Source organism: Microcaecilia unicolor, chromosome 2 (assembly GCF_901765095.1).
Source record: "Microcaecilia unicolor chromosome 2, aMicUni1.1, whole genome shotgun sequence".
Classification (NCBI taxonomy): domain Eukaryota; kingdom Metazoa; phylum Chordata; class Amphibia; order Gymnophiona; family Siphonopidae; genus Microcaecilia; species Microcaecilia unicolor.
In genome coordinates this window covers 93,390,037-93,678,394 of record NC_044032.1, presented here as the reverse complement: position 1 = coordinate 93,678,394, position 288,358 = coordinate 93,390,037, and the positions used below count along the sequence as shown (strand labels likewise).

Here is a 288,358-nt window from a genome sequence, read left to right as displayed (position 1 = left end):
CAAAGAGGCGTCTGTCGTGACGACAATCCACTCCGGGGTCACCAGAGGCAATCCTGCAGACAACTTGTCTGTCTGCGTCCACCAGCTCAGCGCCTTGCGCACTGCTGGGTCCACGGGAAGGCGCACAGCATAATCCTCCGACATCGGAGTCCAGCGCAGCAGCAGAGATAGCTGTAGTGGTCTCATATGAGCCCTGGCCCAGGGCACTACTTCCATCGTGGCCGTCATAGAGCCCAACAGCTGCACGTAGTCCCAAGCCCGAATAGGAGAGGCTACTAGGAACTAGTCCACCTGAGCCTGAAGCTTGCCAATCCGATTGTCTGGCAGGAACACTCTGCCCACTTGGGTGTCGAATCGAACTCCCAGATACACCAGGGACTGAGTCAGGCGCAGCTGGCTCTTCTTCCAGTTGATGATCCATCCCAGGGAGCTCAAAAGAGCAACTACCCGGTCCATAGCTTTGCCGCACTCTGCATAAGAGGGGGCTCGGATCAACCAGTCGTCCAGATAAGGATGGACTTGTACTCCTTCCTTTAGCAGGAAGGCCGCTATGACCCCCATTACTTTGGAAAAGGTCCGCGGAGCAGTAGCCAACCCGAAAGGGAGGGCTCTGAACTGGAAGTGTCGTCTCAGGACTGTAAAACGCAGAAAGCGTTGGAGAGGAGGCCAGATGGGAATATGCAGGTACGCTTCCTTGATGTCCAAGGAAGCCAAGAACTCTCCTGCCTTCACTGCCGCTATAACAGAGCGGAGAGTCTCCATGCGAAAGTGCCTCACTTTCCAGGCCCGATTGACCCCTTTGAGGTCGAGGATAGGCCGGACAGAACCTCCTTTCTTTGGAACCACAAAGTAAATGGAGTAACGTCCCTTGCCAATCTGATTTTTTGGCACCGGAACGACCGCACCCAGGCGGATCAGGTTGTCCAAGGTCTGCTGCACTACCACAGCTTGACCGGAGACTTGCAGGGAGAGAGTACAAACCCGTCTCTTAAGGGTTGGCAGAACTCTAGCTTGTAGCCGTCTCTGATGACTTCCAGCACCCACGCGTCTGAAGTTATAGTGGTCCACTCGCCCAGAAACGAGGACAGCCGTCCTCCAATCTGCACTGGGGCGTGGACCAAGGCCCCGTCATTGGGTACGAGACCCTGGGGGAGGACCGGAGGGAGCACCTCCGGGACGGCGGTCTCTGCGAAAGGAATGCTGCTTGGGGAGAAATTCCTCTTGAAGGAAGAGGGGGCAGAGGAACCCGACTTGCCCGGGCGGTATGGAGGTATCGGGACGAGTACTAACCCGAGCCCTGACCTCTGGTAATTTCTTGCCCTTAGACGTGCCGAGATCGGTCACGATTTTGTCCAGCTCGACCCCAAAGAGCAGCTTGCCTTTAAAGGCAAGCTAGCCAGGCGGGATTTAGAGGCGTGGTCAGCAGACCAATGTTTCAGCCAAAGCCACCGCCGCGCAGAGACTGTCTGAGCCATGCCTTTAGCTGAGGCTCTCCAGACATCATACAGCAAGTCTGCCAAATAGGCTAAGCCCGATTCCAGGGCCGGCCAATCAGCCCTCAAGGAATGATCCGAGGGGGAAGCCCGCTGCACCATAGTCCGGCACGCCCTGGCCACATAGGAGCCGCAAACTGAGGCCTGCAAACTTAAAGCAGCTGCCTCCAAGAACGACCTTAAGGCCGCCTCCAATCTTCTGTCTTGGGCGTCCTTTAGGGCCGTGCCACCTTCCACCGGCAACGCCGTTTTCTTAGTCACCGCAGTGATTAAAGAATCCACGGTAGGCCACAGATAGGCCTCACGTTCACTCACAGCCAAAGGATAGAGGCGGGACATAGCCCTAGCCACTTTAAGGCTCGTTTCCGGGACATCCCATTGAGCCGCAATTAAGGTGTGCATGGCATCATGCACGTGGAAGGTTCTAGGCGGGCGCTTCGTCCCCAGCATAATGGCAGAGCCAACAGGGGCTGAGGGAGAGACGTCCTCCGGAGAGGAAATCTTCAAAGTGTCCACGGCCTGTAACAACAGGTTGGGCAAATCCTCTGGGCTAAAAAGCCGCGCTACAGAGGGGTCATCCGCTCCATCCGAGCGGGGATCTATCTCCTCCAAGGAATCCGCAAAGGATCGTTGGGAGACCTCAGACACGCTGCCCTCATCTACATCGGAGGAGACAAAAGTCTTCCAAGGCCTGGAAATCAACCCGAGGGCGTTTACCTCTGGGAACCTCAACCTCTTTATCAGAAGAGGGAGCAGGGGCAGCGTTTTGCATGAGGAAAGCCTGATGCAGCAGCAAAACAAACTCTGGGGAGAAACCCCCCAGACTGTGCACTTCCGCAGCCTGGGCAACAGCCCTAGACGCACTCTCAACCGGCGCTCGCAATAGCGGGGGAGAGACATGCTGCGCATCCAAAATGGCGTCCGGCGCGAAACTCCGTGAAGGAGCCGCGCGGGAAGAACGGCGCTTAACTTTAGCCGCTTTTGTGCCGTAGCCCAAATTAAGGGCGTTCATGGCATTAATGTCTCCAACCTCAAGGGCGGCCCCGAAGAAGCCGTCCGAGCCGCGTGGCCGGCCAAGATGGCGGAGGCGAGGAGCGGGGGATGGGCGTTTATGGCGGGAAAAAACCGCCACGCCGGAGGAACGACCGGGACATTCATCGGTCACTAAACTATCACCCATCAAGGGCGAATCAGGTTGTAAAACCCCCGCATCCCCTCTAGAAGCGCTCCAGCGATCCGGGGAGCGACCCTTTGCGCCCTCGCCCTCCGACGCCATTGCCACGAGGAGAAGAATCGGGGAACCCCCTGCCCGCTATAAAAAGGTAAAATTACCTGCTTGCCGCTCCGAGCTGTAACGAACTGGTGTCCCAGTGAGTAGCTGCAATGAACGTTTAAAGAAACGTCGAATTAAACGCCTTTAAAGACGTTTAAAAAAATATATATATTTTTTTTTTTTTTTTTTTTTTTTTTTTTAAACGGAGCCAGCGGGAGGGGGGAGAAAAGGAGGGACCTGGCACCACCAGGTTTGCACTTGCTCAAAAAGAGCCCTCAACCCCAGGCCTCAACAAAACCTAAGGATTAGGCTTGGAGGCCTAGCCAGAGCTGCTGCTGTGTGTGACCACCACCTGCTGAGATAGAGAACATACTGAGGAGTTTCCGGCAGCACATGACCACATATAGGGAGGCAAAAGTTTGCTCTCTATCTCCACCTGCTGGTAGATGGACACAACCAACCAGTCTATGGATTGATCAGCTTGATGATATGGAAATCCTAATTAGTAAATAAATAAATAAACAGCATGCTTCTGCAGGAGACGATAGGCTACAACTGGAAAGGCTGTTTTCCCTCACAGAAACAGGATGGCGTCTTTGGACAGGATAAGCATGGCCAAGGGCAGGCACTCCTCTTCATCAAATTTCGTTACCTTATTTGTGCAGTATTTACTTTTTCTGTAGAGGGTGCTGTCACCCATGGGGACAGATGACACATATTTTTGGATCTGCCTGGTTACAACTCTAGTTGTTTATGTAAAGACAGAATACATGTACAACTAGTGCATTTTGCTGGCAGTTAAATGTATAAATGACTGTAAGTTTGATGCATTTTTATTCATATTTAATGTCTTAGGGATGAAGATAGGTTTATTTTACAAATGGCTCCGTGTCTGTAGAGAGTTTTATAAAATACCTCCTTATTTTTACACTGGTAAATTTGGGGATCTATGCTGACATACAGACAATGCATTTTTTCTAGCAAAAAAGGTGCCGGTACTCAAATGCCAGGCCACCCTTCAAGGGTGGAGAGATCAATGAGGGACCCACCCCACAATGGCCAGGCCCCCTGCAACCAATCACAGAATCTATGATAAGGCAGAATTGGTGTGTAGAGCCTGAGCTCTTTCATTAAAACTTGGGGTCCATGGGTCAATTTTAGCAGACAATGGAAAAGGTGCCAGTACTCAGAACCTCCAAGTACCCCCTCAAAAAAGCCCTGCATATAGACAACCTGTATATTATCCTCCCTATACACCTGGTGAAGGTGAATAGGAAAATGAGAAAGGGAGGGAGAGAAAGTTGGTTGAGATTATGTTTGATGAATTTACATCCTTAAGACAGATTTTTTAATAGATTTGATTTGATTTATTTTAATTTATCTTTAATTAAAATATGTGCACTGAGTAATTAATGCTAAATTTATAATTGATTTTGCAAAATGTAGTAAAAAATAATTATGTTTTTGCAACTAGATTCAGTGAACAGCTTTGTTTTCAACTTTGCCTCTGTGTCATAGGGAGATAAAGTGAATTGTCCAAGGTCATAGAAAGAGTCATGGGGGAGTATTAAACTCATGTCCCAGTATTTTTTGTGATTCAAGGTTCACTGCTCAAACCACTCTTCCTCACAACCCACAAAAAGACCTTGCTGAGATTTTGCTTTCTGTCAGACTTGTAGTGAAAAAAAAAAAAAGAATTTATGAGAGGTTGAAAGGTTAAAATGCCAAGCAACCCACCCAAATGAACCTGGCAGGCAACTTAGGGCTGCTTCACGGGAGGTTCAAGGAAACACCTCGAGCAGAAAATAGAAAGGAGTGGGAGAGGATGAGACACATCAAAGGAACGTGCTCTCTCTCAGTCCCCCCTTTCCAAAAATGCAAGCTCAAAGAATTTGTTATATAAGGATTTCAAGATTTTGCCTTATCAGTGCAACATTCTGAAAGATCTCCACAAGTTATGAAAACCAATCAGGTAAATGTTAAGGAAATTGACTTTGCAGTGTTTGAGAATTCCACAATGGGACGTTTCTGTGCTTAAGATGCAAGATTTCAGTCACTGGTGATATTTTTGTAATGCTACTGCTGTTGTTTTTTATGGCCATTTCTGCAGAATCTGGTAAAGATTTCCAAAGGTAAGCTGAGACCAATTCATAAGAAACTTAAGTTTTTCTTTTATTTAAACAGAAATAAAATTATCACACCAATCTTTATCACTCATCATTGGTTATGTGTTATTTTAGGATTAAGATCAAAGTACTCTTGCTGACTCAGAGGGCCTTCTGCATGGGCATTCCTTCCTATTTATCTGTACTTTTGATTCTATTAACTTCATCTTGCTCTACTGGGTCTCAGCAAGAGAATTTCATACATGTTCCTTCTGTCATTTGTGCCCGCCTCAACTCGATTCATTATTCTGCTTTTTATTTTCTATCCCCTCTTGGTCAGAATTCCCTTCCAACATCACTGTGTGTGGAGGACAAGACTATAAAGAAGTGCCTGAGTTCAATTCCCACTTCAGGCACAGGCAGCTCCTTGTGACTCTGGGCAAGTCACTTAACCCTCCATTGCCCCAGGTACAAATAAGTACCTGTATATAATATGTAAGCCGCATTGAGCCTGCCATGAGTGGGAAAGCGCAGGGTACAAATAAAATTTTAAAAAATTATTCTATAATAATCAGGGCCTTTTTTGAGGAGGTACTTGGGGATACTGAGTACTGGCACCTTTTCCATTGTCTGCTAAAATTGACCCCTGGTCTCCAAGTTTTAATGAAAGAGCTCAGGCCCTCTACACCAATTCTGCCTTGTCATAGATTCTGTGACTAGTTGCAGGGGGTCTGGCTATTGTGGGGTGTGTTCCTTAGTGATCACCTCACCCCTGAAGGGTGGCTGTCACCTCTTTTGCTAGAAAAAAACGCACTGATAATAATAATAATTAATATAATTATTTCACTCTATAGGAATGGAGGAGTAGCCTAGTGGTTAGACCACCAGGCTTGACATTTAGAGGTGCCCAGTTCAAATCCCATTGCTGCTCCTTATGGTTTTGGGCAAGTCACTTAGGGGTCGTTTTACTAAACTGTGGTAAAATGTGGCCTACAGTAGTGTGGACGCATGTTTTTGGCATGCGATGCACCGTTTTTTTTTTACCGTGGTTGGGAATAAAGGCATTTTTCAATGGGACAGAAAATGGTTGTGCACTAAAATGAAAGGCAGCATATAGCTATTTATTGCCTGGGCCCTTACCGCCAGCCATTGACCTAGCAGTGAGGGCTCATGTGCTACTTGCACAGTAAGCATGCAGCATGTGCCAATGTGGGCACCCTGCTGATTACCGCTGGGAAATGCTGGAGATGCATCTGTAACTTATATATAGAAGTATGAGTCCCATCAAGCTTCACCCAGACTCTGCCTATGAATACGTACATTTGTAAAATACACATTATGTAAGATATGTCATATGTGGATATTTACAGAAGAGAGCACAGACAGTTACACACATATGTGCACACATGCATATATGTTGGTTTTTAAAAATCATTTATGCAATGTATTTAGCACATAAATGTTGGCACCCAGTACATAAAAGCACAAGGAGCCCTCAGGAATAGGGGCGTCAACGCAAATATTTTATTGAACAGACCCGACACAGTCCATGTTTCGGCACAACTGCCTGCAAAAACATAAATAAGCATAAACTGGTGTATGTAAATTCAATAAGGAAAAATTAAAAAACAAGGACAAGTTTAAAGAATTTTATGTATTATTTATTTATCCACACATGTTTATGAGACTTATAATTCATTTTATGTTTTTCATTTTATTTGATTAATTATATTATATTTTTATATTAGCTAATATACATTTTACTTGCCCTTGTTTTTTTAATCTTTCCTTTTTGAATTTAGGTACACCAGTTTATGCTTATTTATGTTTTTATATTTAGACCCCTGACGCAGGCAGTTGTCCCGAAACACAGACTGTGTTGGGTCTGTTCAATAAAATATTTGAGTTGACGCCCCTATTCCTGAAGGCTCCTTGAGGTTTTGTTTTCTGCTCCTGTGTTAGTGTACTTTGTTTTCCTTCTCCTGTACTGCTTGCATCCAGTTTATTGAAATACTCCCAAGAAAGTCCAACCACAAGAATTTCAGATCGTGCCTTAAAACCTTTTTTTTTGTGGAAGCCTTCGGAGTAGAGGATGATATGGCCAGCCAACACTAGAGCTTCTGCTTCTTGCTTCCTTCTCTACCCCTGAGTCTCTGCTAGTTCTCTTTTGTCTTGCTTCTGTTATACTGTGGTGTGGTGTGGTGTGGTGATAGAAGTGTATAAAATAATGAGTGGAATGGATCGGGTGGATGTGAAGCGACTGTTCACGCTATCCAAAAATACTAGGACTAGAGGGCATGAGTTGAAGCTACAGTGTGGTAAATTTAAAACGAATCGGAGAAAATTTTTCTTCACCCAACGTGTAATTAGACTCTGGAATTCGTTGCCAGAGAACGTGGTACGGGCGGTTAGCTTGACGGAGTTTAAAAAGGGGTTAGATAGATTCCTAAAGGACAAGTCCATAGACCGCTATTAAATGGACTTGGAAAAATTCCGCATTTTTAGGTATAACTTGTCTGGAATGTTGTTACGTTTGGGGAGCGTGCCAGGTGCCCTTGACCTGGATTGGCCACTGTCGGTGACAGGATGCTGGGCTAGATGGACCTTTGGTCTTTCCCAGTATGGCACTACTTATGTACTTATGTACTTATGTACTTTCCTTTCTTCACGCTTGGTCTCGTGTTATGTATTATCTACTTGAACAACTTGTTGCTCCAACCTGTGAATTGTTTTATTTCTTCTCTTTGTACACTGTCTGCTTTATCTATATACTTAAGAAGTTATGCAAACTGCTTTGATGTATTCCATGAAAGGCGGCATAGCAAGAAGCTGAAAATAAATCAAGAAATAAACCTATTAATCATAACTCACCAAGGCCTCAGTGCAGAAAGCCGTATGTAAGAACACTGCGCTAAGCTCCAGTGCACAGCGTTCTAATGCATGAGCTAAAAATGATTTTTACTCCTGATGCAGGAAATTAATGGTATGTAAATTACTACTTGGCTAATTAACTTGCGCCAATAAAATCTTCAAAAATTCACCAATTGCAAGTTAGAATTTAACAGGCAGTCCATTTTTTTTACAAAGCTATAGAAAAGGAATTCTGAAGCTAAGAGTACTGTCCTGCTCATTCGTGCTCGGGACTTGCAGCTGAGCAGCTTCCTCACTAGTCTAAAAAAACCTCCTTATTTGTATTTTATTTATTCCAATTAAATTCTATTGTTTAAGTTTTTGTTACTTTTTAAACATTTCTAATCATCATTCATATATAAAATCACTGAAATTGGAAACATCTGTAGCCGGGCGGTAGTTTCAAATTGACATGTGTTGGAAACGTGTAGGCGCCTACGCGCCTTAGTAAAAGGGCCGCTTTGCTTTTCAGGCTCTCTTGGTTTCATTGCTTCATCAGTCTTGGTTGACTTGAATTTGGTCTTCACCCTAAAATCCTGACTGCAAATAAAAAATGAAAGGGAAAGAAACTTCCTCCCTTCAGAGTGTGTGACAATTATTATGTGCCTGCCTGTCATAGGATACCTAAACTGAGCTTTTCTAACTAATAAAACAAAATTCCCTTAGTGTGGGAAAACAATTCTGTCTGAGTATGCTTTCTAAAACTTTTATTTTACTTTCCCTCACTTTAACTAACTACAAGGAGAGATAAATCTTCAGTTTCTTCTATTTTCTTTCTCTTCAGAATCTCACTCAGTCAAACTTCATTCACTCTAAGCAAATACTCTAAAATGACCTCAATTCAGGGCATAAGACCCTTGGCATATCTTCACACCAAATTATTCTGGGAATATTTTTAAGTGTCTCAGTTTCATCTACAGAGATACTCCTCTTTCGGTTTTTGTCTCCAGAGAAACTGTAAACCCAACAGACTTTTAAAATCTCTCTGGTCTGTAAATTCTTTAGGGGCCCTTTTACTGAGCCACATGTGTGCCCAACACATGCCAGAATGGAGTTACTGCACAGCTACTGCATGGCCCTTGCGGTAATTTCATTTTTGGCGTGCATCTGCTACACGCACCCAAAAAATATTTTTTATTTTATGGTGCACGTCAGCTATGCGTGCCAAGTGGCATTTGTCGCATGTAGGTCATTACTGCCCGGTTACCACATGAGACTTTACTGCTAGGTCAATGGCTGGCGGTAAGGTTTCAGACCTAAAATGGATGCGTTGCAATTTTCATTTTGCCGCATGGCCATTTTCGGCAAAAATTTTAAAAAGGCATTTTTTGCAGGTGCGCTGAAAAATGATTCTGCATGTGTCCGAAACACGCGTCTACACTACTGCAGGCCACTTTTCAGCGCACCTTAGTAAAAGGACCCCTTAGCAGGGGCGTATCTGGCCTCCGGCGGTAGGGGGGCCAGAGCCAGAGGGAGGGGGCACATTTTACCCCCCCGGCCACCACCGACCCCCCCTCTGCCATTACCGGACCCCCTCACCGCCACCAACGACTCTCTCCACCCCCCTCCCGCCGCCAGCCCTCCCCCGCTGCCATTTCTTACTTTTGCGTCCGCTTCCTCCTGCGCCTTTAAAAATATTTCTTCAGCTGGCGGAGGACCCCAACCCCCGCCAGCCAACCCGAGATGACAACTTGCAAGTTCTTCCTCCTCCGTGGCCAACATGCTGGAGTTGAGCGTCTGAATCCTAAAGAATTTACAGACCAGAGAGATTTTAAAAGTCTGTTGGGTTTACAGTTTCTCTGGAGACAAAAACCGAAAGAGGAGTATCTCTGTAGATGAAACTAAGACACTGAGGCAGTGGAAGATAGATGAGGGCTGCGAGAGTGATTACAGAGGATGGAAATGGGGGACCAGTGTATGTTTTCTAGCAAAAAAGGTGCCAGTACTCAAATGTCAGGCCACTCTTTAGGGCATCCCACAATAGCCAGACCCCCTGCAACTAGTCACAGTATCTACAACAAGGCAGAATTGGTGTGTAGAGCCTGAGCTCTTTCATTAAAATTTGGGGACCATTGGTCAATATTAACAGTCAATGGAAAAGGTGCCGGTACTCAGTACCCCCAAGTACCCCCTCAAAAAAAGCCCTGTGGGGGACCAAGGAGTAGGTGAAAGGTAGAGGGGGATAGCAGACTGGGGAAGGAGAAAGACAGAGGGGGTAATGGGATTGCTGGAAAGCTAGTTGGTAGATGAGAGGTAAAAAGGAGATGACTAAAGGTTAGAGAGTGAAAGAAAGGGAGGAATGAGGGATAAAAATTATATATGGGTGAATAGAGAGGGAGAGAATAGAAAAGTATAAAAAGAAACATAAAAAGATTAGTGCCAAGTAGATATAGAGAAGGAAGGGAAGAACAACAAGAAAAGAGAAAAAATGGAAAAGGAAACCTGGAAAAGAATTTAGGAGCAGACAGACACAAAAAGTGGAACAGACTGGGACCAACTCAATTAGAAATTTGCCTAGACAACAAAGGTAGAAAAGAAAACAAAAATTATTTTTATTTAGTACTTCTTAAAGATTAGAGTCTGTCCACCTTGGGGGGAAATATGCAGTGGTGTGCTGGTAAATTTTTAACAACAGGCTCTCTCCCCGGTCCACCTCGGCGCCCCCCCGTCCACCTCGGCGCCCCCCGTCCACCCCTGCGCCCCCCCCCGCCAAAAAAATTGCAGAGCTGGCTATACCCGGGGGGGAGGGGGCAGCGGCCAACACATTACTCTCTCCAGGAAAAAAAAATTAAATGATCCCAGGTTCCAATCTAATTCATGTTTAATATGGGATAAAATGCCATAAATAAGTAAATAAACATAAACTTTTAACGTTCAGCACCTGATTCTCAAAGTGGACATATTCCAAACACTATAATGAAAATAAAATTATTTTTTTTCTACCTTTGTTGTCTGGTGACTTTGTTTCTCTGATCATGCTGGTCCAGTATCTGATTCTGCTGCTCTCAATCTGTTCCCTTGACTCCGTTTCCAGGGCTTCCTTTCCATTTATTTCTTTTCTTTCCTCCTTTCTTCTTCATTTCTGGTCCTCCGCAGACTTGACTGTACAGTGGATCCAGCTTCTGCCTATTTTCTCCATCCATGTGCAGTTTCTCTCCTCACTTCCTTTTCCCTCATCTAATCTCCTTCCTCTATCTTCCCTCCATGTCCAGCATTTCTTCTCTCTCCCTTCCCTCCCCTCCATCCATGTCCAGAATTTCTCTTGCTCTTCCCGCCATCCATGTCCTGAAACTCTCCTCTCTCCCCTGCCCCTCTCTATCCATCCATACCCAGCAATTCTCTTCTCTCCCCTGCCCCCTCTGCCCAGCAATTCTCTCCTCTGCCCATCCATGCCCAGCAATTCTCTCCCCTGCTTCCCTCTGCCCATCCATGGCCAGCAAATCTCTCCCCTGCCTCCCTCTGCCCATCCATGGCCAGCAATTCTCTCCCCTGCCCCCCTCTGCCCATCCATGCCCAGCAATTCTCTCCCCTGCCCATCCGTGCCCAGCAATTCTCTCCCCTGCCTCCCTCTGCCCATCCATGCCCAGCAGTTCTCTCCCCTGCCCCCCTCTGCCCATCTATGCCCAGCAGTTTTCTCCCCTGCCTCCCTCTGCCCATCCATGCCCAGCAATTCTCTCCCGCCTCCCTCTGCCCATCCATGCCCAGCAAGTCTCTCCCCTGCCCCCCTCTACCCACCCATGCTCAGCAAGTCTCTCCCCTGCCCCCCTCTACCCACCCATGCCCAGCAGGTCTCTTCCCTGCCCCCCTCTACCCACCCATGCTCAGCAAGTCTCTCCCCTGCCCCCCTCTACCCACCCATGCCCAGCAGGCCTCTCCCCTGCCCCCCTCTACCTATCCAGCGATTCTCCTCCCTCCCCTGCCGCTCTGAAGCATGTCCAAAGATGTCCTTCGCTCCCACCCTCCCCTCTCGCTCCCCTCCGTCTTTTTTTAATTACCTCCGTCGAAGCGCCGCCATTTAAAGCCCTGCTGCTGGCCGTCTCCAGGCTTCCCCTGCTTGATTCGGATGATGTTCGTGCCTTAGTCCCGCCTTCGCGAAAAAAGGAAATGATGTCAGAATGAAGGCGGGACTAAGGCACGAACATCATCCGAATCAAGCAGGGGAAGCCTGGAGACGGCCAGCAGCAGGGCTTTAAATGGCGGCGCTTCGACGGAGGTAATTAAAATAAGACAGAGGGGAGCGAGAGGGGAGGGTGGGGGCAAAGGACATGGCTGTACATGCTTCGGAGCGGCAGGGGAGGTAAGCATGGCCTGTGATGGCGCCCTCCTGCCATGCTTACCTCCCGCAATGGAGCCGGCTCGCCCCCAACAACAACCGGCTCGCAAGAGCTGTCAAAATTTAACAAGCGGCTCTTGCGAGCCGGTGCGAGCCGGCTCCAGCACACCACTGGAAATATGCATCTTTTCTATTTTTGTATTTAGCATAGTACAGGAAAAAATGCAATTCTGTTTCTCTTTTACCAGTATTTTCACTACTTATAGAGTCTTGCTTTCTTGAGCATCTCCATTTCAGTTTTGTCTGCATGTTTTTTTGTTGTTCCCTATTTTGTATCGGGTGAGGGGCTATCTGTGTTCTGCATATGTGACTGAGGTGAAGGTTTCTGTTAGCATGTAATCCGTGTAGGAATGTGTGACAACACAGCTTGTTCCAGTTTCCCAGCAGTAGGTATATTGGTGCTCTAGGGCCCAGAGTAATATTTGTAGCACTGAGGGTTAGGGCTGTTACGCTTTGGTAAGTTTTTTCTATATAGGTTTAGTGTGTTGTTATGCAAAGCACCTGACTTGTTTGAATGCAAGCTCTGGGGCAGTGTTACCCAGAATAAAAATACCCAGGATTAGTGGTCTCCACATCCTGTAGAGTCATAACAAACAAAAACCCGTCTGCTTTAAACAAAGTGTCTGACAGTGGAAGGAGCATGTGCTGTTCCTGAGGTGATAATAACAATTTGAATATTTTTTTGTATGATGAAGTTTTTTTTTTTTTTTTTGGGGGGGGGGGGGGGGACTAGCTCCATTGTTTGGGAATATGAAGTTTGTGATATAGAATTGGAGCTTTGGGGTTTATGTAGAGACTCTGACCAATTTTGTAGAGAATCCAGATATCACCCCCATACAGAAGAATTTGTTGAATGATGCTATCAATTATAATGTTAATTTAAAAATGGGAGGGGGAAAGGGGTGTGATGTGTGGAAATATTGCTTTAACTTCACCCTCCCTCAATATCTAGATTGCCCCCCTGCTGCCCCCAAATATTTCTTTCTAGAGATGCCACTGAGGCAGGAGCAGAGGAACACTTTTTTGTTTGAGGAGCCAAACAAACCAATCTCCACCCCCACCCCCAAGCTTTCTAATTGCTGATGCTGTGTTGGGCAAAATATTGGTTGGGCCATGGCCTCAGTGGCCCATCTCAATCTGCTGCCTATGACTGAGTAAAGCTGTGAGGAATTGGGCCTCTTAAAAGTTTATGTGAAAAAGCAAACAGCCAGTAGAGGTGTCTTTCTAAATGTGAGAGATCTGTAGCTGAAAAGCAGCTTCCAATTTCAATCTAGTCTCCCATTTTAACACAAAGCAAAGCATTTTTAAATGGATCAATGATCTAATACTAGTAAAAAAGGCCCGTTTCTGACACAAATGAAATGGGCGCTAGCAAGGTTTTCCTCGGAGTATGTATGTTTGAGAGAGAGTGTGTGTGAGAGATGGAGTGTGTGTTTCATAGAGAGCATTAGAGAGAGAGACAGAGACAGTGTGTGTGTGTGTGTTAGTGTGAGAGACAGTGTGTGAGAGACAGAGTGTCTGTGTGTGTGAGACTGTATGTGTGTGACAGAGAGATAGAGTGTGATAGACAGGGAGTGTGTCAGAGAGAGTGTATGTGAGTGAGTGAGTGAGTGTGAGCCCCCACCCTCCCTCTCGCAGGGCCCCCCTCCCCACCCCCACCTCTCTGGTCTTAGGACCCCCTCCCCACCTCCCTCTCTCATGCCCCCCCTGCAGCTACCCATGTCCAGCGACCCTCCCCTCCCCCTCCAGCTACCCATGTCCAGCGACCCTCCCCTCCCCCACGGTGCATCAGACCCCCTTGCCACCCGCAGCTGCCAGTGGTAATGCTGTCTGGCCGCTGCTGCTTCCCCTATTGAGCAGCAGCGGCCGCTACAAAAAGAAAAGAAGCGATAAATGTTTTTAAACCCAGGCGAAATCATTCGCAAATGCCTGAGTCTTACAATGCAGTCTCTGCAGCCGCTCCTCCTCTCGCCTGTCACGTCACTGCGCTCGTCAGGGGTCTTACTTCAGGGGCAGTGATGTGGAGTGGCGATGGGGTTTGATGCGCCGGGGGTGTGTGTGTTGATGTGCTTCGGGTGGGGGGAGGGGGTGTTTGATGTGCTTGGGGGGGAGGGGGTGTTTGATGTGCCGGGGGGGGGGGTGGGGTGATGCGCCGGGGGGGGGGGGGTGTTTGATGTGCCGGGGGGGGGGGGGTTGGGTGATGCGCCGGGGGGGGGGGGTTCTGTGGTGCCACGCTTGTAGTTTTTTGATGCGCCGCTCTCTGCCACTTGCTCCGAAGTGGCAGGGAGCGGCACACTGACAGCTGATTCCCAGGCATAGGGAGGAGTAGGGAAACACGCTCCGAGTGTTTCCCAACTCCTCCCCCTGCCTGGGCTACAGCTGTTAGTGACATCATCCTGGCTATTGAGCCTAGCTCAGCAACTCCAGGAGCCACGGACACAGGCAGTCCCACATTAGAACGTTGGTGGTGAGAATTATTATATAGGATAATGCTTTTAGAAATCAGGGAACTTTTCCGCTAAGAATCTATATAAGAAATAGAGAAACTGGGCTGGTGGGGTGTCCCATCAACATGCTTACTCATACCCTAAAGGAGATAGTGGGGGATATAATAAAGACACAGACACAGTAATTTAAGGTTTTATATAGTTCGAATAAGGCTAAAGTTGGATCCTGGCCTTGCAAGTGTTCCATGACTTTAGCTGCAAAATCTTTGCTCATAGCTGATTGAACTATATACAGCTGTTTAAATAAAGCTATAAAAATTAGGTTCCAGCCCTTAACTCTTTTCATGTAAAAAAAGATTCAGCTAAGATTAACTTGTTTACTGTATGAGAAACCCGCCTTCATTGGATTGTTACACTGTTTTCTGCCAATAATTACGACATAAATCCTTAAAGCTTCTGAATGCATTTGAATAGAGTATCAACAATGACCGCATAATTAATCAAAGTTCTGAAGTTTAAACTGTGACCTCTGGAATGCATGAAGTTATTAAATAAATAAAGTTCATGTCATTTGGATTATTTACTTTTCTTTTGGGATGTATTTTAAATAGCTATAAAAAAAGAAGAGCAGACTCTATTAGCAGAATTACGGTATTGATTGATACTGCGGTGGTGGTGGTGGTGGTGGTGGTGGTGGTGGTGGTACTTTTGTTGACTTCTGCTTGAAATCCTTTCTAGATAACTAAATAAATGATCATATGGAAAGTCTGAGGTTTTTGGAATGGAATTCATTTTTTTTCAAAGGCTGTGATCTTTTTTTAGTCACTGCTAGCTAGTTGGGCAGCTTCAAAGAAGAAGGAAAAATAAGATCTTGAGTGCTAAAGGGAAAAATCTATCAGCCAAACTGGCAAGAAATTTTGGATACTGTAGTGAATTTGACCATTACAGGGGACATCCTGCAATTGGAAATATAAGAATCTCATGGAAGAGAGGCAATAGGAGAGAACGCCAAGAAATTCTTTGAGAAGTCTCAAGCAAGAAACAGCAGAAAATGAAGAATGTGAGAGGAAGGAAGGGAAAGTCAATTGAGTTACTGTAGGAAGTGAAGCCTACACTCAAGGGGAGGAGGGCTTTCCCTGAAAGGGTCATGTACAAACAAAGCCAAAGCAGTTAAATAAGAAAAGGAACACTGTAAAAAGTAAGAAAACAATCAAATCAGAGAAAATTAGCAGCAGAGAGAAGTTAACAAGCCTGGCAACAGTTCTGGCAGAAAGAAAGAATTTTACTCCAACAAGAAACAAAAGCCAAAGCAAAGTGAGACTGGGTGTGAAGGTGAGAGCAAGTCAAGCAACCAGCAGTATAACTAGATATGTTCGCAAGTTTCATGAGCTCCACCCCATGCCAATATGATAAATTGTGCCCCATTCTGTACTCTCAAGGCTGCATCCAAGGTAGTTGCTTCACCCACCCTGCCTTAGTTACATCTCTGTATGTGACAATGTCAGTCCATTGCAGCAGCAGAACAGCTAATAACTGTGATTGCCCAATATGCTAATTACATTTCTATGTCTGCTGCCTCTCAAGGGGTCTTGAGACAAAAGGCACACTTTTGCTACTCCTTAATCCTCAGAATACTAGTGAATTGCTCTGGGTCAATGCAGAAACACTCCAAGCAAATACAAGTCTCCATATCACTGCAGGAAATTCTAAAATAGCGAGTTGCACGGGGACAGAAATCTTACCCATCCCCATCCATCCCTGCTGGAATCTTACCTGTTCCCACTTGTTCCCACTGGAATCTTACCCATCCCCACCCATCCCTGCAAAACATTAACCCATCCAAACCCATCCCCTGCAAGAATTTAACCCATCCCCATAAGAATTTAATGGTACATAAAAGAAAATTTGGGTCAACTCCCTTAGTCTCTCTCTGGATTTGAGCCACAGCACTGTAGGCAAGGAAAAAAGAAAAAGCAAGGAAGAGGGAACAAAAAGAGGAGAAGGTACCCAAAGAGAAAAGACACTCACAAATCACTAAACCCAAAACACATACTAGGAAATGTAGTTGGAAAGCAATGACCACAAATGCTCACAGTCTAAGCAATAAAATTCATGACCTTCAAGCCCTGATGTTGGAGACTGACTTGGACATAGTTGCAGTCACAGAGACATGGCTCCATGGTTCCCATGAATGGGATGTAAACATACCAGGCTATAATCTTTTTAGGAAGGATAGAGAGGGACGTAAAGGTGGAGGAGTAGCTCTGTATGTGAGAGATGATATCGCAGCAACTGAAATGACAGGGAAGTGGGGAAAGGAAGAAGCGATATGGATCACCTTAAAAAGAGAGGATAGAACCTTGGTCCACGTGTGTGTTGTCTACAGACCCCCGACACAATTGGAGGAACTGGATAAAGATCTGATCGCTGATATTCAGAAGTTGGGGAAGAAAAGAGAGGTTTTGTTGTTGGGAGATTTTAATCTGCCGGATGTAGATTGGAAGGTTCCTTCTGCAAAATCGGAAAGAAGTAGAGAGATTGTGGATGCTTTCCAAAGTGCTCTGCTCAGACAAATGGTGACGGAACCCACGAGGGAGGGAGCGACGCTGGATCTGGTGCTCACAAATGGGGATAGTGTGTCAAATGTCCAAGTGGCTGCGCACCTGGGAAGCAGTGACCATCAAACGGTTTGTTTTGATATAACGGCTCATGTGGTTAGCGGCCACTCTAAACTCAAAGTCCTGGACTTCAAGCGAACTGACTTTAACAAAATGGGGGAATACCTGAGGAAGGAGCTGATGGGCTGCGAGAACGCACAACACGTGGAAGGACAGTGGTCCAAGCTGAAAGAAGTAATAAACAGGGCCACAGACCTTTATGTAAGGAGGGTAAATAAAAGCAAGAGAAAAAGGAAACCGATATGGTTTTCAAAGCAAGTGGCTGAGAAAATAAAGGCTAAAGAGTTAGCGTTCCAGAAATACAAAAAATCTCAAGTAGAGGAACACAGGGAGGAATATCGGATGAAACTGAAAGAAGCCAAGAGAGAGGTATGTCTGGCGAAGGTGCAAGCGGAAGAACAAATGGCTAGAAATGTACGGAGGGGAGACAAAAACTTCCTCAGGTATATTAGTGAAAGGAGAAAGACTAAAAAGGGGATTGTGAGACTAAAAGATACAGCAAAACGCTATGTAGAAAATGATGAAGAAAAAGTCAATTTGCTAAATAGATACTTTTGTTCTGTTTTTACTGAAGAAAATCCTGGGGAAGGACCAAGAGGGACTGGCAAAAGTACACCTGAAAATGAAGTGGATAGAGCACCGTTCACGGAAGAGAGTGTGTATCAACAACTTGGAAAGCTAAAGGTGGACAAAGCCATGGGGCCGGACGGGATCCACCCCAGAATACTGAGGGAACTCAGAGAGGTTCTGGCGGGTCCTCTTAAAGATTTGTTTAATAAATCCTTGGAGACGGGAGAGGTTCCGAGGGATTGGAGAATGGCGGAGGTGGTCCCTCTTCACAAAAGTGGTGATAGGGAAGAAGCTGGAAACTACAGGCCGGTAAGCCTCACTTCGGTTATTGGAAAAGTAATGGAAGCCATGCTGAAGGAAAGGATAGTGAATTTCCTGGAAGCCAATAAGTTGCAAGATCCGAGACAACATGGTTTCACCAATGGGAAGTTGTGCCAAACGAATCTCATTGAATTCTTTGACTGGGTGACAGGAGAATTAAATCAAGGACGTGCTATGGACGTCATCTACTTAGATTTCAGCAAGGCTTTTGACACGGTTCCCCACAGGAGGCTCTTGAATAAACTAGAAGGGCTGAAGATAGGACCCGAAGTGGTGAACTGGATTAGGAACTGGTTGACGGGCAGACGCCAGAGGGTGGTAGTGAATGGAGTTCGCTCGGAGGAGGGAAAGGTGAGTAGTGGAGTGCCTCAGGGATCGGTGCTGGGGCCCATTCTATTCAATATATTTGTGAGTGACATTGCCGAAGGGTTACAAGGTAAAGTTTGCCTTTTTGCGGATGACACCAAGATTTGCAACAGAGTGGACACCCCGGAGGGAGTGGAAAACATGAAAAAAGATCTGAAGAAGCTGGAAAAATGGTCTAACGTTTGGCAATTAAAATTCAATGCGAAGAAATGCAAAGTGATGCACTTAGGGAGTAGAAATCCAAGGGAGGCGTATGTGTTAGGTGGGGCGAGCCTGATAGACACGGACGGGGAGAGGGATCTTGGGGTGATAGTATCTGAGGACCTGAAGGCGATGAAACAGTGCGACAAGGCGGTGGCCGTAGCAAGAAGGTTGCTAGGCTGTATAGAGAGAGGTGTGACCAGCAGAAAAAAGGAGGTTTTAATACCCCTGTATAAGACGTTGGTGAGGCCCCACCTGGAGTATTGTGTTCAGTTTTGGAGGCCGTACCTTGCGAAGGATGTTAAAAAAATGGAAGCGGTGCAAAGAAAAGCTACGAGGATGGTATGGGAGTTGCGTTCTAAGACGTATGAAGAGAGACTTGCTGACCTGAACATGTATACTCTGGAGGAAAGGAGGAACAGGGGTGATATGATACAGACGTTCAAATATTTGAAAGGTATTAATCCGCAAACGAATCTTTTCTGGAGATGGGAAGGCGGTAGAACGAGAGGACATGAAATGAGATTGAAGGGGGGCAGACTCAGGAAAGATGTCAGGAAGTATTTCTTCACGGAGAGGGTGGTGAACGCTTGGAATGCCCTCCCGCGGGAGGTGGTGGAGATGAAAACGGTAACGGAATTCAAACATGCGTGGGACAGGCATAAAGGAATCCTGTGCAGAAGGAATGGATCCACAAAAGCTTAGCTGAAATTGGGTGGTGGGGGGAAGAGGGGTTGGTGGTTGAGAGGCTAGGATGGGGGAGGGCAGACTTATACGGGGTCTGTGCCGGAGCCGGTGATGGGAGGCGGGACTGGTGGTTGGGAGGCGGGAAATACTGCTGGACAGACTTATACGGTCTGTGCCCTGAAAAAGACAGGTACAAATCAAGGTAAGGTATACACATATGAGTTTATCGTGGGCAGACTAGATGGACCGTGCAGGTCTTTTTCTGCCGTCATCTACTATGTTACTATGTTACTATGAAGGAATGGAAGTTGAAACTTGGAACACTCTGGTGTACACATGTAAGATTTGCCTCTGATTTACTGGCACTGTGTGCTGAGAGGTCACCACATGCACATACCAGTAGGTCAGGTGACATCTGATGCTCATGCCTGTGTCAGAGTTGAGGTCTGCACATCAGCCTGGGAGCAAAAAGGATTAATAGTAACATAGTAAGTGACGGCAAATAAAGACCTGAACGGTCCATCCAGTCTGCCCAATAGTCACACTCATTATCAATTCATGATTAAATTGAGTGTAATATTATATACTTGATTATGGTCTTTCTGGAACATGGACCATAGAAGTCTATCCAGCCCTATCCTTATGTTCCAACTGCTGGAGTTGCCGTTGAAGCCCACTCCAGTCTATTTGTCTTCTCATTTGTGGGACACAGACTGTAAAAGTCTGTCTAGCACTGTCCTCATGTTCCAGCCACTAAAGTTGCTGTCTAAGCCCTTTCCAGCCCATCCTAAACTAGATTGCCATGTATGAGACACAGATCATACAAGTCTGCCCGGTATCAGCCCTAGTTCATCACATCCGGAGTTCACCATCTAAGCATCACTTGACACAGCCACACACATGCAGACATTTAAGGTTAGGCTTATTTTCTAATTAGAGATCCTCTGTGTTCATCCAACGCCTTTTTGAATTCCGTCATCATTTGTGTCTCTACCACCTCCTTAATGGAAGACTTTCCACATTTGTGCTGTTAAAACAAGGAGGAGAAGGAGGAGGAGGAGAGAGCACTCAAAGAACTGGTACTCGGTAGATGAGAGGCTGGTGCAGGTGCAGCTTGCACTTCCATGGGAACTCCGCAGAACTGCTTCCATCCCTTTGGGAATCCCGCAGGTACTGCCTCCATCCCCGCGGGAACCCCACAGAGCTGCTTCTGTGCCCGCGGGAGCCCCGCGGGTTCCGCGGGATTCCCGCAATCCCCATTCCCATGCAGCTCTCTATTCTAAAACTTTAAAGACTTTTGGACAGCTTGAGCCTCAAGAGCCTCAAATGGGCTAATGCTCAGGAATAGAGTAGGACTCCTTTCTCAATAATGACCTTCAGATGGAGGTCCTATAAAGTCATCAAAATATGAAGAAACACAGGGCTCCTGTTTCAATAAAGATTTTTGGAGAGGCTGATCCTGAGGAGCAATACAAGGCTCCCATCTCTGTAAGGATATTTGGATGGGCTGAATTTCAGGAACAGGTTGGGGATTGGATCTTCAGAGCTTCAGGAGAATATAGGGTCTTGTCTTTACATGGACCTTTGGACAGGCTGATCCTCAGGAACCGTGTAAAAGACCCATTTCTCTAAGTTCTAGAAGTAGTGTGACCCCTTTATCATTGGGGACCTTCCTTGAACAAGCCATGGGGTGTTCCTTTAGAGGCTGCAGTGTTAAAATGCTCTATGGACTGCAGTATATGGGATCAGTTCTTGCAGTGTGAACAGCAAAGCTGTGAGGCTAAGGTCTGGGGCAGTGCTTCTCAACCTAGTCCTCGGGGGACAGTAATCCTTTGCTACATTTGGTTTAACTATAAATCAATTTTGTCATAATGTTTTGTTTTTAGTGTGCAGCAGTCTGGTTTGACAGCCTTAGAAATCCATCACATTCTTTTTGTGATACCATCTTTAGCTATGTGCCTCTAGCCTTGTGTGTTTGGTCATTCGTTTTTTTCTGTTTTATAAGTCTCTTTCTGTTCTGGGGATGTAGTCACTCATAGTAACATAGTAAGTGATGGCAGATAAAGACCTGAATGGTTCATCCAGTCTGTCCAACAGTCATATTCGTTATGTTATTAATTCAAGATTAAATCAACAATGAACTAGATACCAGTACAATACAGGGCTAAATTTAAAACTCTATGTCTGATCTTCAAGGCCCTTATAGGAAATGGCCCTGAGTACTTGAAGAACAGGATGACTCCATACACATCTCCAATGACACTAAAGTCCTCCCAATGGGTATCCTTAACCACATCCTCTCCAAAAGACTTTACACAATGTGATACCCACAAGCGAGTCTTCTCCAGAGAAGCCCCCACACTCTGGAATGCACTGCCTGAAAGGCTCTACTTAACACAAGACTATCTCTACTTCAGGAAGCAGGTAAACGTTAGACTCTTTAACCAGGCCTTTAATGGAAGAAGTAACTAACTTGTTAGTCTCACTCACATACACAAGGAGTGACACGGGCTACACATACTGCAGCAAGACATGTTTATCCATTTCTACCCTAGCTGAGATAACATTTTATCATCTCTCAGACCTCATGTGTAACTTTCTTTAAATTGGTAACCTTGTTTTCTAACTCTCTTACCTATCTATATGCTCCTTCTTTGCTTATACCCTACGCTGTCTATTAAAATGTTCTATTACATACTGTGTTGACATTGTAAGTAGTGTACTATGCCATATTTTGTATTGCTATTTGAATATTTTTACTGCTGTAATTGTCTATTGCATATGTTTGATTTATTCTTACTGTACATCACCTTGAGTGAATTCTTTCAAAAAGGCGATAAATAAATCCTAATAACTAAAAAAATATACTTGATCATGGTCTTTCTTTTGGTGTTTCTTGGACATAGACCGTAGAAGTCCGCCCGGCTCTATCCTTATGTTCCAAAGTCTGTCCGACTCTGTCCTTACGTTCCATTACAAATAAATTACTATATTTATTTCTAAAGTTGGCAATTACTTTCCTGACAAGCCATATTTTTGTTTAAGATATTTTATCTTTTATTCGCATCATGTTAAAGTTTGAACTGGTTATTTTTATTAGAATTTTACTTCTTAAATATACAGTGTGATCATCACCTCCTTTTAAGGTTCTTGGAGTAATATGTATCAATTTAGATGTTTTTTACACATACTCATTGTAAGTGTTTCTACAATGTCATTTTTTGTTGGTTACTACTTAATATTCTATTATTTGTAAGATGCTGTTATACTATGTGTAACCCCCCCCCCCCCCATGTTGTATGGGGTTACTGAGAGGATTGAGCCCTGGTAGAAGGACACTGGGGGGAGTATCCAGGAGGTCCTTGGATGGGAAGTAAGCCCAGTCCAAGGAGACAGGTTAGGAAATAAAATGCATCAAGATGGTGCAGAAAAGAAATGAGTGACATGTTGGGAAGAGTTAAGAGGACATAAAAGTGTTATCGTGTGCTTGGTGGTCCAAGTTTCTCCTGCCACTAGATCAGTGAAGGGAGAAAGGGGAGACCCTGATTAAGAACTGGCAACCTGTTGCTATAGGGAGAGAGCATTCATAGTCCAGATGGACAGAGGCTGTCAGTGAGCTTTGGAGAGTGGGTCAAGGGGATCACTTTCAGGAGCTGGAGATGGGAACTAGGGAGAGTTCCATCTCGTAGAGGGGTCAGGACCTTGGAGCACAGAACCTGCGTAAGGGAGGAGTATAGCCTGTTTGGGGTCGATTGCCATTTTAAAGGGATGGACAAGGAAAGGCATTATAGAGTGTATATAATTTGGATCTGCATTCCTGTAAATATTTTGCTAAAATCAAGTCAAATTTGGTTTGAATAGGCTGAACTGCTGGTTGCAGAGGTTAATAAAAGTTCCAGTTAATTTTCATACAAACTGCTGGACTGTGGAGTGATTAAATCTTGGAAAGTATCTTGGGAATCAATGGCCCTTTGTGGTCATTCTAACTGCCCGCTTGCATCCCACAGGAGATTTGAAACAGAGACTGTGAGTTCCTGGGAGGAGAAGAGGGTGTCTGAACCCGCTAACCACTTCTTTTTCCCAGGTGGAGGCACCGTGCATCAACTGTGAAGTGAAAGGGTCCAAAGGAGTCTGCCCATTGAGGAGGCTTCAAACCTGCTCAGACCCCGGACCTGAGGAAGCACCGGAAAGGGGGCGTTTCATATAGTTTTTATACATGTTCAATTTTAAATATACCTATTTATGTTTGTTTTATTGGAAAGTTTATCTATATACTTTTTAAAGTGTATTTTTTTCATTTTTATTTATAGAATTTGTGACTCCTGATGCAGGCGGACATGGCTGTGTTTCAGGCACCAAAACCAAAGTCTTTTCAGCTGTGCTACGAATATTGTTTGACAAATTGAATATTAAAGTCTATCGGACATCTTATTTGGTTAGTTTCCATTTGGTTTATTGCCCCCACTGGTTTCACCTTGTCCCTCCTGAAGTTCAAATCATCTGAAGGGCCTTCTAGAGCTGAAAGTTTCAGTCTACAGCTCTTTAATAGAGCCAAGACTCTCATATTTTCTGAGGTCAACCCATCTGAAGGTTTTGTTTGGAGGTGGGAGCTTTTCTGACACCTCATCTGATCTTATTGAGATGGGACCCTCAGATTTTTCCTGGGGTTCAACCCATTTGAAAGTTCTTATGCAGAGAATTCTATTTTATGTGTATATGTGAATAAGGGAATTTTCCAAGTATGGGAAGGCTGCTATAATGTGAAGTATTAGTGGGGCAGGAGTCTATAGAGGACTTATTGAATCCTGTTGTCAAACAGAAGAGCAGGTGGGAAGCAGCACTATTTAATGCTCAAGGGTGGGGAAGAGCAGTGGCCCTTCCTTTCTAGTTGGAGAATGAGTTGCTCATCTTACACCAGTTGGAAAAACCCTGAGGAGGAAGTCCTCTGAGCATTGTATTGGGGATAAGATTTTTCCTTTGGCAGAAGTACTAGCCAACAATATCTGTTATATTTTTGATTTTGAGAGAGAGAGAGAGAGAGAGAGAGAGAGAGAGAGACTTACATTTTTTGTGAGGCAGGGGAGGACAAACTCCATTGGAAGCATTAGGAGTTTCCATCTTCCTTCAGTACAACCAGTGCATTTTTTCTAGCGAAAATGGTGCTGGCACTCAAATGCTGGGCCACCCTTCAGGGGTGGGGTGATCACTGAGGAACCCACCCCACAATAGCCAGGCCCCCTGCAACTAGTCACAGAATCTATGACAAGGTAGAATTGTTGTGTAGAGCCTGAGCTTGGGGACCATGGGTCAATTTTAGCAGACAACGGAAAAGGTGCTGGTACTCAGTACCCCAAGTACCCCCTCAAAAAAAGGCCTGAGTACAACTCACAAACAAAATGTAAAAGCAAATAAGAAGTGAATTGGTATAATTTTTTTTCAGTGTGTTTCGCATCAAGCATTACCACTTACTATCAAGGGTCAGTCCATCAGTTTGTTTGTCTGTGCAAAGTTGTGTGTATGGATACACAGGAGTGCATGAGCCAGCATATATAAAAGGAAGGACTGGGGCTGAGGCTGAGGAAAAGTATAGGGACCTGACCTCTCTGGCACAAAAAAGGAAGAACCAGGGCTAAGGCCAAGGAAAAGTATGCTCAGTGTGCTGCTGCAGCTAAGAAAGCAAATAGAATGTTAGGTATTATTAGGAAAGGAATGGAAAACAAAAGTGAGGATGTTATAATGCCTTTGTATCGCTCCATGGTGCGACCGCACCTCGAATATTGTGTTCAAATATGGTCGCCAAAAAGATATAGTGGGATCAGTGGCGTTCCTGACCTGGATGGCACCCGGAGCGGAGCGCCGATGTGCCCCCCCCCCGGGTGCAGCGCGCCCCCCCGCTAGATGACACCTTCTCCCCCTCTGGCGAAATGACACCCCCCCCTGGGTGCATGCCACTGGGGGGGGGGGATGCTGCGGCGTGCGCCTGCTCCTCCGCGTTTGCTAAACTTCGTTTGTTCGCTGCAGCTCCCTCTGCCCCGGCACAGGAAGTAACCTGTTCCGGGGCAGAGGGAGCTGCAGCGAACGAATGAAGTTTAGCGAACGCGGAGGAGCAGGCGCGTGCCACGGCAACCCCCAGCGGCGTGCACCCGGGGCGTACCGCCCCCACCGCCCCCCCTTGGTACGCCACTGAGTGGGATTAGAAAAGGTGCAGAGAAGGGCGACGAAAATGGTAAAGAGGTGGGACGGCTTCCCTATGAGGAAAGGCTAAAGCAGCTAGGGCTCTTCAGCTTGGAGAAAAGGCAGCTGAGGGGAGATATGTTAGAGGTCTATAAAATAATGAGTGGAGTTGAACGGATAGATGTGAAACGTCTGTTTACGCTTTCCAAAAGTACTAGGACTAGGGGGCATGCGATGAAGCTACAATGTAGTAAATTTAAAATGAATCGGAGAAAATGTTTCTTCACTCAACATGTAATTAAACTCTGGAAATCGTTGCCAGAGAATATGGTAAAGGCGGTTAGCTTAGTGGAGTTTAAAAAGGTTTGGATGGCTTCCTAAAGGAAAGTCCATAGACCATTATTAAATGGACTTGGGGAAAATCCACTATTTCTGGGATAAGCAGTATAAAATGTTTTGTACTTTTTTGGGATCTTGCCAGGTATTTGTGACCTGGATTGGCCACTGTTGGAAACAGGATACTGGGCTTGATGGACCTTTGGTCTTTCCCAGTATGGCAATACTTATGAACTTATGTATCCATGTGACATGGAAGAGGAAGGACCATGGCTGCAGTCAAAGCAATAATGTGCTGTGGGAACCTGATCCCAGTAGTTTAGAACTTACATAGTAAATAAATAAACATAGTAAATGACAGCAGATAAAGACCTGAACAGTCCATCTAGCCTGCCCAACAAGATAAACTCATTTTACATGGTATGCGATACTTTATACCTGAGTTTGATTTGTCCTTGCATTTCTCAGGGCACAGACTGTAAAAGTCTGCCCAGCACTGTTCTTGCACTAAAAGTTCTGAAGCTAACATTGAAGCCCCTTAATATTTACTCTCCAGCTCACCATATCTATTCAGAACTGGAAGTCTTGGGCTGATTAAAGGTGAATGGGGAAGGAAAATAAGCATAGGGGAAGGAAAAGTGAGAAGGACAAGGTGAGTGAGGGGAGAAAAGTGGAAGGAGGAGGAGGAGGAGGAGGAGGAGAAAAATGAAAAGATATGGAAGAGGAAGTTAAAGGGAGATCAGATTCTCCCCCTCTCCTCTCACAGGCACACACAAGCATACCTCCCTCACCACTTTCGCCTGCCACTCACAAACCCTAAACCCTAGTCACCCATGTACCACCTTTCCTGAGCCAACAACACACCGAGCTACTCAGTACATATACAATCACACATTTACTCTCACACACACCCCCCACCTACTCAGTTTAACAAGTCTTTCTGCAATGCTTACAGCATGCATTTTTTTACCTCTTTCTGCTCTGCTTCAGAACCATATATTTTCTTGAAGTTTGAGATGATGGAACATACAGATTATTCTCTTATATTTTTTTCAACCTTTTTCCTGGTATTTTAATGATTTTTTTCAGTATGTTTGAAACTTGATTTTGGTATGGAGCAAACTTCTGGATTGTGAGCCATTTCTGACTGGAGTGATGATGAGTGAGATTCTCTAGGACTGAGCCTCACAGCTTTGCTGTTCCCATCCAAAGAACCTGATCCCAGACACTGTAGTCCATGAGGTATATTAACACTGTAGCTCTGAAGGAGAACCCCTTAACCTCTACAAGAAAGGTTCCTAAAAATGGGGGTACACTTATAGATAGAGTCTTACACTGTAGGGGCAGCAGAACGCCTTTTTGTTTAGGGGTGCTCCAGCTTCACCCCAAACCGTGCCCCCAAGATAATACTACTAATCGTAATGTCATTATTTCTTCTATTCATTTCTCATACACATGCTTATTCCCATACCATAACAGCACTGCCAGGACTCAAACAGCACCAACCCTACCTTTGAAAAGGCAGCAATGCAAATATTTACATTTGGATCTAGAGCACTAACACATCTCCTACTGAGAAAACAGAACAAGCAGGACTGACACAGGCTCCTACACAGAGATTACACACTAGTAGAATCATGCATCTTGGTCACAACGCAGAACGTAGACAGACCCTCATCAAACATAACAAGGGACCACAAATTTAATTTCTTCATAATATATAAAGACATCAAAGATGCACATTTTCCAATGCAGAACGTAGACAGTCCCTCATCAAACAGAACAAGGGACCACAAATTTAATTTCTTTATAATATATAAAGACATCAAAGATGCACATTTTCCAAAGGTGACATTCATATTAAAAATGTAAAATAAAATGTTTTCTACGTTTGGCTGGGCATATTTTTCACATTCGGCCCTCTTCAATGCAGACTTCTTTAATGAATAGGACCAGGGGCGTAGCTTTGTGGGGTCACGGGGGCATGGGACCCCGTAGATTTGGCCCTGGCCCCCCCGCCACCAACCCCTTCGACCCCTCCTCCTGCTGCCAACCCTCCCCCGCCGTCGTCGGGTACCTTTGTTGGCAGGGGTACCCAACCCCCGCCAGCCGAAGTCCTCTTCTTTGGCGCGGCCGCTTTGCTGATCTGCAAGGGCAGGCTTCTGTTTCTGTGAGTCTGACATCCTGCATGGACTTTGGCTGGCAGGGGTTGGGAATCCCCGCCAGCAAAGGTACCCGATGGCAGGGGAGGGTTGGCGGCGGCAGGAAGAGGGGGTCGAAAGGGCGCTGGGGGGGTCAAAGGTGGTGGTGGCGGTGGGGAGGTCAAAAATGGCAGGGGGGTTGGCGGGGGGGGGGGGCTAAAATGTGCCCCCTCACCTCGGTCTCTGGACCCCCCTCCTGCCAAAGTCTGGCTGCGCCCTTGAATAGGACAGATTGAGGCTTCAGTAGAGGCGTGGACTCAAGGTCTTGCACTGCCTCTCTGTGGGCCCTTTTACTAAGCCGCATGTCAATGTGCGCCCAACGTGCGCCAAAATGGAGTTACTGCAAGACTACCACATGGCTCTTGCGGTAATTTCATTTTTGGCGCACGTCCGATACGTGCGTCCGAAAAATAATTTTTAATTTTGGACGCGCATATCGGATGCGCTCCAAGTGGCACTTGATGCGCATAGGTCATTACCTACCGCCCTGTTACCATGTAAGTCTTTACCGCTAGGTCAGTGGCTGGTGGTAAGGTCTCAGACCCAAAATGGACAAGTGGCAATTTTGATTTTGCCGCACATCTATTTTCGGCAAAAATTTTAAAAAGGCTTTTTTTTACAGGTGCGCTGAAAAATGGATCGACGCGCACCCAATACCTGCGCGCCTTTGTAAAAGGACCCCTGTATTTTTGCCACTGGCTGCTGCAGCACTCAGGATGATGTGGCTGAAGTGAACCTAGAGCCTTGAGAGAAGAATGGAGAGAGGGGACTGGTTAGAATTTGGGGAGGGTGAGAATACTGAGGAAGCTGAGAGTGCTGAGGGACTGATTGCTATTAGGGTGATGCGATTGAGGCTGCTGTGGTTGGCACAGGGCAATTTTGGGAAGGCGGTGAAAAGGTGAGAGAAGCAACTAGGAAAGCTGGAGCCTGAGGCCTTATGATGGGGGAATTCTCTTTAAAAAACCACTACAAACTATACAGAATTGTAAAATATTATATGCATTATTTTAAAAACATTTGTGCAGAATTCCCCCAAGGAGTAATTCTAGTATTTAACTTCTCCAGCTCTTCCTCTCCTATTCCCCCCCCCCCCCCCCCCCCCCCCCCCCCCCCCCGCTGCTTCTCCAGGGCTGGCCGGTGGCAAGCAGAGAACAGAAGAAAAGGGATGGCTGGGGGCAGAGACAATTAGATGTAGCTGAAAAAATGAAAGCTTGGGCTACATGAGAGATCTGATCATGCATAAGAAGGCTTACAATGTAGGATCACTCCTAAAACCCTGGTCACGGAGTCTGATATAACTGGCAGAACGAAGCCATCTAACATTACTATTGGTTTAGCAACGGGCACAGATCTGAATACATAATGAGCTAAGTTAATATGGAAAACAGCAAGTGTTAAAGCTTATCCTATATAATAATGTGCACCTCCAACATTCTATGTCTGGATGCCTGGGTTCGTAACATCCATTCCCATTCATTGCCCTGCCCTCGCGTCAAAACGTAATGACATCAGAGGGCGGAACAATGAGGGGGAAGGGAACGCTGGAGGCGAGATGATGTCAGGAGGAGAGAATTGCGGGACATCGAGGGGAGGGAGGGAGGAAGGGGAGGGGAGGGCAGGGCAGAGGAGAATTGATGGACATGGATGGGATGGAAGGACAGTCATAGGCACCCCGTATAAGAGGCTTGGGGAGACTAAGCCTCCCTAGCCCAACTATGACCTTCCCTTGGCTGCTGCCCCCCCCAAACGCAGGGCTGCCTGGCCCCTCCGCTCCTTCCCGCCCTCAGCTCCTCGTTCAACAGCCCTCCTCTCCGTTCCTCCCCCCCTGCGCGTGTTTAAGAGGACAACACAGCAGGCTCGCCTCCAGCTTCTCCTTTCCCTTCACAGTGTCCCACCTTCTGCGATGATGCATTTCCTGTTTCCATGAGGGTGGGACACTGTGTGAGTGATGGGAGAAGCTGTGTTGTCCTCTTCACTGCCATCGCTGCACCTGAAAGTAAAAGGTTTAAACGCGCCGGGGGGAGGGAAGGAAAGGAGAGGAGGGCTGTCAGGGAGATGAAGGAGGGCAGGGAGAATCGCTGGACATGGATGGGAGGGCAGGGGAGAGAAGAGATGGCTGGAATTGGAGAGGAGGGCAGGGGGAGAAGAGATCGCTGGACATGAGAGGAGGGGAGGGCAGGGGAGAGAGGAGAATTACTAGACATGGATGGATGGATGGAGGGGAGGGCAGGGGAGAGAGAAGAATTGCTGTACATGGATGGATGGAGGGGGCAGGGGAGAGAGCAAATTTGCTGGATATGGATGGATGGAGGTGAGGGCAGGGGAGAATGGAGAGTTGCTGGACATGGATGGATGGATGGAGGGGAGGGCAGGGAAGAGAGGAGAATTGCTGGACATGGATGGATGAATGGGGGCAGGGGAGAGAGGAAATTTGCTGGATATGGGTGGATGGAGGAGAGGGCAGGGGAGAATCGAGAGTTCATGGGCATGGATGGATGGAGGAAGTCAGGAAGGAGATGCACATAGATGGAGGGGAGGGAAGAGAGGAGAAATGCTGGACATGGATTGAGGGGAGGGAAGAGAGGAGAAATGCTGGACATGGATGGAGTCTGTGTACTTGTTATCTTTTAAAAAATACTATAAATAAAAATCACAAAAAAGAAAGATTAAAACAAACAAAAAAAACATAGATAAAACAATCCGTATCTCATACCCCTGGAGCATATTACTCATTATACACCCTTCCCAATTATTACTTATCATGACAGAACATTTCTCCTAACGGTTCCCTTAAAAACATAATCGCCATTACATGATAACCTTGCTAGCGCCCATTTCATTTGTGTGAGAAACGGGCCTTTTTTACTAGTTTTTAGATATTAAAATATGTCACAATGTTGTTAACTGGGGGAAATTTTGGAGGTATGTATGTAAGTGTGTGATATTAATTTTGAGCCAATTTTATAAACAGGTAAAGGAAACAAATATGATGAAAAGTAATATAGAACAGTTACAAGTCTATTTTCTTTCTGCTCTAATCTGAGTAAGAGGAAGGACTTAAAAAAATAATAAATGGGGAAATCATGCAGAGTATGGCTCAAGGCAGTGGCGATCCTAACCGGCATGACACCCGGGGCGGAGCGCCGATGCACCCCCCCCCCGGGTGCAGCACCCCCCCCCCCAGCGAAATGACACCCCCCCGGTGAAATGACACCCCCCCCGGGTGCACGCCGCTGGAGGGGGGTGCTGCGGCGCGCGCCTGTCAGCTGAGTTTGCTGACTTCGCTAACTTCGCTGCAGCTCCCTCTGCCCCGGCCAGAAAAGGAAGCAACCTGTTCCGGGGCAGAGGGAGCTGCAGCGAAATTAGCGAAGTCAGCGAACTCAGCTGACAGGCGCGCGCCGCAGCACCCCCCCCAGTGGCGTGCACCTGGGGCGGACCACCCCCACCGCCCCCCCCCCTTGGTACACCACTGGCTCAAGGAATTCTTTCCAACCCTCTTTGTGCACACGTGTGTAGCTGTATTATTATTGTGGGGTCCTTTTACTAAGCCGTGTAGGTGCCTACGCATGCCCAACATGTGTCAATTTGTAATTAATGCTCAGCTACCGCATGGCCCGGACAGTAATTTCATTTTTTTTATGCGTGTCTACTAGGCGCGCCAGAAAATAAGTTTTATTTTCTGGCGTGTGGTGCTACCAGGCGATAAAAGGCATTCTACGAATGTAGACCATCACCACCTGGTTAATGCATGAGACCTTACCACTAAGTCAATGGGTGGCGGTAAGGTCTCAGACCCAAAATGGACGCGCCAATTTTCATTTTGCCGCATGCCCATTTTCAGTCAAAATTTTAAAAAGGCATTTTTACAGGTGCACTGAAAAATGGATCTGCACACGTCCAAAACACACACTTACACTAGCACAGGCCATTTTTCAGTGCACTGTAGTAAAAGGACCCCTGCGTGACTAAAAATGAAATTACTGTCCAGGCCATGCAGTCGCTGGGCGTTAATTCCAAATTGACACACGTTGGGCACGCGTAGGCACGCATAGGCACCTACACGGTGCACCCCACAGTGACAATACAGCTACACACGTGTGCACAAAAGGCTCCACTAAAGGTGCAACCTTTTGTAAAATAGGTATATGAATGTATTTACTGGCATGTACAGTGGGAGCCTTATTTTAGAAAAAAATGTAGAAAAAAGTGGCATTACTCAGCAACTTCCACATATAAGTGCCACCAATTTTAATTGTTCCATTTCAGAAAACTATGTGTAAGTGGAGGCAATTAAGCTGTAATGCCACTAAAGTTTTTGTCCTCTTACAAATCAAAAATGACAAAAGAGGGGATTAAGGGCAATAATGTCCTCAACCCCTCATATTAAGCTCTGGCCAAAATGAGCACTTTTATAAAAGTTGTGCAACAGCCAACTTGGAAATCCTCATGATTATATAAGTATATCCTTTTCTAAACTGGGAACTATAATTTTTCGGCCCACTCAAAGCATACCCACGACATGTTCCATTCAACTATCTGCACCCCAGACATGTACATGTGTAAACAGTGGCTTTCTGAAATCACTCTTTACCCATGTGGTCAATCTACCTGTGTGAATACCACTATTTACACAGGTTAGTTGCTTCTAAAATAAATTCCTTCTTGCTATCCTGAATTAATGCATCAAATATTGTTGTGAGCTGTCAGGCCATAAACAAATCAAGGGGATAATTTTCAAAGTTCTTTTTTTTTTTTTTTACATGCACTGTGTTCCTTTCATTCTAGGAAGTTGAGAACCCAAATTTGCAACTAGCATGTAAATTTGCACAACAAGTTATAGAGTAAGGTCAGTTGCGCGTGTAACAATTTAATAATGAGCTAATTGGTGTTAATGAGCAGTACTAGGTTATAATTGGCTTTAATTGGTGTTAATTGGCACCAGTTAGTAGTTATGCATGTAACTGCTCTTAGTCACTATTCTATAAGTTGCACACTCAAATTCCAGAGCGTGCAATAGAGAGTTGCACAGGGACAGAAATCTAACCCATCCCCACTGCCTCTGCTGGAATCTAACCCTTCTCCACCCATCCCCACTGGAATCTTACCCATCTCCACCCATCCCCGCAAGAATTCAACCCGGCCCCACCTTTCCCCGCAAGAATTTAACCCGTCCCGACAAACATTTAATGGTGCCTAAAAAAAATTCCAGTCAGCTCTGTCTCTCTTTGGGTTTGAGCTGCAGCACTTCAGGCAAGGAAGGAACAGAAGTTTGAACTTGGAACAGTCTGGTGCACACATGTAAGGCTTGTCTCTGATTTGCTGCTACTGTGTGCTGAGAGGTTGCCACAAGCATGCGCCAGTAGGTCAGGTGACCTCTGATGCTTGTGCCTGTGTCAGAGCTCAGCCTGCACATCAGCCCAGAAACAGAGAGGATTAACGGAAGACTTTTCGCATCTGTGCTGTTAAAGCAAAGAGGAGGAGGAGGCAGCACTCAAAGAACTTGGTACTCGGTAGGTGAGAGACTGGCTCAGGTGCAGATTGCATTTCCACAGGAACCCTGCAGGAACTGCTTCCGTCCCCATGGGAATTCCGCAGGAACTGCTTCCGTCCTCACGGGAACCCTGCAGAACTGCTTCCGTCCTTATGGCAACCCCTCAGGAACTGCTTCCATCCACAAGGGAACTCCACAGAACTGCTTCCGTTCCTATGGGAATCCCACAGCCCTGGAGGGGATTCCTGCAAACTCTGTTCCCATGATGAGGGTCTCTAGCGCACAATTTCAAGGAGAGAATGGACTGGGAAGGGGTATTTCCAGTAAGGCGTGTAAATGCAGACTTACACTATAATGGCATACACAACTGCCATTATAGAATTCACATTTAGCGCACATCCCAGTACCCTACATTTCAGAAACCTTTGGAGAATTTACCCCTGAGTGTGTACTTTGAAAATTGCCTAAGGAAAAATTATGCTCAGACACTTTCATCTACTTCTTCTGCAGATGCTACTTTTACAATTAAACAATCCAGTCCCCGTCCTAATTCTGCCCTTGTGAAAAAAAGTGCATACATTCACCAGCACACTGGGTGGGCAGTTTTCAACTAGCCCCTTTCCATATGTAAAAATCTGTTTTGCCCATGAAAATAGCTTTGAAAACTGCCCTACCCAGGAATCTGAAATTTGGGAGCTTATGCATCAGCTGTGTCATTGCAACTTGAATGGCTAATGAAATGGCTTCATCAGTCTCAGTTTTCTTCCCAGGAAACTAATAGATCACTAAAAAAATCACTCAGCAGTGGTCATCTCTCTTGCCACACACATTCTTGGTTTCAGACGGTAGTTTCGAATTTCATATCAGCAGCAGCATCGTTTGCCTAGTTCAAATTTATGTCCATATGAACTTAGCTATATTTTCCTTTCTCTGGTATCTTTATACCACCTGTATCAACAGTGTTTTTCCAGTTCCTTTTAAAAATACTTGCAAATTGAACAACCTTGTGAATTTATGTAGATGCGCCATAACAGCAAGTAAGCACACTACGCGGTTCGAAGATCAAATCCTTTCTTATTAATAATCTCAGTCTGTTCTGCAAGGAATGTTCTCTCAGTGACATTAATCACTGCAGATATTTTTGGTTGTTTCCTGGTGGACATTCTTAGTGTTGGTTCTTTGAAATTAACAAGTGTTTTTCTTACCTCTCCTTACCCGCCTCTTGCAGCATTTTGGCTGCACAGGAGTACAATTGTTCTCATGAACTACTAAAACAAAACAAAAGACTTTTGCAAAGAGGCTGTTAACTCAGCATACAAGTCCTTTTGCAAGTATAATATGATACACTCATTTGAACATGATGCTCAACCTTTCATTATTAATTTACAGGTGTGTACATAACATAGAACGATCCTGCAACACCACTGCTACACATAAAAGGGTACATTTTCAAAAGGCCTAGTTGCCTTTTACTTAGTTAAAAATAGACTCCTGATATTTAAACACCATAGTCAGCATTGACTTCAAACACTGATCGCAGCATTTTTATAATTTATCCTCCTCAAACTTTTTAAAATATATCCAACATCAGATAATAAACGAAGAGGGGAGGAGGGCATACTATCCATGATGAGATTCGACATCTAATGTTCTGTAAAGTGTTAAAGACGAGATAGAATGTTATAATGTGATGGGTGTTAAGGATGTTGTTTTTGATAATTTTATTATTAGATTACATACAAAAGTTTGAAAAAAGTGATGACGATGTTGGTCTAAATCAAACAAAAAAAAACTTGTTCATATTACTGACAATGTTGGATTTATATGTTGGAAATGTCATCAATAAAAATTGTTTCTACACTAAAATATATCCAACATCATTCAGTTTTCTCTAAATGTATAAAATTTTGTGTACTTATGTCTTCTCTTCCTGATTGCATTAACATCTAGAATAACTCTTTGGGCATAGGAGCCAACTCTGTGGGTGCTGTGGGTGCTTGAGCACCCCCAATATTGAGAAAATTCCTTGTATGTGTCCAGGTAGGGGTTCTTTTCACTGGGCTTAGCACCCCCAATAATTTTGAAAACTTGGCTCCTATGTCTTTGGGTACCTTGCCTCTAGATTCTATCATTTGTTTAAAGATTCTAATTCATAGCACTGCAAGGTCCAGAACACTGGAACAAATTACCTTCGAAAGCTAATCAAAAAATGTATTAAGTTAGTCCAATAAAAAAGGTATGATCTTATTTTCTTTTCTATGTTTTATTTTATTTCTATTGATTGCAATGACACTTCCGACATCACACATCTCTCAACAATTTTAAAACAGACCTAAAAACATTTCACTTCTCCGATATGTGCTCATAATTCCCTGATTCTAGACCAGAAACGTTTTTAGATTATAAGCCCCTCAGATGTGTTTTGATGGGCAGGATAGTTAATGTGAATAAAACTTGAAACTTGTGTATTACAATTACTATATTTGCCACAATTCTGGATTACATCAGACTCCTGATGCAAGTCATATAGCAGAAACACGGCCCGTGTCGAATCGTTTTAGAAGAGTTTTTTTTTAGAAGTCAGTAAAACCAGCTGTGCATTATTAGTGGTTGTGGTGTTTTCACTGGCCATCTCCACTGTGTCCTATGTAGTGAAATTAGAAAAGGTGCAGAGAAAGGCGATGAAAATGATAAAGGGGATGGGACGACTTCCCTATGAGGAAAGGCTAAAGCGGCTAGGGCTCTTCAGCTTGGAGAAAAGGCGGCTGAGGGGAGATATGATAGAGGTCTATAAAATAATGAGTGGAGTTGAATGGGTAGACGTGAAGCATCTGTTTACGCTTTCCAAAAATTCTAGGACTAGGGGGCATACGATGAAGCTACAAAGTAGTAAATTTAAAATGAATTGGAGGAAAATTTCTTTACTCAATGTGTAATTAAACTGTGGAATTTGTTGCCAGAGAATCTGGTAAAGGCGGTTAGCTTAGAAGAGTTTTTAAAAGGTTTGGACGGCTTTCTAAAGGAAAAGTCCATAGACCACTATTAAATTGGACTTGGGGAAAATCCACTATTTCTGGGATAAGCGGTATAAAATGTTTTTACTTTTTTGGGATCTTGCCAGGTATTTGTGACCTGGATTGGCCACTGTTGGAAACAGGATGCTGGCCTTGATGGACCTTTGGTCTGTCCCAGTATGGCAATACTTATGTACTTATGTGTGCTGAGAATTGTGGAGTTCTGCTTTTCCCGTCTTTGTTTTGGTTCTATCATAATGACATCGGTACTTTAGAACGTATGTGCTATGCATGCCCCAATCTATTATCCTTTTGGGAAGAGGTTTGGCATAGAATAACTTTAATTAGTAATGTCAAACTACCTTTATCATAGAAATATGTTATCATGCAATGTGCATGTTTACAACTATGCCTAATAATATTAAAAAAACTTGTTAACATTCTTATGGCAGTTGCATTAACAACCATAATTTACAATTGGAAAAGTCATAACCATATTTGCTTCTAATTTTTGTGATCTTCACTTTGCAATATAGTAAAATATGAAAGAATAATGATAGAGCGCAAGGATTCCCTTAGCTCCGTTTAATAATATCTGGGAACTGCTGCTACACTTTTGCAAACCTTTATCATAAAAAAAAAAGAAGTTGACTTATCTGTAACGTTTGTTCTCTGTTGGCAACAAGATCCATAGCCACACTGATGATGTAATCTACCTAGTGTGTGTTGGAATCTTCTAGCAACCATTCAGAATAGCCATCCTGGTTCCCCCCAATGCCTTAGAACCTTATCCATTTTACTTACCAATCTTTTCCCTAGCTAACTTCAACTCGGGAGGTGCAGGGAGGGTGAATGTGGCTATGGATCCTGGTTGTCCACAGAGAACAAATGTTACGGGTATGTCTATTTCTTTTTCTCCATGGAAATACAGGATCCAATGCCACACTGATGGTGATTCCCTAGCTAAGGGTTGTCTTTAATATTTCAAGGGAACAGGGAAGATGCAAGGAGGATGAGGAAGCAAGTTGACGTTTATAACATTTATTAACACTCATTACATAATAGATAAAGAAAGTAAACATTGTAAAAAATGTGTCAAATGACAACTGCTTATTAAGACATCTGGAAAGAAAATTACTGTACATTTAAATCCTCCAGCACTAAGGTTCCAAAACTCTTTGCAGAAGAAACAGGGTTGTCCAAACACTGTTTTACAAAGACATGAGAGGAAGACCAAGTGGCTGCTTTGCAAATTTCCTGTATGGATGCATTATTAAATTGTGCCCTTGAAGTAGCCATTGCTCGCAAATTTATCCAATTCCTCTCCTGTCAGTTGGTAACAGGAAAGAATACACCTTGCTATCCACAAAGATAAATTCTCTTATTAACTGGCTTAACTGCAGTGTTTTTTGAAAAGGAAAGGAGTAGCTGAGATGGCCTATTTTGCATGAGAGTTTTTTTTAGCAAATATACCTGCAACACCCTTTTAGAATCCAAAGTATGCATTGTAGCTTGGAATAATGTTCCAAGCGATGGTGGACAAAAAACAGGTAAGTATAGATTCATATAAATGGATATCAGACACTACCTTAGGGAGGAACTTGGGATGAATATACAGTACCATCCTGTCATTCAGCAATTGTTCAAAAGGGGAATAATAAACTAAAGCTTGTAACTTATTTATTCTATGTGCCGAAACAATAGCTACTAGAAATCAAGTTTTCCATGTTAGAAACTGAATTTCAGCTATTCTCAAAAGCTGAAAAGGAGGCTTTGTTAACCGAAACAAAACCAAATCTAAGCTCTAAGTGACTCTCGGAGGTCTCTATGGTGGCTTTGTCAACAACGAACCCTGCATGAATCTCCTCACAATAGGGTGCACTGCTAAAGAACCAGAAGTCACCTCTCCTCGAAAAGCAGAAATCACGCTTAGGTGAAATCTAATTGAAGAAGTGCTGAATCTTGAATTTGAGAGAAACAACAAATATTCTAAGACCAACTCAGCTCCACATTCCCAGGGATTCTGTCCCTTTGTCATACACCAAATTTATTTATTTGTTACATTTGTATCCCACATTTTCCCACCTATTTGCAGGCTCAATGTGGCTTACATGGTACCATAAAGGCATTCGCCAATTCCGGTATGAACAAATACAGTAATGTTGTGATAGAATAAGGTTCGTGTGCACAGACACATTAGGGAATCGTAGAGAGGAAGAGAATCATAGAGAGGAAGAGTTATTATATGTCCATTACGAGCTTTGGTTTTGTTGTGTTGCAGGGTACAGGCATTTAAGTTGGGTCGGTAGGGTATGCCTTTTTGAACAGGTTAGTTTTTAATGATTTCCGGAAGTTTAGGTGATCATAAGTTGTTTTCATAGTTGTGTGCTTATGTAGGAAAAGCTGGATGCATAGGTTGATTTGTATTTGAGTTCGTTGCAGCTTGGGTAGTGGAGATTTAGGTATCGCAGTATGACAACCTTTTCCATTTATAATGATAAGACCTCCATGTAGATTGCTTCCGAGAGGCACACATTTTCTCTCGTACTGGTTTTGAGAAACTGTATCCAGACAACAACTTGTCATCAATTTCCATGCTGTCAGCACCAGTGAGACTAGATTGGGGTGCAAAATCTCTCCCAATGCTTGAATTATTAAATTTGGTGTATCGGTAGATGCCACGGAGGCTCCACCAAGGCTTCTTTGAGATAAGGAAACCACAGCTGTCTGAGCCAAAAAGGTATGATTAAAATCATTGCTGCTGGCTCCGCTTGCAACTTTTGTAAAGTCCTTGCTATGAGCGTAATGGAGGAAATGCATATAGGAACTTGCCTGTCCATGGGAATGAAAATGTGTCTCCCAGACAATTTGGATGCCTCGATCTCAGAGACTCGAAAAACTAACATTTTGCATTTTCCATCTTGGCAAACAAATTACCAGTGGCTCTCCCCAGTGGCTGAAAATATCCCGAACTACCTGGTCATCCAGAACCCATTCATGAGGATTCAGAACTCAGCCGAGCCTGCCCACCAAAACATTCTGCTTTCCTGGCAGAAACCTGGCCATGAGAAACTTGTCATACTGCAATACCCAATTCCAAATGAGCATCATCGCTCTGCATAACCTGTAAGATCCTAGGCTTCCCTGCTTGTTTACATAAACCATGGCAACCTGGTTGCCCATAAAATTTTCTATCACAGAACTTTTGAACACATGCTGAAAAGCTTTTAGAGCCAATCAAATTGCTCTCAACTCCAATTGATTGATATGGAGGGCACTCTCATCGTGAGATCAAAGACCTTGCATACTCCACTGAAGACAATGGGCCTCCTAACCTATACGGAAGCATCTCTCATTGTGGCGATATGAGCTTTTATAAACCCTAAGCATTTGCTCTGCTAGAGATGCTTTAACTCTCATCTCCAAAGAAGGCTGTCCTTGAATGTCTGAGTAATCTCCAAGTGTCGTAGAGAATTGTCTAAACGTTATTCCACTGACACTTGAGTTCCCATTGTGGGACTCTCATACATAAGCTCATCTGGGGCATAACAAATAGACATGCCGCCATATGGCCTAAGAGCATCTGAATCTGCCTCGAAACACTCCTGCACCAGAGTTTGTTTTTTCTGCGCCCTTTGTAGAGGCAGCGATGCCACATGCCGCACCATATCTATAACTGCCCCTTTATACTGCAGAGCCTGAATGGGCACAAGGACCGACTTGGCCTCGTTCACCAAAAATCCTAACCTGGACAGCAAGCCCAAAACCCTGTTATGAGAGACTTCCACTTGAGCGGCAGTGTGTGCCACAATAAACCAATCATCCAGATGTGAGAAGATTTTTATAAAATCCCTATGCAAATGTGCAGCTACCACTGCCACACACTTGATAAAGACTCTCAGAGAAGAGCTGAGACTGAAAAGAAGCACTCTAAATTGGTAATAAGCATTGCAAATACAGCACTGGAGCCACTTTCCGTGTTTTGGATGTATGGGAATATGGAGGTAAGCATCCTTCAGATCTAAAGCCACCATCCAATTGTCTTTTCCAATGTAAGGCAAAACTGTGCCCAGAGAATACATATGGAACTTTTTCATTTTTACATGGCTGTTCAAATCTCTCAAATCCAAGATGGAGCATAAATCGCCCATCTATTTTGGAAAGAGAAAGTATCTTGAGAAGAACCCCCGAGTTTCTTTCCCTCTTTCGAAACCCCCTCTATTGCTTTCTTCTCCAAAAGATGCTTGACCTCCTCTAGCAAAATGTGCAGCTGTTCTCTTGGTGGAGGAACAAACCGTGGCCTTACATAAACAGAGTTTGACATAAAATGTGTTCTGTAACTTTCCTTTACGACATCAAGTGAGCTGTGGGAAAAAGACCAAGAGAAGACTGTGTTAACCACCCTGAGGGCATAGGATCAAGGCAACAGTAGTGATGTACATCTCTGATAAGGCTCTTGATAAGAACAAAGATACAGCAAGTTAAATGCAGACCAGGAGGAACTAAGTGTTGAAGATCCTACAGCATAGATAAAGGTACCAACAGCAAGAGGAAAAGACATCTGTAATTAAGAAATATTTGAGCAGAAATATTGTTCAAGAGCGTCTGATGAAGGAGCTCTCTTGAAGTCATCATTACAGCAACTATCAGTATGACTGGAGAACATAGAAAACAACTGTCTACTGGAATTAGATTTCATGATTAAGTGAGAAAAGAAGTTTTTCTTGGTTTTATTTACTTATATAGTATAAAACCTTTGAGACAACTTACATTGCTATCTGGATAATTTCCAGGACTGTCCACGCTTTACCCTGACACTAACGATTTTCAGAGCCACTATCCAAATAGTGCTGTTGGAAAGTGCTGGATAGACTCAGCCAGTGGTACCTATCTAGACAGCAGGTGTTAATGCCCCTACACAAGTTGCTGGTGAGGCCCCACTTGGAGTATTGTGTTCAGTTTTGGATTGTATCTTGCTAAGAACATAAAAAGATTTGAAATAGTTCAGAGAAAAGCAACAAAAATGGTATGATATTTATGTCAAAAGACTTATGAGAAGAGACTTGAACTGAATATGTGTACCCTAGAGGAAAAGCAGGATAGGGAAGATATGATACAGATTTTAAATACGTGAAAAGTATTGATATGCATACACATTTTTTCCAGAGATGGAGAAGCAGTAGAACTAGAGGACATTAATTGAGGTTGCAGGGTGGCTGACTTAGAATTAATATCTGGAAGTACTTTTTCATGAAGAGGATGGTACATGACTAGAATGCCCTCCTGGGTTTGGTGGTGGAGACAAAAATGGTGATGGAATTCAAAAATATATGGGATAAACACAAAGGAAAGATGGAATCAAAATAAAACTTAGTGGTGCTTAGATGGCAACTGCAGTAGTTGGGAAGTAAGGCCAGTGTTATATCCCAAATATAGCAAAACAGGACATACTTCTACACTTAGGAGCCAACTTTTCAAAATTATTGGAGGTGCTAAGCCCAATGGAAATAACCCCTCCCTGGACACATTCAAGGAATTTTCTCAATATTGGGGGTGCTCCAGCACCCACAGCACCCACAGAGTCGGCTCCAATGCTTCTACAGTTTGTGCTCTGATTATGGAAAGACGGATCTGGATGGGCTGGAGTGGGCTTCAGTGACAACTCAAGCAGTTGGGAAGTAAGGTTAGTGCTGGGCAGATTTCTATAGTCTGTGACCCCCAAAATAGCATAGACAGATCAAGAACAAGTATGCATATTTTCTACCACATTCATGTCATATGCTATAAATTTACCTCAGAAGGGGAGGAGAAGAAACCTTAAAGCTGATAGCAAAATATTGCCAGTTTGCAACATTGTTGTGAGGCTCTGGACACCTTGGTGGGCAGACTGGATGGACCATGCAGGTCTTTATCTGCTGTCATTTACTGTGTTACTATGTTATAATATGTTCTTTTTATCCCAACGGAGAGTCTATTCACATTACCAAATTTTGGCCCAGCCACTGAAACTCACCCTTTTAACTATTGCCCCAATCCAGAAAATCTGAGGGCGGTATCAAATGACTAAACCAAAGTAAAACAGTTTTCTTCATATTATTTATTGAATTGATTATATCAATTTTGTTACACTTGTTCTTTATGTAACCAATTGTTTATCTACTCTTGATTGGCGCCTGTCATGATGTATTATTGTAAGCCACATTGAGTCTGCAAATAGCTGGAAAAATGTGGGATACAAATGCAACAAACAAACAAATAAATAAATAAATAAATAAATATTCAATTTCAGCTGCAGTGCTGTGCAGTGACATTTATAACAGGAGATTCAGTAAATATGCCAAACAACAAGCGGGGCTCCCACCTCCAGAAAAACAACAACTGGGGGGGGGGGGGGCTCAGCAACTCCTATACAGCATTTCTCACCCTCACAAAATAAGAAAGTTTAATAAAGAAAAATGAATAAGAAAATTAATGACTATTGATATTGGACTTTATTGGAGATTTTTTTAATTCCAATGACAGATAAGAGCTGTAAGTGACTGGGAGATAATCTACTGCTATTGAGCATCTCCAGCAACTACTGAGGCTTTTTCCTCCACTATTATAGAAGTTCACTTTGGTATGAAATATATGTGGAATTTAGTGAAGAATTTTTGTTATTCCATTGTTTCATTTGCGTGTGGATTACATTTTTAAGTGAAATATATTCTCCAATTGTGAACTGTATTCACCCTCACAAAACCAATAAGGGGCTCAGCAACCCCAACACCATAAATTCCACTCCAGCAAGAACAAGAGAGACTTGGTGGGCCCAACCTATCATCTCCCACTCTAATGAATAACAATAAGAGGGGCCTGATGGGCCCAACATAACAATTTCCATGCCCAGTAAAGGCAATGGGACTCAGTGATCCCAACAAAACATCACCAGTATCTCTTCCCAATCCTCTTTCCCCCTATAAACTGTACCCAACAGCTTCTTCCTCTCCCTTTCTCTCTCTTACTCCTTGCACTTCTCCTTGCTTTTGTCACCCATCCTTTCACCCATACTTCTCTGTCCCGTATCCTGCTGCCACTTGCCTTCTCTCATGCCTCAACTTTTCACTCCCACTATCTTCTCTTCCCATCCTGAACCCATTCCACACACCCTTCTCTGCCCCATCCCTTCATTCTTCTCTTCTTGTGCCCTAAAGCTCCCTCACTCTGCCCAGCTCCCTTCATTCCCCTCCTTTTACCCCATACTCTCTTCTTTCTTTCCATCCTGCCTCAACACTAACGCCATCTCTCTTCCTCTTTTACCACCTAAACTCTTCCATCTGTACCACCCTTTTAACCCAATTCCTTCTTTCTTACCATTCTAAGAGTCAATCCCTCTCTGCACTCACCTCTTTGTGCTCCACTGCCCCTACCCTCACTTTCTTTCCCCTCTTGCTCCCTAAACTCCCCTCTCTTTGCCTAGTTTTCGGAGGTCAAAAGCTCCTTCTTTAAGTCAGGAAAGCATAATATTACAGCAGTATACTGTCCTGATGTAGAGAATTAGGTTTTGGTCTCTGAACGCTAGTCAAGAAATGTATTTTTCTTTTCTTTATATTTATTAACATTTACAGTGAATTAACATGGCTACCGCATTACTTCATCCTAAATTAAAAATAAAATTCTTTTTTCTACCTTTGCTGTCTGGCCATTTAGTTTTTCTAATGGAGTTGGTCCAGGTCTCTGGTTACTGCTTTCCTGTCTTCTTTTAACTCTCTTTCCAAGGGTCTTCTGTCCATATGTCATTTTTTTCTCTCCTTCTGTCTTCTTCACCTCTTCTATCAGCTTTCCATCTCTTTCCCTCACTCTGGCTCTCCCATTCTCCTTTCTCTTATTCTCCAGTTTTTCATTAATTCTTTCCTCTCCATCCTCTGCCATCCAGCATCTTCTCTGTCTCTACCTCTCCCATCACCATCCAGTATCACCTCTCATCTCTCTCTCCCCCCTGCCAGCTAGCATCCTCTCATCTTGACCTCTCCCCTCCAACATCCAGTATCTCCTCTCTGTCTCTTTCTCTTATCCCCACCATCCAGCATTGCCCCATTTATCTGTCTCTTCCCATATACATTGCCCTGTCTCTCTCTCTCCCTCATGTAGTACTGCCTTTATCTTTTTCACCTCTTCCCATCTAACATTTCCTCTCTGCCTCTCCCTGCATCCAGCATCTTCTCTGTCTCTCCTCCTCATCTAGCATCTCCTCTGTGTCACTCCATACACTCTATCCTCCTGTTATCCAGCATTACCTGTCTGTCTTTCTCTCTCCCCCTGGCAAGCATCAATGCTCATCTCTCTCTCTCTCTCACTTCCCTTCATCATTCAGCATTGCCCCTGCCTATCTCTCTTCACCCCATCCTGTCTCTAGCTGTCTGACATTCCTCCTCCTGTGCAGTATTTCCCCTCTCTGTCTCTTATTCTCTCCAGCCCATAGCCTCTGTCTCCCTCCTTTTATCCAGTATTATTACCCCATCTCTCTCTCTCTCTCCTCTCTCTCTCCTTACATCATTTAGCATCACCCCTGCCTATCTCTTCTCCCCCCATTCAGTCTATCTCCCCCTCCTATGCAGTATTTCTCTTCTCTAGTGTCTCTCTCATTCTGTCCAGCTCATAGCCTTGGTCTCTCTCCTTTTATCCAATATCACTCCATCTCTGTTATTCTTTCTCTCTCTCTCTCTCTCTCCCTCCCATCCAGTCTTGCCTCATTTCTCTCAACCTTCCTCACCCAATTTCTCTCTCTCTCTCTCTCTTATTACACCTCTGCTGGGCCTGCGCCAATAAAGAACCATAGAAGACCACGGGACCCATTTCACTGCAGTGCCACTAATGCTTCCTGTGCCAGTCCTGGAAGTTTACATCAGAGGAAACGGGGTCAGCAAAGGAAGCACTAACAGCGCTGCAGAAAGCTGGGTCTCAAGGCAGTCTATGGTTCTTTATCAGTGCAGGCCCGATAGAAGTTCAACGGGAGGGAGGGAACCAAATGTACTGCAGGGTGAGGGTTAGTATATAAGTACATAAGAATTACCACACTGGGACAAACCAAGGGTCTATCAAGTCCAGCATCCTGTTTCTAACAGTGGCCAATCCAGGTCACAAATATCTGGCAAGATCCCCAAAAAGCTCAATACATTTTATGCTGCTTATCCCAGAAATAAGGAGTGGATTTTCCCATAGTCCATTTTAATAACGGTCTATGGACTTTTCCTTTAGGAAGCCGTCCAAACCTTTTAAAAACCCCGCTAAGCTAACTGCCTTTACTACATTCTCTGGCAATGAAGTCCAGAGTTTAATTACACGTTAATGGGAGAAGAGCGGGATCAGGTCCAGCAGGAAGAGAAGGTTGCGATTCAGGCTCCTCCACCCCTCTGCCAACCTTAAAAAAGAAAAAGAAAAATACATTACACAATCCACACCCTCACTGTAACCTCCCCCCCAAACACAGTCAAACCCTCTACCTCCACACACTCTTCCCAACTAAAATGTCCTGCTGAATATTGACCTCCCAGTTTAAAAATTCATGGGGAGAATACAGTGCTAAATAAAAAAAAGCTAACTTATTTTTTCTGATCAGTGAAACAGTCAAGTGTTCAGCTTGAGCTGTTGCAGAAAACTGACAGCATAATTAAAGCCATTTATACTCCTTTGGCAAATAGCAAACATTTTATTATATTCACATGAACTTAAAGAACATATGACAGAAAGATTAATGAACATTTAAACAAATGTATTGAATGGAGGTCTGCAAGACACAGGTCAGATCATATATTAAAGGTGGTAGCACTATTATACATGGCTCTGAACTTCACCTTCTTTCCCATAGTGTTAGCAACGATAAATTTTTCTTGATACAATATCAATATACAAGAATGTGAAACGGTAGACCTGACCATCAAGTTTGCACAGAAGAACATTTTAAATATTTGTATATTTTGGGCAGTACCATCTAGGCACATTCTACAGTACAGTTAGTTGCTGAAGGTGGGTCTATATAAAGGCTGAAGCAAAAGCAGTAAGTGCCAAGAATAAAACATGGGAGGTAGCATCTCCATAATTATGCTCTTTAGAGGCATACCAACCAACATACCACCTGATGCTTAAACACTGATAATATTCCAGATATCTTTCTACTTGCAAGCTTCTATTCTGCTAATTATGGGGTTCATTTTCGAAACTGAAAAACATCCAAAAATGGCATAACAGGCAGATAAATGTATTTCTTGCAGAAAAATGTCTGAAGTGTTTAATCAAACCATCCCCCAAAACCCGCCCAAGTCCACTAGCTGCTGCTGAAAAGACATTCCCAGAGGGGGCATTTCGTGGGCATGACATGGGTGGTGTTACGTGATGAATGACACACAGCCATTTCAGGGGGGAGCACTTACTGCCACCCATCGAGGTGGCGGTAAGGGCTCCTGCGCTAACCCGGCTGTGACTGGGCAGCGTGCAGCACTGCCCAATTACCGCCGGGTAAACACCGGTGCTACAAAACTAAAAATATTTTTGTAGTGTCAGAAACAGTATGCACTGGAGTGGGAACTACTGCCAGGCTGCAGCAGTAGCTCAGAGGTACTTCCGGTTTAGCGAGTGATAAGTCTGCATTGGGCTTACCGTCGGTTAGTAAAAGACCCCCTTAACCCTCACATTGCCCCAGGTACAAACTTAAATTGTGAGCCCTCCAGGGACAGGGAAATACCCAGTGTACCTGACTGTAACTCACCTTGAGCTACTACTGATAAGGTGTGAGCAAAATCCAAATAAATAAATAAAATAAAAATAAACAAATGTACTACAATGTGCTTTTCTCTGGTCCTATAAAATATCGCAGCCTACCATGACTTCTTCAGGACCAGTTCAATTACTAGAACTCTATATTCCAGTTGTTAATAAACATTAGATTCTTCTGACTTGAAAAAGAATGATTTCAGTGAATAAGACTTATATTAATTCAAATTAGCCAACATTTACTAATCCATCAGGAGCCAAAGATAAGCAGCTAGTGTGTGGAATGGCCCCTGGATCCCACCCAACAGCACTGACATAGCTGGGCCGATTCTGTGACTTGTGCTAAAACAGTTTCTGAACATGTCACGCTACTCCTGGACCTGGTGAGGAGGAGAAGATGAGAGAGGAGAAGAAGTGAAGGAGAAGGGGAAAGAGAAATGTTTTTTGGTTTTATTGTGGGTGTTTAAGTCATTGCTGTATAAGATGGAAAGTTGGTATCCCCTTGGCAATATACTCCCCATACACCATATCTTCTGTGCAGTTGCACACATGCATACCCACATATCACAACTCCTTCCCTGTATGCACACAAACACTCTCATACCCTGCACAGAAACAATAGTATACACATCCCTCACCTACCATAGCTGTGCAAAATATCTTCAAAAGTTATTGAAATGATAAGAAGTAGTAGTAATGACTGGAATGAGTTAAGTCTAATAGCATAATTGTGTGCTCCACATTTCAATTTCACTGAAGGTTGACTGGTAGCACTCTAATTTTGCACTGAAGCTGCTTCGTTCCAGGCAACTGAAACTAAAAAACTGAATATTGTCAAAGGCATGAGATATCAATTTAACAGTTGTGTAGGCTTCATATATGATGACCTGTGCTACACAGATGCATCCTAAGCTCTTTTTGTTTATATTCAGTCAAAATGTACACAGTAATATATAGTTATAGAAGTACACCTTGGGCATGATTTTCTATTGACTCGTGATACAGAGGTGTGTCCTCTGCACTTTCTATTCATTTTCGGATGGTTTCTGTATTGCTCCACACACACTATTCTTTTGTATGCATACCCTTTTAAAGTCTCACCTTTTAGACAGCCTCAAATGCCTATATTGTGTTACAAGGTAAAAGAATTTAGGAAAATACACATATTTGTCCAATATGACTCTGGGCAAGTCACTTAACCCTCCATTGCCTGCCGCATTGAGCCTGCCATGAATGGGAAAGCGCGGGGTACAAATGTAACAAAAAAAAAAATATATATATATAAAGTGGTTTTGTTTTCACTAAAGTATGGTAAAACTTTGAACTTGCTGCGAGTTAGATGCAAAAATTAATAAGCAGTAAATTTAAAGCCTATACACTAACTGTTGAGGGACTTCCCAGCATGTTTCCATATAATTACTGCACAGAAAAGAAACTGTATGGGAACATGCTGGGAAGAGGAGTAGTCTAATGGTTAGTGTAGCTGGCTGAGAACCAAGGGAACTAGGCTCATTTCCCACGTGGCTCCCTGTGACTCTGAGCAAATCACTTAGAGGGACATTTTCGAAAGGGACGTCCATGTTTTGATTTGGACGTCCTTGCAAAATGTCCCGATCCAGGGGCGGAAAAACCCGTATTTTCGAAACAAGATGGATGTCCATCTTTCATTTCAAAAATACCGTCAGACACGTCCAAATCCTTAAATTTGGTAATCCCTAGATTTGGTCGTCCCTAGACATGGACATTTCTGATTTTCGGCGATAATGGAAACCAAGGACATCCATCTCAGAAATGACCAAATGCAAGCCATTTGGTCGTGGGAGGAGCCAGCATTTGTAGTGCACTGGTCCCCCTGACATGCCAGGACACCAACCGGGCACCCTAGGGGGCATTGCAGTGGACTTCATAAATTGCTCCCAGGAACATAGCTCCCTTACCTTGTGTGCTGAGCCCCCCAACCCCCCCCCCCACACAGAATCCACTACCCACAACTGTACACCACCATAGCCCTTAGGGGTGAAGGGGGGCACCTAGATGTGGGTACAGTGGGTTTGTGGTGGGTTTTAGAGGGCTTGCTGTTTCCTCCACAAACATAACAGGTAGGGGGGGATGGGGCTGGGTTCGCCTGTCTGAAGTGCACTGCACCCACTAAAACTGCTCCAGGGACCTGCATACTGCTGTCATGGACCTGAGTATGACATCTGAGGCTGGCACAAAATATTTTGAAAGATGTTTTTTGAGGGTGGGAGGGGGTTAGTGACCACTGGGGAAGTAACAGGAGGTCATCCCCGATTCTCTCCAGTGGTCTTCTGGTCATTTCAGGCACCTTTTTGTGCCTTAGTCATAAGAAAAACAGGTCCAGGTGAAAATGTCCAAGTGCTCATCAGGGACATCCTTCTTTTTTTCTATTATGGGTCAAGGATGTCCAAGTGTTAAGTATGCCCAAGTCCCGCCTTTGCTACGCCTCCAACACGCCCTCTTGAACTTTGGCCGTCCCTGCGATGGAGTACAGTTGGGGACATCCAAAATTGGCTATCAATTATACCGATTTGGATGTTTCTGTGAGGAGGACGTTCATCTTCTGATTTGTGTCGAAAGATGGGCGTCCCTCTCTTTCAAAAATGAGCCCGTTAGGGGTTCTTCTAGTAAGCTGCAGCAAATGGGGGGCTGCGCTGGCACCAGCACATGTTTTTGATGTGCGCTGAGGCCCCCTTTTACTGCAGCAGGTAAAAGGCTGTATTTTTTAAAGAAATAGCTGTGCGGCATATGAAGCACTTGCCATGTGGCCATTTCAGGGGAAGGAGCACTTACCACCACCCATTGAAGAGGTGGCAAAGGTTCTCACACTAATCCGGTGGTAAATGAGCAGCACGTGGCACTTAAACACCGGTGATTTTTGTAGCGCCGGAAATGGCACACGCTGGGGGTGGGAACTGCCGCCAGGCTTCTGCGGTAGCCTGGCGGTACTTCCGGTTTAGCGAGTGGTAAGCTTGCATTGGGCTTACTGCCGCTTAGTAAAAGGCCCCCTTAACCCTCCATTGCTCCAGGTACAGAGAGTACCAGTGTGTAAACTGCTTGGTTGTACCACGGAATGGTGGCATATCAAATGCATGACCCTTATCCTTTACTACATGGTGTATTCACAATCCAGAATCAAAGTAGGGGTGGACCAAAGAACTTCCAGCAGTCAAATGTTGACAAAGCACCACAATAACAAAGACCAGACATGGGGTTATGTTTCGGCAGATAGCCGTCTGCTTCAGGGGTCACAAATGCTCTGTCAAATATTTAATTGAGTAAAAGGAAGTTGTAAGGCAGAATCCAAATCTAACAGCAACAGTGAAGCACAAAAAGAAGCCATGAAAAGGAGTAAGCCAGCTGCTTGCCTCGAGGGTAAAGCTGTGAAAGCACTTTGGTTCTGGTTCTTTTTATGTAGGGGTTTTCTCCTTTCCTTTTTGTAAGTATATTCACAATAGCATGCACTAACTACAATGTGCGGTCTATGCACACTCCCTGCCTATTTCCTAACTCATAAGATGTCACTGAATTAGCGCATGATCTGGAGCAGTAACAGTTACCATACTCATGTGCTAATAGTGTGCTGCAATTCATATGCTAACTGCTTAGCGCTCATTTACGCTAACTAAAACCTGGTGTAAATGCCCACATCTTATTTAGGCTCAGACTGGGCATATTCTATATCAGTGCGTGTAATTTTCAGGAACGCTCATGACCTGCCCATGCCCCTCCCACGGCCATTCCCCTTTTATGATCTGCGCATTAGAATTTACACACATCACTTTACAGAATACGCTTAGACAGCTGTGTGTGTAAATTCTAATTAGTGCCAATTAATCTTGAGAATTGCTTGTTAGCAGACAATTATTGGCACTGATTAGCTTGTTAAACAATTAAGTTGCACATGTAAATTGGCTATGCGCACTGATTTGTGTGCGCAGCTTTAGTTGCCATAAATAGAATCCGGGGATTTGGGGAAATTCTATTTATGGCGCCATAAAAATCAGCGCTGAAAACCCCCCACACAATGCTAGTCTATAAACCTCGCCTAAAGTTAGGTGCAGTTTATAGAATACACATAGCTGCTGTTCCCATGACTAAAATTTAGGTGCAGCCATTTATGCCAACTAAAACCCAGTGTAAATGCCCATGTCTTATTTAGGCACAGATTGGGCATATTCTGTAACATCAACTTATGCATCCAGCTTCTCCTACATAAGCACACAACTATGGAACGCATTCAAAAAGGCATACCACACCGACCCAACTTAAATACCCGTTCCTTGCAACACAACAAAACCAAAGGTCGTAACGGATATATAAGAACTCTTCCTTTCTACGATTTTCTTCCTCTATAAAACTCCCTAAAGTGTCTGTAACGAACCTTGTTCTACCAAAACATAACTGTATTTGTTCATTCTGTAATTGACGAACACCTTACGGTATATGTAACTTACATTGAGCCTGCAAAATTTGTGGGAAAATGTGGGATACAAATGTAACAAATAAATAAATAAATATGCACCACTTTACAGAATATGCTTAGTTGCACATATAAATTCTAATGAGTATCAATTAGTCACGAAAATTGCTTGTTAGCTGCCAATTATCAGCACTGATTAGCTTGTTAAATAATTAAGATTCATGTGCAAATTGGCTATGCACGCTGATTTGTGTGCACAACTTTAGTCGCTAGATATAGAATCTGGGGGTTTATGTCACTGGCTTGAGGTATAACCACTGCCTCTCAAACACTGGTAGGCGCTTATGTTGCAAATGGCGCAGTAGAAGCGAGAGCATTTTTAGCACAGTAGGAGGGCAGAGTGGCATGCATACTGTGCACTTTGAACACAATACAGTGATTTACCTGTAAGGGCACCGAGGGACTCAAGGGGATCAAGGTGGGGGTGGGGATTGAGGGACTGTTTCTATTTTTTCTTGTTATAATGTACAAAAATTGTTCAGAATACTTGGAGTGCTGTAGCTTTTCTTGTCTTTTTGCTGTTTGCACAGTAATTTCTTTCCTTATCTGTTTTCAGTTTTGTTGAGAGGACTTTGAGTGTTCTGTACTGCAAAAAAGATATTTTCCAAAAAAAAAAAAAAAGAGAAAAAGAAAAAAAGAAAAAAAAAGAAGCAGCTTCTGTAGTATATCCAAATGAGATCTCATAAGATAATCACCCAAATTTCTACCCCTCTCAAATGCAAACTTTGGTGGCTGTTGAAATACAGAATGAAACTGAAACATCTGCCAGTCTTTAGTAAATGCTGGCCACTGAGTATGGAGTATGGATTGGAAGGACACAAACTGTAAGAGCCACCTCAGTTCTTGGTTGTAGAAGCAGCAGCCATCAGTGTTGTTCAAAGAACTAGGTCAAAGTAGTATATTTAATACTTAAGTAAAAGTAAAAAGTACAGTGGCAAACACATTACAAAATTTACTTAATTTTTATCCCAATAACTTTATTGCTCTACAATTCAATCCACTTTGCTTTTAGTAAAACTAAATTTTAAAATAACTATCACTCATGTGAGTCATTAATCCAGCACAATTTAAAAGGTGTTGAACAACTGCACTGGCAGGAAGAGGAGTGATCAGTCTGATAAAAAAGTTCCTTTAAATCAGACTAGGCTGAAAAATCACTGATGTCTTCTAGGGGTCTGCAGGTGTTGATTGAGGAAATCTTTGTCTGAAACACTTGACTTCCTTATAGCAATGAATGTTTACAGAAATTAGGAAAGCTAGCAAATTGGGCAACATTATAAGAATGGGTGATTTTAATTACCACAATATCGACTGGATAAATGTTACATCAGGGAGTGCAAGGGAAGTAAATTCCTAGATGCAATAAATGACTGCTTCTTGGAGTAAATGGACCAAGAACTGACAAGAGGGTGAGCTATTTTATATTTAGCCCTTAGTGGAATGCAGGGTATGGTACAAGAGGTAACAGTGTTGGATCTGCTGGGAAACAATGATCATAACATTATCAAATTTGAACTGATATCTGGAGTGACGTCAATAAGGAAATCTACTGTAGCAGCATTTAATTTTCGAAAGGGCGACTATGACAAAATGAGGAAAATGGTTAAAAAAAGTAAAAGGATCAGCCGCAAAGCTTAGGAATTTAAGGGGCCCTTTTACAATGTTGCAGTAGAGCTACTGAGGTGTTGGCATGTGCTAATCCGGCACTACTACCGGCCTACCGTGGGAGCCGGCGGTAGTGCCACCCCCACTGCATATCCCCCACTGCACACCATTTCGGGTGCATTGGAAATTTTTGTAATTTCTTAGCACCGAGGGTTTACCGCATGCTGCCCGGTTACTACTGGGTTAGTGAAGGAAATGGTTGCACTGCAAGTTTACATTTACCACACAGCCATTTCATTTTTTCTGCCTTTTACTTGCTGTGGTAAAAGGGGAGCATTGCAAATCCATGTGCCTAGGCTACTGCAGGGCCCCTTTTTCCATACTTTGGCAAAAGAAGTCCTAAATCAGGCATGAACATTGTTTACAAATACTATTGTGGAAGCCCAGACCAGATGTATTCCATGTATTAACAAAGATGGAAAGCAGAGCAAATGACAGCCAGCGAGGTTAAAAGGTGAAAAGTGGAAGAGGCTAATAAAGCCAAAAGAACATCCTTCAAAGAATGGAAAAAGGATCTGAATGAAGAACATAAGAAGCAACATAAGCACTGTCAAGCTAGATGCAAAGCACTGATAAAGAAGACTAAAAGAGAACACAAAGAAAAACTTGCTGTCGTACATCAGAAGCAGAAAACCTGTGAGGGAATCCGTGGGACCATTAGACCATGAAGGAGCAAAAGGGGCACTCAGGGAGGAAAAGGCCATAGAGGAGAGATTGAATAAATTCTTTGCTTTGGTCTTTATGGAAGAAAATGTAAGATCTACCTTTATTGGAAATGGTTTTCCAAGTGTGACAATGAAGATGTACCGAGCCAAATCGACAAGTGTATGGCAAACACCCCAGGGTACTGAAAGAACTCAAAAATGAAATAGTTGATCTGTAACCTGTCATTAAAATCATCTATATACCTGAAGATTGGAGGGTGGACAATCTAACGTCGATTTTTTAAAAGGGTTCCAGGGGTGATCTGGGAAATTAAAGACTGGTAAGCCTGACTTCAGTGCCAGGCAAAATAGTGGAAACTATTATAAAAAATAAAATTATGGAACACATAGACAAACATGGTTTAATGGGACAGAGTCAGCATGGGTTCAGCAAAGGAAAATCTTGCCTCACTAATCTGCTTCATTTATTTGAATGCTTGAATAAACATGAATAAAGGTAAGCTGGTTGATGTAGTGTATCTAGATCTTCAGAAAGCTTTTGACAAAGTTCCTAATGAGAGACTCCTGAGAAAATTAAGTCATTGGATAGGAGGCAATGTTCTTCTGTGGACTAGGAATTGGTTATTGGATAGAAAACAGAGGGTAGGGTTAAATGGCCATTTTTCTCAATGGAGGAGGGTGAATAGTGGAGTGCTGCAGGGATCTATACTGGGAATGGTGCTATTTAACATATTTACAAATGATCTGGAAATTGGAACGACACGTGAAGTGATTAAATTTGTGGATGACACAAAATACCCTAAGGTACAACCAAACACCACGAACTATAGCCAATATGAACTCCAACAAATTGCTCATGATAATTTACTTCCTCCCCCTAATCTACCACGCATGGACTACTCCCAACATAAACAACGATCTACCCACAACACACAAAACCCACAGACAACCCAATCACAGCTCACCAGACCAAAAGAACAATAGCCAACTAAAAGGAAAAACAAATACTTACGGAAATAACCAACAGAAAGGGAAGAAAGGACACAACAAAACTAGATACCAAGAAAACAGGCAACTAATAAAGATCAACACATCTATGTCCCGAACCGAACCTTACCATTCAATCCAAATGGGATACGTAAATGCCAGATCAGTAGTAAATAAAACAGAGATTATAACAGATTGGATCACCACAGATAATCTTGACCTCCTATTCATCACTGAAACCTGGATCCACGACCTTAAAGACCCCATAATCTTAGACCTATGCCCACCAGGATACAAAATCACCCACTGGACAAGAAACGGAAAAAGAGGAGGAGGAATAGCCATAATATACAAATCCGAATTCACCATCACAACCACAGCTGAATCCATTCTGCCACAACTCGAAATTGCCTCAGTAAGAATCAATCACCCAAATTTGCAGGAACACCTTAACACAGTTATACTTTACAGACCACCAGGCAACTGGCAAGATTCCCAAACACACTTCATGAACTTTATCTCGAACACTTGTGTCTCTACCTCAAACCTCATCATAATAGGAGATATTAACCTGCACCTAGAAGATCTCACCACAACAAGTACCCAAGAATGCAAAGAGTTCCTACAACTGTGGGATCTTCACAAACCAAACACGCAACCAACTCACATTAAAGGACACACATTAGACATCATTACACACAAATGCGATCATGACTCAAACCTTATATTAACAGATACAAAATGGACACCTACACCATGGTCAGACCACTACAAAGTATACACCTCCCTCCAATGGAGAACGAAAGACTCACTTAACAAACAAACAAACAAACACGGAAAACCTACAACACGAGAGGAAAAATAGACCCGGTTATATTCTGGCAACAGATCTACCACAACGGATGGACAATAAAGGCAGACACAATCCAATTCCTCTTAGAATGGGACAATAGATGCAAATCAGTATTAGACAATATTGCCCCAAGAACTGAAAAAACTCAAAACACAAGTTAGAAGATTAGAACGTGTGTGGAATAAAAAGAAAGACGAACCCACACTTAACGCTTGGAAACAACTTTGAAGAAAATATAAATATACCATAAGACAAACCAAAAGACTATATTACAAAACTGAAATTGGACCAAACTACAAGGACACACATAAACTCTTCCAACTCATGAATAAACTACTAGACACCACACCAGTCACAAACAACAGTAAAGACACACCAGGAGCCTACAACCTCGCAAAGTACTTCAAGGAGAAAATCATACAACTGCGACTCAAAATACCTGTCAGCCCCATTGAATACGCTGTACTCTTAGACTGTCTAGACCCAGACCCTGGAGTATACCCAGCAGGCAGAACTTGGACTGAATTCGAGATACTATCGGAGGATCTCATCTCCCAAATGCTTAAAAGATTTGCCAAATCTCATTGCAAACTAGACATATGCCCAAACAACCTTATGACATCGGCCCCTCAACAATTTATAACAGACCTAACGAAACATGTGAACTTTATGCTACAAAATGGACTCTTCCCGAAGGAGAAAGGAAACATTCTACTCACCCCCAGACCCAAAGATGCAAAGAAAAATGCTAGTGAACTAACTAACTATAGGCCAGTAGCATCCATTCCCTTAATAACCAAAATAACAGACGGGATGGTGACCAAACAACTCACAAACTATCTAAACACGTTCTCAATACTACACGACTCCCAGTCAGGATTTCGTTCTAACCACAGTACTGAAACAGTACTAGTTACGCTCATGACTAAATTCAAACAAATGATAGCAACCGGCAAGAACATACTACTTCTACAATTCGACATGTCTAGCGCCTTTGACATGGTTGATCATGGAATTCTACTACACATCCTCGAATACTTCGGTATCGGAGGCAACGTTCTCAATTGGTTCAAGGGGTTCCTAACCACATGCTCATATCAAGTGACATCAAATTTGATTACATCAGTCACATGGACACCTGAATGCAGAGTTCCACAGGGATCCCCCCTTTCACCGACCTTATTCAAACTAATGATGATACCCTTGGCCAAACTACTATCAAACCAAAACCTCAACCCATATACGCTGATGACGTAACAATCTACATCCCATTTAAACAAGACTTAAAGGAAATTTCCAACGACATCAACCAAAGTCTACATATCATGCATTCATGGGCAGATGCATTTCAGATGAAACTTAATGCAGAAAAAACCCAATGCCTAATACTCACCTCTCAACACAACACGAACAAATTTACCACCATCAACACACCAAAACTGAACCTACCAATTTCGGATACCCTAAAAATTCTCAGAGTTACCATTGATTGGCACCTAACACTTGAAAGTCACGTGAAAAACACAACCAAAAAGATGTTCCACTCAATGTGGAAATTAAAAAGAGTAAAACTATTCTTCCCAAGGACCGTCTTCCGTAATCTGGTACAATCATTGGTACTCAGTCATTTAGACTATTGTAATGCACTTTACGCTGGCTGCAAAGAGCAAATAATCAAAAAACTCCAGACAACCCAGAACACTGCAGCTAGACTCATATTCGGAAAACCAAAATATGAAAGTGCTAAACCCCTATGAGAGAAGCTACACTGGCTCCCACTCAAAGAACGCACTACAAAGATAAGCAGTGGCTTTTTCCATACCTACCTTAATAACAGTTTATAGACTTTATCTCTAGGAATTTACCCAAACCTTTTCCAAACACATCTTACAGTAACCCCCAGATTCTATATATGGTGCCCAGATTTGGGTGTACAAATGTGGGCATGATCCTGAGATGCACAAACAACGTAACTGGCTAATGAGCCATTAATGAGCAATAATTGGATGCTGACAACCAATTATTGATGTTAATTGGCACCAACTGGGATTTGTGCACACATCTGGCTGTGTGTTATTCTGTAACACTGGGTGTCCAAACGCCATACTGTGCAGCTCAAAAGGGGGCGTGGCCATGGGAGGGGCATGGCCATGTCAGGGGCATTCCAAAAAGTTGCGCATGTTGTTACTGAATAATGGGTCAGTGCGACCAACTTGGGCATAAGCATTTGGACCAGAAGGGACGTTAGATTAGGTAACACCAGGAATGGATACTGGCTGTCCTGAGTAGCAACACAAGTGAGATCTGTGATCTGATGCGTGATGGGGCTTGAAATGCAGTAACCTTTTTAAAAGTTAACAAAGGGACATTAAAGATATCCATCTAAAAAAAATACAGCATAGAATCAAATAGGCTTGAACCCCCCACCCCCCCAGACAGTCCTAATGATGGACATGCTCTTCTGTTAGCTCAACTTGACTCCTACTATGTTTGACTCAGGAAAGCACAGCACAGCAGGATATAAAGAATAGGTACTAAAGAAATGCATGATTTATTACAGAAGACATAATTAAGACAACAATGCGAATTGTGCCTTTAGTATTACATTTTAAAATATACATCTGAACCGTAGGCAAACAAATCAGCACACGGCCTTCGAGTTTACTGTTGATCCAACCACCTACTACCATACCTTACCATAATCTGACATTACAAAATGTGCCTGTGTTGTATGTACAGCTTTATCGCCTGATGGTTAAACAATCCTTAAGTTTGTAAGAGAATGGAAAGAATTGCTTAAAGCAAACGCAGATCCCCAATTATGGCAGCAGACATGAAGTTCTCTTTTAAAGTTAACAACTTCCATAGACAACAACTCCATTTACATTCATTTATTCTACCTTTCATTTATAAACATAGTAGATGATGACGCAGAAAAACATCACATCCTAAGGAAAATTTCTGAAGTAAATTCATGGATTGGTTACCTGATTGTGCCTGGGGAGCGGCCAGCCTGTGTTTGATGTGAGGATGGACTTGATTGAAGTTTGTTAGTACTGTTTTTGATGGTGTCTATTGAGTTCTTTCCTGTTTCATACTGAATTTTATTGTAAACCACTCTGACTTCTCTGACAAAATGGGTGGTATATCAAGTCTTTTAAACTATTCAACTTAGCTCAATTTTCTGTATAATTATTTTTTTATCAGTTAATTTACAGATCTTGTGATTTAAGACATCAACATGTTAACTGGAAGAATGTATTGCAGATTGAATGCTAAAAAAGTCATAGTTTGGCCTCCCAATATTTCAGAAAGAGGAAACCATAACTTAGTGATGTGGACAGACTTGGCCTGCAGGGAGGAAAATAAAGATAGTGCAGGTAAGGCCTTCAGGGAGGAATTAAGTGTAGAGCAAGTGAGAGAAAGGGAGCAGAGATGAAAAACTTCAGCTTCAAATGGCTCATTTCACCCACTTCAACAGCTGAGGGCAAAGGCAAGGGCAGGATAATGGCTTAGACAAACTAGGCACATGCAAGGGCCTGGTGATTTGGAGTTCAGAAAACAAAGACTACTGTGTTGGTACGTATGGAGGGGAATTTTCGATATGACATTCAAATAGCTAAATAAACTTTTTCCAGAAAACATTTAAAAACGCAAATCCATAATGGGAGAAACACATAAACATGTTCTGATATTCGAAAATACACACACATACAAATAAAAAAAAATGTAGAAAGAGGATACACTGCAAACGTCATAGACATTCTAAAATAAACATATCCGCCAACTGGAAATACACTAAGTAAAACATGATTACTGCCACCGCCTGGAGACTCACAGTTCCTGCAGGCAGCTCTCAGTTCTCACGATCCTCACCTGCCCACCCTCAGCTTCCCACAGCAGCCCTCCTTTCCTTCCTGCCGCCCTGCATTTAAAGCTTTCATTTTACCTCAAGTCGCAGCGGCGATGGCAGTGAAAGCACCAGGCTCGCCTCCAGCCTTCCCTCTCAGTGTCCCGCCCTCACAGAAACAGGAAATTACATCAGAGGAGGGCAGGACACTGAGAGGGAAGGGAAGGCTGGAGGCGAGCCTGGTGCTTTCACTGCTGCAGCTGTGACTTGAGGTAAAATGAAAGTTTAAAAAAAAATCTTTTTATTGAAAAGTTTTTCGAAAGGGAAAGGGAAATGGGACTTGATATACTGCCTTTCTGAGGTTTTTGCAACTACATTCAAAGTGGTTTACATATATTCAGGTACTTATTTTGTACCAGGGGCAATGGAGGGTTAAGTGACTTGCCCAGAGTCACAAGGAGCTGCAGTGGGAATCGAACTCAGTTCCCCAATTTAACATGCAATTTAACCATAAAACAGAACAAAAAGAAAAAGCATCCATTGTCGCTGGTGTGAAAATACACTTACTGCTTGTTTAAAGTCCAGAATATCTAAAAGATAATAATAAAGTTATCAATAAAGGTGATCATTGTATTTAAGTTATAGTAGCCTGAGTCCAGGTGCTGATATTAGCACAATATGAGTCTAATGGTGCCCAAGTTTTTAATGAAGATTCAGCGCACCTTAGTAAAAGGACCCCTGTATTTCTTCACTTTGATGATTATTGTCCTTTATATATATTTATTTACTGTATTTTGGTTCTGTTGTTTGTTCTAAGCTGCTGTACAACTCATTGAGCTCACTATTGGAAAATAATGATGATGATACCTCTGCTCATAGTAAATGTAACTTTGAAAGCTATTGGAATTTTTATGTTCACCTAATTAACTTTCCCTCTTTTTAAGAGAAAATGATGTGTAGTTTAAATTCTGTGTGCTCATGACAATCTGTTATCATATGTGTAAAGATAATTGGGACAAATTCAGACCATCTTCCCACAGCCATGTCATGCTCAGGGGCACTTAATATCATTTTTCTCAGTGGGAGTTTAGTTAGCGACTAATAGGGGCTATGCAGAAATCCTCTAAACTGTGACACATTAGTGTTCATGATTCAGATCCCCTGATGAACTTCTCTGTGCTCTAGGATCCTCCTACCTCTTAGTCACAGTGCAATTAGCTTAGTATGGGTGAGTGAAAGAGGGAGAGACGGCTTTCACTCTCCTTTCTAAAAAGTTCCTGGTATGTCATGCCAGCTGCTCTCTTTTCCTTTTCTATAAAAGATTGCAATAATGTCATTTAAGGAGTCCACTATAAAGTGACTGAAATGTCAGACAAATTTATACCGTATGTGTTTATGTTCAAAGGAAATGATGCTGCTTTATGAAAGCAGCATCTGGGAGTTAACATTTTACATAAAATAAAATAAAGAGAATTGTTTCCCTTTATCATCCTTTGCACAAAAATATGTTGAGAATATACTCATATATAATTTATAACTTGTTGGTCACAATTTTCATTAGAAAACGGGCTTCCCAAACCTGTTCTGGGGACCCCACGGGCAGTCGGGTTTTCAGGATATCCATTAATATGAATGAGATCAGTTTGCATATGTTGGAAACCCATTATATAAAAATATTGATTTATTAGAATTTATTTACTGCCTTTTTTTTTTTTTTTAAGAAATTCACCCAAGGTGCTGTACAGCAAGAATAACCTGGGTATTGGCAATAAGATTATAGTCATTAGAGCAGAATGAGAGAATGTACAAAAGACAGGACAAAACTATATACGTAATTATGAGTTAGATTTACTAAAATGCGCTACAGTGTTACCATGTGCTAATGCTGCTAATGCCTGTCATTAGTGACCAGGTTCCACTGCATAAAATACCTCATGTATATTCATTGTGGATGACCTGCAAACGTGGCTGTGTGGTCCCCAAGAGAGATTGAGAAGCCCTGTTTTAAAAGAACTTTGATCAGCCCTTATGGATATCAAGAGGTTCTATTTTTTACAGATAAAGCTGATCCAATCCTGGCTTTACCACATTGCTCTGATTTCTCTGAGAGAAGTCAGATTACATGCCATGCAAGCAATGAAGTAAACCAAGCACTGTAATTAAAAAAAAAAAAATTGAGCCAGATAGTAAAACATAGGTCTTCTGCTATTCTTAGCTCTATTGATATTAAAGTGATACCTGTTTTTAAAGGGCTTGACTCATCCGACTCAGGATTTAGAAAATTGTGAACATATATTTGGCAACTTCATCTATGAAAAAATTGGACCCAATATTTAAAAGCACTTACGAACCGAGGGGTAAAACAGGCACTCAGGGAGGACAAGGCATTAGTGGAGAGACTAATGAATTCTTTGTTCCGGTCTTCTCTGAGGAGCATATGGGGAAGATATCTGTTCCAGAATTATATTCAATAGTGATGAGTTACAGGAACTGAAACAGATCTCTGTAAACCTAAAGATGTAATGGAGCAATTTGACAAACTAAAGATTAGCAAATCACCTAGACTAGATCTATTGCTACTAAAGGAAAGAAAACTAGCAAGGTAAGGACTAAGTTTACCTTTGCATGGTCAGATTGTAGAATATTAGCACTTATACACATGGATATTACAGATTCATGTGTAAGTGTTAGTTGCGTGCTACACAGTATTCTAAAATGTATGTATTTATTTAATTTCATATATACCCTCTGAAGGCTATCCAAGTGGTGTAGGTATTTTTCTGTCCCTGGAGATCTCACAATTTAAGTTGGTATCTGAGGCAACTAGGCCCAGATTCAGCATATGGCAATCAAGAATCACAGTAACACAGTAAGTGACGACAGATAGGGACCTGATGGCACATCCATTCTGCCCATTCTCAATTCAAGATTGGAATCAACAGTGATTGTGGTATTGTGTTCTTGATTGTAGTCTTCTTTTGTCATTTCAGGGACGTGGACCCTAGAGGTCTGCCCGGCTCTGTCCTTGTGTTCCAACTGCTGGATTGCCGTCAGGGCCCACTCCAGCCTGTCCGGGTCCGTCTTGTCATTTGCAGGACACAGACTGTGGGGGTCTGCCCGGCAATGTCCTCACGTTCCAAGTTGCTGAGGTTTCCATTGAGGCTCTCTGGGGCACATCCTGGGCTGGATTGCTGTATGCGGGACTCGGACCATGTAGGCCAGCCTAGCGCCGGCCTTGGCTGATACAGCCAGAGTGCTGAAAAAATCAGCACTCAATGCTATTCTGTAATGGGCACTGAAAGATGAGTGCCCGTTATAGAATAGCAATGAGTACCGATTTTGGCGCATAAATTTGGGTGCCAGGACTTATACCTGCCTGCTGAAACTATGTTTAATTTCCGGCGTTCAATTTGGGTGCACATCTCTTGTGTCTTATAACACTGTATGCAAGTTTTAGGAATGCCCCTGATCAACCCATGTACCTTCCATGACCACACCCACTTTTGAGTTGCGCACCATAGGATTTGGGTGCACATTGTTATAGAATAGCACATAGAAAGATGTGCTCCCAAATTCAGATTGGTGCCAATTGGCTCCCAATTATTGTCACTACTTGGCGAATTAGCCAATTTAGTTGGGCGCACATCTTGAATCGGTCCCAAGTTTGGGCACTATATGTAGAATCTGGGGGTACTGTGCAACTTGCATAGCTTAAAAATACAAGGGTGTGTTCACATACACGGAACATAGCATCTCCCACAGTTCCACGCATGTTGCAGTTACATCTCACTGTGGCTCAATGTGCAGCAGTAGCCAAAAAATCAAACAGGATGCTAGGAATTATTAGGAACGGGATGATGAATAAGACCGAAAATAATATAATGCCTTTGTATCTCTCCATGGTGCGTCCGCACCTTCAGTATTGCATTCAGTTCTGGTCGTCGTATCTCAAAAAAAGATATAGCAGACTTAGAAATGGTTCAAAGAAGAACGATCAAAATGATAAAGGGGATGGAACTCCTCTCGTATGAGGAAAGGCTAAAGAGGTTAGAGCTCTTCAGCTTGGACCTCAACCATGAATGGTGTAGAATGAGTAGAAGTAAATCCATTTTTTACTCGTTCCAAAAGTACAAAGACTAGGGGACACTCGAGGAAATTACACGGAAATACTTTTAAAACAAATAGGAGGAATTTTTTTTTCATTCAACGAATAGTTAAGCTCTGGAACTCCTTGACAGAGGATGTGGTAAGAGTGGTTAGTATATCTGGGTTTAAAAAAGGTTTGGACAAGTTCCAGGAGGAAAAGTCCATAGTTTGCTATTGAGACAGACATGGGGAAGCAGCTGCTTGCCCTGGGATTTGTAGTTGCCACGATTTGGGTTTCTGCCAGGTACTTATGACCTGGCTTGGCCACTATTTGGAAGACTGGGCTAGATGGACCATTGGTCTGACCCAGTATGGCTACTCTTATGTTCATAGATGGTATACATCCCAGAGTACTGATAGAACTAAAAAAATTAAGTTACAAATTATTATGTGCTGGCACCTGCATAAACCACAGAATAGATCTAATAATGATTCATTTCTAAGATGTACTTGCGTATTTACCTTACTCTACACAAGTTAAAAATATAGGAGCCATAATTTGGAAACATGGGCAGATACTATGATTGTTACCTGGTTTTACTTATAAACCTTGGTTTGCATATACATGTTTTAGGAATTTGGGGAAAATGCTGGTGAGTTGGCATGGGCACCCCCGAGTTACTAAGAGAGGGGGGCACCAAGAATGTCTTCATTGCGTTTATTGTCAGTATGCAATTACCATTCAGTCAGTAGTTAATCCTCTATCAGGTAACGTGTTTTACTTGCATTCAAGAACCAATTGCGAATCGAGTCAGGAGGTTGTGTATGCTATACATTATCCATGTTCACTATGGTATACTGATCAGACTAAATGAATGATAAAACATATAGTAACATAGTAACATAGTAAATGACGGCAGATAAAGACCTGAATGGTCCATCCAGTCTGCCCAACAAGATAAACTCATTTTACATGGTATGTAATACTTTATATGTATACCTGAGTTTGATTTGTCCCTGTCTTTCTCAGGGCACAGACCGTAAAAGTCTGCCCAGCACTGTTCCTGTACTAAAAGTTCTGAAGCTAACATCGAAGCCCCTTAAAATTTACACACCAGCCCCTCCATATCTATTCAGTCACAATCAGGGCACAGACCGTAGAAGTCCACCCTTCACCGGTTTTACTCTCCAAATACTGACATTGCCACCCAATCTCCACTAAGATTCTGTAGATCCATTCCTTCTAAACAGGATTCCTTTGTGTTTATCCCACGCATGTTTGAATTCCATTACCGTTTTCATCTCCACCACCTCCCGCGGAGGGCACCACCCTCTCCGTGAAAACATACTTCCTGACATTACTCCTGAGTCTGCCCTCCTTCAACCTCAATTCATGTCCTCTAGTTCTACCACCTTCCCTTTTCCGGAAAAGGTTTGTTTGCGGATTAATACCTTTCAAATATTTGAACGTCTGTATCATGTCACCTCTGTTTCTCCTTTCCTCCAAGGTATATATGTTCAGGTCAGCAAGTCTGTCATTTAAGTAATGTGAGGATTAAGAGTCAGGAAGCTCCTCTTGGAGATCATTGGATTCATGCATCCCATGAACTAAAGGATTTATGGTTTATAGTATTGCTGCAAGTGACTTTACCACGGGGGTGGGGGTGGGGTGTTATCAAAATTTTTGGTGAGGAAGGAACAGCGACTTATCTTTCAGTGGAATACAGTATATCTTTTTGGATTGAATTGAGAAGTTGAATGGTAAAATTTATTTTGAGTATGAATAGCGTATTTTTGAGGATATAAGAATGGGAATGGGCATATCCACAGCGCATGCATGTACTTACATCTTTGTTGAATAGGAGCCACCTGGAGATCATAACTGTTGTCCACTCTTGCTCTGCCAAACTAAGTTTGGAAGTACAGGTTTTTGAATTTAGTTATGTTCTTTATATTAGTCTATGTTTTTAGTCCCTTAGGGGGTCTTTTACAAAGCTGCACTAGCGTTTCTAGCTTGTGGTAAAAATCAACTGGCGGTAACTGCTGAGACTCCCATTATATTCCTGTGGGCATCTCAAAGTTTACTGCCAGCTGATTTTTATGAGTAAGTGTGTGAATATTTTTGTATATTTTTCTATTCTAGCAAGGTCTCACTCCTGAAGACACTACTATGGCAACACACGAAGTCATGTTGAGTGAGGACTTAAAATGAGTGCTTGATTTTGAGATATATTTTAATTTGGGACCTTTGAGACTGCCTGGATTTTCCTTATTGTTTCTGGAGGAACTGGAATGCAGCTTGATAATTATTATTAGGAATACTTATGATTGGAACAAGTTCCAAGTGAAAGCGGGAACCGAAAACTGTGACAGTCAGCTGACTTGACTACAGTTGGATTGCAGATTGCTGATTTTGCTGCTTGCAGTTGCACTAGCAAAGCTCTGACTGAAAGACAAGTGGACTGGTATTTCCTTTTCAGTATTGGGTACAATTATGGTTTAGCGGGACTTGTGATACCTGTTTTTCTATATGATGAAATATGATATATCTTTTCTAGTATAGGTAAGGGTGATCCAGGTTTTGTCATAATGATTTTATAATTATGGTTTATTTAATAAAGAGATTTAGTAATTTGGTTGTATGTTTACCCTTTAATCATTTTGAATTAGTAATATGTAATTTATCTTTAAAATCAAATGTGGTACCAGAAGATTGGAGAGAGGCCAATGTAACGTTGGTAAAGTGTTCCAGAGGTGACCCAGGAAATTATAGACTGGTGAGCCTGACATCAGTGTTAGGTAAAATGGTGGAAACTATTATAAAGAACAAAATTACTGAGCACAAACATAGGTATGGATGAATGGGACAGAGCCAACATAGATTTAGCAAAGGAAAATCTTAAACTTGCCTCACCAATCTACTACATTTCTTTGAAGGGGTAAAAAAACATGTGGATAATGGTAAGCCAGTTGATCCTGTGTATCTGGATTTTCAGAACGCATTTGACAAAGTACATAAGTATTGCCATACTGGGACAGACCGAAGGTCCATCAAGACCAACATCCTGTCTCTAACGGTGGCCAATCCAGGCCACAAGTACCTGGCAAGATCCCAAAAAAGTACAATACATTTTATGCTGCTTATCCTAGTGCTGCATAAAATTAGATGATAGCATATTGATAAACAGAAATATATTTTCATATATAAGATTAGCAAAGGGTGGTGGAGGTTAAGTCAATGATTAGACAATACACACAGATAATACACCCAGTCATTGGGTGAAAAATCAAATAATCTTTATCGTGTGTTATATATGAGACTACTCCACTCTCAATAAGCTGAAGAAGCAATACACTTGTATTCATGTGTGTTTAAATATTTTGTTATATCCTAGAAATAAGCAGTGGATTTTCCCCAAGTCCATTTTAATAATAGTCTATGGACTTTTCCTTTAGGAAACCATCCAAACCTTTTTAAAATCCCGCTAACTGCTTTTACTACATTCTCTGGCAATGAATTCCAGAGTTTAATTACATGTTGAGTGAAGAAAGATTTTCTCCGATTTATTTTAAATTTACTACTTTGTAGCTTCATCGCATGCCCCCTAGTCCTAGTATTTTTTGGAAAGAGTAAACAAGCGATTCACGTCTACCCGTTCCAATCCACGCATTATTTTATAGACCTCTATCATATCTCCCCTCAGCCGTCTTTTCTCCAAGCTGAAGAGCCCTAGCCACTTCAGCCTTTCCTCATAGGGAAATCTTCCCATCCCCTTTATCATTTTCATTGCCCTTCTCTGTACCTTTTCTAATTCCACTATATCTTTTTTGAGATGCGGTGACCAGAATTGAATCGAGGTGTGGTCACACTATGGAGCAATACAAAGGCATTATAACGTCCTCATTTTTGTTTTTCATTCCTTTTCTAATAATACCTAATATTCTATTTGCTTTTTTAGCCGCCGCTGCACACAGAGCAGAGGGTTTCAACGTATTATCAACAACGACGTCTAGATCCCTTTCCTGGGCGGTGACTCTTAACATGGAACCTTGCATTATGTAGCTGTAATTCGGGTTCCTCTTTCCCACATGCATCACTTTGCACTTGCTCACATTAAACATCATTTGCCATTTGGATGCCCAGTCTCCCAGTCTTGTAAGGTCCTCTTGTAATTTTTCACAATCCTCTTGCGATTTAACTACTTTGAATAACTTTGTGTCATCAGCAAATTTAATTACCTCACTAGTTACTCCCATCTCTAGGTCATTTATAAATATGTTAAAAAGCAGTGGTCCCAGCACAGACCCCTGGGGAACCCCACTAACTACTCTTCTCCATTGAGAATACTGACCATTTAACTCTACTCTCTGTTTTCTATCTTTTAACCAGTTTTTAATCCACAATATGACACTACCTCCTATCCCATGACTCTCCAGTGATGCATGTGGGAAAGAGGAAGCCGAATTATAGCTACGTCATGCAAGGTTCCACGTTAGGAGTAACTGACCAAGAAAGGGATCTAGGTGTCATCATTGATGATATGTTGAAACCTTTTGCTCAGTGTGCTGCTGCGGCCAAGAAAGCAAATAGAATGTTAGGTATTATTAGGAAAGGAATGGAAAACAAAAATTTATTTTTGTTACATTTGTACCCTGTGCTTTCCCCACTCATGGCAGGCTCAATGTGGCTTACAGGGGGCAATGGAGGGTTAAGTGACTTGCCCAGAGTCACAAGGAGCTGCCTGTGCCGGGAATCAAACTCAGTTTCCCAGGACCAAAGTCCACCACCCTAACCACTAGGCCACTCCTTTGTATCGCTCCTTGAATATTGTGTTCAATTCTGGTCGCCGCATCTCAAAAAAGATATAGTGGAATTAGAAAAGGTGCAGAGAAGGGCAATGAAAATGATAAAGGGGATGGGACGACTTCCCTATGAGGAAAGGCTAAAGCAGCTAGGGCTCTTCAGCTTGGAGAAAAGGCGGCTGAGGGGAGATACGATAGAGGTCTATAAAATAATGAGTGGAGTTGAACGGGTAGATGTGAAGTGTCTGTTTACGCTTTCCAAAAATACTAGGAGTAAGGGGCATGCGATGAAGCTACAAAGTAGTAAATTTAAAACGAATTGGAGGAAAATTTTCTTCACTCAACATGTAATTAAACTCTGGAATTCATTGCCAGAGAATATGGTAAAGGTGGTTAGCTTGGTGGAGTTTAAAAAACATTTGGACGGTTTCCTAAAGAAAAAGTCCATAGACCATTATTAAATGGACTTGGGGAACATCCACTATTTCTGGGGTAAGCAGTATAGAATGTTTTGTACTTTTTTAGGATCTTGCCAGGTATTTGTGACCTGGATTGGCCACTGTTGGAAACAGGATGCTGGGCTTGATGGACCTTTGGTCTTTTCCTGTATGGCAATACTTATGTACTTATGCATTTTGCTGGCAGTCAGGGCTTCGGCATTCCCACCGGCAAAGTTATGTTTACTGCATGTGGTGGTGGAGAGGAGAAATGTGTTGTCCCCAGACCACCTCTGCCTCCCCTCAAAACTAGACTGGCTATGCCCCTAATCCACAAGTTCAAAGGAGTGCAAAGAGAGGGTCAAGCAAAACAGTATCCACTATTACAATGGCATTTGGGAGTCAAAGAGCCCAGGAAGGTCCAGAGGGAATTCCAAAGTCCAAAGAAAGGGAAGAAAGGTGCCCCAAAAGTGCATAACAAAGGATCTAAACCCATATCCTGCATTTTGTACTTGTATGCTGTAAAACTATATCTAACTTTGTGACAGTTTTGGTCTGGAGTAATATCTCTCAGTAAAGACTTTTGTTTTGGAAAACCACCATATTTGGCTTTGAAGTAGAAAATCCCTTCCCCAATCAGAAAATCCATGCTAGGTTTTACAGATAGTCCATTAGGACTGGAACTTTGTGAGCCTTTGGTCTGAGTACCCAAAAGAGAAGCTACATTAGTATATAAAATGGTATGCAATTGTATTCCTTTTATAAAACAGAGGTTTTTCAACCAGAATGAAATGCTTTGGTATCATCACTTGGTTGCACTTGATTAACCAAAGGAAGCAAACTTCTCCCATCAAGTCAAAGTGTACATGTTAATAAATAATAAACCATCTTGATCACTGGGACTTTCTTTCTCCAAACCTGATCTTACTCTAAGCTCAGTCATGAGTGCAAAAGTGATCATTAAGCACCACTAAGTAGTGCATGCTGAGTTGAAATTGATAATGATAGGGATTAATTGATTCATTTTGCTGTTCCTTAACCTCAGCTTTTTATTGTGAAAGTAGTTAATTTGCAGTGGAAAATTAACTATGTACTTGTTTTAAAATCCTGTTATATGAGCTTCCACAAAAGCACTGTATTTCTAGTCAGTGGAAAAAAAGTCACTGCCGAACCTAAAGTGTGATTTTTCATTACAACAACTTGTCTAGTTCCATATGTTATGCATCATACAATTATCTATTTTATCATTTATGCCAGAAGTTCTCATAAACGTATTCCAGGTAACTGTCATTTTCTAATTTCATCTTCTGTGGATTCTTAAGTCCTTTCCTGAGTTTGCTGTTTGTATTTCCACACTAATAAAGGGCATCTTGTGTACTCACTAGAACTGTTCTCTTTGTGAGACAGTTGCACTGGATATGGTTATCCAGAACCATAAAATGGGAAAAGGCTTTGTTGCCCTTTTCTTGTATCTTTTACTGCAAAACATTTTGATAATGGGTTTTAAAAATGTTTATGAATTGCATGAGTTAGTAGCAAAAATCACAGTGTGCAAGAACTCCCCTCCACCCAACCCATATGACCAATTTGATATAACAGTAAACCAATCAATGCTATGGAGTCATAGAGTAACCTCTCACACAGCTGCACCCAGTTCCTTATTTTATAATTCATCCTGAGCTTTGATCTGGATGAATCTGGAGAGAAGTTGAGTCCAGCTGATGTGTCTATTATGCCAAAAAGAAAAGAAAAGTAAATTATGGGACATTTTAAATGTGGTACTTGCCAAGTTTGTCGCATTACCAAACAAACGAGTAGTTTTACAGATGAAGTCAATCATAAAACATATGTCTTGCAACATTTTACTAATTGTTTGTCAGATCATGTTGTGTATGCAGTTACATGCCCGTGTTCTAAAACATAGGTAGGGATGACTACCTGACCGTTAAAAGTGAGAATATTAGAACACAGATTTAACATCAGGAGGTTGATCTGCAAGGAACATTAGGTTGAGCACTGCATGCAAATGAGGCATTCTTTTGAAGACCTCACATGCTGTGTGATAGACAAAGTAGAACCATTTAGTAAGGGAAGGAATCGTAAGTTGCTATTGCAACGCAAAGAAGCAAAATGGATCTTTCTCCTCAGATCTTTAGAACTAGCAGGTCTGAATAGCTCCATTGACTGGCACACATTTTATTAATTAATTTTTGCATTGCTGAGCACATAATTCTATAATTATTCAAATAACTAAGCATTAAAGTTTTGAATAACGTATTAGTACAATTGGTATCACTAACAATCAGTGGACACATTGTACCTTTAAGATTTTGAAGGGGGCGTTTCTATTTACATGCCTTGAGTTGGCGCGTGACACATCAGCGCCATCTTGAAATGAAATCTGTGTAAATGGAAGTAGGTGAACCAGAGGGTAGTTTTAGCTGTTTAAGATTTAAAATACAAGGGGTTTGAAATATCCAAGATCTCAACATGATTTTTGCTTTTCCAGACAATTTGGCGTTTTGATCCGGCAGCACTTGTTCCTGAAGAAGCCTGAAAGGGGTGAAATGGTGGCCCCGTAGAACATTTAAAGCTAAGTGCAGGCTTAACATTTTTAGTGTGGAAAAGTTTGATGTTTATAATCAGCCTTATCAAGATTTGGACACTATTGTATAGTGTTAAAAACTTGTTGCACTATAAATGATAGCACAACAAATATGGAGTTTTAGCCCTATGATAGAAATGAAGCACTGGTCAACAAATGAAACCATGCTCTGCCAAGGGTTGTAGTCCTTTGGTTTCTGAGGGCTTTTCTCCAATACAACAGTATATCAGCTTTGTTTAAAGTTTTATGTCCCCAGGTCCAAACATTGGGTCAAGATCTGACTACCTTGGAAGGGAAACTGAAGAAAACTGATGTTGGATTAGAAGGTTTACTTCAACAAACTAAAATACAAGAGAGAGAGATATACAGAATCTACAGGCTCTCCAGACCAACATAGTGAAAGATTTGTCTAACTTGAGGAGGAAAATTGAATCGCTTGAAAAATTTTCCATCCGATTCCTTAATTTTCCTAAACAATTTGCAGTTACCCCTTGAGATATGGGGCAAAAAGAACCTTCTTTCTTTGGCACCACAACATAGAATATCTGCCTGTACCTTGCTCGTGCAGAGGCACTGGACAAACTGCTTTTAAGGCTACCAACCAAGCTTAGGTTTTCCTTACTGCTTCAGCCTTAACCCGAGAGTGGCAAGGGGATTCTAGGAAAACATCTGGCAAAGAATGAGCAAACTTGAAACTGTAACCATCCAAAATTATTTCAAGAACCTATTGATCTGAAGTAATTTGGACCCACCTCCAGTAAAAGTCTTTTAAACACCCCCAATCTGAATTGGAGGATGGGCCCGCAAACCTTTATTGTGATGGATGACCAGAAGACTGGGAGAAGGAATTATCTCTGCCTCCCCACCTAGCTCTCCCAAAGGGCTGAGTACATTGAAAATACCGGGACCTTTGGAAAGAGGAACCTCTGCCTTGCTTAAAATGCCTACATCACGCCCTCAACCTCTTACAGAGGAAAACTCCTGGCCCACTGCCCTTGGACGGTCCTCCGGAAGATGAGGAACCTTAGTGCCCCCTAAACTTTTAACCAGTTATCCAAATCATCCCCAAACAGGAGAGATCCCCAAAAAGGAAACTTATACAACTTTGACTTAGATACTGCATCAGCCGGCCAGCCACTAAGCCAAAGTGTCCTGTGCGCAGACACAGCTAATGCCATGGATTTAGCTGATGTTCTAAGAAGATCATAAAGAGCATCCAACAAAAAGGCTGAGCCCATCTCAATCTTAGCTACCTCTTGATCAATGAGAGAGAAATCATCCACCTCTCTATCCAAAACCCGTTCTGACCACCTAACACAGGCCCAGCCTACTAAAGCTCCAGATATAGTTGCCTGAACTGCTAATGAAGAAACATCAAAGGTATGTTTCAAGAGTGTCTCCAGACGACGGGCTTGTGAATCCTTTAAGGTGGAGCCCCCCCCCCCCCCCCATTCACAGGAACCGTGTTTTTTGGTGACTGCTGACGCTACTGCATCTACTACTGAAGGCTTGAGCCAATCTCTGTCCTGCTCAGGAATTGGATAGAGACAAACCATGGAGCGAGCAAGCTTAAAAGAAGCATCAGGGACATCCCAGTGTGCCTGAATGATGTCTCTTATATCCTGATTCATTGGGAATGATCTACCTGACTTACGAAACCCCTTTAACTATAGGATCCACTCTGCGGGGAACCACAGGTTCCTGCTCCTCCTCAATATTTAAGGTAACAGCTACAAGAGCAATTAAGTCCTGCAAGTCTTCTTTATGGAAGACTCAAGCCACGGACGGGTCCTCTCCAGGCGGTAAGTCTGTCAAATTAGGGAAGGGGTCTTCCTCTCCCTCAAAATCCTATCAACAACAAAGGCATCTCCATGTACTAAGGACTCAGAATCCAGAGATTGTGAGATGTCCTGATATTCCCAAGAGACCTGAGGTCTCTTACTGGAGGCAAACGGACCCTGAGCCAAAGAGGTCTGAGAAGTACTTTGCAATAACTAAGCCTTATACATAGCCAAAACAAAATCTGGAGGGAAACCCCTCTCAGGGCACCCCCTTGTCCCTCTGCCGAGTGAGCCGACAGCTGGGTCTGTTTAGCCCCACACACCACAGACTGCCCTGAAGCAACTGGCAATTCCAAGATGGCTGAGCCTCTTGGGCAACCTGGGTCATTTTCTTCATATGAAGACACAGGACACAGAAGAACTATGATCAGGCGCTAAAGACACCAAGAATGGGTGTCCTTGCCAAAGATGGCAATTGCACCAGGTACAGTGCTTGAAGCCACTGGGAACTTGAGTGGACATTGAAGGAAAAACCTCCACAGCCAAATCAAACGACACGATGGTGCCACTAATAGGGGCAAGGCACCAGGGAAAAAAGAACAGGAGAATTCGGCCGAAGTCAAGGCCTAAAAATGACTTAATGTCGCGGAAAACAAAGGAAACTTAAAAGCAGGAAAAAGAGAAAACTAAAACAATAATGGAAGGGGAAAAAGGTGACCCGAACACGGGAACACAAAACACTGCGAAAAAATCATTGCAAAGGCACTGAAAACGCATTTTTGGACCATGCTGTGCAGTGGAGCTCCTAGGGGGGCTAACACCATGGGCGTAGACTGGGGGGGGTGAGGGGGGGCAATGCCCCCCCAAACGACGACGACTTAATCTTCTTGCCCGCAGCGGCGAACAGGCGGGCGTTAAGGCAGCAGCAAGCAGCCAGGCTCGACTCCGTCTCCGTCCTTCGCTTCTTGCCCTCTCTTAGCATCCCGCCTGCCCGAAAGAAAAATGACATCAGAGGAAGGCGGGACGCAGAGAGGGCAGGAAGCGAAGGACGGAGTCGAGCCTGGCTGCTTGCTGCTGCTTTTATGCCCGCCCGTTCGCCGTTGCAACTTCGGGAGTGGAGTGAGCCAGCCTATCTAGTCCACTGTAAGTAAGGAAGCCATTTGATTAATCTCGATTTCCACTCCCCCGCGCAGCCATGTAGCATACATTCGCTTAGCTGTTGCCTCCGACTGTTATGATATTTAAGCCATGTTTGAAACTCTTAAGGCAGCTCTTTTAATCTATGCTAAGCTGACCTTTGCTTACGGGGGGGGGGGGGGGGGGGGGGGTTGACATTTTTTTCTGTTAAGCAATTTCAAATTGTGATTACCCATATCATTCAGTTCTCCTCTATCCTCTCCTGCCTCCTCCCACCTTTAAGATACATTTTAAGACAAGTCATACCAGCTGCTTAGAAATTTAAACTAGTCCAGAAACCCAGAGACCTGCAGTTACAATCAGAGAAGTTGTACAGTGTATAACCCCAGTGGATTCATCATTGCTCTGAATCTTTCTGCTTCAGTGATTTTCTTTTTCTTTTGCAAAGCCTTCATAACATAGGAGGAAAGAAGGAAGGAAGGAAGGAAGGAAGGAAGGAAGGAAGGGAGAAAGAGCTGGCTTGATATCTCATACATATTCATTATGGTTATTCCCAAAAAAAGCCAGCTCTTTTTCCCTTCCTTCCTTCTTCCATATTAGCATATTCATTTGCATATATATATATGCAAATGAATATGCTAATATGCTCCGCCCCTTCCTTTGCCCCCCCAAATGAAACAGTCAAACTACGCCCATGGCTGACACCCGGGGTGGATCGCCGATGCGCAGCGACCCCCCCCCAGATGCAGCGCAACCCCCTCTGGCAAAAGGACACCCCCCGTGAAAGAACCCCTCGCCCGGGTGCACGCTGCTGGGGGGGGGGGGGGTGCCGCGCATGCCTGTCCGTCCTTCGTTCCATGCTCCCTCTGCCCCAGAACAACCTGTTCCGGGGCAGAGGGAGCATGGAACGAACGACGGACAGGCGCGCGCAGCACCCCCCCCAGCGGCGTGCACCCGGGGCGGACCGCCCCCACTAGGAACGCCACTGGTGCTGTGCTGTGAAGAGCGGCAGCAAAATGCACCCACTCCTCACCGTGGTGTAAAAAGAACTGCGATACCACGCTCTCGCAGTGGGCGGGAAGACACTCATGAATACGCAGTGGTGTGTGTCTTGCGCTCCACAGAGCTCTTTGAAGCTTATCATAAGCTCCAGACTGGGCAACAAGGGGTCACAGTACCTATGTGTGAGAATACATAGCACTTGTACTCAGAGAATATTGCTACTATGAGAGAATGGAACTGATTCTCTTTAACTATGCATGATTACTCTTCTCATTTCTCAAGCCCCAAACTGAGAGGGCCCCCACTTCATCCTCCCCTCCAAGTAGGAAGACTCTACAACTATGGATAAAGCAGACTATAAATATTCTAAATAAATAAACATTCCAGATGTACACACCAAAAATTTGGCAACCTTATATAAAATAGCTGTGACTTTATGGGAGGCATGAATATTCCTTTAGCTGCATTTGTTTTTATAAAAAGAATGTTTGCTGCCACCATCTGGACAAAAACTGCTTGATAACTCCTACTTTTGCTTTTTCTAACACAAAAGGGTTGAATTAGCAAAAGTCTGAAATTTGTGGAGTTGTCAGTTATGGCTGCTGTCCATTCAGATTCACATGCCTTCCTAATTCAATCACTTTTTAAAATCCATCTAAAGTATAGTGCATATTTCACAGAAATGGCTGAGAAGCATGCTGGCTGCAAACTGAATGAATTGCCTTGGCAATGACAAATATCAATAGGTGAGCAGGTTTGTAGGTGGATGTAATTGTCCAAAATTGAAACTCTTCATGAACTTGTGCTGGTTCTTTTTTTCTTCTTATCCCTGAATTTAATGGTCTATGAACTTTTCTTGAGCAAAGTTAGCAAAAAAATGTTTTTTTCAGATTTGTTTTAAATATACTACTTAGCTTCATTGCACGCTCAAGCAAACTCCTTAAAAAGATAATTTACTGATGTGTTTTAGAAGTAACATCTGCAGAACAATTTCTGAGCCACTGAGAATGCTGAGCAGCTTTTTGCCAAAGCTCTGATTAAATCATATAAAGCATTCAGGAAAAATAGGTCATGTCCAAATCTATAAAGGGAACTTGGATCATCTGCAGCTGACAACTGCATAGCTGTTTCCACCTGCATGCAAGGTTAATGCAGAGACTTCAGGTGTTTGTTTCAACTCCATCCTTTGGTCCTGGGGATCTTTTAACGCTGCACCCCCCTCAATAGCTGAAACTACAGCATCTACCTGAGGCAGTTTGACTCTTGCAGACTGCTGAGATGCTACCAGGTAAAATCTAGCCATAGACCGCTTAACACAAAAACTGACATCTGGAACCTACCAATCTGCAGAAATGATATAGGTGCTCATTTTCAAAGCACATAGACCTACAAAGTTACACAGAAATATATGTAAATTTGTAAGTTTATGTACTTTGAAAATGAGCCTCATAATCTACCACCTGAAGAATATGGCATTCCTTGGAAGGCTTTCTGAGAACCAGGGGCGGACTGACCATACAGGCAACTGGTCAGTGCCTGAGGGCCCAGGGCATTGGGGAGTCCAGTACTTCCCTCCCATATGCCTAACATCCCTCTCTCTCCTCCATTCCCAGGTCCGGACCGGGATGCCCCCTCTCTCCCCCTCCCATGCTTCCATCTCCAAACTCTCTCTTTCCTCCGTGCAGGCAGGGGCACTGGTAGCTACACTGGTTGTCTGCCACTGACACCGGAACCTGTCTCTGCCATGGCCTGCCCCCTTCTGTCATAACTTCCTTCTTCCAGAAGGGTGAGCCACGGCAGAAGGAAGTTCTGGCATCAGTGGCAGATGGTCAATGTAGCTACTGGTGCCCCTGCCTGCACGCAGGAAATGAGATTTTGAGGTACTTGGAGGCTGAGCTGTACTTGTAGCAGTTGGACTATAGGAAAAGGTCAGTACTGGCAACTTAAATGCAGGGGGAGAGGGAGGCAGCAGGACCTGTGGAGGGGGAGAGGAGAGAAGCCCAATGATCTTTATTGCTTGGGGACCCAGATCACTGTCAGTCTGCCCCTGCTGGGAACCAGAACTGGATTTATCTACTGAAATCTTAAGAGCTGACAAAACTTAGGAAACTAAAGTAGCCAAGTTCTCCTTACTAAAAATATAGACCGCAGAAGGACCCTCTCCCAGTGGAACTTCATCCTCCTCTGCCAAATTAAATCTAGCTCCTCCTTCACTCCAGAAATTACAGAAAGGCAAGAGAAGTGGCCTATTGGTTACAGCATTGGTCTTGATCTCTAGAGGTGCCCGGTTCAAATCCCACTGCTGCTCCTTGTGATCTTGGGCAAGTCACTTAACTGTCTATTGCGTCAGGTACAAACAGATTGTGAGCCTGACAGGAAAATATGCAGTGTACCTGAATGTTCCTCACCTTCAGTTACTACTGAAAAAAAGTGTGAGCAAAATAGAAATAAATAGATAAGGAAGCCTAGCATCCTCATTGCCTACCTTTTCAACCTGGGTTGGTTAACAGCTAACATAAGGAGAAGAAGCAGAGACATTAAATATAGTAATAGTAGTACAGCATAAACCCATACAAAAGGTTCTGTGCAACAAGAGAATAAATTCAGTCAAGAAATATGGAGCACAACCTAAGTCGTGTGACTTTCTCATAACAGAAGGAGGTGTCGCTGTCAGTGGGGAGACAACTGAGGGGGCTTGTAACTGTCAGCACTTCTCATATGTAAGAACCAGAGAGCTGCTCATCTGATGGTCCTTCAGCATAAAGAGTAAAGGAAACTAAAGCTTTTTTTCTCACACTGTTGGCATTTCCCTGCCACTGCAGTAGCCGACCTTCATGCCCCACATACAGAATAGTGCTTGTTTTTATCTTGCAGTGCTGTCATAGGGAAAAGACATCAGTGACCCTGTGCTAAGGCTAGTATGACAAAGAGACCAATGGAGTCAAAAACAAAAGCCTTTTCAGAGCAGCCTTTTTTTTTTTTTTTCAGATACACCACAGTGGTTATAAAAAGACCAAAGAAGCAATGATACAGGTAACTGTGTGTCAAACTACTCCTACTAATACTCACTTCTATAGCGCTACTAGATGTATGCAGCTCTGTACACATTATATGCATGTACTTTTTCTGTCCCTAGTGGGCTCACAATCTAAGTTTCTGTTGAGCAGCAATTAAGTTCAGGCATGCAAAGTTTTTTTCCAAGGGGAAGGTCCGAGGCACAAGAAACTTCTAACCCCTTAAGGAAAGAGTTTTTGGGGAGGGAACAGGGACTCCTAGGTGTTACCCACCCCCCCCAAAAAATCTTTTTTTTTTCCAGAAGGCCAGAAACCCTCCACCCTGCTTTCAGATCATGGAAAGGAAAATAACGTCCGGCCAAACCACCAGAGGTTACTCAGGAAGCCTACCATCTGCTGGAGACTGAGAAATACTGACTGGCCAGGGGACTGCATGGGATTTTTAAGTGATGACATCACAGCTCAGTATTCTCAGTCTCCACCTGCTGGCAGGACAGCACAGACCTTACGCGTCTAAACTGGTTTAGTGGGATAACAAGGAATTTGATGTTGTTTATTTATACATTTATTGTGGACTGTATAGTGAAATCCTCAACTCTGTGCAGCAATGACCAAAAAGGCAAATAAAAATATTAGGAATTATTAAGAATGGAATGGAGAACAAAGAATATCATAATGCTTCTATATCAATCCCTTATGTGACCACATCTTCAATACTATGTGCAGCTCTGGCCATCCCATGTCATGAAAGATATAATGCAACTAGATAAGGTACAGAGATGGACAACCAAAATGCTGAAGTGAATGGAACATTTTCTTATAAAGAAGGGATAAACAGGTTAGGGCTATAAAATCGTAAGAGGGGTGGAAGAGGAAAGAAAAAACATTTCCATTTCAATTTGTACTATGATTCTGGGCCATGCCATGAAACGAAAAACAACTAAATAGCATATTGAAAACAAATCAGAGAGAGTTGGTCACACAATGCAAACTCATCTGTGGAATCTGTGATCAGAACGCAGTCGAGGGAGCTAGCAAAAGTGGATTTTAAAAGTGTTTAGGCCAGTTTCTGGCAGAAAAGTCCATAGGACAGAGGAGAAGCCTTCCACCCTATTCCTCCAACATGGACTTGTAAGCTGCTGCAGAAGCTCTACTCAGGCAGCAGAAGGGAGTGAGAGAAACTGCAAAAGCCCTTCTGAGCGCCAAGATTTATATTCAAGCTTTACTCTCCTGGCATGGTTCACATTCATATAGCATTGTCGGCCTATCAAATTTGGTTTGTGTTGGCATGATCTGTTGACTGGACATACCCCGAAACACAGATCTGCATGGAGTCCAATCAATATATCTTTTAACCTTTGTGTTGGAATTTGATTGGTCCTCCCTTACTTGTATTTGTACCCTCTTCTTTTCTTTTTTGGAAAAGTCCTTAAACTGTTATTTGCTACATAGACTTGGGAAAAGGTAAAATGCAAAGGCATGAATTATGCACAAGTTCCAAGGTGAAGGTTTCTTGGCAGACTATTAACAGGGTGATTTGCCATTGCATTGCCCCCACCTTCCCCAAATCAAGATACCACTTGATATTTTGTCTGTTAAAAACCTTTATTTCCACGCACTCAAGCGGATTAACACACCCGATAATCTCACACCAAATATTTACAGATCCTAAAACAACCCTGTCCAGTTCCAAAAGTTCCCCTTATCAGCATGCCATCAAATATACCCAGATGAGGAAGCACTGCAGGGCCCTGCGATGCTTTTCGTTTGCCGCCATAACTCCCACCTCCTCCGCATGATTCTGCGCCTGTTTGAGAGATGCGCGCGAGCTCAGCGCCAACACATCAGAAACTTCGCCCGCAGGGCTCCAACTGTGTTGTTGGCCCAACCCAATTCCTACCCATCCCCTCGGCAACAACTCTCCTCCAATCACAGCGCGCCTCGCGTCTCCCTGACGACGGCAGGAGGATGGACTGAGCGTCAGAGCACCTGTGACTTGAGGAGGGGAGGGGGGGGGGGGGGGGGGGGGTTGCGCCAGCGCTGCAAAGGGCAAGAGCTGCAGAGTCCGGGGGGAAACGTTCGTTTCTTCGCGCTGTCACACAAAAGACGCGAAGATGCTATTGTAAACTGAAAAAGAAAAGTACACAAAGCAGATAATGAATGTGCAGGAAATGTTCCAGCCTGTAACCGAAATGCATAGCTCAGTGTTCGTTTCTTCTGTGACTCATGAAAAGTGCACCTTAGGTCGAAACCAATGATGGCGGTACTGTTTCAGATAGGGCTGCTGCTCCTCTCATAGAAATAATTGCGAAGGAACTACTTTAATTGACTAAAGTTTTTTTTAATTATAATACAAGATTTTAGCTGATACAAGAGTAATGTCTCTTGTTGTACTGGCTTATGACATGTTACCCAGAGCATGGAACCTATGGCTTTTCTGTAAAGCATCAGTCCTTTCAGTTACCAGCTAAATCCTCATCACTATTAGATCCTGTCCCATCACCTAAAGGCTAATTAGAAGAAATCTGTACCAGTTCTCAGGGTATAATGGGGTGGAGGCATTTTAAAAGTCTAGTTCTGGAAAATATCAGTTATGTAACATTTTTAAAGCAGTTCTAATGCAATCACACTATACTGCAAAACTATTTTCCATAATGTGCATAAGTGCAAAATGATGCACAAGGAAAGAATAATCCAAATTATAGCTACATGATTCTAGTTTCCACTGAGTCACCACCAAGGAAAAGGATTTAGATGTCATCATGGACAACGTGTTGAAATTTTCTCCCCAGTGTGTGGCTCTAGCCAAAAAAGCAAACAGAATGTTAAGAGTTATTAGGAAAGGAACAGAGAATAAAACAAACAAACAAAATTATACCTCTGTATCACTCAATGGTGAAATTGCACCTTGAATATTGTGTGCAATTCTGGTCACTGCTCCTCAAAAAGAGATGTAGTGAAACTACAAAAAGGTACATGAAAAATGTTAGGGCTTTTCAGCTTGAAGAAGAGATGGCTAAGGGGAGATACGACAGAGGTCTTATAAAATCCTGTATGGAGTGGAACTGGTAATCGCAAATCGATTTTCTATCAAAAAGTACAAAGACAAGGAGACACTCCATGTAGTTACATAGTAGCACGTTTAAAACAAATAGGAGAAAATATTTTTTCACTCAATGTATAGTTAAGCTCTGGAACTCATTGCCAAAGCAAGTGGTAAAAGCAGTTAATGTAGCTGGTTTAAAAAAAAGGTTTGGACACATTTCTGGAGGAAAAGTCCATAAACCATTATTAAGGTAGATCTGAGGAAAGCCCTGCTTATTCCTACGATTAAGTAACATGGAATGCTGCTACTGTTGGGACTCTGCCAGGTATTTGTGACTTGGACTGGACACTGTTGGAAACAGGATGCTGGGCTAGATGGACCCTTGGTCTGACCCAGTAGGGCAATTCTTATATTCTTATGTTCTCTCTCTCTCTCTTTCTCTCTCTCTCTCTCTCTCTCTTAAAACATTTAATCAGTTGGAACAAACCTCTTTTGGTTAAAAGCAACACAAGTGTTTATTTTCAATGACTCAGTTTTTCTTTGCTTTTTACACTCTCCCTTTCCTGTGTCCCTCATCAGTGCAGCAAGCTTGACACAGACAGCCCCCTCCCCAAACCTCTGTATACATGCACCCTAAGTCTTGTCACTAAGGGGCTCATTTAACAGCAATTCACAATGGGCTAAAAACAACAAACTTTCCCTAAACCCAAATAAAACTGAGCTCCTGTGGGTCTACTAGTGTGCTGGAAAATTTTTAAAAACAGGCTCTCAGGGCATAGCCAGCCCTGCAATTTGGAGGGACCTGGGGTGGACTAAGGGGGAAATGTATTCTTCTCTCTCCCCCTTCCTCCATGCAGGCATGTTAGGCATACCTTTGCTAGCAGGGAGGCTGAGCCCCACCAGCCAAATAAATGGACTACTGCCACTCCATGCCACTTGTTTCTGGCTCTGAGCAGCATTCCAGGAATTAAGGGCTTCAGAAATGCCAAGGGTGGCCCATCTCAGTGTTGGAGATTTACCACTGCTATTCTGCTGATTGAAGACCAATGCATGACATTTTTCTTGTGGACCCCCCCAGCCAAGTCTAAAAACCAGTTCTGGCAGACACACATTCCAAAAACTGACATATTCTAAACAATAAATAGAAAATAAAATTAATTTTCTACCTTTGTGGTCTGGTCATTTTATTTTTCTTATTGTGTTGGCCCCAGTCTCTGGTTTCAGCTTTCCTCTTTCTTCTCTTAACTGTTTTGCCAGAGTCTCCTTGTCCATTTGGTCGCCTGGTCTATTTCCCACTCTTTGTGTATGTCTGCACTTTCTTTCTTTTCATGTCCGCCATCCATCTTCTCTCTGCATCCTTATCTGTCTGACCCAGCATCACCCTCTGTCTTCCTACCATTAAAGAACATTATTTTATTTCTCATCTCCTTGGTTTTTGGAAGTGTCTTGTTGATCATGCTACTTCCCTGTCTTTGCATCTTTCCTGCCATGTTGAGTATCTCCCATCTCTGTGTTCCTATTCTTGCCCTGTCCAACATAACTCTTCTGTGTCTCTATGGCCCCTGCCATGTGCTAGCATCTCTCCATCTCTCTCTTCCCTCCCCCTTCCCCCAGGGGTCCATCAAGTGTTCCTCTCTCTTCACTTGCTCCTGTTCTGTCTCCTCTTTGAAAGGTCAGCACTTCTCCCTCTTCCTTCTTTCCCCACAGCTCCTGCACCTGTTTTCTTTCTTGTCCTTTCAACCCCCTCCCCCAAAGTCTAGCACCTCTTTCCCTGTGGCCCCTTCTCTTCCTCATTCCTCTCATCTCATTGAATCTCTTTCTTCGTTATCTAACCTCCATGTCCAGCACCTCTCTGCTTCCCTGCACCCCTCTTGATGCAGCATCTCTGTCTCTCATTGACCCACCCCTTATTCAGCACCTCTGTCCCTCCCTTCCCCTCCTGATGCAGCACTTCTCTCCCTCCTTGCCACCATGCAGTATCTGTCCCCCTCATTACTCCCCCCAATGCAGCACCTCTCTCCTTGTTTGCCCCCCATGCAGCACGTCTCTCCTTCCTTACCCCCATTTAACACCTCTCTCCCTCCTTGCCCCCCATGCAGCACCTTTCTCCCTCCTTGCCCCACCATGCAGCACGTCTATCAGTCCTTGCCCCCATGCAGCACCTCTCTCCCTCCTTCCCCTCCCCTCATGCAGTACCTGGCTGTCTGTCTCCCTTGTCCCCCCTAAGATGCAGTATTTGTCTCCCTCATTGCTCTCCCACCCCAAGCAGCAGCTCTTTTCCAATCCCTACCCCTCCTGATGCAGCACCTCTCGCCTTCTCTCCCCTCCCCGTCCCCATGCAGTATGTAGCTGGCTGTCTCCCTTGTTGCTCCCCCCCACGATGCAGTATGTGTCTCCCCCTCCCCTGAAGCTTCACCTCTCTGCTCTCTCCCTTCCTTGCCTCTTGCCCATCTTCTGCTGACTGCCACAATTAATTTTTCTTTAGGCAGTGCTGGAACACATCAGCATGAACAGGCTGCTTCAGCCAATCCCAGGGGCCTTCCTTCAGTCTGTCCCACCCCCATTGCTTTAAAAATATTTTATTGCGGGTTCATGGCAAAAGAAGAGAGGTCTGGGGGGGGGGATAAAGAGAGAGAGAGAGAGAGAGAAGTGCTGCGTGAGGGATGAAGATGCCCAAAGCCACAGGTAATGTGGCCGACGCTGCCAGGGGGGACCCGAGCCCAAATTTTGGGAGCCAGTTGTAAAGTAGTGACTTTAACAACCAGCTCCCAAAATTCTGAAAAAAATAACAAACGACTCTCGCAAGCCGGTGCGAGCCGGCTCCAGCACACCACTGTGTGGGTCCCTAACAAAAGTGGGCACATACCTGACATCAAAATCTCTTAGGAGTAGCCTAGTGGTTAGTGCAGTGGACTGTGATCCTGAGGAACTGAGTTCAATTCCCACTGCAGCTCCTTGTGACTCTGGGCAAGTCACTTAACCCTCCATTGCCCCTGGTACAAAATAAGTACCTGAATATATGTAAACTGCTTTGAATGTAGTTGCAAAAACTGTAGAAAGGTTGTAGATTTTCCCTCCCCCCTCTCCTTTTGGGAGATGCAAACTCCCCCTCTGGGTACAACTGGACTAGGAATTTGCAACAATTATGCTACCCCTCTGTATACATTGAAAAGTTAGTCTTATAGCAGTAGTTCATAACATAACATCAAGACTGGATTACTGCAAGACACTCTCACTGGTCTGACTACAAAAGGTTTTCACTAACTCCAATTGATTCAGGATACTGCAGCAAAATTAGATAGAAGGTTGTAAGCTATGTGATCACATCACACCATTTCTGCAAAAACTTCACTGGCTACCAGTACAATACAGGGCTAAATTTAAAACTCTGTGATCTTCAAGGCCCTTAAAGGAAATGGGCCAGAGTACTTGAAGAACAGGAGCTCCCTCTACACACCTCCAAGGTTGCTAAGGTCCTTCCAAGGAGTATCCCTAATCACAACCTCTCCAAAGGACATCACATGATGTGACACCCACCAATGAGCCTTCTCCAGAGGAGCACCTACACTTTGGAACACACTCCCAGAAAGGCTCCTTCCATTACGTTCCAAGGATCAGTCCAGACAAATGCATTGTGACCATCCACCAGCAGGTGGAGATAGAGAACTCTAATGAGTTGTGCCTTAAAGGCTCCTGTCCTTAGCAACCGAGGACCCGATGCACAAAGGCAACCGTAAAATTTGGCTGCCTCCGTAAAATTAGTGACAAACAGCGAGCCATGCACAAAGGGGATTGCATGCAAATGAGCTGCACAAATCCCCCTTTGTGCATTCTCGCTGCTTGCGAGCCAGCTGTCAAGTGCATTTGACAGCTCTGATGCACCAAGCTCACATTTTTTAAAACATTTTCCCTGGTGCTCCAGTGGACCCTGACTCTCCCTCATGAATCTTTTTAAAAAATTTCCCTGGTGATCCAATGGACCCTGAGACCACCCCCCTCTGTGAATATTTAAAAACATTTCTCTGGTGGTTTAGTGGACCCTGTCCCACCCCCATCCCACAGCCCTTCCTGAATCATTTTTAAAACATTTTCCCTGGTGTTCTAGTAAACTGGACCCCTTTCCCCCCTTGTGTGCGCACCTCCCGATCCCAATCTTCTCCCCACGCACCCCTCCCTGTAAATTTTAGAAGGTGGAAGCAGAAAGGAGCAACATCTCCTCCCTCCTGCTTCGGGCCTCCCCAGAACAAAATGGAGGCACCCAGGCCCTGCCCAGTGCATTCTAGGATGCACTTGGCAGGCCTAAATACTATATGAGTTTTTTGTTTATATGGTGCTTATCCCTGCCTAGTACATCCCATAATGTACTGGACAGAACCTGGGCACCGCCATTTTGTTTTGGGTGGGTCTGAGCTAGGAGGTAGGAGCTGTTACTCCTGCCTTCCTACATCCACTTTCTAAAGGTACAGGGAAGGGTGCGGGGGAGGGGATCAGGATCGGGGGTGTTGTGTGCACAAACATGGGGAGGGGGAAGTGGTCTTGTTCACTAGACAACCAGGAAAATTTTTTTTAATGATTTGGGGAGGGCCACGGGGTGGGGGTGTGGACCACCAGGGAAATTTAAAAAATAAAAAATTTGCAAGGGGGGAGGGTGTTGTGATGGGACTCAGCAGGAGGGGGGCCGCTGGGAGGTGAGAGGTAGAAAGCAAAATCTCCCACAGCTCCAGAACAGCCATAAAATTTGCTGGTTAAATTACGGCTGCACCTGAGTTAATAGCATGGTAAGCTTTGTGAATTTGGCCCCAAACCAGTATTCTCTTCCTCCAGCAGGCGAGATAGCAGCTCCTGTGCGCTGTGGTGACTTCTTTGTGGCCTCCTGTCCTGCTCGCAGGTTCAGCTAATTTTGGGGTTGAGAATATCCTGTGCCTCAAGTGTAAACCTAATGGTGTAGGTTCCTCCCTGCTCCCCTATTGCCACTTTCTACCTCTTTATCTCAGTCTCCCTTTCTCTTTTTCTCCTGCCTCTATCTTACAAAAAAAAAAAAAAAAAAAAGCAACCATTGCGGTTCTTTTTGAGAGCACTTGTGCTGTGGGAAGATTATGGGACCTCAGTGCCTTGGAGGTCACGAGACTGGCTGTTTTCTGTGAGTATATTTATTATTGTCTACGTCTGATCCTATTAAGTCTTGTGTGCACTGCGGGGGTAAGCTCTCGGCTACCGGTTCTTGCATGTTTTGCTTTACTTCTGTAGACATGCTGTTTTTGACTACTTTGGCTATCAGTACTCAGCCCCCACTCCAATGGTGGCTTTGGCAGGCTCAGCGCCAACGGCTCCTGTACTCCGTGAGGCTTCGGCAGCTATTTTGTCAACAAGTTCCTCGCCCACTACCGTTGGTTTTACGGGGGTAGAAGTCTCCTTCCTGCCGTTTTCATCTGAATTTGATCTTTATTACATCAGGCCTTGTTAGTAAAGTCAGCTCAAACTGCCTCTCCTTCTTCCCCTCATGTTGCTTTTGAGGTGCAGCTTCCTAAGAAAGGCTAAAGAGGTTATGGCTCTTCAGCTTGGTAATATCTGCTCACGTAATTATAATATATGAACATTTTTTTACATAATTTATCATTATACATTTACAAATGTGCAATGCTATTATGAATGTCCGTATATGTTTGGCTACATATTTTATTAAGGCGGATATATTTTATTTGAAATCTCTTAATATTATGTTTTTAATTTGTCCTGTTTTTTTTTGAAGAAAGTTGATTGTGACCCCTGAGGCAGGTGCTTTGGTGGCGAAACACGGACCGTGTCGGGTCCTTGATATTGATATGAATATTCTGAATAAACTGGCTTTTGATATTATCTCCCTATTGGTTTGCGCATTTGTCAGCCTCTACTTTTGCTGTTTTGCTTTGACTTTCCGTGGAGGCTCCTCCTGTCTTCTTGGATTTGCTCTTCAGCTTGGTAAACAGATGGGGGGGGGGGGGGGGGGATATGATTGAGGTCTATAAAACCTTGAGTGGTGTAGAATGGGTAGAAGTGAATCCATTTTTCACTCTTTCAAAAAGTACAAAGACCAGGAGACACTCAATTAAATTACATGGAAATACATTTAAAACAATTAGGAGGAAACATTTTTTTACTCAAAGAAGAATTAAGCTCTGGAACTCACTGCTGGAGCATGTGGTAACAGCAGTTAGCTCATCTGGGTTTAAAAAAGGTTTGAACATGTTCCTGGAGGAAAAGACCATAGTCTTATTTAAAGTGACATAGGGGAAGCCACTGCTTGCACTGGGATTGGTAGCATGGAATGCTGCTACTAATTGGGTTTCTGCCAGGTACTTATGACCTGGATTGGCCACGGTTAGAAGCAGGATACTGGGCTACATGGACCATTGGTCTGACCCAATATGGATATTGTAATGTTCTTATGCTTCCTTCCATCCAGGGTGCATCCTCTTTCTCTCCTCCTTTCATCCAGCATCTGCCCCCATATCTGCCCCCTTCCAGTTAACATCTGCCTTTTTTCTCTGTCTCCTTCCATCTAGTGTTGCCTCCTCTCTCTCTCCTCACTTCCATACAGTGTCTGTCCTCTTTCTTGCCCCCTCTCAATCTCCTTGCATCCAACATCTAGTCTCTCTGTCTCCCCCCATACAGCATCTGCATCCTCTCTATCTCCCCCCCCCCACACACACTTCTGTCACTGCTGTTGCTTTTCCAGACCAGCAACAAAGCAAGCTGCAGCTATTGTGGGGCCACGTTCTCCATATGTGCCTAAGGTTTTGAAGTTTACTGTACTATCATAGTTGGTAGAGTTTATAGAGGAAATGGGCTCAAGGTTCAATTTATTTGAAATACCGCCTATATAATAAAAGTCTATGCGGTTTACAATATCATGATAAAATAATATGGGAGTCAGGTGATGCACAGAACCTAAACAGTAAATAAAATGCCAATACAATGGGAGACTAGGAAAAGAAAAAAAGTACAGTTTGCCAATTAAGCAATTATTGACACTAATTGGCATTAATTAGAATTTACATGCACAACTGTCTAAATGTATTCTGTAACGTGATGTGCATAAATTCTAAGGCACATAGCTGAAAAGGGGGTATGGCATGGAACTGGCGGGTTGTGGGCATTTCTAAAATCTAAGTGCATTGTTATAGAATACAATCGGTCCAGCCTAATTTATGTGTCAGCATTTACACCAAGTTTAACTTTAGGCGCACTTTATAGAATATGCCTAGGCATATTTTTTTCGGTGCCAATTTTTTAGGCGTGATATAGAATCTATCCCATAGATAACACAGACTTAACATGGGAGCACTTAGCACTTCCTAAAGAGGAGGTGGTAAAGGGTCCTGTGTTAATATTTTTGCAGGTCTCATGCACTAATGGAAAAATTAACACAAGGCCAGCAAAAAAAAAAAGCCCTATTTTGGAGTTACATTAAAAATGTGCTTAGCCCATGGGAAAGTCTCGTGTTAAAACACGCTACGCCCTTTTCTTAACACATTTTAGCAAAAGGGCCCCTTAACTTTCCATTGCTCGAGCTGCAAAACAAAACTTAGGGATCCTTTTACCAAGGTGCACTAATAGATTTAGTGCACTCTAAATGATATCCCATTATTCCTATGGGCATCTTATAATTTAGCACGTGCTAATCGTTAGTGCACCTTAGAAAAAGAACCCCTTAGATTGTGAGCCCATTAGATATAGAGAAAATCCAGTACCTGTATGTAATATCTTAAACACTGGTTGTACCACAGAAAGGCAGTATATCAAGAAACTAAACCTATAACCTTGCTTTTCTTAGAGCATGGAATTGGAAACTGTCAAGGCATTACAGTACTACTACTACTACTATTTAATTTCTATAGCGCTACAAGGCATACGCAGCACTGCACAAGCTTTCTGCAATGGGGTAACCCGTATCAACTACCCTGTTGGGCAAATAGGGAGTCAGCTGGCAACCTTAATAGATTAAGCGTTCATTTAGTATCATGATTTATTTGCCAGAAATTGGCACTGCTCATTAGCTTCTAGGCAAACCTTGCACAGGTTTAGACAGGTGGGAATTCAAGGGATAAAAAAAGGAGAAAAAGCCCAGCCATTTATGGTATTAAAATAACTTCAGTTCACACAGAGAAAAAAAGGCAACGAAATTTTATAAAAGTATTTCTTCACATCGAGTATATATGTGATAACAGACTTGTGTGTTCTGCAATATGCGTAATTTGCTTTTCTGCTTTGCATTTTACAGTTTATCTGTTGCTATAGCATTTTTTTTAAAGCAAAACACAATGGTACTAAAACTAATGGTACTAAGAGGGGAGACGAGTTCAGCGACCGACCGGTATCAGGAAATCGTCACCATAAAACGATCGTTTTTATTCCCGCATCTCTAGCCGCTTCTGTGCCCGCCCTTCCAGGGCAGGACGTGCCATTCCAGCTGCGACTGTGTGCCCGCTTGTCTCTAACTGTCTGTAATTGGCGCTTCTCGCAGCGCCAGCTTGCTAATTAGCAGGGGGTGGCACAAGGGCGCAGACGGGGAAAAGGAGAGCAAGTACTCACGCTGGTGACGGGAACGAGCACCACCAACCTGCACGCAGAGCAGCGACACCGCCACGTTCCGCAGAGGGAATTCCTTCCCATGACGTCACAGTACAAGCCCTGCCCAGTCCCTGGGCTCCGAGACCAATCCCATTAAAGAGAAGGAGATTCCCGCTTCTGTAGCCGCCAGCGTTGTCTCTTTAAATCCAATAATCGGACCGCTGGGAAGTGGGAACAGGAGAGAAAGTGCAGGGAGGAGGAGGAGGCGGTGACACTCCTAGCAGCACACACTCTGACACCAGGGTTCAGTCCTAGTGACGCTCGTCCTAATAAAGGGTTGTGCAGATGGAGTGGAAACTCGCAAGGATCGCTCGTCGTAAAATCAAGACAGAGGAAGACACGACGTGGGTAAGCCGTGTTTAACTTTCCTGATTTGCCCCAATTGGTTAATCTTTTTGTAGGAATACTGTACTTTATTTCAGTTCACACGTGCGAGGTAAAAAAGGAATTACAGCAACTAAGTTTTTTGTTAGTTCAACTGGGTAGAAATAGAAGCGATTACACATACTGTTCTGGAAGATCGTGACACGTTAATTTCTGTTTTGTAAGGAAAATATCATGAAAAGACTTGCCAAACAACTGAAAAGAAGCAGACAGCACAGTTTACAGAGGGCAAATAAGGTGAGTTGAGAAATCTTGCCATTCAAGATAAAAAGAAAGTTGCATGTTTATTTAACATTGCTGATGTAGAACAGCAAGGGTAGCCAATTAGAAAAAAATGACAACAGAACAAGGTTTGAATTCAATGCATATACGTAGTTACATATTTCATTTACTAAGGAGATCATTTTACTGTACCAGTTAGTTTTTAAAACATTGTCTATTCCTGTTGTAGTCTTACTACTGTAGCTTATCACTATATATTTTTATTTATTTTTGTTACATTTGTACCCCACGCTTTCCCACTCATGGCAGGCTCAATGTGGCTTACATATTGTATACATGTACTTATTTGTACCTGGGGCAATGGAGGGGTAAGTGACTTGCCCAGAGTCACAAGGAGCTGCCTGTGCCTGAAGTGGGAATTTAACTCAGTTCCTCAGGACCAAAGTCCACCACCCTAACCACTAGGCCACTCCTCCACATATACCTTCACATTTTTTGGGGGGGGTGGGGGATGAAATGTCTGTAGCTTTAATCATAGCCACGCCCTCTACAAACTTTCCTAAGAGGTTCACATCTCTGCTATGTATAGCAATCATGGAGCAATAATGAAAGCCAACTGGACAGACAGAAGTTTCCCAAACTTCGGATGCTAGCTTTCTTCAGGAAAGATGTTAAAATCAAAATTGAAAAAGGAAGATGTGAAAGGATGCCTTTGTCATACTTGTCAAGAGAATTACCTAAAAAAAAAGCAACTATGCAAAACTTGTGTGTATGCCTTGCTGCTTTTTAGGTGCTTAGAATACCCTGACAAAACAGCAAGGCAGTTCTATTGGGTGTGATGTTGGAAAGAAGCAGGGTATTCTGCTAACTATGGTGTGAACCCAGCAAGTTTCCAGGTAGAGGGATGAAACTTTTAGGAGTTCTTATTGGGGGCTCTCATCCCCATAGTCTCACTGGCTGTACATTGATGTCACATGCCTGTGGTGCTGTTAAAAAGAAAGAGGTGATGACGTGTAAATTATAGATTCAGGCTAATGAATGAAGTATATGAAGAGCCAATGAGGACCTGGCCTGACTCACAACAGTAGTGCTATTGGTTTTGTGCATGTGGGAGTAGTGAGAAGGCTTCAGGAAGGTAAATGTGGAGAACAAAGCACTGCAGAAATTTTTAGAAGTGTGCTTAAGAACAGTGCCGTAGCGAGGGCAGCTGACACCCGGGGCAGGTCGCTGCTGCACACACCCCCAGGTGCAGCACAGCGCACCCCCCGGAGCACATTCTTACTGGCATAGAAGGCGAGGGACGGGCGGGAGGGCCGATCTGCCCCGAGTGCACGTTGCTGGGAGCTGTGTCGGCTCCGCTGGTTCCCTGCTGTCTCTGCCCCGGAACAGGAAGTAACCTGTTCCGGGGCAGCGGAGCCGACACCCCCCCAGCGACGTGCACCCGGGGCGGACCGCCCCACTGCCCCCTTCCTACGCCATTGCTTAAGAACCACCGTGAAGAGTACAAAAATAGTAACCATAATGAGACTTGCTGTACATCTCAGCAATAATGCCACATTGTGTCTCAATGCTAAACTTACTAACGAGGTTTACTAACTTGAACAGGGCAATTTGTGAAATTAGAATTGAACACATTGTATGTACAGTGTGGAGGGGCATTTCTGATAAAAAGTCTAAGTCTGATTTTGGATGTTTTGCTAAAAATGTCCAAAAATTGAGTTGTGAACATAGCCATTTTGGAACCTGAAAAACGTTTATCTTTTTGGTTCAAAAGTGGGGCAGGCTAGGGGGCACTAGAATGGATTTCACATAAGAGTCCCAGGTACACATCTCACCATAACCCCCTTATGTTTTATGGGTAGCCCTCCAGGAGCACAAAAATACCTACTGTACCTCACTCACTGTACACCACTAGGATAGCTCTCAAGATTGTAGGTGTCACCTATATGTAGATACAATAGGTATGTAGTGTATTTTGGATGGCTCACACATTCCACCACAAGTATACCAGTTAGAGTGGGATATGGGCCAGGGTCCCCTTCTTTACAGTCCACTGCACTGACCACTAAGTTACTCCTGGGACCTTCTTACTGCTGCAATAGGAATGGCCATCATATGTGAAGCTGTCATAGAGCCTGGTATGTGCTGTTATTGTCACATCTTAGGGGGCTGGAAGGGGATCAGTGACCACTGGGGAAAAGGGAGGGTTATGCCATAATCTCTACAGTGGTCATTTGGTCATTTAGAGCACCTTTTGGTCACTTAGTCCTGACTGAAACAGGTCTAGCCAAAAATGTCTTAAGTTGGGCACTTGACGTTTTCATTTTGTTCCATTATTGCAGAAAAACATCTATCTTTTGGGGCTGCCCATGTCCCACTCAGGTTCCACCCAAAACAGGCCCCCATCATGCTCCCTTGAAATTTGGATGAACTGTGGAGCAAAATCAGGGTTTCGAAAATCGCAACTTGGATGCTTTTTGAGAGAAAAATGTCCTTCTGCCACCTTATGTCATTTTATAGACATGTCTTTTGTTTTGAAAATGAGCCCCATAGTGTCTTACTGTAGGTTACATGGAATAGACTGCCACAAAGTGGGGACAAAGTCCGAGTGTGTCATTTTGGCAGTGCAGTGCTAGTTGGCTGTTGTGGGCTTGATGTGTAACAGTTGCTGGCTGCACTCCTTAATTGTCATATTCAATACCAGCAAGAGAGCTGTGTAATACAATGCCACCTTTTCAGTTTTACAGAGGTAGGTGGTGCCATGTATGATCTTCCTGAACACAGCTAGTATTCCAGTATATTATGATTCCTATGGTCTCTTTTTCAAAATGGATTTTATTTGACATTCATAAAGAATTCTTCTCCTATCCTCATTTTGTGGCCTAAATGTATTTATTACTTCAAAGTTTTCAGTTTACATTATGACGCAAATACATTTTGGTCTTGTGGAAAATCTAAATAGCTTTGAAATTTGGTGGAATATTTATTTACTGACTGACCATTTATATGGAATTGTGTGCTTCAAATGCCTGTCTGGCTTTACTTTTCCTCATGATGCTTCTTAAGTGGGTGTATAAAGTGCAGGTTAGTTGCACAAAAGGCTGGATCTATTTTGTGTCTGGGGAAAATGCTTTGCACATCTGGCCTGAAGTATCAGTTACTCAGTATTTAAATCCTTAGGCATCATTGCTTGTGCCAGGTAGGCAGTGTGTTATTAGCTGGCTGCTCGGTATGAAAATCCAGCAACTATTACTCTGCCACTTGCTACAGGAAATATTCTCCAAAATGAAGATACAGAGAAACAGAAGACAACAGGAGAAGGCTATTTTTCTACGTTGGCACTGTTCTGTGTGTGGCAGGGAGGCAGTGTATTGTTAGCTGGTGCTATTCAGAGTTTCAACCAGCTAACTTTCAGCTGTCACCCTACTGCATAAACCTGATCCTCAAAGAGCATGAAAACCAGCTTTGCCTATAAAGCGTAATTCTGTTTTATTTCACTTTATGATGAAGAGGAATTATATTTCTGGAATGACCTGTGAATCCTATCAAGTATCACCATGGTTAGTGATTTAGCTTTGTGCTGCTGCTAAGCACTGTGGGTGCCAACCTTCTCCCTCCCCATTTTCCCTACACCTCTAGTGCTATCCAGCAATTTTCTGATCTGCAGTCTCTACTTCCTTCCTTTTTTGATGCCAGGGCGTCCCACAGTTCTGGTAGAAGCAGCTAACCACACCCATGAGTCCTTTTACTAAGCTGCACTAAAAGGTGGCCTGTGCTATGACTAGTGCGTGGGTTTTCCTGCGCACGCTGATGCCTCTTTTAGTGTGGCTATAAAATGGCCGATTTGTCATTTTGTATTAATCAGGGGCATAGCCAGACTTCGGCGGGAGGGGGGGTCCAGAGCCCGAGGTGAGGGGGCACATTTTAGCCCCCCCTGGCGCCGCTGACCCCCCTGCCATTGCTGACCCCCCCCCGCCGCCGCCACCACCACCACCACCACCAACAACAACTTTGACCCCCCTCCCACCGCCAACCCTCCCCCGCCGTCGCCTACCTTTGCTGGTGGGGGACCCCAACCCCCGCCAGCCGAGGTCCTCTTCTTCCTTCATTCTGTTTCTAAGTCTGATGTCCTGCATGTTGTATGTGCAGGACGTCAGACTCAGAAACAGAACGAAGCCTTGTGATCTGCAGGGCTTCTGTTTCTGTGAGTCTGATGTCCTGCACGTTGTATGTGCAGGACGTCAGACTCAGAAACAGAACGAAGGAAGAAGAGGACCTCGACTGGCGGTGGTTGGGGTCCCCCACCAGCAAAGGTAGCAGACGGCAACAGCGGGTTGACAGCGGGAGAGGGGGTCGAGAGGGTCATCGGCAGGAGGGTCCATGGCCAAATCTATGGGGGCCCAGGCCCCTGTGGCCCCATGTAGCTACGCCCCTGGTATTAATGGTCATATGCTAATTCCTCCATTAACGCATGGCTATTAGTGCATGAGCCCTTACTGCCACCTATTTACTAGGCAGAAGGGGCTCACACACTAACCATGCACTAATCATTTGGCCCACAGCAATGTAGCTGCACTTAGCACTGGGTACGCCTACTTCTGTGGGAAGTGTGCACAGATGTCAAAACAACTGGGGGACACCTGAGTGCACCCCGTGGTAGCACATTTTCCCACACTGCAAGCTTGCGTTAAGGGCGAGATTCTATATATGGCGCCTAAAAAATTGGCATGGAAATCAATGCCGATTAAAAGTGTTCTATAAGCGGTGCCTAGATTTAGGCGCAGTATATAGAATACAATTAGTTGGTATTTCAGTGCTTAAAACTCAATAAAAATGTGGCATAAATCCCAGTACGTAGATTTAGGCACACTGGGCCATAATTACATGCATAAATTTCAGAATGCCCACAAAACGCCCATTTCCCCCGTCTATAACATGCCCCCTTTTGCTTGCACATGTTGGAAGTTAGACACCTTGCATTACAGAATGCACTTAGCGAGTTGTGCATGTCAGTGGCGTAGCCACAGGTGGGCTTGGGTGGGCCAGGGCCCACCCATTTATGGCTCAGGCCCACCCAACAGTAGCACATGTTTAGTGGTAACTGGTGGGAATCCCAAGCTCCGCCAGCTGAAGATTTCCCCCTGATGGTAACGAAAATGCTACTCTCCACAACACTGGCACCTGCGCATGCTCAGTTTTCAGTGCATGCCTGTTGCCAAGGTGGAAAGAAGCGTTTTTCTACCAGCTGAGAAAATGTTTTTTTTTTTTTGGGGGGGGGGGGGGGGGAGAACACTTGGTGCCCACCCAATTCTTGCCTAGGCCCACCCAAAATCTGTTGTCTGGCTACGCCCCTGCATGTAAATTCTAATTATTGGCAATTAGTGCCCATTATTGCTTGTTAAGAGCTGTTATTAACTCTGATTAGCTTGTTAATTCAATGAAGTTAAGCGTATAGTTTAGAATACACTTAGATTTTGGCGCAGATCTCTAGGTGTGCTATATAGAATCTGGGACTAAGTACTTACCGCTACTTAGTAAACGGACCCCACAGTATTTTGTTACTGTAGCCCACAGGCCTAGTAGGCCACCTCTGCAGAAATCCAGGTACTAGGAATGGTAACTTAAAAAAAATATATATAGTTCTTTTAACTGGCCCAACATAAATATTGTGTGATGAAGAAGTGTGCTTTTGTGTCTTATAAAATCAATATGGATCTCAGATAAAAAAACTTTCTGTTTATTCAATGATATGTTCTACAAATGAAACTGAACATGTCCAAGACCGAGCTCATCGTCTTTCCACCAAAACCCACTTCTCCTCTTCCTCCACTTTCTATCTCAGTTGATAACACCCTCATCCTCCCCGTCTCATCTGCCCGCAACCTCGGAGTCATCTTTGACTCCTCCCTCTCCTTCTCTGCGCATATCCAGAAGATAGCCAAGACCTGTCACTTCTTCCTCTTTAACATCAGCAAAATTCGCCCTTTCCTCTCTGAACACACCACCCGAACTCTCGTCCACGCTCTCATTACCTCTCGCCTTGACTACTGCAACTTACTCCTCACCGGCCTCCCACTTAGCCATCTATCCCCCCTTCAATCTGTTCAGAACTCTGCTGCACGTCTTATATTCCGCCAGAACCGATATACTCATATCACCCCTCTCCTCAGGTCACTTCACTGGCTTCCTATCAGATACCGCATTCAATTCAAGCTTCTCCTTCTTACCTACAAATGCACTCAGTCTGCCGCCCCTCACTACCTTTCTACCCTCATCTCCCCTTACGTTCCCACCCGAAACCTCCGGTCACAGGACAAATCCCTCCTCTTAGTACCCTTCTCCACCACCGCCAACTCCAGGCTCCGCTCATTCTGCCTCGCCTCACCCTATGCTTGGAACAACCTTCCTGAGCCCTTATGCCAAGCCCCCTCCCTGCCCATCTTCAAGTCTTTGCTTAAAGCCCACCTCTTCAATGCTGCGTTCGGCACCTAACTCTTACCGTTCAGTAAATCCAGACTGCCCCAATTTGACTGCCCCTATCGGACTGACTGTTCACTTGTCTTTTAGATTGTAAGCTCCTTGAGCAGGGACTGTCCCTCTATGTTAAATTGTACAGCGCTGCGTAACCCTAGTAGCGCTTTAGAAATGTTAAGTAGTAGTAGTAGTAATGTCAATGAATTAAGGCCAGGTACTAGAATTGGAGAAGTTCTACAAAGGCTTTTGTGTATCTTCTAGCGTGTGCAACTATTTCCAAATGTTTTGCCTTTCAGTACATTTGTACAGTAGGCTAGCAGCATTTCAAAACTGCACATATGTAGCAAGCAAAAGGTTTCTGATTAAATTGCTGGATTGAGTCCTCCATACCTCAGATTGACAGGGGCTGTAGATGTAGCCAAGGGGGTCATGACCATTGGTGATCATTGCAAAGGGTAACCCCTGGTGGCTGGTTTTAGAGCCTATAATACAGGATTCCAGAAGGAGCCCTGGTGCAGAGCTCTCAGCCTCTAGACTGTTTGTGGAATGATCAAATTAAAAACAGCGAGAAGATAGGCCTATTAAAAACATGAGAAAAGTCCCCTGGCAGTTGTGAATGAAGGCTCTTGGCACTATGAGATCTGCCATTTTTCCAGCTGAGCTAGAAGAAAGAGAAAGGGAGAAGTAGCAGGCCCAAGAACATTCAGAATTTAAAAAGAGGAAATTATTTTGAATTTTAAACCATCCAAAATATTCATTTTATTTTTTATCCACCATTATTGCTGTTTAAATTTGTCTGATAGGGGTATGCTGCCATAAAATGTTTGATTTGTGTCGTTTTCTGTGTCATTTACAAAAATGTTCAATTTGGGGCCCTTTTACTAGCTACAGTGTGGACCTTGTGCATTTTAATGCGGGACTTTCCCATGCACTAATAAGGTACTACTACTACTACTACTTAACATTTCTATAGCGCTGCTAGGGTTACGCAGCGCTGTACAATTTAACATAAAAGGACAGGCCCTGCTCAAAGAGCGGTACGCGTGTTTAAATTGGGTGCATGCCCAATTTACGCACACAGCTTGAGTAACAAGCCAATCAGCACTGATAATTGGGTGATAACCAATTATCATCACTAATTAGCAATAATTGGAATTTACATGTGCTTTTTAGCAGGGACGTAGCCAGACTTCGGCAGGAGGGGGGTCCAGAGCCCGAGGTGAGGAGGCACATTTTAGTCCCCCCGGCGCTGCCGACCCCCCCCGCCATTTCCGCCGCAGCCACAACCAACTTTGCCCCCCCTGCCGACAACCCTCTCGACCTCCCTCCTGCCGCTAACCTGCCGTCGCCTACCTTTGCTGGTGGGGGACCCCAACCCCCGCCAGCCGAGGTCCTCTTCTTCTCGCAAAAGGCTTCCTTCTGTTGTACGTGCAGGACGTCAGAAACAGAAGGAAGCCTTTTGCGAGAAGAAGAGGACCTTGGCTGGCGGGGGTTGGGGTCCCCCGCCAGCAAAGGCAGGCGACGGTGGGTTGGTGGTGGGAGGGGGTCGAGAGGGTCATCGGCAGGGTGGTCCAGGGCCAAACCTATGGGGGCCCAGGCCCCCCTGGCCCCACGTAGCTACGCCACTGCTTTTTAGATGTATTCTGAAAAAAAGGCGCATGTAAATTCTAATGCACATAGCTCATAACTGAAAAGAGGATGTAGCCATGGGAGGAGTATGGGCGTGCTGGGGGGCATTCCTTAAATTTACACACATCGTTATAAGATTGGGGGGAACTGCGCCTAATTTAGGCACAGGTATTTCCACCAGGTTTTCAGTGGTGTAAATGGCCGTGCCTAAACGTAGGCATGTTCCTTAGTCCTATGCACTATTCTATAAACCACGCCTAACTTTAGGTGCAGTTCACAGAATAGTGCTAAGTGCTATTTTTGGATGCGCTTAATTTTTAGATGAACTGCAAAACAGAAGAATCAATCCTTGCAAATCAACTCAATGTTGAATAGACATAGTGAAGAAGACAACGGAACCACACAAAGCCAGTAATGGTGCTGTAGAACAATTGTAGCTCATAGAGCGATAACTGTGAAAAGTGAACCTATTGCAAGATCACTAATGGTTTTTGACCTATAACATTAATGGTGTATAGAACATTGTATTCAACACCATCTGTGGCATTAGTCTCCTGATGCAGACCAGGTGGTTGAAACACAGGCCCGTGTCGAGTTGTGCCTTATTTCAATGAAAGTTGTACAAAATGGGAGTGAGGGAGTAGCAAGACCAACAAGACTCTTCCAAGAACCAAGGGAGACAGGAAAATGATGTAAAAAATGGGTCTTTATTGAAGTAGACTCGACATGGCACTATGTTTCGACAATAGTGGCTGCCTCAAGAGTCTGTTTGTTGATATGGTTCAATGTTTAATGAATGACCAAGTGTAAATCTTTAAAAAGACTGATAATACACTGGTGAAAGCGTAGGACACAATGGAAAACATGTGCTGTAACCTAAGAACTGCAAGTGCTTAGATGAGCCGTAAGCATAGGTGCCCGGTATAAGAGGCATGGGGAGGCGGTTTCTCCTCGCTCTTACCTTCCCCTGCGCGGGCCGCGCGACTCGCACTTCAGGGCTGGCATCGAGTCCTGCTGAGTGCTCCACTGTTCCCTTAATCGCTACGCTACCAATAGCGGTACTGTACCGATCAATTCGATTAGCAATCTCATCTGCTTCAGCGCCTGCACCTCAGCCTTCCCTGCCAGGGCTCTCATCATTTGATGCATCATGCAACTTCCTGTTCCGCAAAAGCGGGAACGTGCGGGTGGGACCCGTCACGTCACCGTCAGTAGGGAAGGCTGGCTAAGAGTGGCTGTAATACTTTCCCAGACCTACTAAATTCAGAAGGAAATTGTGGCACGCCACACTTACATTGGATTTCAGGAGGAGAGGTGCTGACTCTGAGGCAGGTTTAGTTTTATATTATAAGTCAAAATAAAAAATACATATTTTGTTTCATGCAGATCTCTTTTGTTTAAACATAACTAAATGGACTATAAGCCCCTAATGCAGTCCATTGGTTTTCTTATATTTTGTTTGTGATGACTTATACTGTGCCAAAATTGAAATTTGAAAACTCTTATCTCTATCTGGTCGTTAATAAAAGGAGCTCATTGTGAATACTATCCACCCTAAAAGGATGTTTTGTGGCTGTACATAAGAATTGTATATGATCCCTTGTTTCATATTGTTGATGGTCTGCATTTTCTGTATGGGTGGTATATTGGTGTATTAGGGTCTGCCCAGTGTAACATTTATGGTACAGTAAGGTTCTGAGTGTGTTTTTGCACAAGTTTGTGCATAGTGTTTTGCAGTTGAGGGATTGTTGCAGGGCCGCCGAGAGACTGGGCCGGGCCTGGGACAAGGCCGCCCCTGGGCCCCCCCCACTGCCGGGCCCTTGCACTATATGTAGATCCTTCAAGAGGTAGTGTGTCATGATTTAGGCTCTACACCTTTTCTGATGTTTTGGTGCCACCTCAGTAAAGCCAAAACACAATCTCTCTACTGCAAAACACTATACACAAACTTGTGCAAAAACCCACTCATAACCTTACCAAACCATAACAGCATAACAGCACTAATTCCAAGGACAGGACGAACTACAACCTCTTGCGTGGAAAGGCAGCACTATAATTACACCGGGCTCTAAAACACCAGTACACAACCTAATGAAAAACAAAACAAAAAGGGCTGCAAATACTACACACTAGCAGAATACTGTACCTTGATCACACATGAAAAACACATGGCAACAGATATGACACAAGGAACTAGAAATAAAAAAATATGAAGGCAAAATACTGAACTAGAAAGTTATCTCAAGAAGTCAGACTCAGCATGCAGCAATACTAGAAAAATTGAAACTTGCATGAAAAATATCACAGATACACATTTCCAAAAGCTGACATATTCCAATTAATAAATTCTGAATAAAATACTTTTTTCTACCTTTGTTGTCTGATCATAGTTTTTCTATTTGCTTTGGTCCCATCTTCTGTTTTATGCAGTGTCTTCTTTCCATTTGATATTTTTTCTCTCACCATCCTCCTGTGTCCTTATGCGTCCTGTCTACCATCTGTAGCTCTGTCCCTATCCTTCCTCAAGTTTCGGCATCTGTCCTGAAAGTGTTCCGATCCAGCCCTTAAATTGAGCATTTCTCCTCATTCCCCTCCATCCATGTGCATGTACTTCCTGTCTTCCCTCCCCTCCATCCATATCCAGCATTTCTCCTCTCTTCCTTTTCCCTCCATCCGTGTGCTTCTCCTTCCTTTGTCTTTCCTTCCCTTCATCCTTGTCCAACATTTCTTCTCTCTTCCCTGCCCTCCACTCCATCCATCCATGTTCAGCATTTCTCCTCTCTTCCCTTCCCTCCATCCATGTGCATCTCCTTCCTGACTTCCCTCTCCTCCATCCATCCATGTCCAGCAACTCCTCATTCTCCCCTGGCCTCTCCTCCATCCAACCATACCCAGTAAATTTCCTCTCTCCCCTGCCCTCTCGAATCATCCATCCATGTTCAGCAGTTCTCCTCTCCCCTCTGCCCTGCCCTCCTGTCCAGCGATCTCTTCTCTCTCCCCCTGCCCTCTTGTCCAGCAATCTCTTCTCTCTCCCCCTGCCCTCTTGTCCAGCAATCTCTTCTCTCTCCCCCCTGCCCTCTTGTCCAGCAATCTCTTCTTTCTCCCCCCCTCCAAGATCCAAGGCCTCCCCCCTCCCTCCGAGATCCAAGGCCCCTCTACTACTGCTTATCATTTCTATAGCGCTACTAAACTCCCTCCCTCCCTCCGAGATCCAAGGCCCCCCTCTCCTTCCATCCATCCGTCGGGGGTTGCCCCTCCGTCCGACTCCTAGGTCCCTCCCTCCCTCCGTCCGACTCCCAGGGCCCGCCCTCCGTCCCTCCCTCTGAATTGCAAAAGAGATCTTGTTCTTACTTCGTCGGGGGTTGGTGAGAGCAGCATGCAGAAGAGAACACAGTGAAAAGCGTGCAGGCTCCCGCTTCAGCCTTCCCTCGTTGTCTGTCTCTCAGCTCTGGTCCCGCCCTCAAAGGCGGGACCAGAGCTGAGAGACAGACAATGAGGGAAGGCTGAAGCGGGGGAGCCTGCACGCTTTTCAATGCGTCTGCGTGCTGCTCTCGCGTAACCCCCGACGAAGTAAGAACAAGATCTCTTTTGCAATTCGGAGGGAGGGACGGAGGGCGGGTCCTGGGAGTCGGACGGAGGGAGGGAGGGACCTAGGAGTCGGATGGAGGGGCGAGCACCCATGGACTCGGCACCGGGCCCCCCTGGAGGCCCGGGCCCGGGGACTTTTGTCCCCCCTGTCCCCCCCTCTCGGCGGCCCTGGATTGTTGACCTTACTGGGGTGACAAACATCAATACTTTAATTTAATTTTAGTTTGTCATAACACCAGACATGGTTTGATTTTAGAATATTTTGGAAGATCTGGTGTTGAATTGTTCCATAGATGTGTATTTGGTTTAGTGTTGGTTAAGTGCTTGAAATAATTGAGTTTAAAATATGATATGTCATTTATGATATATAAATCCATTTTTACACGCACATAGAAGCTTTACTTGTCAATAACCAGCAGCCCTTCTTTGGGACTCAGTCTCTTATTCACCATGACAAATTTATATACCGAATACACTGCAAGAAAACTTTCACTTGCTAACCTTCAATCTCACTAATTAGAGTGGTACTTGTAACTTTTCACATTTGGGATGGGGCACCCTTCGCTCCCCTAGAGTAGATTTATGGTGATGCACAAGTAAATAAGGTAATTATGGATGTAAGCCCCACCCTCTTTACCCTCCCCAAACAGTTGGGCCACTGACCACCTATGGACGTAAAGTATCAAAGTGAAGTGCTATAAAAAGCACCATTACTGACTTTGTGTAGTTCCTACTTTTTAGATGCCATTTACAGACTCTGGCCCTAAGCCCATATGTAAGGCACCAGTAATTTTAGGATTTTCTTTTGCAAGTCCCATACTTATTTTTCCATTAACGCATGCACTTACTGCCTCCTATTTAGGAGATGCTAAGTGCTCTTTTGTTAAGAGAAGGGAAAGGAATGGGACTTATATACCTCCTTTCTGTGGTTTTTCCAACTACATTCAAAGCGGTTTATATATTATATACAGGTACTTATTTGTACCTGGGACAATGGAGGGTTAAGTGACTTGATTTGCCCAGAGTCACAAGGAGCTGCAGTGGGAATTGAACCCAGTTCCCCAGGATCAGAGTCCGCTGCACTAACCACTAGGCTACTTCTCCACTCTGTGTTATCCAGTTAGTGTGCGCTAATGTGAATTTGCTAGCTGCATACTATGTCCATGCCCATTCTCCACCCATGACATATCACCTCCCAAAAGCAAAAAAAAACAAAAAAAAAACCAACCCGCACGATTAGCATGCGCTGACAGGCAAATTATTTCAAAACAATTTAACACATTTTGTGGTAAACCTTTTTTTCCACGTTAAGACCAGGTCCACACCATGAATTCTGCATGCACAATTTGCAGAATCCCACTATTAGGTTACTTCCTGTTCCGGGGCAGAGAAGAAGCATGGAATGAACGGAGGACAGGCGCGTGCGGCACCCCCCCCCAGCGGCGTGCAGCCGGGAGGGTTCCTTCGTGGGGGGTGTTTTTTCGCCGGGGGGGTCGCGCTGCATCCGGGGGGGCGCTGCACCCGGGGGGCGGGGCGCATCTGCGACCCGCCCCGGGTGTCTGCCCCCCTAGGAACGCCACTGAGTTTATTGTTTATTCTGGTACTTGATATACTGCTATATTGGAGTCTAATCAAAGCGGTTAAGAATAAAATGCAAAAATATATAAAAACAAGGAAAAGAATGACAGTTCTTAAAAGGAAAGGAAACACATTCATATCTTAAGAGGAATGGGAAGAGAAAACTCAGGTAGTAGATAAAAGGGGAACAAGGACGGGTCTTCAGGATGGTTTGGAACTCCCTCAAGTAGGAAGCCAAGGTAAACCTGGAGATCAGGTTGCATCCATGGTATTCCAATAGGAGAGAAAAATGGTATGGACAGTTATCATGTTCTGTTTGTCTCTTACATTAAAGCTTTACCGAATTGCATATTTTACTAATCAGCTAAAATATTATTTAGCCAAATTCAAATAATGGGCATTGAGCTTTACCATAATAAATAATTAAAAGAAGCAACATGAAATCAGAGATCAAGTGTTTATTTCAGTAGGATTTAGCATGGGCCAATCAGGGGCATTCTCAAAGCAAAAATTATTCTATAATCCAACAGTATTACAGAATAGCGAGGATCCACATCCGTTTTTTGTGTGCATATGTTATAAAATACCAACTAAAGGTCTCAGTTTTATACTAAAGTACGTAATGGACATAACACAACTCTTCCATTGTACGATGCCCTAATGTGGCTGTGTCACATGTACTTTATCTTACCACAAAATCACTACACGTATTTGTTTACACCGGAGTCTGCAAACGCCTCTCCAGTACTATGTAAGCCACATTGAGCCTACAAATAGGTGGGAAAATGTGGGATACAAATGTAATAAATAAATAAATACTTGATATTAGGATGATATTAGAACCTCAAGTAGGTAATTGTGCACTATTGCATTTTCTATTATAAACGGTTTAGCGCCTGTCTTTCTACTAGATTTAATAACTCTTTCACGACGTCATGGTGGTCTTCTAAACTGACTTTTTTTATTACAGTATCCTAGTCCTAAAGGTGTTCTTGATGGGCTATTTTCTTTTCAGTCTGCAAAGTGGTGGAATTTACCTTCGAGCAGTATAACTATAAGGGATTCTAAATGGTTCAAGAAAGCTCTTATCAATTGTTTAATAAGTAATGATATAGAATTTCATTACTGTAGCTTGTAGGGAATGCCTTGATTATGATTTATTGTAAACCGCAGGGAGCTGTTTTGGGATCTTGTGGGGTGTAAATGTAAACTAAGCAAAACATTTTCCTTGAAACTGTACACCAACGCCAAGGGAGCAGTACCCAAATGCACCTGAAACACCAATAATAAAAGTTTAAACTCAATGTGTTGCTCCACAGGCAACCAATGCAGCATCAGCTGAGGTGTTATATGCTCTTCCCGACTCAAACTCAAAAGAACCCACTCTGCAGAGTTTTGCGCAACCTGTAAAACCTGTAATGTCGTACGTGGGAGACCACACAACAAAACATTGCAATATTTTAATAATTGATTAATGATAATTGTTTTGTATTCGTAACAAGATTTTGTTAATTTCTTTCTGTGACCCACTTTGATTCCATGCTGATATAAGTGGAATACAAATGCACTGAACAGAATAGAATCGAATAAGGTCAGTTGCTCATGTAACTGCTAATTGATGTCGATTAGTGCCAATTACACTCCGTGCTGCCAATTATTGCAGTATCCCGCATCGCTTTTTGTACTGTTAATCACAATAAGTTGTTAGCCACATTGAACCTGATCTATTGGGATAATGTGAAATATAAATTAAATAAATAAGTTATTATATTCAGTTACGCGAGCACCTGGCCTTATTTGTCACGTTGCGTTCGCAACTTTGCGTGCTAAGCGTAAAGCCTGGTGCACAAGTTTATTGAACTTCTTAATTGTATGGGAAGATGCTGGGCAAACCCATAATAGTTAGCAATATGGCTTTGCAGTTACTGCACATCTACATTAGACATTAATACGCTGTAAGTGCAAAACTCGAATGCAGCGTAGTAAAAGAGTTCCTAAATGCTCTTAGGGTTGAATTCTATAAATTGCGAAAAAAAAACCTGCTTAAGTGCTAGTTTATAAGCTGTGCCTAGAGTTAGGGGCGGTTTAGAGAATAGCACTTAAGCGCAAGGGTCGTGTGTACATTTAGGCACATTGATTTGCATCAACGAAAACATGGTGCAAATGCCCCTGCCTAAATTTTACATGTGGAGCCCCCTTATACGCACAATATAGAATAACTGGAATCCACACTCACACTCTGTCCCTTAACGCCCATGACTCTCCCATTTCTGTGCCCCCTTTTCTAGGACACATGTAAAATTTAGGTGTGGATTGTACACCTAAATTTATGTGTGTACATGTTAATTGATTTCAATTAATTCCAATAATTGTTAAAAAGACAATTATTGGCACTAATTGGCTCATTATTCAATTAAATTGCATGTGCAAATTGGGTGCCTGCCAAAATTTGTACATTCAGTTTTTAGCAACTTTTATAGAATTAGGGGGTTAATGTACATCAATGGATCATTGAATTGCATGTTAAGAGCATTTAGCATAATTTAACATCATTTAATATGTTAACACATTATTACCGCTTATTAAATAGACCCCAGAGTTTCCCCATCTGAGAAGCCATCGTTGTTATTGCTGTAAATTTATAACAGGTATTTCCTGCACCCAGTTAGAAAGCAGAATTCCTAATTTACTGTTTCATATCTTTCCACATTGGTTTATAATACTAGATAACAAAATGAACTACACTGGTACCTTTTGTGACATTTCCCGTACGCTGTGTCTGTGTGCTTCCAGCTAGCGGCTGAGAAGAGTAGACCATTCCTGTCTACAGGCTCACACGCACGTGCTGGGAATGTACACAAAATCAGGTTCAACTCTGTGTGGTGATTAGGCAGTGTATTGTTAGTTTGCTGTGGCTCTAATACCAGCAACTGCATACACTTCCACATCAGCACATGAATTTGCTGCGTGGTTATACCGACTGCTGCCAGTAACAATCCTAAGATAGGCTTTCTCAGATAAAGGATGCATATTGGTTTAAGTCTGAAGAGATGTTCTGTTTCAGGAAGAGGTTTGTGTAGCAGTGGTGTTGTCACGGGTGGGCCTGGATGGGCAGGAGCCCACCCAGTTTTGATTTGGGCCCACCCAGTAGCAGCGCACATCATTAGTGTAGCTGGCGGGGATTACTGGGCCCTGCCAGCTGAAGAGTCCACCCTAGAGTTTCCTCCCCTGTAAGTCTCATCCCCAGAGCAATCTTTCCAACTGCCAACGCCAGCACTCCCCCCTCCCCCCCCCGTGCATGCTCAGTTCAGTTGGCACCCCCTCACATATGTGCATGAGGGATGATGGTTGAACTGAGCTTGTGTGTGTGTGTGTGGGGGGAGCAGTGCTGATGTCGGCGGCTGCAAATGGGCTGCTTACAGCTGTGAGGGTGAGACTGCTTGAAATTCTTCAGCTGGCGGGGCCCAGGAATCCCCGCCAGCCAAGGTGTTTATTTTTAATGCTGTGGGGTTGGGGCGGGAAAGTAGCAGGCAGAGAGGAAATGCAGGTCATGTCCACCTAGTTCACCCCCTGGCCTACTCAATAACTGAGGTCTGGCTGTGCTACTCTTGTGTAAGTAAAGGAAAATGATGCAATACAGAGGATCCTAACTTCTCATTGGTCAGTAACAGGAAATGAACAATTTAAAACTTGTCCTAGATACTAATCACAGCTGGTTTAACCATGTGTACAGCACTTTGGGTACTCCTAATACTGACTTGTGAAGTGATTAATAATTACATTAACAAAAATACACTTTAACTAATAACAATGTTTTAAGTCCTGGATGAAATTTCATTTTCTGCATAGATTTTAGAAATTCAGTGCTCTTTGATGCATTTCGTAGGAAATATGAATAGGATGTTTAAACATAATATTTTAATTGGTATTGATGACCAATCATGCAATGAGAAACTGGCTCAAGTGATAGATTTGTGCTTTGCCCTTGTGCACAGTACAAATATATTACATAAGAATAGCCATACTGAGTCAGACCAATGGTCTATCTAGCCCAATATTCTGCTTCCAACAGTCCCCTATCCAGGTCACAAGTACCTGACAGAATCGCAAATAGTAGCAACATTCCATGCTACCAATTCTGGGGCAAGCAGTGGGTCCCCCCATGTCCATCTCAATAACAGAATATGGACTTTTACTCCGGGAACTTGTCCAAACCTTTTTAAAATCCAGATACGCTAACTGCTGTTAGCACATCCTCCGACAACAAGTTCCACAGCTTAACTATTCTTTGAGTAGAAAAATATTTCATCCTATTTGTTTTAAAAGTATTTCTCATTCCGGAAATGGCGATCGCCATTACGGCGTAACGTAAGCCACATTGAGCCTGCAAATAGGTGGGAAAATGTGGGATACAAATGCAACAAATAAATAAATGTAATTTCTGAGCAAGCTAATGATATGCCTTCCAATGAAGTCCATCCTCTTGATGCTTTTCCAGGAGGTAGAATGTACAAAGTAGGCAGGTAGTGGGTGTCTACTTGCCCCTTCTCTTATTAGTATCTATCTTTGCTTTCCCTGCGGCTGTGCACCAGTAGAGGAGGTATGAAAGAGTGCCAGCTTGATGATGCATGGCATGATGGCAGCTGTATTCTTAAGGTGCCATGTGGTGCTTATTCCTAGATAAAGTATGTGACTTGAACATTAGGAAGATCATTTTCATAGGTGTTTACCAGGTAAATCGCCCTGGTTGAAAGTGGGTTTTCATAGTTGTGTATTCATTCACTTAAGTACCTCGTGACAGTGCAAAATTACCTCCTTAAAGGTTTGGACAAGTTCTTGGAGGAAAGGTCCACAAACTATTGTTTAGATGGACTTGGGGAAATCCACTGCTTATCTGTGGTTTTTGCAACTACATTCAAAGCGGTTTACATAGTATATGCAGGTACTTATTTGTACCTGGAGCAATGGAGGATTAAGTGACTCGCCCAGAGTCACAAGGAGCTGCAGTGGGAATCAAGCACAGTTTCCCAGGATCAAAGTCTGCTGCACTAACCAGTAGGGTATTCCTGACTCGGGCCCTTTTACTAAGCTGCTTAGGCGACTATGCGCGTCCAACGCATGTCAATTTGGAGTTACTGCCCAGCTACTGTGAGGCCTGAGTGGTAATTTTGTTTTTTACGCACTCGGCAGAATGGGCGGTAATCATCATTCTACATGCGGAGACAACTACCACACGGTTACTGTGTGAGACCTTACCACTTAGTCAATGGGTGGCGGTAAGGTTTCAGACCCAAAATGGATGCGCGCCAACTTTTAATTTGCCGCATGTTCATTTTCGCAAAAATTTTAAAAAGGCCTTTTTTATAGGCGCGCTGAAAAATGGAGCTGCGTGTGCCCAAAAGACACGCCAACACTAGCGTAGCCCATTTTTCAGCGCACCTTAGTAAAAGGACCCCTCACTGTAGCAATTCTTATGTATTTATGATGTAAACATGACTTCAGTGTGTGAACTGGTGTCAGGAAAGGTCATAATACAAGGCACACACATTTTATATCAATCTGTAAAAACATAAAATATATATTAAGCCTGAAATGAAGCATTGGTATTTTGTGGACTACAGTATTGATGCTTTTAGGGTTGCTTATTTTTGAAAGAGAAAAACCCACCACTTGCTGCTGCCTATGCTTTCCTCCTGCCCCACCCCCTACAAATAACTGCTGCAACAGCATAGCAAGCTTCAGTCGCTGCAGGCCACATTGAGCTAAAGCCCCCTCCTCAGTCCCAACCAGTGACATAGCTAGGTGGGGCCATGGGGGCCTAGGCCCCCCAAATTCACTCTGGGTCCCTGGTTGGCTGGCGGGGGTCCCTAACCCCCACCAGCTGAAGACTTCGTCCAGTGCTGGTTTGCAGTGGCGCCACCGCATTGCCTACCCTGCTCTCTCTTCCCCTCATGTCGGGCATTCTCCTTTTAATGAAATTGAGCATGCTTAGTTTTACTAAAAGGAGCATACCGGACATGAGGGGAAGAAAGAGCAGGGTAGGCAATGTGGCGGCACCGGAGACCAGCGCTGGACAAAGTCTTCAGCTGGCGGGGGTTGGGAACCCCCACCAGCCAAGGTATTTGCAGCGGTGGTGGGCAGCAAGGCAGCAGAGGGGGGCGGCGGTGGGGCAGCAACCAAAATGTGCCCCCCACCTTGGGCTCTGGCCCCCTCCCACCTCGAGGTCTGGCTACACCCCTGGTCCTAACATACATGCTTCCCATACACATGATCTTTTTGCAGATTCCCCCATGCATGTACAGTGCAAAAAAGTATCATCCACAGTCCTGACACCCCAAACCCTCAAGGTTGCCAACTCACCCTAGTTCAACTGAATACGTGGATCCAGTTCTAGTTTTGCTACATGGATTTCTAGCTCTGATCAAGAGAAATGAATAGGACAATAAATTAGGGTTACCATATGGCTCCAGAAAAAGGAGGAGACATTGATTCAGTCCGGGTTTTGCTTCCATTGAAAGCAATGGAAGTAAAACCCAGGCTGGCTCAATCTGTCCTCCTTTTTCTGGAGACATATGGTAACCCTACAATAAATGACAACTCTATGTATACAATAGGACAATACCACTTGCTTGGTTGAGCTTGAATGAGTTGGTAATCCTAAATTTCTGCATAGTACAATCTGTAAAGTGGTTCTTGAGACTACCACCCACTATGGTCACTATTCAAAACCCCTCCAGCAGAGAGTTACAATCCAGCTGTATTCACCTTTCTGCAACAATCCTGCTTCTAGACTCCCTGGCCTGGTTCAGCCTCCTTGGGAAAGGGGTAAGGGAAGGGTTCCCAAGCCTCCTAACCCTCCTTTTCCTAGGACCTGTTGCTTAATCAGCCTGCAGCTGTCCTCTTCTGCTGCCCAAGTTCTGTGAACCCAGCTAGACTATCCTCTCATTATCATATATATCCCTCCCTCCCAGTACTCATCCTTTCCTACTGCTCTTTTCCTGCTCCTATCACATATCTTTCACCTATTCCTTATCTATCTTCTCCAACTTTCCTTCTTTCTCCTTACCACCCTTCTTCCTCCTCTTCTACCTTCTCCCCCCTCCATCCAGTATCTTCCTATCCTCCCCATGTCTGGCATCCCCTCATCTGTGTTCCTCTTTTCCCTTTCCTTGGTGTTCCAGTATCTCCTGTCTATGTTCCTGCTCCACTTGACTTTACTTGGTGGTCCAGCATCTTTCCCATCTGTGTCCCTGTTTCCTCCATGGTCCCATCTTGTTCAGCATATCTTCTAACTTCTCCCACCCTTCAGTTCAGCACCTCCCTGGCCTTATACACTAACTGCTGCAATATTACCCAGGTCCAGAAACTGCAGCCTTTGTAATAAATTTTAAAAGCAGGCTCTGTGCATTCTTTCAATCTTACAACAGCTGGACCTGGGGTAGTACTATGGTAGTTGGAGAGGAAGGCCAGGGATATGCTAGACTGAGGGGCTGGAGGTGTCAGTGAGCGGCAGCAGTGGTGGAGGTTGGAAGGCTTCAGAGTGATAGAGGTTGGTGATTGGCAGAAAACTGTTTGGCCGGTCTTGCCTGAAAAAGTGGCCAGGCCAACCAAATATTAGCTAGTTGCCAACCCTCTTGGAAAATGGAAGAAACAAGCATACACATATTTTCTTTTTCACTTTGATATTTAAAAAAAGACCTTTTTTTGTACAAAAATGCTAGGCAATATTTAATAGCGTTGTCCAGTGAGATGCAGTTTTCGTTGACAACTTCTGTACTTTTTGTCTTCTCAGTTGATAAAGAGGCATAAAGAGGTGGTACCTTTCTCACCAACATATTAACAAGAGAGGTGCTGCTGCTGCTGGAGTGTTGCAGTAGATTACACTTGATACAGAGTTGTAAAATCCCAAGTTAAAGCTTGTGCAAGGCCCAGGGCCTCACCCAAACCCTGAATAAAGCACCACAGAAACTTATGGCCTTGAAGAGCAAACAGGAGCTCCAGAGCAGAGCTACATTACCTTTTTTAATTTTTTTATTCAGGAACCACTGCAGAGTGATGACAAAATTGCCAGAAAATTAACAATCCAAATCACAGCTTTAACAGTTTCATACTAAGAATGGCATAAAACTGAAATGCCTTGGCAACAGTTTCTGATGATACCACAAAGCAGCACCAATGACAATTTTTTGTGAGATTCTAACATATGACGCACTTGCAAATCTTTGGCAACCCAAAGAAGTCTTGGCTCATGGGCTGAAAATCACTGCTGTGGTGTACTTTTTTGGTCAGTGGGGGAGGGTGGAGGTCAGTCTTCCACTGGTGGTCTCAGCCTCAGTCAGCCTGAGCAGCCAAGAGGAACTGAAATGTGGGCCCCCTCATAGATTAGTGCTGTGTTGATCGTCGGACCCTACTGCTTCTTCGTCTGCTGGAAATAATGCTAACATTAAAAATCACCAATGATTGTCCTCTAATAGTCCCTTTGACACTTTTGTACCTCCTAATAAAACGATGTGTAAAGAATCTGAAAATATAAATAGCTATTCTTAAAGATCTTCTTTCTTTTTTAAGATAATTTCTCTGACCAAGGCTGCCACTTCTCCCCGGATGTTCTCTATTGGGTCTTCGGGTCTCCAGAATTTCACGACTTGACCTTGTGGGTTGACAAGATACTTCCAGAAATTCCACCGGGGTACTTTTTTAGTAGAATCTGCAAGAAAATCACAGCATAAATATATTAAGCAGGTTATTTTTATGGAATCTACACATGGCACTAGCAGCATTTATACATGTGGAAGACATACAGAGGGATCCCCGCTCTCTCCCACACTGTTTAAAGTTTTTCTTCATTCTCTGGGCTTAGAGAAGGATTACTATTATGATTTCTGTTTATTCTTCTATAACTCAGGCATCTTCTTTGGCACAGAAATGTTTAATATTAATTAGTTCCTGGATGCTGCAATACAAATTGAAGTTAAATATTGATAAAACAAAATTTCTACTGTTCAATAGTATCCCAGATCCATCGTTAGATCATATTATCTTAGACCAGACTAGGTTTCCCTCTCTCCTGTGTTTTTTATATTTCAACTGTTTTTATTGATAATTCAACATACTGTATATTCCAACAATTTCAATATTGCAAAATTAAATATCAGAGCATGTTGCATTTGAACTTAGTACTGATAATCATTATCAACCATTTTCTTCTCCCCTCTTCCTTCCCTCCATCCACCCTCCCCCTTCCTCTCTCCTGTGTTTAAGATTTTATGAGTTTATTTAGATCAAACTCTATCTTTTGAGTTCTATGTTAATACCTTGGTTAAAAGTTCTTTTTTTTTCTTTTGAGAAAGTTGAGGTATATCGGAAAATGTTTTGAATTTGAACAATTTAGGTCATTACTTCTTTCTAAACTAGATTACTGTAATCTTTTGTATTTGGGTTCTCCGTAACAGATTGTTCAAAAATTAGAAACCATTCAGAATATGGCAGTGTGTTTTAATATTTTTGCTGCAGAAATATGATAGCATCTCTGTCTGTTTTGTTGAGCTTCACTGGTTGCCAACTGAAGCAAGAATTTTGTTCAAATTTTCATCTACTTTGTTTAAGATTTTGAATGGAGCTAAAGCGAGTGTAGAATGACTTAGTAATGAAAATTGCAGAACATGCGACAAAGATGGAACTTTTTGATAAAGATCTTAAAATAGTGAACTCAACAACGCAAGTATTGATGAAGGATATTAACCTTCAAAAGCGGAAGACAGAACACTTAGAAAATCAGATTAGGGGAAATAACCTACGTTTCCTTAATTTACTAAGTCTCCCCTCATTCCAGCTCTAGATATGTTAAAAAAGTATTTTAACGAAGTATTAGGTATTCCCCCTGAGGGATATCCACCTATTACTAAAGTATTGTATATTTCAGGAGCTGGAGAGAGAAGATTGCCCAATCCCCAATCTGATTTAAATTTAACGGAATTTTTAGAGACCTCATTGGAGGTTATAACTGAAAGAACTATACTTTTGGTCACTTTTGCTCTGCAATTAGATCGGAATAATATTTTCAAGCTTTATTTTTGTCACACAAATTCACCCTTCCTGGGTTCAAAAATTCAGGTGTTTCCTGATTTTGCGTGAGAAACTCAAAGAAAAAGAAAGAAATTCTTGATGTTGAAAGAAAGAGTACTGCATATACGTAGGAGGGACTTTTATGTTAAGGTTCCCCTGTAAATGTTACATTTCTTTGAATTCTGTAAACTATATCTTCTTTAAACCAGAGAAATTAACAGATTTTATTTCCTCTAAAGAATAATATTGCAGTAGTTCTTGATTGCTAGCGTGTAACCCAGCTGCATTCCTCCAGATCCTGTCTGTTTGAGTATCTATTAATTTACTTCTATCTATTTGAATCAAGAATATTTCCTAGTTCTTGGATCAATATTATGGGGACTAATTAGTTAAAGTTTTTCTTTCCTTCTAAGGGAAGTAATTCCCATTTTCATGATATTTTTTGCTGAAAGGTGTATTTATGTTAACTGCATAAATGTATATTGAATAAAGTATTAAAAAAAAGATTTTGAATGGTGAATGTCCACAGTGCTTATTATTTCACTTGGAGTTTCAATCTATTAACACAACCGGAAGATCAATGTTCAGTCCCTCTTTTGTTCCTCCTATCTATATTGAAGAGAGTCAAATCATTTAAGATTTACAAAAAACTTCTTGCGTTCCAAGCTGCTAAAGTCTGTAAAGAACTATAGCCATGTTTCGGTATTTTGTCTAATTTTCTCTTTTTAAAAGAAAGTTAAAACTTTACTTTTTAAGACATTTGTTTGACAGGGTAGAGGTGGGTTCTGCAGTGCCCAGGACACAAAAAAAGTCATATTTAATGCTGGTGTCCTTCAGGGTTTGAGGCCAGACCATGGGGGGGGGGGGGGGGGGGGATGGGTATGGGGTAGGACAAGGCTAACGCTAGGCTACAGGGAGGGGTAGGGTGTAAGGTAGGGTTGATGGTGGGGAAAGGAAGGGCTGATACAGGGCTACGGGGATGGATGGAGCGGTAAGATAGAGAAGGGAAAGGCCGATGCTGGGCTATGGGGGAGATGGGGGGGGGGGGGGTAGGGATGGTAAAGCTGATGCTGGGATGGATGGGGGTGGCAGAAAAGGGCTGATGCCAGGTTACAGGACAATTTCTAACTTTTGGTCCTTTAATCTGTAATTGATGAGGGTTGGTCTGTGCTCTGCATGTGACCGAGTAGGTGAGAGATTCTGCTGGCATGTGGTTTGTGTGGAGATCTATGAGTCTGACTTGTCTGGCTTTTCCAATGGGATGCATAGTGCTGTTGTGTATACTGCTGCCTTTGTAAGGTATTGTTATTGGAATTGGTGTTAAGGTTTGCAACATATGCTCTAAGAAGCCTCTTTGTAATATCCCAAGAAATATTACTCATACCTATATACATAATGCCTACTCATATTAGCTCTGTACCCACCCAAAATGTCAGGTCTGAGTATGCCAGTGCAGCAGAGACAGAAACATACACACCTGCATATACTCTCGCTCTGTAGATATATGTACATGCACACACATGCATGCACTCTGACTGTTCAGGCACACACACACACACATATGCATGCACTCTGACTCTTCAGGCACACACACACACACACACACACACACACACACACACACACACACACACACACACACACACACACACACATCTTCTCAGCATCCTTGGACAATATTGCTTTACCCAGTGTTGTATTTCAGCTGTCACTGTGACCTTTAAAGGTTGATCAGCATCGTTAGTCTTTCTCGATCCTGTTTATTTCCCTTTTTGTACGTTTATTCACTTCACACAGACTCCTGATGCAGGCACTCTGCTGAAACATGGTGCTATGTTGAGTCCTATTTCAGTATTGATTAAAGACTTTTACTCCATTATCACGTCTCCTTGGATCTTTGGAAGAGTCCTGTTGATCACACTACTCCCTCTTTCGACTTTGTCTTGTCCGTAGCAGATCCTGTTTCTCCATCTCAGTGGTTTGTTTTGTTGAAATTCAGAAAGGTCACATCTACTGCACCCCTGATCTTCTATTCTGGTCACTTCATCAAAGAAATTGGTCAGATATTTGGCAAGGGTTTCCCCTTTTAAAAGCACATTGCCTCTTTCCGAGCACTCTACCAAAACCCTCATCCACACCCTTGTCACCTCTCGTTTAGACTGCTGCAATCTGCTTCTTGCTGGCCTCCCACTTAGTCACCTCTCCCCTCTCCAATCGGTTCAAAACTCTGTTGCCCGTCTCGTCTTCCGCCAGGGTCGCTTTACTCATACTACCCCTCTCCTCAAGTCGCTTCACTGGCTCCCTATCCATTTTCGTATCCTGTTCAAACTTCTTCTACTAACCTATAAATGTACTCACTCTGCTGCTCCCCAGTATCTCTCCACACTCGTCCTTCCCTACACCCCTTCTCGTGCACTCCACTCCATGGATAAATCCTTCTTATCTGTTCCCTTCTCCACTACTGCCAACTCCAGACTTCGCGCCTTCTGTCTCGCTGCACCCTATGCCTGGAATAAACTTCCTGAGCCCCTACATCTTGCCCCATCCTTGGCCACCTTTAAATCTAGACTGAAAGCCCACCTCTTTAACATTGCTTTTGACTCGTAACCACTTGTAACCACTCGCCTCCACCTACCCTCCTCTCCTCCTTCCTGTACACATTAATTGATTTGATTTGCTTACTTTATTTTTTGTCTATTAGATTGTAAGCTCTTTGAGCAGGGACTGTCTTTCTTCTATGTTTGTGCAGCACTGCGTACGCCTTGTAGCGCTATAGAAATGCTAAATAGTAGTAGTAGTAGTAGACCCAGTGTAACTGATTAATTTCAAGGACTCAAATACAAATCAACTTACGCGTCCAGGTTTTCCTACATAAGCACACAACTGTGGAATGCATTACCAAAAGCCTTGGAAACTACAAACGACTACCTAAACTTCCGGAAAACACTAAAAACTAACCTGTTTAAAAAGGCATACCCTACCAATCCAACATAAATGCCTGATCTCTGCAACACAACAAAACTAAAGTATGTAATGGACATAACACAACTCTTCCGTTGTATGATTCCCTAATGTGGCTGTGCCACATGAACTTTATCTTACCACAACATCACTTTGTATTTGTTTACACCGAAGTCTGTAACGCCTCTCCGGTACTATGTAAGCCACATTGAGCCTACAAATAGGTGGGAAAATGTGGGATACAAATGTAACAAATAATAATAATAATAAAGGTACTGCAGCTATAGCCGAAGCAGGATGAAGAACACTCCTGTTTAAAAAAAATTTTTTTGACCTATAACAGGTTTGTCTGTTTCTACAGAGTCTTTCTTTGTGTACTTCTGGTGATTAGATCTCACTGTGACACATAGACTTTTGATGCTATTAGTGGGGCTGGGGGAACAATGTTTGTCAGTGGCCTGGTAAAGCAGCTGGTGCTGAGAGCATCCAATTCCCTGTGGGCACAGAACAAACTGCTATTAACACTTCAGTGACTAACAGTCAGCACTGAAACAGAAAGCTAGAAATGTCATTCATCTCCCTCTGGTTTGCCCTCCTATTCCTCTGCTTTATTCCTTGGGGCCCTGTTTTTTTGTTTTTTTAAAAGAGACTCCAGTCCCATATCTATGGGAAAATCTTTGGAAAACAGACGGAAGGGAAGGTATAATGATCTAGCAGGAGTGCATTGCAAGTCTTTGCCATTGTTATTATTCTAGTGACAGCAAAGGGAAAAGATTGTGCAATTAGTAGTTATGTCTATGAATGCAATTGCAAAAGCCATCTGGGTCATAAAATAAATGTTCAGAAATCAGTGCAAGAAATGGTAATAAACAATATTAGTGGAATATAAATAAACCAAGAACAAGAACAAAGCAGTAGCATAAAGAGAATTTGGACTGAATAAATTTTATTAATCACTTTTCAAAAACATAAGCAAAATGCAGTTAGAGGGCCATGGAAGAGGACAGGACACTTGCTGTCATCTGATCTATGGGGATGAGGCCTTGGTCCTTTGGTGTGAATGGCTGTTAGTTGTATTTTTCTAGTCTGTTTTTATTCTTTCCAGCCCAATGGAAGTTGGGAAGAAGTATACAAAAGGGGTTGAAAATGTCCGTTCATCTGTCTATCTGTCCATCTGCCTGTCTGGGGCAAAATAAGCCACATTGAGCCTGCAAAGAGGTGGGAAAATGTGGGATACAAATGCAATAAATAAACAAATAAATAAACTATCTGAAAATTTAACAGGATGGCATGAAACTTGGCATGTGCATACTTTGGATATTTTGGGGAGTTTGAAGACTGACCAGATCAGACTGGGGTTTCCAGAGCATAGCCCACCCAACAAAATAGCCCAAAGCATTTCTATAGGAAACCTTGGGGTCATCTTTGACTCTTCTCTCTCCTTCTCTGCTCATATCCAGCAGATTGCCAAGACCTGTCGTTTCTTTCTTTACAACATCCGTAAAATCCGCCCCTTTCTTTCCAAGCACTCTACCAAAACCCTCATCCATACTCTTGTCACCTCTCGTTTAGACTACTGCAATCTGCTTCTTGCTGGCCTCCCACTTAGTCACCTCTCCCCTCTCCAGTTGGTTCAAAACTCTGCTGCCCGTCTCATCTTCCGCCAGGGTCGCTTTACTCATACTACCCCTCTCCTCAAGACCCTTCACTGGCTCCCTATCCGTTTTCGCATCCTGTTCAAACTTCTTCTACTAACCTATAAATGTACTCACTCTGCTGCTCCCCAGTATCTCTCCACACTCGTCCATCCCTACACCCCTTCTCGTGCACTCCGCTCCATGGATAAATCCTTCTTATCTGTTCCCTTCTCCACTACTGCCAACTCCAGACTTCGCGCCTTCTGTCTCGCTGCACCCTACGCCTGGAATAAACTTCCTGAGCCCCTACGTCTTGCCCCATCCTTGGCCACCTTTAAATCTGGACTGAAAGCCCACCTCGTTGGCATTGCTTTTGACTCGTAACCACTTGTAACCACTCGTCTCCACCTACCCTCCTCTCTTCCTTCCCGTTCACATTAATTGATTTGATTTGCTTACTTTATTTATTTTTTGTCTATTAGATTGTAAGCTCTTTGAGCAGGGACTGTCTTTCTTCTATGTTTGTGCAGCGCTGCGTATGCCTTGTAGTGCTATAGAAATGCTAAATAGTAGTAGTAGTAGTAGTAGTAGGGTTAAATGGGCAGTATTCACAATGGAGAAGGGTAGTTAGTGGGGTTCCTCAGGGGTCTGTGCTAGGACCGCTGCTTTTTAATATATTTATAAATGATTTAGAGATGGGAGTAACTAGCGAGGTAATTAAATTTGCTGATGACACAAAGTTATTATTCAAAGTTGTTAACTCGTGACAGGATTGTGAAAAATTACAGAAGGACCTTACGAGACTGGGAGACTGGGCGGCTAAATGGCAGATGACGTTTAATGTGAGCAAGTGCAAGGTGATGCATGTGGGAACAAAGAACCCAAATTATAGCTACGTCATGCAAGGTTCCACGTTAGGAGTTACGGACCAAGAAAAGGATCTCTCGTCGATAATACACTGAAACCTTCTGCTCAGTGTGCTGCTGCGGCTAGGAAAGCGAATAGAATGTTGGGTATTATTAGGAAAGGTATGGAAAACAGTTGTGAGGATGTTATAATGCCGTTGTATCGCTCCATGGTGCGACCGCACCTTGAGTATTGTGTTCAATTCTGGTCGCCGCATCTCAAGAAAGATATAATAGAATTGGAAAAGGTGCAGCGAAGGGTGACTAAAATGATAGCGGGGATGGGACGACATCCCTAAGAAGAAAGACTAAGGAGGCTAGGGCTTTTCAGCTTGGAGAAGAGACAGCTGAGGGGAGACATGATAGAGGTATATAAAATAATGAGTGGAGTGGAACGGGTGGATGTGAAGCGTCTGTTCACGCTTTCCAAAAATACTAGGACTAGGGGGCATGCGATGAAACTACAGTGTAGTAAATTTAAAACAAATTGAAGAAAATCTTTCTTCACTCAACGCATAATTAAACTCTGAAATTCGTTGCCGGAGAACGTGGTGAAGGCGGTTAGCTTAGCAGAGTTTAAAAATGGGTTAGACGGTTTCCTAAAGAACAAGTCCATAAACCACTACTAGATGGACTTGGGAAAAATCCACAATTCCAGGAATAACATGTATAGAATGTTTGTACGTTTGGGAAGCTTGCCAGGTGCCCTTGGCCTGGATTGGCCACTGTTGTGGACAGGATGCTGGACTCGATGGACCCTTGGTCTTTTCCCAGTGTGGCATTACTTATGTACTTAAGTTCCAGTTTATGCAGCATAGAAATTAGATAGAGTGAGTGTAGCTGTTAGAGAACAGGGCAAGGTAGTTTAAAAAGTGTTCCCTACTCTTTCAATCTGCCCCACAGCCCCAAACAGGATAGGAATATTCATTAAGCAATTCCACTTTATCCTTATCATCTTCCACATATTGCTCCCCATCACCCTTGAGCCTCACAATGCCACTTTTGCACTTCCTCCTGTCACTAACATGTCTTAAAAAATGTTTTGTCCCCTCCCCCATTTTACCTTATTGGCTATTTTAAATTCTATTTTCATCTTTTTTTTTTTTGTTGTTACATTTGTACCCTGCGCTTTCCCACTCATGGCAGGCTCAATGCGGCTTACATGGGGCAATGAAGGCAATCTTTGCTCTAGTGACTACTTTACTAGCTTCACTTAGCGTTTCCAAGTGTTGTTGCCTGTCTTCCTCTTTTTGCTATCTCTTGTAATTTATAAAGGCTAACCTCTTTTCCCAATCATCTCCTGGAAGCCAGGCCCATAAGGAGGGGGTTGGATTCTCAAGAAACGGTTTCCACTAGCTTCTGGAATACCAGTTAGGATCAGAGGACACTTTCAGCTGATATTTCATTACTTGATATTTAGGAGATAGTCTTCAGAGTTTTATGAAACATGTTTCTTCTTTTTCCAAGGAAACAGTTGATAAAGTAGAAAGACATTGGATGCCCTAAAAGGGGCTCTGCTCAGACAAATGTTGATGGAATCCACTTGGGAAAAGTCGATGCTGGATTTAGTAAGAGAAATGGAAAAAGTATGTCTAATATCAGGGTGGCCATCTGAATCGCAGTGATCACTACATGGTGTGGTTTGATATAAAAGCTAGGGTGGAATCCAGTCACATCAAAATCAAAGTCCTAGATTTCACTTTGGTAAACTGAGGAAGTACCTGAAGGAGGGGATAGCCTTTGTAAAATAAGCTCATACAATGACTCCCAACTAGCACACAAATGCTCTCACACAAATTTATACCTGATCCAAAGAAGATGTAAATGTGTGCAGGTAATCTAGGTGTGCACACACATATTTTATAAAATACATGTCTAGATTGCAACTCCACCCCAGTTCCACCCAAATTATGCCTTTGGGAACACTTTTGCACAGCATTCCTATAAGCATATGCTATCTCATTAGAACATGTGTTTATACACGTATATTCATCGTATCATTTTATAAGAATCCTTTATAAAACAGGGGTTCTCAACCCAGTCCTCAGGACACACCTAGCCAGTCAGGTATTCAGGATATCCACAATGAATATGCATGAGATGTATTTGAATACAGTACCTCCATTCAATGGAAAACCTGAAAACGTGACTGGCTAGCAGGCTTATTTTCGAAAGTGATTCGCCGGCGATCTTCCAACATAAATCGGGAGATGGCCAGCGATCTCTCAAAAACGGCAAAATCCGTATAACTGAAAGTGGCTTTTTTGACACCATCGCTGCTATCCTGTCGCCGCGCTGGCGAAAGTCCAAGGGGCGTGTCAGCGGCATAGCGAAGGCGGGACATGGGCGGGCATGGGCGTGGCTACCAGATGGCCGGCTTTTGCGGATAATGGAAAAAAAAGCGGCGTTAAGCAGTATTTTGCCGGATTTACTTGGTCCTTTTATTTTCACAACCAAGCCTCAAAAATGTGCCCTAAATGACCAGATGACCACCAGAGGGAATGGGGGATGTCCTCCCCGTAGTCCCCCAGTGGTCACCAACCCCCTCCTACACACACACACACAAAAATAATAATAAAAACCTTTTTTTACCAGCCTGTATGCTAGCCTCAAATGTCATACCCAGCTCCCTGACAGCAGTATGCAAGTCCCTGGAGCAGTTTTTAATGGGTGCAGTGCACTTCAGGCAGGCAGACCCAGGCCCACCTCCCCACCTGTTACACTTGTGGTGGCAAGTGTTGAGCCCTCCAAACCCCCCCAAAACCCACTGTACCCACATGTAGGTGCCACTCTTCACCCATAAGAGCTATGGTAGTGGTGTAGAGTTGTGGGGAGTGGGTTTTGGGGGGGGATTTGGGGGGCTCAGCACCCAAGTAAGGGAGCTATGCACCTGGGAGGTATTTGTATATTTTTTGTAAATTTTTAGAAGTGCCCCCTAGGGTGCCCGGTTGCTGTCCTGGCATGTCAGGGAGACCAGTGCACTACAAATGCTGGCTCCTCCCACGACCAAATGCCTTGGATTTCGCCGGGTTTGAGATCGTCGGCATTTTTTTCCATTATCGCTGAAAAACAAAACCGGCCATCTCAAACCCAGCGAACTCTGGCATTTGGCCGGGCTAAACCGTATTATCAAAAAAAAAGATGGCCGGCCATTTTTTTCGATAATACGGTTCCGGCCAGTTGTTGCGCCACAGCCAAAATAGATCACTGGCGATCTATTTTGCCGGCAACGTTCGATTATGTCCCTCTAGATGTGTCCCAAGCATTGGGTTGAGAACCCCTGTTTTAAAGCAAGCTTTACAATAGAATATGATTAATAAAATTGCCCCTTTTATGTCTGTCAGTGCTATTCACCAATGGTCTTCAAGAGCTGCAAACGGGTCAGGTATTCAGGACATCACTAATGGAGTGGAGGAGCAGCCTAGTGGTTAGTGGAGTGGCCTGAGAGCCTGGGGAACTGGGTTTGATTCCCACTGCAGCTCCTTGTGACTCTGGGCAAGTCACTTAACCTTCCATTGCCCCAGGTACAAAATAAGTACCTGTATATAATATATGTAAACCACTTTGATTCACAATGGAGAAGGGTAGTTAGTGGGGTTCCTCAGGGGTCTGTGCTAGGACCACTGCTTTTTAATATATTTATAAATGATTTAGAGATGGGAGTAACTAGCGAGGTAATTAAATTTGCTGATGACACAAAGTTATTCAAAGTCGTTAACTCGCGACAAGATTGTGAAAAATTACCTTAAGAGACTGGGACTGGGCGCCTATATGGCAGATGACGTTTAATGTGAGCAAGTGCAAGGTGATGCATGTGGGAAAAAAGAACCCAAATTATAGCTACATCATGCAAGGTTCCACGTTAGGAGTTACGGACCAAGAAAGGGATCTGGGTGTCGTCGTCGATAATACACTGAAACCTTCTGCTCAGTGTGCTGCTGCGGCTCGGAAAGCGAATAGAATGTTGGGTATTATTAGGAAAGGTATGGAAAACAGGTGTGAGGATGTTATAATGCCATTATATTGCTCCATGGTGCGACTGCACCTTGAGTATTGTGTTCAATTCTGGTCGCAACATCTCAGAAAGATATAGTAGAATTGGAAAAGGTGCAGCGAAGGGCGACTAAAATGATAGCGGGGATTGGACGACTTCCCTATGAAGAAAGACTAAGGAGGCTAGGGCTTTTCAGCTTGGAGAAGAGACAGCTGAGGGGAGACATGATAGAGGTATATAAAATAATGAGTGGAATGGAACAGGTGGATGTGAAGCGTCTGTTCACACTTTCCAAAAATACTAGGACTAGGGGGCATGTGATGAAACTACAGTGTAGTAAATTTAAAACAAATTGGAGAAAATCTTTCTTCACCCAACACATAATTAAACTCTGGAATTCGTTGCCGGAGAACGTGGTGAAGGCGATTCGCTTAGCAGAGTTTAAAAAGGGGTTAGACGGTTTCCTAAAGGACAAGTGCATAAACCACTACTAAAAGGACTTGGGAAAAATTCACAATTCCAGGAATAACATGTATAGAATGTTTGTACGTTTGGGAAGCTTGCCAGGTGCCCTTGGCCTGGATTGGCCACTGTCGTGGACAGGATGCTGGGCTCGATGGATCCTTGGTCTTTCCCAGTGTGGCATTACTTATGTACTTATGTACTTATAGCCACATAAAGGCAGTATATCAAGACCCACCACCCCTTTTCCTTTCCCTTTAATGAGTATGTGTATTCGTTGATGTTTTTTGTGGTCCTTGGATCCAAAGTGAATACCACTGGTCTATGGCATACTAACTATGCACATCTGGCCCTTTGTCTTTTGACTATGAATGATCTTGGGTAGAGACCCTATCCATCCATCAAAATGGGTTTACAGTAAATATCCAGACAAGCTCCGTTAACTGTACCTACTGTTTCTGTGTAAAACTTTTCCAATACAGATTGAAAAGGCACTTACATGTCTTTATAAATAGCACCAGAAAAGGCACTTCCTTGGACTTCTTACCTAGGTGATGTGTTATAAAATTACCCTCCACATGTATATGTGGAGGATTTTTGTAAAACTGCATGACTGAGGGGAGCTAACTAAGCACCCAAGCTCCAAAACTCAAACTTTTGGCATTTTGAGGCGATTCTGAACTCCAGAAAGGGAAGCACTATTCTTCTCTCAAACACACCTCCAAATGTCAGGTCCAGGTAAGTGTTTAATCAGGGGCTTGTGTGACTCGAAATACAGAAACATAGGGGCTGATATTCAGCCCACAGGAGGCAGCCCGACTAACTCCCATGGTCACCGGTGAGACCGTATATTCAATGCCGGTCCATTTCTGCTGACCAGCATTGAGTATCTAGTTTATTTTTGACCGGTTCAAAATTAACCAGCTAAGCCAATATTCAGCGCAAGCTGGTTAACTTTGAACTGGCCAAAGATAGGTCTGCTATTTCGATGGCCCGATTTGGCTGCCAAACTTAGCCAATGATGCGCTGAATATTAGGGGATAGCCGGTTATATCATGCAGTATAACCAGTTAGCCACTAACCCCCAAATCTATATATATAAAAGGCAACCCCAACGTTCTGAAGCCTCCACGGAAGTTGAGGCGCCCGAGATATCCGGTGTGCCCTGGAGTGTCTGCACCGCCCTCGCGTCAAAACGTCATGACGTCGAGGGCGGAGCTATGACACTCGAGGGCCGAAACGGCCCACAGCGAACAAGGCAAGTAGCTTCGACGGACGGAGGGAGGGGGCCCCTTGCTAGCGCCCGTTTCATTCCGCTCAGAAACGGGCATTTTTTCCTAGTTCTATATATTGTGCCTTAATTTATGCTTGGAAATCGAAGTGTATTCTACAACAATACGCATAACTTAATTGGTTAATGAGTTAATCAGTGCTGTTAATTGGATGTTAAACAATTATCAGCACTAATTGGCATTAACATTTACACGCACAACTCAATAGGTGTATTCTGTCATGTGATGTGTGTAAATTCCAAGTTGCATGGTTGAAAAGGGGTGTAGTTATGGGCATGGAATGGGCGGGTCATGGGTGTTTCGAAAATCTATGCGCATTATTATAGAATGCGCCCACTCTGTGCCTAATTTAGGCGTTGAGAGTTAGGCCAAGTAAAACATGGCCTATAAGGACATGACCAAATTTGGTCACATGGAAAGCCGCTTGGCGTGATCTATATACCGTGCATAAATTTAAGCCATTCTATAAAATTTAGGCGTAAGTGTATTTGTTTTACCGTGCGGATTTTTCAGGTGCCAAATATAGAATCTAGACCTAATTGCTGACTGGGAATATTCAGCGGGATATAACCAACTACCTCCTGCTGAATATTTGTGGATAGCCAGCTAAGCGCTATTTAACCAGCCAGGAGTCGTTCTAGTTAAATAGTGCTGAATATCGGGGGATAGAAACATGAAAGCACATAAAGGCCATATGGCTTATCCGGTCTGCCCATTCATGCGTTCTACTATCCCTTTCACTCCCTTAAAGATCCTGGGCTCGATATTCAGACATAGGAGTTAGCCCAGCTAACTCCCGCGGTTGGTGTTGAGCCTGCATATTCAATGCCAGGCTGTTTCCAGTGACGAGCATTGATTATCAGGTTTATTTTTGGTCAGATCAAACTTAACCAGCCAAGCCGATATTTAGCACTGGCCAGTTAAGTTTGAACCGGCCAAAGATAAGCTTGTTATTCACGTGGCCAAAGATAGGCCTGTTATTCACGTGGCCAAATATGGCCACCAAACTTGTGTTGAAAATTGGCGACTAGCCAATTAAATTGCGTGAAATAACCAGATATCTGTTATCCACAAATTTTCAGCGGGTCATGGCTGGCCATGTTCCGCTGAAAAATTTGTAGATAGCTGGTTATGGTGCATTTAACTGGCCAGGTGCTGATCCTGTCCGTTTAAATGATTTTGAATATCGAGAGGCCTATTCTTTTTTGAAGCAGATATGAATGCTGACATGGAAACTTTCCACAGCATGGGGGTAATTCTATAAAGTAGGTTCTAATATTTATGTGCTGAATAAGCGTGTAAATGATTAGAATGCTGAATCTATATTTTCTTAGATGTGGACTGATCTTTTAATGCAGCAGGGGCATATAATCAAATACTACTATGATCCCAACGCTTCCATAAGTAAATGTTTGGTCCAGAAATTATTAGATAAGTGTGCTTGGCTAAATGCCAGTTATTAGAACATTGTTGCTTCAAGTTAAATTTAAAATTTATAAGAAGAAATTCACTTATAAATGACACTTGTTCATAAAATTAACAAATAATGATATACAAACAATGAAGATTAATATGAACCGATGATAAAATAAGTTGAGCCATGGGCGTATGGCTCATGTGAAAAGAGTCACCACCAATGGTTCTAACTGTGATTTCATAAATTATAGGCAAAGTGGAGTAATGAAATTTATGGAAGCGTTGGGATCATAGTGGTAAATGATTAGAATGCTGGGTAAATGCCAAAAAGCTGCCTAAAGGCTGTTCTGTAAAATTGCAAATATCTTCCATAATGCATATTTTACAGGTAGGCATACACATACACATACACAGAATCTGGGCGGGTTTCACACTTATGCAAAGTGGCAGCCCTACAATTAGCACAACTGAGGTGGGGGCCTCAGGCGACACTCTTCATGGAGTGGGATCTTGCTCCTTTCCACCCCCCACACCGGCTGCGGTCTGGCTTCTCCTCCCTTCCTTTCTCAACCCTCTTCCCCGAGTCTACCTTCATTTTTTGTTTTCCAGAAGTCATCATCGGCAGCAGTTCCCATACGTTGCCCTGCCACCGGCATCAGCTTCTTCTCTCTACTGTGGCCCACCTCTCTGATGTAACTTCCTATTTCCTGAGAGGCAGGCCACAGTAGAGAGAAGAAGCCGATGCTGATGGCAGGGCAGCATATGGAAATTGCTGCCGATGATGACTTCTGGAAAACAAGAAACAAAGGTAGACTCGGGTAAGGGGGTTCAGGAAGGATGGGGGAGATACCAGACTGTGGCTGGGGGGAGGGGAGAGGGAGTTGGGAGAGAGAGAGAGAGAGTGTGAAGGGAGAGATGTTGGATTTATTTTTGTAGCCCTGGTGTGTACCCAGCGATAATCAGCAGTGCCGTGTGTTGCCTGGTTACCACCGGGTTAACACGGGAGCCCTTACCGCCACCTCAAAGGGTGGTGGCAAGTGCTCCCCCCAAAATGGCCAAGCAGCAAGTGCTTCACTTGCCGCACAGCCATTTCCTGAAAAAAACAAAGACCTGCCTTTTACCCGCTGTGGTAAAAGGGGGCCTCGGCGTGCGTCAAAAACACATGCCAATACCAGTGCAGCTCCCTTTTGCCACAGCTTCGTAAAAGGACTCCATAATATCTAAGCAAGCTGTCAAAAATTCTAAAACAAAAATTTTAAAACTAATCATCTTAAACCATACGTTTCTTGAAACAAGATACGTACATATCAGTGGCGTAGGTACGTGGGGCCACGGGGGCCTGGGCCCCCCCTATTTGCTCTGGAACCCTGGTTTTGCTGGCTGGGGTCCCCAACCCCCGCCAGCTGAAGTCTAGTCCAGCGTCGGTCTCCGGCGCCGCTGAGTTGCCTGGCTTGCTCTTCCCCCTCATGTTCTGCACGCTCCTTTTAGTGAAATTGAGCAGTTTCACTAAAAGGAGCGTGCAGGATGTGAGGAGGAAGAGAGAGCTGGGCAGGCAATGCAGTGGTGCCAGAGATCGGCGCTGGAGAAGGCTTCAGCTGGCGGGAGTTGGAGACCGGCACCAGCCAAGGTATTTGCTGCAATTGGGAGAGCGGCAGGGCAGTGGCGGGGGGGGTGGGGGAGGGGGCGGCAGCAGCGAGGCAGTGTGGGGGGAGGGGGACGGCAGACCAAAATGTGCCACCTCACCTTGGGCTCTGGCCCCTTCCCACCGCGAGGTCTGGCTACACCCCTGGTAAATATATACCCAGTTACACTTGTATTCTATAAAGGAAAGTAAGTGCCCTCTAGGTGCATTGTTATAGAGGTGTCCTATAGATGTATTTTGCTGTTGTAAACTACAGAATGCATGTAAGTATAATGGGATTTGATATATCGCCTTTCTGTGGTACAATCACAACAGTTTACAGTTATTATATGCAGGTATCTGGGGCAATGGAGGGTGAAGTGACTTGCCCAGAGTCATAAGGAGCTTTTATTTATTTATTTATTTATTGAATTTGATATACAGCAATTGGTCTTAGGAGACTTCTCTCTGGTGAAGAAAAAAAGGAGAACAAGATGAATGGAGGTCAGAGTGGGGAAAGGTGGGGCATAATGCAGTGGCGTAGCCAGATGGCCAATTTTAGGTGGGCCTAAGCCCAAAGTGGGTGGGCACAAACTTTTCTCTCCGTCTCTGCCCCCTTCCTCCCCGCACTCTCCTCATCTTCCCTGGCACCTCCCAATTCAAAATATAATTTAGCTCATAAAGATCCCCAAGCTCTGTCAGCTGAAAGCGTCCTTCGAAGACAGCCACAAATCCCTTTTACCAAGCTTGGCAGGCAGCAATAGCAACAATGCCTTGAGTCACCGATGCTGGCACCCCATGCATGCTTAGTTGCTGAATTCTTTCACAACAAGGTCCCTTGCTGAATTCTTTCACAACAAGGTTCAAAAGATAAACCTTGCTTTCTCTACCTCACCAGCTCTCCCTCCACTAGTCCGTTCCCCTCTCTCTCCTTCCCCTCATTCCCTTTCCTCCTTTCCTGAAGTTACTATTGAGGAAACTACACTTCTCCTTTCTTCCTCAAAATGTACCACCTATTCCTCTGATCCCATTCCCACCCACCTTCTTAATGCCATCTCTCCTACTCTTATTCCTTTTATCTGTCACATTCTCAACCTCTCACTTTCCACTGCGACTGTCCCTGCTGCCTTTAAACATGCTGTGGTCACACCTCTCCTTAAGAAGCCTTCACTTGTCCCTCTAATTACCGACCAATCTCCCTCCTTCCTTTTCTCTCCAAATTACTTGAGTGTGCTGTTCACCGCCGCTGCCTTGATTTTCTCTCCTCACATGCTATTCTTGACCCATTACAATCTGGTTTTTGCCCTCTCCACTCAACCGAAACTGCGCTTACTAAAGTCTCCAATGACCTATTACTGGCTAAATCCAGAGGTCAATATTCCATCCTCATTCTTCTTGATCTTTCCGCTGCTTTTGACACTGTCGATCACAGCATACTTCTCAATACCCTGTCCTCACTTGGATTCCAGGGCTCTGTCCTTTCCTGGTTCTCTTCCTAGCTCTCCCTCCGCACCTTTAGTGTTCACTCTGGTGGATCCTCTTCTACTTCTATCCCTCTGCCTGTCGGCGTACCTCAGGGTTCTGTTCTTGGTCCCCTCCTCTTTTCTATCTACACTTCTTCCCTTGGTTCATTAATCTCATCCCATGGCTTTTCCTACCATCTCTATGCTGATGATTCCCAAATCTACCTTTCTACCCCTGATATCTCACCTTGCATCCAAACCAAAGTTTCAGCGTGCTTGTCTGACATTGCTGCTTGGATGTCTCAACGCCACCTGAAATTAAATATGACGAAAACCGAGCTTCTCATTTTCCCCCCCAAACCCACCTCCCCGCTCCCCCCGTTTTCTATTTCTGTTGATGGCTCTCTCATTCTCCCTGTCTCCTCAGCTCAAAACCTTGGGGTCATCTTTGACTCTTCTCTTGCCTTCTCTGCTCATATCCAGCAGACCGCCAAGACCTGTCGTTTCTTTCTTTACAACATCCGTAAAATCCGCCCCTTTCTTTCTGAGCACTCTACCAAAACCCTCATCCACACCCTTGTCACCTCTCGTTTAGACTACTGCAATCTGCTTCTTGCTGGCCTCCCACTTAGTCACCTCTCCCCTCTCCAGTCGGTTCAAAACTCTGCTGCCCGTCTCGTCTTCCGCCAGGGTCGCTTTACTCATACTACCCCTCTCCTCAAGACCCTTCACTGGCTCCCTATCTGTTTTCGCATCCTGTTCAAACTTCTTCTACTAACCTATAAATGTATTCACTCTGCTGCTCCCCAGTATCTCTCCACACTCGTCCTTCCCTACACCCCTTCCCGTGCACTCCGCTCCATGGATAAATCCTTCTTATCTGTTCCCTTCTCCACTACTGCCAACTCCAGACTTCGCGCCTTCTGTCTCGCTGCACCCTACGCCTGGAATAAACTTCCTGAGCCCCTACGTCTTGCCCCATCCTTGGCCACCTTTAAATCTAGACTGAAAGCCCACCTCTTTAACATTGCTTTTGACTCGTAACCACTTGTAACCACTCGCCTCCACCTACCCTCCTCTCTTCCTTCCCATTCACATTAATTGATTTGATTTGCTTACTTTATTTATTTTTTGTCTATTAGATTGTAAGCTCTTTGAGCAGGGACTGTCTTTCTTCTATGTTTGTGCAGCGCTGCGTATGCCTTGTAGCGCTATAGAAATGCTAAATAGTAGTAGTAGTAGTAGTAGTAGTAGTTATCGGTGACTCAAGGATGTTGCCGCCATCTGCAAAGCTTAGTAGAAGGGAGTTTTAGCTGCTTTTAGAGGAGGTCCTCAGCTGATCTACAGGGGATCCCCACCAGCTACAGCAAGAGTCGGGACTAGTGTTAGACATGCTAGGGCCCAGACTCTCACCAAATACAGAACAAGGGATCACAAATTAGAAATAAAAATATGTTGACAAAAATTGAACTCGGAACCTCGGCATGTTACAGTGGAGAAATAAAATCAGAAATATATTTCTTTTTTTCTACTGAACACAATAAAATGATATCCGCTGTGCACATTTCTCAAGCTAACAAATTTCAGTTAATAAATTCAAAATAAAATGTCTTTCCTACCTTTGTTGTCTGGTCATTTTATTTTTCCATTATGTTGGTTCAAGTTTCTCTTTTCCACTTTCCTGTCTTTCTGTTAATTCTCCTTCAAGCAGCTGCTATTCATTTGTCTTTTCTCCACTCTCATTCCATTCCCTCACTACACTGACATATTGATGTTTGTTTCATTTTAGCTCTTTCCTATCTTTTTTCTTTCTTTCCTGCTCTCTGTCCACTCAAATTTCATCTTCTAATCCTTTTCCTTTTTACTTTTCAGATACCTATCTGATTTCCATCTCCTTCTTTCACCCACTAGCTCTCCTATTCCCCATCTCACTCCTTCTCCAGCCTTCATCTTCAATCTACTCCCCGTAATCACTATCATCCTCTCATTCATTTCCTTACCACCCCCTTGGCCTTCCACATGGTTCCACCATCCCAGTGTCTGCCTCCTTCCAACCCTTCTAGCCCAGCATCTGCTCCCTCTTTCTCCTCTCTCCACCCTCTATCCCCTCCTAGCATCTTCCTGTCATATCTCTCTTTCCTCTTGCCCCTTCCCCCAGGGGCCAGCATTTCTCCCCCTCTTCCCTCCCACCCACATTCCAGCATTCTCCCTCACTGTCTTCTACCCCTGGATCCTACATCTCCCTCCTTCTTCCCCCTCCTCCGCCCTCATGTTCAACATTGTTCCCTCTTTTCCTCTTCTCTCTCACCCTTGCATCCCAAGTCTAACATCTGTTTCCCCCCTTGCAGCATCTCTTCCACCACCATGAAACATTTCTCCTTCATCCCTCTCTCCCCTGTGCAGTACCTTTTCCTCCCCTCCCTCCCAGGTCCAACATTTCTCCTTCTTTTGTCATTCATCCCTCCTTCCTTCCCCACCCTACCCTACATCCAGCAATTATCCCTCTCTCTCCCCCCATATCCCAATAATGATCCCCTTTCTTCTACTCTCCCATGCATGTCTCCCTCTCCTACACCCCCCTGCATCGCTTCCTCCCCTCCCTAACAATTTCCCTCACTCCTACACCCCCTGTGTAGCATCTCTTTTCTTTCCCTCCCCTCCACTCCCATGCCCAAGCAGCCCAACAATTTTATCCTCTCCAACCCCCCCTCCATGCAGCATCAGGAGCATCACGGCACCGCAGCACGTTTCAAAGGGTTGCTGGCAGCATGTAAGAGAGAATTGCTGCACTGCTGCTGACTGACCCAGAAGCCTTCCCTCTGCTGTGCGGATTTCAGGTCAGACTCAGCCAGCAGCAGTGATTCTTACACGCTGCCAGCAACCCTTTGAACCGGCGCAGCAGAAGAGAGAAGGCAGCTTCGGTCCCTGCATTTTTTTCTTCGATCGTCACCGGCAGCGCTGCCATTCACACAGGCAGCTTCGCTCCCTTCTGCCGCGTCCATCCGGCCCACTCTGATGCATTTCCTGTGTACATAGGGCTAGATGGACGCAGCAAAGGGGGGCGGAGCTGCCTGTGTGAATGGCAGCGCTGCCGGCGACGATCGAAGAAAAGAATGCAGTGCTGGCGGGGAGGAGAATGAATTTCTGCGACCGACGTGGGCGGGCGGGCCTGGACAGAAAGTGGGTGGGCCTGGGCCCACCCAGGCTCACCCGTGGCTACGCCTCTGGCATAATGTTTAAGTAGTTGGGGAGTCAAAACCCTCAGGGAAGAGGTGGGCCTTAAGGTGTTTTTTTTTTTTGTTTAATGCAGCAAGGGTAGGTTGGATCTTAGTATGGAGGAGAAGTGAGTTTGAGAGCCGGGGTCCTTGGTAACTGAAAGCTGTTTCCCTGGAGATAGTCAGGTGCAATGCAGAGGGAGAGGGGAGGGCAAGAAGGTTGTTAGTGGTAGAGCAGAGAAACTGGGAAAGTGAGTAGGGAATGAGGAGGTTCTCAGCTCACTGCACTAACCGTTAGGCTACTCCTCCACTCCTATGTACTTTGAGGATGAGCATACCCCTCAAACTTTTGCATGCTGCTGCTTCCACCTATAGATAGTGCCTTTTCTAGATTGCTATGTACATATGTATGTCAGTTTACAAGTGTAAATGGCTCCTAACCCTTCTAAAATCACTTTCTATATGTTGTGATATAATGCAGTAAAAAATATGTCGCTATACAAATAGAGTTGGCAGTTCCTCTTATTCTAAAGACTTCAACCAACTTAATAGGTCATATTGGTTTTGTTTCTTTTAGGTTGCCAAAGCAAAATTAAAAAAAAAAAAAAACAAAAATGCAAGAATAGTGGATTCTTATAATTACCAGTCAGAAATTTAAATGCAGGCTCGGCCTCCGAGCCAAAGATTTTAATCTTGCTGAAAATGGGGAAAGTGATTCCATAGTTGCTTCTGGCGAAGGCGTCAATCTGCAGGTTGGAGCCAGGCTCAGAGTCTCCAAACTGGTTGCAGGGGAAGGCAAGCACGGTGAAGTGTGAGGGGCCATATTCACGGTGCAACTCCTGCAGTGCGCGGTATTGCACATCTGTGCGCTGGCATTGGCTGGCCACATTTACAACAAGGGCTGCCTGCAGGAAAGAGGAGAGAGAGAGAGAGAGAGAGAGAGAGAGAGAGAGAGAGTGAGCACAAGAGATGAGAACCCACCCACCAAGCCATGACAGTAAATATAGCAAGAAAAAAAATTCCACTTGGAATAAAATCCTGTTAGTGTTCCTTCTTACATGGATTGTATATCAGTGTTATATGCTTTTTTTTTTTAGTGCACCATTCCTGGAGATACTGCAACACCAGGTCGATGCGCGGAGCGGACGAAGCAAGCTCCTATTCCATCACCCTGTTCCAAAAATCAATTTAATATATGGTCCCTAGACATATTCTGCCCAATACTATATAAGAACATAACAGTTGCCATACTGGGATAGACTGAAGGTCCATCAAGCCCAGTATCCTGTTTTCAATAGTGTCTGATCCAGGTCACAAGTACCTGGCAAGATCCCAGAACAGTAAATCAGACTTTATGCTGCTTAACCTACAAATAAGTAATGGATTTTCCCAAGTCCATCTTAATAATGGCTTGTGGACTTTTCTTTTAGGAAAGTATCCAACCTTTTTTAAACTTTGCTAAGCTAACTGCTTTTACCACATTACATTACATTATGTTACATCGAGAGCTTCTATTTCTCAATAACCTATTCAGTTCCATGTGGATTACATAATTAAAAGAGTACTAGAACAACCATCTGGGAATTTACAAAAACTTAGGGGTCCTTTTACAAAGGCGCACTGAAAAATGGCTTGCGGTAGTGTAGGTGTAGGTGCGGGTTTGGGGCGCACGCTGATCCATTTTTTAGCGCACCTGCAAAAAAGGCCTCTTTTTTTTTGCCAAAATTGGACATGTGGCAAAATCAAAATTGCTGCGTGTCCATTTTGGGTCTGAGACCTTATCGTCAGCCATAGACTTCTGGGTGATAATGACCTATGCTAATCAAATGCCACTTGGCACGTGTCCGTTACGCGTGCCAGAAAATAAAAATTATTTTTCAGACGCATATAGTGGACGCGAGCCAAAATTGAAATTACCGCAGGGGCCATGTGGTAACTGGGTGTTAACTCCAATTTGGCGCATGTTCGGCGCACGTAGGCACCTACGCGGCTTAGTAAAATAGGCCCTAAAAGCAGTACCCCAAATATAATTATTTTACATATTTTTTTGAATAATGCTGTCTTCAGTTGTTTACCGAAGGAACACAAATGAGATAAAGCGTGGACAGAGGAAGGAAGAGAATTCCATATGTTGCGGCTTGATATGGAATTAAAGCTGAAAGTTGTTTACGATATTTAACCTACTTGACTGTTGGAAATAAGAAAAGATATTTGCCCCCTTAAAAGCAGAGAAGAATCCCACCCAGTAATCAAGAAGATTTTCTTTCAGAGTCTGATAACCCAAATGTACACAACGGAAAATAGCATCTTGCTATAACCAGGAGTCAATGTAACTCACGATAATAAGGAGTAATTGATACATCCAATCTTAAAGAAAAAATCACTCATTGCTAAATTCTGCATTGTTTGCAACCACTTCAGTAGAGTATTGGTGTATCCCACGTATACCACATTGCAATAATCAATTTTGATAGTAATAGGGATTGTACTATAAGTCGAAAAGATTGTTCAAAGTTTTTATGAATCAATCTTAGTTTTCTTAATAATAAGAAAGAATGTTTTACCACCTTATTAATTTGATAAGCTAATGTCAATTTACTATTCACTCCCATTCCTAAGATCTGGGAAGAAAATTCAAATTTAAATTACATCTTATTGATGGAAAAGTTTTCTTTACCCTCAGTCTATTTTAGGGATCCCAACCAAAGGAATTTTGTCTTCTCCTGGTTAAGCTTTAATCGGAATTCCTTTGCCCAATTTCAATAATATTGACATATTTTTGAATTTCACTCAAGATATCCACATATGTTTTAGGGGCTGGTAAAAGTATAGTAATATCATCGGCATATATTTGGAAAAATAATTTCAACTGCTTCAAGCATCTCCATAATGGCTGTAGCAGGACATTGAATAACATGGGGGAAAGGGGCGAGCCCTGAGGTATTCTACAAAGAGGTACCCAGCTGTCTGATCACCCTGCATTTTAACTCTATAATTCCTACCCATCAAAAATCCCTTAAACCATTGCATTAGTACACCAGATACATCAAAACTATTCAGCTGTGCTATAAGAATAGAATGATCTACTAGATCAAACGTGCTAGATAGGTCAAACTGGATAACTACCGCATTTTGACCTCTGCTCAACATATATCTCCCTAGAGTGACCAATGCGCCCAGGATGGTCTCTGTACTATGTCCCTTCGGAATCCTGACTGTGAACGATGCAGCAGGTCAAATTTAGACAATTAACCTAACTGCATTGCCACCTAACCCTCCATGATCTTTATCAACAAAGTAATCGATGCCACTGGTCTATAATTCACAACATCCTATAAATCATTGTTAGAGTTTTTAGGGATGGATGTTAGAACTATGCTACCACCTGTTAGCACATTCTGTGGTAACAAATTCTAGAGTTTACATGCTGAGTGAAGAAACCTTTTCTCCGGTTTGTTTTAAACTACTTGGTAACTTCACTGTGTGCCGCTTAGTCCTAGTATTTTTGAAAAGAGTAAACAAGTAATTCATGTCTACCCATTCCACACCACTCAGTATTTTAAAGACCTCTATCATATCTCCCCTAGCTGTCTCTTCTCAAAGCTGAAGAGCCCTAGCCACTTTAGCCTTTCCTCATAGGGAAGTCATTCCATCCCCTTTATCATTTTCATCGCCCTTCTCTATACCTTTTTTATTTGCACTATATCTTTTTTATGATGCAGTGACCAGAATTGCACACAGTATTCGATGTGCAGTTGCAACATGAAGTGATACAATGGCATTATAACATTTTCTTTTGAAATCTTTTTATTAGATTTTGAAAGTATAACAAATAAATTGAGAACAAGTATAGATAACACACAACAGTGATTTGTGAGTACACACAAATACAACTTAAAGAGGTTAAGAAACAAACTGTAATCGCATCACCAAATCAGAATTGAGTAGGTGTATAGATGTCACACATCAGAGTGCAAACTATTGCAATACGCATCCAGTTGAGTACTATGGGCAGAGATTGTACAGTTGTATACATCAAAATGTCATCAGCATAGATTGACAATTTATCATTGTTGTCTCGAGAACTGATTCCTACTATTTGCAAGGTAGCTCTTATGGACAAGGCCAGAAGCTCCAAGACCAGGTTAAACAATAAAGAGGAAAGTGGGCATCCCTGTTTGGTTCAACGATGTAGGGGGAATTTTGAAGAAAGATTACCATCAATCGTAACGGATGCTATTGAGTGGTCATATAAAAGATAGATCATATTGATGAAAGTATCACTAAACCCAAACCATTTTAGGGTATGATATTCCCATTCAGTTCTGTTGAATGCCTTCTCTGCATCCAGAGATAAAACTAATTGTAAGTCTGTGAAGGATTGGGCATTCGATAGAATGTTCCAAAAAGTCTGGAGTTGTCACTTGGGAGATTTCCCAGTATGAAACCATGCTGATCTCTATGAATCAGATGTGGCAAGATTTTGTTCAAATGTTTGGCCAGTATTTTTGCATAGATTTTGTTGTCAGTGTTGATTAATGAGATGGATTTGTAATTCTCAACCTTGCTGTGGCCTCTCTCTGTCTGGTTTGGGTATAACTATTATTGTAGATTCAAGAAAGGAGCCTTTATTCTGACAGGATGTTAAAAAAAGAATTAAATGATGCAAGCAAATGTGGTACAAGGAGGTCCAATAAGGCATGGGTAAAGAGTGGAGGAGTAGCCTAGTGGACAGAGCACCTGTCTTGACAACCAGAGGTGGCCAGTTCAAATCCTGCTGCTGCTCCTTGTGATCTTGGGCAAATCACTTAACCCTCCATTGCCTCAGGTACACACTTAGGTGTCCTTTTACTAAGGCACCTATGCACATCCAACGCGCATCGATTTCGAACTACCGCCCAGCTACTACATGGCCGGGCGGTAATTTCATTTTTTACGTGCGTCCGCTATGCTCGCCAGAAAATAGTTTTTATTTTCTGGTGCACAGTGCTAACCAGGCGGTAATCAGCATTGTACGTGTGCTGACGATTACCGCCTGGTTAACACATGAGACCTTACCTCTAAGTGAATGGGTGGCGGTAAGGTATCAGACTCAAAATGGATATGTGCCAATTTTAATTTTGCTGCATGTCCATTTTTGGCAGAAAAAAGCCTTTTTTGCAGGCGCACTGAAAAATGGATCTGCGTGCATCCAAAACACGCGCCTACACTAGCGCAAGTCATTGTGAGCTCTCCAGGGGCAGGGAAATACCCAGTGTACCTGAATGTAACTCACCTTGAGATACTACTGAAAACGGTGTGAGCAAAATCCAAACATCTAAATAAATAGAATTCAATGGTAAGGCCATTATTGCCTGGGCCTTGCCCTTTGGGAGGGATTTCATCACTGAGAGAATTTTGTTACAGGACAAGTCTTTTTCTAGTTCTGCATTTTGAGAAGGGGAGACCGTTGGGTGGGTTAGATGAGATGTAGATTGAGAAAATTTGGTTTCAGAAAAGTCTATTTCTGAGCTATATAAAGTTTGATAATATTCTATACATTTTTGAGCAATGGCATTTTCAGCTGTAAATTGTTGGTTGTTAGAGTCTGTGATGAGAGTAATTCTTGAGTTGTTCCTAGTTGGTTTTAGGAATTATGCTAGAAGATGACTTGACATTCTCATTTTTGTTTTCCTACTAATTCTTAACATTCTATTTGCTTTCTTAGCCACCACTTCACACTGAGTAGAGGGGTTCAACGTATCATCAATGATGACACCTAGATCCTTTTACTGGGTGGTGACTCCTAATGTGGAATCTTGTATCATGTAGCGTAGCTATAGTTTGGGTTCCTCTTTCCCACATGCATCACTTTACACTTGCTCACATTAAATGTCCTCTGCCCAGTCTCGTAAAGTCATCTTGGCAATTTTTCACAATCCTCATGCGATTTAACAACTTTGAATAACACTTGGACGTCTTTGACCCATAATCGAAAAAAATAAGGACGTCCCTGACAAGCACTTGGATGTTTCACCCGGATGTGTTTTTATTACGACTAAGGCACAAAAAGGTGCCCGAAATGACCAGATGACCACTGGAGAGAATCGGGGATGACCTCCCGTTACTCCCCCAGTGGTCACTAACCCCCTCCCATCCTCAAAAAAACATCTTTCAAAATATGTCGTGCCAGCCTGTATGCCAGTCTCAGATGTCATACTCAGGTTCATGACAGCACATGTAGGTCCCACGAGCAGTTTTAGTGGGTACTGCAGTGCACTTCAGACAGGTGGACCCAGGCCCATACCCCCCTACCTGTTACATTTGTGGAGGAAACAGCGAGCTCTCCAAAACCCACCACAAACCCACTGTACCCACATGTAGGTGCCCCCCTTCACCAGTAAGGGCTATGGTAGTTGTGTACAATTGTGGCTAGTGGGTTTTGGGGGGCTCAGCACAGAAGGTAAGGGAGCTATGTTCCTGGGAGCATTTTATGAAGTCCACTGCAGTGTCCCCTAGGGTGCCCGGTTGGTGTCCTGGCATGTCAGGGGGACCAGTGCACTACAAATGTTGGTTCCTCCCATGCCCAAATGGCTTGCGTTAGGATGTTTTTGACACGGACGTCTTTGGTTTTGAAAATCGCCAAAAGTCAGAAACGTCCGTGTCTAGGGATGTCCATCTCTAAGGATGACGAAATTTAAGGATTTGGATGCCCCTGATGGTATTTTCGAAACGAAAGATGGACGTCCATCTTGTTTTGAAAATACGGATTTCCCCGCCTCTGGATTTCATCATTTTGCAAGGACATCCAAATCGCAACTTGGATGTCCCTTTCGAAAATGCCCCTCCACGTTACCCATACACGGTCAATGTGCCTCTCCCTATGAATGCCACCTTTCATTTATACGCTATGCCCTGGATTCTATATATGGCGACTAAAGTTGCATGTGCAAATTAGCACGTATTGCTGATTTGCACATGCAATTTAATTAAGGAGCCAATCAGCACCAATAATTGGCTGCTAATAACCAATTATTGGCATTAATTGGCCTAATTTGGATTTACGCATGCATTGTATGCTATAACGATCCGCATGTAAACCCTAGACATGTATTTTTTGGGGTGTGTGTTTAAGGAGCATTCCAATGAATTCCACGCATTCTTATATAATATGCCTGATCCGTGCCTAATGTAGATGCTACAGGCTTAAATGTAGGCAACTTACATTAGGTGCAGATTAAGCAGTATCTATAGTATGATATGTGGATGCCCTGTATAGAATACTGCACAATGCATAATTTTTTCCATGCTGATTTTTCTGCACAATTTACTGAATCTAGCCATATGTGCTGATATTATAAAATGTTGCTGAGCGCACATATAGCACTTACATGCATTAATGTAATATTCACATGCGCAAGTGCCAATATTCTACAATTTTAGTGTGCAAATGGTGCATTCATTTAGGTGGTAAAGATGATAGAATTAGGGGATTAGTGTGGTCATTGTGCCAATACTATTTCTTTAGTTTAGGTTTACCCTTACTCCTCCCCAAATCTGGCCCCTTTTTATGTGGATAGTTTTGAGCCATTCAGTCAGATTTTTGTCTTGATGCTATCCATATACGATTTAAACATCTACAGAAGGTGAAGTTATACATTCACCAGCTTTTAAACTCGGCTCAGTTTCCACACAGATGCCAAAATGGTCTTTTTTTCCTTTTGTCTCTGCCATCCTACACAAACATACAAACCCAGGAAATCTGAGATAAAATTACATGCACTTTCATTAATTTTCTGTGAAGGCCGTCTAGCGTGAATTCTTGTGGAACTCACACGCTTGTGTAAAGATTTGCATTACACTGACATTCAGTTAAACACTTAAAATACAATACAGGGTAAAGTCTACCTTACTACCTTTTACTTGCTTGAATCTTCTAGTATGGCATTTCAAAACACAAAATTAGGAAGAAAAGGTTTGATCTGAGTGTGCCAGATAAGCAGAGAAACTCCACTCAGACCAGTACATCCATCAATTAGCTTGGAAGCTGGCAGCTCTATTACTGGATCCATTACAGTACACAAAATATTACATAATATTTTTCAGAAAAGAAAGACAGTATACATAACTTTGTGATAGCATGCAATAAAAAAGTTTGGATGATGCAACTTACTTTCCCTCTGAATTTCCCCAGAGAAATTATCTGTCCTTTCATATTCTTTACTTCAAAAGAATAAAAATCTTTCACCTTAGGTTTAAAGAATTTTAACTGCAATAGACACAGCATCGCTGTGCATAAAACCATAGAGAGAAAAACAAGAAACACTTTAGCTTTTGGGACAGAACATTTTAAAGGATACGTGGACAGTGCCTCCATCTTGGAGAATGTCAGGAGGAGTCTGGGCAGGCCTGGAATGTGTGTGAGGAGGAGCTGAAATCTGAAACCCCCTGGACCAGAGCAAACACAGAGCAAAAGCAGTACCAGCTAGTCCCCTAAATACAGCTGCAGCTCTGTGTAAATGCAGGTTTCCTTTCTTATAAAACTCAGCCATAATCACACACAGTCTGATGAGTTATATAAGTACATAAAACAGGATGCTGGGCTTGATGGACCTTTGGTTTGTCCCAGTATGGCAATACTTATGTACTTATGTATAAGTATTGACATACTGGGACAGACCGAAGGTCAATAAAGCCCAGCATCCTGTTTCCAATAATGGCCAATCCAGGTTACAAGTACCTAGCAAGATCCCAAAACAGTACAATACATTTTATGCTGCTTATTCAAGAAATAAACAGTGGATTTTCCCCAAGTCCATTTTAATAATGGTCTATGGACTTTTCCTTTAGGAAGCAATCCAAACCTTTTAAAACCCCGCTAAGCTAACTACTTTTACTATATCCTCATGCAATGAATTCCAGAGTTTAATTTACTACTTTGTAGCTTCATTGCGTGCCCCCTAGTCCTAGTATTTTTGGAAAGCGTAAACAATCGATTCACATCTTCCCCAAAATACTAGGGCTAGGGGGCACACAGTAAGGCTTCCAACCTTCATCCTGTGGGAAATATGTGTGTGTGTCTGTGTAAGGGGGGGAGGGACCCTGGTAGGATTCATACTTCAATTTCAAACAAGTATGGCAATGGTCTCCTTACAGTCAATAAAATGGTGCAGTCATTAAAAAATGCCGACTGTGGCATTTAAATCATTCACATATATTCAGTGCCATTATATATCTACAGGGCAATTCTATAAACTGGTGCCTAGACTAACGCATCACTTACACATGTCAGAGGCATCAGTAATTTGCAGTTATGCCTGTATGTGCATCAGGACCTATTCTATATGGCAGCTGGTAAGTACTATAGTTTAGCTTATTAATAGTGCTTTCTATACTGCTCAAGCTGACTATGCAGGGCACAGCAGTGTACATACTACAAAACATGAGAAGAACTCCATTGTTTGATAGGAAAGTAGATTCACACACACTTAGAGAGACAAAAGACGAACAGGTAGAGAAAGGGAACTGGGGGAGGGGAAATAAAAACATCATTTAAAAGAATGGGAAAACAAAAGGAAAGAGGGGAAACTGGTAAACCTTATGTGCCTGGTACTCAGAACGCATAACAGCCAGGTCTTGAGTTCGGACTTTAACTTTTTAATGGAGGTTTTGCTGCGGAGGGAAAGAGGAAGGTTGTTCCAGATGTGAAGTGAAAGAAAGAAAAATGTGTGACTGTAAAGGGATGCACATGTGGATGCAGCATGGGTGCATATTGCAATGTGCACAACTTTTTTTTTGTTTTATTTGTACCCTGCGCTTTCCCACTCATGGCAGGCTCAATGCAGCTTACATGGGGCAATGAAGGGTTAAGTGATTTGCCCAGAGTCTCAAGGAGCTGCCTGTGCCTGAAGTGGGAATCAAACTCAGTTCCTCAGGACCAAAGTCCACCACCCTAACCACTAGGCCACTCCTCCACTACTACTACTACTTATCATTTCTAAAGCGCTACTAGACGTACGCAGCGCTGTACACTTGAACCTGAAGAGACAGTCCCTGCTCGACAGAGCTTACAATCTAATTATAGAATACTATCAGTTATATACAATGCATGGCACACTTAGGCATTGACCTGACATAAGTGGATGCCTAAATTTCATCATTTCAAAGTGGCTGATGGCTATAGTATCCTATACAGTAACTCCTTTTATTGACTTACCAGTGCATTCACTCTGCAGCTCCTCAGTACCTCTGCACTCTTATCTCTCCCTGCTGCACCATATGCCTAGAATAGCCTTCCTGAATCCCTAAGTCAATCTCCAGCTCTGACTATCTTCAAATCTAGGCTAAAAGCCCAACCTTTTTCAGGCTGCTTTTAGCTCCTAACTCCTATTCACTTGTTCAGTACCCATGTCTGTTTTATCATTCCCACCTTAAGTAATTCCCTTATCCCTTATTTGTCCTGTTTGTCTGTCCTGATTACATTGTAATCTCTGTCGAGCAGGGGTTGTCTCTTCATGTTCAAGTGTACAGCTCTGCACACATCTAGTAGCGCTATAGAAATGATAAGCAGTAGTAGTAGTATAATGGCTTAGGCATTCCTAAATGCGCTTATAGAATTGGCGCTAAGCAAGCCCCATTGTGGTGCTTTTATTGAGGCACTGAATATCTGTATGATCACTGATGGGCTGATGATCAGAAGCAAATGCAGGCGCTAGAGGCTATTAGCAACATACTAGCGCCTGCGTTTGCTACCATCTCATGATCAGAGCCCCTGAGCGTTTTCAAGGCTACGCTGCTAGAAAAGGAGGAAGTCTACCTCCCTCCTCCAACAAAGGTAGGGGGGCGGGGAAGAGGGCCGCTAGACCACCAGGTCAGGGGGGTTTCATTAGTGGCCCACTGGACCACCAGGGCTTTTTTGGGGGGGGGGGGGATGCAGGGGGGGGTTAGGGGTTTACAGACCCACTGGATCTCCAACCCCTCCTGAACTTGTGTTGGGGGGATGGGGGGGACCGGGGGGACTGGAGGTCCACCGGACCTCTAGCCCCTGTGTCGCTGGTTCAGGGTGGGGGGTTTGCTGGGGGCTGTAGGCCACCAAAGCCATTCTATTTGGGATCTGGTGGTCCCACAGCCCCTGTGTTTGACAGGTCTGGGCTGTCTAACAAGTGCGGGAGGCACTTTACCCTATGATCAGAGATAACAGCGCACATAAATTTGCTTGCTGTTATCTCTGATCATAGCATTTAGTGTGCGCCTATTTTTAACGCGCGTTAAAAACGCCAGCGCGCCTAAGTAAAAGCCCCCCTTAATTCTTAGTGTAACAGGCTTTGATCCTGGTGACCTGGATTTGATTCCCACCAGCTCCTTGTGATCTTGGATAAGTCATGTAACCCTCCATTGCCCCAGGTACAAAAACTTGTGAGTCCTTTAGGGATAGCAAAAGAACCTGCATATAACGTGAACAGCACTGACTGCATCTAGTAGTGCTATAGAAATGATTAGTAGCAGTAGCTTATTTAGGTTTGGCGTTGTGACAAACTGTCAACTGCTCTCTTTCTGAAGCCAATAAACTGCATGGAGTGGCAGGCACACTCTGGCCACCTTCTTGGATGGCTTGCAGATCTTTATCCTACTACTCACTGGCCTCCCACTTAACCATCTATCCCCCCTTCAATCCGTCCAGAATTCCGCCGTGCGTCTAATCTTCCACATGGACCGATATACTCACATCACCCCTCTCCTCAAATCACTTCACTGGCTCCCAATCAGATACCATATACAGTTCAAGCTTCTCCTACTAACCTACAAATGCACTCAATCTGCAGCCCCTCATTACCTCTCTACCCTCATCTCCCCGTACGTTCCTACCCGTAACCTCCGCTCACAAGACAAATCCCTCCTATCAGTACCCTTCTCCACCACCGCCAACTCCAGACTCCGCCCCTTCTGCCTCGCTTCACCCTATGCGTGGAATAAACTTCCCGAACCCATACGCCATGCGCCCTCCCAACCCATCTTCAAATCCTTACTCAAAGCCCACCTCTTCACTGTAGCTTTCGGCACATAACCACTTACCTCTATCCAGGAAACCTACACTGCCCATTTGATTGACTACATACTTGTCCTTTAGATTGCAAGCTCTTTTGAGCAGGGACTGTCCTTCCTTGTTTAAAATTGTACAGCGCTGCGCAACCCTGGTAGCGCTTTAGAAATGTTAAGTAGTAGTAGTAGTAGTATTTGCCGTCATCTATGCTGGTCCTCATTTTACAAGCCCTATTCGTTTTTGAGACATGCGTAAACATCTAAGTCCCCATTTTATAAAGCCTTTCTATATCGCTAGGCTCAAATTATTTTTATCTGGTTACTCTTACTATTATATTATATTACTACTCGTAACCACTTTTATTTTCATACAAATATGCTATATTTTATTTTCATAATAAATATTATATTTTTTCAAAAGCAACACATATCACCCTGTGTGCTACCTCTTATTTATCCTACTTCATTCATTCTTCCCACACATTCTACCAAATAGTAAACATGAATCTAAACATAAAATTCTAACATGAATTCTCTGCCTCGAGTTTATACAGGGAATGATTATCTATCACTCCTCAAACTATAATGAAGGTAAATAATGTAAATAATGAAGGTATTTGAATATTTAAATATTAAGATCTAAAGTATATTAACATTGGGATGTAAGAAGAGATATTATCTATGGCTATACTCTTATTGTCCTTTTAGTAAACTCCTGATGAAGCCAAGTAGTGAAACGCTTCGATAGCGTTGGGTTTAAAGAACAACACAAGCGTACACATAGAGACCGCCTTTGAGGAGTTGGATAGATAGAGCACAGGAAATAGCCGTTTGATTGCAGCAAAGTCTATGGTTCATAGACCAGAAGGAGAATTTGCTAGCCAAGCGAGTGATATACAGGATAAAGTGGAAGGAAAATGACGAACAATTGAAATAGAGGAATACGGGACATACATATTCAAGAACTGAGGACAACAGCATTTGGACTATGAAATTTAGAGACATGGAATGAAGGTTACTCATAGGAAGGAAACATAGTTTGAGGAGTGAGAGATAATCATTCCCTGTATAAACTCGAGGCAGAGAATTCATGTTAGAATTTTATGTTTAGATTCATGTTTACTATTTGGTAGAATGTGTGGGAAGAATGAACGAAGTAGGATAAATAAGAGGTAGCACACAGGGTGATATGTGTTGCTTTTGAAAAAAATATAATATTTCTTATGAAAATAAAATATAGCATATTTGTATGAAAATAAAAGTGGTTACGAGTAGTAATATAACATTTTATAAAGCCAGGACATGCACGTCTCCAATTCAAGTGCATGCAAATGGCAAGGGGGTGTGGCCTGTGCATGTTTTAGGTGGAACAAGGGTGTAGCAAGTTCAAATACATTTCATCTCTATTTCAAAGGGGAATAAATGTCTACGTCCTAAAAGATCGACATATGGAGTTATACCTGCAACCAAATATGTTTAGGCTGTGGTAAACAGGTGCTGTTGAGCAGCACTCCACTGGAAGGATTAGAGGAGGGGTTGCCTCTTTAATTCCCCACTGGTTCTTGTCCCTCCCAAATCCAAACTGCAAAAGGAAAACCGGTCACTGTGACAGTATCAGGATAATACCCGGTTATGTTTTCAAGATTGCAAAGATAGTTGGTAATGTGCTGGCTTGAAAAAATGTTTATTTTTCTAAAATGGTTGTTTATGCTGGATGCACCTGGTGCATAAATGTCCATTTCTCTGTATTTTAGAACAGGATCTACATCAGCAGATTCTGTTCTAAATAACTGGTGAAATTTGAGATGCATTGATCTGTTTTTCTCAATTCCTACTTGCATGACTTATCTAAAATGGCACTGAAGGTCATTGTGTTATATGCAGGGCTTTTTTTGAGGGGATACTTGGGGTACTGAATACCGGCACCTTTTCCATTGTCTGCTAAAATTGACCCATGGACCCCAAGCTTTAATGAAAGAGCTCAAGCTCTACACACAATTCTGCCTTGTCATAGATTTTGTGACTGGTTGTAGGGGGCCTGACTATTATGGGGTGGGCCCCTCAGTGATCACCCCACCCCTGAAGGGTGGCCTAGCATTTGAGTACTGGCACCTTTTTTGCTAGAAAAAAATGCACTGGTTATATGGTATAGACTTACAAAGTATTACATGCGAAAAAACAAATGAAGATGCAAAAGAAAATGATATTAAGCTTTCTTTGGTGCTTGCGAAAGGATAGAGACAGAATGGAGGCAGCAGTAGGATATTTTTCAAAGGACGTAGCCCAGGTAACTTAATAGTTATCTGGGTAAGCTTCCTAGACTGAAAATTTACCTTCCCTTTGTATGTACCAAGGTCTTTTTGTACCAGTGGACTTCTCCACTCCAACCCAAAATTTCAAAGTAAAGATCTATTTATATAAGGGTGTCCTCACTAGGGAGTCAGAAACATACACACAGGTTTGTACTCTCTCTGTTCAGATACATGTACGCATAGGTACTAACTTTTCAAAATGACTGGGGGCATTAAACACAACACAAAATTGCACTTCCCTGGACAAAATGAAGGGGGTTGCTCAATATTAGGGGTACTCAACACCCATTGGCACACACAGAGCTGACTCCTATGCATGTGCACTCACACACATACATATACACGTGCACTCTGTAGCTCTTCAGGCACACATGTGCATAGTTTACTTTTCAGACACACACACACTTTCTCTTTTCTAGTGCTGTGCTGTTTTTGCTGTTTATGCACTCAGTCAGTCACCATCATGTAAAGTTCTTCCATTTACTGTTAGCTTTTTCTCAGTCTGCAGCAGCCCCTTCACACTCCCCCCCCCCCCCATTCCTGAATTGAGGAGTAGCCTAGTAGTTAGTGCAGTGGGATTTGATCCTGGGGAGCTGGGTTCGATTCCCCCTGTAGCTCCTTGTGACTCTGGGCAAGTCACTTAACCCTCCATTGTCCCAGATACAAATAAGTACCTGTATATACTATGTAAACCGCTTTGAATGTAGTTGCAAAAACCACAGAAAGGCGGCATATCAAGTCCCATTCCCTTTCTCAATAACCCACTTTCCTCCCCCTGCCATCTCTAAGTGTAGCCAGTACACTCTACCTCTCCTGCTGCTGTGCCAGAGAGCTGACTATATACATTGGTCACACAAGATTCTCATTGGTTTCAGTGGTGCTTCCAAGGCCCAGGGGTGTAGCTACATGGGGCCATGGGACCCCGTAGATTTGGCCCTGGACCCCCCCACCGCCAACCCCTTTGACCCCCCTCCCACTGCCAACCCTTCTCCGCCACTGTCGCCACTGTTGGGTACCTTTGCTGGCGGGGGGGGGGGGGGAACCTCCACCAGCCAACCTCCACCAGCCAAAGTCCTCTTCTCCGGCGTGGCCGCATTGCTGATCTGCAAGGCTTCTGTTTCTGTGAGTCTGACATCCTGAATGTACAATGTGCAGGACATCAGACTCACAGAAACAGAAGCCTTGCAGATCAGCAACGTGGCCGCGCAGGAGACGAGGACTTTGGCTGGCGGAGGTTGGGGACCCCCGCCAGCAAAGGTACCTGATGGCGGCAGGGGAGGGTTGGCGGCGGGGGGGAAGGGGGGTTGAAAAGGTTGGCGCCGGGGGGGGGGGTCAAAGGTGGTGATGGTGGCGGCGGTGGGGGGGAGTCAAAAATGGCGGGGAGGGGTCAAAAATAGCAGGGGGGGGGGGGTCGACAGTGCCGGGGGGGCTAAAATGTGCCCCTCACCTCGGGCTCTGGACCCCCTCCCGCCGAAGTCTGGCTACACCCCTGCCAAGGCCCCATGCAGAACTTAGTCCTACACCCCCTCCCCCCCACACACATATACACAGCACTTGAAGCTCAGTTTCTCTTTCCTGTGCCTAGAAGGTTTCTGCTTTGGCTGTATCCTACCAAAGTTTCTGCACTGGAAGGGGGAAAGATTGGAAAGCTATAGAGCCTTAAAGTCAAAATATTCAGATACTTTAGCTATCCTTCTGGCTTCCAGACAATTATATAAATCTGAAGAATCCTGAATAAATCCAAACAGATGGCAATCCTAAATCATGTCTGTGATAGACTATTTGTAACATACTGTAACATACTCAGTGTTAGTCATGGAAGAAGGGGACAAACATTGAAACAGCTAAGACGAAACATGATCGTGTTGGCACATGTTCCCCTTTATTTATTTATTTCAGTACATTTATACCCCGCCTTTTGCCACAGTGATTCGGCCCCAAAGCGGCTTACAATGGACCAATTAAAATAAATACATTAAAGTTACATTTTAGTAATTAGAGTGAAAATAGGGAAAGAAGGGAAAAAAGTACATTTTAATACTTGAATATATTGATAAAGTTGTTTATGAAGTTGAAAAAGGACTGGAAGTAATTGACTAATAATAACAAGTAGTAATAATATAAGATTTGGAATTTGGAAATAACAGTTTGAAGTGGTAACTCCCTTTGATTGGATTCACTCATCAAGAAATTGCAACTCCGATGGTCCACTACCTAATTAAGAACAATTTGTTATTTAACGGTGGATATTGGATAGTATCTAATTAGCAATCCTAAATCCTGAACACATCTGACAGGATCCCCATAAACCTTTGGCCCTAGGCATGCACCTAGTCTACCCATGTCTTAATCTAACCCTGTATGCTTCCCCAGCTCCATTTAGGATTTAGCATATGAAGTTGGTGGTGATGTAAGAGAGCCAAGCTTGTGGGTAAGAGCTAGCCCACTGCCACTTACCTGTTGTTTATCCTGATCAGATTTTCTGTGCAGTCTGTTTTCTTGCATTAACTTAATTTCTTTTTAAACAGATGCCTGATGCAGGAAAAATTTCCCCATATTACAGATTTAAAAGCAACATAGCAAAGAGATTGGCATTCAAGTTTCCTGCTGCAAGTAGTCCCATTGCCACAAGATGGCAGCAGATCCATGAAGGTAACCATTTTGAAGGCAACTTTATTGAAAGTCAATCAGCAGATTTCTCCCATCTCAAGACACCTGAAGGTAATCAATAGAAATAAAACAAAATAAAACATGGAAAAGAAAATAAGATGATACCTTTTTTTATTGGACATAATACATTTCTTGATTAGCTTTCAAAGGTTTGCTTTTTCATGCGGCTGTATGTGGTATCTTCCATCTTGAGTAGAGAGGTGTGGTAGCCGTGTTAGTCCACTTTTAAAGGTAATCAATAGAAATAAAAGGGAAAGTGAAATGGGACTTGATATACCACCTTTCTGAGGTTTTTGCAACTACATTCAAAGCGGTTTACATATATTTGGGTACTTATTTTGTACCAGGGGCAATGGAGGGTTAAGTGACTTGCCCAGAGTCACAAGGAGTTGCAGTGGGAGTAGAACTCAGTTCCACAGGATCAAAGTCCACTGCACTAACCACTAGGCTCCTCCTCCACTCCAAAACAAAATAAAACATGGAAAAGAAAATAAGATGATACCTTTTTTTATTGGACAGTATCATCTTATTTTCTTTTCCATGTTTTATTTTGTTTTATTTCTATTGATTACCTTTAAAAGTGGACTAACACGGCTACCATACCTCTCTACTCAAGACACCAGAAAAAAACTTTCCCCCCTCACTTAAAAACAGACACTGCTCTGCATTGATATATAACCTAATGTTTGGGGAACATGCGTAGCACCTTAGGGAGCTCAGTGTGGCTCTTTTACACTATAAAAACAAAAGTGCATAACTGTAAAGGGGGCATTAACATGGGAGAGCCATGAGTGTTCAGGGGCATGTCTGGCACTTGTGCAAAGTTTATAGAGTACTGTTACGTGCGCAACTGTCAGTATTTAGGCCAGTAGGTGTAGCCAGACCTATTTTTTTGGGTGGGCTTACAGTCAGTGGCGTCGCGAAGGCAGCTGACACCTGGGGCGGGTCACCGCTGTGCACCCCCCCCCCGGGTGCAGCGCGGTACACCCTCCCCCCTCCGGAGTGCAACCCCCCCCCGAGAACATACCTGGAAGGCGGTGAGGGGCAGGCGGGAGAGCCAATCCGCCGAGTGCACGCCGCTAGGGGGTGTCGGTGCCTCGCTGGTTCCCTGCTCTCGGCAGAGAGAGCAAGGAACCAGCGAGGTGCCGACACCCCCCAGTGGCGTGCACCCGGGGTGGACCGCCCCCCCTTCCTACGCCACTGCTCACAGTTAAGTTGGATGGACTCTCCCAAAGTAACCCACCCCTCCCTTTATCCTGCATCTTGCTCCCTCTCCTCCATCCCCAGATCTTGCACACCCAGGCCCACCCGTATCTACGTCACTGATTTAGGCACAAGTATTTACACCAGCCTTTGACTTGGTGTAAATGCTCAAGCCTAATGTTTGACACTCAAATACCAACTTGCGCCATTATTCTATAATGGCTTTAGTGCTGTCAGGTTTCTCGTGGAACCTCTGGGTTAGTGAGCCCTTGGACCACTGCCAAGGAGCGGCAGAGGCAGGAGAATCACCCAAACCCAAGACAAGGCAGAACAGACGTACCGGCAAACCCAGGACCGGAACTCCCAGACAGTGACTGCAGCCGAAGCAACTCAAGCTGGAGCAAGCAGGACAGGAAATCAGCCCAAACTTCACCTGCACTTGACCGCCGTTCCTCAGGGGTTGAGCCCCTGGGTGCAGGCGGCCGGCAGGACTTACCAGACAGGGCAGGAAGGCTGAACTGCAGAAAACAACAGGAAGAAGAAACCAGAAAACAAGCCGGGTCTAGGCAGCCAGCAAACGGTAGAATAAACCAGGAGACAGGCCGGGTCAGGACAGGCAGCAGACAGTCGAATAAACCAGGAGACAAACAGGGTCAAAGCTGCAACTGGGAAAAACTCAGCAGCACTGCAACAAACTCTCACCAAAGGAAACTCCTCTGAGGACCTCTGTTGGAAGGCAAACTAGAAGACTTCCCAGGTGATTAATAAAGGCAGCCTACAAGGGAGTTCACCAGGTACGGGTACTGCTTGGTTCCAAAAAAACCCCCAAAACAATCTGGAAGGCTGGAAGATCTGGACCGGACCAGAATATCTTCTGGAACATGGGAAACGGCAAGCCATCGGTTCACAGCAGCTACCAGGTCTAACCACCGGGGGGGTGAGGTGACTGAGAGCAAGGAACCTAGGCACAATCGTGACAAGTGCCCAGCTTTGCTGTTCTAGAATACCTGCTCAGTGCGCAATTTTTTTTGTGCCAACCCTTGGTGCCCTTTCTTGAATCTGCTCCTCGGTGTGTGCAAATTGTACTAAAATGTATTTACAGCCTGGATGCACGTATCACCTCCTGTTCAGGTGGCAGTAAGTGGTACTAAGCCACGTAGACTACTGCAATGGAATTTATGCGGGATGCAAAGAACAAACATTAAAGAAACTTCAGACCACTCAAAACACGGCAGCTAGGCTTATCTTCAGAAAAACGTGATTTGAAAGCGCAAAACCCTACCGCGAAATACTACTCTGGCTCCCAATCAAAGAACGCATTGCTTTCAAAATCTGCACTCTGGTCCACAAAATTATCTACAGTGAAGCCCTGGGATACATGAAAGACTTGATGGACCTTCCAACTAGAAACACATCCAAATCTACACGAACGTACCTAAATCTGCGCTGCCCAAGCTGCAAAGGACTCAAATACAAATCAACCTCCAATTTCTCTTACATAAGCACACAACTGTGAAACGCATTACCAAAAGCCTTGAAAACCACGTTCGACCACCTAAACTTCCGGAAAAAACTAAAAACTAACCTGTTTAAAAAGGCATACCCTACCAATCCATCATAAATGCCTGATCTCTGCAACACAACAAACCTAAATGGACATAACACAACTCTTCCGTTGAATGATTCCCCAATGTGGCTGTGCCACATGAACTTTATCTTACCACAACATCACTTTGTATTTGTTTACACCGGAGTATGCAAATGCCTCTCCGGTACTATGTAAGCCACATTGAGCCTGCAAATAGGTGGGAAAATGTGGGATACAAATGTAACAAATAAATAAATAAAATATGCAGTAATTACAAGAGTGACAGTTCGCAGCACTAACTACAATGCACAGGACACGCCCATTCCTTGCTCATAACTTGCCAATTTCGTGCCCCATAACAAGCTATGTCATTCCAGCATGGTAGCTATTATTGTGTACATGTGTTATCAGCACGTGAATTGGCATGGGCTAACTGCTTAGTGTACTTTAGTAAAAGGATTTTCTTGTTACCTTTAATTATCTGATTTATACAGCTCAATGGCAATATTCAGCCAGTAGGGACGTTATTTTAGAAGCATCCTGACATGTAAATAGGATGATTTACCTGTGCAGATTAGCATACATGTGTAAATAACAGCAGAAGAGAGGGCAAACATGGAAGCAGAGAAAAAAGTGAAGAGACTGGATGAAAGCTGGTGAACAGTAATAACTTTATTAAGATGCGACCCAACACGGCCTGTGTTTTGGCAAGTGTCTGCATCAGGGGCTCAGTATTTCTCAGATCCACTTATACAGACAGAATGGTACCCAGAAGAGCTTGCAGACAAAACAAAAGAAGACCAATGTATGCAAGGCGCATTATCTGTTTGTATTAACACACTGTAACACGTGTACCTCTTTGTCTATATAAGTGGATTTGAGAGACACTGACCTCTGATGTAGGCACTGTTGCTGAAAAGTGGTCTGCATCAGGTCCTGTATTAATAAAGTTGTAGTTCACCAGCTTTCATGCAGGCCTGTCACTTTTAAAAAATCTGATATATGTGTAAATGCCATTTTAGAACAGGGGCTATCCAATTGTAGGGATGCTTACCACATTTAAATTTTCTGGAGTTGTGGCGAGAGCAGGGAGAGGGAGTGATTAGGAATGGCTTACAATATTGACATGGATTCTCCACCTCGAATACAAAAGTTAGACACCAGCATATACAGCTGCCACATGGCATACATAAATCAAAGGTACAGCTTTAAAGGCTGCCGTCGGTCTGGGCAGCCCCTTAATTACCTCCTCCTGACCACAGTTCTCCCAGATGACCACATTTGACCCTCCCTTATCCCCCCTGACAACTGCACTGCCTCAAAGATCTAATCCTGCCCCCAGCATCCCAAATCATCTAATCCCCCCATCTGCAACAGCCCTCACATGGCATGAAGACTTCCCCACCCAGCCTCCCCTAGCAAAAGCAAATCCCCCCCCCAAGGGCCTCCCCAGCAGACACCCCACCCATCAATCCCTATCCTAATTAAGACTGGCAGATAAGACAAACAACAAAACAGAGAGCAAATGACAGGATGAGCTAGGCAGGCAAACCTCTTCTCCTTGCCACAAAACGTATACCTGACTTCTAGTCTAGTCATTGCAGTGAAAGACATTGGGCAGAGACCACAGACTGCAGCTCCCTCTGAATCCCAATACACATGTTATTGTTCAGTAATGAGGACCACTCCCTCTATAAGGGGCTGTAAATGCTACTTCTGTAGCATTTTGAACCTCTGCTAGCAAGGGGAGCAGAAGCAGGACCTGGGAGTTGGCCTCAAGTCTTCCTCACAAATGTACACAACACTGCTATTCAGCCTCTGTTCTTAGCTTTTCTGTGGACTCTAATGAATCACTTTCCATGGGGATAACAAAGGAGATTTTTTTTTGAGTGGAGGAGTAGTCTAGTGATTAGAGAACTAGTTCAAATCCCACTACTGTTCTTTGTGATCTTGGGCAAGTCAGTGAACTCTCTGCTGCCTCTGAAACAAATTTAGATAGCAAGACTTCTGGGAACAAGGAAATACATAGTATATCTGAATGCAATTAACCTTGAGCTACTACTGAAGACAGCATGGGCCAAATCCAAATAAGTACCCTAAAAACCAAACTAGTTTGCAGCCCTCAAATACTGTAATTGCATAGCTCTGATTCAGCATAATCAAAATGCACTAACCCCCCTCCCCCCTTCGATTCTATCTATGGCACCCAGATTTGGGTGTGCTTCTGAGATGTGTGCATGACTTAATTGATTAACAAGCTGTTAACCATCAAGGACAAAGCTCAGAACCAGTGAGAACATAAGAGTTGCTATACTGGGACACACCAAGGTCAATCAAGCTCAGAATCCTGTTTCCAACAGTGGCCAATCCAGGTCACAAGTACCTGGCAAGATCTCAAAACAGTACAACAGATTTTATGCTGCTTATCCTAGAAATAAGTAGTGGATTTTTCTCAAGCCCATCTTAATAATGCCTTATGGACTTTTCTTTTAGGAAATGATCCAAACCTTTTTTAAACCCTGCTATGCTAACTGCTTTTACCACATTCTGTGGCAACGAATTTCAGAGTTTAATTACATGATGAGTGAAGAAATATTTTCTCCTATGATAGGAGAGAGGGGAGATAGCGGGAAACTTGCAGATCTCCTGACATGGGTCCAGGAGGGACAGAAGAGAGATGCTGTCCCTGTGGGGTGGGGGGAGATCTGAAGGGAAGGAAGAGAGAGTCTGCTGGGAAGTTTCAAACACTTTTTTGTTTTCTCGAAAATTGCTGTTAATAGTAAGGTGCTACAAATGCTACAATCATTTACTTCTGTAAGCATTTTCAAATGTTAATTGGGAAATATATCTTTGCAGCTCCTTCTACGTTGCCCATTGATACTTGTACCAGTGAAACTCAGCAGACTGCAGTTAGACATCACAATTACAAGAAGACTGCACAAGTTAAAAATGGAAGCAAATTGGACATGGCAAAGAAACAGGTAATCTATGCACTCCCAGGGTTGCCCCCTTGCCCAGAGTCACTCCAGGAGGCTGGTCCACTCCTAGCCTTACCCCACTGAAATGTGAATTCTATATATGGTGCTGAAAAAAGCACTATTCTATAAGCTGCACTTAAAGGTGTGGTATGTAGAATCTTACTTACGCCTGGGAATGGTGTCTAACTTTAAGCCATTTGTACCAACTGAAATGTGGTGCAAATGTACACGCCTAAATTGGGCACATATTTCCCTTATTCAGTGCTTTTTTTGTAGAAAAAAAGGTGCCGGTACTCATTATGGGCGGGGTCACCACATATGGCTCCACCCCTGATAGCCACACCCACATTAACCACACCCCCTATACCAGCCATGGCGCATATAAACAGACATCATTGAAAATATTATAGTACTATAGGAGAAAAAAATAACGTGATTTTTTTCATTATAAATAATCTCTGTAAGCTCTTACAGCTCCAGTATACCCAGTGCAAAATAAGACAGCCAATGTAAATTCTCAAATTGGACATAATTACAAACACTAAAATGAAAATAAAATGATTTTTTCTACCTTTGTTGTCTGGTGACTGTTTTTCTTTCCATATTGGTCCCAGTCTGTGATTCTGCTTTCTTTTCTTTTCGCTTAACTCTTCTGTGCCATTTGTCATTTTTGTCTCCTTTTTCTTTGCTTTCTTCAATATTTTTCAGGCTCTCTCTCTGTCCAGATTTAATTCATTCTTACTATCCATTCTTTAATGTCCTTCATCTACCTGTGGCTTTTCATCTTTTCCTCACCCTTGTTCTCCCCATGCCCCTTCCTCTTATTCTCCAGTCTTTCTCTATTCCCCTTTTCCATCCAGCAGCTCTGCTTTCTCTCCCCATCCTTCCAGTGTCTCCCCTATTTCTTTCTGCATTCTTCCATCCAGCATCTTCCCTCTCTCTTTCCCCATCCTTCCATCTGTTTTCCCCCCTCTCTCTCCCCATCCTTCCATCTGTTTTTCCCTCTCTCCCCAATCCTTCCCTCTGTTGTTTTCCCTTTCTCTCTCTCCCCAATCCTTCCCTGTTTTCCCTCTCTCTCTATCCCCATCCTTCCATCTGTTTTCCCCTCTCTCCCCAATCCTTCCATCTGTTTTTCCCTCTCTCTCCCCATCCTTCCATCTGTTTTTCCCTCTCTCTCTCCCCAATCCTTCCCTGTTTTCCCTCTTTCTCTCTCTCCCCAATCCTTCCCTCTGTTGTTTTCCCTCTTTCTCTCTCTCTCTCTTCAAACCTGGCTGAAACGCTGCACCCCGGCACTGTAGACAGCCATTAGGCATTGGCTGTTGCCCCGCAGCCGCTCCTCCTCTTGCCTCTACGTCACTGCGCTCCTCCTCTTGCCTCTACGTCACTGCCCCTGGAGGAAGACCCCGGAGGAGCGCAGTGACGTAGAGGCAAGAGGAGGAGCGGCTGCGGGGCAACAGCCAATGCCTAATGGCTGTCTACAGTGCCGGGGTGCAGCGTTTCAGCCAGGTTTGAAGTTTTTTTAAAAATCTTTTTCTTTGTGTAGCGGCCGCTGCTGCTCAACAGGAGAAGCAGCAGCAGCGGCCGGAAATGGGGGCTGGCACTGCGTGCGGGACATGGACTCACGGGGCGGGGGGAGCAAAAAAAAAAAAAAGGTGCCGGTACGCCGTACCGTTGCGTACCGGCACAAAAAAAGCACTGCCCTTATTCTATGACAATGCGTGTTAATTTTAGGAATGCCCCCATTCCATCCATGAACCTTCCCATTGCCATGCCCCTTTTTTTGAACCTGCGCCTAAATTTACATGCGTATGCAGTGGTGTGCTGGTAAATGTTTAACAACAGGCTCTCTCCCCGGTCCCCCTCTGCGCCCCCCCTGACGCCCCCCTGACGCCCCCCTGTCCCCCTCTGCGCCCCCCCCCCCAAATTTGCAGAGCTGGCTATAGCCAGGGAGAGAACCTGGGGGGGGGGTGGCAATACATTACTCCAGGAAAAAAAAATTAAATGATCCCAGGTTCCAATCGAATTCATATTTAATGTGCGATAAAATTCCATAAATAAGTAAATAAATATAAACTTTTAATGTTGAGCACCTGATTCTCAAAGTGAACATATTCCAAACACTATAATGAAAATAAAATGAATTTTTTTCTACCTTTGTTGTCTGGTGACTGTTTTTCTGATCATGTTGGCCCAGTATCCGATTCTGCTGCTATCTGTCCTCTTAACTCCGTTTCCAGGGCTTCCTTTCCATTTATTTCTTTCCTTTCCTCCTTTCTTCTTCATTTCTGGTCCTCAGCTTCTGCCTATTTTCTTCATCCATGTGCAGTTTTTCTCCTCTTTTCCTTTTCCCTCATCTCATCTCCTTCCTTACTCTTCCCTTCCCTCCATCCATGTCCAGCATTTCTTTTCTCTCCTCTCCTCTCCCTTGCCCTCCATCCACCCATGTCCAGCGACCCTTCTCTCCCTCTGCCCTCCATCCATCCATGTCCAGCGACCCTCCTTTCCCCTGCCCACCATCCATCCACGTCCAGCAGTGACCCTCCTCTCCCCTGCCCTGCATGCATCCATACCCAGCGACCCTCCTCTCCCCTGCCCTGCATGCACCCATACCCAGTGACCCTCCTTTCCCATGCCCTCCATCCACCCATGTCCAGCAGTGACCCTCCTCTCCCCTGCCCTGCATGCACCCATACCCAGCGACCCTTCTCTCCCCTCCATCCACCCATGCCCAGCGACTCCCTTCTCTCCCCTGCCATCCCTCCCGAGTTGTTCAGCGGCGACTTCTCCTCCCTCCCTCCGAATCCGGTACCTCACCGCCCTGTCCTTCGAATTCTTCGGGGCAGGCAGTCTTGCCTGCCCGCTGCCAGCGCTGACTCTCCCCTGCCAGTTCGCGCTTCAAAATGGCCACCGAGACTTACAAGGGCGGCCTCCAAGACTTCAGCAGAAGTCTCGCGAGGCTGCCTCTGGAAGTCTCGGTGGCCATTTTTAAAGCGCGAACCGGCAGCGGGGGAGAGTTAGCAAGACTGCCTGCCCCAAAGAATTCGAAGGACAGGTCGGTGAGGGACAGATTCGGAGGGAGGGAGGGAGGGGAGCCGGCTCGCAATTCGGAAGAAAAGTTAACAACTGGCTCTTGTGAGCCGGTGCGAGCCGGCTCCAGCACACCACTGTGCGTATGTTCCAATTAAATTTAATTAGTGTTGTAAAAGGCATTTTGTGTGTGTGTGTGTGTGTGTGTGTGTGTGGGGGGGGGGGGGGGGGGGGGTTAATCATTGTCTCCTAGCTGTGTGTTTGTATTCAGATGAGTCCCGGGAATAATGATGGCTATGGGAAAGCAGCAATAGAACAGTTGGAGCTGAATGACATTTGTGTTTTTCAAGTGGTGATGCATAGCTTGATGGGATGTCCTTGTAAGACCAGAGTAAATTGTTTCTTAGCTTTTTGTTTAAAAATTAACCAAGGAAGACCAAATCTATTATTCTGTCTCACCGTGTTTCCAGTTTTGGCACAGTATAAGTCATCACAATGACAAAATATAAGAAAGCCAATGGACTGCATTAGGGGCTTATAGCCCAAAAGCCAATGGAGTGCATTAGGGTATAGCCCATTTAGTTATGTTTAAATAAATGAGAGCTCTGCATGAAAGAAAACATTTATTTTTATTATTTTGACTTGTGAAAACCACTTGTCCCTGAAACATGTTCAAAACAGAATAATCAATTTGTACAAAAGGGTGAGGTGAAGGTGTGATTCCATGTGTCCCAATAAAATAAGAGTTTAATTTTAATTCAATCTCAGTATATTCCTTCTTTATAACACCAGGCTTCCCAAGGCAGATTACAACAACAATTAAGATGAACCCATTAGTAAACATGATATCCTCATTGAAATTATCCATGTATTATTGTAGTTACATTTGTACCCTGCGCTTTCCCACTCATGGCAGGCTCAATGTGGCTTACATGGGGCAATGGAGACTCAATGCAGCTTACATGGGGCAATGGAGGGTTAAGTGACTTGCCCAGAGTCACAAGGAGCTGCCTGTGCCTGAAGTGGGAATTGAACTCAGTTCCTCAGGACCAAAGTCCACCACCCTAACCACTAGGCCACTCCTCCACATAGTGTATAGAACAGTGTTGAAAAATGAGCACAAAATACAGACTTTATTAATGCTGTTTCTACCAGCTGCAATAACTTTTTAAACTGTTTTAGTGATATTCAAATCTAAATATGGGAAGCTTTCAAATAAATTTAAAACAGACCACACATCGGCAGTCCATTATATCTATTAACCTTGGGTTTAGTAGCGTTTGCTATTGTTTTGGGTGAAGGAAAATGGCAGCAAGCTCCACCTACTGGCTTCAACCCATATAATGGGCTAGATAGGCTGCCTGCTCTGGCCAGTCCTGGGACCTCTGCTTAATCCCACCTCCCGATGTAACTTCCTATTTTCCTCATATGCGGGACATAGCAGAGGCAGCCTGTATTAAATCATTGTCACAATCACTCCCTAACTGACACCAACTGGTGCCTGCTTTACAAAAGTCTGCTCCCTCTGACATCAAAACCTGGCTATGCCTCTGGACAGAACATACCAGTTGCTTAACTGATTCCAAGGTATGTTTGGTCAGGGACCAGACCACCACACTGCCTTCACAAGAGGAAAATAGAAAACAGAGATATCAAAATGAATTATTTAGAGTAGCCTAATGGTTAGTGCAGTGGGCTGCAAACTTGGGGAGCCAGGTTCATCTCCCACTTCAGATCCATTATGATCCTGAACAAGTCACTTAACCCTCTATTGCCCCAGAAACAAAACTTAGATTGTGAATCCATTAGGGATAGAAAAAATACCTGGAGAAAATTATATGAAGACCCTGTAGAGCATAACCAAGAAGCAGAATGGATACCCTTGCATACAGGAGAATTTGGAAAAGGCAATCTTTACAATAATGGAGTAGCCTGAAGTAACAATAAGAGAACTGGAAAACAGGCTGAAAAAGTCCCAAACTGGAAGGGTTCTGGCTCAGATGGAGTGATCAAACTTTTTGATTCAAACAGTTAACACCCCTTTACCATGACATAGCAAACTATAAAAATCAATTGATCAGCCAGCCTGACACCACATTGGTTAATAACAGGAAGAAATGTTTCTATTTCCAAAGGGAGATGCGAATAACCTTTCCAAAAATTACAGACCAATAACTTGCCTCCCTACAATCTATAAGCTGTTCATTGCAATAGATACGGACAGAATATATGATCATATTGACTCTAATAACATCATGGCAATAGAGCAGAAAGGCAACAAGAGGGGAGCACGTGGAATAAAAGATCAGCTCTTGCTAAATAAAGCTACAGCTAAGAAAAGTAGAAATCTCAGTGTAGCATGGGTTGATAGTGTCCCCCACTCCTGGATAATATCCAGCTTATTTTCGAAGGAGATCGTCGGCCATCTTCTGACACAAATCGGGAGATGCCAGCGATATCCTGAACCCGGCCAAATCGGTATAATTGAAAGCCGATTTTGGCTGGCGCCAACTGCTTTCCGTCGCGGAACCAACCAAACTTCAAGGGGGAATGTCGGTAGGGTAGCGAAGGATGAAAATATTTGGCCGCGAGAACACCAGGCCTATCTTTGGCCAGTTCAAATGTAACTGGCTGGTGTTGAATATCGGCTTGGCTGGTTAAATTTGAACTGGCCAAAAATAAATCAGCTAGTCAATGACGGTCACCGAAAATAGCCTGGCATTTAATATTCAGGCTCAGCACCGACCACGGAAGTTAGCCAAGCTAACTCCCCCAGTCTGAATATTGGGCCCTATATCTTTCCTAATATCAGGACCCAGCAATGAATATTTCAAGGAGACGTTTTGTCATCACTCTTGTTTTGTATAGCACTTAGGGGCCCTTTTATAAAGCAGTGGTAAACCCAACCCAGGCTTACCGCTCGTTAAAAGAGAAGTATCGCCGGGCTACTGCAGCAGTTCCATTTCCAGCGTTACAAAAATATTTTTGTAGCCCTGGTGTGTACCCGACGGTAATTGGGCAGTGCCGCATACTGCCCGTTTACAGCCAGTGTAGCGCGGGAGCCCTTACCACCACCTCAATGGGTGGCGGTAAGTGATCCTACCTGAAATGGGAATGCGGCAAGTCCTTCACTTGCCACATGTCCATTTCTTTAAAAAAAAAACCTTGCCTTTTACCTACTGCTGGAAAAGGGGGCCTCGGTGTGCATCAAAACCATGTGCTAATGCCACAGCTTAGTAAAAGGACCCCCTAATCCTTTGAATACACTTATTAGCTCTTTGGGCTATTGATTTAGCCTTAATCCTAGAGCTGGCAAAGATGCAGAGGTTACATTACATCTGCTGTTTGAAAATGACTTGAAGCTCTACAGGTCCAGTGATGAACATCTGTCAGAAGAACTCTTTTTAGTACAAAGCTTTTCAGATGACATCAAGATGACTTTTGGTCTTGATAAACTTGCTAAGTCACCTTTCCTAGGAGGGAAATTAAGTAAAACTGAAAACATCTCTCTGACCAATGATTTTGCCATCAATAAACTTGAACAAGAAGGAGTATATAAATATCTAGGAATCAAAGAAGGAGCAACAATCCAGTATAAAGTACTGAGAGAAAAGGCCAGCAAACAGTATTAAAGGGGATTAAAACTGATGCTGAAAAATGCTCTAACATCAAAGAATAAGATGCAAGCCATCAACCAGCTTGCAATTTCTGTATTTTCGAATAGCTTTGGAATTGTGGACTGGCCTCAAAAATACCTTGAAAAATTGAAGGTATGAACAGGAAAACTCCTCCAGGCTCATGAGGTAGTCTATAAGAATCAGTGTATGCTGAGTCTTAACACTCCTAGAGCTGAAGTAAGAATGGCCTTCATACAAATAGATTAAATATAGAGAGATACCATTATAGACCCCCAGGCCTATTTAACAGCATCAACAGACCCAAACATAGAAAAAGTGTTGAAGCATGAGAGCAAGCATCCAGAATCTAGTTCCATCATTAAGCTTGGACAGGCATTCCGACAAGTAGACAGAATGAGTAAGAATCCACCTATAGGTACAGGAATAGAACCAACAGGATATGCAAAGTAGGAGAAAAAGTTCTTTAAAGAAGTAAGGGGTCCTTTTACTAAACTTAACCAAGAAATGGGCTTAGCGCATCCTTCCTTATGCAGGCCTTTCCTGTGCGCTAAGCCCATATATAGTTCATCCACCACTGATAATATATTATATACTTTTGAAAGGAAATAATCTTCTGTTCATCCTGACTAGGTAAGGGGAAATGAGGCCTATGGCCACAAATAATAAAAAGATAAATTGCTCACAGAATAAATGTGTGACTTCAAAATGAGCTCCTGCAAAACAAATGCTCTGTTTTCCAATGGCTGTTCACCCCTCCCCATTGGGCTAATGCAAACGTAATATAGAATTGAAAAGCATAATTCTTTCCTTACAATGATAAAAATTGTATCCAGTTGCAGAAATTCCTGGTGCAGTGTGAATTTGTCCAGGAAAAAGGATCCGGTGATACAGTTACAGGTGCTGTGGACATCTGTAGAAAAGAATTCTGTTCATATAAAGGTAGAGTATGAGTCTTACTACTGGTATGTACAAAGTAATAGCAACAGGATGCTGTGATATCTGAATGTAGCTCAGTCCTGAGCTAGCACTGAGACCAGAAGCTGGCTCTGCTGGTGAGTGAACAGAGTTTGTGACTGTTGCTTTTCTAAGAAATGTTGTCACTTAAAGCCAGAAGAGTGATTGTGGGGTTAATTAATTAATTAAGTTCTCTCTGTGATTGCCTTAAAAGGAAAAAGCCAGGGTATGTCTATCTTTTTCAACTCTCTCTTCCTCCTACTGTCACCCCTCATCTATTACTACTACTACTTATCATTTCTATAGTGCTACTAGACGTACGCAGCGCTGTACACTTGAACATGAAGAGACAGTCCCTGCTCCACAGAGCTTACAATCTAATTACACATCAATCATATTCTATGGTTTATCTCAATTAAGAAGACAAAGAGGAAGTTTTTCATGGCAAGAGACAATTAGGTATTTAGATAAAATAGGGGAATAACCTTGCCCTTATTTAGTAGGTATTCTCTTGGCCCTTTATAGATACAGTACAGTGGGCCCCAGTGAAACTTCATTTTACTGCTTGAAATATGGATTAGAACACTTGATAGACATTTGATTCTTCAAAATAAGGTCTGAAACAATCTTCACAAATATTAATTAACTGGCAAAGTGACTAGGGTGCTCATTTTCAAAGCAGATGGACATCTCAAAAGGGCCAAAAAAAAAAAAAAAAAGTCCATCTACCAAAAACATCTAAATAGTGATTTTGGAAAGGCAGAAATAGGACATTTTGCACTGCAGTGTATCCAAATAGCAAGAGGGCATGTTGGAGGCATGTTTTTGGCAGGACTAGGGTGGCCCCCCAAATTAGGACATCCAACAGCAATAATGGAACGGGAAGAAATATCCAAGGGGATAAAGAAGAGTGCTTTTATCTAGAAATGTTTCAATCATGTCCAAGTTACAAAAAGATGCTCTGAAGTGAAACTGAAAGGAGATACCAGGGCCTATGACCAGTGGCGATCCTAGCCTGCATGACACCCGGGGCGGATCGCCAATGCGCTCCCCCCCCCAGGGTGCAGCGCACTCCCCCCGGCGAAATGACACCCCCGGGTGCATGCCGCTGGGGGGGGGGGGGTGCCGCGGCGCTTGCCTGTCAGCTGAGTTCGCTAACTTCGCTGCAGCTCCCTCTGCCCCGGCTGGAACAGGAAGTAACCTATTCCGGGGCAGAGGGAGCTGCAGCGAAGTCAGCGAACTCAGCTGACAGGTGCGCGCCACGGCACCTCCCAGCAGCATGCACCCGGGGCGGACCGCCCCCACCGCCCCCCCCTTGGTACGCCACTGCCTATGACACCTTCAGGTACTACGGGCATCCAACAGAGCAGCAAGAAGGTTCCAGGAGTAGCTTAGTGGTCAGTGCAGTGGACTGTAAAAAAAAGGGAATCCAGGTCCAAATCTCACTCTATTTATCTTGGGTAGAAATGTGAACCCTCCAACAGAGGTGTAGCCAGACTCTGTATTTTGGATGGGCCCAGAGGTAAATTGGATGGCTCCTTCCATGTGCACTTGCCCCCCCCCCCCCCAAACCACACACCACAAATATCTTTCTGGAGATATTTTTTTAAGAACATAAGAGGTTTTTTTTTACCTACCCCACATCTTCTCTCTCTCCTCTGTAGCGTCCAGGCATCTGCACTCCTGTCTCTGAACTCTGTCCCTCCCCGATGTCGGTATAGGCATTCTCGGTGCCTGCAGCAATTTATTCTCGCTGCTTGTGCTGGTCCCTTAGGCTTCCATCTGCGATGTCCTGCTCTCACTGATGTCATTGCCTGTTTCCTGTCTGGCGGAATGCAGCAGATGGAAGCCTGCGGGGCTGGCTCAAGCAGCAAGAATGAATCGCTGCAGGCACTGAAGACACCTGTACCGACACTGGGGAGGGAAGGGGCTCAGAGACCAGAGTGCAGATGCCACAATGCCGCGAAGGAGGGGGAGGGGGGAAGAGAGCAGTGTGGCACTGCAGCTGGGTGGGCCTGTGCACTGTCCTCCAATAACAAAGTAATAATAGTAATAAAAATTGCACAATATTTATGTACTTTTATTACCATACAGTTCAAAGCTGTTTACATAGTTAAAGAGATCAAGACATTTGCTTGAGAAATACAATCATTAAAATATAGCAATCATGTTAAAAAACTTAGAAAACTTAAGAATAACAACTATAAAAAGTAAATTATCCTACCTAAAACAATTACTATTTTTGAACAAAACATGTGAGCCTTTTTTACTAAGGTGTGCTAACATTTTTAGCATTAACTAATATTTAGGGTGCGCTAAATGTTAGAGATGTCCATAAGAATATATGGATGTTTGTAATGTTAATAATGAATGTTTACGGCTACATCCAGCATTACCCAGTCTCCAAGACCCTGATGCAGAAGTGAAACGCTGGCCACCGTCGGCTTGGGGCTAGAGGGTATACATTGCTGTAAGCGATAGCAGAGGATAGTGATAGCAGAGGACATGCTGCACATAGACCTGTAACGGATGCAGCAGTTCAGCAAATATTGAAGGGCTCGTGAAAGAAGATAAGTGCTACTTTATTGTTTAATGCTTGCCAGATGTCAGTAAGGTCTGTTCCTGAACCAATATATATATATATATAATCGTTTTTCACATAGAGACTGCAGAATTGATATAGAAGAATTATTTTGAGTAAGCAGTACTCTTTTTCTGGAGGTTTTTTACGGCCTATGATGAAGCTAGATCTGATTAAGCTTTACAGATATGAGATATCAATGAGCTCTTTGAGGCCATTTTCCTCCAAAAAGATTCTGGCAGGAAGTTTTTCAGACCCTACTACTATTTACCAGGGAACTTGCTTTTAAATACAGAACAAATTCTAAAATTAGCTCTTCAGTGCAAAAGCGGACCATGTCCACTGTTGCACAATTTCAGCTATACATTGATTCATAGCCTTTATGACCTAAAGACTTAGAAGAAAAATCAGGACATGTCCATACCTAACCAGTTCTGCCATCTGTTGCCATACCCCTTCTTTTCCTATCCTAACCCCACCCTGTACTCTCCTCCATATTCTTATCCCTTTACCCATCTCTTCTTGTGCACTGAACTTCCCTTACTCTGTCTACTACCCTTCCTTTTCCTTCTTGTACCCCACACCTCCCTTCTTTCTTTCCATCCTGCCCTAGCCCTAAACCCCATTTCTCTTCCTCTCTTGCTACCATAAACTCTCCCCTTCTCCTCTGTAGCCCATTTTATCCCCATTTTCCTTCTTACCATTCCAAGACCCAACCTCATCCTGCACTCAACTCTGTGTCCCACTGCCCTCCTTCTTTTTTCCTTTCTTGCTCCCTAAACACCCCTCTCTCTGCCTTACACATGACCATAGAATTGGACATTGTAGATCCCTTTTCCTCCTAACACCATGACATAAGAACATAAGAATAGCCTTACTGGGTCAGACCAATGGTCCATCTATCCCAGTATCCTGTTTGCAACAGTGGCCAATCCAGGTTACAAGTACCTGGTAGAAACCCAAATAGTAGCAACATTCTATGCTACCAATCCCAGGACAAGCAGTGGCTTCCCCATGTCTATTTCAATAACAGACTATGGACTTTTCCTCCAGGAACCTATCCAAACCTTTTTAAAACCCAGATATGCTATCCACTGTTACCACATCCTCCGGCTCCAGCAACAAGTTCCAGAGCTTAACTATTTTTTGAGTGAAAAAAATATTTCCTCCTATTTGTTTTAAAAGTATTTCCATGTAATTTCATTGATTGCCTCCTGGAGTTTGTACTTTTTGAAAGAATGAAAATTCAATTCATTTTTACCTGTTCTTCACCACTCAGGATTTTGTAGACCTCAATCGTATCCCTCCTCAGGCATCTCTTTTCCAAGCTGAAGAACCCAAATCTCTTCAGCCTTTCTTCATATGAGAGGCATTCCATCCCCTTTATCATTTTGATCACTCTTCTTTGACCCAACTTCTTTTTCTTCCTTCAGTGACTTCTGGAGATGGATGACTGTTAGAGAAATGATACCTTCTGCTGCTTCTCAGATACCAGATTGCCTAGGGTTGGCAATTTGTTTGAAAGACAAAAACCTGCTGCACCCAAGCTCTGCTTCATGCTTTGCCCCCTGCCCCCTCCCCCCACAAAAATAACTGCAGCTAGTGTAGCAGTACAAGATTCAGGCCCCGATGATCAAAAGCCCCGCGCTGTTCCAAGCAGCGCTCTAAAAATAGCACTGGAACAGCGCGGGGCTTTACTGCCCCTATGATCAGAAATAATAGCATGCATGCAAACAAGGGGCTGGAGGTCCGAAGTCTGTAAGACCCCCAGAGCCACCTCCAACTGCAGTCTCTGGTGGTCTAGTGCCCCTCTGAACCCCCACACCCTACCCAAAGCCAGAGATATGGGGACTGGAGGTCCGGCAGACCTCCAGTCCCCCCGACAACCCCCCGACACAAGTTCATGAGGGGGTGGAGGAGGGGGGCTTCAGGTTTGGTTTTGTTTGGGAAGGATTGGGGGCCTGCTAGCATGCAAATGCATGCTGGACAGGGCTCCCCATTCTTCCCCAGTGCTTCACAAACCCTAATGCCAGCTCCAAGCTGGCGTAGAGTTTGCCGCAGACAGTGCGCCAATGCTTGGCACACTGCCCACTGATCATTAGGGATGAATAAGAAAATACCTGTTTAGCATGTATTTGTATGCTACTTGTGGTCAGAGCCCATGAGCGCGTTGTTTCACTTGCTCTGGGGCTCTGATCATGGGGCAGTAGCAAACGTGGGTGCTAATATGGCGCTAATAGCCTCTAGCGCCCGTGTTTGCTTCTGATCATCGGCCCTGTGCCTGAAGGCCACATTGAGAGCTAAGGGATGAGGGAAGTACAAATGGTTGCACCTTTCAGCTCTCATTGATCCATAGTTCCCCATGGAGTTTTAAAACTAAACAAATTTTGCATCCACAGACCCCCCCCCCCCCCCCCGGGTCTCCCCCAACAATGGTTGCAGAGCAAAGCTAGGACATTTCCCCATAAAACTCACCATTCAAAGACATTTCTGATTATAATGTAACACACTAACAGAGGCTTTATGCCTCTGTATTTCGCTCTTTAGAGGACAGAAGGCATTTTCATTTCTTGTCTCCTACTACTAAAAGAATCCTTATTCTGTAGTGAAGGGCTGTCTGTGTTATGCTTGTGAGGTATTGCGCTGGTGTGTAATCCTCTGTTAGGCTGGGGATTACTAGAAGAGTAAATTCCCCGGAGAACGTCACGGGGGGGGGGGGGGGGGGGGGGTGACTGGGAAGTCCCTAGATGGGAGGAAGTCCAGCCCAGGGGGAGTAGTTTTAAAATAAAGTGCAGACAGATAGTGCCCTGGGACTGAAGAGTGACAGGGAGAGGAATTTGGAAGGAGATAAAGCTAAGGTATGCCCTTTAGGGAGGTCTTTGGTTGCCTACAGGTTTAAGGTACTGACACATCCCCTGCCATTGACCTGAAGGAGAGGAGGACAGTCCTGGAAAGCAGAGAGATCCTTTGGTTGTAAGAGGCTAGTTGCAGCTCCAGAAAGTGGCAACCAGGAGTGGAGTGTGCCACGGGTGGGTAGAGGAAGGCCCAGCCCAGGAGCAGGGGAGTGGAGCTAGGGAGAGCTCGTCCCAGGACCAGGGTGGATCCATCACCGCTGGAGGAGAAATAAGAAACCAACTCTGCGGCTTTCCCACAGAATTGGGTGGCTTTAATAAGTTGCCTGTGGGTACTTTTGAACAGAAGTGGTTTGCGTCTTTTTGGGCTGTTTCTGTCTCCATCTCCTATTGGTCAGATTTGGTGTTGGAATGAGGCTTGGTGCATCTCAAGTCTCATTCTGGCTCCAAATTTGACCAATAGGAGGGTGAGGTAGGTGATGAGGTCATCAGCTGATGACTCATCATCAGCCCTGCGAGAGGTGGCAGCACCGGCGAGCATTGACCATGTGGGATTGGAGCAGGAGAAGAGCAAGCATAGCTTGTCGCAGCAGTGACCACAGGGGACAGACTCCCCCCTGCTGCTCCTCAGAGAGCTTGGGCTATTTTGGGCTCCTTTTGGTGCAGATTGGGCTGGGAGATGTTTTGCTATCTGACAACCATCAGACTAAGGGGGTTTGAGCCCAATACAGAGAAGTTATATTGTGAGGAGGAGTGCAGCCTTTGGAAATAAATCTCTCTACAGAATAGGCATAGACAGGAGCCTTATATATATATATATATAGCCCCAAGCCCAAGAGTGCCCTGTAAATAACCCAAGAGGGAGAGTGGTATGGGAGCTCTCAAGTAGAGCAACAGAAGAAATTGATGGGTCCTTTTACAAAGGCACGCTAGCATTTTTAGTGCATGCTAAAAATAAGCGTGTGCTAAATGCTAGAGACGCCCATATATTCCTATGGATATCTGTAGCGTTTTAGCGCACGTTAGTGATTATCGCACGCTAAAAATGATACCGCACCTTTGTAAAAGACCCCTGAATTACACTGGCTTGACAATAAGTGGATGTTTTCCGTTTAAGGTGGATCTGCAATTGCTGCCTGTTGCAGTATTTTTCCAATAAAAGTTAAAGTTTTCATAAAGCCCTTGGAGTACTCTGAGGTTCCTGGACTGAAGGGCTAAGTAGAAGCTGGGAACAGAGTAACATTCTCCCCCAGTCCCTGGATCACTATTCTGAACCTTTGACCCATTCCCGAGTTTGACTACCATCGAATTGGAACTGATGAGTGTGGTAAGAGTGGCCTGAGAGAAAGGAACTGCATGTATGTTTTGTTTGTGGCCCGGGACCAGAGCTAGCGCACGGGTGAGACCTGGGTTACAGGCATATAGTTTATGTGTAGGGATCTGTAACAGTCCATACGTAAACTATTTTTCCAATAGAATGTGCTGGTGTCCTAGGGCTTGTGAGTTTTATATGTTTATTAAAGTTTTTTGTCATACAAATAATACAAAAAGTGAACACTAAAGCAAACAGAAACCCAAGGTAGAGGTTTTGCTGTTTTGAGTCGCTGCATACCCAAAAGAAGGGAGAGGCTACAGTATGGCCATTCACCTAGTGTGGAGGGTCTTGGCCAGCTGCCCCAGGCCCTGCATAGTGGAGGGCCACTTGTATGCGCACACATGTTCTGCCTTTGCTCCTGCCTCAGTATTTGTTAGTGCCCCAAATTTCAGCTTGAAGAGGACAGCCCTCAGCTTCCTACTTCAACCCTTTCCCCCCCAGGCAAACTGTAAGAAAAACAGAGGGGAAGGGGTGAGGCTAGAGTGGACAAAGGTCAGGCAAGGAGAGACTGTGTGGATAACAGAACATGGAATCCAAGTTTTGCCAGCATATTCCTATGTCTAGTTTGTGTTCACATATTTTCTATTTGGTGAGGGTCTGTGTTCTATATATGTGATTGAGGTGAGGTATTGTGTAGTGCTAGTATAAAGTTTCTGTGTAGGGGTTTGTTTTTTCTCTGTTACCAGTAGGAGGTGCATTCATATACTAGGACCCAGTGGCATATTTGCAGTATTGCATTTTCATACTTAGGTTTTGCTAAACTTTGTGGTTCACCACCAGCTTAGGCAGTCACTCTATGCCCCTGCAGTTATTACAGAAAATACTACATGCCCTTGAGGATTGTAGTGAGCTCACTGGCGATATTAAATAAACCAGGCCTTGGTAAAAGAAAATGTAAGATTATGTACATTATCTACAGTTTATTGTTCTAGAGGCGGAGACCTGCTGAAATGGATCTACACTGTACGGGGGCAATTCTGTAACTGAGCACCAGATTTAGGAGCCCAGATGCAATGTGCCGAGTGCAAATTCTATAATGGCATCTGGGCACAAGATTTCTTTTATAGCATACTAGCAAAACTGGCATCTACATGCATAGAAATATGAAACATAGAAATATAAAAAGTGGAGGCAGGTAAAGACCATGTGGCCTATCCAGTCTGCCCATCCATGCCAATTACTTTCCTTTTTACTCCCTTAGACATCCTATTTACTTGTCCCAAGCTCTCTTAAATTCAGATACAGTTTTTTCGCTATCACCTCCACTGGGAGGCCATTCCACGAATTCACCACCCTTTCCATGAAGAAGTTTCCTTCCTCCCTCCCTCCCAGCTACAGGGTCTCTTCCCTCCCCTCCTCTCCCCTCCCTTGTCCAGCGAATTCTTCGGGGCAGGCAGTCTTACCTGCCTGCTGCCGGAGCTGACCCTCCCCCATTGTTGGATCGCTATTTACAAATGGCCGCCGAGACTTCCAGCAACGGCCTCGCAAGACTTCTGCTGAAGTCTTGGAGGCCGCCCTTGTAAGTCTCGGCGGCCATTTTGAAGAGCGATCTGGCAGCGGGGGAGAGTCAGCGGTGGCAGCGGGCAGGAAAGACTGGGAATCTTTCTTGCCTGCCCCTAAGAATCCGCTGGACAACCTGGGTGGCTGGAGGGGGGGGGGGCATGGGAGAGAAGGGAGTCACTGGACATGGGTGGCTGGAGGGGGGCAGGGGAGAGAAGGGAGTCGCTAGACATGGGTGGCTGGAGGGGGCAGGGGAGAGAAGGGAGTCGTTGGGTATGGGTGGCTGGAGGGGGCAGGGGAGAGAAGGTAGTCGTTGGGTATGGGTGGATGGAGGGCAGGGGAGAGGAGGGTCGCTGGGTATGGGTGGATGGAGGGCAGGGGAGAGTAGGGTCACTGGACATGGGTGGATGGAGGGCAGGGGAGAGGAGGGTCACTGGACATGGGTGGATGGAGGGCAGGGCAGGGGAGAGGAGGGTCGCTGGACATGGGTGAATAGAGGGGAGGGCAGGGGAGAGAGAAGAAATGCTGGACCAGGGGCGTAGCTACGGGTGGGCCTGGGTGGGCCTAGGCCCGTCCAGTCTTGGTTCAGGCCCACCCAGAAGCACTACACCCAAACCAATTCCCTCCCTTCCCTCCAACCTCACTCCCATGTCCAGCACAGCACCTCTTCCCTTCCCTCCACCCTCGCATGTCTGGCGCCTCTCTCTCCCCTCCCACAGTTCCGCACTGCCACCTCCGTGTCTTCCTTACCCATCCCCCATCCTAGCCGCGGCGCTTGCTCTCTCTCTATGATCGCCGGCCGCCCAGCAGGAACTTCAAACAGCGCGTCAGCGCTGTGTCAGAGCCTTCCTCTCTGATGCATCTCACGCAACTTCCTGTTTACGCAGGCTGGGTGGGACATGGCAGAGAGGAAGGCTCTGACACAGCGCTGACACGCTGTTTGAAGTTCCTGCTGGGCGGTGATCATAGAGAGAGCAAGTTCCGCGGCAAGGATGGCGGGTGGGTAAGGAAGACACGGAGGTAGCGCCGTGGCAGTGCCGAAACTGTGGGAGGGGAGAGAGGCGCTGGACATGGGGGTTGGAGGGGAGGGAAGGGATGGATTGGATATTTGGATACTTGGATCTGTTTCTGGTAGTCTTCTAGTTGTAATGTTGCAAGGGGGAGGGTGGGAAGGGGGAGTCGGGAGAAAATGTTTGATATGGGAACTTCTGAGTGGCGCGGCAAGGGTGGGACTGGGTAAGGAAGACACGGAGGTGGCGGTGCCTGAACTGTGGAAGGGGAGAGAGGTGCTGGACATGGGGGTTGGAGGGGAGGGAAGGGGCCCTGGACATGGGGGCTGGAGGGGAGGGGAGAGCCCTGGACATGTATGCTTGTGGGTGGGAGGTTGGAGTGAAGGGAGAGAGTTGTTGGGCATGTAAGGAGGTGCTGGAGGGAAGGGATAGAGATGTGGAACTGCGAGGGGAGGGAAGGGATAGAGTTGCTGGATATGTAGGGGGAGAGAAGGGAGAGAGGTGCTCGATATGTGGGTGGGAGCGAAGGGAGAGAGGTGCTGGAGCAAAGGGAGAGAGGTGCTGGATATGTAGGAGGGAGAGAAGGGAGAGATATGCTGGGTGAGGGTGTGGGAGGAAATGGAGAGAGCTGCTGGATTTATGGGGGAGGGCAGGTGGGAAGGGGGAGAGGTGCTGGGCATGCAAGGGAGGCTGCAGCAAAGGGAGTGAGGTGCTGGATATGCAGGGGAGGGCTGGAGGGAAGAGGGAGAGATGTGGACCTGCAAGGGGGGGCGAGAACGAAGGGAGAGAAGTACTGGACCTATGAGAGGGGGAAGGGTTAGTGTTAGAGGAAAGGGAGAGGGATGTTGGATCAAGGAGATAAAGGAATGGGGGGGGGGGGTCAAATGCTGAACCCACAGTGGAGAATGAACCAGATGCATAAGGGGGAGGGAAGAGAGAAGGAAAGTTGCTGGTTGGAGTGGGGTTAGAGAGGAAAGGTGTGTGGGAGGGAGAAAGGGGACATAGAGAGGTACAAAGAAACAGAAGGGAGATGATGAGCATTGGATGGGAGCATGGGGACAGGGACACAGATGAGATGCTGTATTGGGATGGCATATGGGCACATAGGGGCAATGCCTGACATGGGGGTGGGGAGGGAGATATGGGAATAGAGATACAATGGACATGGGGGGGGGGGAGGAGGTATGGGAATAGTGATATAATGGACACAGAGGGGAGATACCAGACAAGAGGGAGAATAGGAACACAGATGGGAGATGCTGGGCATGGGGTACATGGGTGCACAAAGGAATGATGATGGATACGGGGATATGAACACGGGAGATTCTGGATAAGGAAATATATGGACACAGAGATGGGAGATGGATGGTGGACATAGAGACAGAAGAAAGTCAAATGGACAGGAAAGACACAGGGAAGCAGAAACCAGAGACTGGGACCAATATGATATGAAAAATAAAATGACCAGACAACAAAAAGGTACAAAAATAATTTTTATTTCTATTTTGTGATTAGACTATGTCAGATTTGGCATATGTCAGACATGGCTGGGGCCCAGGGAAGAAATCTAGGAGAGGACCCCAAAGCCCATTACCAGGCTGCACCTTCTTCAGCTTCTGGCAGGCTTGGGGCTCTCTCTGGCCAGAGAGCCAAGCACAATTGCCCTATTTGCACCCCCCCCCCCCAAAAAAAAACCAACATAATCCTTGGCATGTGATACCTTTATATTTTGCACAGGAGGAAATCATGCCTTTCTTTTTTGTTTCTCTAGTGTTGTACTACATGCAAGGTCTGGTTTCTTGGGGTTTCAGTTTAATTTATATTTATAGAGTTTGTGGTTTGTATTTGGCTCTTGTGTTCTGTGTGCGTGGCCCTGAGGTATTCTGTCACCATGAAGTTTCTATATAGCATTCTGTAGTAATTTGGCTTGTTCAGTTTTCTTGATAGATGTATCAATATTTTAAAGCCACATTTCATAGGTAGAGGATCCTTGTTTTGGAAGTTAGTGCTGGCATGGTAGATTTGCTCTAGATTCTGAGTAACTTTTTGTTTGTAGATTTTTTAAAATTACTTTACAACATGTCTATTATTGAGATTACCAGAATTTCTTTGTATGGTGAGTTTTATGGGAAAATGTCCTTGCTGTGCTCTGCATCCATTGTTGATGGAAGGCCAGGAGGTGCTCTAGATGCAGAATGTGTTTGGCGTTCAGTGTTTGGCTTTCAATACCATATGTGTGTTGGAGGACCGTGGCTCAATGGGGGCTGTCCCCACTAAGATCCATTCCATCCCCACAAGTAATCTCCATCCCCATCCATACCTGTAACCTTCAGAAGTAGTTATTTCATTTAATTATGCTATTGAAATACATTAGAATATACCAATATACCTACTACTGGGAACTGGAATGAGATGGACTGTTACAGATTCCTGCACAGACACCATATACTAGCAGAATTCTTCACCTCAGTTGCAGATGCAGAACATGACTCTTGCCTGATACAAGATAGGGAACCGCAAAAAGTATGCAGACAAAAACTGAAAGCAGAGATACCAGACTCTGCATGTCATGCAACACTAGAGAAATAGAAATGTATGTCCTCCTGTACAGTGCAAAAAGCTGGCAGATGTAAATTCTCAGCATCAATATAATTCAATTGCTAAGCTGAAAATAAAATAAATTTTCCTACCTTTGTAGTCTGGTGCTTTTTTTTATTCCAATCATCTTGTTCCCAATCTTTGGCTCTGCTTTCCTCTGTCTGTGCTCTTAACTGTTTCCAGGGCTTCCTTTCCATTTGCAATTTCTTTTCTAACCTCATGCCTTATATCTGTTTGGTTCTGATTTTTCACGTTCAGCTTTCTTTTATTTCTCTGCCTCCTTCTCAAATCTATCTTGTTTTCCCTCTCTCTTCCCTTCAAGTGCAGCCTGTCTCCCCTACTCCCTTTTTTCCCACACAAGTACAGCCTGTCTCCCCTTATCTTTCCCTCCCACACATGTGTAGCCTGTCTCCCCTCTTCCCTTCCCTCCCACACATATATAGCCTATCTCCCCTTCCGTCCCACATATGTGACCCTGTCTCCCCTTTCCTCCCTCACATATGCAGCCTATCTCCCCTTTTCCCTCCCCCACACGTGCAGCCTGTCTCCCCTTCCCTCCCACACATGCGCAACCTGTCTCCTCTCTTCTCTTCCCTCACACACATGTGCAGCCTATCTCTCCTCTCACTTGGGTCTAATCTCTACACCTTCCTTCCTCCACCACCCCTGAGGCCTCTTCCTCTCTGCTCTGATTCTTTCAAACTTTGCATTGCTGGCAGCTTTTAGAACAAACCTTCCTCTGGCTCTGGCCATCACAAGGCTTACCCTCTGCCGCTTCCCTCCCACACAGCAAAATGAAGTCGCATCAGAGGAAGGACCCCAGGGCTGCCCAGAGAAAGGTCTGTTCTAATACTTCCAGCAACCACAAAGATTGAAGATTGTGGCGGGGAGGAAAGAGACCCGAGGAGTGGGAGGAAGAAGATCATAGGCATCACGTTATTTGCCAGGTTATCTGGAGGGAATTCCTGGACTCCTCGTACCACACTTGGGGAGCAGCCAAGGCACAGCAGTTGAAAAATGCTACACTAACCACTATAACCACATCGTCTGACAACAAGTTTCAGAGTTCAACTATTCGTTGAGTGAAAAAATATTTTCTCCTATTTGTCTTAAAAATATTTCCGTGTAATTTCATTTAGTGTCCCCTGGTCTTTGTACTTTTTGAAAGAGTGGAAAATCGATTCACATTTACCCATTCTACACCACTTAGGATTTCATAGACCTGAATCATATCCCTCCTTAGCCATCTCTTTTCCAAGCTAAAGAGCCCTAATTTCTTTAAAGGGTCTTTTACTAAACCGCAAGAGCGTTTTTAGATCGCGTAGAAATCAGCTGGCAGTAAACGCCAAGATGCTGATTTTTACTGCAAACTAAAAATGCTACCGCAGCTTAGTAAAAGACCCCCTTAGCCAATGGAAGGAGTTCCATCCCCTTCATCATTATGGTGCCCTTCTTTGAACCTTTTCTATGGTCTTTTCCTTCATCATCCACTGAAGTGCATGTTGGTCCTGGTCAAGCATTACATTGTGTACATTAAAATGATAACATATTTTAGCTTAAACAGAATACTTGGTATATTTCAGGTCACTCCACCCTTTCCTATTTTTTCTGTCATTCTGACTCAAATGAGAATGTTTAATCACAGGCAGGGTGACTGCAGTTTCTGTGGTCTTCCTCTGCTGCTTATGGGGTCTCTTTCACAGTATTTTAGCAAAGCCCACACAAAGCCCACAAAACGTAGTCACCAGGAACTGGAACATTATCTTATGACTTATCTAAGTACTTTCTATCACCTCATACCCAGTTACAGGAGCAAAATATTAACATAAAGACCTGTGAAATATCATTTCATGAAGTTCTTGGAAAGGGTCTCTGTTGATGGGAAATGGCATGATGTACTTAGAGGGCATGTTAGCTCTTATGTTATGGTTTTGATGGCTGGAAGCATCTTTGAATTAGTCTAATGCTAAAGGTTTTTTTGCTTTTAAATGAAAAACTGACAATATCAAGTCACGTTTTGTGATATGTGGAGAGCCCTGGTATCCAGATATTGCGGAATACCTGTATTTTTGCACAAATAACATAGGCAAGTGTAAAAGAAATGTCCACTGGGTTAATTAAAGGAGAGTGGCAACACCGGTAATTGGGAAGCAAATCTAGTGGTGAGCAGACTTAAACGGTCTGTGCCCTGAAAATGGCAAGGACAAATCAAGGTCAGGTATACACAAAGTAGCTCATAGAATGAGTTTATCTTGCTGGGCAGACTGGATGGGCCGTACAGGTCTTTTATCTGCCATCATCTACTATGTTACTATCAGGCTTATTTTTAAGTAGAGGAGTGTGGTAGCCGTGTTAGTCCACTCTTAAGGTTATCAATAGAAATCAAACAAAATAAAACATGGAAAAGAAAATAAGATGATACCTTTTTTATTGGACATAACCCTGTCAGACTGTCATAGCAATGCTTGAATGTTCTCACTTATATACACTGTCAGCTAGCACATTTGCTTATTTCCGATCTGACGAAGAAGGGCAACCTTCGAAAGCTAATCAAGAAATGTATTAAGTTATGTCCAATAAAAAAGGTATCATCTTATTTTCTTTTCCATGTTTTATTTTGTTTGATTTCTATTGATAGGCTTATTTTTGAAAGAGAAGGGCGCCCATCTTTCGACACAAATCAGGAGATAGGCGTCCTTCTCCCAGGGTCACCCAAATCTGCATAATTGAAAGCTGATTTTGGGCTCCCTCAACTGCTTTCCGTCGCGGGGACGACCAAAGTTCACAGGGGTGTGCCGGAAACATAGCGAAGGCGGGACTGGAGTGTGCTTAACACATGGGCGTCCTTGGCCGATAATGGAAAAAAAGAAGGGCGTCCCTGACGAACACTTGGCCGGCTTTACTTGGTCCTTTTTTTTTTTACGACCAAGCCACAAAAATGTGCCCTAAATGACCAGATGACCACCGGAGGGAATCGGGGATGACCTTCCCTTACTCCCCCAGTGGTCAGTAACCCCCTCCCACCCTAAAAAAATAAATTTTAAAATATTTTTTCCAGACTCAAATATCATACCCAGCTCCATGACAGCAGTATGCAGGTCCCAGGAGCAGTTTTAGGGGGTACTGCAGTGCACTTCAGGCAGGCAGACCCAGGTCCATCCCCCCTACCTGTTACATTTGTGGTGGTACAAACCCACTGTACCCACACCTAGGTGCCCCCTTCATCCCTAAGGACTATGATAGTGATGAACAGCTGTGGTGAGTGGGTTTTGGGGGCCACAGCACACAAGGTAAGGGAGCTATGCACCTAGGAGCTTTTTCTGAAGTCCACTGCAGTGCCCCCTAGGGTGCCCGCCCGACTGGTGTCCTGGCATGTGAGGGGGACCAGTGCACTATGAATGCTGGCTCCTCCCACGACCAAATGGCTTGGATTTGGTCGTTTCTGAGATGGGCGTCCTCAGTTTCCATTATTGCCGAAAATCGGGAACGACCATCTCTAAGGTCGGGGCGTCCCCGACCGTATTATTGAAACAAAAGATGGCCGCCCATCTTGTTTCAATAATACAGGTTTCCCCGCCTCTTCACGGGGACGTCCTGCGAGGACAATTATGCCCCTCTATGTTACAGACTTTGAAAGGGTAGTGTCAGGCACGCCAAGTGAGATGTGAGCCCTTGTGCCCGATGGAGGAAGAATCCCCACCAAGCTGTCAGCCAACCCCGAGCTCCCCCTGTGTCTCCCTCCATTCCCAGGGGTTGAGCCCCCAGGTGCGGGAAGTCAACAGCAGGAAGAACTGAGTCCAGAACAAAGTCCACGGGGCACAGCCAGGCAGCCGGCAATAAGGACCAGGACAAACAGTGGTCAATTCCAGGCAGCAGACAGAAGAAAATCCAGGATCAGGCAAAGGCCAATACCAGGCAGCAAACAGAAGAAGAACCAGAAGCACTGCAACTACCCAGGGAACTGAATAGAAGCCAAAGCGTGGGAGAACTGGTGGCAGGGCTTTAAATAGTGCAGGAATTAGGCCCAAACATACACAGCTGTCTTCAAGATGCCTGCCCCAAACAGAGATGCCCTCGAGCCCAAACATGGGCTTCCTTCCTGTGGCTGCCCAACACCAAGATGGCCGCCCCATCCTAAGACGCCCACCTCTAAGATGGACACCCTCTCCTAGATATGCCCAAATCCATGATGGCCGTCATCTCCTCAGATACCCATACCCTGCGCAAAAAGGGAACATGACAGGTAGTTGTGTTAGTCTGGTGTAACAAAAATGACAAAGACAGGCGGCGCTATATAGACCAACCAATTTATTGACGCATGGACTTTAGAGAACCAGAGTCTGCTTCATCAGATGCAAAGGAATGGCAAGCAGAAGATGAAGTAGTATTTTCATACATTACAACTGGAAGACATAGGACAATTAGTAAACTCAATGCATGGCTTAGAGCATGGTGAAGGAAGGAGGGCTTTGGATTTTTGCTAACCTGGGATATCCGTCCATGATTGTGGCTCCATCCCACACACACCTCTTCCACTCTGAGTCTAGGCTGGGATCCCTGGATTAATTGCATTGGAATAAGACAGACTAGGAGGTCAGCACCTAAAACTGCACATATAGGCCAACACAGAGGGAGACGTTAACTGAGGGTTATTAGATGCAGGTGGGTATAGGTGAAGGAAACCCAAGGGAAAAGCACTTAGATTTTCAAACTAAGGAGGTAGAGCAGTCAAATGATTTAACCAGGTAGGAGAGACTCAATTATGGAAAGACCTTTGAAAGAAAATAAGCATGCAGGGCAGTCTTAAATTTCTTTTTAATATGGCCTTCACACCAAAATCCCTGCTGGCCCATGGAAGAGCATCAGATGTCCCCAGGCTACCCCACCCCTAATAAATATTTGCCTCTTGTTTAACCCCACCTCTAGCTTTCAAACCTGCCTCCCACATTGTTAAAGTCCCTTTGTGGTTTGCTGTTCTTCACTCCCACACACTCCAGCTCACTACAGAAGCTACACTGAGAAAGGGGGATAGGAGTGATTCTCACTCACTCCTGCTGTGATAAAATGGCACTGGCTTACCTGTGACTTCCCTCTAACCCTTTTAGAATTGGGGTCCATATTAGCTGGGTGAAGCTGTGATTTATGGCTCCTGGCTGAGGCCTACTGCTGTAAAGGCTATACTGAATTGGGAGGGAGACATAAAAATAGAAGAAACCCCCCAGGAAAATTAGGCTTGAAGTCTCATAATGCTGGAGTGCAGTAGAAGCTGGTTCCAACTGAGCTGGAAGCCTAAAGGAGCAGGAGAATGAAACAGCTGGCCAGAAAAGAGATTTTCCTTATCTGTAGTTCCTTCTTTTGTCTTAAGAAGGACCTTCATAAATGTGGAAGGCAAGAGTAGAATTGACCTAGTTAAGCGGTGAATGATACTTCATTTGATATGGTTTGATATGATGCGGGTGGAAATGTGTGTTCTCATGATTCCACTGCGCTGAATTCAATGTGATGTCAATGAAGTTTCAATATGTCTGTATATTTTGGCTTTAGGGTCCTGTACTCTTTATAAATTGCCCCTTTCCCAGCTCTGTGAACTGGATATAGGGGTCCTTTTTCTAAGCCCTGCTAAAAAGTGGCCAGTGGTAGGTTTAGCGTGTGGGTTTCCCATGCACTCTGGCCACCTTTTAGCGTGGCTTTAAAATGGCAGGATTTTTATTTCTGCCATTAATGGCCATGTGTCAATTTCCAAATTAACGCATGGCCATTACCACCTGAGCCTTTACAGCCTCCTATTTAGAAGGCGGTAAGAACTCACGCGCTACTCGTGCAGTAATCAGGCAGCACACAGCAATGTGCCTGCACTGCTTGATTACCGCTGGAAACACCTACTCCCCGCCCCTGCACTAGAAAATAAAAATTATTTTCTAGTGCGGCAAACTCAGAACTATTACAGGGTGCCTGGGCTCACCTGGCAGTAGTGCTGCTTTGCCATGCGCTACCTGTGCGGTAGCCCTACTGCTGCTTTGTAAAAGGGCCCCGTTGAATCTTATCAATAAACTATTATAAGACCTTCCGACCCATATTCAGTCAGTGGCGGTCAGCATTTCTCTGTCTGCCGCCAGCTGTATTCCCAGATATTCAATGCTGGGACATATCTGGGCTGGAAATTGAATATCCAGTTCTAGGTTGGCCGCTAAAACTTATGCGGTTAACTGCAATATTCAGCTGTTCACCGTGTAAGCTGAACCACTTAAATATACGACTGAAATTTATGGAGCCCAATTAAAGTGGTTATCTTATGCAGTCAAGGACTGAATATCAGCACTTAAATGCATAAGTGCCAACTCTGCCCCCGGAATGCCCACAAATTATCTGGTTATGGGGCAGGTTCTAACCACAAAAATTCAGTGGCGCTAACCAGTTAAGTTCTGCACAATATCGGCGGTTAGATATAGACAAGCGATTTAAGCAGGCAGGAGCCTCTCCTTCCCACTTAAATTGTTTTGAATATCAGGTGGCTTGTCTGCCCCAGGGAAGCAATTAACTAAGGGGTCCTTTTACTAAGCCGTGTAAGCGCTTACGTGCACCTAACACACGTCAATTCTGAGTTACAGCCCAGCTACCGCATGGCCCGGGCAATAATTTCATTTTTGATGTGCATTGGATATGCACATCAGAAAATATTTTTATTTTCTGGCACACAGGCATTCTGAAAGCACATTGACTGTTACCGCCCGGTTAACGTGTGAGATTTTACCGCTAAGTCAATGGCTGGAGGTAAGGTCTCAGATCCAAAATGGACGTGCGCCAATTTTCATTTTGCCGCACATCCATTTTCGGCCCCCCCAAAAGAGGCATTTTTTACAAGTGCACTGAAAAATGATCCTGCGCACGGCCAAAACCCGCGCCTACACTACCGAAGGCCATTTTCAGCGCACCTTAGTAAAAGGACCCCTAAGGTTTTCTCTAAATTCTCAGGTTCCAATATAAAAAGTCACGAGGTTCCATTCCCTGTTACCACTGGCTGCTACTGTATAATTGTTTAGCCCTGATATTCAGCTGGCGATTAGTGACTTTTTAAGGTACATAAGTCATAGACTGAATTTGACCTGGATAATCCAGGCACCAGCGCTCAATATCCGGATATTGTCCAGCTGCCGGAAATTATCCAGTAATGGCCAATATTCAGTACCCGGACATCTGTCTAGGCAAGTTAAGACCGCTGTTGGGGGCTCTTTTACTATGGCACTGTAGACCTAATGCGGGCCTCCCACGTGATAAAAGGGCACTACGCAATTTTCAGTGTGCACTACTCCTGTGATAAAAAAAAAATTAAAATTTTTTGCTTCAGGAGGCATGCCTGGGGGTGGAGAGTAGGCATGCCTGTGCCAATTGGGTAGTGCAGGCACATTACCGCGAGCTACCCAATTAGCACGGGATCCCTTACTGCCTCCTAAATAGGTAGCGGTAAGGGCTCCCAGTAGTAATGGCCATACGCTATTGGGGAAATTGGTGCGTGGCCATTAAAAAACCCCATTTCTCAGTAGCTAGAAAGTGGCTAGAGCGCGTGGCAAACCCACATGCTAATTGCAGCGCTGGCTACTTTCTAGAAGGGCTTGGTGCGGTCCTATTTATTGAAATGGATATCCAGGCTGCAACGTTGAATACCGACAGTGCACGGAGAGCTTCTGGGTCTGCCCCAACTTCGCCCATGGACTGCATCGGCACTACCTGGATGCTATGGTGGTCAGTGATAATATTCAGAGGCAACTATCCAGTTAAGCTCCTTTGAATAATAGCAGTGGGACCGGCTAGCATGATATAACCAAACAGGAGCCTGTCCTGCCAGGTTAAACAGTTTTTAAATATCTACCCCTTAGTGTTCAGACGAATTGTACAAATCCACAAAAATGAAACATCGTGTTCCCCTGCCATAGCAGTCAGCCTCATTTACAGAATGACAGTGATAGGAGTATAAATGACATTTGTGATGTTTTTTCATCATGTACTTTCATTTCTCTATGCAGGTTGTGAAACCAGAATTAATAAAGATGAATCTACCAACCAAACTATTTTCAAGAATCAGACTGACTCTATAAAGCTGGAAGTTAGACTGCATATAAATGGCCTGCATGATGATTACTGTAAGCTTTTCTGGTTCATCGTTTTGGTGGTGATTTGATATGATGAAGGTGGAAATGGATGTGTTTACTTGGTGGGGATGGTGATGGGCAAAGACTTTAATGGTAGAAGTGTGTTGGGAATAGTGGCATCCATTTTGCAAGCACAGTTTTTCCCTTTGACAAGGTGAGGCATTTCCTTCAAGTGGCACATTTTTGGAGGCAGCAACAGAACAAAGGAAGGAAAAGAAATCTGTCCCACAAGAAGCCAAAGAAGGAACAAGCGCTTGCCCTGTGTGGTTGGATGCAGGGGAACTAGCTGCCATGTTGAAACAGGAGAACCCCTTCTCTCCTCAACTGAACTGAAGGAACTGTGGGTGAGTGTTGGGAAGGGCAGGCCCCAACCACCCAAACAGTGGTAATAGTGTTGGTAGCACGATGGGAACAGATAAAGGGGACTGACCTGGAGCTTATCTCCATCAGTGCTAGGTAGCGGGAAGCTATGGATGGTGTTTCATTGCACACATTACACATTGTTGAACTTGTGTGTGTGTGTATTGTATTACAGTATAATTCTGTGTTTGAAGGATCATAAGTTTAGGGGGATATGGGGGATCAATCATGTGTATGGGATAGCATATGTGTGTTGGGGACTGAGGAGGGGACTGTGGATCAATGGGGGCTGAAGAATGGAACCTCTTGTCCTCCCCACCCCACCCTACCCTAACCTACCCCACCCTACTCTGTTCTGTGATGTGGCCTACTGGGGCTTGCACTGCTACTTTCACTCTATTTATTTTTTTTTGGGGGGGTGGTCAAGGGAAAGGGTGGTGCAAGGGGTGGTGTAGGAGAAGAGCATGGGCAGTGGCAGGTGGCGAGCTTTTCTCTTTCATAAAGTTGGCAACCCTATGTGGGAGAGGAGGTTGGTAGCACTTGCACTGTCATACTAGGGATATAAAAGGCAGTAGGAGACCAGAGGAAAACAACCAAGTGGTAAGAGGTCTCCTTCAGAAGACAAATCAGGTGACTGTAGGCCCTAACTCTGTGTAGCCTAGAGAAAGTTAGGGACAGAGAAAATATTATGGACACCTTTAAATCCTTGAAAGATACTAATGAACAAACAAATCTTTCCCAAAGGAGAGGAAGCTGTTGAACTGGAATGTTTCCTGAAGGGGATGGTGGAGATTTACTTAATTCATACTAGGGCTGTACATCAGTTAAAATTTTTAATCACATGAGATGGGCGTCCCGCTTTCCATTATCGCCAAAAACTGGGGACGACCATCTCTAAGGTTGACCTAAATTTCATGATTTGGGCATCCCCGACCGTATTATTGAAATGAAAGATGGACATCCATCTTGCTTCGATAATACGGGTTGCCCCGCCCCTTTATGGGGCCGTCCTTAGAGATGGGCGCCCCTATTTGATTATCCCCCTCCACATCACCAGGGCCCTCTTTGCTGGGTGGAGAAGAGGGGGTGTCATGTCAGGAGGGTGCTGGCGGGCTACCAGGGCCTTCTTTGCTTGGGGGGGTCGCGGGGATGGGCCGAGGTAGGGGAACACAAGCAGGCAGCCAGCCTTTGCAGCTGCCTGCTTATACTTTTCCTCCTCTCCGATATCTCTGGAGCAACTATAAATTCTAGGTCGGATTTTACTGCTGCTCTGGAGCTGTGCATGGCAAAGAATGCTCAATAGAATGCTAATGAGCTCATTGTAATACATTTGCATGGGGTTTTTGGTGGCTGCTAATGGCATATGTTAGAGCCATGGAAAACCGCTTTGTGCATTACTAGCTAAATAATATTTGCTTTAGACTAGCTAGAACCAATCTAAAGCAAATGTTAACACTGTGCATTGGGCCCTAACATCAAGGAGGATAAAGGGACCGCACAGGAGAGTAAAGATTGTTACAACTATTCACTTTGCAAAGAAGTGTGAAAGGTGCATGAGTCTGAAGTAAACAGTACTGCTCAGAGAACACGATACCAATACATTAAGACTTTGTTTTTATGGACTATTTACCTTATTGCTTTTCTATCTCTTTTTATTGTATATATTTGTGCATTATTGGAGTCCAATTAAAAAGGAGTTTATTATATTTAAGAACAGTCTCCCAGTTACCTTTTGCTTTGACCTACTCTGTCTATCTATGATTAACTATTTACTTGAACATTTATTAGTCTGTATGCATGGTGAGAGAAGTTGTAGGAAAACTGGAGTGCATTTTAGCCACAGACCTTAAATAAATTCCGCCTGATATTTAATAGCAAATGGCCGCTAAAATGGCACTTAAGCAGCTATCTGGCGATATTCAGTGCCGGATAGCTGGCTATCTGGCACTGAATATCACCTTTTAGCAGCTTAAAGATAGCTGGTTATATCGGGCGATATAAAGAAGCTGTCTGCCGATTTTCAAAACCAGACCAGCCAAATTGGTGGAATAACTTTGGCCGGTTTGACTTTAAGCGGCCGGCGCTGAATATCAGAATGGCCGGTTAAAATCGAATCGGCCAAAGTTAAAACGGATATTCAATGGCAGTCACCGGAAATGGACTGGCATTGAATATCCGGGTTTAGTGCTGACCGCAGGAGACAGCCTGGCTATCTCCCGCAGTCTAAATATCGGCGCCATTGTACACTGGCCTTGATGGTATCCCTCAGCCCCAATATTTGAGAGGTCCACTGCATCTGGTACTGGAAGAGGATTTATGGTGCTGTTACAGAGATGAAACCAGAATCTGACTTGTTTGTTGTTATTGTATGATTGGTTCTATGGGGAAATTAAATACTGCTCTGTACCCATTTGTTGGGCAAGTGGGATTTCTATGGATGCAGAATATATGTTTACAGTTAACACCTTAATAGTCGAGTGTGCGGACTCAGGGTCAGTATTTTTTATATTAGAATCCTAGGTTACATAATTTAATTGCTATAATATTTACTATGTATAATCAGTGATTGCAAAGTTTTCATTTCTATATTATATAGCCTTGGAATATAAACTGTATTCTGTTTAGGGCTTTTCAACTTGGAAAAGAGATGACTGATGGGGAATATGATTGAAGTCTATAAAGTCCTGAGTGGTGTATAATGAGTAAAAGTGAATCGATTTTTCACTCTTTCAAAAAGTACAAAGACTAGGGGACACTCAATGAAATTATATGGAAATACTTTTAAAACAAAGAGGAGGAAATATTTTTTCACTCAAAGAATAGTTAAGCTCTGGAACTCATTGCTGGACAATGTGGTAACAGTGGTTAGCTTATCTACTTTTAAAAATGTTTGGAGAAGTTCCTGGAGGAAAAGTCCATAGTCTGTTATGGAGATAGACATGGGGGAAGCCACTGCTTGCCCTGGGATTGGTAGCATGGAATGTTGCTACTAATTGGATTTATGCCAGGTAATTGTGACCTGGATTGGCCACTGCTGGAAGTAGGATACTGTGCTAGATGGACCATTGGTCTGACCCAGTATGGCTATTCTTATGTTCTTATGTTCCTGGGGCAACTCCTTAAACATTGTTCTGAGTGAGGGCCCTTCTCTTTCTCCCTGCACTCTAACCAGAGCTCTGAAGAGATCCTCCATTTTGGGTGCTTTGGGGAGAGAGAGCGCACTATTTTATCCTTTGTTTCAGGCAGCAGATTGCAGAGATGCCAAGGGTGGCCCATCCCAATGCTGAGTGAAAGCCAATGAATGAGATTTTTCTCATGGGCCCCAGCACATTCTATAAACTGACATATTGTAATCAATTAATAGAAAATAAAATTCTTTTTTCTACATTTGTTGTCTGCTCATTTTATTGTTCTTATTGTGTTGGTCCTAGCAGTGGCGTTCCTAGGGGGGCTGGCACCCGGGGCGGATCGCCGATTTGCCCCGCCCCCGGGTGCAGTGCCCCCACGATGCAGCATGGAGCCCCCCACTGGCGAAAGGACACCCCCGCGAAGGAACCTCCCCGCCGGGGGGGGGGGGGGGGGGTGCCGTGCGCGCCTGTCCTCCGTTGTTCCATGCTTCTTCTCTGCCCCGGAACAGGAAGTAACCTGTTCCGGGCCAGAGAAGAAGCATGGAACAACGGAGGGCAGGCGTGCACGGCACCCCCCCGGCGGCGTGCACCCAGGGCGGACCGCCCCCATCGCCCCCCCCCCAGGAACGCCACTGGGTCCTAGTCTCTGGTTTCTGCTTTCCTCTTTCTTTTCTTAACTGTCTTGCCAGAGTCTCCTTGTCCATTTGGTACTTCTTTTCTCTCCATGTCCACTAGCCAGCATCTCTCCCTCTTTCTTCCCTCCCTCTGCCTCCCTCAGGAGTCCAGTAAGTGTTCCTCTCTCTTCCCACACTCCTGTTCTGGCTACCCTTTGCAGGACCAGCACCTCTCCCTCTTCCTTCTTTTCCTGCAGGTTCTGGAACCTCTTTCTTTCCTTGTTCTCCCCCCCCCCCCAAAAAAAAACAAAAAAAATTCTAGCATCTCTTTCCAACCCCACACCCTCTTTCTTCCTCACCCCCTCATTGGATCTCTCTCTTCCCTACCTGGCCTCCTGTCCAGCGCCGTTGCCCTGCCGTCCCCTGCCTTCTGCTCACTTGCAAAATCATTTACCTGAAGTTGTGATTCTCCTATCTCCCCTGCTCTCCTTTTCATGGCAAACCAGAAGTGAAAGCAATGCAGCAGTATTCATTGAGGCAGGCAAGCTCTTCAAGTTATTTGAGAGAATGCAACCAGATTGCTATATATGTCTTTGGTTTGGGGATAACTCCTCACTCAGGGTGAGCTTCAGAGCTTGAACAGCATTCAAATTAAAGAGAACCTGAAATTTAAAAAGTGCTACAAATAAGTTTTAAAAGTATTTGCATTAAATCTAATTGTAGAATTCAGGTGCTGGGAGTCTGTACTTGGTTGTCATATGCTCAGATTTGTTTAAATCATATGCAAATTAGTCCGTTTTTGGGAGGTTCTCATTTGCATATTTATGGATCAAAAATGATGGAAATGTTTACAGCCTTAATGTTAGGTCATGGCTCTGATCAAAAATTTGAAGTTTGATCCAAAACCGAAGGGTTTATCTAGTGTTTTTGACTAAAAATTCCCATTACAGTGTCTGTATGTTAATCTGCATTCAAATAGAGCTCTCTGATTGGATGATCAGCTTCTGTTAGAAATCTGCCGGGAAGGGAACAGAGTGAGACAGCAACTGACCATCGGTTTGGCCAACAGAGACATGCAGCTGTGAGTTCCTGTGTGTGTTGACTGAAATTATAAAAGAGTGCCTGATTATGTGGTAAATGAGAAAGTATGAGTGAAAAGAGGTTGGTGGAGATTGAAGTTTGAGGTTTCTCTAGTGAGAAAAGGATCTGAATATTTCAGGATTACTTGAAGTTTATGAAGAATAGAAAAGGGTGAATTTCAGTTTGAGTGTTTAAAACCTATAAGCTATATAAAGGCTAGGTAGATTTAAGTGACTGTAAGCAAGGAAACCTTAATATTTGATCTGAAATAAATATTTGATCTGAGATAGTTGATCAGAGATAAATGTTTGATCTGAATTATATCCTTTGGTGCAAAGGAGATTAGAAAAAGAATCTTTGGAAACTAAGAGGACTTTGCTCACATTTTGAATTAGCATTCCTATTTTGAGTTGGAAATCTTTGAAGTGTTATGAAAATACATTTTGCTTTAATGAAATTGCTAAACTTTAGAGTCAGAGACTTATCAATGAGGGATACATACAGTGCTATTTTTTCCTGAGGTTTGGCTTACTTGCCTGCTCCTTTCTGTTCCTGCTCTGCTAGATGGGGGGGGGGGGGGGGGCGCCAACTGATAGTCTGCAGGGGGGCACCAGAGACCCTAGGCACGGCCCTGCTCCTGTCCAGCACCTTTGTCCCTCCTTGCCCCCCCCGATGCAGCACCTCTCTCCTTCCTTGCCCCCCACTAATGTAGTAACTCTCTCTCCTGGTGGTTTAGGGTACTAGGTCGGGCAACAGCGATCCCCAGTTGCTGCTGCCTGTGCTGTGTTACTCTATCAAATTTATGAGCAGAAAAAATTAGCCGGGCCACTGTATTTTGAATCATTTGGATTATACATTCCAAGTAAACAATATTGCAATAGTCTAACTGTCCAAAAATGAGGCTTTGCACCACCATTTTAAAAGCTAAAAGGTCTAGATAGTCCCTGATTCTCCTTAACATTTTCATCATAGTTGTCATGGCTCTGCCATGACTCCTACCCTGACCTCTCTGTGATGGACTTACCACTCCAGCGGTGCCCTGTTGGATGGCATCCTCTCTTCTTCTGCTGTTGCGCGACAACCTCCTAGGGAATGCACGTGTGCCCAGCCCGTTTATAGAGCTAGTGGCAGGAATTCTGAGGGACACATCAGAAGTGACATCATGTTTTCTAGGCATTTTTAAGGGAAACCCAGGACCTCCTTGAGTGCCTTTGTAATGGGTCTGCTTGGGTCTTGCTAATGAGGTCTTTTTTCAGCCTTGTATGTTTTGTCCTGCCATGCCTTGAAGTTCCAGCCTTGCCTTGCCATGTCTGATTCCTGCCTTGTCAAGCTTCTGCCTTGTCTCCGAGCTCCTGCCAAGCTCCAGCCCTGCCTGTCTCTGAGTTCTTGCTTTGCCAAGCTCCTGCCTTGTCTCTGAGTTATTGCCGTGCCACGCTCCTGCCTTGTTCCTGCCAAGCTCCAGCCATGCCTTGTCCCTGAGTCCTTGCCAGGCTCCAGCCCTGCCTTGTCTCCAAGTTTCTGCCAAGCTCCAGCCCTACCTTGTCTCCTAGTTCTTGCCTTGCCAACTTCTGCCTTGTTTCCGAGATCCTGCCAAGCTTAAGCCCTGCCTTGTCTCTGAGATCCTGCCAAGCTCAAGCCCTGCCTTGTCTCCAAGTTCCTGCCTAGCTTCAGCCATGCTTTGTCTCTGAGATTCTGCCAAGCTCCAGCTCTGCCTTGTCTCTAAGTTTCTGCCACGTTCCTACTCTGCCTTGTCTCTGAGTTCCTGCCAAGCTCCAGCCCTGCCTTGTCTCCGAGTTTCTGCCCAAATCCAGTCCTGTTGTGGCTGTTTTGCCTTGCCTTGTTTAGTCCTAGCCATGCCTTGTCTTGTGTAGTGTTTTGTTGTGTCCAGATCCAGTTCTTGTCCTTTTGTCCTGCTTGTCTAGTTCTGTCTGTCTGGCCTAGTCTTATCCCTGCCACGGTTCCAGCCTTGCTTTAGTTCGTGCCTAGCCTCAGTTCCAGTCCAAGTTCCTGTCTGGCTTCAGTTCCTGCCAAGTTTCCAACCTTGCATAAGTGCCTGCCTTGGTTTACCTTGCTTTGACTCTTGCCTTGTGCCAGCCCAGAGGACTTGTCTGCCATAGGCCCAGATGTGGTCCAAGGGCTCACTGTCTTGTGTCTGTGACAATAGTCCATCATCTCTCTTTTTCTTCCCTTCCCTACTCCCTGTGTCTAACATCTTCCCTGTATCTAGCATCTCCCCTTCTCTTCCCCAACTATTTGTGTCAGCATCTCCTCTCCCCTTCCCCCTGCCAGGCCTGCCCTCTGCCCTTGTTGATGCTACTTCCCAGGCCACTTAGTGCTTGGGAAAACACTTGCCACAAAAAATGTCAAAGCATTTTGTGGTAATTTGCACTTTCCTGTGCGCTAAGTGCGCGTTACAGTACAGTCTCAATTATCCGACATAAATGGGATTGAACTGTTGTCGAATAAGTGAAAAATTGGATAATATGGAACACAATGGTAAACCCTTAAAAATGCATGGAAAATATACATTATGCATAAAGAACAGGCATAGGGTATCTATATTTAACATAGAGTATTGTTCATTAACAATAATCAGCAGCATGTGAAGCCAGAAAACAGGAAGAGAACATGCACACTTCTTAACGGAAATGCGATGATGTCACGGGAGGGGGGGAGGGTGTCTGTCAGATATGCTGGATGGTCAGATTAGTAAAGGTCAGATAATCAAGACTGTACTGTATTTATTTTTCAAAAATATTCTTTCAGAGGGGGCATAGGCATAAAAGCGTTATTCAGCTAGTGTGTTATGATTAGCACATATAAGAGTAGTCATAGTGGGTCAGACCTATGGTTCATCTAGCCCAGTATTCTGTTTCCAACAGTGGACAATCCAGGTCACAAGTACCTGGCAGAAACCCAAATTGTGGCAAACATTCCATGCTGCAAATCCCAGGGCAAGCAGTTGCTTCCCCATGTCTGTCTCAACAGCAGACTATAGACTTTTCCTCCAGGAACTTGTCCAAACCTTTTTTAAACCCAGATATGCTAACTGTTGTTACCACATCCTCCGGCAAAGATTTCCAGAGCTTAACTGTTCGTTGAGTGAAAAAAATATTTCCTCCTGTTTGTTTTAAAGCTATTTCCATTTAACTTCCTTGAGTGTCCCCTAGTTTTTCTACTTTTGGAATGAGTAAAAATTTGATTTACTTCTACTCATTCTACACCACTCAGGATTTTGCAGACCTCAGTCGTATCTCCCCTCATCCATCTCTTTTCCAAGCTGAAGAGTCCTAACCTCTTTAGCCTTTCCTCCTATGAGAGGAGTTCCATCCCCTTTATCATTTTGGTCGCTCTACTTTGAACCTTTTCTGCTCTATCTTTTTTGAGATACGGCGATCAGAACTGAATGCAGTACTCAAGGTCAGGTCACACCATGGAGCAATACAGACGCGCCACCTGAATAATGCAGACTTAATGCAGAAGCAATTAGCACCTCCTAAATAGGAGCCGGTAAATGCTCCTGCATTAATTATTTGCAGTTGCCACACACTACTGACAACATTAGCATATGATCTGAAAATAAAATTAAAAAACCTGATTGTACTGCCACATTAAATATGAGCATCACGCTCACGAAAGCCCTCTGTTAAAATGCATTATAGCCATTTTTAAAAATGCATTTTAGTAAGAGGGCCTCAGATATTATTCTCTCCTAGTCTAAACACTTACTCCCGAATTCTATTAACGTTGCTAAAAATTAAATGCACTAATTTGGGCGTGTGTACAATTTAATTGAATAATGAGCCAATTAACACTGACAATTGAATGCTAACAATTATCAGTGCTAATTGGCATTAATTAAAATTTACATGTATAAATTTTATGCAGATCCAAAAAGGGGGTGCAGCCATTGGATGGTCATGGGTGGATCTGGGGTGTTCTCACAATTTATGCATGCTGTTATAGAACAAAGGGAATCTGCACCTAATTTAGGCACACAGATTTACACAAGGGTTTCACTAGTGTAATTGGTTGTGCCTAAAAGTAGCCACAGTTCCCAGCACTAAGCACTATTCTATAAATGGCGAGTATTTTAGAGCACCATTTATAGAATAGTGCTAAGCGCTATTTTTTTCAGTGCTGATTTTTTAAGGTGCCATTTATTGAATTTAGTCCTTAATACATGTAGCTGAGCTATGACTGGGCAGTTTCCTAGATAAATCAGATTTACCCGGGTAAATAGCTTTTGAGAATTGCCCCCCTCAGGTATTTGAATACTTTTATTCTAAGCCCTCTCTCTTTTCTTTTCTAGTGAACCTCCCCCCCTCCCCTGTAGGTGGATTTTGATTAAGAAATAGGGGAGAGGAGAAATCCTGCTAAAGAGCTTTGAAAAACACAAACAGGTTTATTCTTTCTAAAGTGAACTGTCAGTTTGCTTGCCTTAATAGAGCTACACAGGAAGGTAGCTGATTGAACTTTGTTACATTTTGCAGGAGGAGGGATGGGTCCTTCAACTTTTCCTGCATGCAAATGAAGGCAAACATACAGTTTGATGGAAGCATTTCCACACACTTTGAGGGGATTAATTCACTGAAATGAGGGGACTCGGAAAGGGTGGACTTGTAAGGAAAGGAGAGGAGGGATCTAGGCCACACAGCCATACCCATTGATTTGACTATTTTGACTAATCAGCAGGGAAGAACTTACATCTCCCACCTCGGCAAGCAAGATTGATGTGTCTGAACAGTATGTGAAGGATCAAATCACTGAATATGAATACCTGAGTCAAAGACTAACTGTTAATACTAGAGTGCATATGGTTTAAGAGGTTAAGTGCCAGTACTATTGGTGTTTGTGTATAATAGATTAATATATAAAGATCTGTGTAAAGAAAACCTGTTTAATTTATTAGCTAGCCCTGTTCACAGCAGTTTTTGAAAAATCTTTCCTGGGGGGAAAAGAGGGTAATCCCACCCGCTAACACTTTTTTTTCCCCAGGTGGAGGCATCAAGTGCCACAGTGGGTAAGGGACCAATGGAAACTGCCTTTGGGAGCCTCCAGCCAGGTTGCACCCCAAATCCAGGTGTGCCCAGTAAAGGAACATTATACTAGTATAAAATTATTTAGGTTTATGTCACATTATGTAGGGCTTGTGAGGGTAATTTTATAAGAGGGCACCTATATAGATGTAACAAAATGACATCTATTTTATAAGAACATAAGAGTAGCCATATTGGGTCAGACCAGTGGTCCATCTAGCCCAGTATCCTGTTTCAAACAGTGGCCAAGTCAGGTCATAAGTACCTGGCAGACACCCAAATCATGGCAATATTCCATGCTACAAATCCCCACCCTCTGTTTTCTATCCAATAACCAATTCTTAATCCATACCAGAACATTGCCTCCTATCCCATGACTCTTTAATTTTCTCAGGAATCTCTCATGATGAACTTTATCAACAGCTTTCTGAAAATCTAGATATACTACATCATTCGGCTCACCTTAATCCACGTGTTTATTCACGCCTTCAAAGAAATTAAGCAAATTGGTGAGTCAAGACTTCCCTTGGCTGAACCCATGCTGACTCTGTCCCATTAAACCATATTTGTCTGTCTCATGCATTCTGTAATTTTATTCTGCATAATAGCTTCTACTATTTTGCCTGGCACTGATGTCAGGCTTACCAGTCTGCAATTTCCTGGATCACCCCTGGAACCCTTTTAAAAAATCGGCGTCACATTGGCCAACCTCCAATCTTCAGGTACAATGATCAATTTTAATGACAGGTTACATATTACTAACAACACATCAGCAATTTTATGCTTGAGTTCTTTGAGTACTCTTGGATGTATGCCATCTGGTCCAGGCGATTTACTACTCTTTAATTTGTCAATTTGGCTTAGACCATCTTTCAGGTTCACCGAGATTTCTTTCAATTTCTCCACATCATCACCCTTGAAAACCATATACGGTACACACAGATTTCTTACATTTTCTTCTGTAAAGACTGAAGCAAAGAATTCATTCAGTTTCTCCACTATGGTCTTGTCCTCCCTAGGTGCCCCTTTTGCTCCTTCTTGATCTAATGATCCCACAGATTCCCTTGCAGGCTTTCTGCTTCTGATGTACCTGAAAAAGTTGTTACTGTAAGTTTTAGCCTCTGCAGCAAGTTTCTGTTCATAATCTCTTTTAGACTTCTTTATGAATGCTTTTGCCAGTGCTTAAGTTGCTTCTTATTTTTTTCATTTGGGTCTTTTTTCCATTCTTTGAAGGACAATATTTTGTCTGTAATAGCCTCTTTTAATTCACCTTTAAACCATACTGGCTGTCATTTTCTCTTTTTTCTACCTTTGCAAATATGTGAAATGCATCTGGTCTAGGCTTCCAAGATGGTATTTTTGAATAAAGTCCACGCCTGATTTAGTGTCCTAACCTTAGCAGCCAATCCTTTACTTTGTAACCATTTTAATTTTATTATAGTTGCCCTTTCGAAAATTAAATGCAGCTACAGTAGATTTCCTTTGAATGTTCATCCTTGATAGTAGCTCAAACTTGATCATATAATGATCACTGTTTTCCGGGGGACCCAACACAGCCACCTCTCACACTATGCCCTGCATGCCACCAAGGACCAGATCAAAAATGGATCCTTCTCTTGTTGTTTCCTGAACCAGTTGCTCCAAGAAACAGTCATTTATTACATCTAGAAATTTTATTTCCCTAGCACTCCCTAATGTAACATTTATCCAGTCAATATTCGGGTAATTGAAATCACCCATTATTATAGTGTTGCCCAATTTGCCAGCTTGCCTAATCTCTATAAACATTTCTTCATCTGTCTGTTCGTTCTGTCCCGGAGGATGGTAATATAGCCCTACAAGAATACTCCTTCCCATCACACATGGAATTTCTATCCATAATGATTCCACGCTGCTATCTGTTTCATGTGGAATGTTTATTTTATTTGACTCAATTTCCTCTTTAACATATAGCGCATCTCCCCCTCCAATTTGGTCCTCTCTATCATTGCGATACAATCTGTACCCTGTTAACACAGTGTCATATTGATTGTCCTCTTTCCACCAAGTCTCTGAGATGCCTATTATATCTCCTTCATCATTTAGTATTATATACTCTAGCTCTCCCATCTTATTTTTTAGGCTTCTAGCATTTGTGTACGGACACTTCAAATTGTGTTTTTTCTTTGGATCTACAAGTTGCTTAGAAGTTGACGGGGATAATGTGCATCCTTTATCCTGCTCTTTCATTTAGTGCACCTGATTTACTTTCAGCATTGTTGAAACCTCTCTACTGGGATTCCTTAAATGTCCTGTTTCAATAGTATCATTCAAGGATACTCCACACCGAACCATGCGCTTCTGGGCGACTGTCGGCTTCCCCCTCCCCCTTCAATTCTAGTTTAAAAACTGCTCTATCTCCTTTTTAAAAGTTAGCACCGGCAGCCTGGTGCCATCCTGGTTAAGGTGGAGCCCATCCTTTCAGAACAGTCTCCCCCTTTCCTAAAATGTCACCCAGTTCCTAACAAATCTAAATCCCTCATCCCCGTACCATCATCTCAACCACGCATTGAGACTTCAGAGCTCTGCCTGCCTTTTGGGTCCTGCGTGTAGAATGGGGAGCATTTCTGAAAATGCTACCCTGGAGGATCTGGACTTCAACTTTCTACCTAAGAGCCTAAATTTGGCTTCCAGAACCTCCCTCCACCATTTTCCTATGATAATGATACCTGCATGTACTGTACCAAGACAGATGACTCCTCCCCAGCAGTATTTAAGATCCTGTCTAGATGACGCATGAGGTCCACCACCTTTGCACCAGGCAGGCAAGTGACCAGGCCATCCTCACGTCCACCAACCACCCAGCTATCTTCATGCCAAATGATCGAATCACCAGCTACAACAGCTGTCCTAACCCTTCCCACCTGGGCAGAAGTTCTTGGAGACATATCCTCAGTGCGAGAGGATAGTGCATCCCCTGGTGGACAGGTCCTGGCCACAGGAGTACTTCCTACTTCACCACAGTGATGCTGTCCTTCTAGGAGGCCTCCCTCCTCCAAGGCAGCACAGTGACTGCCAGATTGGAGGTGGGACTTCTCTACAACGTTCCTATAGGTCTCCTCTATGTACATCTCTGTCTCCCTCAGCTCCTCCAAGTCTGCTACTCTAGCCTCAAGAGAACGGACCCATTCTCTGAGAACTAGGAGCTCTTTGCATCGGGCACACACATATAATAGCTCACCAATTGGGAAATAATCATACATGTGACACTCAGTGGAAAAGACAGGATAGCAGATGCTCAAGGCTGGAGACTGGGGGGGGGGGGGGGGGGATGCTGGATTCCAAGGGTGGGGAAGGGGAGAGAAGGAAGGAAAGGAGACAAATGCTCCTTAGGGAGGGAAGGGAGGTAGGGAAGGAGAGACATGCTAGACACCATGGAGGCAGGAGGTACATACTGGACCCCATGGGGGGGAGGAAGAGAGATGCTAAAGCTGAGGTAAGGAAGGAGAAGCATGCTGGAGACCATGAGGGGGAAGAGAGGGAAGGAAGGAGAGAAATGCTGAAGAGGGGTGAAGACAGGAAGGAAGGAGAGACATCAGTATGGTGACCCATGGGGAAGGGGAAAGAAGGAAGGAGGGAGGTGCTGAAGAGGGGGTGAGAGAGGTAGAGAAAGAAAGAAATCCTTGAGAATATGGGGGAAGGAAAGATGAAGAGAGATGCTGAAGAGGTGTTGAGGTGGGTAAGAAAGAAGATAAATGCTGGACATCATGGGGGGATGAGAGGGAGGAAAGGTGATAGATGCTGGATGCCATGGGGGACTCTGGGATGGTAGGGAAGTATTGGGGATGGGTTTTGGGCACCCCCAAGCATAAGGGTGTTATGCTGTCCCTGCTGTGAGTTGTGTGGTTGTAAGGTTATATTGATTTGCTTTGACTGCAGCTGCTCTTTCCCGTTCCCAAGACGTTGCTACACTAGGCAGCCACATAACTTGCCTAATGGTTATGTCAACTCTGATATGATCACACCAAAATCTTTGTCCTATTTAGTGCACATCAGTATCTTTTCCTGCCATCTAGTACTGCCACTTTAGAGTTCAATGTCCCCAATGCATGACTCTACACTTTAACCAGCGAATTTTATTTGCCAAACCTTTGCCAGTTCTAGTAAAGGTATCACTCCCTATTGTTATACTAATGTCAAATTGTGTTTTTGTTATAGATCTAAATATTCTTGACTGGAGTTCTGAAAATCTTGTGGCTATTGCTCTGGATTCTACTGTACAGATCTTGGATGGAGAAAAGCACACAGTGATTGAAATCATCCACTTTAATACAAGTTCAAAATACATTTCCTCAGTTGCCTGGATAAAGGAAGGAAGATGCCTTGCAATTGGCACCAGTGATGGAGAAGTACAGGTAGTGTATATAATGTTCATGTTCATCCAAGGTTGAGAAATTAGTTATATAACACATAATAATATATTAATGTAGACTAGATTCAGGTCCATATTTCAGTGAGTTAGAGTAATAGACAAAATATTTTTTTTAATTTATCTTGAAGCTGAGCATGTTTCAATGTGGAGTTTTTTGTCCATTAGTTGGTCTTTTTCTCCACTACATGCACTACCTGAAAGGCTCCACTTAATACAAGACTATCTTTTACTTCAGGGAGCAGGTGAAAGCTTGGCTCTTCAACCAGGCCTTTAATGGAAGAAGTAACTAATTTGTTAGTCTCAAGACTCTCACTCACACACACAAGGACTGACTCGTGCTGCATATACTGCAGCAGGACATGTTTATCCATTCCTGCCCTAGCTGAGATAATATTTAACCATCTCTCTCTGACCTCGTGTGCAGCTTTATTTAAATCAGTCACCTTACTTTCTAACTCTTACCTATCTATATGTTACATCTTTGCTTTACCCTTCACTATCAATTAAAATGTTCTATTATGTATTGTGTTGACATTGTAAGTAGTATAACATGCCATACTTTGTATTGTTATTTGAATATTTTTACTGCTGTAGCTGCCTCTTGCTCATGTTTGTTCTATTCTTACTGTACACTGCCTTGAGTGAATTCCTTCAAAAAGGCGGTAAATAAATCCTAATAAATAAATAATTAAATAAATACATGTTTTTATTGATTTACTACTACTACTACTTATCATTTCTATAGTGCTACTAGATGTACGCAGCGCTGTACACTTGATTTAAAAGGGATTGTGTGGTTCTGATAATTTTAGGGGCCCTTTTACCATGCGGTGCTAAACAGTGGCCTGTAGTAGTGTGGACACATGGGATTGCCACATGCCCAGGACACGTTATCACAACACGAAAAAGGTTTTTAAAAAAAAAAAATGATGTCAATAATGGCTGTGCACTAATTTAAAAATGACTGTGTGGCCATTACTGCCTGAGCCCTTACTTCCACCTGTTTAGAAGGTGGTAGGGGCTCATTTGCTTCTCCCGCTATAACTGGGCAGCGAGTGGCGATGGCTATGCACTGCCTGATTACCATTGGGAATGCCTACACCTCGCCCTAAAAAATAACTTGTATTTTCTAACATGGGAAATGAGGCATGGTAAAAACAGAATTACTACAGGGCAACTGGGTATGCCTGGCGGTAGTTTTGTTTTTCCACGTGGTACCTGCGCGGCAGCCCTACCACCCTTTTGTAAAAGGGTCCCCAAGTTTGTTAAAGATCACTTAGCCAAGCCTGCTATTTGGTGGGAGAACAGTGAGGGACTTTATACCCCCTTTTGCTCTTGTTATTTAATAAGGATTTATCTGTCTTTGGTTTTATGCTGACATTCAAGTTTAATATATCAGTGGTTTTGTGAAATTTTAAAAAAATTTCTATTAACCTAATATTGACCGGATAAATGTCTTGTCAGGAAATGCTAGGGAGGTAAAGTTCTTAGAATAAATGATTGCTTTATGGAAATGCTCCCTGTTCCTTGCACAGGACCTAAAAGGCAAGCAGAGCTCTGAACTCTCTACGTGTGGTTGAGATGATGGTGCAGGGATGAAGGATTTAAATTTGTTAGGAACTGAGCAACATTCTGGGAAAGGGGGAGACCGGGATAGAACCAGGCTACTGGTGCTAACTTTCAAAAAGAGATAGAGCAGTGTTTAAACTAGAATTGGGGGGGGGGGGGGGGGGGGGGGGGGGCGACAGTCGCCCAGGAGCACATGGTTTGGTGTGGAGTATCCTTTAAGGATACTATTGAAACAGGACATTTAGGGAATCCCAGTAGAGAGGTTTCAACAATGCCGAAAGTAAGCCAGGTGTGCTTAATGAAAGAGCAGGATAAAGGATGCAAATTATCCCCGTCAACTTCTAAGCAGCTTGAAGATCCAAAGAAAAAACCCAATTTGAAGTGCCTGTGCACAAATGCTAGAAGCCTAAAAAATAAGACAGGAGAGTTAGAATATATAGCACTAAATGATGAGGTAGATATAATAGGCATCTCAGAGACTTGGTGGAAAGAGAACAATCAGTGGGACACTTCATTTTTTTTAAATTACATTTGTACCCCACACTTTCCCACTCATGGCAGGCATTGGAGGGTTAAGTGATTTGCCCAGAGTCACAAGGAGCTGTCTGTGCCAGGAATTGAACTCAGTTCCTTAGGACCAAAGTCCACCACCCTAACCACTAGGCCACTCCTCCACTGTGTTAATAGGGTACAAATTGTATTGCAATGATAGAGAGGATCGACAAATTAAAGCGTAGTAAATCACCTACACTGGATGCAATACATTCAAGTGTACTCAAAGAACTCAAGCATGAAATTGATGATCTGCTGTTAGTAATATGTAACCTGTCACTAAGGTCGTCCATAGTACCTGAAGATTGGAGGGTGGCTAATGTGACGCTGATTTTAAAAAAGGGTTTCAGGGGTGATCTGAGAAATTACAGACTGGTAAGCCTGACATCAGTGCAGTGGCGTACCTAGGGTAGTTGACACCCGGGGCCGGTCATTATTGAGCATCCCCCCCCCCCCCAAATCCAGTACTAGGAATGCCGAGAATACAAAACACTCAGGACCTATAGAGCAATTCTACCATACCATAAGCAGTCATTTATACGAGTCACACAAGGAAAAGGAAAGCATCTTAAACACTACAGTGAGCACTAGAACATCAATTCACCTATTGTAAAATGAAACCAGACAGAATAGTACAGATCGTCGATCCTGCACAGTCAATGCCAACCGAAAGCCATGTCTTTTTCACAAACACAGATACACCCTAATCCACTATAGAATAAGTAATCATAAACTTTCTATTTAGACAAAAATTAAACTGAACCCCCAATGCCAGACTCTGCATACAATGCAACACCACAGAAACAGAAACTGTCCCCTAGTACTGTGCAAAATATAAAGACAACAGATGTCAATTTGAAAAAAAAACCTAACAAGTACCAATCACCACTTTACAAATTAACAAATAGAAATAAAACAAATATAGAAAGTAAAATAATACCATTTTATTGGACTAATACATTTAGCTTTCAGAGGCCAAAACCTCCGTCCTCGGATCAGTACAGTATAGTGCTGTTACAGTATCCTATCCTGACCTGAGGAAGGGGGTTTTGTTCTCCGAAAGTTAGTCAAAATGTATTAAAATTAGTCCAATAAAAAGATTACCTTATTTACATGTTCTATTATAAACATTTAACACATCTATAATACTTTATCCTAAAGCAAAAAAAATAAAAAATATATATTTTATTTACAGTTTGTTGTCTCTGGTTTCTGCTTTCCTCATCTTCTTTTCACCGTCTTCCTTCCATCCAGCATCTGTCTTCACTCTCTCTCTCTCTCTGCCTTCTAGTGTCTGCCCTCTCTGCCGTTCCTTCCATCCACTGCCTGCCCTTTCTCTCTGCCCCTTCAATCCACCATTTGCCCTCCCTCTCCCATCCATCCAGGGTCTGCCCTCCCTCTCGCTCCCCCTTCCATCTAGGATCTGTCCCCTCTCTCTCTCTGCCCTTTTTTTCATCCCCCAGTTCCAGCCCCCTTCTCCCCTCTGAACACCCCCACCCCAGTCCCCTTCTCCCCTCCCCTTCTCCTGTCTGAGACCCCCACCACAGTCCCCTTCTCCCCTCCCCTGTCTGAGACCCCCACCCCAGTCCCCTTCTCTCCTCTGAACACCCCCATCCCAGTCCCCTTCTCCCCTCCCCTTCCCTTCTCCACTCTGAGATCCCCACCCCAGTCCCCTTCTCCCCCCTCCCCTGTCTGAGATCCCCACCCCAGTCCCCTTCTCCCCTCTGAGATCCCCACTGCAGTCCCCTTCTCCCCCCCTCCCCTGTCTGAGATCCCCACCCCAGTCCCCTTCTCCCCTTCTCCCCTCCCCTTTTCCCCTCTGAGACCCCCACCCCAGTCCCCTTCTCCCCTCTGAACACCCCCACCCCAGTCCCCTTCTCCCCTCCCCTTCCCTTCTCCCCTCTGAGATCCCCACCCCAGTCCCCTTCTCCCCTCCCCTGTCTGAGACCCCCACCCCAGTCCCCTTCTCCCCTCTGAACACCCCCACCCGAGTCCCTTTCTCCCCTCTCCTTCCCCACCTCAGTCCCGTTAAAACCGGCGAAGCAGCGTCGCAGGCAGCGCCTCGTGCCCTGCTTGAAAAAAAAAAAATCAAATCTCCTTCCTTCTCCTCGTCTTGACGTCGACTCGGGCCTTCCAATCAAATTGATTGGAAGGCCCGAGTCGACGTCAAGACGAGGAGGAAGGAGATTTGATTTTTTTTTTTTTTACAAGCAGGGCACGAGGTGCTGCCTGCGACGCTGCTTCGCCGGTTTTTTAAATGTGCGGCGCCGCGGGAACGGCCATGGGAGGCGGGGGGAGCAGAGCACCCCCACCCACTGGCACCCGGGGCGGACCGCCCCCCCCCTTGGTACGCCACTGCATCAGTGAGAGATAAAACAGTGGAAACTATTATAAAGAATAAAATTACAGAACACATGGTTTAATGGGACAGAGTCAGCATGGGTTCAGCCAAGGGAAATCTTCATTTCTTTGAAGGTGTGAATAATGGGATAAAGGTGAGCCAGTTGATGTAGTGTATCTAGATTTTTGGAAAGCTTTTGATAAAGTTCCTCAAGGCAATGTTCTGGTGTGGATTAGGACTTGGTTATTGGACAGAAAACAGAGGGTAGGATTAAATGGTCATTTTTCTCAATGGAGGAGGAGTGCCGCAGGGATCTGTACTGGGACCAGTGCTATTTAACATGTTTATAAATGATATAGAAATCGGAACGATAAGTAAGGTGATTAAATTTGCAGATGACATAAAACTATTTATGGTTGTTAAAACACATGCGGACTGTGAAATATTGCAGAAAGACCTTAAGTGATTGGAAGACTGCGCATCCAAAAGGCAGATTAAATTTAATGTGGACAAATGCAAGTTGGTGTACATTGGAAAGAATAATCTGAATCATAGTTACCTGATATTAGAGTCCACTTTGGGGGTCAACACCCAAGAAAAAGATCTAGGTGTTGTTGTAGATAATATGCTGAAATCTTCTGCTCAATATGTGGCGGCAGCCAAATAAGCAAACAGGATGCTAGGAATTATTAGGAAAGGGATGGTGAAAATACTATAATGCCTCTGTATCGCTCCATGTTGAGACCTCACCTTGAGTATTGCATTCAGTTTTGGTCGCCGTATCTCAAAAAATATATAGCAGAATTAGAAAAGGTTTGAAGAAGAGCAACCAAAATGATAAAAGGGATGGAACGCCTCTCATATGAGGAAAGGATAAAGAGGTTAGGGCTCTTCAGCTTGGAAAAAAGAAGGATGAGGGGAGATATGATTGAGGTCTACAAAATTCTGAGTGGTGTAGAATGAGTAGAAGTAAATCGATTTTTTTACTCGTTCCAAAAGTACAAAGACTAGGGGACACTCAAGGAAGTTACATGGAAATACTTTTAAAACAAATTAGAGGAAATATCTTTTTCACTCAATGAATAGTTAATCTCTGGAACTCTTTGCCGGAGGATGTGGTAACAGCGGTTGGCATATCTGGGTTTAAAAAAGGTTTGGACAAGTTCCTGGAGGAAAAGTCCATAGTCTGCTATTGAGATAGACATGGGGAAACAACTGCTTGCCCATGGATTGGTAGCATGGAATGTTGCCACTATCTGGGTTTCTGCCAGGTACTTGTGACCTGGCTTGTCCACTATTGGCAACAGGATATCGGTCTAGATGGACCATTGGCCTGACCCAGTATGGCTACTCTTATGTTCTTATGTAGCTAGTTCAGAAACTGACAAGAGGGAGCTATGTAAGATCTGAACTTTAGTGGAATGCAGAACTTGGTGGAAGAGGTAATGGTTTTGGTGCCACTTGGCAATAGTGATCCTACCTGTCACGTCTGTGGTCGTGACCCCTCTCAGGCTTACCTTATTTCTGGCGGTCAGCTTCTAAGCTGGCTTTTGTCTATTCTTCCTGAGTTAGCTCTGTCTCTGTGTGCTGGCTGCTTCCAGCATGGCTCTGATTGCTCCACTGTGCTGCACCTGTGTATGTTGAGCCTCTCTGTGCTTCAGTATGCTTTCTGCCTGCTTCTTGGTTTGTGCTCCCCTCACCCTCTGGTGGCCAGAACCGGTGGCTGCCATAGACTGTCTTGCTGTCCCTACCCATTCCAGGCTTCAGCCAAGTCCGGTCCGGATCTTCCAGGCTGCCAGACTTGTCTTTCTTGTTTGTGCCTGAGCAGCACCCGTAGTTGCCTTGAGATTGCTGCAGCTGAGCCTCAGGTGCTGATGGGCTTTATTAATCACCTAGAAACTTCTGTGTTTGCCTTTGCATCGTCTAAGGTCCTTAGTATGTGGGTGTGCTCTGTGCACTTCTGCCTAGTCCAGTTTATTGTCTGAGATTCTTGCCTGATTCTAGTCTAGTCTTTGTGTAGTTTATCTTGTACTGTATTGCTTGTTTCCCAGTCTGGTTTCTTGTTTGTATTTCTCTGTCTAGTTCTTGGTTGTCTGTGTTTCTTGTTTAGTGGCTGCCTGGCAGCTTTCAGTTCTGTCTCTTACCTGTCTGTGTTTCCTTTCTTAGTGGCTGCTTTGCAGCTTTTAGTCCTGACCCTTAAGCCTGTCCATTTCCTGCCTAGTGTAGTATTGTCTGTCTGTGAGTCCTAGCCCAGTTTCCTGCCTTGCTGCCCATGTATATTCCTTTCCCCTCTGACCCTCAGTCCTTGTTCAGCCTAGTTGTATCCAGAGCCTGCCCTGTCCGGTAAGTCCTGCTGGCCGCCTACACCCAGGGACTCAACTCCTGGGGAAGGGCGGTCAAGTGCAGGTGAAGTCTAGCTGTCCCTGTCAGAGTGCTGCCTTGTCTCTGGTGTGGGGTGATTTTGCCTGCCGCTGCCACTCCTCGGCAGTGGCCCAAGGGCTCACAAATCTAGTTTCTGCCTTGAAAACATGACACTACCATGATCAAATTTGAGATAATAAAGCACTGAAGACACTAAAGAAATCTTCTATAACAGTGTTAACTTTTGAAAGGGAACAATGATAAAATGAGGAAAATGGTTATAAAAAAGCTAAGAGAGAAGCTGCAAAGGTTAAGAGTTTAAATCAGGTTTGGACATTGTTTAAAAAATACCTTTATGGAAGCCCAGACCAGTTGTATTCCACGTATCAAAAGAGATGATTGGAAAGCAAAATAGCTGGCATAGTTAAGCAGTGCAGTGAAAGAAGCTATTAGAGACAAAAGAACATCTTTCAAACAATGGAAAAAGGATCCAGGTGAAGAAGACAGGAAGTAATATAAGCTCTGGCAAGTTAGATGCAAGGCACTGTTAAAGAAGTCTAAAAAATAATTTGAAAAGAAGATTGCTGTAGAGACAAAAACTCAAAGCAAAAACGTTTTCAGCAGAAAGCCTACGGGGGAGTCAGTTGGACTGTTATATCATCAAGGGAGTTCAAGGCCATAGTGGAGAGACAAAATCAATTCTTTGATTTAGTCTTTACTAGGGAGGATGTAAGGGAGGTATCTGTGCCATAAATTGTATTTTTGGATGACAAATATGGAGGAACTGAAAGAAATCTTGGTGAACTTGAAAGATGTAATACTCCAAACGACAAATTAAAGAACAGCATATCACCTAGACTGGATGGTATATACTCAAGGTACTGAAAAAACTCAAAAATGAAATTGCAGACCCACTATCATTGAAATCATCCATGGTACCTGAGAATTGAAAGGTGGCCATTGTAATGCCAATTTTTAAAAAGGGTTCCAGAGTGATCTGGGAAACTACAGACTGGTAAACTTGACATCAATGCCAGCACAATTATAAACATAATTACTGAACACATAGACAACAATGGTTTAAATGGGACAGCGTGAACTTCGATTCAGCCAAGGAAAGTCTTGTCTCACCCATTTACTACATTTTTTGAAGCTGTGATTAAGCATATGGATAAAGGTGACTAGGTGAGCCTGTTGATGTAGTGTACCTAGATTTTCAGAAAGATTTTGACAATGTCCTTCATGAGAGACTCCTGAGAACTTTAAAAAGTCATGAGTTAGGATGCAGTTTTCCTTTGTGGATTGGATACTGGTTAAAAGACAGAAAACAGAGGGTAGGATTAAATAGCCAATTCTCTCCATGGAGAAAGGTGAATAGTGGAGTACCACAGGGATCTGTACTGGGACCAGTGCTTTTTTAAACATATTTATAAATGATTTGTAAAAGTGAACAATAGTTAAGTTGTGATCAAATTTGCAGATGACATGAAACTATACACAACTGTTAAATTGCAGGCAGACTACGTGAAATTGGAGGAGGACCTTGGGAAGCTGGAAGACTGGGCATCCAAATGGCAGATAAAATTTAAACCTTGATTCTATAAAAGCCACCAAAAATTCCATGCACAAAATTTGGTGTGATCCCAACTTGTACATGGAATTTAGTTGAATAACGAGCCAATTAGTGTCAATAATTGGCTTTTCAATTATTGGTACTAATTAGATTTGTTATGTACATGCTTAAACTTAGGCACAGGATTTGCACCTAAATTTTATGAGCAGCTCAAAAAAGGGGGTGCAGAAATGGGAAGGTCATGGGCGTTGGAAGGTGAAGTGTAAGCACGGTTTTGAGTTATGCCTATAATTGGGGTAATGCGCATAAATTGCACCAAATTTTCATTGGTACAGATGGTCATGCTTAAATTTACACATGACTCCATTAGCTAAGTGGAATTCTATAAACTGAGCCTAACTTTAAGCGCGCCTTATAGAATAGCACTTTTTTCGGCACTGATTTTTTTTAGGTAGTATATAGTTACTTTTTTTTAGGCAGTATATGAAGTCCTCAATAAACATAAACATAAATAATTCACCCCTTAATTTGTACAAGTGCAAAGTGATGCACATCGGGAAGAATAACCCAAATTATAACTACATGATAATAGATTCCACGTGAGGAATTATTAGGAAAGGAATAGAGAATAAAACAGAGAATATCAAAATGCCTCTGTATCGCTGCATGGTGAGAACACATCCTGAGTACTGTGTGCAGTTCTGGTGGCAGCATCTCAAAACAATATGTAGTGGAACTGGAAAATGTACAAAGAGGAGGGACCAAAATGATTGAGGGGATGGAAAGACTCATATGAGGACAGGCTAAAGAGGCTAGGGATCTACAGCTAAGAACAAAGAGAGCTGAGGCGAGATATGAGAGAGGTCTATAAAATCCTAAATGAATCTGCACTTGGCCCCTAGGCTACATTGTAAGCAGTATTGTGGAAAAACATTAGCATCATACCTCTGTTATTTGAATGTACTAATGCGTACTTATTAGATGCTTCATTTGTATTATGTTGACACCGTATTATAGCTCTGTTATTTTGATTTCAGTGCTGTTAAATGTGTATATTTTTGATCCTATTTCATGGTATTCCTATTATTAGGTTTCAATTTGATGTTAAGTTTACATCATTCATTTTATTTATATTTATATTTATACTTGGTCATTTCACTATTGTTATGCTGTTAATAAAATGGTAAGTTTTATGTTAAATTGTACCTGCTGTACACCACCTTGGGTAAATCTATTCATAAAGGCAGTTAATAAATCCCAATAACTAAATAAATGCAAATTGATTGTTTATCAAAAAGTACAAAGACTAGGGGACTGTCCATTGAGTTACGTGGAGGGGCATAATTGAACGGGGCGTCCAAGTTTTCCTGAGGACGTCCTCACAGGACATCCCCACGAAGGGGCGGGGAAACCTGTATTATCGAAACAAGATGGGCGTCCATCTTTCATTTCGATATTATACGGTCGGGGATGCCCAAATCTCAACATTTAGGTAGACCTTAGAGATGGTCGTCCTTAGAGATGGTCGTTCCCGGTTTTCAGTGATAATGGAAACCGAGGACGCCCATCTCAGAAACGACCAAATCCAAGCCCTTTGGTCAAGGGAGGAGCCAGTATTCGTAGTGCCCTGGTCCCCCTCACATGCCAGGACACCAACCGGGCACTCTAGGGGGCACTGCAGTGGACTTCATAATTTGCTCCCAGGTGCAAAGCTCCCTTACCTTGGGTGCTGAGCCCCCCAAAATCCACTACCCACAACTGTACAACACTACCATAGCCCTAAGGGGTGAAGGGGGCACCTACATGTGGGTACAGTGGGTTTCTGGTGGGTTTTGAAGGGCTCACATTTACCACCACAAGTGTAACAGGTGGGGGGGAGGAGGATGGGCCTGGGTCCGCCTGCCTGAAGTGCACTGCACCCACTAAAACTGCTCCAGAAACCTGCATACTGCTGTCATGGAGCTGGGTATGACATTTGAGGCTGGCAAAAAATATTTTTAAAGTTTTTTTTAGGGTGGGAGGGGGTTAGTGACCACTGGGAGAGTAACGGGAGGTCATCCCCGATTCCCTCCGGTGGTCATCTGATCAGTTGGGGCACCTTTTTGAGGCTTGGTCGCAAGAAAAAATGGACCAAGTAAAGTCGGCCAAGTGCTCGTCAGGGACGCCCTTCTTTTTTCCATTATCGGCCGAGGACACAGTCCCGCCTTTGCTATGCTTCCGACACACCCCCTTGAACTTTGGTCATCTCCACGATGGAAAACAGTTGAGGGTGCCCAAAATCGGCTTTCGATTATGCCGATTTGGGCGACCCTGGGAGAAAGATGCCCATCTCCAGATTTCTGTCGAAAGATGGGCACCTTTCTCTTTTGAAAATAAGCCTTATAGTAGCACATATAAAGCAATAGAAGAAAATATTTTTTTTTCACTGAATGTATAGCTAAGGTAGACCTGGGGAAAGCCATTGCTTATTCCTGAGATTAGGTAGCATGGAATATTACTACTTTTTAGAACTCTTTCATGAACTTGTGACCAGTGGTGTAGCTACAGGGGGGGGGCACGGGGGCCTGGGCCCCTGCATATTGGCTCTGAGGCCCCCGGTTTGGCTGGTGGGGGTCCCCAACCCCGCCAGCTGAAGCATTTATCTGTCCCGTGCTGTCTCATTTTGCCTCTCCTGTTTTCAGTGGTGCTGTGCATGCTCTCATTTCAATGATTTTCTTCAGAGGTGGATGATATGGGGATCATAAGGGGGGATTCTAAAATTCAAGGGGGGTGGGATGGGGGATCAGAACCGGGGCCACCGGACCTTGATGGCCGCTACCTAGATATTAACCAGGCACTGGCCAATATTCAAGTCAGTACCCGATTAACCTCACTGCATAAAGTTAGGTCAGCCTTTTTCTGCCTTAACTTTATGCAGTTGCCTAGGTCACCGCTCCACCCAAATTCCACACCTGGCCCACTTCTAACCTCGCTGATTAGGGGATGGCCGGTTTGTGGGAATATTCAGCTGCTCTGTCCAGCTAAGGACTGCTGAATATCCCTGCTTAGCCCCAACCAAGTGTTTTAAATGGCCAGGAGCTAGTTGAATATCTACCTCATAGTTTAGAAAGGATGCACATACATCACAACTCTAACCTTGATCCACCCTAACCACTCCTCTGAGACCATCTACAGCTGTATTTATGTTTCAGTATGCCTACTTTTTGAATGCAGGCAGAAAATGAATTGTTAGACATAATAGGCATCTCAGAGACCTGATGGAAGGAGGAAACCCAATGGGACACCATGATACCAGGGTATAAATTATATCAAAATGATAGGGTAGATCACATGGGTAGAAGGGTGGCACTGTACGCTAAGAATGGCATAGAGTCAAATAGGATAAAAATTCTATTGGAATAAAATGCACTGTTGAATCTTTATGGAGAGAAATTTCATGTGGTTGTGGTTTATTTGTACTACTATTATTGGTGAGTGACATTTTTTCGCAAATGACAGCCCATCCCTAGTAAGTTTCCCCATTATAATTTTGAAATGGCCTGGTCTCTGTGGGGAAGTAAGTCCTTGGGTGGAGTTATGAACTTTATCAAGCCAGCAAGTGGTTTGGTATACAAGGGGTAACGTTGCCATTTTTCCCATAAGAACTGCATGTGGTTTGTGTTTACGTTTGTGTCCCCCTCCCCCCTTTTTATAACTTTGAAACAGTTGGACCCAGCTGAACCAAACTGTGTGTGGATGTAGTTTCTTGGGCAGGGGACATCATACTTTTCAATCTTTCAAAGTTAATAAGTTAAGGGGGGGGGGGGGGGGGCCACAGGAAGGGGCAAAAATAGCACTTTCTTCTTAGATGTAGAACTAAAACTGTCTGGAATGTTAGCCTTTCTACTTGTCTTACTTACTTTCTTTTTGCTTATTTTGCAAGTTATGGGATGTTGAAACTAAGAAGAGGTTAAGGAATATGTTTGGTCATAAATCCCTAGTTGGAGCAATGAGCTGGAACCACTATATACTTAGCAGGTGAGCAATAAAATGATAAAGAAAATAGGAAGATAAAATGAATCAAATTATTAAATTATTTACAGACTGACTGACACCCTTGAAAAATTCTCAGAAGCTCTGTAAGTCCCCTCCCCCCCCAAACCTGATCCTAGCAGATCTGTCCCTGGCATTTCCACCTCTCCAGCCCTGTTAGTCCATCAAAGTGACTCAAGCAACCTCCCCTTTTCCCTTTCCTTCTGCTTGCCCCTCCTGGCTTTCTATTTTCCTGCACCCTCTGACAGTTGTAGTCTCTTCAGTTACGGAATCTTCATGGCAAGGTGTGCTTGGGTGCAGATGTGTGTGTGTGAATCTCACCACATGCCACCGGACAAGATGGCAGTGAAAGGTACATAATTTGTGAGAATCTGTAGAATAGCAGTAGAACATCTCTGGCTGGTTGTCACTCACTAATAGTGTGGATGCGTATGCTTGCATGCATCAATTCAATTACTAGGGGCCTCTTTTACTAAGCCACGCTAGGCTCTATGTGCGCCCAACGTGCGCCAAAATGAACTTACCGCCCGACTACCGCATGCTTCTTGCAGTAGTTTCATTTTTGGCACGCGTCTGCAAAATATTTTTTATTTTTGGACAGGTGCCAAGTGGCATCTGACGCGCGTAGGTCTTTACTGTGCAGATTGCTTACCGCTAGGTCTATGACTGGTGGTTAGGTCAGACACCCAAATTTTGATTTTGCCACAAGTCCATTTTTGGCAAAAATTAACAAAAGGCATTTTTGGTACGTGCACTGAAAAATATTTCTGCTTGCGCCCAAAACCCGCGCCTACACTATTGCAAGCCACTTTTTACCGCGGCTTAGTAAAAGGACCCCAAAATGTTTCAAATACTATAGAGGATGAAAGAGTCCTGAACTGCTATGGATTTACAGACTGTCTCACTGACATAGACTACTGTGGATTCTTTTGGATTCGTAATAAGTAAATGAAAACCTTTATTAGAGGAGCTAAATTCTACAATGAGTAGGGTATATACAATGGTTAAGACATATACAATGATTAGCTGTATACACACAATGATTAGCTGTATAAACAATCATTACATCACTGGTCTCTACATCTAAGCAATGCCAAGAGTTCTTAGACCAGGAAAGAAACAATACATACACTATACATACAGCATCACTGGTTCAGAAATCTCAGGCCCTTATCTCATCAGCTGGGAGGTCCATTACAGCGAAGGCTCAGTCTCCTTTCAACCAGAAACAAACCCTCTGCACAGCACATCTGCTCACAGATGAACCCCGACTCTGCTGTGACAAGCCCTCCCTTTTTATTAGGCTCTTAGCTCATGTCCAGAGCTAAGGAAAGTTACAGAATGCTTCTAAGGAAAATTACAGAATGCTTCTCTGCTTAGGACTGTGGGAACGTGGTCACATGATTTCCAACTCCAGGTGGCCAGGCTGGACCTGGAAACAAGAACCATCCTCCCCTTTACATACCAAATTAGTTAGAACCGTGTCTTATCTTCTGCATTCCAACTTGTTTTTTTGTATTTACAAGAAAAGTTACTTTCGGTCATAGACAGAGTTGAAAAACAATCTTTTAAAATTCACTTCCATTACTATCGGTCCTTGATTTTCAACTCTGTCTGAACGACAGTCCATACACAAGTCACCACTCCACATCAGGCAAAACAACCAAAAAACAAGATAGATTATAATATACTGAGCACTAATTTCAACAAACATACTAAAATTAACAGGAAGTATAATCCAAGGGCAAATGGTAATAATGCTGCCCACTAATAACTAACCAAATTCAATATTACAAATATTAAACTACACAATTTGCCCATAACAAAAGAGGTCAGTGCACAAGGCAGTATTTGAAATTCTTAATCAGGTTGTGGAAGGAATCCACCGGTGAAATTCACCGCCACAAGTATTCAGAGTTAGTCATCTTGAGCCTTATTCCGTTGTATAAGGGCAAATAAATGTTACAACATGCAAGTAGTAAATTATGCTATATTAATTTCTACTTGTAAACTATCTGAGTATAATTAAAAAAACCTTTATCATATTGCAAAATAATAAGCTAATTAATGTCAGTTCTAATACATTTTGTTTTGTCTAAAGTTTCAGCATCAATAGCATTTATTATCTCTACACCTGTACCACAAGTTCCTAACAATGTATCATACTAAACTCATTTTGCTCTACAATTAAGGCAATTAAGAGTACTACAGTTTTTACACAGGTCTTCATAGGTGTAGTGTTCACATAAGAAGAATATAAACATTTGCTAGTAACACATTGGTGGTGTAAATGTCAACAATGTCCGCATTTTTGGGTCAACAATGCTGTATTGACAGTCTCTGACTTGTGCAAGTCATATTAAACTTATTCATGTGACAGGACTTCTTTCCATATTTGAGTGTTGTTGACAGTTGCCACACAACACATCTAGTTAGCTGAACATGTGTAATTATTTTGTTGTCAGATTTCACGCTGATTCTTCCACTGCCAAATCAGCTTGCCTTGTCTTTCGGTGGTAAGATGTAGTCGTCCACCGGGGGGTTATGGCAATACCCAAAGACACCATAAGAAGGAGGATTATACTGACTCTTACAAGGATCTATAAATGAAACATATTAATAGATTAATTACTCTAACATATGTTTTTTCTGACCTCTTTTAGACCCCTTCTGGACTCTTCCAAATGGGGGGGGAAACATCTCAAGTTCATCCAAAAGGTTCTTTAAAGTTTCCCTCCAATCCCAGGGGGGTTGGTTTTGGGGAGACATCAGGAGCCGTAATTCAAAACTGATTCCCATGACCACTGCTTTCTGGCTTTCTGGATCTAGGTATATCCTGGGCCATTTATGTTCCCACATATATATATATTTTAATCTACTCTTTGTGGTTCAATGAGTGTGGCTTATTTGTGCATAGCAGATAATAAGGAAAGAGCACATATAATATAATATGTAGGAATAAAGACAAAGATAGTTTTCAGGAATAAAATCTTATTTATTCTTACCAAGAGAAAGTCTTCAATTCAATACATACATCTGGGTTCAAATGCACAGAGCTCTGCTGTCGGTCAAGTGTTGAAAAAGCTTCTAACTTCTCTGTCTGAATGTTTGCCCTTTTATAGGCAAAGATCTCAATAGATGCCTATGGCAGTACCTATTTTTTTCCATCTTATTACCCAATATCTCTGTACCAATTTCCGGCAGATGGTCATTTGCACTTTTTTGTAACATCTTGTACCAACTCTTTCCTGTTCTAGTTATTTTGAAACATTTCTTTTCCCCCCCAGGTGTCCATCTGCACCCAACTGTCTTTTCCGGTAAACATCTCTTGTTTTTGCTATTTCAAAACTTCATATCATTTCCGTCACCCTGAACATCTTGACTTTATCTTTTATAGAAACATCCAGTTTCACAATCTATTTTTATATAATCTTATGACTTGTGTGCCATGTTATAGGAATACAAGCTAGATTTTACAAACCATTTTTATCTATTATTCTATCATCATGTATGCTATATTCAATTTGTAATTTGTTTCAGGTTTTATTAAGACTTCATCATATAGTCCTGCATTTGCAGGTTCTCAACTGTTATGCCATTAGTGGGTTATCAGGCCTAGTCAAGGCTTCTCTGCTGACCAAAGTCCTGTAACCTGGCTTACCACCATTCCAGTGGACACTCTAGCTCTAATCCATATTAACACATAGTAACATAGTAGATGACGGCAGAAAAAGACCTGCACGGTCCATCCAGTCTGCCCAACAAGATAAATTCATATGTGCTACTTTTTATTTGTACCTGTCCTCTTCAGGGCACAGACTGTATAAGTCTGGCCAGCACTATCCCCGCCTCCCAACCACCAGCCCCGCCTCCCACCATCAGCTCTGGCACAGACCGTATAAGTCTGCCCAGCACTATCCCTGCCTCCCAAGTACCAGTCCCACCTCCCACCACCAGCTCTGGCACAGACTGTATAAGTCTGCCCAGCACTATCTCCGTCTCTCAACCACCAGCCCCGCCTCCCACCTCCGGCTCTGGCACAGACCGTATAAGCAGTGGCGTACCTAGGGTAGTTGACACCCGGGGCTGGTCATTTTTTAACACCCCCCCTCTCCAAAATCTAGTACTAGGCATGCCGAGAATACAAAACACTCAGGACCTATAGAGCAATTCTAGCATACCATAAGCAGTAATTTCTACAAGTCACACAAGGAAAAGGAAAGCATCTTAAACACTACAGTGAGCACTAGAACATCAATTCACCTACTGTAAAACAAAACCAGGCAGAATAACACAGATCGTCCATCTTGCACAGTCAATGCCAACCGAAAGCCATGTCTTTTTCACAAACACAGATACACCCTAATCCACTATAGAATAAGCAATAATAAACTTTCTATTTAGACAAAAATTAAACTGAACCCCAAAGATGCCAGACTCTGCATACAATGCAACACCACAGAAACAGAAAATGTCCCCTAGTACTGTGCAAAACATAAAGACAGCAGATGTAAATTTGAAAAAACTAACAAGTACCAATCACCACTTTACAAATTAACAAATAGAAATAAAACAAATCTAGAAAATAAAATAATACCATTTTATTGGACTAATACATTTAGCTTTCAGAGGCCAAAACATCCTTCCTCAGGTCAATACAGTATAGTGTTGTTACAATATCCTATCCGGACCTGAGGAAGGGGGTTTTGTTCTCCGAAAGTTAGCCAAAATGTATTAAAATTAGTCCAATAAAAAGATTACCTTGTTTACATGTTCTATTATAAACATTAACACAGCTACAATACTACTTTATCCTAAAGCAAAAAAAATAAAAATATATATTTTATTTACAGTTTGTTGTCTCTGGTTTCTGCTTTCCTCATCTTCTTTTCACTGTCTTTCTTCCATCCAGCATCTGTCTTTCTTCTCTCTCTGCCATCCAGTGTCTGCCCTCTCTGCTGTCCCCTCCATCCAATGTCTGCCCTCTCTCCCATCTACATCTGCCCTCTATCTCTGCCCCTTCCATCCACCATCTGCCCCTGTCTGCCCTCTCTCTCTCCCCCTTCCATTCACTCTCTGCCCTTTCTATCGCTTCCATCCACTGTCTGCCCTTTCTCTCTGTCCGCTCAATCCACCATTTGCCCTCTCTCTCCCATCCATCTAGGGTCTGCCCTCACTCTCACTCCCCCTTCCATCCAGGATCTGTCCCCTCTCTGCCCCTTTTTTCCAGCCCCTAGTTACAGCCCCACTATCCCACCAGTCCCCAGTTTCAGCCCCAGTCCTTGTCTCCCACCAGTCCCGAGCTTTAGCCCCCAGCCACTTCTCCCTGTCCCCTTTTTAGCCCCCAGTTTCAACCCCAGCCCTTTTCTGTCACCAGTCCTGAGCTTCAGCCCCAGCCACTTCTCCCTGTCTCCTTTTCAGCCCCCAGTCCCCACAATTTCAGCCCCTGCTGCCTTTCAGCCCCCAGTCCCAGTACTAGCCCCCTTATCCCACCTACCCTCCTTCAGCCCTCAGTTTCAGCCACCTTCATCCACATGCCTTGCCCCCCTTTTCAGCCCGACCCATTCTCCCACCTGACCCAGGCATGCCCCATTTTCCATCATGACCCCTTCTCAGACCCCAGTTCCAGCCCCCTTCTCCCATTTGAGAGCCCCCTCCTCCCATCTGAGAACCCCTTCCCTCCTCCCATCTGAGAACCCCTCCCCACCCCTTCTCCCATCTAAGAACCCCCAGAACACCCCTCTCCTCTCTCATTTGAGAACCTCCTCCCCACCCCAGTCCCCTTCTCCCCACCCCAGTCCCCTTCTCCCATCTGGAAACCCCCTCCCCACTCCAGTCCCTTCTCCCATCTGAAAACCCCCTCCCCATCTAAGAACCCCCAGAACACCCCTCTCCCATCTGAGAACCCCCTCCCCACCCCATTCCCTTTCTCCCATCTGGAAACCCCCTCCCCACTCCAGTCCCCTTCTCCCATCTGAAAACCCCCTCCCCATCTAAGAACCCCCAGAACACCCCTCTCCCATCTGAGAACCCCCTCCCCACCCCAGTCCCCTTCTCCCATATAAAACCCCCTCCCCTCCCCATGTAAGAACCCCTACAACACCCCTCTCCCATCTGAGACCCCCCTCCCCACTCAGTCCCCTTCTCCCATATGAAAACCCCCTCCCCATGTGAGAACCCCCACAATACCCCTCTCCCATCTGAGGACCCCGACCCGACTCTCCTGCTCCCACCCTACCTTTAAAAAAAATTATTTTGAAGCGTCGTTGCAGGCAGCGCCTCGCGTCTGCCCTGCAGAAGTAAATCTCTTCGCTTCGAAGTTCGTCGTCGTCGGGCCTCACTATGTCCTGCCCTCGCGGAAATAGGAAGTTTCCTCAGAGGAGGGCGGGACATAGTGAGGCCCGACGACGATGAACTTCAAAGCGAAGAGATTTACTTCTGCAGGGCAGACGCGAGGCGCTGCCTGCAACGACGCTTAAAAAATTTTTTTTTAAAGGTAGGGTGGGAGCAGCGGGAGCGAAGCGGATCACCCCCCCACCCACTGACACCCGGGGCAGACCGCCCCCACCGCCCCCCCTTGGTACGCCACTGCGTATAAGTCTGCCCAGCACTATCCCCGCCTCCCAACCACTAGCCCCGCCTCCCACCACCGGCTCTGCCACCTAAACTTGGCTAAGCTCCCAAGGATACACTCCTTCTGAACAGGATTCCTTTATGTTTATCCCACGCATCTTTGAATTCTGTTACCGTTTTCATCTCCACCACCTCCCGCGGGAGGGCATTCCAAGCATCCACCACTCTCTCCGTGCAAAAGTACTTCCTGACATTTTTCCTGAGTCTGCCCCCCTTCAATCTCATTTCATGTCCTCTCGTTCTACCACCTTCGCATCTCCGGAAAAGATTCGTTTGCGGATTAATACCTTTCAAATATTTGAACGTCTGTATCATATCACCCGTTTCTCCTTTCCTCCAGAATATACATGTTCAGGTCCGCAAGTCTCCCCTCATACGTCTTGTAACGCAAATCCCATACCATTCTCGTAGCTTTCCTTTGCACCGCTTCAATTCTTTTTACATCCTTCGCAAGATACGTTACTCTCTAAGATAACATTTATTCGCTGGGACATATAAACATCCTTAAATGTGTATTAAAATGTATGAAAAAGTACAGTATGTGTAGTTTGATGCACTAATGGTTCAAAGACATTTTGAATAAATTTCATTGTAATTTTTGTGGTATTTTTGTTAAAATGTATCTTTTCCATTATTCTCTATGGAGAAATTCTTTTTTCAAAATGGAGATTATGAAAAGTTTATTTAGGGGCTATGCCCCAGAGCATCCTGTGATCTGAGACCTGATCAGCTAGCAGAGTCACCGCCTCCCTTAGCAAGAGCTTGCCTGGGAGTGAGGCGAGGGGCTGAAGACACTGAAGAATGAGGATGTGTGTGAGGGAGCTTTGATTGCCTGATAGAATTTTGAGTCAGAAAGGTTGAAAGTTAGTTTTTCTATAAAGACAATTTGTTCAATACTTATCTGATGGTTTCACTGTTCCAAAGCTGTATTACTGTACCTCCTCCCTCTCCTTCTCTGCACATATTCAACAGACTGCTAAAACCTGTCGTTTCTTTCTCCATAATATCACCAAAATTCGCCCTTTCTTTTCTGAGCACACTACCAGAACCCTCATCTACACTCTTATCACCTCTTGCTTAGACTATTGCAATTTGCTTCTCACAGATGTCCCACTTAGCCATCTCTCTCCTCTTCAATCTTTTCAAAATTCTGTTGCATGACTAATATTCCGCCAGTGTTACATAATAACATAGTAGATGACGGCAGAAAAAGACCTGCATGGTCCATCCAGTCTGCCCAAGATAAACTTATGTGTATACCTTACCTTGATTTGTACCTGTCTTTCTCAGGGCACAGACCGTATAAGTCTGCCCAGCAGTTTTTCCCGCCTCCCAACCACCTGTCCCGCCTCCCATCACCGGCTCTGGCACAGACCATATAAGTCTGCCCTCCCCTATTCTCGCCTCCGAACCACCAACCCCTCTTCACCCCACCTGCTCCGCAACCCAATTTAGCTAAGCTCCTGAGGATCCATTCCTTCTGCACAGGATTCCTTTATGCATATCCCACGCATGTTTGAATTCCGTTACCGTTTTCATCTCCACCACCTCCCGCGGGAGGGCATTCCAAGCATCCACCACCCTCTCCGTGAAAAAAATACTTCCTGACATCTTTCCTGAGTCTGCCCCCCTTCAATCTCATTTCATGTCCTCTCGTTCTACCACCTTCCCATCTCCGGAAAAGATTCGTTTGCGGATTAATACCTTTCAAATATTTAAACGTCTGTATCATATCACCCCTGTTCCTCCTTTCCTCCAGGGTATACATGTGCAGGTCAGCAAGTCTCTCTTCATACGTTTTGGAACACAAATCCCATACCATTCTCGTAGCTTTTCTTTGCACCGCTTCCATTTCGCAAGGTATAGCCTCCAAAACTGAACACAATACTCCAGGTGGGGCCTCACCAACGTCTTATACAGGGGCATTAAAACCTCCTTTCTTCTGCTGGTCACACCTCTCCCTATACAGCCTAGCAATCTTCTCGCTATGGCCACCGCCTTGTCGCACTGTTTCGTTGCCTTCAGGTCCTCAGATACTATCACCCCAAGATCCCTCTCTCCGTCCGTGCCAATCAGACTCTCCCCACCTAACACATACGTCTTCCTTGGATTTCTACTCCCTAAGTGCATCACTTTGCATTTCTTCGCATTGAATTTTAATTGCCAAACGTTAGACCATTCTTCTAGCTTCTTCAGATCTTTTTTCATGTTTTCCACTCCCTCCGGGGTGTCTACTCTGTTGCAAATCTTGGTGTCATCCGCAAAAAGGCAAACTTTACCTTGTAACCCTTCGGCAATGTCACTCACAAATATATTGAACAGAATTGGCCCCAGCACCGATCCCTGAGGCACTCCACTACTCACCTTTCCCTCCTCCGAGCGAACTCCATTCACCACGACCCTCTGGCGTCTGCCCGTCAACCAGTTCCTAATCCAGTTCACCACTTCGGGTCCTATCTTCAGCCCATCCAGTTTATGTTGTTATGCTCATATTAGCCCTTTCCTCAAGTCACTTCACTGGCTTCCTATCTGTTTCCGCATACAGTTCAAACTACTCTTATTGACCTAAAAGTGCATTCACTCTGCAGCTCCTCAGTACCTCTCCACTCTCATCTCTCCCTACATTCCTCCCCGGGAACTCCGTTCACTGGGTAAATCTCTCTTATCTGTACCCTTCTCCTCCACTGCTAACTCCAGACTCCGTTCCTTTTATCTTGCTGCACCATATGCCTGGAATAGACTTCCTGAGCTGGTATGTCAAGCTCCATCTCTGGCTGTCTTCAAGTCTAAGCTAAAAGCCTACCTTTTTGATGCTGCTTTTAACTCCTAACCCTTATTCACTTGTTCAGAACCCTTATTTTATCACCCTCACTTTAATATTCCCTTATCTCTTGTTTGTCCTGTTTGTCTGTCCTAATTAGATTGTAAGCTCTGTCGAGCAGGGACTGTCTCTTCATGTTCAAGTGTACAGTGCTGCGTACATCTAGTAGCGCTATAGAAATGATAAGTAGTAGTAGTAGTAAGGTGAGTTACATTCAGGTATACTAGGTATTTTCCCTGACCCTGGAAGGCTCACAATCTTGGGGGGGGGGGGGGGGGGGGAGGTAAAGTGACTTTCCAAGATCACAAGGCGCAACAGTGGGATTTGAACCAGGCACCTGCAAGTCAAGCCTGGTGCTCTAACCACTGGGCTACTCCTCCACTCCAATGTTGGCTGTACCTAGTTAACTTCCAGCAGGCTGTCAACTGTCCTAATAGCCAGTGCTGTTACCCAGATAGATGCCAACATTGCAGCCAGCATTAAAACAAAACAAATCCAAAAAACACTGACTGCAGCTGGCTGAATATTATCCCCAAAGTACCTTACAATATTGTAGGAGCACTATATCAAAATTTGATTAAACCATAACTTCTGGATTATAACTGAATTTTTATTACTATCTGCATAAGTTAGATGATTCAAATTATAGTTGTTATTTATGCCAGCCACCTAGACAGCCATTTAAGGCCTGATTTTATAACAGGATGCCTAGATGAGACATCCAAAAACATGCATGCATATTTGCCTTTATAAAAAAAGAGATTCATAACCAGCCCAATAGTGCAGAAATGCCAATGCACATATTTACACTTGTTCCGAAGCAGGTATAAATGTGTACGTGTACTAGATTTACTTAGTTTATAACATATGCAGATACATTGCGACTCCATCTTTTTTTTTGTTGTTATTCAAATATTTTATTGAAATTTTAAAGACAAAAACATCAACGTCAATGGAAGATATATTTGCTAAGGTACATAAACATAAATCACAAAAAGATACATGTGCCTTAAATGTTGCATAAATAAAAGGATGGTAGTAGGTAAATAAAATAAAGTAGATAAATAAATAAATAAAGTAAAATAAAGTAAGATAAGTAAAATAAAACAAGATAAAATAGAAAAAAGAAAATATATCTTTTCTATGACGATAATCCATATATTCATTAAACTCTACAGACATATTAATGTGTTATGTCATCAGAATCATATGTCATATATAGGAGTTGTCTACACTATGGCAAAAAGCAGGACTATATAGTTTTTGCATTTACATCAAAAAAGTACAATTCAACTTTGTAACGAATAATGGGCTTCTTTTACAAAACCGCACTAGTGATTCCCGCACGGCAAATGAGAGGAAACCCATAGGAATGGATGGGCTTCCTCTCATTTGCCGCACCGAGAATTGGTAGCGCAGCTTTGTAAAAGAGGCCCAATAGTATCTATCAGTTCCAGATTACTCAAAACTGTAAATATTATATAACATTTATTTTGAATTTATATACTTCTGAAAGGGAGCCCATATCTTATCATATTTAGATAATGCACAATTTTTCTCTGCTGCAACACGCTCGTATTTCGCTATAAGGCATAGAAAATTCCACCATTGGATATAGTCAACTTTAGAAAGATTTTTCCAGTTTTGTAGAATTAATTTAATAGCTACGTGTATCAATATGTTTAGAAGCTTGGAATATTCTTCCTTAATAGGAGAGAAAAGGTCATAGGCATCCAATATTATTAGGTTATATTTAAAAGAGTCAGTAATGTGTAAAATATGGCAGATGGTGTTCCACACAGTATTCCAATAGTGACGTAAATAGACACATTCAAATAATAGGTGCTTAAGGGTTCCCTCTTCTTGATGACAAGACCAGCATTCTTTCTCATTAGCACTTGTTAATTAAAGCTTTTTTATATGTGGAGTCCATATGGCTCTGTGCATTAGGAAATAGATGGTATGTGTAACTGCGGCAGATTTTGTAGATTTTAGTAATATAGGCCATGTGGAGGGGCATAATCGAATGGCGCCGGCCATCTATATGGCCGGTGCCGTAAAGTGGCGGCCAAACTGTATTATCGAAAAAGATAGGCGGCTATCTTTTGTTTTGATAATACGGTTGGAGCCGGCCAAATCTCAGCATTTGGGCCGGCTTTAGAGATGGCTGGCATTGGTTTCTGGCGATAATGGAAACTAATGCTGACGATCTCAAACCTGGCCAAATCCAAGGTATTTGGTCATGGGAGGAGCCAGCATTTGTAGTGCACTGGTCCCCCTCACATGCCAGGACACCAAACGGGCACCCTAGGGGGCACTGCAGTGGACTTCAAAAATTGCTCCCAGGTGCATAGCTCCCTTACCTTGGGTGCTGAGCCCCCCAAATCCCCCCCCAAACCCACTCTCGACAACTCTATACCACTACCATCGCCCTAAGGGGTGAAGGGGGCACCTACATGTGGGTACAGTGGGTTTGGGGGGGGGAGGGGTTGGAGGGCTCCCATTTACCACCACAAGTGTAACAGGTAGGGGGGATGGGCCTGGGTCCACCTGCCTGAAGTGCACTGCACCCACAAAACTCTGCTCCAGGTACCTGCATATTGCTGGTCAAAAACAGCGAAGATGACGTGAAAAAAAGGGGGAATAAGAAAAAGAGAAAAATGAACAGCAAAAACACACAACACTAAAAATGAAAAATAAAACAGAAGACGACACAAGAAAAAATGAAAAGAATGAAAAAAATGCAATGTAGATTTATTGAGGTGATATGACTCGACACAGCTGTGTTTCGGCCCAACTGGCCTGCGTCAGGAGTCTATTTTAAAACAGAAGTGATTTAATTTTAAAACATATCGGTTATAGACCTATCAAATTACAAAAACAAAAAACAAAATATTTTTTATACAGTAAAGGTTAAAAAATAATAACAAACAATAATCTACAATAATCTTGAACTATAAACAAAAAGTTATTTAATATATAATTAGCAATAAAGATATGATATTAAGAAAAAAAATTTAAAAAAAATAAAATCTTTATATATAAACTGCAATCATTGGTCTAATGCATTCTTTAAATATAATGTAGAGAAAGATAATTTTTTAAAAAAGCAATATAAAGTAATAAAAAATGACACAATACATATTGTAAATGAACTAAACATATATTCATACAACTTATGTTTGTCCATGAAAAATGTAAAAAATATATATAACTTGTGTTTATTCATAAAAAGCATAGATAATGGAATTTATCACATGTATAAAAGTGCATCACGATTAATGGTGCTACTTGGTTTCTAAAAGATGTTGTTTGTTCTTTATTTGAAGAGAAAAAATTTTTTTGATTAATGATCATTCAGAGACTAGAGGTGTTCTATTTAATCACAATTTGTTATTCATGTCGAAAGAAAAAAATAAATATTATTTGAATTTCTAAAATTACCTGCTCCACCAAGTCAATGTTATTTGATGATATCGGTCTTTAAAAGGTTTTCGATTGGACGTGCCTTCATAAACACTCTGCCTTTAAAAAGGCTGTGTGTAAAATTGAACACAAATCTATATGGCAAGAGGAAAAGTATTTAAACTGTGAAATTCGATATTTTCAATCAAGCTATACAACTTTTGGTTCTCTATTATTAATTATATATATATCATATAAACTATATGCTATCTTTTGCAAATCGCTATCTACAAGATGAATCTAAAAATATATAATAGTTAAAATCCTAGAGGGATGCCTCATCCGTATATTTGTAAAATGACTAAAACGCGGGTAAAATAAATGTGAATGTTAAGGAAGATCTTATAAATATCGCTTTCCATGTCTACCACCTACATGTATTTGTTAAAGATTTATATGTGAAACAAAGTGTATATGGTACAAACTAAAAAGATAAACTAATCTGTATATCAAGAAAAATGACAAGCATATCTCTTGTATCATAAAGTTTCACAAGGGTTCGATGTTTCTATGTCCTATATTATTTAAATATTTTTGATGCCGATGCAATGAAATCTGTTATATCCTGTTTTCTGAGCTCAACCAGTAAGTAAATATATATGTATTTCTACATATCTATAAAGTAATATATTTTATTTTAGTCTCTTACCGTTGAAAGAAATCCTAATTCAAGCAATATAAAGATATTTAGCTCAAATATCAGCACGACAGCGTTAGCATTTATTGGTAGTAATATGGTGTGGCGTGTACAGCTTCCTTTATAAGAAATGTTTGGTCCAATAAAGACGTCCCTATACACGTCATATCCGCGTCTTTCAAACAGATTGTTCCCGCTAAAAGTAAACTGTAACCAATATATGTCACTTCCTGTATTTTAAACCAATTATGTAGTGTTGTATATTAACTCGAATCTATTTATTTAATAAACTGTGATCAATGAGTTAAAAGAAATGAATTGAAAATAAGACGGCAATCTCATTTGATCTTGTTTGCTTAAGGAAGGCATGTTGATCTTCTAAATTTATATCTTCTATTTCTTAAGTGTTTACTCGATATGAATATCTTAATGAATGAATTGTTAATCAATTCAATTAGTTGTAGCACGCAATTTGCAAGCAAATAGGAATGGTATTGAATTATTATTAACTATCTGAGGGATCAAACAACAATATGTAGCTATTTAAATTAATTAAATGAAACTACATAATAAACTAGTAATATCTCAAAAAGAGATATGTTATAAATAAAACTTTGAACAAATTGTCATATATTGAATTGTTGGAAATTGAGCGTCAAAACAGCTATCTAATGTGAACAATTATTTATTTATACAATGGTGCTTAAAAGACTGTATTAATTCAAGTCTAATCTTAAGTTCAATACATATAATTGTGTTTTTTTTTAAAAATTTTTTTATATTCAAGCTCCTTTCAGAAACAAGTAATTTAATTTCGTATTTTAATATAAGCTGAACAATTTTGATATATCCGAAGAAAAAAAGGGGGACAAAATGACTCTGTGTTAAACCCTATTGGAATAAATGCTTATATTGTTTATATGGATCATTTACAATTGATCTATTGCGAATCTATATCTAACTAATCAAAATTATCATTCTATGTTAATATAGATTTAAATAAGATTTAAATAATTGTTCCCTAAAAAATCTCAAGTTTAAATTTATAAAAAACTTTTTTTAACATAGTTAATCCGGATGTCATACAAAATATAATTATTTGTTAAAAATTAAATTTAAATAAAAATAAATATAATTTTAAAAAAAAAAACTAAATTTAAATAAAAACCAACATATTCGATCTCTTGAACAAAAGATGTTGTAAATGAATTAGAAAAAAATGGAAAAAATAATAATAATAAAAATTATCGTTCTATATCAATGTAAATTTGAATATCTGATCAAAGAAAACTGTCAAATAAGGTTTTATAGGGGAATTTTTTGTTGATGGTAATATTCTCCAAAACATAATTATGTTGTTAAAAGTGAAATCTAAATGAATACCAGCGAATTGGATCTTTTGGCAGACATAATATGGACAATTTGAAAAAAAAGGGGGGGGGGTGTGTGAAGACACTCAGCAAAAAAACTTATTCTGAATCTGCATGAGAAGCATATTTAAACTACCTTATAATTATTAATGATTTTATAATTTTTATATATAATCACAAACCACTTTTGATTATGAGAAGCTAAGGAACTTCAAAAAAATGTAGAAGGAAAAAAAATTTTTTTTAAACATTATATAGAGATATATATAGTCAAATGAACGGAATTAAATCTAGTTCCATGTTAAGGCCATATGGCGAAAGGGTATTCAATGTATATATAAAACGTTGTTCTTCTTTCAATAAAATATTGTCTGTGTTACCTCCTCTCCATTTCTTTTCAATATGTTTAATGACAAAAAATTTTAGGTCATCTATCGTATGTTCTGCCTCGTACCAATGATTTACTAACGGGGCTGTCGCGATGTTTCTGCTTATACAGGACCTATGTTCTATAATTCTTGTTTTAATCATTCTTTTCGTTTTGCCTATATATAAGCGATCACAAGGGCACTTGACTACATATATTACGTTGGTGGAAGTACAGTTTGTAGAGTGTTTTAACAGAAAAATCTTTTTAGTGACTGGATGTATAAAATTTTGTAAAGTGATGCAATGTTTACATACTGTACATTTTCCACAGGGGTAATGTCCAAAAAATATTGCTGTCAGGGAGCTGGGCATGACATTTCAGGCTGGCATACAGGCTGGCATAAAAATGTAAAAAAAAATTTTTTTGGGGGGGGTGGGAGGAGGTTGGTGACCACTGGGGGAGTAAGGGGAGGTGATTCCTGATTCCCTCTGGTGGTCATCTGGTCAATTGGGGCACTTTTTTGAGGCTTGGTCCTAAAAATAAATGGACCAAGTGAAACCAGCGAAATGCTCGTCAGAGCCGGCCATAGGCGCCCGGTATAAGAGGCTTGGGGAGGCTAAGCCTCCCCAGCCACAGCAGGAAAGAGTTAGGCGGCGCCGTGAGTCTCCCTGTTCCCTCCCCTTGTTTACTAATTGCCCCGTGCCATCTTTAATTTACCTGCGTCCCAGCGTCGGCCCGCCGCGTTATTTCAAAGCCCGCCCTGCTGCCTGTCTCTATTCTTCCCTCCCTTCGTGATGGGTTCGTTTGGCAGAGTCCCGCCCTCGAGGAAATGATGTCAGAAGGCGGGACTCTGCCGAACGAATCACATCGCGAACGGAGGGAAAAATAGAGACAGGCAGCAGGGCGGGCTTTGAAATGATGCGGTGGGCCGACGCTGGGACGCAGGTAAATTAGAGATGGCGCGGGGCAGATAGTAAACGAGGGGAGGGGAAGGGGAGAGGAGAATCGCGCTGGCGCTGGATATGCATGGAGGGCAGGGGAGAGGAGGGTTGCTGGAATAGGTGGATAGAGGGGATGGCAGGGGAGAGAGGAGGGTTGCTGGAATGGGTGGATAGAGGGGATGGCAGGGGAGAGAGGAGGGTTGCTGGAATGGGTGGATAGAGGGGATGGCAGGGGAGAGAGGAAGGTTGCTGGACATGGGTGGATGGAGGGGAAGGGAGAGGAAGGTTGCTGGACATAGGTGGATGGAGGGGAGAGGATGGCAGGGGAGAGAGGAGGGTTGCTGGAATGGGTGGATAGAGGGGATGGCAGGGGAGAGAGGAGGGTTGCTGGAATGGGTGGATAGAGAGGAAGGGAGAGGAAGGTTGCTGGACATAGGTGGATGGAGGGGAGGGGATGGCAGGGGAGAGAGGAGGGTTGCTGGAATGGGTGGATAGAGGGGATGGCAGGGGAGAGAGGAGGGTTGCTGGGAATGGGTGGATAGAGGGGATGGCAGGGGAGAGAGGAGGGTTGCTGGAATGGGTGAATAGAGGGGATGGTAGGGGAGAGAGGAGGGTTGCTGGAATGGGTGGATAGAGGGGATGGCAGGGGAGAGAGGAGGGTTGCTGGAATGGGTGGATAGAGGGGATGGCAGGGGAGAGAGGAGGGTTGCTGGACATGGGTGGATGGAGGGGAGGGCAGTGTTTGGAATATGTCCACTTTGAGAATCAGGTGCTCAACATTAAAAGTTTAAATTTATTTACCTATTTATGGCATTTTATCCCACATTAAACATGAACTAGGGTGTTTTGTGGCGCTACATGAGAATTGTGATATTATGATCCCTTGTTTCATATTGTTGACGGTCTGCATTTTCCGTGTGGGTGGTATATTGGTGTATTAGGTTCTGCCCAGTGTAATATTTATGGTACAGCAGTGCTTTTTTTGTGCCGGTACGCAACGGTACGGCGTACCGGCACCTTTTTCTCCTCCTCCCCTTCCATTATTTCCAGCGATTCTCCGCCTCTCTCCTGCCCTCCCATCGACGTGCAGCGATTTTTCCGTCCCTCCCCTGCCCTCACCTCTCCCATATCCAGCGATTCTTCGTCCCCCAGCGTCCTCCTTCACCTGCCAGCCAGCGTCGGACTCAGAAGCGAACGGTGCAGGCAGCGATTGGCTGGCAGCGTCGTAGCTTCCCTCTGCAAGTCCCGCCTATGTGTAAACAGGAAGTTGTAGGCGGGACTTGCAGAGGGAAGCTACGACGCTGCCAGCCAATCGCTGCCTGCACCGTTCGCTTCCGCGTCCAACGCTGGCTGGCAGGCAGTGAAGGAGGACGCTGGGGGATGAAGAATCGCTGGATATGGGAGAGGTGAGGGCAGGGGAGGGACGGAAAAATTGCTGCACGTCGATGGGAGGGCAGGGGAGAGGCGGAGAATCGCTGGAAATAATGGGAGGGAAGGGCAGGGGAGAGAGAATTGCTGGACATGGGATGGGAGGGAAGGGCAAGGGAGAGAGAATTGCTGGACATGGGATGGGAGGGAAGGGCAGGGGAGAGAGAATTGCTGGACATGGGATGCGATCGGAGGGAAGGGCAAGGGAGAAAGAATTGCTGGACATGGGAAGGGCAGGGGAGAGAGAATTGCTGGACATGGGAAGGTCAGGGGAGAGAGAATTGCTGGACATGGGATGGGATGGGAGGGAAGGGCAAGGGAGAGAGAATTGCTGGACATGGGAAGGGCAGGGGAGAGAGAATTGCTGGACATGGGATGGGAGGGAAGGGCAGGGGAGAGAGAATTGCTGGACATGGGATGGGAGGGAAGGGCAAGAGAGAGAGAATTGCTGGACATGGGATGGGAGGGAAGGGCAGGGGAGAGAGAATTGCTGGACATGGGATGGGAGGGAAGGGCAAGGGAGAGAGAATTGCTGGACATGGAGGGGAGGGCAGGGAAGAGAGAATTGCTGGACATGGAGGGGAGAGAGGAGAATCGCTGGATGGGGAGGGGAGGACAGGGAAGAGAGAATTGCTGGACATGGATGAGAGGGGAGAGAGGAGAAATGCTAGAAATGGATGGAGAGGAGAGCTGGACATGGATGGATGGAGGAGTTGGCTAGGAGAGAGGAGAAATGCTGACTTGGATGGAGGAGAGGGGAGAGAGAATTATTGCTTTATATGGATACAGAGGAGGGAAGAGAGATGAGAAATGCTGGACATGGATGGAGGGGAGGAGAGAGGAGAAGTGCTGGACATGAATGTAGGGGAGGAAAGAAAAAAGAAGATGCACATGGATGGAGATGAGGGAAAGGGAAGAGGAGAAAAACTGCACATGGATGGAGAAAATAGGCAAAAGCTGGATCCATGTTATACCTCCTCCAGTCAATTCCATGGAGGAGGACCCAGCTTTTACTTATGGATGCAGGGCAACAAAAGAAGAAGAAAGGAAGAATGTAAAGAAATAAATGGAAAGGAAGCCCTGGAAATGGAGTTAAGAGAACAGATAGCAGCAGAATCAGAGACTGGGACCAACATGGATAGAAAAACAAAGTCACCAGACAACAAAGGTAGAAAAAAATCATTTTATTTTCATTTTAGTGTTTGGAATTTGTCTTATTTTGCACTGGGTATACTGGAGCTGTAACAGCTTACAGAAATTATTTATAATGAAAAAAAATCACATTATTTTTTCTCCTATACTAGTATAATATTTTCAATGATGTCTGTTTATATGCAATGTGCAAAAAGTGGGAGTACGACCAAGGAAACCAGACGCTGGAAGACGTTCTTAAATAAAAACTTTATTGGATATTTGAAGACTCGACACGTCGTGTTTCGGCCGTCAAGCCTGCATCAGGAGTCTGCTGTGCAGAGTGCTGCAGAGTGATGACGGTGAAAATGCTCTGGAAATCTTACAGCAGTCTCTTATACGGAGAGTTGCTATAGAATGATAAGGTTAATTCTTCAAAAAATGGCGTGGTAGTCTTGAAAAAGACTGTTCTGAAAAAATTCGTCATGAGCGCTGCTCGCACTGTTAGTGGTATACCAGAGCATTTTCACCGTCATCACTCTGCAGCACTCTGCACAGCAGACTCCTGATGCAGGCTTGACGGCCGAAACACGACGTGTCGAGTCTTCAAATATCCAATAAAGTTTTTATTTAAGAACGTCTTCCAGCGTCTGGTTTCCTTGGTCGTACTCCCACTTTTTGCACATTGCTGTTTTTACCGTGGGGTGTTTGAGTTTTCCACCTCCTGGTGGATCTTCCCTCGTCTGTTTATATGCGCCATGGCTGGTATAAGGGGTGTGACTAATGTGGGTGTGGCTATAATAGGGGCAGTGCCATGTGTGGTGACCCCGCCCACAATGAGTACCGGCACCTTTTTTTCTACAAAAAAAGCACTGTGGTACAGTAAGGTTCTGAGTGTGTTTTTGCACAAAGTTGTGCATAGTGTTTTGCAGTTGAGCGATTGTGGTTAGTATATGCTTTGAGCAACCACTTTATTCTTTGACATATGATACATAGCTAATATCTAAATTTAATAAAAGGTATTAATTGTGACTTTTATTTTTATTTATTTATTTTTTTCTGTGTGTTATCAGACAATTATGGATTTAAGCTCCACCCCTGGCCCCACCCCTAACCCCGCCCCCTTTAGCCTCCCCAAACAGTTGGGCCACCGACCGCCTATGGAGCCGGCCATCTTTTTTCCATTATCGGGCGAAGCTGGCCATCTCGTAGCCATGCCCTGCCCCGCCCCCACCCTGCCTTCTGTACTCTGTCGAAACACCCCCTTGAAGTTTGGTCGGCTCCATGATGGAAAGCAGTTGGCGCTGACCAAAATCGGCTTTCGATTATACCAATTTGGCCGGCTTCAGAAGATCGCCGGCCATCTCCCGATTTGTGTCAGAAGATGGCCTGCGATCTCCTTTAAAAATAAGCTGGATTGTTTTCCAATGCTCGTTAGAAACTTGCTGATTGAGCTCCCTTGACCACGTTTTTTCTGTATTACGAATTGAAGTATATTTCCATTCTTGTATCTGTTTATACCAGTTTGATGCTGGTTTTCCTTTAGCTTGAAATGCATTACATAATGCCCACACACTTGGCTCTGAAGATGATAAGAAGGATATGTTTAATTTGGTGGAAATACAATGTTTTAATTGCAACCAGCAGTAACAGTGATTTGTACTTGTACTTAAGGTCTCAAATTAGATCCAACTTGCATCTTTTATCAACTGATGGACAGATAGAGGGGCATAATCGAACGCGAACGCCCATCTCCATGAGTGTCTATCTCCGAGAACGGGTACGTGAAGGAGCGGGACAGATCGTATTTTTGAAAAAAAATGGGCGTCCATTTTTGTTTTCGATAATACGGCTTGTGCCGGGCAAATGCATCGGATTTGTGCAGATTTGAGCTGGGCGGTTTCGTTTTTCAGCGATAATGGAAACCGAAGGCGCCCTGCTAAAAAACGAACAAATTCAAGGCATTTGGTTGTGGGAGGGGCCAGGATTCATAGTGCACTGGTCCCCCTCACATGCCAGGACACCAACCGGGCACCCTAGGGGGCACTTGTAACAAGTAAAAAAAAAGTTAAATACCTCCCAAGTCCATAGCTCCCTTCCCTTGGGTGCTGAGCCCCCCAAATCCCCCCCAAAACCCACTGCCCACAACTCTACACCATTACCATAGGACTTATGGCTGAAGGGGGGGGGCACCTAGATGTGGGTACAGTGGGTTTTGGGGGCGGTTTGGAGTGCTCCCTTTTACCACCACAAGTGTAACAGGTGGGGGGGGGATGGGCCTGGGTCCACCTGGGTGAAGTCCACTGCACCCACTACCAACTGCTCCAGGGACCTGCATACTGCTGTGATGGAGCTGGGTATGGCATTTGAGGCTGGCATACAGGCTGGAAAAAAAGTTGTTAAAGTTGGGTTTTTTTGGGTGGGAGGGGGTTAGTGACCACTGGGGGAGTCAGGGGTGGTGATCTCCGATTCCCTCCGGTGGTCATCTGGTCATTTAGGGCACTTTTTTGGGACTTGTTCATGAAAAAAAGGGTAAAAAAAAAGTGACCCAAATTCTTTTTTCGATTATTGGCCGAGGGCGCCCATCTCTCCTCGACCGATAAACACACCCCAGTCCCGCCTTCAACACGCTTCCGACATGCCCCCATCAACTTTGTTCGTTCCTGCGACATAGTGCAGTTGAAGACACCCAAAATCGGCTTTCGATTATACCGATTTGGGCGCCTTTGCGAGATGAGCGCCCATCTCCCGATTTGGGTCGAAATATGGGTGGCCATCACTTTCGAAAATAAGGCCGATAGTATTCCGGATTCTCGCCAATTTGTATTTTGCCATTGATTTGAAACATTTGGTTATTCCAAATAGGAATGTGATATGTCTGTGACCAAGGTAATGTAACAAATTGGTCTATGTCAGAGAAGATATGTTGAGTGGACTGAAGTATACAATTGGATTGATTTTTATTCACTTCTGTCAGAGATAGTAAAGATAAAATTGTAAAGCCGATTTTTAAAAAAGGTTCCAGAGGCGATCTGGGAAATTATAGACTATTGAGCCTGACGTTGGTGCTGGGCAAAATGGTAGACTATTATAAAGGACAAAATAACAGAGCATATTCAAAAGCATGGATTAATGAGACAAAGCCAACATGGATTTAGTGAAGGGAAATCTTGCCTCACCAATCTATTACTTTTCATTGAAGGGGTGAACAAATATATGGATAAAGGTGAGCCAGTTGATATTGTGTATCTGGATTTTCAAAAGACGTTTGACAAAGTACCTCAAGAAAGACTCCAGAGGAAATTGGAGAGTCATGGGATAGGAGGTAGTGTCCTGTTGTGGATTAAGCACTGGTTAAAAGATAGAAAACAGAGAGTAGGATTAAATGGTCAGTATTCTCAATAGAGAAGGGTCGTTAGTGGGGTTCCCCAGGGGTCTGTGCTGGGACCATTGCTTTTTATCGTATTTATAAATGACCTAGAGATGGGAGTAAGTAGTGAAGTAATTAAATTTGCCGACGACACAAAGTTATTCAAAGTTGTTAAATCGCAAGAGGATTGTGAAAAATTACAAGAGGACCTTACGAGACTAGGAGACTGGGAGACCGGGCATCTAAATGGTAGATGACGTTTAATGTGAGCAAGTGCAAAGTGATGCATGTGGGAAAGAGGAACCCGAATTATAGCTACATAATGCAAGGTTTCTTATTATTTTCAGTCGGTTCCTTCTTCCATTTTCTGAAGAATTTTCTTTTAGCTCTAATAGCTTTCTTCACCTCACTTTTTAACCACGCCGGCTGTCGTTTGGTCTTTCGTCCTCCTTTTTTAATACGCGGAATATATTTGGCCTGGGCTTACAGGATGGTGTTTTTGAACAGCATCTACGTCTGATGTAAAATTTTGACCCTTGCAGTCGCTCCTCTAAGTTTTTTTTCACTGTTCTTCTAATTTTATCATAGTCTCCTTTTTTAAAGTTAAACGCTGACATATTTGATTTCCAATGAATACTTACTTCAAAGCTAATATCAAATCCAATCATATTAGGATCACTGTTATCAAGTGGCCCCAGCACCATTACCTCCTGCACCAGATCATGCGCTCCACTAAGGACTAGGTCTAGAATTTTTCCTTCTCTCGTCGGCTCCTGTACCAGCTGCTCCATAAAGCTGTCCTTGATTTCATCAAGGAATTTTACCTCCCTAGCGTGCCCCGATGTTACATTTACCCAGTCAATATTGGGATAATTGAAATCACCCATTATTATTGTGTTGCCCAGTTTGTTTGCGTCCCTAATCCCCTTTAACATTTCTGCATCATTCTGTTCATCCTGGCCAGGCGGACAGTAGTACACTCCTATCACTATCCTTTTCCCCTTTACACATGGAATTTCAATCCACAGTGATTCCAAGAAGTGTTTTGTTTCCTGCAGAATTTTTAATCTATTTGATTCAAGGTTCTCGTTAATATACAATGCTACTCCTCCACCAATTCGATCCACCCTATCACTACGATATAATTTGTACCCCGATATGACAGTGTTCCACTGGTTATCCTCCTTCCACCAGGTCTCAGAGATGCCTATTATATCTAATTTTTTATTTAGTGCAATATATTCTAATTCTTCCATCTTATTTCTTAGGCTCCTGGCATTCACATATAGACATTTCAAAGTATGTTTGTTGTTCCTGTTTACATCATGCTTAGTACTTGATAGTAATAATTTGCAATCTTTTGTCTGATTTTTATTTTTATTTAAGGACACCTGATCTACTACGGTCTGTTTTGCAATCTCACTATCAGGATACCCTATCTTCCCTGTTTTGGTGATATCTTTGAAAGATACCTTATCCCGAACCATGCGCTTTTGAGCGACTGTCGGCCTTCCCCCCATTTCTAGTTAAAAGCTGGTCTATCTCCTTTTTAAATTCCGACGCCAGCAGCCTGGTCCCACCCTGGTTAAGGTGGAGCCCATCCTTTCGGAATAGGCTCCCCCTTCCCCAGAATGTTGCCCAGTTCCTAACAAATCTAAAACCCTCCTCCCTGCACCATCGTTTCATCCATGCATTGAGACTCTGGAGCTCTACTTGTCTCTTGGGCACTGCGCGTGGAACAGGTAGCATTTCAGAAAATGCTACCCTAGCGGATCTGGATTTGAGCTTTCTACCTAAGAGCCTAAATTTGGCTTCCAGAACCTCTCTCCCACATTTTCCTATGTCATTGGTATCCACATGTACCAAGACCGCCGGCTCCTCCCCAGCACTATCTAAAATCCTATCTAGGTGACGCGTGAGGTCCGCCACCTTCGCACTAAGCAGGCAAGTCACCAGGCGATCCTCATGTCCACCAGCCACCCAGCTATCTATATGCCTAATGATCGAATCACCAACTACAACAGCTGTCCTGACCTTTCCCTCCTGTGCAGCACTTGGAGACATATTCTCGGTGCGAGAGGACAGTACATCCCCTGGTGGGCAGGTCCTGGCTACAGGAGTACTTCCTACTTCACCAGGGTGATGCTCTCCTTCTAGGAGACCTCCCTCCTCCAAGGTAGCACAGGGGCTACCAGACTGGAGGTGGGACTTCTCTACAACACCCCTGTAGGTCTCCTCTATGTATCTCTCTGTCTCCCTCAGCTCCATCAAGTCTGCTACTCTAGCCTCAAGAGAACGGACATGGTCTTTGAGAGCTAGGAGCTCTTTGCATCGAGCACACACATATGACACCTCACCAACTGGGAGATAATCATACATGTGACACTCAATGCAAAAGACTGGATAGCACCCCTCTTGCTACTGGACTAACCTAGATCCTGCAGTGCCTGCTAGATTCTGTTAATGCTGTGGTACAAAGTTTTTAAAACTAAGTGGAAAAGACTATGGAGATTAGTTGATAAAATTGCTTTTTATATTTTTATTTTGCCTAACACTAACCTACAATTCCTCCTTTAAACCCCAATCTTTAAGTTCTCAAAGCACAAAGCAAAATAGTGTTCACTTACCAGAGAAATGTCCTCCTCTCTCAAAACTTTTTAAAGTATCAGAAGGAAATTTATATGTGTTTTATTAACTATTGTAAAGTCTTTGGTTGTGTTGACCATGTCAAACTGTGTCTTCCTGGGCATGACTACTTACTACTACTACAGCTATAACTCTGACATACTCATAGTGTTGTACACAGAACATGAAAAGAACTGTTGATGCTCAGCAGAGCTTACAATCTATACAAGATGGACAAACAGGTCAAATAAGGGATTAGGGAGTCATGGGAATGATTAAAATAGATATGAGTACTGAACAGGTGAATAGGGGATTAAGAGTTAAAAGCAGCCTCTAAAAGGTGGAATTTTAGCCTAGATTTGAATATGGCCAGAGATGGAGCTTGATGTCCTGGCTCAGGAAGTTTATTCCAGGCATACTGTGGAGCAAGATTAAAAGAGCAGAGTCTGAAGTTGGCAGTGGAGGAGAAGGGTACAGATAAGAGTGAATTAACAGATGAATGGAGTTCCTTAGATGGAGTTTAGGGACAGATAACGAAGGAGCACAACAGTGTTCTCTGAACACAGAGCCCCCTGTATTGTACTGACTTACACTTCCTTCCAGAGGGACACTTTTTCATTAAAAAAAAAAAGTGTGTGTGAGTAATGGCAATGATTTACACCTACCTTCAAATAAAGCATATTATTGAGAAAGAAATGTTTGGAAAAGTGGGTGTAAATCATTGGCATTGCCAGCACTCCTTGCTGTGATTTAGCACTGTGCTTAAAGGTCCTTCTAAGGTTGTAGGTAAATCTTCACCTGGTTCCCTTCTGTCATGTTCTGTCTAGTGGCTCAAGGCTGGGATTTATTCATCAGCATGATGTCAGAGTTGCTGATCATCACGTTGGGATGCTGCGACATAAACAAAGCGTTTGCAGCCTACAGTGGGCACCGAGTGGAGATGTTCTGGCAAGTGGATCGAGTGATGGCATTCTGAATATCTGGCCTAATGACCCTGGAGTGACAGTTCACTGTAAGCCAATTAGAACAATACCCCATTCTTCAGCAGTGAAGGTAAAAGGAAAACTACATGGCCAGATTTTCAAATTCAAAAACCTTTGATTTATTCTGCTAATCCTAAAGTGTTTGCACATAGAAGATCATACTACTACTGCTACTAATCATTTCTATAGTGCTACTAGATGTATGCAACACTGTACACACTTATTTATTGCATTTGTATCCTGCATTTTCTTACCTATTGGTAGGTTCAATGGGGGTGGTTACAAGGTATCGAGTGGGGTTAACAGTTCAATAGAGACAGCGAGAGTTTATATAGGTCTCTCACGGAGGTATTGAGCCAGGTTTATTTTTTGTTACATTTGTACCCCACGCTTTCCCACTCATGGCAGGCTCAATGTGGCTTACATGGGGCAATGGAGGGTTAAGTGACTTGCCCAGAGTCACAAGGAGCTGCCTGTGCCTGAAGTGGGAATTGAACTCAGTTCCCCAGGACCAAAGTCCACCACCCTAACCACTAGGCCACTCCTCCACCTTAGGAGATTCGATTTGGTTTACATGCTTCATTGTTAGAGAATTACAAAGAGAGTCAATTAAGGTCAGAACATAGTCGAATAGGATTACATCATTGGTCAGGCCGGGTCTATAAAATTTGCTAAAAATTGCATACACAAATTTGGGAATGTGCTCAATTTGCACATGCAATTTAATTGAACAATGAGCCAATTAGTGCCTATAATTGGCTTGTTAACAAGCAATTAACAAGCAATTGGCCTGATCTCTGCAACACAACAAAAGTACGTAATGGACATAACACAACTCTTCTGTTGTATGATTCCCTAATGTGGCTGTGCCACATGAACTTTATCTTACCACAATATCACTTTGTATTTGTTTACACCGGAGTCTGCAAACACCTCTCCAGTGCTATGTAAGCCACATTGAGCCTACAAATAGGTGGGAAAATGTGGGATACAAATGTAACAAATAATAATAATAATAATTAGATTTAATTGGAATACCTGCACATAAGTTTAGGCATGAGTTCAAAAAGGGAGTGCGGAAATGGGAGGGTCATGGGAGGAACAGGGACATTCCTAAAATTAACACTGGTATTATAGAATAAGGGAGAAACATGCTTAATTTAGGCATGAAGATTTGCACTACGTTTCAGTTGGTGCAAATGGCCGCAGCTAAAGTTAGGTGCGATTTCCGGGCATAAGCACTATTCTATAAATTGCACCTAACTTTAAGCGCGGCTTAAAGAATAGTGCTTTTTCGACACCATATATAGAATTCACCTCTATATGCTGGTACTTTCTCTGGCTCTAGTGGGCTCACAATCTAAGGTGTTTTTTGTACCTCGGGCAATGGAGTGTTAAGTCCAGGGTCACAAGGAGCTGCAGTGGGAATCAAACCCTGCTCCTCATGATCTCAGTCCACTGCACTAACCACAGTCATTGAGTCAGTATTTAGATTGCTTTCTTACAGCCGCAATATTAAGAATATGCAAAAGCCAGTTTCACAGTTTGAAAATACTTTGATGTTTGCCTTCTTAACAAACAGAAGGGAGAGGTGAGGTGGTGGAGATGAAAACAGTAACAGAATTTAAAAATGAATTGTATAAACACAAAGGAATCCTGTATAGAAAGAATGGAACCAAGCAAACTTAGTGGTGATTAGAAGTCAACTCCAGTAGTTAGGAAGCAAAGCAGAGCAGAAGCGTAGCCAGACAACAGATTTTGGGTGGGCCTAGGCAAGAAGTGGGTGGGCACCAAGCGTTCTCTCCCCACCACCACAAAAATATCTCAGATGGTGGTAAAATGTTTCTTTCCGCCTTGGCAGTCTGCAACAGGGATGTGCTGAAAACTGAGCATGCACAGGTGCCAGTATCGTGGAGAATAGCATTTTCATTACCATCAGGGGGAAGTCTTCAGCTGGTGGAACTTGGGATCCCCACCAGCTACCACTAAATGTGTGCTACTGTTGGGTGGGCCTGAGCCCTAAGTGGGTGGGCCCTGGCCCACCCAGGCCCACCTGTGGCTACACCACTGAAGCAGAGGAATAGCCAGACCTCGATTTGGGGGGGGGGGGGGTGAGATCAAAGTGTGTGTGTGGGGGAGGGCATATTATGCCTCGCCTCCTCGCTGCTCTCCGCCTCTGCTACAACCCCACATACCTGGGCTGGCAGGGGTCCCCAAGTCCCGCCAGCAGAAACCTTCCTTTGGCAATACTCTGCGCCATGCTGCCTGCCCTGCTTCCCGCCCCAGTGTGCCTGCTCAGTTTTAGTGAAATTGAGCATGCGCGAAGCTCATGCATTCTTGATTTAATTATTATCAATAATTTTTATTGGTTTTATGCACTTTAACAGATATAACATACTGTCAAGTTAAACACAGCCATAAAGTTCAAAAACAATTATTGCAAAAACATCCTTATTCTCCCACATACACCCCAATTCAATTTGGCTTCCTTAGACCTCAAAACATAGAGCAAGAGGGGGCAGGCATTAGTGAAGTTACATACAAAATTCAAAAATAATTACCAAAGAGATCTATGGTGTCATTATTCTCAGCTTTTCTTTTAACTCTAACGTTGTTCTACTCAGGGGCGTATCTGAACTGCGGCGGTAGGGGGGCCAGGGCCAGAGTGAGGGGGCACATTATAGCCCCCCCCTCGCCGCCGCCGCCGCCGCCATTGCCGATCCCCCTCCCCCCAGCCACTGCCATTGCCAACCCTCCCCCTCCGTTGCTCGCCTACCTTCGCTGGCGGGGGACCCCAACCCCCGCCAGCCGAGGTCCGCATCCTCCTGCCCCTGCCGGCTGCCTTTAAAGAATTCCGTCAGCTGGCGGGGGACCCCCAACCCCCGCCAGCCAAGCCGAGGTTTTTTCATTTTTCCACCGAAGCTGGCACCGACGAAAGTTTCTTTTGAGTCTGACGTCGCTGCACGTTGTACGTGCAGGACATCAGACTCAGAAACAGAATGAAGCTGTTTCTGAGTCTGACGTCCTGCACGTACAACGTGCAGCGACGTCAGACTCAAAAGAAACTTTCGTCGGCGCCAGCTTCGGTGGAAAAATGAAAAAACCTCGGCTTGGCTGGCGGGGGTTGGGGGTCCCCCGCCAGCTGACGGAATTCTTTAAAGGCAGCCAGCAGGGGCAGGAGGACGCGGACCTCGGCTGGCGGGGGTTGGGGTCCCCCGCCAGCGAAGGTAGGCGAGCAATGGAGGGGGAGGGTTGGCAGCGGTAGGGGGGGTCCAGGGCGAAATCTGCGGGGGCCCAGGCCCCTGAGGCCCCACGCAGATACGCCCCTGGTTCTACTTCTAGAAAGGACTTAAGCTGATCAGGTATATAAAAAACATATTTTATCTGATTTAACCTGATGAGGCATTTACACGGGTAAGCCAGGAGGAAGGATCCCCCTAATTCTACTACTTTTGACCTAATAAAAAGAAACATTTTTCTTTTTTTCCTGAGTTGATTTGGTCATGTCGGGATAAAGCCAAATTTTTTGGCCAGCAAAAATGCGGTTGGCTGATTTAAAATACAATCTCATTATTGCATTCAAGTCCTGTTGAAAAACAAAGGAAACGATCAACGCCCCTCTTTCAGTTACATCTTCTATAGATTGCTCCAAAATAGCTGATTCTTGATTTAATTAAAACCGAGCATGTGCGTGAGTGAGGCAAACCAGCAGACTTGGGGGGGGGGGGCAGACCCCCAAGACCCCCCGTGGCTAAGCCACTGCAAAGCTTTCTATGCTCTGTTTCCTGAAATTGGCAAGGACAAATCAAGATCAAGTATGCATATTAATATCATATCATACCTTAGGCAATGAGCCTATCTTGTTGGGCAGACTGGATGGACCATACAGGTCTTTGGTCTTTATCTGCTGTCATTGAATATATTACTATGTTAAAAACTCTTGATTGTGTTGCCTTGTGTTTTTCAGCAATACAGCGCTAGATGGCACAAAACAAAGTTGCACTAAACCTTTCTAAGACTGATATTATGATGTTGACTCAATCAGAGGATGTTTTAATACTTCCTTCACTTTCACGGCCTGAATAGCCGTCTCTAATTTGTATTTCTACACAAGTTAAAAGCCTAGGAGTACCTATGGATTCGAAATTTTCAATACAATCTCATATTTAAATCTGATTTGAAGAACTTTTTTCAAATTGCGAGTGGTGAGACTCTTGGGTGCTCATTTTCAAAGCAGATGGATGTCTAAAAATGACCAAAAAAAAGCCCATCTGCCAAAAAATCCAAATTGTGATTTTTGAAAGGCAGAAGAATTTGGACATTTTACACTGCAGTTCATCCAAATAGCAAGGGGGCAAGTTGGAGGCATGTTTTGGGCAGGGCTAGGGTGGGCTCAAAATTAGGATGTCTTTCAGCGATAATGGAATGGGAAGAAACATCCAAGGCAAAAAAGGAGGTTTGTATCTAGACCTGTTTTAATCATGTCCAGGGTACTAAAAGCTCCCCTGATTGAGCAGCTGACCACTGGAGGGATGAAGACATGACCCTTTCTTAATGTCCCAGTGGTTACTGACCCTCCTCCCATCCCCCTAAGAAGTGAAAGTGTCAGTGGATACCAAGCTCTATGACAACTTAAGGTATTATGACCATTCCTAATAGAGTAGCAAGCAAGTGTAATGAGTAGCTTAGTGGTCAGTGCAGTGGACTTTGAACAACAGGACACAGGTGTAATTCCTACTTTAACATTTTTATGTCTGTACAAATATGCGAGCCCTCCTGGAACATAGAAATACCTAGAGGGGCATAATCGAACGCGAATGCCCATCTCCATGGGCGTCTATCTCCGAGAACAGGTACGTGAATGGGCGGGACAAACCGTATTTTCGAAAAAAATAGGCGTCCATCTTTTTTCTGATAATATGGTTTGTGCCAGCCAAATGCATCGGATTTGTGCGGATTTGAGCTGGGCAGTATCGTTTTTCAGCGATAATGGAAACTGAAGGTTCCCTGCTCAAAAACGAACAAATCCAAGGCATTGGGTCGTGGGAGGGGGCCAGGATTTGTAGTGCACTGGTCCCCCTCACATGCCAGGACACCAACCGGGCACCCTAGGGGGCACTTGTAACAATTAAAAAAAAAGTTAACTACCTCTGAAGTCCATAGCTCCCTTCCCTTGGGTGCTGAGCCCCCAAAATCCCCCCAAAACCCACTCCCACAACTCTACACTATTACCATAGCACTTATGGCTGAAGGGGGGCACCTAGACGTGGGTACAGTGGGTTTTGGGGGCGGTTTGGAGCACTCCCATTTACCACCACAAGTGTAACAGGTGGGAGGGATGGGCCTGGGTCCACCTGGCTGAAGTCCACTGCACCCACTAACAACTGCTCCAGGGACCTGCATACTGCTGTGATGGAGCTGGGTATGACTTTTGAGGCTGGCATACAGGCTGGAAAAAAAAAGTTTTTAAAGTTTTTTTTTTGGGTGGGAGGGGGTTAGTGACCACTGGGGGAGTCAGGGGTGGGCACTTTTTTGGGACTTGTTCGTGAAAAAAAAGGATCCAAAAAAAGTGACCCAAATTTGCGCTAAAAACGCCTTTCTTTTTTCGATTATCGGCCGAGGACGCCCATCTCTCCTCGGCCGATAAACACACCCCAGTCCCACCTTCACCACGCCTCCGACATGCCCCCGTCAACTTTGGCCGTTTCTGCGACAGATTGCAGTTGAAGATGCCCAAAATTGGCTTTCGATTATACAGATTTGGGCGCCCATGGGAGAAAGACGCCCATCTCCCGATCTGGGTCGAAATATGGGTGTCTTTCTTTTTCGAAAATAAGGCGGCTACTGTACCTGAATTTATAAGACACCTGCAAGTGCACTGGCTATTGCAGTGGTGTACATTTAGGTACAGTAAGTTTTTATCTGTTCTTGGAGGGCTCACAATAACATATAAAGGAATTAAAGTGGGATTTGTACCTGGGTCCTGTTGTTGAAAGTCAACTGCATTGACCACTAGGTTGCCCCTCTGCTCTGCAGGAACATCTATGTGGCCATTTTTGTACAAATGATGCCAGACAGACGCTTTTGTGCCTGATTTCTTGGTGTTCGCATTTTGGTTGGACGTTTTCAGCACAAGAATGTCCTTCACATGTGTTTTTGAACAGGAAATCCCAACATTCTGCCTGGACACTATGAGCAGGATGTCCCAATTCTGACAGGCATTATTTCGAAAATGCCTCCTCTCTCCCCTTCCATCCAGTGTCTGTCCCCCTCTCCCTCTTCCATTCAGCTTCTGCCCCTCTCCCTCTACATTCAGCATTTGCCCCCACTCCCTCTACATCCAGTGTCTGCCCCCTCTCCCACCTACATCCAGCATCTGCCCCCTTTCTTTCCCTCCACAGGGAAGGAAGAGCAGACACGGAGTTGCTGGACCATTGGGGAGCGGAGAGGAGACAGGGAACTACTGGCCCCTGGGGGTGGAGGGGAAAGGAGAGGAGACAAGGAGTTGCTGGACCATAGGGGTGAAAAGGAAGGAAAAATGGATAGAGAATTGCTGAGAGAAGAACACAGCGAAGGTGACAAAGTAGATGATGCCCAACAAACTTCTACTAGAGAATTGCTGAACCATAGGGGTGGAATGAAAGGGAGAGTGGACATGGAGATAGTGATGTGGTGGTCTGTTTGAATATTAAGTGGCACCATCCAGGTAAGTACTGCTGAAAATCTGTGTGTGGCCTGGCCAGCGGGACTTATCCAGGTGGAGACCTCTCCTGCCTGGATGTCTGCTGAATTTCAACCCCTTAACTCTTAACACAGCTGAAACTTATTCTATATTGAGCTTTATTGTGACCATACCTAGGATACTGTATGGATATTGTGGAGCTTAAGAAAGTACACAGAAGGAAATCCAGAGTAATGAGAGATTAGAGTATCTATCATATCAAGAAAGGCTGATAATGTTAGGGCTTTGTGTCTTGTAAATTGTTTGATGCCTGAAATAAAATTTATAGTTAAGAAAGTGAAGACCGAGAGGGGACATGATAGAGGCCTACAAGTTCATCAGTGGAAAAAAACAAATTGCAATCAAGCAGTTGTTTACTCTGTCCAAAAATACTAGGATTTATTTATTTGTTACATTTGTACCCCACATTTTCCCACCTATTTGCAGGCTCAATGTGGCTTACAAAGTACCGTAAAGGCGTTCGCCAAGTCCGGTAGAGAACAAATACAAGGTTGTATTGTGGTCGAATAAGGTCGGTGTGTTTCTGGTACCATGAGGGTCGAAAGGGAAGGAAGGTTGTATATTGTCCAGTATGATCATTGATTTTGGTGTGTTGCCGGGTGTGGGGAGTTACGTTGGATCAGTAGGGTAAGCCTTTTTGAACAGGTTGGTTTTTAGAGATTTCCTGAAGTTTAGATGGTTGTGGATTATTTTCACAGCTTTTGGGAGTGCGTTCCATAGTTGTGTGCTTATATAGGAGAAGCTAGATGCGTAGGTTGTTTTGTATTTGAGTCCTTTGCAATTTGGGCGACGAAAATGATAAAGGGGATGGGACAACTTCCCTATGAGGAAAGGCTAAAGCGGCTAGGGCTCTTCAGCTTGGAGAAAAGGTGGCTGAGGGGAGATATGATAGAGGTCTATAAAATAATGAGTGGAGTTGAATGGGTAGATGTGAAGCGTCTGTTCACGCTTTCCAAAAATACTAGGACTAGGGGGCATGCGATGAAGCTACAGTGTAGTAAATTTAAAACGAATTGGAGAAAAGTTTTCTTCACTCAACATGTAATTAAACTCTGGAATTCGTTGCCAGAGAATGTGGTAAAGGTGGTTAGCTTAGCGGAGTTTAAAAACAGGTTTGGACAGCTTCCTAAAGGAAAAGTCCATAGACCATTATTAAATGGACTTGGGGAAAATCCACTATTTCTGGGATAAGCAGTATAAAATGTTTTGTACTTTTTGGGATCTTGCCAGGTATTTGTGATCTGGTTTGGCCACTGTTGGAAACAGGATGCTGGGCTTGATGGACCTTTGGTCTTTCCCAGTATGGCAATACTTATGTACTTATGGGTAATGAAGGTTTAGTTATGTCCGTGATGACTCGGTTCTGTTTCTGGTTGGTAGGTCTATAAGGTCTGTCATGTATCCTGGGACAATGCCATAGATGATTTTGTGGACCAGGGTGCAGATTTTGAAGATGATCCGTTCTTTAATTGGGAGCCAGTGCAGCTTTTCTCGGAGGGGTCTGGCGCTCTCGAATCTTGTTTTACCAAATATCAGCCTGGCTGCTGTGTTTTAGGCGGTCTGGAGTTTCTTTGTGAGTTGTTCTTTACATCCCGCATAGATTCCGTTGCAGTAATCTGCATGGCTTAGAACCATTGATTGTACTAGGCTTTGAAATATTTCCCTCGGGAAGAACGGTTTTACGCGTTTAAGTTTCCACATTGAGTAGAACATTTTCTTTGTTACGGAATTTACTTGGTTCTCAAGAGTAAGGTTGCGGTCGATTGTGACGTCGAGTATTTTTAGGCTGTCTGAGATAGGGAGGGTGTGTTCTGGGGTGTTTATGGTTGTGGATTTGTATTTGTTGTGTTGAGATGAAAGGATGAGGCAGTGTGTTTTTTCAGTGTTCAGTTCAGCAGGAATGAGTTTGCCCATGAGTCCATGATGTTCAAGCCTGCCTTGATTTCATTGGTTATTTCTGTCAAATCGTGTCTGAAGGGAATGTAGATTGTGACATCGTCTGCATAGATGAACGGGTTGAGGCCTTGATTGGATAAGGACTTTGCCAGTGGGATCATCATTATGTTGAAGAGTATTGGTGACAGGATTGGGGTCATCCTTTGGAACTGTACGTCAGCAGTTGCAAGACAGTTGCACAGAAAGCACACCTACTGCATGTTTTCCCCAGACTAGACTGCCCCTCATTAATTTGACTGTTATAGTGACTACTCCAGAGCAGGGATCCAGAATGTTCCTTCTGGTACTGCCTAGGAAGACAAATTGTATGCTGTGTCAGTTCACTGAGGAAATGAGGATTCTTCAAACACACCTACACTTTAAGAAAAACAAAAACTCTTCTGTATAATACCTGTGAAACAGACAGGGTTCACTTAATTATACCTTCTGTGAAGCAGAAGCGTTTAGTAGAGTACAAGTCAGAAAATCCTTTCCTTGGTAAACTGGGAAAAAGCCACAAACTAAACTTCTGGAGTTTCATTCTGAATATCATATTTGGTAGATTATGTTCTTGGTCATTCCATAAGATCATCCCAAAAAGGGCAATTATATTTACTCCCTGTACCTGTCTTGCATATATCTTCTAATGACTAATAATTCACTCAAGCTCCAATATTCAATTTGAAAATCTAAACACAGCCTCATTCATTAGGATGCAGCATTATATAGATTTGGTGTTATGAAATTTGGAAAGACATTGTGGACAGCAGAGAAAAAAAAACCCTGACGCAGCAATAGCGAAACAGGGATTCCCTGTCGGGTTTAGAAGCGGGTGACACCATTGGGTCCAGATCACTGGAACATAAGGATTGAGCTAAGTGATTTCTGGAGTGTTCTCCGCATTTGAATGTTGGAAATACATACCATACAAACTATCATTGATCTATAGAAGGTAGACACAAACGACTGCAAATTAAAAGACTATTTATTGAGATAGTAACTTTCTATTTGATACTGAAATGAGAATGATTTGATGGAGTTTTTTAAAGCTACGTGATGGCACGCCGAGCATATGCCTTATAGCCCGCTAAGTTGGGCTGGTTGGGCAGCAACTCTGAGGCTTTTTTCTCCATCGTTGGTTGAACATAGTAATTATAGGTTTCTGAGCACAGCGAGTGTTCTACATTAAAGATACATAGTTAAGTGTGAGGCTGTGTTTAGATTTTAAAATTGCATTTATCTTCCACATGTTTTAATGCTTTTGGTTGCACTAGAACTGTAAGAATATCAAAGAGAAGGTAAAGTGGGACTTTTCCTTTGGAACTCTGTGCCTCAAGTTTTGGAAAGTAACATAGTAACATAGTAGATGACGGCAGAAAAAGACCTGCACGGTCCATCCAGTCTGCCCAACAAGATAAATTCATATGTGCTACTTTTTATTTGTACCTGTCCTCTTCAGGGCACAGACCGTATAAGTCTGGCCAGCACTAACCCCGCCTCCCAACTACCAGTCCCACCTCCCATCACCAGCTCTGGCACAGACCGTATAAGTCTGCCCAGCACTATCTCCGCCTCCCAACCACCAGCCCCGCCTCCCACCACTGGCTCTGGCACAGACCGTATAAGTCTGCCCAAAGCACTATCCCCACCTCCCAACTACCAGCCCTGCCTCCCACCACCGGCTCTGGCACAGACCGTATAAGTCTGCCCAGCACTATCCCTGCCTCCTAACCACTAGCCCCGCCTCCCACCACCGGCTCTGCCACCTAAACTTGGCTAAGCTCCCAAGGATACTTTCCTTCTGAACAGGATTCCTTTATGTTTATCCCACGCATGTTTGAATTCTGTTACCGTTTTCATCTCCACCACCTCCCGCGGGAGGGCATTCCAAGCATCCACCACTCTCTCCGTGCAAAAGTACTTCCTGACATTTTTCCTGAGTCAGCCCCCCTTCAATCTCATTTCATGTCCTCTCATTCTACCGCCTTCGCATCTCCAGAAAAGATTCGTTTGCGGATTAATACCTTTCAAATATTTGAACGTCTGTATCATATCACCCCTGTTTCTCCTTTCCTCCAGAGTATACATGTTCAGGTCCGCAAGTCTCCCCTCATACGTCTTGTAACGCAAATCCCATACCATTCTCGTAGCTTTCCTTTGCACCACTTCAATTCTTTTTACATCCTTCGCAAGATACGGCTTCCAAAACTGAACACAATACTCCAGGTGGGGCCTCACCAATGACTTGTACAGGGGCATCAACACCTCCTTTCTTCTGCTGGTCACACCTCTCTCTATGGGAAAGAAAGCCAGCAGATCAATGTCACAACAAAAAGATTTTATTGAAGATACCGTGTATGAACAAATCGCCCGACACAGGCCGTGTTTCGCCCACCTAGGGCTGCGTCAGGGGCTACAATGAACAAATATATAATAATTATCATAGATCATAATAAATAAAATATAACACACATACGAACATAATATATCAAATATATGAATTGACAAAAAACAATTAATAAAATATGGAATATTACTAGGTATACATAGAGAGTATACTAAAATAATTACATGAATAAACATATCAATACGCACTGTCCAATATAAATAATATATATATATATACATGTACATAAAAGAGCATATATAAGAAAATATATATATAAAAGAAGTATATATAATGCAACAATTATATGACAGTGCATATAAACATATATATATAAAAGCATAATAAAATCTGACATCACGTAACAGCAAATCAAGGGCACTGGTATAGGTTATGAACTTCAATACAAATATGTATATAAAAAAATGTATAAATGAGATAATAAAAGGCACATACCTAATTTGAAACCTTCGTAAAGGGGCAAATGTGGTGCATAAAAGTCAAGAAAAAACCAGCTAAAACGGGAATCCCTATAATCATGAATCAAAAAGAATTAATAAAAAGCAAAAAATAAAATTAGAGACCGTTTGATTTGTATAAAAACCACTGAAAACAAAAATGTAAAAAATATGTATGTGAACACCCTAAGTAAAAAAGAGCATGTCAGTGAGCCATATATATAGAAAATGCACAACAATAACAATATAAGAACAAATTAAAAACCAAATATATATATATTTATATATTGTGAATAAAAAATAAAAGAATAAAAAAAAAGAACATTATTATTTCACAGGAATACTGATAGGTTTTTTTACATTTTTATTTTCAGTGGCTTTTATACAAATCAAACGGTCTCCCAGCAGAAGAGGTGTATAAGTTCATATTTTTATTTTATTTTAATTTTAATTCAATTTATTTTCATTTTTTAAAATTTTATTCTTTACCGCACATAGTCCCATCATCAATATAATTTACATATCCTGTGTTACATCATATCACATTCATTGTTGTTTTTTATTCAGTATTTTCTTCACTGCATTTATTAATCGATCATTGCATATAAATTTGATTTGATTCATAGCTATTTCCCCTTTTTTTTAGTCTCTGGCATTCTTTAATTTAATTTGTTGCTTTTTTGAACTTTGACCCGGAAATGATGCATATAAACATCACAGGACACTTGCAATAGTTTTTCCAGCTTCAATAATGGTGTGTCCATTTGTGTATGCTAGAGACCACAGTAAGTATATTTTTGTTTTGAGACACATTTTATGTATGCGCATCATTGCACTATTGGCATTTACTTGTTTTCATACATATTCACTTGAAGCAGTATTGCACTTTTGTTTTTAATCTTCAGACTGTAGCAGTTTTGCTTTTTAGAGATGTTGATATCCACACTTTTTGTGGTCCCTGCTTTAATGTTGTAATCATCCCTGTTTTTACATACAATCACTTGAAGTAGTATAGCAGGAAGTTTACTGGCAACGTGGTGGTTTAATTCTCCTCTGATGCTCTATTAATATTTCATTGTGCTTCTGTCAGCCTTTAAGGGCACTGATAATTGTTTGTCATACATAACAATAAGTGCATCATTTTATAACACGGCACTTGTAACATTTTAGATATTTTATTATTACATTGCACTTAGTGTTTATATATGTGACATTGCTGTGCCATGATGTTGTTTTGATTGCAAGACGTTTTGTATATAGTATTTTTTATAAACACATTGCACTAGTCATGTCAATACACAATGAGAGGCTGAGAAGGCTAGGGCTTTTCAGCTTGGAGAAGAGACGGCTGAGGGGAGATATGATAGAAGTGTATAAAATAATGAGTGGAATGGATCGGGTGGATGTGAAGCGACTGTTCACGCTATCCAAAAATACTAGGACTAGAGGGCATGAGTTGAAGCTACAGTGTGGTAAATTTAAAACGAATCGGAGAAAATTTTTCTTCACCCAATGTGTAATTAGACTCTGGAATTCGTTGCCGGAGAATGTGGTACGGGCGGTTAGCTTGACGGAGTTTAAAAAGGGGTTAGATAGATTCCTAAAGGACAAGTCCATAGACCGCTATTAAATGGACTTGGAAAAATTCCGCATTTTTAGGTATAACTTGTCTGGAATGTTTTTACGTTTGGGGAGCGTGCCAGGTGCCCTTGACCTGGATTGGCCACTGTCGGTGACAGGATGCTGGGCTAGATGGACCTTTGGTCTTTCCCAGTATGGCACTACTTATGTACTTATGTACTTATGTACTTATATATGCTCTTTTATGTACATGTATATATATATATTATTTATATTGGACAGTGCGTATCGATATGTTTATTCATGTAATTATTTTAGTATACTCTCTATGTATACCTAGTAATATTCCATATTTTATTAATTGTTTTTTGTCAATTCATATATTTGATATATTATGTTCGTATGTGTGTTATATTTTATTTATTATGATCTATGATAATTATTATATATTTGTTCATTGTAGCCCCTGACGCAGCCCTAGGTGGGCAAAACACGGCCTGTGTCGGGCGATTTGTTCATACACGGTATCTTCAATAAAATCTTTTTGTTGTGACATTGATCTGCTGGCTTTCTTTCCCATATTGGATTTTGCAGATCGTTTGCCTTGTTGTTTTTTGGCACACCTCTCTCTATACAGCCTAGCAACCTTCTCGCTACGGCCACCGCCTTGTCACACTGTTTTGTCGCCTTCAGATCCTCAGATACTATCACCCCAAAATCCCTCTCCCCTTCCGTACCTATCAGACTCTCACCGTTTAACACATACGTCTCCCGTGGATTTCTCTTCCCTAAGTGCATCACTTTGCATTTTTTCGCATTGAATTTTAATTGCCAAACCTTAGACCATTCTTCAAGCTTCCGCAGATCCTTTTTCATGTTTTCCACTCCCTCCCGGGTGTCCACTCTGTTACAAATCTTAGTATCGTCTGCAAATAGGCAAACTTTACCTTCTACCCCTTCGGCAATGTCACTCACAAATATATTGAACAGAATCGGCCCCAGCACCGATCCTTGAGGCACTCCACTACTCACCTTTCCCTCCTTCGAGCGAATTCCATTCACCACCACCTTCTGGCGTCTGTCCGTCAACCAGTTCCTAATCCATTTCACCACTTTGGGTCCTATCTTCAGCCCATCCAGTTTATTTAAGAGCCTCCTGTGGGGAACCGTGTCAAAAGCTTTGCTGAAATCTAAGTAGATTACATCTATAGCCTATCCCTGATTTAATTCTCCTGTCACCCAATCAAAGAATTCAATGAGATTCGTTTGGCACGATTTCCCTTTGGTAAAACCATGTTGTCTCGGATCTTGCAACTTATTGGCTTCCAGTAAATTCATTATCCTTTCCTTCAGCATCGCTTCCATTACCTTTCCAATAACTGAAGTGAGGCTTACCGGCCTGTAGTTTCCAGCTACTTCCCTATCACCACTTTTGTGAATAGGGACCACATCCGCCGTTCTCCAGTCCCTCGGAACCTCTCCCATCTGCAAGGATATATTAAACAAATCTTTAAGAGGATCTGCCAGAACCTCCCTGAGCTCCCTCAATATCCTGGGGTGGATCCCGTCCGGTCCCATGGCTTTGTCCACCTTTAGCTTTTCAAGTTGTCCATACACACTCTCTTCCGTGAACTGTGCTCTATCCACTTCATTCTCATTTGTACCTTTTCCAGTCCATCGCGGTCCTTCTCCAGGATTTTCTTCTGTGAAAACAGAACAAAAGTATCTGTTTAGCAAATTTGCTTTTTCTTCATCATTATCTACATAGCGGTTCACAGTATCTTTCAGTCTCACAATTCCCTTTTTAGTCATTCTTCTTTCACTAATATACCTGAAGAAATTTTTGTCACCCCTTCTTACATTTCTAGCCATTTGTTCTTCCGCTTGCGCTTTCGCCAGACGTATCTCTCTCTTGGCTTCTTTCAGTTTCCTCCGGTATTCCTCCCCGTGTTCCTCTTCTTGAGTTTTTCTGTATTTCAGGAACGCCAATACAAGAAAGTCAAGAAGTAATTTGCCTGCTTTGCTTGGAAGGGCTAAGGGATAGCGACAGCATATTAGTGGGTGAGAGAGAGAGAGAGAGTGGCCTTTCTCCCCTCCCCAAAGATTGGCATTGGTTAGTTTTCTCTGTTTCTGGCAACACTCACTCACTCTTTCACACACACACTCACTCACTCACACACACATTCTTTATCCCTCACCCTAGGCCTGACCCTACCAGCCTGAACCATTTCATTTTTTCATCTGTAGTAGCAGCTGGCCAATTCAATATTTTCAGACCTTTGCATTTCTTGATCTTCTATTACCCATATTGTCCCTTTATGTTTATTTCTTGGCCATTGTCTAATTTCTTTCCTGTATTCTTTATTCTTTCATTTAGATTTATTTCAATTTCTCTGGCTTTTCCTTATGAACTCATTTTCCTTTTTTCACAGCTTCTCTAATTTCTAAATTTCCTGTTTATGCTACCTATTTTATTTTCTCAGCATGTCCTCTTTTTATTGTTGTGTTATCTTTCTTTTGCTTATTCTGTTCCTAAGTTCCATTTCTTATGTTTTCATTGTGATCCTCCTTACCCTACATATACTCTTTCACTCTTGTCTCCCTTTCCTACTACTCTGCCACACACAGCCCTTGCTATTCACCTCCTCATTCATACCATTTCTTTCCACACACTGACCCTTCACTACCTGTCATATTCTGCTCTCCTCATGCTCCTATCTCACATTCTTTCCCTCTTTCCGTCACCTTTTTCTCTACCTTTCTTACTTATCTCTTTCCTCCAAAACCCCTTCTTTTCCCATGTCTCCAGTAAGTGTTCTAATAGAATACACTCACTCCTATTAGATAGGTGACTCTAAGAGGCATATTTTCAAAGCACTTAGCCTTCCAAAGTTCCATAGAAACTTATGGAACTTAAGGCTAAGTGCTTTGAAAATATGCCTCTAAATTGTGGCACCCAGTTATAGAATTGTCTATATGATTTGGATTGAGATCTTTGATGCCAAAGCTCTGAGTTGGACCTAAGCTTCAAAGAGGAGGGATTCATGAAATAATTGAACTGTGAGATGGAATGGTGAAGAGGATCCCACTGTGCCCAACACAAACCATGAAACCTGCATAAATTATATTGCACTGTAAGGTGCAAACACAGTTTCTATGTAAATAAAGTGATACCAGTTGGAACCACAGCTATTGAAGTTGCCTAAAGTCATGTCAGGTCTTGACTAACATAAGTAAGAATTGCCACAGAGAGCATTTGGTTAGTCGTACTTTTGAATGTTTACACCAGCTGTCCATAATGCCAACTGATTGGCTACACTTTAAAGAACCTTAAGACTATTCAGGGCTTTCCTGATGGTTTGAGATATGATTATTTTCTCCTATTTTTGAGAAATTTGTCTGGTGAATTTCTCAATATCAGAATAAAGTATTTTGTTTTAAAACTTGGCTTTTCCTCATTTTTCTGTGGCATGGCTTTTGAACCTGGGTTTGTAGATTCCCCAGTTGCTGAATGCCACACAGGTTCATAGAAAACTGGATTTGGACTGAGCTGCTTTGAATTCCTTGGACATGTAATTGATGAACATTGACTGTTGACATCTAATGTGATTGTCATGTTCTTTGTTATCCAGGCTATGGGCTGGTGTCCCTGGGTGTCTGACATTCTGGCAGTGGGAGGAGGCATGAGGGATGGAGGCTTACGTATCTGGGACATCAACCATGGAAAATGCATCGAATCCACATACACAAAGTCTCAGGTAACCCAAATAACCATTGTAGCAGATACTAGGCTATGCTTTACATCTTCAGCATAAAGTTCTAGTAGCCAGAGAAAACACCTTTTGGTCTGTAGACATTAAAGCTTCTTGGTTGAAGATATGCATTATCTAAAGATATTCTATATTTATTTATTTATTTATTTATTTATTTTATTTATTGCATTTATATCCCACATTTTCCCACCTATTTGCAGGCTCAATGTGGCTTACAATTTTCTGTCATGACTTATGAGCTTTCAGGACCCCATAGTTCCACTGTTCTGAGACACTATCTTCAAATAATCTTTCTAGTGAAGCGTGAAGAATGGTCTAGAATTTGACAGCTAAAATTTAATGCTAAAAATTGCAGTCATGCATTTGGGCTGCAAAATCCAAGGAAGCACTATAGTATATAGGACATAGGTTTCCAACACGTGGCATGAGTACCCCTTGAGACATCAGTAGGGGGTATGCGGCACCTGATCGATGCCTAACTGTTGCCTTCCCCTCTCTGCCACCTCTTGCTCACCTGTTGGGTTACTGCTTACCTGTGTCTGCTGCGGCACCAAAAAATAGAAACAGCATCCTTCCCCTCCCTGCTTCCTACCAATTTCCTCACCCACTGCCTCCCCAACACTGTGGCTGCACACTGCAAATAAGCTGAAATGAGACACGGGGCCATAGCCTTGTGCTTGCCACTGGTGGCCCTTGTTGGTCCTACCCCTCCAAAGCAGGATGCTACATCGTAGGTGCAGGAACGACAAGAGCTGCCATGGTGTGAAGCCACGCAGGGCTGGGCACCACCATTTTCCAGGCAGCGCTGATGAAAGAGGAGGGAGGCCACCTCCCTCCTCCAACTGAAGGTAGGGGGTGGGGAAGGGCCACTAGACCACCAGGTGGGAGGGATTGATCCGTGGCCCACTGAGCCACCGGGGGGAGGTTAGGTGAGCTGGAGACCCACCAGATCTCCAGCCCCCCCTGAACCTGGGTTGGGGGATTGGGGGGACTGGAGGTCCATTGGACCTCCAGCCTCCTGTCACTGGGGGGGGGGGTTGGGTCAGGGTTCCAGCGGGGGGCTGTTGCATTGGGGGGAATGGGGGCCTGCTAGCATGCAAATGCATGCTGGACAGGGCTCATCATTCCTCCCCAATGGTCTGCAAACGCTAATGCCAGCTCTGAGCTGGCGTAGGGTTTGCCACGGCCAGCATGCCAATCTTTGGTGCACTGGTTGCTGATCATTGGGGATTAATAGGTTTACCCCTGTTTTGCATGCATTTGCATGCTAGTTGCATTCAGAGCTCTCGGGGGCTCTGATCATGGGGCGGAAGCAAACGCAGGTGCTAGTATTGCGCTAATAGCCTCTAGCGCCTGCGTTTGCTTCTGATCATCGGCCCATTAGAGTATGTTGCACAGTTCTGGAGACCATACCTGCCAAAAGATATAAAAAGGATGGAGATGGTCCAGAAGGCAGCTACTAAAACGGCTAGTGGTCTTCACCATCTTAAAAGCATATGGGAACAGACTTAAAGATTTCAAATGGCCCGATATTCAGCCTGTGGCAATCAGTGTTTTGCTGACTGCTGCTGGTGGTTGAACCCAGATAAGTACATAAGTATTGCCATACTGGGAAAGACCAAATGTCCATCAAGCCCAGCATCCTGTTTCCAACAGTGGCCAATCCAGGTCACAATATACCTGGCAACATCCCAAAAAAGTACAAAACATTTTATACTGCTTATCCCAGAAATAGTGGATTTTCCCCAAGTCCATTTAATAATGGTCTATGGACTTTTCTTTTAGGAAGCCGTCCAAACCTTTTTAAAACTCTGCTAAGCTAACCACCTTTACCACATTCTCTGGCAATGAATTCCAGAGTTTAATTACACATTGAGTGAAGAAAAATTTTCTCCGATTCGTTTTAAATTTACTACATTGTAGCTTCATCGCATGCCCCCTAGTCCTAGTATTTTTGGAAAGCATAAACAGACGCTTCACATCTACCCGTTCAACTCCACTCATTATTTTATAGACCTCTATCATATCTCCCCTCAGCCGCCTTTTCTCCAAGATGAAGAGCCCTAGTCGCTTTAGCCTTTCCTCATAGAGAAGTCGTCCCATACCCCTTATCATTTTCGTCGCCCTTCTCTGCACCTTTTCTAATTCCACTATATCTTTTTTGAGATGCGGCGACCAGAATATTCGAGGTGCAGTTGCACCATGGAGCGATACAAAGGCATTATAACATCCTCATTTTTGTTTTCCATTCCATTCCTTTCTTAGCCGCAGCAGCACACTGAGCAGAAGGTTTCAACGTATCATCAATAACAACACCTAGATCCCTTTCTTGGTCCGTGACTCCTAACATGGAAGCTTGCATGATGTATCTATAATTCGGGTTCCTCTTTCCCACATGCGTCACTTTGAACTTGCTCACATTAAACATCATCTGTCTTTTAGACGCCCAGTCTCCCAGTGTCTTAAGGTCCTCTTGTAATTTTTCACAATCCTCCCGCGATTTAATGACTTTGAATAACTTTGTGTCATCAGCAAATTTAATTACTACACTAGTTACTCCCATCTCTAGGTCATTTATAAATATGGTAAAAAGCAGCGGACCCAGCACAGACCCCTGGGGAACCCCACTAACTACCCTTCTCCATTGAGGATACTGACCATTTAACCCTACTCTCTGTTTTCTAGGCCATGTAATTCAATGCTAGGCCATGTCTAGGCTTTGGCATTGAATATTCAGTTTTGCAGAGCTGGCTAACACATAGCTGGTTGTCTGATATTCCACACTTAACTAGCTATGGTTTACCGCATAAAGATAGGACTGACTTAAGCGGTCCTATTTATACAGTTAACCTAGCCGATTAAGTGCCAAGTGCTGACTCCAACCCTGGAATGCCCCACAAATTGCCGGTTTGTAGTTTGGCACATACTGGTTAAGTGCCGCTGAAAATTAGTGGTTAGCCCTGAATAGGTGATGTGGAGGGGCATAATCGAAAGGTCGTCCAAATCTGAATTTGGGCGCCCTCACGAAGTCAGCCAAAATCAGGTAGGTATAATCGAAAAATAATATGGGCGCCCTTAGACATTCCATTATCGCAGTTGAAAATGCCCAAATCAGGGGCGCCCAAAATATAGGAAAAAGGACACCCTTAGACATTCCATTATTGCAGTTGAAAACGCCCAAATCAGGGATGCCCAAAGTATACGAAAAATACGGCAGTTATGTGAGAAATGCATCCTTGTTACTGTACTTTATACTTCTCAATGTTCCTTATATTTTCCCCGTACATGGATATCCGCAACTACATGCACTGTACTTGCGGAACATGCAGCTATGGGAAATATGAGGAACATACATATTTTATTGTGTATTTATGAAGTTCGCACACTTGATAATGATCCATATAAGGAAAACTCCGCACGTAGGCCCCGCACTCGTGACGACAGTCCATGAACGTCCATGCGTCACGGCCATCCATGTGTGGAGCCATTATAGATGCCAAGACGTGCACTTACTGACCTGTCCATATATGGGATGGTCATCCATATATGGAGCTGTACATGTAAAGACGTTCATCATGCATGGGCGTCCATATAAGGCGATACACGTTTTCCAACGGTTATTCCCTGAGGGGGAGACTGGGTGGGCATTTCTGTTGAGGAACTCAAATGCCCATCCAGCCTCTCCCCCCCTTACCATGGAGCCCCACAGCACAGAGTTGTGTAAATAATAGGTATGTTGTCTAGCACTAGTGATCTGCCAAGTAGAAACTTGGAGATAACCATAGGTAGCACATAGACGATGTTTGCTCTCTGATCACCAGACATCCTTACCCACAACCAAACCACATTGGTGAGGGCCAGGAAGGAGCTACAAACAGCTGGGTCATCTTTTCACAATGAAGGTATGAGAAATGGTATATAGTGCTGAGGAGAAAAGGGAAAACAACGGTAAAAGCATTAGATGGATGTTTACTTCATCACAATTGCAATATAATACATCAGGTACAGAAGGGCACAAGCTAGGGGAATTATATAAGGCACAAGGCTGTAGCCACCTGCAGGTAATTTTGAATATGAACTGTAACCAGAACCCCTCTCCCTCACCATGACTTAAGGGCTAAAGGCCGTGATAGGCACGCACCTGTGGCCACCTTGAAAATAGTTTGCAGGATAGAATATAGAAATGTTGCTCCAGAACTATGGAGGATTTTAGGACTGTGTTGAATAATGTGGAAAAGACATTCACAGGCAGATGATCAAAAGCCCCGCGCTGTTCCAAACAGCGCTCTAAAATAGCACTGGAACAGCGCGGGGCGCTATTAGACCTATGATCAGAGATAATGCATGCAAATTTAAGCAGCGCAATTATCTCTGATTATGGGGTAGAAGTGCGGGAGAATTGTGCCTGAGCATGCGCTCAGCACAATCCTCCCGCATTTGTTTGACAGGTCTGGGCTGGAGACCAATGAAAAGAGATGGACGTCCATCTTTAAATCGGAAGATGGACGGCCTCAACTGCCCTGTTGCAGGGACGGCGAAATTTCAAGGAGGTGTCGGAGGTATAGTGACGGGGTAGTTGAGTACATCCAAAATTTGGACGTTTCTGCAATGGGTAGTTAAGGACGTCCAAAATTGGATGTTTCTATGAGAAAGATGTCTTTCTCATAGAAACATCCAATTTTGGACGTCCTGAACTGCTCATTGCCGAAACGGCAAAAATTTGGACGTCCTCAACTGCCCCGTCACAGAAACGTCCAAATTTTGGACGTCCTCAATTGTAGTCGCTGGCAGGTTTGCTGTCTACTGGACAGGGCTCACCATTCCTCCCCAATGATCTGCAAACCTTAATGCCAGTTCGGAGCTGGCACAGGGTTTGTTGCGGCCAGCGACCCAATCTTTGGCGCGCTGGACGCTGATCATTGGGGATGAATGCGGTAAGCGCTGATTAGCATGCATTTGCAGGCTACTTGCACTGAGCCCTGTTTAGCATGCATTTGCATGCTACTTGCGCTAAGAGCCCTCAAGTGCGTTGTTTCACATGCTCGAGGGCTCTGATCATGGGGCAGTAGCAAACGCTGGCGCTCGTATGGCGCTAACAGCCTCTAGCGCCAGTGTTTGCTTTTGATCATCTGCCTGTCAGTGCATATATGCTTCCCCCCTCCCCTTCCCACCCCCAACAACCTTAAGAATGGGTGGGTACTTCATAAAAGGGGACTGGGGTTCACCACATAAAGAAGGATGGAACCTAGCGGGGAGACACATGAGGTGGAAAGCGGGAGAAAAACTACCAGCTATGGATACCCGTGAACCTGGTGATAATAGAGGTAAGATTTGAATGCAGAGAACATACAGAGAATGGGGAATCCTTGACCATAAGGGATGCACACATCCATTCTCAGGGTCTCTTCCCCTCCCCCACCCCACAGGCAGCCACAACTGAGTGTGTCCATTAGAGAACAAGACATCTGTACAATCAATTGGGTAGAAACAATCATGTCTCTCAGAGTCCAGTGTACAGTCCACTGCTGTCTCTTGCAATCCTCTTGACCAGCTGTTCTGCAAGATGCAAGAAGTGTTTGTTTAGCACCTACATAGCAGAAAGGGAAGAGGTGGCTGAGAGGTATGAGCTTACCAGCAAGAGTAATTTCAGTGACCCTGAAATTGAACTGCTGGTTCAGGAAATGCAGAGGAGGCACATGCATCCCTTTGCTCCCACGGGCCAGAAGCTAGCTGCTACAACGAAACAGAGAGAAAGGGAGGCAGTAAGGGACCGGCTCAGTTGGTCTTCCACTGTGGCAGGAATGTGGAAGACTGCCAACAGAGGTGGCGGTGATATCAGGAGGAAGGCTTGTGCCAACCCCCCAGCAGATGACACCACAACAAAACCCCCCAAAATCAAACAAGTGTACAAAAGCATACAGTGGCAAAAACAAGGTTTACTATAACTGACGCTAAAACACTTGGAAATACCACCCCATAAAAAAAAAAAAAAACTCTAAAGTGCAAGCACAGGGAAAGCCATTTTAAAGAGGTGCCAATAAAGGGAATGCAAACTTCCAAATGGGAAGAACAGCTGGGGACGTTTATCATTATCACCCATAATCAAAATTAGGGCCCCCAAAACACAGAGCAACTGGGGCCGCCCATAGTTCCCTACCTATAATCGAAATTAGGGCGGCCAAATCGGCGAAGCAGCTGGGGGCGTTTAGGGATTTTGTCAATAATCGAAATTAGGCCGACCATCTCAGAAATGCCCATCTCATTCTCACATGGGCGTCCCTGAGAGCGTATTTAAGCGCCCTTCTGTATTTTTGATTCTTTGCATCGCATTGGTACAATGTCACCAAAGCAAGCACCCACCCGCAAGGGTAATTTCACCGACCCTTTCTTCCTCTACCTCCTTCCCCGTTTACATTCTTTTTCCATTTTCCAAAAGGCGGCAGCAGCGATTTCCATACACTGCCCTTCTGCTGGCACTAGAATTTGAAAAGTCATGGGATAAGCATGTGGGATCGCTTAGGAAAAGGAAGAGTTAAGGGTTACAGAGGATGGGCAGACTGGATGAGTCATATGGCCCTTATCTGCCGTCATGTTTCTATGTTATGAATGAATGAGTGCAGGAAGGAAGATAGTGGACACCATTTGGCATCCTCACTTAGCCAGCCACAGAGCTGATGTAAGTGCCTAAATGTGACAGGAACATGTGTCACAGTATTCTGTAAGTTACCTGTGTAAGTAGGAGCCCTGCCTATGTCCCTGCTCATGCTCCACCCATGTGTACACCCCCTTGCAATAAAAACAAAATAAATTATCAATAGTACCAAAGCATAATATATAGTGAAAACCAATCCAGGAACCATCACTATAGGATATCAAACAAGTATAACTTTGAGTCCCTTTTACCAAGCTGCGGCATAAGGGGGCTGGCGCTGGCATATATTTTACACACACGCCGAGGTCCCCATTTACCGCAGCTGGTAAAAGAGAAGTCTCGCCTTCCTGCACGAAATGATTGTGTGGAAAGTGAAGCACTTGCCACGTGGCCATTTCGGGGGAGGGAGCCCTTACTGCCACCCATTGAGGTGGTGGTAAGGGCTCCTGCATTAACCCAGCGGTAACCGGGCAGTGCGTGGCACTGCTAGATTACCACTGGGTACACTCCGGTGCTACAAAAATAAATACATTTTTTGTAGCGCTGGACATGACGGTACGCTAGGGGTGGGAAGTATATTTCCTCTAAGCCCAACACGGGCTTACCGCCACTTAGTAAAAAGAGTCCTTTGTACTTATCTCAAAAAATGTTGCACACGTGATCACACAATGTGGGAAAGCTGCAATCCTTTCAACGGTTGTTGGATCAGGTTTTCTGGATGGAATATCCCAAATGGAAACGCTCTTGTGTATATCTGCAGGGTGGTGCAACTTGAATTTTTTTTCCTGGTGTGATTTTTCTTATACATTTTCATCTTCGTATAATTTTGGTGTTACCTACTTCGCTTTTGTAAGGGAGCCTCCCCGATGGCCAATTTCTTTCCTCATGAGGAAGCATTTGCATAACCAGATCTGTGTTAAAGAGGAAGAAGATTTGAGTTATTTATATATACTTTTGATTACTGATGTTATGTTATATTTGGGATATTCCATCCAGAGAACCCGATAACAACAACCGTTGAAAGTATAGCAGCTTTCCCACATTGTGTGATCACTTGTGCAACATTTTTTGAGATAAGAGCATATAATGTCATTGGAAAACCTTACAGAAATCTTATGTGTACCCTGTCTATGAGCAATGTAACTACAGTTTGTACTCACAATTGACAAAAAAGTAGTCCATACACTAGTGACTGCAGTTTGTAGGGATTTTGTTTAACCTTAAAACGATCTTTTCATTGTTAGATCTGTTCACTCCTGTGGCTACCTGAAATAGAAGAGTTAATGACTGGACAAGGGCTTCCCAGAAACCAAATGACAGCCTGGAACTATCCATCCCTTACAAAGGCAACTGATGCTAACAGTAAGTAGGAGGGTAGTATTAGCTTGGAAAACTGTATGACTCTTTCTTTCTTTCTTATATATATACAATAGTGTCTGGAAAAAACTGGAAAAAACAGGACCCCTTTCTTAGTTTCAAAATACTGCATTTCACGTAAAAATTTTAATTGCGATTAATCGTGCAATTTAAAAATTTTAATTGTGTGATTGTCGTTGGGCTATACCCAGCTGTTCATGGGGGGGTGGGGGGTAGGGATGGACTGGGGAGGCACAAGGATGGATTCGAGGGGACACACATTTCCTCTCTCTCTCCCCTCCCCCCACATTACATATCATGCCTTGCTGGTGGGGATACCGAACCAGTCGAAGAAATCCACTGCCAAAGTGTCTCCCTTCCTCCTTGTGCTGCCTTAGGAGCAAGGAAGTCAGCGGGGTGCCTCCAGCTGCTGAGGCTGGCAGTCCCTGAGCATGCTTGGGGAGTGCAAGCATTAGTGGCTGGAGGCACCCTGCTGACTTCTTCGCTCCTGAGGCAGTATGAAGAGGAAGGGGGTTACTCAGGCCCAGATGCATCAACCGTACGTAAAAAAATCTAAAACGTTAAAGAAGTTACCGAATGTAAAAAAAACGAAGAATGCACGAAGGATAGGGAATGCAAATGAGCTGTTTGTTGCAGCTCACTTGCATTCACTAACCGTTCGGTAAAAACATCCGTAATCGGCCCGTAAGGCATGCGCAGAGCAGCCAAGCGTTATGCTGGCTGCTCTGCGCATGTCCCAAAACGTCAAAACAAAAACAAAACAAAAAACCCCAAAACACGTGTGTTTCGGGAGGGGGCAAAGGCGCTCGTCAGGAGCGTCCTTTATGAGTGTCCTTGCCCCCCCACTGCCCGAGGTCGCTGCTGCTCCCCGCTGCTCCCCGCTGCTCCCCGCTGCTCCCCGCTTGCCAAAAATCCAAAGTTTAAGCTGCCCCGGCTCGCCCCTCCCTTCCTCTCTTCTCTTTCTTCCCAGTTCCGCCTCCCGCTATTTTTCGCCCTGTGCCACGCCCCCGCCGCCATCCCTGAAGTCGTCGCCACTGTTCCCCCCCTCCACCAGTGCCCCCCTCCTTGTTACCGGGCCGTGCAGCGCCTCTCACCTCTGTGTGAGGGCGCTGCACGGGAAAGAACAGCTGATCGTCTCCTCTGCAGTCTCCAACGTCCCTCCTCCCTCCTGGGCCTGCCCTCCTCTGACGTAACCAGACGAGGGCGGGCCCAGGAGGGAGGAGGGACGTCGGAGACTGCAGAGGAGACGATCAGCTGTTCTTCCCCGTGCAGCGCCCTCACATAGAGGTGAGAGGCGCTGCACGGCCCAGTAATAAGGAGGGGGCACTGGTGGAGGTGGGGAATGGCGACGACGACTTCAGGGAGGGCGGCGGGGGCGGGGCAAGGGGCGGAAAATAGCGGGAGGCGGAACTGGGAAGAAAGAGAAGAGAGGAAGGGAGGGACGAGCCGGAGCAGGTTAAACTTTGGATTTTTGGCAAGCGGGGAGCAGCAGCGACCTCGGGCGGTGGGGGGAGGGGGCAAGGACGCTCATAAAGGACGCTCCTGACGAGCGCCTTTGCCCCATCCCGATCCTTTTTTTCCCCCTTTTTTCTGTGGCTGGCCGGGCTTCTGCTACCCTGCCAACCATTGCACAAGTACTTGTAGATTTGGAGGGGGCTTTCACTGTTCCTTCACCCATTTTCTCTCTCTCTCTCTCTGTGCTCCCACTCATTCTCTCTCTCTGTCCCATGTGCCCCCTTTGCCTTCATTCATTCTCTCTCTCTCTCTCTCTCATATGCCTCTCTCTGCCTTCACCTATTCTCTCTCTTTCTCTCTACCATGTACTCCCTTGTGTCTTCACCCATTCTCTCTCTCTCTCTCTCTCTCTTTCCCATATGCTCCCCTGTGCCCTCATCCATTCTCTCTCTCTCTCTCAAATATGCTTCCCTTCCTATGTTTTATGTCAATTCCTCCTGCCTTCCCGCTTTCTCCCTCGCTTGCCCACCTGCCCGCCATCTCTCCAATCTGCCGGTGGCAGCTCTCTCCTCCCCTCCCAATTCATTATTTGTCATGCAATAAATCTTCACCCTGAAGGCAGCATAAACACCGCCTTGGCCTGCACCAGGCCTTTATTTCTGACTCAGCACCCCCTTCTGAATCAGGAAGTTATGACAGAAGGGGGCGGGATGGGTCAGATGGAAAGGCTTGGTGCTGGCCAAGGCAGCGTTTTAATTTACTGCAAGACAAGTAACAAGGTAAACTGGGAGGGGAGGGAAGGGGAGAACACCTGGGTGGTCTGGGAGGGAGGGGGGAGGAAGAGATTCTGGACTGGGCATGCGGGTGGGAAAGGGAGAGAAGAAGGGCAGTTAATCTTTAAGGGGCCCTTTTACAAAGCATTTATTTACTGCCTTATTGAAGAAATGCACCCAAGATGGTACACAGCAATAATAAACTGCACATAGGCAATAGACAATTACAGTAGTAAACATATTCAAATAACAATACACATTATGGCATAATATGCTACTTACACTGTCAACACAATATAGCAACTGTTCATTCAAATTTGCTATACTGCTTGGTTTGGCACAAATTCACAGTGGTGTACAATTAGAAAACAGTAACAGAAACAAGAAAAGAACTACAACATAATTATAGGAAAGTACACATATACACAAAAAAGAACCCACACATCCAATGAATAAAACTAACCAATATAATAGCTTGACTGCTAAAAGCAAAAAACAACCCACAAACACACACCTCCTAATCTACACATTAAACCTTCTTAATAGACAGCATAGAGTGTAAGTGGAGGTAGTACATATAGAGGCATATTTTCAAAGCACTTTGGGAGGCTAAGTTCCATATGTTTCTATGGAACTTTGGGAGGCTAAGTGCTTTGAAAATAAGCCTCATAGACAGACAAGAGAGTAACAGGAGTTAGAAAATAAGGATGACTAACAAGTATAATTTGATCAGAAAAGGTGCTGAAAAATGATCTCAGTTAAAATAGGAATAGATAAACAAGTCCTGCTACAGTATGTGTAGCTTGTGTTAGTTCTTGTGTGTGAGAATAGCCACTTAGTTGATGCTTCCATTTACACAGGACTACCAGTGCATCTGGTACTCTATAACCTTTGATTGAACCAGCATGAGCATAAGTGTTTGAGACTAAAATAGATTCCCCTAGCACTTTTGAGTGGTTTTAATCTCCTTATGCGATTACATATTTGGATAAACGTCTTCAAAGATCAGCACGTAAATAGCTTTGCTTCTTTAGGTCACCGAGGAAGAGTTCTCCATTTAGCTTTGAGTCCAGATCATCGGAAGATATTTTCAGCTGCAGCTGATGGAACGGCTTGTATCTGGAACTACGGCAAGTAAAGATGAAGACAGAGAAATGATGAACTTTCAAGGGAAGGACGAACAACCGTCTCCTCTAATGATACATAAAAGGAGCTTGACTACTGTAGACAGAAGTAATTCAGATTTATTGAACTTCAGAAGTAATTCTGGCAATTTCATGATTGTTCATTGGAGGCTGAGTTCCATACAGTAAGCTATATTATCTCAGGCTTTACTTTGCAGCAAAACTAATGAGATGCAGAGGTGGCAGCATTAAAATGATCATATTAGACTGAATGTAGCCATTTCAACACAGTTGTGTTAACATTGTTCCTTATAAACTATGTTAATTGGACCTGAGAAATGTGCCTGGTTCTCAGGGGATTCCTAGAACCTGGCACAGAGAGGAGGGGAATATGGCTGTCAACTTTGAGTCTCTATCACTCCCCAGCCTCAACCTCACCACCACTCAAGAGTATCCAGACCTTAACCTTCCTACACCCAACACCCTGTGATGCAATATAGGGCTGCTCCACATTCTATTTGTTCTATCTTCTGAACTCCAAAGGAAGTCCAAGGGATCCCCCAAACCCTACTCACCCCTTCAACAAGTCATAGGAATCCTCACCAACAAGATGGAGCTGGTTTCCCTCCTTCCAGCAATGGTACCAAATTCAAAATGGCAATAATGACACTCTGGCCTGTAGATCAAACCAAGAATTAAACTCATTATCATACATTCTACATTTGTGAACAGATGCAAAGATTCAATCTTTTTGACTGACTGCGTGTCCTATAGGAAAGGTTCTCAATTCAATCATCTTTAACATAAAACCTACCCTATTCAGTCACATCACAATTATAATATGAGCCTGAATTTGGAGGCATTATCTGAGCTCAGTGATTTCAAATATTAGCAGGTCCTTTTACTAAGCGATGGTAAGCACTAAAGCATGCTTACCATGTGGGAAAATTCACTGCTGCGGAGTGTGCTCATGGTGGTTTTGGCAACTGCGCATCAGGGGCGTAGCTGCTATGGGGCCACAGGGGCCAGGGCCCCCATAGATTTGGCCCTGGACCTCCCTGCCAACAACCCTCTCAACGCCCCCTCCCGCCATCAACCTGCTATCACCGTCTAGTACCTTTGCTGGCGGGGGACCCCAACCCCCGCCAGCCGAAGTCTTCTTGCTTTGTTTGGTTTCATTCTGAGTCTGTCTGACGTCCTGCAGGTACACAACGTGCAGGACGTCAGACTCACAGAAACATAACGAAGTCTTGTGATCTGCAGGGCTTCGTTCTGTTTCTTTGAGTCTGATGTCCTGCACGTTGTATGTGCAGGACGTCAGACAGACTCAGAATGAAACCAAATGAAGCAAGAAGACCGGCTGGCGGGGGTTAGGGTCCCCCGCCAGCAAAGGTACTAGACGGCGACGGCAGGCGGGGGGTCTTCGGCGGGCGGGCCACAGTTGTTGGAGGTGGTTCTGGCGGTGGCGGGGGGGGGGGGGATGTTGGCAATGGTGGCGGGAGGCATCGGCGGTGCCAGAGGGGGGCTAAAATGTGCCCCCTCACCGCGGCTCTGGCCCCCCCTAACGGCGAAGTCCAGATACGCCCCTGCTGCGCATGTTTCCCATGCATGTTTGGGAGGCAGAGAGTAGGCATGCCCAGTGCTAATTGGTTAGTGCAGCTACATTGCTGTGCACCAACTGATTAGTGCATGGTTAGTGCGGGAACCCTTACCACCTAGTAAATAGGTGTCGATTAGCGCAGGACCATTAATTGAAGAAATGAAAAATCGACCATTTTACAGCCCTGCTAAAAGTGGCTCAGCGTGTGGGGAAACCCACACACTACTAACAGTGCAGGCTACCTTTTAGCACAGCTTAGTAAAAGGTCCCCTATGTTAGCCAATTTAAAAATGAAAAGGAAAGGGGAGTCAATGATATTCCGACACTGAAACATAGTAAGTCAGTGCTGAAATGCCTACTTTATTCAGAAAATCTGGTCATTTTATCCCCTAATTCATTAGGGTTGCAATGGAATGAATCGAGGCCTCACAGGTGAATCTAGACAAACAATATCTAATCTAATCTAATCTAATCTAGTATTGACATTCAAGCTAAGAGCCAAAGAGATAATCCCTCTTATTACAGTAAATTTCCATAATGATTATCCTGGTTCATATAGGGTCTAAACAATTCTCTTAAAAGTGTTATAACAAATAATATTGTGGATATTACACAGCAGTTCATTCCACAAAGCCAGACCCCTATCAATCAAAGTTCTCTGCCTAGTAGTTGATTTCCAACAAGTTGATATTGCTGGACTACACAATCTAACTTCCTGAGCAGAATGCAACACCCTAGAAGGGGAATAAACAAAAATGATATCTTGAAGATATTCAGGAGATAAACTATATAAAATCTTAAAAACAAACGACAGCAGTTTAAAATATATCCCAGCCTTTACTGGCAACCAATGCAATTCAGTAAGCAATGGGGTAACATGATCGTTATAATTTCCTCCCAAAATCCAGAAAAGAAAAATCTCCAAGTTTAAATTTTACCTAAACAACCAAGGAGTAAAACACACACACTCTATTGTAAGCTGGTGTGATGGGGCTTATAGGACATTGCCCCTCACCCTTAAGAAAAGTTCCTCTTTTAGTAGCTTAGGCCACCTTAAAAACGCAGGTGCTGCCCCAGGAGGGAGTAAGCTGGGAGGGGCAGAGTCACTACAGGGAAGTTCAAAAGTCAGGGTCAGGCAACAGGGCTGCTGAGAGACAAAGCTGGGCTCAGGGCAAACAATCTACAAGGCCCCGCCGCCACCCCCCCAAACCTGCCACTCTCCTCACCGCTGCCGCTCCCCCACCACTGTTTCTCCCGCCACCACTGCCGCCCCCTTCCCACATCAGCAAATGAGACAGAGTGCTCTGCCAGCTATAGGTCCTTCTTCCTGCCATGTCCTGCCTCCTGTGAAGTAACTTCCTGTTTTTGCATAGGCAGGACACCACAGGAAGAAGGATCTGTGGCTGGCAGAGCATTCTCTTTTGATCGCTGGCTCCGGTACCTCCTTGGAGGCCGGGCCTAGGGACTCTTGCCCCCCTTGCCCCCTCTCTCAGTGGCCCTGCCAGGCAGAAGTTAAGGAAGCCCAGGGAGGAAGGAACTGAAGCCCAAGCCTATAAAATACATATAGCTGCTGTGACCTGGCTGAGGTAAGCCATTGCTAATACTGAACTGATTATTGCATGTTTGCTTTGAGGTCTGGCTGAAGCCAGACCTGTACCTCTGAGAGAATACAAGAACTAAAAGGCTGTGTCTGGGGTGTGGCATCCCCAGCAGTCACAAACTGTGTTAGGCCTGCTGCTAGAGGCCTGCTTGATCACTGTGTTTCCTGAACCACAGAGGTATACTCACACTGTGTCTTGGGCCCTGTGAAGGAACAGGCCCAGGGAGCTCTGTAAATAAATACTTATTTTGTGTTCATCCCATTTGTCTGGCTGAGTTATTTCACGGACTCACTACCAACCCTTGCTTGGGTTCTCACAGCTGGCTATGAAGACACTATGGGGGGAATTCTATAAATAATGCTGAAAAATGGGCGCTGGAAAATTTGGTGCTAAGCGCTATCCTATAAAGTGTGCGTGCCCTTAATAGAATAGCACAAAGCACCGATTCTCTGGGTGCCAGACTAACGCCTGATGAAACCTGATGTAAATCCTGGTGCCCAAGTTGGGCACACTGACCCATTATTCTATAACACTGTACATGATATTTTGGAACACCTCTGACCCGCCCATGCACTTCCCATGGCCATGCCACCTTTTGGGTTGTACGCTATGGGATTTAGGTGCCTAGCGTTATAGAATAGCACGCAACCAGATGCATGTGCAAATCCTAATTAGCACCCATTAATGTTGATAATAAATTGTTAGCACCCAATGATTGATGGTTTGCAGCTTGTTAGCCAATTACTCAGGAGCATGCCCAAATCTGAGTGCCATATATAGAATCAGGGGGTATAAAACCTCTAAGGGCATTCTATGCAATTAAAAAAAATGGTTTCAATCCTCCCAGTAAAAGAACTTGTCACGTTTCAGGGTGAGTGAGCTCTTGGACCGTGGTGGTTCAGTAATGCCTGCCTGTGCTGGAGCTGGAACCAGGACTGGAAGCAGGAGCTGAGCTGGAAGAAGAAGCTGTGCTGGAAGCTGGAACCAGGGCTGGAAACAGACGCTGTGCACAACACTGGAACTAGGACGACCTGTTGCAAGGCAATGAGGCAGAGAGCAGCGACTGCAGAAGAAGGCCCAGGGTGATGATGTCAGCAAAGGGCGGGCTCGAGCAGTTTCAACCCAAATCCAGCCTCCCCCAAATGAGCACGAACAGATGTCGCCAGACCAGAGGAGAAAGCAGCATGGAAGGCAGTGGGGCGTATCACGCAAGGCCCTGACATGGAGGTAAGGGAGCGCAGAGGCCACTGTGACGGTACTATTAAAATTATTTGATAGCATCATTCTACTAACCTCTGTTAGTAGAATGAGGAATCCGGGGTCTATCATTACCAAAAAAAACTATACAGAATGAGACTGAACTCCCATGGAAATCTTGTATCTCCAGGTTTGTAAACATACTCTGTGTCCGCAGAATTCCCCCAACAATGAATAGAAAGCAGAACTAAAAATATTTCCCTTGCTATTCACCATATAGAAAATGAATTTCAAATTCTGATGCCACCTCTTTAACAGTGACAACTCCTCCTTCCATCATCAGGCACTTTGTCATGCACATTGTTCAGATCATATAACCCATTTATTGAAAAAACATCACTGGTTACCTGTGGAACAGAGGATTTTCTATAAAGTAGCAGTATTTACTTTCAAAGCCTTCAGATTAGGAGCCCCGGATTATAAACTGCCAGTTTGTTATGTTTCTATATAGCATCTCCCTTTTTAAAAAATTATTTTAGTATTGTTTTTTACATCATTCATTCATTCATTCATTTCAGTATTTATATACCGCTTAGACCCAAATGGTTTACAGTTTCATTTTATAGGTACTGGGTTTGTCCCTAGTGGGCTCACAAGCTAAGTAGTACGTTGTATTACTGTGACCCAGGGTCACATGGAGGGAACTGAACCTGCTTCCCTAGGATCTCAACCCGCTGCTGACCATCAGGCAGTAGCGGGAATACAAACCCAGTTCCCTAGGTCTGCAACCCGCTGCATTAACCATTAGGCCACTCCTCCACTAGTTCTATTCGAGCACATAATGTATTTCTCTGATGAAACATCATTTTGTATACATGTTTTTGCTACTTTACTTAAAAAAATGAATACAAAATTTTGAACTCTATCAAGTCTCACAATCCCTTATTCTCCCAGTAGGGTCCTTCGTTCCTTAAATAACCATCGTTAAATGAGGACGTTATAATGAATGTGTTTTCTCCCATCTCCTAGCCCTGATAGGGAGGAGGGAAACACTACAGCCTCATAGGCTGTAAAAAATAAGAGAGAAAACTTACTCAGTTAGGTGCAATCAGCAATATCTTTATTTATATCTCACAGAGCCAATATACAAAATAATTGTTTTCTCTCTGGAGCAGGTTGTCAGTCAGGTGCGCACCCTGAAAGACAAGGACTGCTCAGCTAACATCTCCCGGACATCACACAAATACTGTTACAAGTTCTGCCTTCCCAGAAATCATGTGACTTTTGCCAAACTAACTTGTGATCATATATGGATATTCCTGTAATATTCTGTTATTTTTATATGTATACATATATGGCTATTTCCTACATTATATCATCCTCTCCTCTTGTGTGCACATGCGCACCTGTGACCACTAACTTATCAGTATGGCTGTGCTCATAGCAAAATGACCATGAAACCAGCTAGTACATATCATGAAATACCTGGTGTCTCTTCCACTCTGAGCACATATTTCCGTTGGAACATCCTGAGCTCACATGGTCCTCAGTCTCAAGGTTACATCCAATTATATCTGCCATATATGGACTGCAGGGCCCCCAGCTCCTTCCTTGTGTCACCTTGACATGTAACATGCATATCCCATATCCTAAGAAAGCATTGTACCACTGCAGGAACACAAGGTTAGGAAAACTTGGGAGCCTGCTGGCCCATCATACTGATAGCCTGCAAAGCCTTGGGATCCAGAGCCAGCTAAGACCTGAGATCCAGCTGAATCTTTCTACAGGCCTTGTACCATATAACATGGCAGTATAGGAAGGATTATACAAATGCCTTTGTATCGCTCCATGGTGTGTCCGCACCTCGAATATTGTGTTCAGTTCTGGTCACCACATCTCAAAAAAGATATAGTGGAATTAGAAAAGGTACATAGAGGGGCGACGAAAATGATAAAGGGGATGGGATGACTTCCCTATGAGGAAAGGCTTAAGTGGCTAGGGCTCTTCAGCTTGGAGAAAAGATGGCTGAGAGGAGAAACGATAGAGATCTATAAAATAATGACTGGAGTGGAACGGGTAGAAGTAAATCGCTTGTTTACTCGTTCCAAAAATACTAGGACTAGGGGGCATGTGATGAAGCTACAAAGTAGTAAATTTAAAATGAATCAGAGAAAAATGTTCTTCACTCAACGTGTAATTAAACTTTGGAATTTGGGTCAGTGATGGGAGATAAATACCTGTAATTGGCCTTAACAAGCACTAATTGGCACTGATTAGCAGTTGTGTACATAACTGACTTAGGGGCTGATGCACAAAGGTCCCTGGAGGAAACTGCTCGCTATTTCCACCTCGGTAAAAGTTACTGAGGTGAAAATAGTGAGCGATTCCCAAAGGAAATTGCATGAAAGTGAGCTGCTCGCTAAACCAGTGAGCAGCTCGGTAAGGGAAAGCCAGCCGGTAAGCTACACATGCGTAGAATAGTCAATCACTAGTGCGGCTGCTCTGCGCATGCTCAGAACAGTGTGTGCTACCCATGGCTTTCACACACGCCAACAAGAAGCATGTATGAAAGCCGTGGGTAGAGGAAGGGTGGGAGCTTTTGCCTATCTTTCTTATTAAATTGCCAGCAACAGGGAGAGAGCAGAGGAAGGTGGACACAGGCAGACAGGGAGAGGGAAGTGCCAGTGCTTTGTTTTTACAGGCTGTCAGTGCAGATACCATAACCCTCACCTTCTGCCCCTGGTCCTGGCTTGATCTCCCTGTTACAAAGAGCTCCCAGATAACCTGAGAACCTATACCAAAACAGGACTCACAAAATCCAATTGATGAAGCAAGACTTAATTGATTTATTGTCTCAAAAATCAATAACACTTTTGCAAAAGCAGGTGTCTGTAAAATTGAAATCACACAGGCACACCCTAATTTCTACCACAGCTACAGATTATGTACAGCATACTTTCTTTGTCTACCCTCTGTTGTCTCATTGGACACTGATCACATGTACCCTTCCCCCCTCCCCTTTTGCTTTTCTTCTCTGTACAACTTCCATAGAATACGTCTGCCTTTGTAGTTTAGTCTTATCTCTAACTTCCTATGAAAGTTTTGCTTAACAAGTTAGCAGCTGGGACTTATCACTCTCTTCCACCCCCCTTCCTCTCTGTGTTCTTTGTTTATGGTTCACTGCATACAGATGGTAATTTCCCTGCCTTCTGGTCTTGGGCTATCACAACCTCTCCCTTCATGGCCTCATGCTACAGTTTATGTCAGCTCTGTGGCCTGACTGAAGTTTTTCCTGTGTCTCAGTATTTTTACAAGTCCCTTTTCCTCCCCCTTCTCTTGTCCCTGCTTCTTACAGAGAAACACAATTCCTTTGTCTAATGATTCAAACAGCTATAATGTACTCCTTTCTGTTACAAGAGGGCTAGTTAGAGCCTGAACTATACATTTGCAACTATGTTATATGGAAACGCAATATATTTAAACATTTTCCACATGCCTGTGCCCGGTGCTGCTCCTGCTGCTCTCTCCCTGCCCACACAGATAACTTCTTGCCCTTTAGGAAGGACCCTCTTCTTGCCCACAGAGCTCAAGGAGGGGCCCCGGCTGGTGACTTCATGATGGGACCTGCCTGCAGAACCCCGACCGCGTCTTCCATTACCCAGCAGCCCAGCACTGATCACAATTGTTTCCCTCAGCAGCCCACAGACACTTCCCTCATCAGAGAAATACACAGCAGACTGCTCCACTAAGAAGCCACTGTTATTCTACAACAGCTCCTGACTTAACGTTAAAATTTCTACATAAAGGTAGGGGCTGTTTCTGTGCATCACTCAGAAAAGTGCTAAACAGCTCATTTAACTAGATTAGCATAGAATTTCCATTGTCTGCTGCCACATATGGTAAAAAGCCCACAGAGCCCCTTTGTGCATCTCCCATTGAATAATTTGCTCACTAAACTGGCTGGAAGGAACCAGTTTAAAAAGCACATTGCTGGCCCGGTAGGCTTTGTTCATTGGGCCCTTATACCCCTATTTTGTAAACTGAGCATATCTCCAAACAAAAGTAAGGTAAACGTGGGGAAGAGGTTGAGGATGGAAGGGGAGAGTGCTGCCTGAGACCACCGCCTCAGGTGGCCTAATAGTAGGGCCATCACTGGTAGCTCTGAGCACTCTGCTAGCACTTTCATATGTAAATGTGCATTCATGTGCATTAAGTATTAGTATTCTGTAATTTAATGGTGCTGAAATTTAAGTGCCCTGTTATAGATTGAGGAGGATGCTGTGTTCCAAGTCTGCCATATAGTTGTGTGTTTCAGCATAACTGGGAGGACTTCTGTTATTGCAATTCAGAAACTCACAGGCCGATGCTCAGAACCAAATGCAGGCGCTGGAGGCAATTAGCTCCGAACTAGCGCCCGCATTAGTGAGCACAGAATGCTCAGAGGCTATAGTGTGAGAGACAACCAACATACCAAAGATTAGCACAATTAGCTTGCTTATGCAGTCAAACAGATGTTAATGAGGTCATTTCCTGTTCCCTCCCAATGCTCAGAGAACAGTAGAGAAGAACAGTAGAGAAAACAAAGCCACCTTACTGCTAAAAACAATAATGCCAGCTCAGAACAGGCATTAGGGTGTTTGAAGAGAGGATTTCCCATGATTCTTTCTTTAAAATTTGCCAGTTTTTATATAATTTGGAAGCAGAAGGAAGCCCATGCAAGCCCGTGCAAGCCCTTAAGCGCTGGTAGTGAGAGACGAATGTGCGAGTCAGAGCAAACCCAAAAGTGAAAGCACACATTGGTGCCTGTTTCTTTCATTTAAATATAAGCATTTCAATATTTTTAAAATTGAAATGCTTATGTTTAAAGGTGCATAAATCAGACTCCAACGTGCGCTTCATTTTCAGGTTTCAGGTCCATCCCTGTGCTTGGTTTTGGTTGTTTTGCATGTAGGGGTTCCTTTACCTTTTTGTTTGTTGTCATTTTCACTTTCAGATTTGCCAGGCCATGCACACAGGAGCTGAACATACCATGAAACTCCTCTGTACATGTACCAAGGACATTCCCTCCCCTTGCTTTTAGTTTTACAGCATGCATATTTATTTATTTTCAGTATTTATATACTGCTTAGACATAAGTGGGTTACAATTTCCTTTTTCAGATACTGGTCTATCCCTAATGGGTTCACAATGTTGTGTTATATTGTACCTGGAGCAATGGAGGGTCACACAGAGCTGCCCAGGTTCACACAGAGCTGCAGAGGGAATTGAACCTGGTTTTAGGCAGTAGTAGGAACTGAACCTGGCTCCCCAGGTCCACAACCCGATGTACTACCCATTAAGACACTCCTCCACTTGCGTATAATTTGAATATCATTTCCTTTGAGCACTGGCGAGCTAGGTTTCTGTGCTGTTCCAGCGGTATGGTTTCTGCGCTATTGGCTTACCGTGGGAGCTGAAATAGTTGATAGAACTGAGAAACATTATTGAAAGGAAAATCAAGCCAAGCAGAAGGAAAGCAGCTTCTCTTTCCATAAACCTGTCCTTTCGCCTTCCTGAGGTAACAGAAGAACAGCCTACACCCAATCAGTCAGAAAATATTCCCTTTAATTGAGCTTGGGAAAATGTGACTGCTGAACACACAGTGTTTTGGTCGTAATATCAGCGCCAAATGGTGGTTGAGGAGGGGCCAGCACACCCAGCATTCAGTGAGGTCATCCACTACTTTCAGGAATGAATTTGCAAAGTCATAGTACTACTGCTTCACTGTTCCTACCATAGGCGTAGTTTGACTGTTTCATTTGGGGGGGGGGGGGGGGGGGCAAAGGAAGGGGTGGGGCATATTAGCATATTCATTTGCATATTTGTATATGCAAATTATGCTACTATGGAGGAGGGAAGGAAGGGAGCAAGAGCCGGCTTTTTTGGGGGAATAACCATAATGAATATGTATGAGATATCTCATACATATACATTATGGTTATTCCCAAAAAAGCCAGCTCTTTCTCCCTTCCTTCTTTCCTCCTTACCCAGCACTCCCTCTTCCTCTCCACTAGTATTTCCCCACCCCCTTTCCCATACTACAGATGCACATTTCTGAAAGCTGACATATTCCAATTAAATTCTGAATAAAATACTTTTTTCTACCTTTTGTTGTCTGATCATTTTGTTTTTCACCACTTTCACCTCATCAGCAAAGATTTCAGCACTCCTATGATGCACTGCCATGGATATCTCAGCACCACGTTTGTAGACTCTCCACTAATGAAGAAACCGCTGACTCCCTGTCTCCACTGATCGCCATCGCCTCACTCGGTACAAAAAAACTCTATTCCCGCTCCACCTCGTGCTCCCTCACCGACCGTCAACAACATGCGCGGGAGTCCCAGGACACAGCGGGCGACGTGTAAAAGCAGCAAGGAAGCAGCCAGGCTCGACTTCCTGAATCCTGCCCTCTCTGCATCCCGCCCTCCTCTGATGTCATTTCCTTTCAGGCGGGCGGGACGCTGAGAGGGCAGGATTCAGGAAGTCGAGCCTGGCTGCTTGCTTGCTGCTTTTACGCGTCGCCCACCCGTTTGCCGCTGCAGGAAAGTAGATTAAGTCGTCTTCATTGTTTTTGTCGTTTGGGGGGCACTGCCCCCCCTTGCACCCCCCCAGTCTACACCCATGGTTCCCACTCTTAGTTTAAACTGAAATATTTACTAGAAATCACGTGGATGCTGACTTTAAGCCTAGAGAGTTGAAATGTCATCTCAGATATTGGTTACTGTCTCCTGGTATGCACATGAAAATGTTACCAGAGCGCTGTATGCGCTAACCATAATGTTTCAGTGGCAGTTCAAATGTGGTCTTCTTCAAAGAACACTGAAGGAAGTGCCTTTCTGTTATGTTAAAAATAAAAGCATTCTATCTGCAGATAGTGAGAAAGTAAACTTACCAGAGTACTTTTTATATAATAAAGCATATGAACTACTGTTAGGCTTTCTGTAACTTGAACCCTGCTTTAATAAGATAGGCGAGAATGCTAATACCAGAGCTCTCTGAGAGTAGACTATTTGAGCTGGACCTGGTATAACTCGTCAATTTTCCCTACCACATGTGAATGAAACTTTTCCTTCTATCTATAGCCACTGGAAAAATACCCAATTATGCTTTAGAGAAAGTATGGACAAAAAGGATTAGCATTCGATAAGCAAAGAGGAGCACAGGGAAGAATATCCAAAAAAGATGAAAGCAATAGGGAAAGTACTCAGGTGGCTACTTGTGTTTTTCCTTTCTCCACATTACTTTCCAACATGATACCTTTTCTTTTCTGTCTTACAGTCTTACAGTTCTACCTCTGCATTTTCTCCTTTCACTGGTATACTTGACAAAATCCTGTCACTTCATTTTATTGTGTCATTTATCTTTTTTCCTTCTCATCTTTGCCGTCCTGACTATTTTTCCGTTTTTTCCCTGTGCTCCTCTTTCCTTATTGAATGCTAATCCTTTTTGCTCATGTTTTCTCTAAAGCATGATGGGGTATTGTTCTAGGGACTATAGATAGAGATAACTTTTCTTCACATATGGTAGGAGGGAAAACATGAGTTAGACCATGTCTACTGAAATATTCTATTCTCATTTCAAAGAACTCTGGTACTCACATCCTGCCTGCCCTATAACTATATAGACCTTGATATAGGTATAAACACCCCTTTTAACTAGTGGGGATTGCAACCAGCAGACATTAAAGGGTTTATCTTCAGAATGTAGCAAAATTCACTTATTGAAATGCCTGAGAACAAGACAGGACCAGAGCTGTCAACTTTCACAGTTCCAGGAGGGAGATTTTATTTCACCACAACCCAGTGTTACTTCCCAAAGGAGTGTGGTATTGCTAGTCCCTGATTCTGTTCTCTGCTGCAGATCCCATAGTGCATTAGGATGGGATTGTCAGAAATCAAGGCCTGGTCCAAAATCTCCCTCCTGGAAGCAGGGGCGTATCTGCGTGGGGCCTCAGGGGCCTGGGCCCCGCAGATTTTGCCCTGGACCCCCCTACCGCCATCAACCCTCCCCCGTTGCCGTTGCTTACTTTTGCTGGCGGGGGACCCCAACCCCCGCCAGCCGAGGTCCGCTTCCACCTGCCGCTGCCTTAAAAACTACTTCTTCAGCCGGCGGAGGACCCCAAACCCCCGCCAGCCGCCCCGAGGTGTTTAAAATTCATCTTCGGCCTCCATGGCTGTGCTGCTGTTGATAGGCGCTGTTGAATCCACTTCGGAGTCTGACGTCGCAGCACGTACAACGTACAACGACGTCAGACTCCGAAGTGAATTCAACAGCTCCTATCAACAGCAGCACGGCCACGGAGGCCGAAGATGAACTTTAAACACCTCGGGGCGGCTGGCGGGGGTTTGGGGTCCCCCGCCGGCTGAAGAAGTAGTTTTTAAGGCAGCGGCAGGTGGAAGTGGACCTCGGCTGGCTGGGGTTGGGGCCCCCCGCCAGCAAAGGTAAGCAACGGCAGCGGGGGAGGGTTGGCGGCGGGAGGGGGGTGGAGAGAGTCATTGGTGGCGGTGGGGGCTCTGACAATGGCGGGGGGGGGGGGGGCGGTGGCGGCGGGGTGGCGGGCTAAAATGTGCCCCCTCCCTCTGGCTCTGGCCCCCCCCCCCCCTACCGCCGGAGTCCAGATACGCCCCTGCCTGGAAGTGGGCAACTTTGCAGCTCTGCAAACATACCAGGCTATAATCTATTTAGGAAGGATAGAGAGAGTCATAAAGGTGGAGGAGTAGCTCTGTATGTGAGAAATGATATCACAGCGACTGAAATGACAGGGACCTGGGGAAAAGAAGAAGCGATATGGATCACCTTAAAAAGAGATGATAGAACCTCTGTCCACATGGGTGTTGTCTACAGACCAGAGAACTGAAAAACAGCCAGATACAATCCAAAGGGTTGTGTGGAATGAATGTAAAGAAATGAGGAAAGTGGGAAATACCCTCAGAAACCAAGGCTTCTGCCAAGGTCTAATCAACAAGACACTATTATCTATAAAAGACTTTGTGCCCGTGATCACGTTTCTTTCATGGGGTAAATATTCCCTACTCCAGTCATTCAAAAATGCCCATATAGGAGCATCATGCAAAATTGCCCATAATAGAACATAAATGTTTTATACAAAAAAGCCCAAAGTAGAGCACATGTATTAAAGATAACTGAGTAACAAAAACTGTTCAAGCTACAGCATGGCATGCATCAACTTAGCTCAACAAATGCTGGCTTGACAACCCCACAGTTTAACTGTTGTTTTTCCGGGGCCCAATTTGTTTCACCCATAACAGGGCTTCATCAGGAACCACTCAGTTGGATCATACTGACAGGGGTATCGGTCTATAGACAAAACAAATACCAGACTCAGATTATCATACTCTTCTAATACAAACATTTAACTTTTGAAAACACTTACAAAACAATTCAAAAGCACAAAACCCACCCAACACTAGAGCACTTACCTCAAGCTGACTAAACTTCTCTTACAACCAACAGGAAAACTACTGCCACCACACAAACAGCATTATAAAAACACCTGAGTGAAGTGATTCACAGCCGTACAGGATTGAAAAGCCACTGACGTCATCATGATCATGACTATGCAACGTGACTGTGTAACAGAATGAAATGTAACAGAATGAAATGCTGAACACCTCCTTCACAGTTAAGATTTGTTCCTTTACTATTTTCTCCCTGTAAGGTCACTTTGTTTTACAATGCAGCCTTATGGCTGTGCTACTGACAGAGTAGAATTTCTCACTGTCAGGTCACTTTGTGCTATGATGGAGCCTCTTAGTTTTAGGTTTCCTGCAGCATGATTGGCCAGTGGGAGGAGATTCTTTACCTTTTGGTTATGTTGCTTAGTTGCTTACGTGATCATGTTAGTGTTTCTTATGTTCTGTGTGTTTATTGATTAAGTGATTTGGATCATTCACACAGCTTGTTTTTTTGATTTTTGCTGCAGTAATGCTCACTATTGGGGGTTTTATAGATGTTTTATTGTTGGACTAAAAGATACTGCAAACCGCTATGTAGATAGTGATGAAGAAAAAGCAAATTTGCTAAATAGATACTTTTGTTCTGTTTTCACAGAAGAAAATCCTGGAGAAGGACCACGATGGATGGAAGAGAGTGTGTATGAACAACTTGAAAAGCTAAAGGTGGACAAAGCCATGGGACCGGATGGGATCCACCCCAGGATATTGAGGGAGCTCAGAGAGGTTCTGGCGGGTCCTCTTAAAGATTTGTTTAATAAATCCTTGCAGACGGGAGAGGTTCTGAGGGATTGGAGAACGGCAGATGTGGTCCCTCTTCACAAAAGTGGTGATAGGGAAGAAGCTGGAAACTACAGGCCAGTAAATCTCACTTTGGTTATTGGAAAAGTAATGGAAGCGATGCTGAAGGAAAGGATAGTGAATTTCCTGGAAGTCAATAAGTTGCAAGATCCGAGACAACATGGTTCTTCATGCCAAACGAATCTCATTGAATTCTTTGATTGGGTGACAGGAGAATTGAATCATGGACGAGCTATAGATGTAATCTACTTAGATTTCAGCAAAGCTTGTTATGATTGGGGTCAGAACCCCTCTCAAACTTACCTCTTTCCTGGGGGTCAGCTTCATAGCTGGCTTCTGTTTCATTTGTCTGTCCTGTCTGAGCTAGCTCTCTCTCTCTGTGCTGGCTGCTGCCAGCATGAGGTTAATTGTTTCACTACACTGCAGCTGTGGGTGTGGACTGAGTTAGCTCTACCTCTCCCTGGGTGTGCTGGCTTCAGGTGCTTCACGGTGATGCATTGGTGTGGGCTGGGCCTCTCTGGGTCAGTGTGCTGTTGCCTAGGTCTAGGGAGTGTGACATCATCTGGGAGGGCCTTGATAAGGAAGTGGTGTTCTTTCCTTCATGGCCTTTGCAACGTTGGTGTTTGCGTGTGCTTTAGAACGTCTGCTGAAGGTCACAGTTAGTGCTTAGTGTTGAGGAGCACTTTCTGCTTTGTTAGCTTCTCCTTTGGTACTTAGGAAGCACCTTGTTAGTTTTGTGTTAGTTCCCTGTCCTGTTAGTTTAGGGCTTAGGTAGTTCCTTTGTTGTGCAGGGCTTAGGAGCACCTGTGCTAGGTTATGTGTTTAGGTTCCTTGCTCTTTCCCTGTGGCTCCCCTGCTTTTCCTAGTGGTGCTAGTGGTAGCATTTCTGTTAGTATAGGGCTTAGGAAGTCCTTTTGTGGGTTTACTGTTAGGAACACTTTTGTTGGTTTCTGTTTGGAGATCTTCTGTTGGTCAGGGCTTGGGAGGGCTTAGGTTTGTCAGTTTAGGATAGGAGCACTTCAGTTAGTTGAGTACCGGGAGCACTCCCGCTTCAGCTTGTTCTAGTCCTGGTCCTTGGGTCATCCGGTATCCGGTAAGTCCTGCCGGCCACTCAAACCCAAGGGCTCAACCCTTGGGGGGGGGGGGTAGTGGCCAAGTGCAGGTGAAGCTGTACGGACCAGTCCAGGGTGCTCCAGTCCAGTGTGCTCCAGTCCAGTGTGCTCTCGTCCAGTGTTCCAGTCCTGTGATCTCCAGTCCGGGGATTCCGGCTCGCTGGGCGGTGCCTGCAGTCCCTGCCGGTGCCGGTGTGCTTGCCCAGCGTTGGTTGGGGGGTTTTGCCTGCTGCTGTCGCTCCTCGTCAGCAGCCCAAGGGCTCACGTTTGCTCCAGAGCCCGGCCCCGTGGGCTCTGAACCTGAGAACCTGACAGATTGCAAAGGCCCTGAGCCCGGCAAGAACCCCCGCCCAGCTGACCCAGCTGGGGTCCAGCTCCATAGTTGTTCTTGATCCTTCTATGACTCTTCGTCAGTATTGTGGGAAACTTTTGTCTCATCCTGTTTTGAAGAAGACCCCTGAAGCGGCAGCTGAGAGAAAATGTGTCCGGTGGCTTGGAATCGCTGAAAACCCAGTTTCAGATATGGACCCTTTTATCACGCTCGCTGAATATCGCCGCAGCCTTGTCTTGAATCCAGCTGTGTGGGATACTCCTGAAGCTGTCGCTGAGAGGAGACGTCTTGGGAATTCCACGCTCTGGGCTCAGCAGGGGTCCAGTTCAGCTCAAGCGGCACGTCCAGCCAAGCCTCTGAGTTCAGCTCAAGCGGCGCGTCCAGCCAAGCCTCCAATTCCAGTTCAAGTGGCGCGTCCACTCAGGCCTTGGAGTCCAGTCCAAGGAACACTTCGAACCGAGCCACCTATCCCAGTTCAGGTGGCGCTTCCACTCAAGTCTCCGAGTCCAGTCCGAGGGACGCTGCTGACCGAGCTTCCAATTTCAGTCCGAGGGGGCTTCTCACTGAGCCTCAGGTGCCAGTCCAGGTGGCACCCCCACGCCAGCCACGGAGTCCAGTCCGAGGGATGCTGATCGAGCCGCCGATTCCAGTCCGAGTGGGGCTGTTAACCGAGTCTCCGAGTCCAGTCCAAGCGGTGATTCCAGCCAAGTCTCTGAGTCCAGTTTGAGCGGCGCTTCAAACTGAGCCTCCTAGTACCAGTTTGGATCCCAGGTCCAACCCCATTTTTGATCTGGATCTGCTTATGACACTCCAGGATTACCGGGTTGCACTTTTGTCTGATCCAGCCTTGAAGGATACCCCTGAAGCTGCCGCAGAGAGAAAGCGTGTCTCCTGGCTTGGGTTTGAAGAAAACCCAGTTTCTGCTATTGATCCCTCTACCAAGCTGTTTTTTTACCGCTTCCAACTCTTATCGGATCCAGCCCTGCGGGATACTCCTGAGGCCCAAGCTGAAAGAAGGTGGCTTAGTAGTCCCGGACCAAGTGCCAGTCCCGGTCGAGATGCTGAGTCCACGCTGTGGGCTGAGTCTACACCGAGTGCTGAGGCCAGCTGTGATGCTGTGTCCACTCCAAGTTGCAGTAGTGGCAGCCAAGAGGCTGAGTCCGGATTGAGTGGCAGCAGTGGCAGCCAAGATGCTGAGTCCGGAGCGAGTTGCAGCAGTGGTAGCCAAGATGCTGAGTCCGGAGCGAGTTGCAGCAGTAGCAGCCAAGATGCTGAGTCCGGAGCAAGTTGCAGCAGTGGCAGCCAAGATGCTGAGTCTGGAGCGAGTTGCAGCGGTGGCAGTCAAGATGCTGAGTCTGGATCGAGTTGCAGTTCCAGTCAAGATGCTGAGTCTGGATCGAGTTGTTGTTCCAGTCAAGATGCTGAGTCTGGATCGAGTTGCAGTCCCAGCCGGGATGCTGAGTCTACACCGAGTGATGAGTCCACGATGAGTGCTGAGTCTACACCAAGTGCAGAGCCCAGCCGAGATGCTGAGTCCACGATGAGCGCTGAGTCTACACTGAGTGCAGAGCCCAGCCGAGATGATGAGTCCATGATGAGTACTGAGTCTACACCGAGTGCAGAGCCCAGCCGAGATGATGAGTCCATGATGAGTGCTGAGTCTACACCGAGTGCAGAGCCCAGCCGAGGTAATGAGTCCACGATGAGTGCTGAGTCTGCACCAATTGCAGAGCCCAGCCGAGATAATGAGTTTGCGATGAGTGCTGAGTCTACACCGAGTGCAGAGTCCAGCCGAGATGCTGAATCAGAATTGAGTTGCAGCTCCGGTCAAGATGTTGAGTCCGGTGAGAGTTACAGTCCCGGCCAAGATGCTGAGTCCGGGTCAAGTTGCAGTCCCGGCCAAGATGCTGAGTCTGGGTCAAGTTGGAGTTCCACTTCCATGCAAGATGCTGAGTCTGGGTCAAGTTGCAGTCCCGGCCAAGATGCTGAGTCCGGGTCAAGTTTGAGTTGCGGTCCCGGTCAAGATGCTGAGTCCGGAGCAAGTTCCAGTGCCAGCTGAGATGCTGAGTCTACGCTGAGTACCGAGTCCAGCCAAGATGCTGAGTCCGAATTGAGTGGCAGTTCCAGCCAAGATGCTGAGTCCGGTGTGGATTGCAGTCCCAGTCAAGATGCTGAGTACGGAGCAAGTTCCAGTGCCAGCCGAGATGCTGAGTCTACGCTGAGTACCAAGTCCAGCTAAGATGCTGAGTCCGAATTGAGTGGCAGTTCCGGCCAAGATGCTGAGGCCGGATCAGGTTGCAGTCTCAGGCAAGATGCTGAGTTTACTCCGAGTGTCCATTTCAGCCAAGATGTTGAACTCCTTCTGAGTTCCAGCTCCAGACAAGAGGCAAGGTCCAGTCTGAAGTCCAGTTCAAGTTCCTGTCTGGCTTCAGATTCCAGGATGGGTGTTGGCTCTAGCCTAGTTCTGGCTGCTACAGTGGAGCGCCAGGAGGTCAAGGAAGTTGTGGACTCCTTCAGGAGAGGGTTCCTGTTGAATTGGACTCCACTTGTTGCACCCAAGACTCTGAGCCTGCCTAGCAGCCATCCTAAAGAGCCTCATGGCTGCCAAAGTCACTCTAGTTTCCAAGTTCCAGATGTACTTGTTACTTCCTGCCCAGCCGTCCAGATTTATGTTGTGAAACCCATTGGGAGATTTCATCACAGTTACCCATGGAGACCTAAATGTTCTTTGGAGACCTGGAGCTCCCATGGAGACACGGGAGCCTTGAGGGGGAGGTGCTGTTATGATTGGGATCAGAGCCCCTCTCAAACTTACCTCTTTCCTGGAGGTCAGCTTCTTAGCTGGCTTCTGTTTCATTTGTCTGTCCTGTTTGAGCTAGCTCTCTCTCTCTGTGCTGGCTGCTGCAGGCATGGGGTTAATTGTTTCACTACACTGCAGCTGTGGGTGTGGACTGAGTTAGCTCTACCTCTCCCTGGGTGTGCTGGCTTCAGGTGCTTCACGGTGCTGCATTGGTGTGGGTTGGGCCTCTCTGGGTCAGTGTGCTGTTGCCTAGGTCTAGGGAGTGTGACATCATCTGGGAGGGCTTTGATAAGGAAGTGGTGTTCTTTCCTTCATGGCCTTTGCAATGTTGGTGTTTGCGTGTGCTTTAGAACGTCTGCTGAAGGTCACAGTTAGTGCTTAGTGTTGAGGAGCACTTTCTGCTTTGTTAGCTTCTCCTTTGGTGCTTAGGAAGCACCTTGTTAGTTTTGTGTCTAGCTTGCTAGGGTAGTGCTTAGGAAGCACCTTGTTAGTTTTGTATCAAGCTTGCTAGAGTAGTGCTTAGGAAGCTTGTTAATTTTGTGTTTAGCTTGTTAGTTTAGTGCTTAGGAAGCACCTTGGTTGTTTGTGTATTTGACTTTCCTGCTTGTTTCCATGGCTTCCCTGCTCCCCTGTTAGTCTCCATGACAAGCACTTCTGTAGGGTTAGTGCTTGGTTAGTTTAGAGTTGTAGAGCACTGTTTGTAGCTTGGTGCTTAGTAGCACCTATGTTAGCTTTGTGTTAGTTCCCTGTCCTGTTAGTTTAGGGCTTAGGTAGTTCCTTTGTTGTGCAGGGCTTAGGAGCACCTGTGCTAGGTTGTATTTAGGTTCCCTGCTCTTTCCCTGTGGCTCCCCTGCTTTTCCTAGTGGTGCTAGTGGTAGCATTTCTGTTAGTATAGGGCTTAGGAAGTCCTTTTGTGGGTTTACTGTTAGGAACACTTTTGTTGGTTTCTGTTTGGAGATCTTCTGTTGGTCAGGGCTTGGGAGGGCTTAGGTTTGTCAGTTTAGGATAGGAGCACTTCAGTTAGTTGAGTACCGGGAGCACTCCCGCTTCAGCTTGTTCTAGTCCTGGTCCTTGGGTCATCCGGTATCCGGTAAGTCCTGCCGGCCACTCAAACCCAAGGGCTCAACCCTTGGGGGGGTAGTGGCCAAGTGCAGGTGAAGCTGTACGGACCAGTCCAGGGTGCTCCAGTCCAGTGTGCTCTCGTCCAGTGTTCCAGTCCTGTGATCTCCAGTCCGGGGATTCCAGTCCGGGTGTTCCGGCTCGCTGGGCGGTGCCTGCAGTCCCTGCCGGTGCCGGTGTGCTTGCCCAGCATTGGTTGGGGGGTTTTGCCTGCTGCTGTCGCTCCTCGTCAGCAGCCCAAGGGCTCACGTTTGCTCCAGAGCCTGGCCCCGAGGGCTCTGAACCTGAGAACCTGAAAAAGCTTTTGACACGGTTCCCCACAGGAGACTTTTAAATAAACTGGATGGGCTGAAGATAGGGCCCGAAGTGGTGAACTGGATTAGGAACTGGTTGACGGACAGACGCCAGAAGGTGGTGGTTAATGGAATTCGCTCGGAGGAGGGAAAGGTGAGTAGTGAAGTGCCTCAAGGATTGGTGCTGGTGCCGATTCTGTTCAATATATCTGTGAGTGACATTGCTGAAGGGTTAGAAGGTAATGTTTGCCTATTTGCGGATGATACTAAGATCTGTAACAGTGTGGACACCCCGGAGGGAGTGGAAAACATGAAAAAGGATCTGAGGAAGCTGGAAGAGTGGTCTAAGGTTTGGCAATTAAAATTCAATGTGAAGAAATGCAAAGTGATACACTTAGGGAATAGAAATCCACGGGAGACTTATGTGTTAGGCGGTGAGAGTCTGATAGGTACGGACGGGGAGAGGGATCTTGGGGTGATAGTATCTGAGGATTTGAAGGCGAAGAAACAGTGTGACAAGGTGGTGGCCGTAGCTAGAAGGTTGTTAGGCTGTATAGCGAGAGGTGTGACCAGCAGAAGAAAGGGGGTGTTGATGCCCCTGTATAAGTCATTGGTGAGGCCCCACCTGTAGTATTGTGTTCAGTTTTGGAGGCCGTATCTTGCTAAGGATGTAAAAAGAATTGAAGCAGTGCAAAGAAAAGCTACGAGAATGGTATGGGATTTGCGATTCAAGACATATGAGGAGAGACTTACTGACCTGAATATGTATACTCTGGAGGAAAGGAGAAACAGGGGTGATATGATACAGACGTTCAAATATTTGAAAGGTATTAATCCGCAAACGAACCTTTTCTGGAGATGTGAAGGTGGTAGAACGAGAGGACATGAAATGAGATTGAAGGGGGGCAGACTCAAGAAAAATGTCAGGAAGTATTTTTTCATGGAGAGAGTAGTGGATGCTTGGAATGCCCTCCGGCGGGAGGTGGTGGAGATGAAAATGGTAACGGAATTCAAACATGCGTGGGATAAACATAAAGGAATCTTGTTCAGAAGGAATGGATCCTCAGGAGCTTAACTGAGATTGGGTGGCAGAGCCGGTAATGGGAGGCGGGGATAGTGCTGGGCAGACTTATACGGTCTGTGCCAGAGTTGGTGGTGGTTGGGAGGCGAGCATAGTGCTGGGCAGACTTATACGGTCTGTGCCAGAGCCGGTGGTGGTTGGGAGGTGAGGATAGTGCTGGGCAGACCTATACGGTCTGTGCCAGAACCGGTGGGGGGAGGCGGGGCTGGTGGTTGGGGGGGCAGGGATAGTGCTGGGCAGACTTATACGGTCTTTGCCCTGAAAAAGACAGGTACAAATCAAGGTAAGGTATACACAAAAAGTGGCACATATGAGTATATCTTGTTCGGCAGACTGAATGGACTGTGCAGGTCTTTTTCTGCCGTCATCTACTATGTTACTATCAAGCTTATTTTCGAAAGTGATAGCCGGCCATTTCCCGACATAAATCGGGAGATGGCCGGCGATTTCTTAAAAGCGGCGAAATCGGTATAATCGAAAGCGGCATTGTTGACAGCATCGCCGCTTTCCCGTCGCTTCACCGGCGAAAGTTCAAGGGGGCGTGTCGGTAGCTTGGCGAAGGCGGGACATGGGCGTGACTACCAGATGGCCAGCTTTCGCTGATAATGGAACAAAAAAAAGCAGCGTTAAGCAGTATTTCGCAGGGTTTACTTGATCCTTTTAGTTTCACGACCAAGCCTCAAAAAAGTTCCCCAACTCACCAGATGACCACTGGAAGGAATCGGGGATGACCTTCCCGTACTCCCCCAGTGGTCACCAACCCCCTCCCACACTAAAAACCACAATTATAAACATATTTTGCCAGCCTCTATGCCAGCCTCAAATGCCGTACCCACCTCCATGACTGCAAAATGTGTTCTATCCTCTGACAGCCTTTCCCTGGTTGTGATGTGGCTCTCGGGTGAGTGTGACACCTTTTCTGTAAGGTGCACTGCAGAGTCACATCAGCAATGCATCGTGGTGGGTGTAGGGTAGTGGGCTCTACTCCCATGGTGCTTTTCCCCCTGCTAACTGGGTCAGAGTGTGCTCTGTTTTGTTTCCGGTAGTCCATGAGGTAGTGGCCATGTTTGTAAGCCAGTTTTAGATCCCTTTCATGTGTTACCCACGTTCTTACCTTGAATGTTGCTGAAAGAGGGCATTGTACACCATTCTGCCAGCTCTGACCTACTGCTAATCTCAGTCCCAGGGAGACTCTTTGCCAGTGGGGCACAACCTCTGATCTGCAGTTAACTGTGAGTAAACTTGCTTATTCAAATAAAGGATTTTTTCAAAGAGATTAGTCTTCAGGGTGTGCCAAGATTCTACAGCAGCAACAAGTCCTAGAGGCCTGCGTGTATGCAGGTCCCTGGAGCACTTTTAGTGGGTACCGCAGTGCACTTAAGGCAGGCGCACCCATCCCCCCCTACCTGTAACACTTGTGCTGGTAATGGGAGCCCTCCAAAACCTACTGTACCCACATGTAGGTACCCCCTTCACCCCTAAGAGCTACGGTAGTGTTGTGCATTTGTGGGTAGTTTGTTTTGGGGGGGGGGTTGGGGGGCTCAGCACCCTAAGTAAGGGAGCTATGCATGTGGGAGCATTTTCTGAAGTCCACCGCACTGACCCCTAGGGTGCCTAGTTGGTGTCCTGGCATGTGAGGAGGACCAGTGCACTACAGATGCTGGCTCCTCCCACGACCAAATGCCTTGGATGTTGCCGGGTTGGAGATCGCCGGCATTTTTTTCCATTTTTGTTAAAAAACAAAACTGGCCATCTCAACCCCGGCGAACTCTGGCATTTGGCTGGGCTAAACCGTATTATCGAAAAAAAAGATGGCCGGCCATCTTTTTCGATAATACGGTTCCGGCCAGCTGTAGCGCCGCAGCCAAAATAGATCGCCGGTGATCTATTTCGCCGGCGACGTTCGATTATGCCCCTCCACGTTACTATGCAGGACCTGCAACAGCTGTGAGACCTTTACATTAAGGGATCACAAACTGCTTTTCACTCCACTCAAAAAATAGCCCAGATATTTGTTCTAAAAAAAATCAAACAGTGCAATAGAGAAAATTGATGATGATACAGAAGAGT

The 288,358-nt window shown here is 44.1% G+C and overlaps 2 protein-coding genes and 1 non-coding gene across 3 annotated transcripts; 1 reads left to right on the top strand and 2 right to left on the bottom strand.

The window, feature by feature from the left end:
- Positions 1-111,949: 111,949 nt before the first annotated feature.
- On the bottom strand, positions 111,950-141,662 carry GPX8 (glutathione peroxidase 8 (putative)). Its single transcript, XM_030192272.1, has 3 exons — positions 141,450-141,662; positions 133,941-134,202; positions 111,950-112,973 (listed from the first exon to the last, which is right to left on the bottom strand). Exons 1-3 carry the CDS (start codon positions 141,651-141,653, stop codon positions 112,810-112,812), a joined length of 630 nt encoding a protein of 209 aa, XP_030048132.1. The 5' UTR covers positions 141,654-141,662; the 3' UTR covers positions 111,950-112,809.
- On the bottom strand, positions 134,389-134,573 carry LOC115463885. Its single transcript, XR_003941156.1, has one exon. It is a non-coding gene; the product is annotated as a U2 spliceosomal RNA (small nuclear RNA).
- Positions 141,663-147,560: 5,898 nt separating the features above from the next.
- On the top strand, positions 147,561-264,852 carry CDC20B (cell division cycle 20B). The gene is made up of 11 exons (XM_030191935.1): positions 147,561-147,602; positions 150,156-150,348; positions 155,945-156,069; positions 163,565-163,670; positions 183,623-183,739; positions 198,167-198,363; positions 210,699-210,793; positions 236,427-236,652; positions 253,317-253,442; positions 261,354-261,471; positions 264,749-264,852. The coding sequence occupies exons 1-11, from the start codon at positions 147,561-147,563 to the stop codon at positions 264,850-264,852; spliced, it is 1,449 nt and encodes a 482-aa protein (XP_030047795.1).
- Positions 264,853-288,358: the final 23,506 nt, after the last annotated feature.

Excerpts from the sequence above, each read along its gene's own strand:
- GPX8 (XM_030192272.1), bottom strand. The coding sequence starts at position 141,653 with ATGGAGGCACTGTCCACGTATCCTTTAAAATGTTCTGTCCCAAAAGCT. Across the intron at positions 134,203-141,449 it reads TGGGGAAATTCAGAGGGAAA|GCAGCCCTTGTTGTAAATGT; the intron begins GTAAGTTGCATC and ends TCTTTCCTGCAG. Across the intron at positions 112,974-133,940 it reads TGCATTTAAATTTCTGACTG|ATTCTACTAAAAAAGTACCC; the intron begins GTAATTATAAGA and ends ATTTTCTTGCAG.
- CDC20B (XM_030191935.1), top strand. The coding sequence starts at position 147,561 with ATGGAGGCAGCAGTAGGATATTTTTCAAAGGACGTAGCCCAG. Across the intron at positions 150,349-155,944 it reads CCATCTCAAGACACCTGAAG|CTCCTTCTACGTTGCCCATT; the intron begins GTAATCAATAGA and ends ATATCTTTGCAG. Across the intron at positions 261,472-264,748 it reads AAAGGCAACTGATGCTAACA|GTCACCGAGGAAGAGTTCTC; the intron begins GTAAGTAGGAGG and ends TTGCTTCTTTAG.